General features: G+C 43.4%; 5 protein-coding genes across 5 annotated transcripts; 4 read left to right on the top strand and 1 right to left on the bottom strand.

Moving 5' to 3' along the window:
- The first annotated feature begins 53,563 nt into the window (after positions 1-53,563).
- On the top strand, positions 53,564-64,752 carry LSM2 (LSM2 homolog, U6 small nuclear RNA and mRNA degradation associated). The gene is made up of 5 exons (XM_070933423.1): positions 53,564-53,684; positions 55,492-55,559; positions 55,746-55,776; positions 56,424-56,483; positions 63,644-64,752. The coding sequence occupies exons 1-5, from the start codon at positions 53,682-53,684 to the stop codon at positions 63,767-63,769; spliced, it is 288 nt and encodes a 95-aa protein (XP_070789524.1). The 5' UTR covers positions 53,564-53,681; the 3' UTR covers positions 63,770-64,752.
- A 5,844-nt stretch (positions 64,753-70,596) lies between these two features.
- On the top strand, positions 70,597-126,407 carry VARS1 (valyl-tRNA synthetase 1). The gene is made up of 31 exons (XM_070936666.1): positions 70,597-70,649; positions 74,150-74,525; positions 79,787-79,930; positions 81,912-82,062; positions 83,012-83,160; positions 85,321-85,405; positions 86,407-86,507; positions 89,320-89,447; positions 91,632-91,796; positions 92,714-92,795; positions 95,149-95,268; positions 95,360-95,468; positions 95,568-95,656; positions 96,760-96,850; positions 97,593-97,717; positions 98,417-98,520; positions 102,204-102,362; positions 106,645-106,735; positions 108,238-108,343; positions 109,234-109,304; positions 109,389-109,514; positions 110,835-110,939; positions 112,315-112,383; positions 113,452-113,530; positions 113,644-113,771; positions 115,339-115,494; positions 116,468-116,677; positions 119,779-119,890; positions 123,061-123,236; positions 123,441-123,590; positions 126,215-126,407. The coding sequence occupies exons 2-31, from the start codon at positions 74,172-74,174 to the stop codon at positions 126,281-126,283; spliced, it is 3,804 nt and encodes a 1,267-aa protein (XP_070792767.1). The 5' UTR covers positions 70,597-70,649; positions 74,150-74,171; the 3' UTR covers positions 126,284-126,407.
- Positions 126,408-132,176: 5,769 nt separating this feature from the next.
- VWA7 (von Willebrand factor A domain containing 7) lies at positions 132,177-177,155 on the top strand. Its single transcript, XM_070934313.1, has 17 exons — positions 132,177-132,389; positions 142,471-142,731; positions 145,176-145,457; positions 148,272-148,368; positions 151,268-151,381; positions 152,479-152,674; positions 154,957-155,126; positions 157,233-157,345; positions 159,545-159,661; positions 162,378-162,557; positions 163,333-163,510; positions 166,088-166,240; positions 167,161-167,253; positions 170,200-170,480; positions 172,155-172,291; positions 172,752-172,920; positions 174,642-177,155. The coding sequence occupies exons 1-17, from the start codon at positions 132,177-132,179 to the stop codon at positions 175,080-175,082; spliced, it is 3,195 nt and encodes a 1,064-aa protein (XP_070790414.1). The 3' UTR covers positions 175,083-177,155.
- Positions 177,156-185,620: 8,465 nt separating this feature from the next.
- On the bottom strand, positions 185,621-212,866 carry SAPCD1 (suppressor APC domain containing 1). Its single transcript, XM_070933422.1, has 6 exons — positions 212,470-212,866; positions 200,724-200,854; positions 196,464-196,601; positions 192,155-192,256; positions 189,240-189,347; positions 185,621-185,743 (listed from the first exon to the last, which is right to left on the bottom strand). Exons 1-6 carry the CDS (start codon positions 212,864-212,866, stop codon positions 185,621-185,623), a joined length of 999 nt encoding a protein of 332 aa, XP_070789523.1.
- A 19,746-nt stretch (positions 212,867-232,612) lies between these two features.
- On the top strand, positions 232,613-281,424 carry CLIC1 (chloride intracellular channel 1). The gene is made up of 6 exons (XM_070933421.1): positions 232,613-232,793; positions 274,972-275,081; positions 276,348-276,473; positions 277,951-278,057; positions 279,783-279,964; positions 281,065-281,424. Exons 1-6 carry the CDS (start codon positions 232,755-232,757, stop codon positions 281,224-281,226), a joined length of 726 nt encoding a protein of 241 aa, XP_070789522.1. The 5' UTR covers positions 232,613-232,754; the 3' UTR covers positions 281,227-281,424.
- The last annotated feature ends 6,934 nt before the right edge of the window (positions 281,425-288,358 follow it).

Raw genomic sequence — 288,358 nt, 5'->3', positions numbered from 1 at the left:
CCTGTTTTTGGCTGGCAGAATGCTGCTGGAGGCCAGGGAGACCGAAAACAGGCCACACGAGGCCTCTACACAGCCTGTTTTTGGCCGGCAGAGTGCTGCAGGAGGCCATGGAGGCCAAAAATGGGCTGGGGGGGGGGCACATGTGGCCCATTTTGGCTGACAGAGGCACTGTGGGCCTGTCCTTTGATATTTCCAAGCCAGCCCCGCGGGCCAGATTTAAGCACCTCGTGGGTCTTGAGTTTGACACTCCTGACCTAGAATAATATTTCTCAATCTTAGCAAGTTTAAGATGTGTGGACTTTAACTGCCATAATTCCCCAGCCAGCTACATCAAACGGATGTTGAAGCACACATATCAATTTAATGTCAACCATCCCATTAGCATATGCAGCAAAAGAAACTCCTGGGACCGTTTTTTTTAACCAAGAGTATAACTTCACTGATAGATCCATACAGCACAGAAGAAGCGAAGCTAACTCTGAGATTTTTGTGTGAAAAACAGCATAATTAATTTTCCCTTTTTCCCCTTGGGCCAGACCTTGCCCATTGTCCACCAATAGACATGTTCTTTTTGTTTTGGGAAACGAGTCTGTGCCTTTGGAAGGTTCCCATCACACGGCCTTGAAGTGTCAGGGTTTTCTCAGGCTGCAAACGGCTCACATAAATTCCTCACCTCCCTCGCAGCTTCCAATACATTCCAAGCATTCCCTCCCCCCTCCCTTTGTTTCTGTTGTCAAGTTGAGAGTAGACAAAAGTGTGTTATGAGTCAGTCTTGACAAGGTTGAGAAACGCTGAAGTAGAATATTGTATTCAAATCAAGCTTAGGAGAGAAGGTGGTTTGCACAAGCTTCAGAATGTACAAATGCATCCTTCAAACTTATTGAAAGCACATTAAGTTGCAAAGGAAGAATCGCCAAAAAAAACCCCTCCTTTTGTTCAGATGTTCAGAGTAAAATTTGTCATTATGAAAGTTCTCCCTCATGAAGAAATACAGGTAGTTCTCGACATCCAACCACAACTGAGCCCCAAATTTCCCTTACTAAGCAAGACAGTGGTTAAGTGAGTTTGGCTCCATTTTATAACTTTTCTTGCCACAGGTGTTAATTGAATCCCTGCAGTCGTTAAGTTAGTATCGCGGTTGTTAAGACAATTTTGCTTGTCAGAAGGTCGCAAAAGATAATCACATGACCACGGGACAATGCAACCGTCAAAACTACATGCCCGTTGCCAAGCATCTGAATTTTAATCACATGACCATGAGGATACTGCAATCATGTGAAAAATGGTCACAAGTTACTTTTTTCAGTGCCGTTGTAACTTCAAACAGTCACTAAGCAAATAGTTATAAGTCGAGGACTACCTGAATACCTAGTACCATATATAACTGATATATTTGATAATTTTTTAAAAAATCAATAACTCCTACTACTGAGCAGCTTATGGGCTAAAATCCAACACAAGGGAGATAAAACATGATGAATGGAGTTTAGATAGCAAAGAAATTATATTTACCTACTTATTTGCTTAAAATTTGCATACCTCCCTTTGTAATCACATGGGTAGCTCACAAGTTTCTCTTCACGATCAGGAATCCCACTGAATTCTATTTATTTTAAGAAAGCCATTACAAAGAGAAATATTTATTGTAGTTCGTAAGTAAGACCATGGAGCCGTGGAAAATATAGAGCAATTATTTCTGCTCCATTTCCACAGGCACAGTTGAATATTGAAACTATGCTAATGCTCATGCTGATAGTTGAGCAATATCTTTCCATCAATGGTCCACCAAGTGACCTGTATGGCTGGTTCCCATAGAGAAGAACCGGTCCCAGATGTTTCCGAAAGACGAACGGAGGTGTTTCATAAGAAGCAGCGATGAGATTGAGAAGGAAGAAGTCCTTCTAATAGCTTGAATAAATAGGTCCATCTGCTTTACATTACCTACTTTACAGTACCTACTTTACATATTTTTATCGTTGACTTGGAATTTCAACTTTTACCTCTTACAGGCAGCCGAAAACAGTACAAACATTTTAAAAATTACACATCCCTCATATATTCTTCTGCATCAAGTTGTATTTCTTCTGGCCACAAACACATTAGTGGTGGGTTGCCCCGGTTTGGACCGGTTCGCAAGAACCGGTAGTAAAACTGGCGGGAGACTCTGCCCACCGCCCCGGATGTCGTCATAGGTGATCTGTGCATGCGATCCTATTGCAAACCAGTAGTAAAGGTAAGTAGAACCCACCCCCTGAAACACATCCCATTTGTTTAGTGCAGGGGTGGGGAACAGGGGTGGGTTCTACTTACCTTTACTACCAGTTCGCAATGGGGCCACGCACACGGGGAAGTGTTTTCATGACATCAGGGTCAGTGGGGGGAGCCTCCCGCCGGTTTTACTACCAGTTCTATAGAACCGGTGCGAACTGGGGGCAACCCACCATTGGTGGGGAACTATGGCTCCCTTATGACTTGTGGGCTTCAACTCCCAGAATTCCTGAGCCAGCCATGAGAATTCTGGGAGTTGAAGTCCACAGGTCATAAAGATTCCCCCACCCCTGGTTTAGTGGATTGAAAATAGCAAGTCTTTGCGTTCTTGTGCTCTCTGCTTTTCTTCAGCTAGTTTTTACTTTGTCCTTGCGGCACAAGGTGCAAATATGGATTATTATGGTTGAAGGGTAATGTAGGCCTCTTATGTGTGAATTTAAGACCTTCTTTTCCTTTTGGCATATCATCCCTTCTGATAATGAGGTCCTAGAGAGCTGATTATTTTTTTAGCCTGAGAAATCTCTTTGGAAAAACTCAGAAATCCCCAGATAATATTGCAACTACCTCTTTCCTTGCAAGCCCCCATCAATGTCATCATGTTAAAGCATCGAAATGACGCAGATGCTTCACCTGTTTGACGGCTAATGTGGCGTGCGAATATTCCGTCATCGGAAAGAGATAATCAGGCAGATGCTTCTGGCCTTTGCCTTAACATTTTCTCAGTTGGGTCTCCTGCACCATTTTGTTTTTGGGGCCCTGCCAACTACTGTCATAGCAACTATCTCTCCTGGTTGCCATTGGTTTGTCAAGTCTGATTCCCTAGTTGCCATGGCAATGGAATGACTTCAGGGACAGGAATAAGTTCCATCGCTGTTTGATGGAACAGGATGCAGTCGCTGATGGAGAGATTAGGGTACCAAATATGATTAGGGTACCAAGAAACTTTCCTAAATGTGTGCTATGCTGAATTTTTAAAAAAATCACTTAGGTAGAAAAATATTACGCCGCAAAGAAGGAATTGTCCTGAAATTCCTGATATTTTATCACGGAAGTGAGGAGAGCAATATTCATCAGACATATACAACATGCTTATATTAATACTAAATATTAATAATACTGATAAAGTAGCATAAACCTAACATTTATCTTCTTTACTTTAATATAAGAATGAATATAAGAAATGAATATGGTGGTAAGTTTAATTGTTAAAACACAAGGAATTTTATACCCAGATGACACACTGTTTAATGAAAGATGGAATGTTTGTATTAAAAGAAAATTTTGTAAAATAACTGCAATGAGGGAATAATTAAATTATCTATTGATTTTACAACAAAGGTGGGGAGGGATCCCACTGACAGATCTTGCTGAAAACTGGAAATGAGAAAGCTAATGCAGGTAGATCACAATTGGACCCCAAATTTATGCTGCTAAGGGAGACATTGTGTTTTGCCCTATTTTGCAACCTTGCTCTCCACAGTTCTTAAATGAATCACTGCATGTGTTAAGTTAGTAACACGATTGTTAAGTGAATCAAGCTTCTCCATTGACCTTGTTTGTCAGAAGGTCACAAAAGGTGATCACATGATCCCCAGGACACTGCAACCATAAAAAAAAGTGCCAAAATTTTGATCACAGTTGTAAATGTGAAAAATGGTCATAAGTCACTTCTTCAGTGTTGTTGTAACTTTGAACAGTGATTAAATGAATTGTTGTAAGTCGAGGACTACCTGTAACGTGGAGTATCCTTTCCCTATCCTTGTGTTGATGCCAGGGGATTAATTCAGAAAGCAAGTTGGATTTGATATGATTTTAGTGATCCATCCATTTCTTGAAAACCTTTTGAATGCTTAGATAATCTTCAATTTAACAACCCTTTGAAACTGGGGGTTCTTAGGACCCAGATCCAAAGTTCCGACAGTCGCCCAGCCCCATACAGTCATATGACTGTATGTCAGGCAGCCAGTTCTGCTTAATGACCCCATGATTCACTGAACAATTGCAGTGAATCATTTAACAACCAGGGCAAAAAAAAGTCATGAAATTAGACACAACTCACTTAACAATCAGCGTGCTTAACAACAGAATTTCTGGTCCTAATTGTAGTCGTAAATCAAAAAGTACCTATAAGCTCCTTAATACCACGTACTACCTTGGTAACAGTGGTGGGTTGCCCCCGGTTCGGACCAGTTTGCAAGAACCAGTAGTAAAACCGTTGGGAGGCCCCGCCCACTGCCCTAGATGTCATCACCAGCAATCTGCACATGCACAGAAGCAAGTCACACATGCAAGCGAAGTGGGCACACGTGTGCGATCCCGTTGCGAACTGGCAGTAAAGGTAAGTAGAACCCACCCCTGCTTAGTAAGTATTAACATATTGGCAATAATGATAAATAAACCTGCTGTTCTATTCACCCAACTTCTCTTCCCTCCACTGTCCACTCCCCTCAACATGGCTCACATAGAAACATAGATTTATGCCCCTTTTCATTATAATTTAATTTCTGCATATAAGGCATTGAGTTTTACAGTTTTGGGGGATTCCTGTGCAATGAAAAAAAATAACAATAATAGCAAGAACAGCTACAAATATGTGGGATGAAATTCAGCTGTCTGTTTGTGTGACCAGAAGGTGATACTAGAATTTTGTAATTCCATTTTGTCTCTCGCCTTCTATTTTGATCACATCTAAAGAAGCACATGCAGCTATTTTTAGCATTCCTTGCCAACTTGAGCTTTTTCTGCGATTAAGATTTGAGAGAAATCTTTGCAATCGGGAGTTTCTTGCCTCTTGCACAAGGGGCGTTTCCACAGCCCTGGTTTTCACTCTGTATTTGATCCCAGTCCAAGGAAAGGGGACAATAATTAATGAAACCTAACAGTAGATCGTGGTGTTACAATCAATCTTTAGTCTGACATTCTGACACTCATTTGGACAGGTAGTCCTCGACTTACGACCGGTTGCTTAGTGACAGTTTGAAGTTGCAACAGACCTTTCTGGGAAATACTTACGACCCAGATTTGAAGTTCTAATGGTCACCCACCCCTACATGGCCACACTTCAGGTGCTCGGCTACCAGGCTGCATTTATGACCATTTGCAGCGACCTACAGTCACAGGACTGCATTTTAAGACTCTTTTTGTTAAAACTGCACCCAAAGTGAACCATTAGTCCGCTTAATGACTGCAATGTTTGCATAATAACCTCTTTATGATTATAGCATTCACTTAATAACCACCATAAAAGAGGTTGTAAAAATCAGATCAGTCACATGGGTGATCCAATTTATGACCAACACGAGTTATAATGATGATGGGCAGACTCCATTATGGTTGTAACTTGAGGAGTAGTGTGTTGCATCATAACCTTACAGTGTACACTTTCACTGTATTGACATCATAGTGGCTTGCAGGGACCCCTGTGCTTACTAAGTAGTTGGAAGCAAATTTTCTATTTTCTTTACATCAGATAATCTTGAAACTCTTGAGCAGAGGTCTTTAAACTTGGCAGCTTTAAGACTTGTGGATGTCAACTCCTCAGAATTCTGGGAGTTGATATCCACAAGTCTTAAAGCTGCCAAGTCTGAAGACCTCTGCTCTTGAGGGTAGAGAAGGACCCTCATGAACAAGTCAAGTTCATGTGAGCCTTGGTAGTACAGTGGTCTAAGGCACCCTGTTATTAAGCTGGTTATTAAGACCAGCTGCCTGCAATTACTGCAGGTTCGAATCTCGCCAAGGCTCAAGGTTGACTCAGCCTTCCATCCTTTCTAAGGTAGGTAAATTGAGGACCCAGTGGTGGGGGCAATAAACTGACTTTGTATAAATATACAAAAGGATGAAGGCTATTGCTTAATGCATTGTAAGCCGCCCTGAGTCTCCAGAGAAGGGCGGCATATAAATCAAATTAAAAAAAAAAAAGTTCTCCTCCACCCAACCAGGATAAGACTGGACCAACCCAACCAAGAGTCCCCGATTGGGTGATTGAACCTCTGCCTGCAGTCGCCTCATTTTTACTTTTTGGAACATACCCTTTGGGGATCCCTGAGAGCTTTCGTTGCAATACACATAAAAAACAAGCAGATCTGGACATTTTTTGACCATATGTTGGGAACGCCCCTGTAAGCATCTGTGTGTTTTGAATTGCCACAGCTCCCAAAGCTGCCAACATCCTTTTAAATCCAGTCAAATGGGGAAAAAATACATAATCAGAACACGTTTCTCTTCATTCACACTTTCAGTGTTCTTTGTGGACATTGTCCAGACCATCGTCTAGGCCAGTCCAGACCATGCTGGCTGGGGAATGCTAGGAGTTAAAATCCATACATCTTAAAGGTTGAGGAATGCTGGTCCAGACACTTGCTGGAAAAATGGAGAGTGGGAGGTAAAGAAGAAGGGGGGGAGGGAGGGAGGGAGAGAGAAAGAAAGGGGGGAGGAGAGACAGGAAAGGGAGAGAAGAGAAAGGGGAAGAGAGAGAGGAGAGAGAGGAAAGGGAGAGGAGGAGAGGAAGAGGGAGAGAGGTAGAGGAATAGGGGAAGAGTGAGAGGAGGAGGAGGAGAGAGAGGAAAGGGAGAGAGGAGAGGGAGAGGAATAAGGGAAGAGAGGGAGAGTGTCAGGCCTGGAAGCCATCTTTGCATTGGATCTTCAGGCCTGCCACATTTAGTGCTGTGGGAAACTGGGAAGGCGGGTTGTATGGAGCAGGGGAGATATATAGTCATAACAACATTCCTTTCTGTGAGAGTCAAGGACATCTTACCCTGCACCTGGAGGGGAGTGGCCGGGAGGCATCTCCAGTTGGGATGATGCTTTGATTGGACCATGTGATGGACATGTGGGTGCTGGGTAGGGTGTTGGACTTTTGTATGGGTGGGGGAAACCTGGAAGCTTTCAGATTCGGGTTTTCTCAGATGTGCCAATATGACATCTCTAATAAAATGGAACTTTGAGGAACTTCAAGCCTCAGGGTCTTCTTTCATTAGGGGTGTTACTTGGAACCCTGACAGAGAGGAGGAGAGACAGGAGAGACAGGAAAGGGACAGAGGAGAGGGACAGAGAGAGAGAGCGGAGGAGAGGGAAAGGAATAGAGGAAGAGAGGGAGAGGAGGAGAGACAGGAGATACAGGAAAGGGAGAGGGGAAAAGAGGGAGGGAGGGAGAGGAGGAGAGGGAGAGGTGAGAAAGAGAGAGAGGAGAGAGGACATAGTTGTTAGGGAGAAGGAAAGCTGTCCTACTGGGATGGATTATTCCTGCTGTTTTTATTTTTATTTTTTTAAAAATCCCAAGTAACAGTGATGCTGGCAGAACAACATGACAACATTGTCACAATCAGATATTTTTCCTAACTGTTGCATAAATGCCACAGACAGCCTGTGTGTGAGAGAAACAGGGAGAGACAGAAGATGGGCTTCTTTGACAGAATGATATGAAAATTCACCCTGCTGATAAAAGGAGAATCAAGCCAGCCAATCTTTTTCCAGGGCTATGAAACTGATTAAGGTCAAAATTATTGATAAGGCTGTAATAATCTCTTCTGCCTTAGGTAAGGTTTAGTGGACTCTGATCAGGGACTGGAAAGGGTGGGAGGTAGGAAAACAAAACCAACAGAAAAGCAATTTACTTCCAGTCTTAATGTTGCAAAATCCTTGAGTTTGGATAAACTGGGTTTAAACTAGAAAAACATATCAATTCAGTCTTTGGAATGAAGCAATGTAACTGGAAAGGGATGGGCAGCTTCAGAGCCAGAAATGAGTGGTATGAAGAATGTGTGTGATGGAACCCAGAGATGAAAAGTTAAGAAATATTAGATGTGACTAAATAGCTGGAAAGGTGTATGGCTTTTCTGTGGAGATGGAATCTAATACTTTCCATAATTTCACCCATTTTCATTTCCTCCCTGGAGTAGGCAATTATTGCCTAGTCTGAACCTGTAGCTTTTGATATAAGATAAATAATTACATAAACATGTGGTTAGCATGCTACCTAACCTGTGACCACGTGATTTTGAAGCTCCCAAAGCAGAATAAATTAAGAGAAAGAGTGACGTGTTGCATTACAGCCTTTCAATCATACATTTGCCAACTCAACAAGCCAACTCAACTTAGTAGCTCCTTTCTTAGACACGTCAGAAGAAAGCCAACACAAAGATTCAGGTCAACATGACTTTTATTTTTTTGGGGAATTTTAACCCAATATTACATGGAATTATTTAACAATATAGAAGATCTCTGCATATCAAGGATGGCGAAGTCCATCATGACCTCAATCTGTTTTGTTAGGTCCTGGTTTGGGTTCCTCAAAAGGATGCTCAATCACTTCTGAAAGACAAATAAAGGCCAAAAGATCAGAGGTCAGGAAAGAACAGGAAGTAGATTTATTGAATGAATAAGAATATTTACTAGGTGAATGAGAAAGCTGAAAGCTATTGGTTCATTGAGGAGAAGAGTTGAAGTAGGAACTTTTCTCCTCAATGAACCAATAGCTTTCAGAGTTGAAATAGGAACTTAGGAGTAAAATGATTGGATTCTCTACCCCAATGTTTTATCAATCTTGACAACTTTAAGTTGTGTGGACGTCAACTCCCAGAATTCCCTAGCCCCAAAACAGTCTGGGATATTGCCAAGATTGAGTAACAGTGTTTAAGAATTCATTAGTGATGAAAGAAACTAGAAACTTTACTGACAAGCTGTTATGACCTTTTTTTGGTATTTTATTTATTCTTGGATTGACTTCATATACCCAGTATAGCTGTAATAAAGTGGTAAATAAGGAATTCTTCATTTTGTATCAAGGCCATTGAGCTTCCAGATTTCCCAGAATTCTACTCGTCAGGGACCACAACAAGAATAAATCCAAGCATTTGGCACATTGAATGAATATTCTGCGGGTGCATTCCTAATACACCAGGTAGTCCCTATATCAGACAAAGCTATTCTTCATTGGCATCCTTCAGTCTCAAAAGACTATGGTATCGTGCTCTGGAAAGAAGTCCTAAAACAGCATCTAGTGTGACTAAAAGCTGTTTTAGGACCTCTTTAAGCTATTATAGCTATTATAAAGCTATTATAAACTGGGTCATCTCCTGTGCTAATCCATGGTTTACTTAGTTATGGCTTCCTGACTAAACCATAGCTGGCTGAATTCCCAAAATATGATAAGCTAAAACCAAGAAGTGACATGACATCTTAGTTGAATATGTGACTTCAGTCTTTAAAACAAAATGGGATGTTCATTCACAACTTAAGCCATTTATCACCGTACACTCTGGTTGCCCATAATTAGACATATTGGAAGTTGCTGTGCGTAAGCAAGACACCAAGATTTGGAGAAGGGCTCAGGCCAACAATTTCACGATGTCACCCCTTAAGTGACATAATCATTTCATTGTCCTGCCTGTTGCCTGCCCTGGAGGTCATTAAGAGACACACAACTACAAGGAGGGTGTTGAATCCATGCCTCAAAGCCCGAAGAAACAGGACAGCCTATATAAAATCAATTCAATGCATAAAACAGATTTTGAAACGTGGGAAGATTTATCTTTTGATCATTAAGATATCCGGTTGTCAAAACATGTCTAGCAAATTGTATTATCAATGCACATGTTTTAAGATACAGTGGTCTGCTTAACTTCATTTGATAAGTCTCTGTATTTTCCTTCCCTGTGTGCTTTTCAATGCAGCTGGAATTAACCCACACCCATACAATATTTTTTTAAGTGAGTTGGGGCCTTGAAGTTGCTTGTGAGAGTTCATTTCTAGAAACAGCCTCCCGTGAAAAGAAATCACTTGAGCTCTTTTGGTCATACTACAGGTAAAGGTAAAGGTTCTCCTTGCACGTACCATATGTGATATTCGTTCCCGACTCTAGGGGGCGGTGCTCATCTCCGTTTCAAAGCCAAAGAGCAGCACTGTCCGAAGACGTCTCCGTGGTCATGTGGCCAGCATGACTAAAGGCCAAAGGCTCACGGAACGCTGTTACCTTCCCACCAAAGGTGATCCCTATTTTTCTACTTGCATTTTTTACTTGCTTAAAACAATACACTCCTTTTGTTTTGCTTTGTAAATGTGCAGGCTTCCTTGCATATCCTCCTCCCCCATTCCTTGAAGATGCTGAAATGGCTACTTCACCAGGATTTATTTATTTAGCGTATGATGCTAAATATCCTAACCAGGATAAGACAGTGGGATTAATCAGGAGCTAACCATAGCTGGTCTTTAGAGCAGCTTTGCATAAAGCTTTATTAAGGCTAATCTGTATATAGTATAAACAATGAGGCATTTTTCAACAACCCTTTTCTTACCTTTGGTCTTGTCAAATACCCTTTTTACAGTCCTCAGGGCAGACCTTACAGCATTGGCAACACAATCCATGTTACACATCTTGTCAGCTTGTCAATTACAGCACCTGCAGGAAGATATGAAGATGAAATGCTATCTGAGCCGGGTAAATCTGGACAACCAGTGGATGTTAAGAAAGAAATACAAATCACTCATGCCACCGTCCATCCATTGGCCAACTTGCCCTAGGAAGGAACCGTATCGGTTCCACAACAACCAAAACAAGTATATATACAGGCAGTCCTCGACTTGCAACCCTTCATTTAGTGACCATTCAAAATTACAACGGCACTGTAAAAGTGACTTATGCCCGTTTTTCACACTTATGCCCATTGCAGCATCCCTTTGGTCACGCGATCAAAATTTGGATACTTGGCAACTGGCATGTAAATTTATGACCGCTGAAGTGTCCTGGGGTCACGTCATCCCGTTTTGTAAACGTCTGAAGAGCAAAGTCAATGGGGAAGCCAGATTCACTTAACAACCGCGTTACTAACTTAAGAATTGCAGCGATCCACTTAACAACTGTGGCAAGAAAAGTCGTAAAATGGGTCAAAACTCACTTAACAACGGTCTTGCTTAGCCACAAAAATTTGGGGCTCGATTGTGATTGTAAGTCGAGGACTACCTGTATATCCTATATTTCCCCCTAAAGACTTCCTTGGATTGACTGAAGTTGCACCTTTTTCTTGATACCTTTAAGAGGTTGTACTAAATGTTGGATGGAAGCAGCAAAAGATTCTTCCTTGAGTTTTGTGCCATACCAGAAAATTGCCTTGATTTATTTATTTTTTTGCATGTCAGGTTGTTATAGGAAATACAAAATATACGGCTATTAAAAAAATAAAAGGGTGTTCCACCTTTTACAGATTAACAGAATTGGAAGGGACCTTGTAGGTCATCCAGTCCAACCCCCCGCCCAAGCAGGAGACCCTACACCAGTGATGGCTAACCTTTTTGCTGTCACATGCCAAAAGTGGGGGGAATGCGGGGGAGTCACGCATGTGTGTGCCCACACCCATAATTCAATTCCCCCACGACCCGTCCCCCCAACATACATGTGTGACTCCCCCCTTCGCGATCCCTCTACTTTTGGCACGTGACGGCAAAAAGGTTACTGGTGGGCCCGGTAGGCCTGTTTTTTCACCCTCCCCAGGCTCCAGAGGCTTTCTTGGAGCCTGGGGAGGGCGAAAATGGCCTTCCCCACCCCCCTGGAGGCCCTCTGGAGGCTGGAAATGGCCCATTTCCTGAGTTCCGGTGGGCCCGAAAGGCCCGAAAATCAGTTGGCCGGAATGCTGGAGCTGAGCTAGGGCAACACTTGTGTGCCCACAGATATGGCTCCGAGTGCCATCTGTGGCACGTGTGCCATAGGTTCGCCATCACGGCCCTACACCATTCTGACAGATGGCAGTACAATCTCTTCTTGAAAGCCTCCAGTGATGAAGCTCCCACAACTTCTGAAGGCAACTTCTGTTCCATTGGTTGATTGTTCTCACTGTCAGAAAATCCCTCCTCATTTCTAGGTTGAATCTCTCCTTGTTCAGTTTCCATCCATTATTCCTGGTCTGGCCTTCAGGTGCTTTACAAAATAGCTTGACCCCCCTTCCTCTCTGTGGCAGCCTCTTAAATATTGGAACACTGCATCACTTTGCTTTGCCATCCCTTAAAATCCACCGTCAATTCAAAAATTAAAATACAAGGGATGCAAATAATAAAAAAAGAAAACAGTAAAAGCAGCAGTCAGAATGGTTCCAAAGTTTTTAATAGCATACAGGCTTAAAATTAATGTACTGCAGTTAGTCCTCAACTTATGACTGTTTGTATAATGACTGTTCAAAGTTATGACAGTGCGGAGAAAAATCACTTACAACCGGTCCTAAAACCAGGCGCTTGGCATTCAGTATGTATTTGTGAGGGTTGCGGAATCCTGGGGATCATGTGATCACCATATGTGTGACCTTCCCAACTGGCTTCTGACAAGCAGAGTCAATGGAGGAAGCCGGATTCATTTAAGGACCGCATAAAATTCGCTTAAGGATTGCAGTGATTTGCTTAACAACCATGGCCCAAATTTCGTAGAATTGGGCCTGGATCACTTAACAGCCACCTTGCTTAGTATCAGCATGGTTCTGGTCCCAATTGTGGTCATAAGTCGAGGACTACTTGGAAGTGATTTGAAAGTCTGAAAAAATAAAAACAGAGCAATATGCTCATAACATCCAGAATTCACGTAATGTTGCTGGACCGTCTTCAAGTGACAGCATTGCTGTAAAATCTGTTCCAAGAATCTAAATAAGAATCTACTTGGGCACATAGTGTAATGGGACTAACAAAATAACAGAGTTGGAAGGGACCTTGGAGGTCTTCTAGTCCAACTCCCTGCTCAAGGGGGAAACCCTCCTCAGGGTACCTTTGGCTAGACAATGCTGACTGGTGACCCCTAGGGGGAGAGACTTCTCTGTGGGAGCCCCTACCCTCTGGAATACGTTACCCCTGGAGCTCCGGATAATCCCCGACCTCCGAACCTTCCTCCGGGCCTTGAAGACCTGGCTCTTCCAATGGGCAGGCCTGGGTTGACTCTAGACTGATTTTGTAGCTTTTTAAATTCTTGAATCTTAAATTTGAATTGGTATTCCCACGTTTAACCTTATTTATTGGATATTCTGTTTTAATTTGTTTTTTAACTTTTGTATTCTCTGTTTCTTATTGTTGTGAGCCGTCCTGAGTCCTTCGGGAGAAGGGCGGCATACAAACAAACAAACAAACAAACAAACAAACAAATAAATAAGGTTGTCCAGTCTCTTCTTAAAAACATCCAGTTTTGGATCACCCACAATTTCTTGAGGCAGATTGTTCCACTGATTCACTGTTCTCACTGACAGGAAATTCCTCCTCAGTTCTAGGTTGCTTCTCTCCTTGATTAGTTTCCATCCATTGCTTTTTGTCCTGCCTTCAGGTGTTTTGGAGAATAAGTTGAAACCCACCCCACCCTTTCTTTCTGGTAGCCCCTGAGATATCGGAACACTGCTATCATGTCTCCCCTAATCCTTCTCTTCATTAAAGTAGACATACCCAATTCCTGCAACCATTCTAAATATATTTTAGTCTCCAGTCCCCTAATCATCTTTCTTGCTCTTCTCTGCCCTCTGATCTATCTCTCTGTAAGTAGGGTTGTGACTGGCACACCAGCCTAAAACCGAGTTGTGCAATCAAAGCGCTGCTCCTTTTTATACGTGTTGTGGGTGCCACACCAATAAAAAAAATGGGGCAAGGCTTCAATCCTGTGGTAGCTGCCATCTTGGAACTCCCTCTGCAGGTGCTCCTGCTGGCAAAAAAAGGTGCTTTGTGCCATGGAGAATGTTGGTATCTCTAACTATAAAGATGACTCAAGAAGAATCTTCCCAGTCATGATGATTGCAGAACAGGGCAAGCAGCTCTTGCCACCCACCACTGGTGATTCTATCATATCTAGATTGAGTTTCTCCTTCTTGACCCTCCTCCTGCCCATTATTCAAGCCAATTTATTTCACCAGATTTGTATCCCAAAATAAAGCCAAAGCTGGGCTACATACAGGTAGCCCTCGAATTACGATCATAATGGTGCCTGCCCATTATAATTGTAAGTTGTTAACAATTACAAGTAGTCCTCAACTTACAACAGTTCGCTTAGTGACCAAGAGCCCTGGTGGCGCAGTGGTTAGAATGCAGTACTGCAGGCTACTTCTGCTGACTGTTGGCTGCCTGCAGTTTCGCAGTTCGAATTTCACCAGCTCAAGGTTGACTCAGCCATCCATCCTTCTGAGGTAGGTAAAATGAGGGCCCAGGTTGTTGGGGGCAATATGCTGACTCTGTAAACCACTTAAGAGAGGGCTGTAAAGCACTGTAAAGCGGTATATAACAGTGGTGGGTTGCTACCGATTTGCCCCGGTTCGCCCGAACCGGTGGCGGTGGCGGGAGGCTCCTCCCACCCGCCCGGAGGTCATCAAATATGCTCTGCGCATGCAAGCTGGCATGACTAAACGCCGAAGGTGCACCGAAAGCTGTTATCTTCCCACCAAAGCGGTCCCTATTTTTCTACTTGCATTTTTTGCGTGCTTTCGAACTGCTAGGTTGGCAGAAGCTGGAACAAGTAATGAGAGCTCATCCTGTTACGCGGCACTAGGGATTTGAACCGCTGAACTGCCGACCTTCTGACCGACAAGCTCAGCATCTTAGCTACTGAGCCACCGCATCCCTTCACGCCTTACTTACACACATGCAAAATCCATGTTAACATCGTCCCCTGTCAGTACACAGAGAGGACAGCAATCCTGACTAAATTATAAAGGAGCCTCAGATCATCTGCCCCTTTAGAACAGCCCTTTCAGCTCTCAAGTCCTCCAAGTTACAAGACCAACATCCCAACTTATACAGCACCAGATCTGAGGAAAAACAACCTTCCTTGTGAATGTATTTAAAAGTTCATCTTTGAATAGAAGTAATTTAAGAGCCTTGGTGGCTCAGCAGACTAAGTGCTGTTAAATAGCACCAGCTGTCTGCAATTACTGCAAGTTCAAATTTCACCAGGCTCAAGGTTGACTCAGCCTTCCATCCTTTCGAAGTAGGTAAAATGAGGACCCGGTTTGTGGGGGCAATAAGCTGACTTTGTATAAAAAGAACACCGCTTGGGGGGGGGGGGGCGAAAGCCCTACTAAGCAGGTATATACAAAAGTATGAAGGCTATTGCTTAACACATTGTAAGCCGCCCTGAATCTCCAGAGAAGGGCGGCATATAAATTGAACCAATAAATAAATTATATCCCAACTGTTTGTCTTCACTATACCTCAAACTAATTTAAGAGCTAAGGGATAGGTGTGCCCTTACTGGAAGTAATTGATAAAAATAATGTTGCTGTTATCAGGAAGAAAGTTTAACCTAAACTGGTCCTCATATAATGGTCTTCCTGGAACACTTTTGTCCTCGTTTTGGGGACAAGAGGCACCATGAATCTCTCTTGTAGAAGCCCTTTCCTCCTCTTTCCCCAAATAATGACCCATCATGAAGGACCTCTACCACAATTTCTCTCCGGTGACATCCTACGCATTCAAGACTCAGCAATTCACCTGCTACAAGATCCAAATCTTTTAGGTGTCCTTCTTTGTCTTCCTGTTTGTTTATTCTCCCAAGTCCTGAATCTCAAGTTTTAGTGATACCAATTAGCATCAGAATCAGAGATCTCTGCTCTAATTACCTAGCTAGGTGTTTCCTAAACAAATATCCACACCTGGTACTTTAGCAGCTAAATAGCCTTGCAGGTGATGTAGCATTTTGCTTACCTCCCCAAAATGTTGCTTCTTGAGAATTCAGGCTGGGGGATGTTCAAAAGGGGAGTGGAGTCTCCATTCCCATCCCCAATATAAATGCACCCCGTAACTACCTCTCTTCACTCCTGTCCCTCTGCCACTATTATCTCCTTCTACTTTCCATTTATTGAATGTAGTTTCAGAAGAAGGAAAGCGTTTGGAGGCATTTCTTAAAGGGTAGTAAGAGGATTGGAAGTAATAAACAGACTAAATGGGTTTATGAATCCTGACTATCCCATATTTTAGCATCTGGGCTGTATTTTCTGTCTTTGTTTTTGTAAAAGGGGAAACATAAAAGAAACACCTACAAGCAATGATCACAATGCAAGGGATTATCACAGACTCTTCTATTAAAATTATATTATTGGAAGAGAGAGAGAGAGGGAAGGAGGGAAGGAGAAAGGGAGGGGGGGGAAGAGAGATATATGCAAGGAACTGGATCATGTGTAAAGGGTCCTCTCTGAGCTTGGTGGTTTTCTTGCAGATGTTTCATTATCAAAACTAGCTTAACATCATCAGAGCTGGTGCCTCATAGGTGCTAGGGCTAGGTTACACCATCAGGACTAGCACTGATGATGTTATTAGTTTGGGTAATGAAATGTCTACAAGAAAACAACCAACAAAGCAACCAGAGAGCAAAAAGGATCCCTCATCTCAACCTTGAGCTACAAATATTCTATTATTGGATTGTATTGCAGGCTGACTCTGCTCACTGCCAGGAGTTCGGTCCTGACTGGCTCAAGGTTGACTCAGCCTTCCATTCTTCCGAGCTCGGTAAAATGAAGACCCAGATTGTTGGGGACAATATGCTGATATGGTAAACTGCCCAGAGAGTGCTGTAAAGCACTATGAAGCAGTATATAAGTCCAAGTGCTATCGCTATTGCCATCCATTAGAATGGAAACATGATAGAAAGTTTCCAGCCAATTGGTGATTTCAGATTATTCCTGCAAATCCACTAATAGATAGATAGATAGATAGATAGATAGATAGATAGATAGATAGATAGATAGATAGATAGATACTATATATTGGAAGCAAAAGTAGCCATGATTCTCCTTTCCTCTTTATCTTCCTCTATATTTCCTTCTTTTAATCCTGCCTTTATCATTTTTATAAATAACCAAAGGCAGTGAACATACATCATATTCCTTCCTCCTCCTATTTTCCCCATATCAACAACCCTGTGAGGTGAATTTGGCTGAAAGAAAGTGACAGGCCTAAAGTCACCCATGCAGCTTTCATGCCTAAAGTGGGACTAGAACTCACCATCTCCTGGTTTCTAGACTGGCGCCTTAATCACTAGACCAAACTGGCTTTCAAAGTACTTTCTTTGCCAATAATCTGACGTTCTTATTTATCCATTCCACTTTGATTAAAAACCCATCTGATCCTATAGTTTTTTTTGTACAGCCTTAGTTCTCTTCTCCCCTTAAGGTTCCTACTTACTCAGAAAGATTGTCTTCACTTTTCTGGAGCTCTTCTCCTGCTGATGTCCTGGAGAATTTTAGATGGCTTATGTACCCAGCTGCTGGATCCATCCATCCTGCCCACATTGGGGAGGGAGCAATTACACACATGTGCAATCAATTGCCTCTTTCACAATGTCTTTGAAGGATAATAAACTGATCTGACTAATCTCCACTCACTATAACCTGCTTACAATCTGTGGGTGAAGAAACATTTAATTTCAATCTCGTCGTGACTTCTTTGGGGAGAACTGGAATGTATTCTTATCTGATGCTTGGTGAGATCAGCGCAGACACACAAAAAGACACACATGTCCAAGATAGATCCAAGCCCTGTTCAGGCCTTTCGTTGAATGCCTGAAGGACGCAAATTAGAGATGGAAGAGGTGACCATGCTGGCCCCATCCTCTTTCCTTGATCTCCACTTATTTGGCTTTAACAGCTTGGGGCTCCCCATTTTTTAAAGTTCTAGATTACATGGAGAAGTTGTGCCAAAGACAGTGCTCTTCACCCATCATGAAAATATCAGGGATGGGATTCAGCCAGTTTGGAGAGGTTCAGGCAAACCGGATGTTAATTTTAATCTGGTTCCTCGAACCAGTAGTTACAAGGACTGGCAGAATCTCTTTGGAGATTCTCAATCATCCAGGACACAGTTGTCTCAAAAGGCAACTGGACTTTGTTGTTTTTGTTTTTGTTTTTTCTGTGAAAAAGTTTCGCTTCTCATCCAAGAAGCTTCTTCAGATCTGAACTGAAGAAACTTTTTAGATGTGAAGTGAAACGTTTTCAAGGAAAAAAAAAACAAAAAAATATCATTTGCCTTCTGAGCTAAGTTGTTTTTCTGTAGACATTTTATTACCTGAGTCATGTAGCACTGATGATGTTATTTAGTTTGGGTAATGAAAAGTCTACAAGAATACAACCAAGCTCACAGAGCACCAAGGACCTCTCAAACAATCTTTGTCAGGGCACAGCAGAAAAAAAGAGGTTGTCAGATCATCTTGGGGCTGTGGTTAGGTTCCTTTTTCCTGTCAGGTGTCCAGCTAAATTCATGAAGGTTAAAAAAAAAGTGCCCCATTCTCAAAAAAGTGCCCGTTGAACCCCTGCTTGCTTTCAGCTAAGTGCATAAACAGCCATAAAAGTTCTTATTTATTTGTTTGTTTATTTTATTTATTAATTAATCAAATTTATATGGTTCCACATGTCCCAGGTAGGGTTGCCAGGTGTCCATTATTTGAGCGGACAGTCTGCTTTTTTTAAAAAAAAAATTTGATTTATATGCCGCCCTTCTCCGAAGACTCAGGGCGGCTTACAATGTGCTCAGCAATATTTTTCACATTATGTTCACTATTTTTTTTCACAAAATAGTGGACATTTTTTTTATTCAAAAGCTTTATGATGAAATGGTACGTGAGTTTTGCGAGTCAGAATTCCATGAAGTTTTGCGCCATGTTCCAACACGTTGGTTAAGTTTGTTTAAAGCAGTCGAAAGACTTTCTTTTTTGTAAGAAAATATATAATTTAATTGTAAATTTTTTTTTATTTTTTTACTACTTAACACCCACCCCCCCCCACCCCGCTTGTCCGCTATTTTTTGGAAGCAGACCTGGCAACCCTACCCAGAAGATGACTCTGGTGGCATACAACAATGCAATAAAAACAGTAAATAAATAAGACGATCACCGGTTAAAACTATTACATATTATTTTTTTAAAAAGAATTAGAAATTATAAAACCAGCTGGAACAGGAAAAGGGAATAATGGACGGAGGGATGTGAATAAGAACGGAGCTACCCAGGGATGGGCTGCTGGGGGTTTGCAGGGGTTTGAGAGAAACTCTAGCTAAGATTCTGTGCAGTTCGGAGAACCCCCAAATCCCACTCCTGGATGGCCCCTCCCAGGAGTCCCCACGTGGCCCGTTTTGGATGCAGGTAAGTGCAGGGCGCACATGGAGGCTCGGGAACGGGGAAAAACCGGCCTACCGGAAGTTCGGGAAGGCCGTTTCCAGCCTCCAGAGGACCTCCGGAGCCTGGAAAGGCTGTTTTCGCCCTCCCGGATGCTCAAGGAAAGCCTCCAGAGCCCAGGGAGGACACAAAAATGCCTCTGCACCGCCATAGTGCAGGAAGCTGACTAGGCCATGCTCACCATGGCCACGTCCATCCAGCAACCAGGCAGAGAATCCCTTGCTAAAAAATTTTAAAGCCCATCCCTGGAGCTACCTCACAAATTCACCTGTCCCCTGGATGCCCCAGGCCTGCTAGCATAACCAGGTCTTGAAGGACCTTCAGAAGCTCAGGAGTAATGAGGCCAACCTTATCTTTGGAGGAAAAAAAATCCAGAATATAAGCCCCACAGCAAAAAATGCCCACTTAACTCTTGATCTCCGGAATTTGGCTGCATCGAGAGTAACCAGATTTGGGCATATAGGACCAAACATGGATATTTAGTTGAAACCTCAGACTGATCCTAGAAATCAAACATATTACTAAAGCCTTTTTCTTTTAAGGTAAGCCAATTATCTTTAAATAAAGTATTTTAAGACACTTCTCTTAAAATAAGTAACACAAAACATGTAACACATTGCTAGCTATGCAGGTGATGTTAAGGAGGTCAGTAAACTTGGTGACTTGATATATTTTGTAATTATCGTGTTTCCCCGAAAATAAGCCCCCCCCCCGAAAATAAGCCCTCCCCTGAAAATAAGCCCTCCCCAAAAATATTTAAACGCATTAAACGCATTTATATATAATATAAATATATATTACTTTCAGGGAAACACAGGAATATGATACAATACAGATAGTTTTTGACTTATGACCACAATTTGGACTGGAAGGCCTGTTGCTAAACTATGCAGTTGTTAAGTGAGTCACATCTGATTTTATGACCTTTTTTGTCATGGTTGTTAAGTGAATCTGGCTCCTCCCATTGACTTGCTTTTCGGGGCACCTTAGGAAGGACACAAGCAGGAAACACAAAACCTTGGGAGACTGCAACTATCATAAAGATGTGCCAGTTTCCAAGCACAATAATTCTGATTACATAACCTCAGGGATGCTGCAACAGTTACAGATAGTCCTCGACTTACAACAGTTCATTTAGTGACCATTCAAAGTCACAACGGCAGTGAAAAAAGTGACTTAGAACCGTTTTTCACACTTACAACCTTTGAAACATCCCCCTGGTCACGTGATCAGAATTCAGACACTTGGCAAATGGTTCATGCTTATGACCGTTGCTGTGTCCCAAGGTCACATGATCCCCTTTTGTGACTTCCTGGCAAGCAAAGAGCCTTGGTAGTACAGTGGTCTAAAGCACCCTGTTATTAAGACCAGCTGCCTGCAATTACTGCAGGTTCGAATCTCGCCAAGGCTCAAGGTTGACTCAGCCTTCCATCCTTTCTAAGGTAGGTAAATTGAGGACCGAGTTTGTGGGGGCAATAAGCTGACTTTGTATAAATATACAAAAGTATGAAGGCTATTGCTGAGCACACTGTAAGCCGCCCTGAGTCTCCGGAGAAGGGCGGCATATAAGTCAAATTAAAAAAAAAAAAAAGTCAATGGGGAAGCCAGATTCACTTAACAACCAGGTTACTAACTTATCAACTCCAGTGATTCACTTAACAACCATGGCAAGGAAGGTCGTAAAATGGGGCAAAGCTCACTTAACAAATGTCTCACTTAGCAACATACATTTTGAGCTCAATTGTGGTCGTACATCGAGGACTACCTCCTGTATATATGTGAAGAACATCATAAATCACTTTTTTTCAGCAAGTTGTAACTTCGAAAGATCATTCAGTGAACGGTTTTAAGTCAAGGACTACCTGTTGCTTAGCAAGGGCTAAGTGAGCCATGCCCCATTTTATGACTCTTTCCCTCCAGTTGTTAAGTGAATCATGTAGAGAGGTGGGCTTCATATAATTTAACAGCCGGTTCACCCAGAATCGAATATGTGAGCGCGCCGTCAAAAACATGGTGATTGTATGGGATGGGATAACTTCGCTTGCGCATGTGCCTTGCACACATGCACGCTGTGTCAAAAACATGGCGATTGTGTAAGATGGGATAGCACCGGGGCAGACGGGTGGGCCCAGCTGCTGACCATAACTACCAGTTCGCGCGAACCACTCCGAACCGGCTGAATCCCACCCCTGATCATATAGTTATTAAGCGAATCTGGCTTCCTCTACTGACTTTGCTTGACAGAAGTTCTCTAGGAAGGTTGAAAATGACAATCCAAATGCCTCAGGACAGTGTAACTGTTGTAAATATATGCCAGTTGACAAGCACCTAAATTATGATCACATGACTAAGGACGCTGCAATGGTCATAAGTGTGAGAACCGGTCATAAATCAGGTTTTTTCCTCCAGTGCTGTTGTAACTTTGAATTGTCACTAGTCTATAATGAACATTTTGAGCTTGCATCTTATTTTATTGTGCCTGGACCGAGATGTCTTAAGATGATCTTAGCTTTTTGCTACTTTAATGGCATGATAAGGTAGCTCTTGGAAGATGTAAAAGGAAGCTGAGAATTTTTAGACCAAGTTGGAAGGTTGGGAAGTCATGAACTCGTTGGATCATCTCACCAAACAACCCCAAGGGCATAACCCTTGAGGAACCGATTACCACTTGGAAACTTTAGATCGTTGTCTTCTGCTACATGAGGGGCTGCCACAGGGAGGTGGAGAATCAGATAAGCAATGGGTGGAAACTCATCAAAGTGAGATCCAACCTAGAACTAAGAAGAAATTTCCTGACAGTGAGAATAATTAATCAATGGAACAGGTTGTCTCCTTGAGTTGTGGGTGGTTTTTAAGAAAAATTGGACAACCAATTGTCCGAGATGATATAAGGTCTCCTGCCATGGACTTGGACAAGAAGGCCTCCAACGTTCCTTCTAGCCCTGTAATTCTATGTGGGTTTCACGTGGTTCAAAACCTACATCATGAATAATGCATGCCGGCCTTCCTGTTTGCTGCTGGCCGCCGCCAGACGTTCCTTTGGGATCGTCAGCTTCCATAGCCTGTCAGAGCCGCCTTCACAACGGAACGGCGGCTCGAAAAAACTCCGTTCCCATGAGGAAACGGAGATAGAGCCGGCAGGGGTGGGTAGAACTCTCTGCAGAATCCCAAAAGTTTTTCTTTTACTTTTGGGATGGAGCGGATGAGATGCCCCATATCCCCAGCCGCTGCTCCGGGCTTTGGGAGACCTCTGCTAATGCAGAGCTAGGCGTCAAAAGCAAGCCTGCGAATTTGACAGATTACTCAAAGAAAATGTGAGCTGGACCTGTAATACTGAAGCGCAAGTATTTTACTTATCTTTTAAAAATTACTTAAGAGAATAGAGGAAGAGAAAGAGGAAAAAAGGTTTTTTTTAAAATGGCGTCTGCCGCGGCTGGAGAAGAGTTTGAGAGGGAAAGTTCTTCCGTTTTTTATTATTACAATGTAGCGGAATAAATACCACTGGCTACATTTGTAGACAAAACTCCGCTCCTGTTTTTGCTTTTCTCTTTTTCCCCTGGAGGCCTGATTGTTGCTGGCTGGAAGTCTTTTGTCTTTTTTTTTTTCTTCTAACAAAGCCTGCTTAGGCGGAAACATGGCACTGAGGCTTGTGAAGTCAGACAAAAAAATAGGTGGGGGGGATTCCCCCACTAAGAATTTAAAGGAACAAGTTTTAACTCTTCAGTCCCAGAAACCTGATTTTAATATAATAGAATTTCTCTTAGAGGAGATTGAAAGAAGGGATGAGATTGTGAATCAGCAACTTGAAAAATTTAAGCAGGAAACTAAGGAATTGGTGAAATCCAAGTTTGACTTTTTGCAGCAAAAAATTTTAAAAATGTCAGAATTCATGATTCGGTTGGAAATAAATGCTAATTTACTAGAGTCAAAAATGGATGAAATTCAAGACAAATTGGACAATAGAATTCAAAAAATTGAAAATGATTTGTTAAATATTCAGGATTATAGTTCAGAAGAAAAATTTAAAATGGATGCTGATCAAAAGTCTGGTAATGTAGAAACTCTGCAACAGAGGATTGAAAAAGAGGTTCTAAAGATACAATATAATTTTACAGAATATGCAATAAGACTTAGAGGTTTGCAGGAAAATAACAGAGATGACTTAAGGAAAATATCTTCTGAATTTCTAGCTGGGATTTTAAAGATTCAACCTGAGGAAGTGTTTTGTAGGATTGACAGAGCTTATCGAATAAACTCTTGGACTGCCAAGCAAAGGCAATTGCCTAGAGATGTGGTAATCTATTTTTCAGATAAAGAAATTAGGAATAAAATTGTGCAAAATTCCTTCAATTCTAATTTGCAATTGTATGGAAGAAAGATTTGGATTTACAAGGAACTCCCACCTAAGATATTAATGGAAAGGAAGAAATTTGGCTTTCTGGTGTCTGAGTTAAAAAGGAGAAATATTCAATTCCGGTGGGACGTCCCAGTTGGTATTATATTGAGATATCAAGGAGAAAGATACCAGTTAAATACTGTTGAAAGAGCGGAAGAATTTTATCAAAATAGGTTGAAAATGAATTTAACGTCTTCAGATATAATACAGGATAAGCAGAAGGAGCTGGAACTAAAGACAGAGACTGTACCAGATAAATTGCCTTTGGATTTATCGGATACCCCAGCTGGATTATCTACAAATTCGAGAGAAGTGCCATCTGATTTTAATGTGATGACTTATCAAGGCAAGGACAAGCATGGAAACCAATTAGAGGATATACAAGGGATAAAAAAGAAACGCGAGACACAAAAAATTAGGATGGAAGTCAAACCCACAAAAAGAAAACAAAAAAGAAATAGGTTGTGCAAAAATAGAAATTTCTAATCCAAGCAACAGTGAAGCCAGTGATTTTAAAATATGAATGATCATGTGAAAACATAGAGGAGGCGACACATTGGTCAATATCATCCTGAGGATAGTGGCAGATCTCTGCATTGCCGTAATTTTGGGACATGGAAAGAGCCTCAAATTGATGGTTTTGAATTATCTACTTTGAAACTTCTTTTTGTGTTGATAAATATATTATAATTATTTTGAATTATAAGGCAAGAGAATCACATTGGGACATGCAGAAGATCGGGTTGTTACCCAATACGATGATGGAAATTAATAATCCTGATGAAACCCACAATTATTATTATATGGAATATAATTATAATGTCACTCGGGTGGTTGTTTTTACTTTTATATATATAAGAAGATGTTTACTACTGATGGGGGCAGATATGATTGGAGACCTTGAATAAACTGTTGCATCAGCAAGCTATGTTACCCCATTATGGATGTTGGTTCTAACAATCCAGTGGAAAGACTTCAAGAAGATATTATATGGACTATAAATTTAAAGTTATTGTCTTTTCTTTTTTTATTTAGATATAATGGAATATATATATATATATATTTTTAAGTAGTGTGGGCAGTGAATTAAAGATATCAAGAATTGTTGTGTATGGTAAATTTGTAAGACAGTGGGTGAATAAGCTAGCTACAGATTGATTAGTTTAAGAAAAGGGATTTTTAAGTGATACATTTAGGGGAGTGGAGGAAATGGATAGAGTGGAATAAATGTTAAATTAGATTTTATGGTGAGCCCGCTTTGAAATGTTATTAAAGTAGGACTTATCGTATAGTTTTAAAGTGGAAGGTGGTTTTGAATTGTTGCAATAATGTATAGATATAAAACACTATTATGCTAAATTAGAAGTTATTTTATAATAGTTATAGTATAATGTGTTTGTTTTTTGTTTTGTTTTTTTCTCTTCTTCTTTTCTGAGATGTATGGATAAAGGGGGATTTATAATACTTTTAGTAAGTAAAGGTCAGTATTTTGAGGAGGGAGCAAGTAATCTGTTATGAATTAGGGTTTTTTTTTTTGTTACGAAGAAGTCACAGGGGGGGAAGGGTGGGGAGGGGGGGTTAGGGAGGGGGGGGAGGGGGGGGGAAAAAGGGGGAAAAAATTTGTATTTGAAAACTTTTTCAATAAAAAAAAAAAAAAAAAAAAATAATGCATGCCAATTTAGGATTAGAACCAGCAACCTGGTTCTAGAGAAGGACTCAAAGTCAGTTGAGGGCCTTTCTTCATCGCTGTGCTGAATTACCCTCCGCCCATCCTTGAGTTGACAGGAACACGGCAATCGTGGAATATGATTTCTCATAACTGATCTCTATCCTGCCTTGGTTTCAACTCATCAGATTTATTTCCAAGGTATTAGATGACAAACCCTACCCATTTTTACACATTGGGAGGCTGCTCTTGGATTAGGATGGAGTAAGGGAGAAAATATTACCACAGCTTCGGTAGGGCTAAAGATGATGTAAGCCTATCTCATTCATGAACTGTTGATGAGATGAAGTCAACACTATAGTAGGGTGCCCTGGAAAGACCCCAAGAGGCACCTGTTCCAGTGGTGAAATTCAGCTGGATCTATCTGGATTGTGCGATCCGGTAGCATCGGTGGCGGGAGGCTCCGCCCACCCACCCAGACGTCATCACGTCCCGTTTTTGACCTCCTGCACATGCACAGAAGGCTCTGCACATGTGTGGAGGAGGAGCAGCGGTGCTCACAATTGCAAACTGGTAGCGAACGTAAGTGAATTTTACCCCTGACCTGTTCCTATAGCTTATGGTCTGTACTGCCAATTTTGGCAAGATCACAAGTCCAATAGCAACTTCACAAAACCATAAAGAGGATGATGTTGGAGGAGTCAGCTATATTAAATGTTTGCTAAATTTTTCTTCCCCCCACCACCCAAGTACTGACCCAAGAAGTAAGCTGACCTGGGTAAGTGTTTGAGTGTTGGACCACCGAGAAAAAAATTAACTGGGAAGTCCAAAACATCAGGGGTGGATTCTAAATTTTTTTACTACTGGTTCTGTGGGCGTGGCTTGTTTTGTGGGTGTGGCTTGATGGTCATGTGACAATTCTTTAGGATTTAGCAGAGGTCCTGGTCTACCAGGCTTTTAATTGCTTGCAGAGCTGTACCGGTCTACTCATTTGTTTTTGGAGGCACTGGTCTACCCATTTATTTTTGCAGGCACCGGTCTACTCATTTGATTTTGGAGGCACCGGTCTACCACCACACTGCCTTTTAACACTGATCAGCTGTAGGGCGGCCCTTTGAAGCCCCGCGGCAAGAGTTTAAACAGTTTTCTTCCTTCTAGCCGATCAGCTGGGACTCAGGAGGCAGCAATAGATTGGGGGTGGGGCCAAATAAAAGGTAAGAATAACGTGGGGGAGGAGTGGGGGGCAGAACCAGTTCAGTGTCGTCATATCGTCACCGCTACTGGCTCGGCGGAACCAGGCGGAACCAGGAGGAACCCACCACTGCAAAACATGATGAAAAGTGGCAACGTTAAACCATTTCTGTAGGAGCTAGAGTGCCCACAATGAGGTAAACATAAATATGTCAGCCTTACAAGTAGGAGCTTTTTTGATATCTTAGACTGCTTTCTAATCAATGTTTATATAAAAAGTAATTTTATTTGAATCAACATCTTCTCTTCTGCTTACAAGGCCAGACCCATATGCAGGTAGTCCTCATCTTACGACCACAATTGAGCCCCAAATTTCTCTTAATGCAAAATTTAATGAGAGGCTTAATGAGACAGTTGTTAAGTGAGATTTGCCCCGTTTTATGAACCTTCTTGCTACAGTTGTTAAGTGAATCACTGCAGTTGTTAAGTCAATAACACAGTTGTTAAGTGAATCTACTTTCCCCATTGAGTTTGCTTGTCAGAAGGTCACAAAATGGGATCACATGACCCTCAGGACACTGCAACTATCATAAATATGAGCCCGTTGCCAAGCCTCTGGATTTTGATCATGTGACCATGGGGATGCTGCAAAGGTCGTAACTGTGAAAAACAGTCATGTCACTTTTTCCCATGCCATTGTAACTTTGAATGGCCACTAAATGAAATGTTCTTAAGTCGAGGACTATCTGTGCTCTATAGCTTATGTTACGGATATAAACCCTTTCTGTGGGAATTTATCATTTCAAATTAAAATCCATTATTCTGACACAAAGCCCTTGATTCAGGCTTTGATCTATTATCTCATAAATCCTTATGAAAGAAGTCTTGATTTTTTTAAGCCCCAGGTTTGAAAAGAAGAGGCAACCGTTAATTTTATGTAATTGGCTCCTTAAAGAAGTTGCATCTTTTCCAGGCATAAATAGAAATCTAGAAAAAAAAAACACGAGCTATTTTAATGAACAGCACAGAGTTCGTTTTCCAAATTATTTTTGAAAAATTTATAGCCTTCTGAAGTAGTACCCCTCTATGTCAAAAATAAATACCCTTTTAACATTATTGGTGATATGTTTGTTCTCTAAGCAACTACGGTACAGCTGTTTCCTGGGAAAAGAGCTCTAAAAAAATGAGAAGTCCTCTAAAAATTTGATTAGACAGCAGAAGAATTGTAATTAAAGCTAATGCTTTTTTTAAAATCAAGAAGAGGATTGCATCACAAAACAGGAATTAACCATTTTCAAACAGTGCAGCTGCTGTAGTTTGACTCAACTGCTGCTAAAAATGGGTGGATCTGAATTTAATATGTTTTGATTGTCAAGGGTCAGAATGACATTTGGGCCTAGATTCGTCTGGTTTAGAGACGAGGAATTAGGATAAACATTTCATATCCATGGCTTTGAGAAATGTCATCATCCCAGGGTCAAATTTAATATAAATGAAAACTTCAACTTGTTAAACTTGCTTTAAAAGTTTGGGGGGTTGATTGTTAGGACCAACTGCATGATGAGTTAATTTTGTTATATGGAATGTGGATTTGCAACTTCTACATGATTATTTACAAGGTAAGCTTTTAGCCTGAAATTAGGTTTTCTGTTATTAACCCCAAATTTTAAAATCGGGGAATGGTATGCTACCCAGAGTTGGCTGAATTGGAATAACCTTTAAGTTCCATAAGTCACGGGTCCCAAACCTCTGGGCCACAACCCACTGCTAGGCCATGGCCTGTTTGAAAATGGGGCACGGGAGAAATGGGCAAGGAGCCAAGGACGCGTGTCTGAAGCTCCACTCTCACGTGCGACGGGCAAGTGCCTAACACTTGCGTGAGTGGAGTATCGCGCATGAGTGCAAGCATCCTCTGCTTGCACATGAAACTCCATTTGCACAAGTGAAGGGCGCACGCGCGCCACTCACACAATTGGAGCTGTGAGCATATGCGCATATGCCAGAGATGGGTTTCAGCAAGTTCTGACCAGTTCTGGAAAACCGGTAACAGAAATTTTGAGTAGTTCGGAGAACCGGTAAATACCACCTCTGACTGGTCCCGCCCCCGTCTATTCTCTGCCTCCCGAGTCCTAGCTGATCGGGAGGAAATGGAGATTTTGCAGTAACCTTCCCTTAGAGTGGGGAGGGAATGGAGATTTTACAATATCCTTCCCAGAGGTGGGTTTCAGCAGGTTCTGACCAGTTCTGGAGAACTGGTAGCGGAAATTTTGAGTAGTTCGGAGGACTGGCCCCACCCCGGTCTATTCTCTGCCTCCCAAGTCCCAGCTGGTCAGGAGGAAATGTAACCTTCCCCTGGAATGGGGTGGGAATGGAGATTTTACAGTATCCTTCCCCTGCCATGCCCACCAAGCCACACCCACCATGCCATGCCTCGCCCACCACGCCACACCCACAGAACCGGTAGTAAAATTTTTTGAAACCCACCACTGATCCTTCCCCTGCCACACCCACCAAGCCATGCCATGCCATGCCACGCCACAGCCACCAAGCCACAGCCACAGAACTGGTAGTAAAAGATTTTGAATCCCACCACTGGCATGTGCCTGCCAATCACATGCTCGCCCCCTACCAGACCAGGCCGCCAAGCTCAAAATGTTGGGGACTGCTGCCATAGGTGACTAAGTAAACTTACTCAGCATTTTTAAAAGGTACTCATTCGTAAACAAGTAGTCCTCAATTTATGATTGCAGTTTTGACCAGAATTTTACTTGTAAGCAGGGCCGGATTTAGATGAAAAGAGGCCCTAGGCTATTCCACTTATGAAGTGAAACCTATAGTGAAAGTATAATTTTAATTTTGCTAACAATTTGAATGTAGGCCCCTCTTGATCTTGAGGCCCTAGGCTGAAGCCTAGTTAGTCTATAGGAAAATCCGGCCCTGCTTGTAAGTGACCAGACCCAACTTTTCAACCATTTTTATGGCAGTCGTTAAGCATATCATGCAGTCGTAAGTCCAAATCATAGAGTTGTTAAGCATCTTGTCTTGCTTTCTGATGTATTTTCCAAAGCACCAGAGGGCAAGACAAGAAACGATGGATGGAAACTTTCAATCAAGGAGAGAAGCAACCTAGAATTAAGGAGAAACTTCCTAACAGTGTAAGTCAGATTTAGGAAACTTTCTTTATGGGATCTGGTAATCCATGGGTATCAGGGAAGGGGGAAGCAAAGGATGTGTTGTGACATCACAGTGCAAACTTTCACCCCTTTTGAACTTGCACTGTATTCCATGGAAATTTGCAAGGAGCGAGACTGAGCTGCAAAGTCACAACAAACTTTTATCATTTTTGCCTCACTGTTTATAGTGGGTCCTTCTGAAGGCCATGTTATTTCAAACTAGAGAAAGAAAACAATGTTTTATGAGTGGAAAACTGAAGCATAGACAGTGCTATATATCTTTATGTCCAAGACTGGATAAGAATTGGTAATTCTTTATGTTTGGTGTTATTTAGGTCTCTCATATATCTAGATAGCAGCCAGTTAGAATTCTATGCCTCTCTTAAAACCCATTTACTAAAGAACTCTTTTATTACTCATCTGGATTTTTTGCAATCTGGAAATGTAGCCCTAATAATCTTCAGGGTTCTTTAGTCCATTGTAGAAGACTTAAACAAGTCCCATTGTTTCAGTCTCCTGATTTGTCTCTTTAGTAAAGAGGATGAGTAATCAACTATGCATAGCAATGTCTCAACGTGAAGTCTTCCTTTCGTGTACTTGCCGGTAACATCATGATCCAAGTACCAAAGAGTGTGAAGCTTTTATTGTGAAGCTATGGCACTTCGTGTCGGCGTTTTGGTTAGGAACGGATGTCTGTGGTGATAAAGTGACAAATAGGTTTAAGCTGTCACCCTAGTGATCTGAGGACAAGAGGAAGGCAGTGACACGGGGATCAGGTGGAAAATAGAGATTGCCGGAGCATTTTTGAACCATGGTTAGTGACAAGTGTGGGAAGACTCAAAGGAGTACCAATCCCTACAACTTGTTCTTTTGGATGTCTATGGAGATTCTCAGTCATCCAGGTCATGGTTGTCCCAAAGGTGCTTTTTCAAGAGGCAACTGGGCTTTCTTGTCTTCCTTTGAAGACATTTTGCTTTTCATCCAAGAAGCTTCTTCAACTCTGACTGGGTGGTGGGGAATGGAAGGATTTATACTCCTTGCAGACAGTTGGTCATTTGCATTCTTTTTATAGAGTCATTAAGGCCACCTGGAGGTTTATCTGTGTCCTCAGGGTCACCTGAGTGGTGCAAATGAGCGTGGAGCCTTCTTGGAACTGTTGAAAGGATTGTGTTGTAGACTGGAGATAGATGATGTCATATCCCTCCCCCTCTGTTGAGAGAGGGCTGCTCAGTTTTGACATAGATGGCCTCTTTCACCCCTCTTTCAAACCTCTCTGTCCAAAATGTGGACTTTGCTATCTTCAAAAGAGTGTCTTTTAAATGCAGATGGACTGCTGATGGACTGTTGTTCTTTATAAATCAGTGTTTCGCAACCTCAGCAACTTTAAGATATGTGGACTTCAACTCCCAGAATTCATTTCATTTCATTTATTAAATTTTTATACCGCCCCTCTCCCGAAGGACTCAGGGCGGTGAACAGCCAGGATTAAAAAACATACAATATAAACATTAAAATAATTTAAAACATAATTAAATCTATATTGGCTTCCCCCAATTTAAAACCCCTTACCCATAAAATTAACCAATAAAATTTTTTAAGCCAGCCCGGCTTGCTGAAATAAAAAAGTCTTCAGAGTCCGACGAAAGGTCTGGAGGTCCGGGATCAGTGGTATCCCTGGGGGTAGCCCATTCCAGAGGGCAGGTGCCCCCACAGAGAAGGCTCTTCCCTTGGGGGTCACCAGCCGACATTGCCAGACCGACGGCACCCTGAGGAGACCCTCTATGTGGGAGTGTATTGGCCGGTGGGAAGTTATCGGTGGCAGAAGGTGGTCTCGTAAATAACCGGGCCCTAAGCCATGGAGCACTTTGAAGATGAGAACCAATAACTTGAAGCGCACCTGGAAGACCACCGGAAGCCAATGCAGCTCGCGCAGGACAGATGTTACGTGGGAGTGCCATGTCGCCCCCATAAGTACCCACGCAGCTGCATTCTGCACCAGCTGGAGCCTCCGGGTGCTCCTCAAGGGGAGCCCCATGTAGAGACCATTACAGTAGTCCAGGCGGGAAGTGACGAGGGCATGAGTGACCGTGCATAAGGAGTCCCGATCCAGAAAGGGGCGCAACTGGCGTATCAGGCGAACCTGATAGAAAGCCTAATTCCCTAACCATCATGGCTGGCTGGAGAATTCTGGGAGTTTGAAGTCCACACATGTGTGGCTGGAGAAATGTGGGATCTAAAGTCCACACATTTTTAAATTGCTGAGGTAGAGAAAGACTGTTTTATACTCTCTTTGACAGAATGACATGTCCATGTTTTAGAAGAAATGTCCAACTGGGTTCAATTCCAAGTAGGGAAAAAGACACTGGATTCAAGGAAGTTGCTTGGAAATATGGTTTTAATAGTGGACAGGAACACATGCCTTGAAGGTCTTGGGTGAAGAGAAAAAAAGGGAAGAGATGCTCAGAGTGCAAATTCAATGGGCTTTTGAATTTGAGCTTGTATGGGGCCATGCAGGGGTAACTTTGTAGGTTGTGTTTTTGAGTCCCAGGTTTGGTTGACTCTTGCTGGGTGATGATGTAATGAAAGAGCTTTGGGATTCCTATTATGGCTCTGCTTGAAGGAGATAGATCTTTGTTATGTAGAATAGATTGGCGCAGGACTTTTTTTTTTTTTTTAATTTGATTTATATGCCGCCCTTCTCCGGAGACTCAGGGCGGCTTACAATGCGTTAAGCAATAGCCTTCATACTTTTGTATATTTATGCAAAGTCAGTTTATTGCCCCCACAAACTGGGTCCTCATTTTACCTACCTTAGAAAGGATGGAAGGCTGAGTCAACCTTGAGCCTGGTAAGATTTGAACCTGCTGTAATTGCAGGCAGCTGTGTTAATAACAGGGTGCTTTAGACCACTGTATTACCAAGGCCCTTTGACTTAATGGCCCATTGGCAAAGGTGGGGGAGGCTGAGTTTCTGCCTCACTTTTAGGGGAAATATTCTGTCCTTTTAATTTTTCTAAACTATCTCATTTTCCTAGGAGACAAGTGGGTGCTAACTTCCTACACATGGCAGGTCCCATAGAGATCTAGACATTCTAGACATTCAAGATGTTTAGACTTTCAAACTATCATTAGAAACATGTCACCGATCTAAAATTACTTTTACTACCATTTATTCGCAGTGACCTGCTAGGCAGGCTCACCTTTGAAGCTGCTACACGGCCCAGATTTTTGTGAGCATCGCTTTTTCTTCCTGTTTATTGACTCTCACAAGGCTTGCACCACAAGGCCCCGCAGTACCAATTAGCCTCAAAAATCAAAGATCTAGTCTCCGATCATCTTGCAGTGGACTTCCCAAGTAAACATCCACGCCTTGTACCTTAGTGTCTAATTTATTGCAGTCATGTAACTATGCAGATGATGTAACTTTTTGGTTGCTGGAATTCTTCTCAGGAATTCTGGAGGTTCTTTCTCCATGAGGCTGGGGAGGCCATAAAGGCCAGTGCGTGCGCGCACACACACACACACACACACACACACACACACACACACAATCATCCTCTAATCCAGGCGTGGGGAACTATATCCCTTTTAAGATCTGTTAAGATCTGGGAGTTGAAGTTCACAGATCATAAAAGAGCCATAGTTCCCCATCCTTGCTCTAGTTCTTCTCTTTCCTTTCCTTCCACCTCTAATATTCTCTTTTCAATAAAAAGGTACAAATGCCCTCAAGCTCTCTTCCTACAATTACCTCACGCTTCCATGTTATTTTCTTGGCAACAGCTCAGAAGTGGATTGAATTTGAATGTCTCTGTGTGCCTTCAACTCATCGCTTACCCTTGGCAACTGCCTCAATTAGTCCCTGGAGGTTTCTCAACAAGATTTCAACATTGCCTGCTTCCCAGGGCTGTAAAAAAGGGATTGACACAAAGTCACACAGAATAACAGAAAAATAGAGTCGGAAGGGACTCTGGAGGTCTTCTAGTCCAGCTGGCTTCATGTCTCAGGCTAGAACTCACAGTCTCCCTGTTTCTACCCTGGTGCTTTAACCACTGCACCAAATTGGTTTTCTGTCTGAAATAGATAGCAATACTTAGCTGCTATGAATAGTGTTGGGAAATCAAATTCTCAGTTCCGGAGAAATTTGGTAGGAAAATTAATAGCAGGAAAGTGTTTTAAAAAATGTTGGAGCATTGCTATAGTTTATAATACCTCAATGGGGTCTATATATATGTGTATCACGATCTTGCTCTATATCTACAACAGAGCAGCAAAAATAATAATAATAATAATTCAGGCTTACACATCTCCATGGCTCCACCAGCAGCTGTGTTGTTGAAAAGAATGTTGATTATCATATGGCAGACTATATTTATTAAAAGTGGAATTGATAAGGGATGTGTTTTTAATGGATCATAATTGTAGTGTGGAGGTAGATGTTCTGATTGATAAAAAATAAAGATACAAGTTTTGCAGAGTTTACTTTTCTGCCATGAGGAAAGAAGCAGTTTAGAAAGTCGCTGGGTGAGCTGCTGATGGATTATCTTGCATTCATTTTATCTACGAAGGCAGAATAAGTCGCTAATTCAGAAGCAGAATAATCTCAAAGCAACCTCTGATAGTCCTCAATGTATGACCACAACTGATCCCAAAATTTCTGTGGCTAAGTGAGACAGTTGTTAAGTGAGTTTTTTTGCCCTTTCTTGCCACAATTGTTAAGTGAATCACTGCAGTTAAGTTAGTCACACGGTTGTTGAATGAAACTGGCTTCCCCATTGACTTTGCTTGTCAGAAGGTTGCAAAAACTGATCAGAGGACCCCAGGATAATTGCAACCATCATAAATATGAGCCAGTTGCCAAGCGTCCAAATTTTGATTGTGTGACTATGGGGATGCTGCAATAGTCATGTGAAAAACAGCCGTAAATCCCTCTTTTCAGTCCAGTTGTAACTTCGAATGATCACTAAATGAATTGCTGTAAATTGAAGACTACCTGAACTCTATTTTTCTCTCCTTATAAATATCCCCTTTCTAATTAATTTCAGGGGAATGTCTAGTAATGTCCAGATATTCTCCTCACAACTTATCCAGATAGACTGGAGTATTGTACCAAGTGTCAGGGTTTCGAGAGATGCCTAATTAAATCATGCGCCTCGAGCTAAGCTTCAAAAGAAATCCAGTTATTTATTAGGAGCTTCATGTCGGCACGTTCCCAAGTGAAGCCAGCTCTGACCCTACGTAATTTATGCCCCAATCATGACCCTGTTTCCCCCCTCTCCCCCAGGGTGTATCATCAATCACATTCGCCAACGGAGCAATTTCGCGGGTTGTAGAGACCACTCGCCTCCGGCCGCTGTAGGTAACCCTGGGTTACAGCCTTGAGAGAAATAAGTCTGGAATGTGCATCTGTCTGAAAGATCAGGGCCACACCTGAAGTTAAACTGATTTATTGCAATTAAACTGATTTATTACTAATCATGCTTATGCACTGGAATCTACTTAACTAATGGTTAGCACTCTCTTGGCATTAGATAAGGGTCAACAAAACTGAAGAGGAGTTGGACGTAGTCTGTTTGTGGCTACATAGAGATTCTAGGCTGATTCCTCTTTTGACTCTGTCCCAGGTTCTGTCACTCCTCCTACATCATAAGTCAAAAGTCGAGAGTTGGCCCCTACCCTTTGTCTCTACCAAGTCCACTTCGAAGTAGAACATGTGCATTTGGGAGATAATAAGGAAACTGAATCACTTGCCTGAGGCAGGTGGACTGAAAGATCTCCAGAACAACAGTCTTATTCCCTCCAGCAAGTTTCACACCATAGAAAGGCGTGCCCAGGATTTGACAATGATAACTTAATTAGAGTTGCATGTAATGGGTTCTCCTGATGTGGAAAGTACTATGTTACCAGGCAGCACCTTCAGACATGGCAACAGAGGAATGGATTTTGTTAATAGGATCAGCAAATGCCATGCTGGAAATTTTCTTCAGGAAGATCCATGCGATCCCTTTCAATCCATAATTCATTCAATCTAAGGATCAAAGAGAGCCAATAGGCCAGTGATGGCTAACCTTTTTGCCATCGTGTGCCAGGAGGGGGGGGGGGCGGGGGAGGTTCGCATGCACGCATGCCCATACCCATAATTCTATGCGCCCCACTCCGCGCATTTGCACGCGACTCCCCTTCCCCCCTCCCCGTTCCTGGCACGCAATGGCCTGGTAGGCCTATTTTTCTATCTCTCTTGGAGTCTCTGGAGGCTGGGGACAGCAAAAAAATCACTTCCCGTCCAACCAGAAGTTGGGCAACGGGCTGTTTTGGGCCTCTGGAGGGCCTCCGAGGGGGTTGGGAAGGCTGTTTTCACCCTCTCCAGATGCATAGAAAGGCTCTGGATCCAGGTGAGAAAGAAAAATGGGCCTTCCCCACCCACCCCCAGGCCCTCCGGAGGCAGGAAACAGCCTGTTTCCCTACTTCTGGTGGGCCTAGAAAGCCTGAAAATCAGCTGGCCGGTGCACGCATGTGCACCAGAGCTGAGCTGGCATGCCCACTGATATGGCTACATGTGCCACCTGTGGCACGCGTGCCATAGGTTCGCCATCATGGCAATAGGCAAACAAATCAACCAGAGTTCTCACTCAAGGTGCAAATGACCAGGTTCAAATTATCCTACTTTGCCTACATGATCAGAAGATCCAAGTCTCCGGAAAAGGTGCAGGGAAAAATGGAAGGAACAACAAGAAGGGGACAGCCAGGGGATGGACTTAAGTTATGGCGAATGGGGTGGCAATGTGTGCTCCATTGGGAGTCCTGTTTAGGGACAGATCCCTCAGGAGAAAAATCAGTATATGTGGTCTCTAAGAGTCAACACCAACTCAATGGCACACAATCAATCTTGAACAAGACAGAATAACAGAAGTGGAAGGGACCTTGGAGGTCTTCTAATCCAACCCCCTACTCAAGAAGGAGATCCTATACCATTTCAAACAAATGATTGTCCAATCTCTTCTTTAAAATCTCCAGTGACAAAGCACCCACATCTTCACAATAGGCATGAAGTGATGGAAAATCTTTTTTTATGTGATGAGTAGCTTTTTAAGCTAATTTAATTAATTCTGTTGGTGGGAAGGCACCTTGGGAAATCTCATAATATCCAAGTAAGGCCTGGCTCAGGTAATCAATTAGGCCTTGTAATTAATGGTTGCTGAGTTGACAGTGTTAATCAATCAATCCAGAATCATAAATCTAGGATTCCAAAGATTCAAAGATTTGGTTTTTTTTTTAATTCGAAAAGAGCCCTCAACTCAGTTGGGAGGAATTTTTATTTTTTTAATTACTGTGTTCTGACCCAGAACCCTTTTAATCCGTAATGGTTGTGAGCGTTGCTGAGTCATTTGCGTGGGCAAAACGTACTGCAATTTATTGCTGAGTCATTTGGAAGAATAACTGATCTGTTCAGTGATTTGACTCATTTCAGAAAATAAAATGGTCTGTTCTGAATTAGAGAGAAAGGAAACCATAAAAAACTGCAACTGTGTTCATTGCAAAAGCTCCAGGGCAAAAGAACCTTGCTCACTGCAGTTTATTACCATGTGTGTTTACATAATATGTAATACAAAATATTGTGGGTGCCATTTTTGTATCATATACAAAAATGGCACCCACCTAGGAAGGCATGTTTTAGCTTGTGCGAAGTTTGTGGGTTTTTGTTTTGTTTTTTTGCTTGAGGGAAGATTTTGTAAGGAGGCTGTTGTGTATGTATCTATTTTGTGCGGGAAATTCAAATGCATAGTGAATCCTGATTGGTTCTTGGTCGCCTTTGGAAAGTATATAAAGAGGACTGTTGCCTGTGAGTTTTTGCTGAAGTCTCACCCTGAATTAAAGAGCTGTTGTTACTAGCCTGCTTGTGCCTCTCGTTATTCCCGCGCTACAACATTGGCGACGAAGGTGGGATTGATGACACAAGAGGCGATTCAAAAAGAGCTTGGAGTTTCAGCCAGGGTGACTAGCAAACACGGAGACACGGCATGTCTGCCTACATTCCACCAAAACCCTTCGACCCGACCCGAGAGAAGTGGGGATCGTATCTGACCAGGTTCGAGTGCTCCCTGGAAGCGAGCGAAATGCAAGGGCTCTCTGCGAACAGAAAAAGGGCTCTGTTCTTAAGCCACTGCGGGCCAGACATATTCGAGATGGCCGAATCACTCTGCGAGCCAACCCCAGTCCAGACGGTTCCCTGGGACGTCCTCCAGGCCAACCTGAGAGCCCACTACGCTCCAGTTCCATCTAAATTCGTTCAGCGCTACGAACTCCGGCAACGAGTTCAAAAAGAAGGAGAGCCGGTCAGCGCTTATGTGGCCTCACTTCGGAAAGCCGCAACGCATTGTGACTACAGAGACTTAGACGATGCGCTGCTTGAACAATTGATTTGCGGGGTTCGAGATACCCGGTTACAAAGGCGTCTTCTAGCCAAGCCAGACCTAACGCTAGCCGGCGCGCTAGACGAAGCCCAAGCACACGAGGCCTCAACGAAAGCTTCGGAAGTGCTGCAGCGACCAAGTTCAAGCAAGGACGGGCCGAAAACAGCCCCCGTCCACAAAGAAGAGGTGCGAACCAGCACAGAGGAAGAGTCGGACGAGGACGTCTTCCATACAGAAAAGAAATCGAGCGAACAAAGCCGCCGCCACGAGAACTGCCCTAGCTGTGGTGGGGATCATGAGAGACAGTCGTGTAAATACAGAGAAGCCATTTGCAGGCGTTGCGATAGAAAAGGCCACCTAGCACGAGTTTGCAGAGTTCAATTTCCGCGTAGTCGAAAGCCACATGACTACCGCGACCAACCAGAACCAGCTCATTCAAAACAGCTAATCAAAGATGACGGCGCGAGAAAACGGCGCAAACCTCAAAAGCGGGAGACCTACAGCACTAGAATCGGCCAAGCCAGCACAACCGACGACGAGAAAGTCTACACGAAAGTAGAAATCAATGGCAAATCCTGCGAAATGGAAATCGACACCGGGTCTACGTTATCGATCATGTCCTGGTCAACCCTCAAGGCACTCCTGCCCAAGCTTCAGAAGAACCAGCTGTCCTGTCAGAAAATCCACCTACTCGACTACCAGGGAAACCGAGTTCCCGTTGAAGGTGTGGGCACGTTCCGGGTCACCTACGGCGAGTTCCAGAAAGAGCTGCCCCTGACCGTCGTTAGCAAACCCCTACCAAGTCTACTGGGCATGAAATGGTTCCGGGCCCTCGGTATGGGCTTCACAGGCGTTCACAGCATCAGCGGATCATCACTTAAAGAAACCCTGCTCCACGAGTTTCGGGACGTTTTTGAAGAGACTCTAGGCAAGTACGTGGGGACCCCTATAGCTTTCAATTTAGACCCCAATGTATCGCCAATTAGACTGAAAGCAAGGCGAGTTCCCTTTGCTTTAAAGCCCAAAATTGATGCGGAGCTCGACAAGCTCATTAAGCAAGGGGTGCTAGTTCCCGTGGATCACGCTAAGTGGGAAACCCCGATAGTCACGCCAGTCAAATCGGATGGCTCAATTAGAATTTGCGCTGACTATAAGTGTTTGATTAACAAGGCGTTGCAGCAGAGAGCCTATCCGGTTCCTATAGTCCACCATCTACTACACTCCCTGGGCCCTGGCAAGCTGTTCGCAAAACTAGACCTTGTGCAGGCGTACCAGCAACTGCCAGTAGATGACGCTACGGCAGAATCACAGACAATAGTAACTCACAGAGGTGCCTTTAAATGCACCAGGCTTCAGTTTGGGATCAGCATCGCCCCAGGACTTTTTCAGAGTACTATGGAGCGCCTTCTACAAGGCCTCCCAGGTGTCGTCCCGTATTTCAATGACGTTTTGATTAGTGGCCAAGACAAAGTTCAGTTGGGCCAAAGGGTTAGACAAGTCCTAACCAGATTCAGAGAAGCGGGACTTAAACTCAAACGAAATAAATGCAGGATAGCGGTGCCATCAGTGGAGTTCTTAGGCTACAGAATCGACAGCACAGGCATTCACCCCACAGAAAGCAAAGTGAGGGCCATCCAAGGTGCACCCACCCCCAAGTCAAAATCCGAGCTGCAGGCCTTCCTGGGCCTTCTCAATTTCTGTACGATGTTTTTGAAACACAAAGCCACCGTTGCGGAGCCTCTACACAGGCTCCTGGAAAAAAACGTTCTGTGGGTTTGGGGCAAGCGTGAAGCGACCGCTTTCAACGCGGTAAAGAGACTTTTGTCCGAGGACAGTTTCCTCATTCAGTACAATTCTGAACTACCTCTTGTATTGGTCTGTGACACTTCCCCCTTTGGCGTAGGCATGGTTTTAAGCCATAGACTGCCGAATGGGTTAGAGGCGCCCATCGCCTATTATTCTCGCACTCTGTCTAGTGCTGAAAGGAACTATAGCCAGCTAGACAGGGAGGCACTAGCGGCTGTAGCGGGGGTCAAAAAATTTCACGAGTATTTGTTTGGCTGCACCTTTGAACTCATTATAGACCACCAGCCTCTTTTGGGACTTTTGGCTGGTGATAGACCGACCCCGGCGGCTCTCTCTCCCCAGATGACCAGATGGTCCATTTTCTTGGCCGCATATTCGTACAGACTGCTCCACCGGCCAGGCAAAACCTTAGGACATGCTGACGCCCTCAGCCGATGTCCTTTGCCCGAATTATTGGACAACCCGACCCCGGAAGCCCCGGTCTTACTGCTTGACATTGTTTCCCCGGGCCCCATTTCTTTGAACGAGGTGGCGAGGGTTTCTGCCAGAGACTCTGTTTTGCGCACAGTAATGGGCTGGGTAACGAGGGGTTGGCCTACCAAGGTGGACGGTGGTGACTTCCAATTGTACTTTAACAAAAAAAATGAACTGTCAATGTTGGGGGGTTGCTTGTTGTGGGGAGACAGGGTGGTCATTGCTTCGCGGTTAAGATACAGGGTTCTAGAAATGCTGCACGAGGGACACCCTGGGGTTGTTCACATGAAAGGCCTAGCTCGTAGCTATGTTTGGTGGCCACATCTCGACCAAGATGTCACTGAGTGGGTGGGGAAGTGTAGGCCCTGCCAGGAGTCCTGCCCAGATCCTCCCATAGCGCCCGTTCGGGAATGGGAAAAACCAAAGGGACCATGGGGGAGGATTCACATCGATTTCGCTGGCCCGTTCCATGGACAGAACTTTCTAATTATTGTAGATGCATATTCTAAGTGGCTCGAAATTGCCTTAATGCCATCGACCACTTCTGAGGCCGTAATCAAAGTACTCAGAAAACTATTCGCAACACACGGGTTGCCGGACACCCTGGTATCCAACAATGGGCCCCAATTCACGGCGACTCAATTCGAAGGCTACTTAGCCGAATTAGGCATAAGACATGCACTATCCGCTCCTTTTCATCCAGCTTCTAATGGCCTTACTGAACGATTTGTAAGAAAGGCCAAAGAAGCCCTCTCCTGACTCGATGCAGGGGACTGGCAGGCTAGAATAGATGAGTTCTTAGCAGTACAGCATGCCACCCCATGCCCCACTTCGGGCCGCAGCCCGGCCGAACTTTTAATGGGCCGAAAGCTACGATGCATTCTAGACAGACTGCATCCTAATTACTCCTCCGATAGCTTCACCGGGGAAGGGGGAGGACTAAGACACTTCAAAGTAGGATCACTAGTGTTTGCTAGAAGCTACACCAATGGGCCCTTATGGGTAGAGGGAACCATCGTAGGAATTACCGGTTCAAAGTCATACACAGTTGATATCGGGCATGGTAAAATCTGGAGGAGACATATAGATCAATTGCGTAAACGTTTACCAAACGAAAACTCGTGTCCTAACTATCCAAGTCTTCCTGACACAGCTACCTCAAGCCCGAATAAGCCGGAATACTTATCTGGCAACCCTGAGTTCCAGCGCCGCCCCAGCAAGCCGACACTCCCAGCCGGAAATAGCCACACCTCCGGAGAAATCCAGGAGGTTCCATTGGCGGAGCTGGGAGAGACGGGAGGTCCCTTCAACCGGCTCGACGCCTCACCAACAACTGAACTGTGCAGGTCAACCAGGATTAAGACACGCCCTGGTCACCTGCGTGATTTTGTATGTAAATATGTAAATAGATAGAATAAGTGCCTTCTGGGAAGGGAGGGGTGTTGTGTATGTATCTATTTTTTGCGGGAAATTCAAATGCATAGTGAATCCTGATTGGTTCTTGGTCACCTCTGGAAAGTATATAAAGAGGACTGTTGCCTGTGAGTTTTTGCTGAAGTCTCACCCTGAATTAAAGAGCTGTTGTTACTAGCCTGCTTGTGCCTCTCGTTATTCCCGCGCTACAACAGGGGCTTTTGTGAACAAGGAGGAATGAGAGATAATAATAATAATAATAATAATAATAATAATAATAATAATAACAACAGTCTTCCTAGACCTAGCCGAAATTACCAACCCCGAAACAGGCAGAGTAGGAGGGAAGAAGAATGTTTTAATATTTACAAGGGTGCCTGCCACCCTGAGACAGTTATAGGCCAGTCAAAATCAGACTTGAGGAAAAAAATTTTCCTCACAGTTCTCTTAGAGGGTAAACCTTGTAGAATGGAAGTCGACACTGGCTCTTCTGTGTCAATAATTTCGTGGAGCACTCTTAAACGACTGGTGCCCTCGATGTCTAGGAAGCGTTTATCCTTTTGTACATTTAGGCTTCGTGACTACCAAGGTAATCACATTCCGGTTTTGGGATCCGGGAGATTTGGAATCAAGTACAAGGGTTTCAGTGGCCGCCTTAATTTAATTGTTGTTGATGGCGCGCTTCCAAGTTTATTAGGATTAGAGTGGTTTGACGCTTTAGGGTTAGCTATTACAGGTATTCATGCAACTTCCTCTATTGCATTTTCTGATTTGTTCACGGAGTTCTCTGATGTATTTAGTGAGGGTCTTGGCAAATATACAGGTACCCCCATATCCTTTAATTTGGATCCCAAAATCGCCCCCATTCGCCTTAAGCCACGGAGAGTGCCTTTGGCACTCCGTGCTCAAGTCGATAAGGAGATTGATAGACTTATAGCGCAGAGAATATTAGAGCAGGTAGATCACGCTCGGTGGGAGACACCTATCGTCACCCCGATAAAATCTGATGGTTCTGTCCGCATCTGCGCGGACTACAAGGCGACAATAAATAAGGCTTTACAGGCTCACCCCTACCCTGTTCCAGTGGTACATCACCTCCTCCGTTCGTTGGGCCGTGGCTCAATTTTCGCTAAATTGGATATGGCGCAAGCCTATCAACAACTGGAAGTGGACGCAGCTACCACAGAGGCCCAGACGATTGTCACTCACAGGGGTGCCTTCCGTTGTAGACGACTGCAATTTGGGGTCTGTGTCGCCCCAGGCATTTTTCAATGCCTCATGGAAAGGCTGCTGCACAGATTGCCAGGAGTAATTCCTTACTTTGACGTGAAAGTAGTCAGAAGCTGACCTTGCCAGCCGTCTCCGTGCCATGTTATCCCGTTTCTGGCAAGCAGGACTCAAACTCAAGCCCAACAAATGCAAAATGGGAGTGCCTCAGGTAGAGTTCTTGGGCTACCTCGTTGATGCCGCCGGGTTGCATCCTACACCTGCAAAGGTGCAAGCTATCCAGAGTGCCCCACCGCCTACCGGCAGAGCCGAATTACAAGCCTTCCTGGGGCTTTTAAACTTTAATAATATGTTCTTGCAGCACAAAGCAACTGTCGCAGAGCCCCTTCACCGCCTTCTTGATAAATCAACACCGTGGACCTGGGGACGCAAGGAGGCTGACACTTTCCGGGCTGTGAAACGACTCCTCACTTTGGATTCTGTATTGGTGCAGTATGACAGCGAACTCCCATTGACTCTGACTTGTGATGCGTCACCTTACGGGGTGGGGGCCGTTTTGAGCCATCAACTACCTAATGGGACTGAAGCCCCCATCGCTTATTACTCCAGAACTCTCTCTGCCGCTGAACGCAATTACGGGCACATTGACAAGGAGGCGTTGGCCATCGTGGCTGGCGTTAAACGTTTCCATGATTATTTATATGGGCGTTTTTTTCACATTTTCACAGATCACAAGCCATTGTTGGGAATTCTGGCCGGCGATCGTCAGTCTCCGCAGATCCTGTCCCCCCGGATGACCAGGTGGGTCATATTCCTGGCGGCCTACAATTATAGCCTGGCCCTCCGCCCGGGTAAGGACTTGGGTAATGCTGACGCCCTCAGCAGATGCCCCCTTCCTGCTCCTGTCGACGACCCTGCTCCGGCCTCATCTATTCTACAGATTGATGACCAACAGAGTCCGGTGTCTGCCGCTGACGTCGCTTGGTACACCACCAAAGACAAAATCTTACGCCAAGTTCTGGACTGGGTGAGAAGGGGGTGGCTCCTAGGGCAAATCAACTCTGAGTTTCTCCCATACAAAACTCGGCAACATGAGCTTTCCACGTTGCGGGGCTGCCTGTTGTGGGGCACCAGGGTGGTTGTTCCTGTAGAGCTAAGGCGGCAAGTCCTGGACACTTTGCATAATGGCCATCCGGGAGTGGCCCGAATGAAGGCTTTAGGCCGCAGTTACCTATGGTGGCCCAAGTTAGATGAAGCGATCGCGAACTGGGTCGCCGACTGCCAGCAGTGCCAGCGTACTAGCTCAGCCCCTCCGAAGGCTCCAGTTAGGGAATGGGAGTTACCAAGGGCCCCCTGGTCCCGGGTCCATTTGGATTTTGCGGGCCCCTTCCAAGGCCATACCTTTATGATCATAGTTGACGCCTATTCTAAGTGAGTTGAGTTGGTGGCAATGGCCTCAACCACAGCGGAGGCAATAGTCAGGGCACTCAGGAGGGTATTCGCTACCCATGGCCTACCAGATTTGATTGTAACGGACAATGGGCCTCAATTAATGTCAGCCACATTCCAAACTTATTTAGCAAGACATGGCATTAGGCATGTCATGGTAGCTCTGTTCCGGCCGGCTGGAAATGGCCTTGCTGAGAGGGCCGTGCGATCGGCCAAGGAGGCCCTAGCTAAATTGGGGCCTGGGGATTGGCATACTAAGTTAGCTACCTATTTGTTAGCGCAGCACGTGACCCCATGCCTGACGACAAACCGCAGCCCAGCTGAGTTGTTAATGGGCCGCCGGTTGAGAACTGACTTGGACCATTTACACCCTGACTATGTTCCTGAAAAGCCCCTGGATTCAAGTGGCGGAGCCCGTTCCTTCCAAGAGGGGGAGTGGGTGTATGCCCAAAATTATGGGGGGAATCCCCGTTGGGTGCCGGGCCAGATTATAGAGGTTATGGGGCCACAGTCATACAGAGTTCAGCTAGGAGACAGCCGTACCTGGCGGAGGCACGTGGACCAGCTGCGCCACCGGCGGTTGCCCCCACAAGGGACGATCACGGACGAAGCCCTATCCAGGTTAGTCATACCGAGTTCTGCCAGAGCCTCATCTCCCGAAAGCAAGTCACCTCCTGAGGCTCAAACCGACAACGAGGGGTCCGCAGACTTACCCGTTGTTACTGCACCCACGTTGCCGTTCGAAGCGCCATCCGAAGCTGAACTGCAGTCTCCAGGAGTTCCAGAGGCGCCAGGCATGGGTCCTCCTACCGCAGCCGTCTCCGAGGGGCCACGCAGATCAGGGAGGACCAGAAGACGCCCAGCTTACCTCGCTGAGTACGTTTGTGCCATCCAGGAAGAAAGGGGTGTTACGTCTGGACGGCAAGCACGAGCGGCCAAGAGAGCAGCCGATTGGTCTAAACGCCGGCAGGCAGCCGGCGGGAAATTGGCAGCTCCTGATTGGCCCAGCCTCTGACAGCTGAAGTATAAAAGAGCTGTCCGTGCCTCAAAACCTTGCTCGCTCTCCAAGGTAGTTAGCTAATCAGAGCGAGTCACTGTTAGCTGTTATTGTTAGCCAATAAACATGTTGTGAAGTGTTTATCCTGCCTCTCCTCCCTTCTTTAGCCTTTGTTCCGTGAACAGAACAGCATGCATGTGTGCAAGCCACGCATGAAAGGAAAGCGCAGACGCGGAAGGCCATGCGCATGCACGGATGGCGCATGCTCACATTTTTGGTGCGCGACGAACTGGTGGTAAAATTATTTGAAACCCACCTCTGTCCTTGATGATACAGAATCGGTCAGAAAACAACCCTGTTAAATCCACAGCATTCAGTTTAAACATCTTCTTTTCTTTTTCTTTTAAGAAAAAGATGGAGGGGCCACATCAAATTATTTGTTTGGCACAGAAACATTAGGTAGGTTCTTAGCAAGTCTTTCAAGGACAGAGGGTGTTCTACAAAAAGGCACCACTGCGGAAGAAGTCACTTTTTCTCCTTTTTATAGATTGTGAAGGGACCCCAGTGGTGAAATGTAAAATTTGTTACTACTGGTTCTGTGGGGTCGGTCGAAGAGGTTGTAAAATAAAATGCTTTTAAAAGCCTCTGATGATCCCAGCTGAGTTGCCTGATCGTCAGAGGCTTTTTTTCTTTTAAAAACATTTTTTCTACAATCTCTTCGGCCGAGGTTGTAGAAAAAATGCTTTTAGAAATTTTAAAAAAAGCCTCTGATGATCGTGTGGCTTAACTGGACATGGGGGGGCCAGGGATTTTTGCTACCGGTTCTCTGAACCACCCGTCGCCATCGCTACCGGATCGGGCAATCCAGTCCGAACCGGGAGCATTTCACCCCTGAGGGACCCTAACAATGGTTTCCATAACAATTGACTCCAGCTCATCAGTTAACCACTAGAATTCCTGTTTAATTGCCAGAATGTACAGGTACTCCTCATCTTGCAACCATTCATGTAACGACCATTTTAAAATTACAATGGCACAAAAGTGAGTTGCAATCAAGTCCTTGCACTTACGAGCATCCCCCTTGGTCAGTTGATCAAAATTCATGGCACTTTGCAACTGGCATGTACTTACGATCAGCGGTGGGTTGCCCCCGGTTCTATAGAACCGGTAGTAAAACCGGTGGGAGGCCCCGCCCACCAACCCCGACATCACCAGAATGCTTCTGCGCATACGCAGAAGAGCGCGCGCGGGGGCGGGCAGCCCCATTGCAAAAGGGTAGTAAAGGTAAGTAGAACTCACCCCTGCTTATGATGGTTGTCCTGGGGTCATGTGATCGCCATTTGTGACCTTCCCCAGCCAGCTTCTGACAAGCAGAGTCAGTGGGGGAAGCTAGATTCACTTAATAACAGTGTGGTGGTTCACTTAACAACTGTCCTATCTTGTCAATTGTCTTATCCACTACAAAATTGGACGTGACTCCCTTAAAAAATGCCTTGCTTAGCAGTGGAAATTCTGGCCTCACTTGGGGTTGTAAGAAAAGGATTACCTGTAGTTGTGAATCTCCTTCCCCTGCCTCAATTAACCTTCCCAACCCAGAGGTCTCTGCAAACAATTACAAATGCTAATCATTTGGAGGTCAGCTCAATTTCATCGCATCCATAAAAACACATCGAGTCATTGAAATCTTCACAATAATGGTGATGGTTATTGTTAATAACAGTGGTTATAGTTTCTTCACGGTATATTACACACTGAGATCAGAAAAACTAAACACGTGAGAGGTGAAATGGGGGATCTGTGTCAGGGGTGGGTTCTACTTACCTTTACTTCTGGTTCGCAGCGGGGCCGTGCACGCGTGCTTGCTTCACTCGTGCGCACGCACGCTCTTCTGCACAAGCACAAAAGCGTTTTGAGGATGTCGAGGCCGGTGGGCGGAGCCTCCCGCCGGTTTTACTATCGGTTCTATAGAACCGGTGCAAACCGGGGGCAACCCACCACTGATCTGTGTGCCATGTTGGTTGTTCGGTTTTTCTTCCTATAGCATGTTCAGTGTGTATAATATAACTTTGCGTACAGGAAATTTGAGCGGATTCCATAGCTTCCATCAGAGGATACAACACTGCAGTACATATTTTATAATCAACCCGCAAATTCTTTCGGTTTACCCTAAAAATATAGGGTGTGAATAAGATACAACACTGCAGTACATTTTTTATAATCAACCCCCAAATTCTTTCAGTTTACCCTAAATATATAGGGTGTGAATAAGATTAGACAGATACACAGATATATAATTTCAAATGTATGCATCCAGTAGATAAGAACTTGGAATAACTTCAAATTCTGGTAAAAAAACAATCTGATGCTATCCACAAATGGACAAACTGGATATTGTTTTTGCATCAACTTCCTGCATATTCATGGCCATATTTGCCAGGCTGAGGAGAAAGAGTCCAAGAAATTAATTCATCTTGGATAAACAGTTCATGGTTTAACATGATATCTGAACCCAAACAGTTATCTGTGACTTAAGTAACCCACTATAAGACTTTTTTAAAAGACATATTCAGACCAGAGGTGCGTTTCAGCAGGTTCTGACCAGTTCTGGAGAACCGGTAGCGGACATTTTGAGTAGTTCGGAGAATCGGTAGTAAAAATTCTGACTGGCCCCGCCCCCATCTATTCTCTGCCTCCCAAGTTCCAACTGATCGGGAGGAAATGGGGATTTTGCAGTAACCTTCCCCTGGATTGGGGAGGGAGTGGGGATTTTACAGTATCCTTCCCCTGCCACGCCCACTAAGCCATGCTCATAGAACCAGTAGTAAAAGTTTTTGAAACCCACCACTGGTTCAGACATCAAAGAGGTTAGGACACCTTTCCCAATAGATTGCAGCTACATTAAATTACAGCCGTATGCAGATATATTAACTTCAACCACATGCAGCTCGTCCCAGAATAATGTTGCATATAGAGTCTGGGTTGATCCCATCGTGATGGATGGAGCCCATCCTCAGGAAACTAGCAGAATTTGTGTTACTATGCACACAACAACCCAAAGCACACATTCTGATAGAAAGAAGTTCTCTGAAGATGGGGTCCAGTACGAGTCTGAAAGATCAGAAGACTAAACTTCTGGTCCTGGTGACCAAGCCAGATTGAATCCTGTGGACTTTTTATTATTATTATTATTGAATAAGATTTTCTAGCATCTTTTCCTATTGACTCTCTTCATTAAGGCTGGTAGAAGTTGCAATTCAACAAAACTGGTAGGCCAGAGGTTCTCTTGATCTGGTGATAGAATGCAGCCATTTAAGTCATTTAAAAAAAAAAAAACAGTCTCAAAGGATATGTATATTTGTGTGAACCCAATTAGAGCCTTGATAGTACAGTGGTCTAAGCACCCTGTTATTAACACAGCTGCCTGCAATTACTGCTGGTTCGAATCTCTCCAAGGCTCAAGGTTGACTCAGCCTTCCATCCTTTCTAAGGTAGGTGAAATGAGGAACCAGTTTTTGGGGGCAATAAGCTGACTTTGTATAAATATACAAAAGTATGAAGGCTATTGCTTAACGCACTGTAAGCCGCCTGAGTCTCCGGAGAAGGGCGGCATATAAATTAAATTAAAAAAAAAAAAGTGTTTCTCTTTAGTGGTTCATAGCTTCTGGAAATGGAGAAATCAATCCAGCAATGTAAACCTACTGATATATCCAACAATGGGTTGTAAACCACGCAGCCATCCACCTACTCCAGGTTCATGCCGTTTGATTGCATCTGTTCGTTTGTTCACACGCATAATTGCACTGGAATGTAATCTTCCATTGTCAACATTCCACAGCAGTAGCAGTGTCATAATGAATGGGTGTATAGATGACTAAGTATATGGAGGAAATCTCACGCTAGGAGGAATGGGGAAGTGGTATGAAGGACAGAGAGAGTGAGAGAGAGAAAAAGAGATTGATAATTCACAATCCACCAATGGCTTCTTGGTGGCCAGCAGTCTGTATGCATAACCTTTTTTTCATCTAGATTTTTCAGTTATGAATGAGTGAATGAATGGGGAAAGTGACATGTTGTACAGCAAAGCAGCTATCTCTAGCATCATCTTTATTTACAGTAATGCCTCTGGATCCCACATAGGTATTGTTAAGAAATAAAAATAGTCAGAGGTAAAGTGATTAGATAGAATAACAGAGTTGTAAGGGACCTTGGAGATCTTCTAGTCCGGTGATGGTGAACCTTTTCGGCACCGAGTGCCCAAACCAGAATAGATGTTCGTGTGCGTGCTTGTGTATGTGCCGGAATGCCGGAGCGCTGGAGCGCCGGAAACCCAAAGACCAGTTGGCTGGCATGTGCGTGCCTGTTTTTTGGCCACTTTTGGCTGTTTTTCGGGCCATTTTTGAGCTGTGTTTCGGGCTGTTTTGGGCCGTTTTAGGCCATTTTTCAGGCTGTTTTCAGTCCAGTTTTTGGCCTAAAAAGGGCTTGAAAATGGCCCGAAAAACAGCCTGAAAAAGTCCCAAAAAAGCCCCCCAAATGTCCCAGAAAATGGCCTGGAAAAAGGCCTAGTTTTGGCCATTTTTCGGGCTGTTTCCAGGCCAATTTCCAGGCCATTTTTGCGGATGTTTTTAGGCGGTTTTGGGACCATTTTCAGGCTGTTTTTCGGGCAGTTTTCAGGATGTTTTGGGAGCATTTTTGATGTGAAGATCAGCTGGCTGGTGTGCCAGAAACCAGAAGAGCAACTGGAGACAGCACGTGTGCCCACAGAGAGAGCTCTGTGTGCCACCCCTGGCACGCGTGCCATAGGTTTGCCATCACCGTTCTAGTCCAACCTCCTTGCTTAGCCAGGAATGTAAAGTAATACTTTGCAGGTAGTCTTTGACTTAGTTCATTTAGTGACAGTTCAAAGGCACAACAGCGCTGAAAAAAGCGACTTATGACCATATTTCACACAAACGACTACTGCAGCATCCCCATGGTCCTGTAATCCAGATCTTAGCAGTATTTATGATGGTTGCAGTGTCCTCGAGTCATGTGATCCCGTTTTGCGACCTCCTGACAAGCAAAGTCAATGGGGAAGCCAGATTCACTTAACAACTGCGTCACTACAGTAATTTAACAATTGCAATGATTCACTTCACAACTGTAGCAAAAAAAAATAAATACGTAAAATGGGGCAAAACTCACTTAATAACTGTCTTGCTTAGCAACAGAAATTTTGGGCTCAATTGTGTTTGTAAGTTGAAGACTACCTGTATCGGCATCCTGGCCTATCTTCCTCTGTCCGTAAGGAAGAAACTATGCTTGTGAAGAGGTGTACAGAGATGACCTTGTGTAGAGGTGTATAAAAGAAAATAGTTGGTAACTGCTGGAAATTTAGCTCAGGAAAACAGGAAAGTGTGAGAAAGAAACTCAAGATGGTTCCGCCTTGATTCTCTTGGGTATAACAGGGAGGGAAGGAGAAATCTGTCAGGCTTTCAAAATTCTTGTTATAGTCTATATCGATAAGGTAGAGTTCTAGGATTTCTTGTGGTATTGATTTCCTGGTTTAACCTATTTCAAAGGACTGACAGCTGAGATGAAAGAGAATAACCCGGAGGATTAAAAGGAGTGCTACGATAACATTTCTCAGTTGATGTTATGGCCCCTATGGTGGCTATTTTGTAAATGGGCAATATAAATTGTAATCACATCTCTCAAGATTGTAACTTCAAATCTCCCATTTATTTATAATGCTTGGTAAGCCCACACTTGGAATATTGCATCCAGTTTTGGTTGCCACGATATAAAAAAGATGTTGAGACTCCAGAAAGAGTACAGAGAAGAGCAATGGTTAGGGGGCTGGAGGCTAAAACATATGAAGAAAAGTTGCAGGAATTAGGTATGTCTGGTTTAATGAAAAGAAAGACTAGGGGTGACATGATAGCAGTGTTCTAATATTTGGGAGACTGTGACAAAGATTGAGGAGTCAACCTATCCAAAGCATCTGAAGGCAGGACAAGAAGCAATGGATGGTAACTAATCATTAATCAGGGCACTGTAAGCCGCCCTGAGTCTCCGGAGAAGGGCGGCATATAAATCGAACCAATAAATAAATAAAGTAAGTAATCAAGAAGAGAACCAACCTAGAAATAAGGAGAAATTTCCTGCCAGTTAGAATCAGTGAAAAGACATGTCTCCGGAAGTTGTAGATGTTCCAACACTGGAGGTTTTTTGGAAGAGATTAGACAACCAATTGTCTGAAATGGTATAGAGTTTTCTCTCTGAGCAGGGGGTTGGATTAGAAGACCTCCAAAGTCCCTTCCAACTCTGTTATTCTGTTATGTCTGAAGGTAAGAGGAAAGGATTCTCTTCAAGGTAATCCTCTGCTGGTTCACACAATCAAAGTAACCTTGGTTTAGGTGCTTTTGCTACTAAACCTGGATTCCTACTGTGATTAAGGCTCTCCTCTTTGGGTGCATTTTGATCCAACAGCCAGATCTGTGCAGCACACTGCCTCTTAAATCACCTGCCACCTTATGTAAAAATGCCTGATGGATGAGGAAAGGAGTTGAGGATCTTTTCTCTACCAACAAGATGACTCATTGGCTTGAGTCACCCAAAATCATTTTCTCTAAATACTGTTAGATGGAGTTATGAAACATCCTTATCCAGTCAGTACAAAATAAAAGGAAACAGACTTGCTGCTCTTTTAACCTCATCCAACTTCGCATATCCTCAATGCCAATTTCGGAGATCCTGAAATTTCTTCTGCTTTTGCTGGAAACTCTTGGCTCTGGAGTTGAGTTGAACCAGGCTCAAGGTTGATTCAACCTTCCATCCTTTCGAGGTGGGTAAAATGAGGACCCGGATTGTGGGGGCAATAAGCTGACTTTGTATAAAAAAGAACACCGCTTTTTTTTTGGGGGGGGGGGTCGAAAGCCCTAAGCAGGTATATACAAAAGTATGAAGGCTATGCTTAATGCATTGTAAGCCGCCCTGAGTCTCCAGAGAAGGGCAGCATATAAATCGAACCAATAAATAAATATGTCTTCAACTCAGTTACATCTAACCGTAGCTTATAGAGAACCAATTTGGTGTAATGTTTAAGGCACCAGGTTAGAAACCTGGAAGCCATGAGTTCTAGTCCCATCTTGGCATGAGAGCTGGCTGGGTGACTTTGAGCCAGTCACTCTCTCTCTCAACCCAATCCACCTCACAGGGTGGTGGTTGTGAAGAAAATAAGAGGAGGAAGGAGTATCAGGTATGTTTCCTGCCTTAAGTTTCAGAATCAGAATATAGCTGGAAGGCACCTTGGAGGTCTTCTAGTCCAGCCCCCTCTTCAAGCAAGAGATCCTATACCATTTCAGAAAAGTTACTGTCCAGTGTCTTCTTTAAAAAACGCCAGTCACAACTTCTGAAGGCAAAGCTGGTTGATTGTTCACACTGTTAGGAAGTTTCTCCTTAATTCCAGGTTGCTTCTCTCCTTGATTAATTTCCATCCATTGTTCCTTGTGGTGCTTCTGGTGCTTTGGAAAATAATTTGTTCCCCTTTTCTTTGTGGCAGCCCCTCAGATACTGGAAAACTGCTATCATGTCCCCTCTAGTCCTTCTCTCCTCTAGACCCGCCATACCCCAAATCCTGCAACCCTTCTTCATATGCTTTAGTCTCCAAGCCTTTCATCATCTTAGTTGCTCCTTTTTTGCACTTTTTCCAGCTATTCATAAAAATAAGAGCTATTTATAAAAATAAGAGCTATTTATAAAATTAAGAGTTATTTATAAAAATAAGAAGAAAAAAAAAGGCTGACAAACTGCAGGCATTTTCTTCACCGCAGCACGCACAACAAATCCGACAACTCTTAAAAAGTTATAGAGATAACTCTTCCTTGCACAGACAGCACACCCCCAAAAAAATGGTGGCGGCTCCTTTAAGAAGAGCTTCCTGTTTCCGGTTCGCTTCCGGTTGCTCCTGAAGTCACTATTTCTGTCGCCTTCCGTTAAGACCGACGTTCTCACCGCGCATGCGCAGCCCGGGAAGTTCTTTCTTACTAATTTTTTTCCCCCACTTTCCCTCCCCTGGTTCTGCGAGTTGATCCACGCGGGGTCTTTGCTTCTGCAGCGGGCAGCGTGAAATATGGTGAGAGCAGCGGTGGTTATGTGTGGGGTAATAGCTTTGCCCTGTCGGGGTGGGAAAGGAACGGGCATTTTAATCGTTTTATTTTGGAGATGCCTGGGTGAATCCGTCTTTGCACTTAGAAGTCACGTGTGAATCCGATTTTTGCAGCCCGGTAAACTGGTGTTAGGCATTGTTAGCTGGGATCGTAACAACAGGGGCTTCTAGCGCCAAATCCTGAATATATCCGCAGATGCTCAAATCGCCAAATGCTTTTTTTCTTTCTTGAGGCCATAAAAACCGAAAAATGTGTATTGAATGTCTGCTGTTAAAAAGGACCTTGCTTTTTTTTAAGATGAAAGACAGGTCGTGTATACCGCCTGCATTTGTAACACGTGGATGTACATAGGTAGGGCATGCATGAAAAATTTAAAAAGAATCTTAATACTGTCTCTCTCTGATGCAAACCATGAAATATAGTCCCTTGGGAACTGCTTACTGGGTGCTGAGTCCAAAGTGGGACATAAAACTAAAGTCCAGTTGCCTTTTGGGAAAAAAAACAAAACCCATCTTTGGGGCAACCTAAAGAGCCTTGGTGGCGCAGCAGATTAAAGTGCTATTAAGTAGCACCAGCTGCCTGCAATTACTGCGAGTTCAATTTTCACCAGGCTCAAGGTTGACTCAGCCTTCCATCCTTCCGAGGTAGGTAAAATGAGGACCCGGTTTGTGGGGGCAATACGCTGACTTTGTATAAAAAAGAACACCGCTTAGTGGGGGGCCGAAAGCCCTACTAAGCGGGTATATACAAAAGTATGAAGGCTATTGCTTAATGCATTGTAAGCTGCCCTGAGTCTACGGAGAAGGGCAGCATATAAATCGAACCAATAAATAAATAAATAAATAAATAAACCATGACCTGGATGACACTCCGTAGACATGATATGCCATAAGGCGTTTTTTCCCCCAGCTTTTGAGATGTGTGGATTTCAACTCCCAGAATTCCCCAACCAGCGTGGGAATTCTGGGAGTTGAAATCCACACATCTTAAAAAGTTGCTGAAGTTGAGAATAACTGCTGAAATGCACAACAAGCTGAATGCTAATTATGAATGTGTTGTTTTATTTTAATGAGGATTTACACATGTTTGGGCACATATGTAGTTTCTGCTCAATACCGATGTAGCATTTATTGGGCTTTAGAGTAGTGTAAGATTATACTATTTTATACTATTTTTATTTATACTGTTTTTATTTATTTTTGGATATACATCGATATCATATGAACACTGAGACATCTGGGTATCATTCATTTAAATACAAATAATAGTAACAATATTTGTTACTATGTAAAAGTATTATTAGGTAATACTTATGTTATTATACATATTTGTATTAGAGTGTGTTCCTTCATTGTTTAGTTTAGTGTTTTTGTGCACCATTCTAATAGTAATCACAATATTATTTAAACGTACATAGTGATACCATCTTTCAACATCTAAACTTTACATCTAGCTATTACTTTTGGTATATTATATAAAAATATGTATAATAATATTCCCCTTTGATCTTGTTTCTACCTCTATTCTAGCTCTCAATAAAGCCAGTCTTGTATTAAACAGCATTCCCTTTCTAACCATCATCTCTTGCCCGCTTTAGTATTTCAATTCTTATTCGTTTTTTTATTTGCCTCCCAAACTCCTCCCTTGGGTCTTTGTCTTATACTATTTTTGTGTGTGTGATAAACAGGTATGTCTGTATATATGCTATGCATTAGATTGTGAAATGCTTCTTAAAGCTTGTTTTATGTTCATTTTTTTTCTCTTTGTTCTCAGCTTTTCTATTCCTTCTTCAAATCCCTAGTAGGGAAGGACGTAGTAGTGGAATTGAAGAATGACTTGAGGTATGTTTTTATTCACAGCTGTTTGGCTGCAAATGAATCCTGGTTTCTTTATGATCCTAGCCTTCTAGTTTCTGGCTGCTTAGTAAACCCACCCTCTTTATTTAATTCACAAGATGCTGTTGTGTTTTTAAAGAACCCTTGTCACCTTAATTCTGAATTGTCTTTCCTTTTTTTTTTTTTTTGTAGCATCTGTGGGACCTTACACTCTGTAGATCAGGTATGAATTTTCTTTTATGCACACTGAGAGCATATGCACCAAGACAAATTCCTTGTGTGTTCAATCACACTTGGCCAATAAAAAATTCTATTCTATTCTATTCTATTCTATTCTATTCTATTCTATTCTATTCTATTCTATTCTATTCTATTCTATTCTATTCTATTCTATTCTAATTAACCCTAAACTTTTTTGCAACCCTTTTAAAGAATGTACTTGTTTTGCATTTTGCCTAAGTAGGTCAGTGTTGAAAGCACTACTTTCCTATATCTGAAATATTTCTACGCCTCTGCTATACGTACAGTCATCCTTCAGCATATTTCATTTTGTACTCTGTCTTTGCAGTAGCTTAGGGCAGCAAATAAATTTGTTTTATCCCCACTCACATTAAAAAGAAATCAGGGCAACGACTTCTACTTTTGCTCCTCTCGGAAGTAGCAACTTTGTGGACAATGCCACAAACAATGAACTTGGATGTGGAAAATCTCTGAGATTGTCAAAAGGTAGGTGTAATCCCCACTGAGGTGAAAAGAAACTAGTGATGATTTTGGATGGACAGCCTTGAATGACCTGGAGATAAACCTTGGGATATACAAAATATCTTGCTTGTTTGCTGAACTATTGTTTTTTCTTCCCTGATTCCATAGTACCTGAATATTAAGCTCACGGACATTAGTGTGACAGACCCAGAAAAATATCCTCATATGGTAAGTGCTTATCTAATGACCATGGCAGGATTCGAAGGTTATTGGCTGTTTATTTTAACCAAGAATGCCTTACAACATATATTTATTAAGAGATAAGATAAAATAAGATAGCTTTTATTGTCATTTCCTTTACTATGAGCACATGGCCCATTTCATTAAAAATGAAATTCTGCACTTCAAGAGAAAGCGTATATCTACCCAAACTCCTACATAACACATGCTATATACATACATAAATATACACACACATATATACATATATTAATCACTGTCCATTTTGAATATGTAGTGGAAAGAGGAAACTTGAGAGTTCACAAGGTTGATTCTGTATGGAACAAAAACTGTGACTGGATGTATTACTTTTGCATATGTTTTTAACTGTAGCTTTTCTTGATCTATTTTAACCTGTTTTCAACCTTATAATCAGCAATTTGGAGTGTAAAATTAGAAGAGCAACATATAATATGCATGACCATTGTGAATATTGTGAATATTGGGGCGGGAGCAAACTTGAGGTACTTTACTGAAATTAGCTGTTCCCGCTTATTTATTGATTGATTTTTTTATTTAGTCAACTTACATGACACCCATCTTACAAATATTGATCCTTGATGACCAACAGCACATCATAAACAATGCAGAAACATTCAATGTAACATAAATGTTAAACAATAATCAACAATGGTCAAGAACCAAACTCACTAATTACAGGTAGTCCTCGACTTACAACCCTTCCTTTAGTAACTGAAATAACGGCACTGAAAAAAGTGACATGACTTTTTCGGATGCTTGGCAACTGTCTCCTATTTATGACGGTTGCAGTATCCAGGGGTCATGTGATCACTTTTGCGACAAGCAAACTCAGTGGGGAAGCCAGATTCACTTAACAACTAACTTAACAACTGTGACAAGAAAGGTCATAAAATGGGGAAAAAACAAATTTTTCACTTAGCAACATAAATTTGGAGCTCGGTGGTGGTCATAAGTCAAAAACTACCTGTACTCAGCAGAGCAATAACATTTCCCAGGCATGCAACCTCCTGTCCCCTATGCCCTGGAGATGTGGGTTTTTTTTTAATGGTGTGATATTTTAATGGTTTGTTTAACAGTAGCTGACAGAATTAGGAAAATAATTTAGCACAGGAAACAAAAGTAAGCACTCATAACCCATGCTGTTCCAAAACGCAACAGCCTAAAATAATTCTTATTCTAGCTGAATTATACAGGTAGTCCTCTACTTACAACAGTTCACTTAGTGACCATTCGAAGTTACCAGAGCTGTGGAGTCGGGAGATAAATGTTCCGACTCCGACTCCTACTCCGACTCCTCAGTTTTTTGTACTTCCGACTCCGACTCCGACTCCGACTCCCCGACTCCGACTCCTCTGTATTAATATGCGAATGTATTTTATACATTCCTTGAAGGAAAGAAAGGCAACATACATGTCATTACCACAGGACTACTGGCTGGGAAGCCAACAGTCTACTGTATTGAACAGTTTAAGCAAAAGACAAACACAATGAAAACAACAAAGTTTTATTAATTTTTTTTTATTAATTTAATTAATCAAGTTGCTGGATAGTAGCAGCAGGCATAAACATCAGGAACAGGAACTTTACCAGTTCAAAAATACAAACCACATTATTTGGTTGTTTTAGAACAAAAACAAAGCTTATCTATATGAACCAAAAACAAAATCTGTAAAACCTAGAAATGGTTTATATTAATCTTGAAATGTAGTTATAGGCTTAGCAAATGCAAATCAATTCAATGTAGAGTTCTAAGGAAGAGAATTGCCTCTGCCAGATCCTCTTTCATAGAGGCTCTTAAGTCAGACTTTATTATTTTTAGGGCTGAAAATAATCTTTCGACACTGACTTGGGTGGGTGGCATTGCAGTAACTATTCTGGCCACATCACTAACGATCTCTGGATAAACAAGGATGGCTTCTTCAACAGTAAGTTTTGATGAGCGATCATACTTTTCAACTTCTTTTAGTGCTTTATAAAACTCCTGTTGGAATTTTTTTATTTGGACATTTACTGGTTCTGTAACGCTTATGCGACGTCGCTTTCCTTTAGCAACTTCCATTTTGTCTAAGAAGGAATCAAAGTCTAATTCTTCGTTTGAAGAAGATGATTCTGAGTTACCACTATTGCTTAAAAGAACTCCATCCTCCTGTGGAGGTATTTCAGGTCGTAATCCCTTCATGCGAACTGCTACATCATAGAGGGCCTTTTTCCCAGTAGCAATCTGTTTACTGTTCAATAAAAGTCGGCTCATTGGGTCGACATAAATAGCCGCTAACAAGATTTCATTTTCCAGCAAAAGACTCTCTCTTTTCATCATTGAAGATGCAATGCCCTCAGCTATTAACCCTCCATTTTTGTTCAGGCGATATAACAGGCTCTTCCATTCCAAGAGGAATTTACCCGGGGTTAGATCATCACATTGCAACCTCTTGGTGACAGTGAAGGGGTGAGAAAGAAGGTTCTCCAGCTCTTTTGTTTGTGTCCACTGGCTTGCAGTTAATGCAAGATTTTCATTGTCCATTTCTTCTATGAAGTCTTTAAGTTCAAGCAAACGCTTCACCATTAAATAAGTGCTTCCCCAGCGAGTTGTTTGATCCAAAATGGCTCCTTTTCCTGCACGTCTTTTCAAAATTGCATCTGTTTTTGGGGCCCTGGCTGCAACAGTTACTTGCCGTAATTTGCCAATTAATGTAGCTGCATGGCGATCTTTTAATCCATCTCTTATGGCAAGTTGCAGTGTATGAACAGCACATCGCATATGATGAATAGTAGCAAGCTTCAATGCTTCTTCAACAAAGTTGTCTAAAAAAATGTCAGCATTCTCTTCAGTTTCTAAACTTTCTCTAATACTTGCAGAGCTGTCTTCCTCTAAGTCTAATATCTGTTTGATACCTTCTTCATCTGCCTTCATCTTCTCAATTGTGCTCAACATGTTAGAAGCGTTATCTGTCACAACACATAAAATCTGTTCCTTTTTAATTTCAAAATCTTCTAGAACACCCTCCACTAACTTCTGAAGGTAATCACTGGTGTGATGTGCCTGAGTGTCCTTTACTCCGAGGGTCCGTGTTATTGTTTTGTTATTTTCATCCACAAATCTAACATTAATAGCGAAATAATTGACTCTGTGACGTGTGCATGCATCCATTTTAAGGAAGACAAAACGTCCTTTCATAACTTTCTGTAGTTCTTCCTTTTTACATTTGGCCTCCTCAATTATAAGTTTCCTTATACTTTCTCTTTCCAGAGAAACACCAAGTTTTTTTGCCATTTCTCCATTTAGGCCTAAAAAGGCTGTCTGTGAAAAGAAGGATAGTGGTACACTATTCTTTACTACCATTTCAATAATGTGGTGTTTGAATTTTTCTGGTGTCATCCTTATGGTAACTTTGTCAGATATAAAGAATTTTCTTATTTGTGATTGTTCTCCAGTAGATTTCTGAACGTTTTTTGTCACAGAAGTAGATGCAATGTTTTCATTGCTATCTTTCTCATTCACGGCTTCTAACACTTTGGGATGAAAACGCTGTAAGTGTCTTTTCAAATTTGATGCTCTTGTAGGTGCATTTTTATCAGGCCCACTGAAACTGCTAATTTTTGCATCACATTGTTTTTCACCATCATCATCTTTTCTAATACATTGGCACACGTAATGTTTTCCATCACTTGATAATGCAAAGTGCTCATAAACAGTAGACTTTGTTGTGTTTGTTGTTAGCAGTCTTTTTGCCATTGTTTAGGATGCCTCTTTCCCTAAAATATAAAATATGTTATACTAACTGGCATATAATTAGATTTTTAATATCAACATACACAGTCTTGTAAGTTGTACGTACATGGCTTTATACAAACAAATAAGCTATATATCCCAGCACTAAACCTAGACATGATTTGTCCTATACAATATAAACACTTACAGTTGAATCCAAGAAGCTGTTCCACCAAGTTCTTCTAAGCCAGTGGTTCTCAACCTTCCTAATGCCGCGACCCTTTAATACAGTTCCTCATGTTGTGGTGACCCCCAACCAGGGGTGGGTTCTAAATTTTTTTACTACCGGTTCTGTGGGCGTGGCTTATTTTGTGGGCATGGCTTGGAGGTTATGTGACTGGGTGGGTGTGGCTAGCTGGTCATGTGACCGGGTGGCCATGGCTATGTGTATAGAGGGCTGAAAAAAGTCATTTCTGACAGGTCCTCGCACTTTTGACTGGTCCTCACACTTATGACCATCCTCACATTTATGCCCGTGCAGCATTTTTAACAACCATGTCACTCATTTCACAACTGCTTCTCTTCACCATGGTGACAAGATAGGGCAAAAACGTAAAATGTGAGGACAGTCGTAAGTTCGAGGACTGGTCAAAAGGGAGAGGACCAGTCAGAAATAACTTTTTCAGCCCTCTGAGTAGTCCATATACATAAAAGGATACAGCAATAGAGAGGGATGAAGGAAGGGAAGGGAAATTAGAGTAGGAGTGAGGGTAAGAGAGGGAGGAAGAGAGGAGGAGAAGGAGAAAGGAAGAGGAAGTAGGGAGGAGAAGAAGAGGGTGAGGAAGAGAAAGTAAGAAGGAAAGAAAAGAGAGAGGTGGTAGGTTTGAGGAGAAAGATTGCTGTACAATAAAAAAGATGAAAGGGAAGAAAGCCAACCCCAAACAAATATAAAGATATTAAGATAAAGAATGAATTGTTAAACTTTAAAGAATAAAAGAGAACAAATATGAATAAATAACAATAATTAGAAACACACATACAAACATACAATGTATTTTCTTTGAACAGAGTATTTGGCCGGTTCATAAATTTAAACAGTGTTTAGTCATTTCAATTAAATTTACAATTTCTATATTTCCTTTTTGCCATATTTATTCCTCATCTATTTTTGTAAAAAACCAATATTACCCTTCATCCTCATCTCTAATCTTAATCAAATTCAATTTTTCCCTTCTATATTATACCCCTTCCCATTGTCATCTATTTTTATATCCATCCTCACATTGGTTAATTATGTAATATTACAGTTGTTTAATATAAATTCAACATTTTAATATAAATCAATTAGTTATATAACTACCTTTTTTGTATATTAATCAATATGAACATGAATATTCCAATTATTTCCATGCAATCCAATTTCTTACAAATCAATTAATTATATTTACCAATAATAATAAACCAAATAATTTCCCCCATATATTCCTCCAAACCACAACTTAACCATTTCTGCTTTCAACACAATATACAATTAATAGTATCTCAATTATTACAATTCCCTAGTTAAATAGAGCTTTTTTTCTTTTGTGTTTTAAAATCTCCTTTTTTCCCTAAATTTCCCGTTGTTTGCACCTACCTTTTTTGGTGAGGAAAAAGAAAAGAAATCTGCCTGCCTAATTTTCTAACATGCAAAACCAACAGCCTGCTTTACTTTCTCTTTCGTTTTTCAGTATAGCTAGGGGGGGAAAAATCTGCAGTCTTTCCAAGCAAGCAAAAGAGCACTGAGCAAAACAGCTCAGAGCAAATCAGCTGGGGGTCGGGAGCCGATCTAATCAAGGGCTAATTAGCCTATGCTGAAGCTCCGTGGGCCAATAAAATTACCAAAAAACCACCGAACCATTTGTTAAATTGCTGGGTCGCCCGCCCCTCGCCCACCACTATTTATTGGCAATAAATAGTGGTGCGGAGGGGCGGGGCAAGCCAGCAATTTAACAAACGGTTGGGCTGCACCACTGGCTCTAGGGCGGCCCTTTGAAGCCCCGTGGCAAGAATTTAAACAGTTTTTTTTCCTCTAGCCATCGGAGGCAGCAATAGATTGGGAGTGGGCGGGGTAAACGAACGGCCAGCGATCCAACAGAGCAGAGAGTGAGGGTGAGTGAAGGCATGGGGGGGGCAGAGAGGGCTTTGGCGACTCCTGTGAAATGGCCGTTCGACCCCCAAAGGGGTCGCGACCCCCAGGTTGAGAACCGCTGTTCTAAGCTCTTCTAGCAGAGAGAGGTAGTTGGGCAGAAGCTGCTGCCTTCTCCTTTTTGTGTGCTGATCTGCTGCTGAAGATAGGGCAGTGGGAGGATCCAGGAAGGGGCATTTATTATAAAACATGATTTCCCTAGTAGAATCCCATAGTCATGTTTAAAGTTTAAGCTAACAATCAGAGTTTACAAGTTTTTATAGCCTTAGCTGAATGACAGCAGTTTTTCCAATGGTTTACAGCTTCAGTCTTGAACTATTGACCCTCCATTCCCTTCACTTATGCAAGTGTCTCTAGTCCTGCAAAAAACATATTTACTTAATCCCTTATCAGTGAGAGGCTAGGTTACCCATGGGCGCTGCGTTCCCTGTAACAGCAGAACACAACACTATGGAAAGTATAAGTATTGCCACTCCTAATTGTGCGTTGCGTGCCTTATAGTGAAGCACATGAAAAGCATGCTTCTTCACGGTCACTTAACGTGTTCATTTTGCGGTTACGTGAGGCACTGCATGCATTGGTCTTTATTCTTACAGTAGAGAAGTCATTAATTATAACTTTTTGTGAATTGGGACATTTAAACTTGCTTTTTTTAAAATTCCAATCTAAATTTAGTAGGAGTCGGAGTCGGAGTCGGTGCATTGTTTGCCGACTCCGACTCCGACTCCAGGTACCCAAAATTTCCTCCGACTCCGACTCCTCGACTCCGACTCCGACTCCACAGCACTGGAAGTTACAACAGCACTGAAAAAAGTGACTTAAGGACCATTTTTCACACTTATGACCGGTGCAGCATCCCCAAGGTCATAAGTGATTTACATTTCGGATCCTTGACAACTGACTCACATTTTCGACAGTTGCAGTGTCCTGGGGCCACATGATCCCTTTTTGCGACCTTGACAAGCAAAGACAATGGGGGAAGCTGAATTCACTTAACAACCGTATTATTAATTTATTAACTGCAGTGATTCATTAAACAAATGTGGCAAGAAAAGTCATAAAAATGGGGCAAAACTCACTTAACAAATTTCTCACTTAGCAATATAAATTTTGGGCTTATTTGTGGTCGTAAGTTGAGGACTACCTGTACCTGGCTGCCTGAATAAGCCTGACTTTAGACACATTGATCCTTAACGTTGCCCTCCAATGCTCTTCTCCCTTTCTCTTCAGTTGTCGGTCAAGAATTGCTTCATTCGTGGCTCTGTTGTCCGTTACGTCCAGCTTCCGGCCGATGAAGTGGACACCCAACTCTTACAAGATGCGGCTCGCAAGGAAGCCCTGCAGCAGAAGCAGTGATGAATTTTTATTTTTATTTTTTTATTCTCCCTGTGTGACTTGACCTTCCCTGAAGAAGAGCTGCAGAACGGTGGAAGGTCACGTTATCGCTTTCTCTGGGAAGCACCAGCAAAGTTAGCATTGTAAATACGGCCATCTGCAGTATGTTCCTTGGATACAGACGATGCTTCCACTTGTTTTGTTCCTTTGTTCCTTCTGAATGCAGCATCCATAGTGGTTAAAGATGTTCGCACCAACCTCCTCCGTCTCCTAGGACTGCTGGAGATGAAGGTTGGTGAGCACTAAATTGAAGAAAGAAATCTTAGGTCGCCTCTTTCCAATTTAAAGCCAGTAATAAAATCCTTCCATTATAGATCCTCTTCCTTGCTCTCTTCAGCATTCAGTGAATGGCACTGTTATGTAGCGGGAAACTCCAGTTTTGGTCAAGGATTGATACTCAACCATGAAAATGTAATTATTTCTGTAGCTAGTTTGCCCTACAAAGTGCCCTAAACCTGGTTTTCTTCATGTATTACCAACCCTTTCTAATTTCTTTAATTTCCTCCTGTCCCGATGCAGCACAGCTAATGCTACTGTGATTTTTATTTTTTTCATGTTGGTGTATTTCCTATTTATAGGATTTGAAGCGATGCTTTCTTTGGAATTTCAGCAGGTTAGAAAGGAGACCTGCAAACTCCCAAATATGGAGAGTGTCCCATTTGATTTTTTTGTACACACAATATAATACCATTCAGTGTCAATCCAAGCTTCCTTCATTGCAATATAAAACGGCAGCTGTGTTTTTTCTGGCCATTAGAAAAAAGTTGCAGGTCGAGTCCTGCCATTTTTGAGTTTTTTAAACATTTCACTGGCTTTGTTGTTGCCTTTTGTATTGTTATTCTTATGTTTTATGGGATATGCACGTTTTTAGGAAGACTTTTTGAAAGCGTAATGATTTGTTAAACAGAAAGTGGACAATTAAAAGTTTGATTTGAAAGATAGAATTGGTTGTGGGCTACCAGGTTATTTTTTTTAAAAAAAACACAGTGTATGTATTGCTTGTGTCTCTACGTGGGCGGGCAACAGCACTTGGCTTTTAAAGTCCTCGACTTACAACCACAATTGAATCCCAAACTTCCCTTGCTAAGCAAGACAAGTGAGTTCTACCCTATTTTACAACCTTTCTTGCCACAGTTGTTAAGTGAGTCACTGCAGTTCAGTTAGTAACATGGCTGTTAAGTGCATCTGGCTTCCCATTGACTGCTTGATGGAAGGTCACAAAAGGGGATCGCATGACCCGAGAACACTACAACTGTCATAAATACATGCCAGTTGCCAAGCTTCCAAATTTTGATCACATGACACGGTGATGCTGCAACGATCATCTGGAAAATGGTCATGTCACTTTTTCCAGTGCGGTTGTAACTTCAAACGGTCACTAAATGAATGGTTATAAGTCGAAGACTATCTGTATTCTCTAGATTAGAGTCCCTAGTTTAAATGGGCATATTGGGTAACACTAGCTTTGTTGCTTTTATGGCCATATTACATCATACCTTACTTTTAACATTAACATTAGCAAGGAATGTTACATACGGAGTGGGGATGACTAAGGCTGAAAACAAAGTCTTTGTTTAAAAGCATTGTCTGAAAACCTTGCGGGACCAGAATCGTGGTGGGCAGCTCAGATGCATAATTTTGGGCTGATTTGGTAAAGACCATGGCATATGCAAGCCTACAGTGTGGAATGTAAAGGAAAAGATGTATCAATGAATGAATAAATTAAAACTGGAGTGTTGTATTTGGGAAGAAACTGCAAGAAATAAATGACACAGAAGAAAAAGAAATTGAGAGATGAAATAATTGAAGAAAAATAATTAATTAGTCTCTTCCCCCAAACTGGAGAGCAGACATGAAGGAAGAGGATATGGAAACTGGTTGAAACAGGGAAAGAATTGTTAGAGCTCTAGAGATGCTTGGTGGAGGAGCCAAGAGTGCTGCAAATAATGAGGATGGGAAAAATATATGTAGATAGATATGTAGATAGATGGATGGATATGGATATGGGAGCTGCAAAAAATATAATTTGAGAGTAAGAAATGGTTAAGATTCAAAGAAGCACCTTTTTTTTTTTTTTTTTTGCAATTTTGTAGGAAATAAAAAGGTAGATAAAAGCCTAAACCAGGAGCCTTTAGCCAAGTGGACAGAGTTAAAAATAAATGGTGAAATAATATGGGGTGAAAATGAAATGAAGGGATGCTGGAAGGAGTGTACTTATTTATTTATAAAATTTATAGGCTGCCCATCTTACCGTAAGGGAACTCTAGGCAGCTTACAATCATAACAATATTTTGATATTGGTATGCGAATAATAAGTCAAAAACGGGATTAAAACAGTTGCTATAAAACTTAGTGTCCAAAGGGGAAAAAGTCAAAAGTCACAAATGTGAGAATGTTGAAAACTGGAGGATATGACTGGGGAATTGTTAGAATGAGTGCGGTTTGCAAAATGAGAAGGGTACAATTTCTTTAATGTGGGGCAGGAAGACCAAAATGTTGCTGGTTTTTAGGAAGAATTTTCTTTGCAAAGGGAAAGGTAGCAAGAGTGAACACAATCATTACATAGTAATTAGTTTGACAAGTGCTTGGGAAGTTGTTTGGAAGAGTTCTAGTTCATAGGGGACAAGTGGGAACAAGGAAGGACAATGCAGTTTGATGAGAGTCAGCCTGGTGTAGCAGTTAAGGTCAAGGTTCAGGAGAGCGTGACTTCTAGTCCTGCCTGAGGCAAAGTCAGCTGGGTATCCTTGAACTAATCACTCCCTCTTAGCTCTAGGAAGGAAGAAGCCAAGGCAAACCACTTCTGAAATCTTGCCAAGAAAACTGCAAGGACTTGTTCAGACAAAAATCAGGAGTCAACGTTGACTTAAAAGCTCTCTCCCTGATAAGATAAAATAAGCGACAGTTTTATGATAGGGTCAAAGTAGATAGTCTTTAGAGCCTTTAGATAATCTTTCTAGAAATTTGAATTAAAACATCTTTAATAAGAATGATTTCTCAGGAAGTGGCATACATCCATGTTTCTTTGCAGATGGCAGCACAAAGTGTTAATTTTTGAGTCACAAGAGGCCTTGAGGATCTTTTGACCGAACAGCAGAAAAATATTTTTAAAACTCAAGTCTAAATGCGAATGGCTTACTACGGTAACAAAAGCATTGGAAGGGGCAAACTAAAGTTGGCGTACTGTCTTATTATTTCTGAGAAATATGAGTGAGCTGTGGGTGGTGCTGTTTCAACACTCAGAGCCATTTTATGGTCTCCCATCAGGATGTCTTGGGAATGAGCAGATTGCTATATAAAGCCTTTTCTGAACAGTTAAGTCATATTTGATTGCCTGGATCCTTTCTGGGCAATTTAAGTGCATTACTGATAGAATTTTTTTCCCCTACAAGATGCTGTCTTGTAGGAGTTTATGCATGCATAGAGTGGGCCAACTTTTCATTGATGGCTTTTCCACAATCATCTCCATCTTGCAGGAATTTGCTTGTGCACCCAAAGTAAGCTCTGCAGCCAGAACAGATTCTGGGTTTTAGTTTTGTACAAATCATGTTTTAAATGACGGCTGAGCATTTCCTAGAGTTTAAATACTTATGCGTTGTATATCTCCTCTAGTGTTGGATAACTTAATCTCTGATTAAAGTAGTGTCTCCACCTCTGCACTGTTAAGCCGTGTAGACTTCAACTCCCAGAATTCCTCCAGCCAGTCTGCAAAAACACTGGGTTAAAACATTTCCTTTTTGCACTCTGAAGATTCCTGCTATCTCAAGGAGTTTGGAGAGCCAGTTTGGTGTAGCTAACTAAAAACCAGGAGACTGAATTTTAGGCCTCTCAGGCATTCAAGCCAGCTGGAGTGGTTTTGGGCCAGTCACTCTTTCTCAGCTCAACTCTCCTCCCAGGATTGTTGTTATGGAAAAAATAAGAGGTACGATTAGGTATGCTCGCTGCCTTGAATTGTATACAAAAAAGTGGGATAAAAATATATTTCCTTCAGTTCTCCAAAATTGATCACTATCCAGCTCCTCTTCAATAATTCTTCAGTTCCCTCAAATCTGTGGTTTTTTTCCCCCTAGTTTCAGGATTTCTCATTTCTATGAATCAAAGACAACAGTCTTTGATTCACAGAATCAAAGTCACAGTAACTGAATCAAAGGCACAGGGAGCTCTGGTAGCGCAGCAGACTAAAGCACTGTTATTAACATCAGCTGCCTGCAATTACTGCAAGTTCAAATCTCACCAGGCTCAAGGTTGACTCAGCCTTCCATCCTTTCTAAGGTAGGTAAAATGAGGACCCAGATTGTGGGGGCAATAAGCTGACTTTGTATAAATATACAAAAGTATGAAGGCTATTGGTTAACGCATTGTAAGCTGCCCTGAGTCTTCGGAGAAGGGCGGCATATAAATAAAAACAAACAAACAAAACAGTTCCCCATAAGAATTTTCCTCCACTGCACAGAAATAAGGCACTGCAGCATTACAAAGGATTCTCTGTCATCATGAATATCATTTTAATTTCCAACTCCAATGTTGGGTTTTTTCAATTAGTTTATTCCTCTTCATTCTGTTAACAATTACGCTTCTTTAAAAGAGCCAAAATTTTCACTACTGCCATCCTGGATACAACCAGCCAAAGGTGCACTAGTTCACCTAATACAACAACTCTCATCCTCAGGAGAAACTTCTAGATATGATAAAGTACAACTCCCAATTGTGATGCATCACAATTGGGAGTTGTACTTTATCATATCTAGAAGTTTCTCCTGAGGATGAGAGTTGTTGTCTAACACAACTGATGATAGTAGCTGTAGTCCAGAGCCGCTCGATACCATCAGCTTCAGGATGATGAGAGTTGCACCTTGCAGATCAATGCTTGTTCAGCATCTTCGATCCAAGAGTTGCAATACTTTATTTCCACCACGAGGAGGCACTCGACTGTTCCCTTTGCAGGCAATGTCCTCGGTCATAGCCTGGAGGGTTAACTCGGTCGCCGAAACTCAGCTGCAAGCAGTTGTGCTTTCTGGTGTCCAATATATGGACCCACAACTGTGGAGTTGTCCATCGCAATCGCAACTCTGTACTGTAATTTAAGTCTGAATGGACCTCGAGCGAAGGAAAACCACCCCCCCCTAACTTCGACGGAAGTTCAGTCGAGTTTCTCGGCTTTACCGGAAGTTCAAGTGAGACCTTCTATCGACGTCGAAGCGGCTTTTGATGCTCTCTATGATCATTCGAGAGGGTTGATCGACTTAAGAAAGAGGACCCTTTTGAGGTTTGCCTAATCAAGTGCCTGTGTAAACTTGGCTAACTGCCTGCTGAAACGTGTTGAGGGTAACTTTGTGCAGGAAGAGTTTATTTATGCATTTATTATTTCAGTTGATATAGCCACCCATCTTCCCATGACTCTGGGAAGCTCACTGCAACCAAAAAGTATAAAATATCCTCAGCCAGAACATGATATGATGTATAAAACCCATATTTTTTTAAAAAAAATCCTAATACAATCAATAGCAATTCCTTAGATACAGGTGGGAAGATGTGATTTAAAAAGAGATGGGTGAATAAGGAGGAAAGAAATAAGTAAGATATTCTTAACAAAAGTGTGTGGGATACAGTCCTGACTCATTCATAGAAGTTCCAGATCTGCATAAATTAAATTTGCTTTGGAAGAACTTTACCCTCCAAATATCCTCCTGTTTGCTGTCTTTTGCAGGTATCTGTCAAGTAGTTGGAAACAGAATAACAAACTCTGGTTGTGATCCTGTTGCTGCATTCACACACTATTGCCATTATTTGGGTCTAATGCACATAAGCATTTTTTTAATTGGCATTTTTTTTAAAAAATAATACCTTTAGTACTTAACCACGACCTGACTCTTGGAATCTTTTATTGCTCTTTTGACTTCTTTTTTTTTATATCTATAATTTTTTTTATTTTTCAAAAACACAAACAAAGCAAAACATAAAAACATCATCATTCCATACAATTATAGACAGTGTATCAGTCGGTGGCATTTTTGTGCTCCTCCTCTCTTCAATTTATCACTAAACATGCTAGCTTATTTCCAAAAATTTCAACATCCATTTATATCATAATTATTTCCAATTCTTACTCTCTATCCATTGGTTAAAATAAATCCCATATCAAATAGTATTGTCTATCTTCCTGCTCTCTTATTTCAAATGTCAATTTACTCATTTCAGCACATTCCATCATTTTCTTAATAATTTCTTCATCATTAGGTAACTTTTCTCCTTTCCAGTTTTTAGCAAATACAATCCTCTTTTGACTTCTTAAATCTTATTTGCCAATAGCCTCCAGTTTGTTTGTTTGTTCTAATCAATGGTTAGCAGATATTAAGAGAAGTCAAGACTTTTCCAAAATTATCTTTACCTGAATAAGAGAACATTTGATTATTTGGCTTGGCCGCAATATACTTAATTACAATAAAATGGATGGAAACTGAACAAGGAGAGATTCAAATCTGGAAATAAGTTTTCTGACAGTGAGAACAATCAACCAAATGGAACAGAAGTTGCCTTCAGAAGTTGTGGGAGCTTCATCACTGGAGGCTTTCAAGAAGAGACTGGACTGCCATCTGTCAGAAATGGTGCAGGGTCTCCTGCTTGGGTAATGGGGGTGGGGGGTGAGGTTGGACTAGATGACCTACAAGATCCTTTCCAATTCTGTTAAATCTGTTAGGCTAACTCCTGGGGATTGGTCAGTTCGCACCAGGCTCTGCCTCGGACGCCTGTCGGAGAGGTCCTTCGCGAATGTGAAAGTAGCACGTGGGGAGAAGAAGCAAGCAGCCTCCGCAGAGGCGGCGGTGGCAGCCGGCTGGAGTGGCAGGTAGGGCGGGGAGACTCCCCTCCCCTTTTTCCCGGGGTACTGGATTCCTGGTTCAGCCCCCAAACCCGCTTAATCTTTTCCTTTTCCAAAAAGCTTTTGTGCTTACGGGGTGTAGATTTTCCTGTCCCCTAAAAAAAGCAGCGATCTTCAAACGGGGGTGCAGCTAGATGACTTATTGGGTGGGAGAGCAGGAGGAGCATTTTCGAATTTCTCCTTTTCGTTAGGGTTCAGCTTAAAGAATTTATACCATGCCAATATTTGATCTGCTGCTTGTTGAAGATCCCTCCTCCCCCCAATCTTAGATTTGGGGCATCCCATTCCCCGCCCTTAGTTGCACCCCAAAAACTTGCAGGATTCTTATAAGTTGGTTCACAAGTTCTGAAGTCCCCCAGGGCAGAAGTCCTGTTCTTAAAGAATTGAAAGACATTTAAAGAACTCCTGTTCTTAAAATCATTTAAACTATGCCAATATTTGATCTGCTGCTTGTTGAAGATACCATTCCATGCCCTTAGTTGCACCCCAAAAACTTGCAGGATTCTTATAGGTTGCTTCACACGTTCTGTGGTTTCCCCCAGAACAGAACCCCTGTTCTGGGTATCCAAATCAGCTGGATTTGGGGGTGGTTTCTTACAAGGAGAGGAGTTTATTTCTTTAGTAAAGTTTATGCGCCGTCTCACCTAGAGGAAACTTTAAAGAAGACTAGCTGTGTGTCACCCAGGATTTAATGCCCTTGTGTGTTCACCAGTTTTATTTGCAACAATACTTTTTCAGACTTGGCAATTTTAAGATACAACTCCCAGCACATCTTAAAAGTTGTCAAGTCTGAAAAAACACTGATATATGCTATTGGGCTCCTTTATAGGAAAGAAAGTAAGGCATTTCCACAAAATGTTTTAATTTTTAAATGTTTTTATAATGGTTTTTTTTTAAATACATTGTAAGCCTCCCAGAGAAAGGTGGCATATATAAATTGAATGAATGAATGAATGAATAAATAAATGAATAGAAGGGAGATTACTAGACTTTCAAGATGTCATTGTTGTAAATCGGATGGAATAATAGCAGATATTGTGTTATAGTGCTTTAAAAGAAGTCGCAATATTTGTTAAGCATTGCATAAGCCAAGACCTATTTACTAGCTGTCCTATGAGCCATCTTTCTCTCTCAGCCCAATCCTACCCCACAGGGTTGATGCTTCAAAAAAGAAAAAGAAAAAGGATGAATAACAAAGTTGGAAGGGACCTTGGAGGTCTTCTAGTCAACCCCCGCTTAAGCAGGAGACCCTATAACATTCCAGACAGGTGGTTGTCCAGTCTCTTCTTAAAAACTTCCAGTGCTGGAATACTCACAACTTCTGGAAGCAAGTCGTTCCACTGATTAATTGTTCTCACTGTCTGGAAATTTCTCCTTAGTTCTAGGTTGCCTCTGTCCTTGGTTAGTTTACATTCCATTGCTTCTTGTCCTGCCTTCAGACACTTTGGATGAGACATGTAACCTTGATCTTCTATAAAAAAAATGTGAATACAAGGAATAACACCAGAAGTTGTGAGGGAGTTTTACATTAATTAAAGCCAAATAAATTGTACGTGGCTTTGAATCTATGGCTCTGTATGGAAGGAAATAAATCAGAAATCATTTGACCTGACCTGGGTCATTGATAGCTGTGCCCATCCAAAAAGAAGCTGATGAAACATTGAAAGTTTGCACTGGATTGCATTATGTAAATGAATTGATAGAACTATCAAGGGTCAAAATGAGTCAAGCGCATTCTAAAATTAGGAAATTCTTTCGCTGTCGTTGCTCCATTATATAGCAAGTGAGTCCTGTGTTTAGACGTCTGTCGCTAACAGGTTAGTTTGAGTGTGGCGTTTGATTTTCTATTTTGTAAAAAAAAAAAGCATTTCTTCTCTTTTCTGCCTTGGGCAAAATAATTCTCAGATATTTGTGCAAGGAAACTGTTGCAAATTGAAAGAAAATTGATTCTTTTTTTTGAAGCAGCTGGGCTGTTGCTAAGTTATTAATGAATAATATAGATAGGCGTAACAGATCAGATAGTGCTATGAGAGGTGAAAATGATATATATGATGGATTTGTTTGTTTTATTTCAATTCCCTCCCCCCCCCCACAAAGTTTTGGACTGTGAATTGCATGGTGTACCTCAAAAATTGAGCTGGATAAAAGTAAATGGTATGTTTAATTACCTGAGTTTAGATTTAAATATAATTTAAATGGAATCACAGGTAGTTCTCGACTTAACCCTTCATTTAAAAACCATTCAAAGTTATAACCATACTGAGAAAAGTGACTTCACAATTGGTCCTCACACTTATGATGATCGCAGCTTTCCTACGGTCCACAGGACGAAAATTTGTCAATTGGCATGTATTTACGAGGGTTGCAGTGTCATCTGATCTCCATTTACGACCTTCCCAGCCAGCTTCTGATAAGCAAAGTCAATGGGAAAAGCTGGATTTGCTTAACAGCTGCAGCGATTCGGTTAACAACCGTGGCAAGAAAGGTCCTAAAATCAGGCTCGATTCCACTTAGTGACTGCCCTGCTTAGTGACAGAAATTCTGGTACTCCTCCTTGTGGGCGTAAGTCGGAGGACTACCTGTCATGAAGGGCAGATAATGCAGTTTTTACCTTTGTATTTAATAAGTTTCTCATTCTGAGTTTTTAAATATTTCAGGGCTACTTTTGGAGGGAAAGCTGGGCCTCTTTGCTTCAAAGGAATCTCGTTAATTCAGCTCAAGTTCTGCACCGTAGTTTAGTGTTACTGGTGGAACCTGTTACGTGTAGGAATGAGCAGCTTTGAGCTTAAATTGTCCCTTCCACTTTCTCATCCTTTGATTAGAAGCACCTGCCAACTAAAGCAGAGAGAGAAAGAGAAAGAGATGGAGGGAGGGAGGGAGAGAGAGAGACCTTTATAGATCGGTGTTTCCCAACCCTGGCAATTTTAAGCTATTTGGAGTTTAACTAACTCTTAATATTTCTTTTTTGTCTTCCTTCTGACATTCCTAGGGTAAGGTGAAGAAGAATAGGGCAGAATAGTGTTTCTTAACTTTGCCACCTTTAAGAGGCTGGCTGGGGAATTCTGGGAGATTGAAGTCTGCATCTCTTAAAGTTACCAAGGTTGAGAAACATAGCTGTAGGCCCTTCCTCCCTCCCTCCCTCCCTCTCCTTCCTTCCATCTTTCCTTCCTTCCTTTCTCCCTCCCTCCTTCCCCCTTCCTTCCTTCCTCCCTCCCTCCCGCCCACCCTGCCCTCTCCTTCTTTCCTTCCTTCCTCCCTCCCTCCCACCCACCCTGCCCTCTCCTTCCTTCCTTCCTTCTTTCCTCCCTCTCTCCCTCCTTTCCTTTGCTGCTCACCTCGTCTCAAGGCAACTAGAAATGCTATTTCTTTCCCAACTCTTCAAAATTTATCACTAAACCATTGTTGTAGAGATGCATCGTGTTAGCAGGCTGTTTGTCTTCACCTTCCTTCTTGTTCTTGATTCCCAGGTCTCTCTGTCTTCTCATCATCATGCCTACCCTCTACATCTGCCCCCATCCGGATAATTTCCAGAACACCCGTGTGTTGGTTGCAGCCCGTTACGGCCGGCAGGATGTTACGGTGGTGGAACTGCCTCCCAATGCCGAATTCAAGCACCGTTTTTTCTCTCTGCCCAAACTCCCAGCTCTGGAAACCAGAGTGGGTGTCTATGTATCTGGTCCTACAGCTGTGTCTTACCTGCTGTCTCCAGATGTTATGAGAGGGCACAATCCCGAAACAAGAGCTTTGGTGCGGCAATGGATCAGCTACGCAGACATGGAAATAGCTCCAGCCGCCTGTTCTGTGGCTTTCTCTGCGCTGAAGATTTCCAAGCAGAATAAACAGGTGAGATGCAGTGACTGTGCTAGGGTTGATAGGCCCAAATCAGAAAGTATCTGGTAGCATGAAAGCTTGTATCTTTTAAGGAAATGTGCTAAAGGCAGTCCTCGAATTACGACCACAATTTCCATTGCCAAACAAGACAATTGTTAAGAGAACATTGCTCCATTTTACGACCTTTCTTGCTACAGTTGTTAAGTGGATCACTGCAGTTGTTAAGTTAGGAATGCGGTTGTTAAGTGAATCTGACTTCCCTATAAACTTTGCTTGTCAGAAAGTCGCCAAATTTTCTGGGACACTGCAGCCATCTTAAATACATGCCAGTTTGTTCGTGTGACCATGGGGATGTGCAGCGGTCATAAGTGTGAAAAACAGTCATAAGTCACTTTTTAAAGGGATGTTCTAATTTTGAACAGTCATTAAATAAATGGTTGTAAGTCAAGGAGTACCCAGACTCTTTCTGATTTTTGGCTGCCATAAACTAACAATTGTTAGTTTAAGAGCCACAGTGGCGCAGTGGTTAGAGTGCAGTACTGCAGGCTACTTCTGCCTGCCTGCCGGCTGCCTGCAATTTGACAGATCAAATCTCATCAGGCTCAAGGTTGATTCAGTCTTCCATTCTTCTGAGGTGGGTAAAATGAGGGCCCAGATTGTTGGGGGAGATATGCTGACTCTGTAAACCACTTAGAGAGGGCTGTAAAGCACTGTGAAGCGGTATATAAATCTAAGTGCTATTGTCCTATATAATCTCTACAACAGACTGGATAGAGAAGCCAGTTTTCTTCAACCTGGTGCCCTTGAATGTCCTAAAATGGCCATCCTGTTTCTACTGTTCTTTTCTTTAACTAAAGAAGAAGAATGTACACAATGATAAAATAAAGAGGAAAATCTGAAAAAAAAAAAGAAATAAAAACATACACATATTCACAAGCATACATATATCCATAAATTTTATGATTCATTTATAGTGATTCATGATTGAGGTACATTAATCAATTCAAAAACCCTGAATAGTTGGAACCCTATGTTTGTCGTTCCGTTGCAAAACAATACATTTTTGGCTGCCTATAACTTTCAGAGTATCTACTTCCCAGGTGTCCACTACTGTGTGATGAGATAAAATATGAACATCTACATTTTCAGCCTGCATAGTCTGGCAGATAGGAAACGCTGTGAGATTTAGTCCTGATTCATGTAGAAATCACTAGGTTAGGCTACCCTATTTCCCGGAAAATAATCCCTCCCCAAAAATATTTAAACGCAGAGCTGGAAATCAGGTAAGACAGCAAGAGGAGCCCCATCTTGCTCCATACACCCCAAAATAATAAGACCTCCCCGAAAATAAGGCCAAGCGCTTATTTCGGGGATCCAAAAATATAAGACAGGATCTTATTTTTGGGAAAACACGGGTAAATTGCTGTGAGTTAGGAAAACTTCGGTTCACTGAGGAAAAGGGACCAAGACGTTGATCCAAAGGAAAAAGAGGAACTGAGATTCAGATCACCAAAAATATTGTTAGGCTCTTTGGTATTTGTCTAGTATCTGAAGAAAATAAGCAGGGTTCTCCCGAAATTCTCTTTAGCAAGATTTATGAAGAATAAAAGATGCTTGGCAGCTGCCTCTTACTTATGATAATTTCTGTGTCCCCGGGGGTGGGTGGGTCATGTGACTCTTTTGCAACCTTCTGACAAACAAAGTCAATGGGGAAGTCAGATTCACTTAATAACCGTGTTACTAAATTAACAACTGTAGTGATTCACTTAATAACTGGCAAGAAAGGTCATAAAACAGGGCAAAACTCACTTAACAACTGTCTTATTATTATTATTATTATTTATTATTTATTAAATTTCTATACCGCCCTTCTCCAAATAGGACTCAGGGCGGTGCACAGCCAAGATAAAAAACAAAGCATACAAAATTTAAGAACAATATTAAAATAATTAAATGTTTTGGCCGAAATTAAGATAACCCAATTTAAAATCAATTTAAAATTTAACTCAGGCCAGCCCAGCTTGTTGAAATAAATAGGTTTTCAGGGCCCGACGAAAAATCCGGAGGTCTGTTATTATACGTAACTCTGGGGGAAGGTTGTTCCAGAGGGTGGGCGCCGCCACAGAGAAGGCTCTCCCCCTGGGGGTCGCCAGCCGACATTGTCTGGCGGACGGCACCCTGAGGAGGCCCACTCTGTGCGAGCGTACTGGCCGGTGGGAGGCTATTGGTGGCAGAAGGTGGTCTCGTAAATACCCCGGCCCTAAGCCATGGAGCGCTTTAAAGGTGGTCACCAACACCTTGAAGCGCACCCGGAAGACCACTGGGAGCCAGTGCAGCTCGCGCAGGAGAGGTGTCACATGGGAGTGCCTCGTCGCCCCCATAATCCCCCGCGCGGCCGCGTTCTGGACCAGCTGGAGCCTCCGGGTGCACCCCAGGGGGAGCCCCATGTAGAGAGCGTTGCAGTAGTCCAGGCGGGAAATGACTAGTGCCTGAGTGACTGTGCGTAGAGAGTCCCGATCTAGAAAGGGGCGCAGCTGGCGTATCAGGCGAACCTGATAAAAAGCCCCCCTGGCCACGGCCGTCAAATGATCTTCTAAAGACAGCCGTGCGTCCAGGAGGACGCCCAAGTTGCGAGCCCTCTCCGTGGGGGCGAGTGATTCGCCCCCAATAGCCAGCGATGGCGTCAGCTGGCTATATCGGGACGCTGGAAGCCACAGCCACTCGGTCTTGGAGGGGTTGAGTCGGAGCCTGTTTCTCCCCATCCAGGCCCGCACGGCCTCCAGGCACTGGGACATCACTTCAAGGGCATCGTTGGGGTGGCCTGGGGTGGAGATGTACAGCTGGGTGTCATCAGCGTACTGATGGAACTCCACCCCAAAGCCACGGATGATCTCACCCAGCGGCTTTACATAAATGTTGAACAGAAGGGGCGAGAGGACCGACCCTTGTGGCACCCCACAAGCAAGGTGCCTCGGGGTCGACCGCTGCCCCCCCGTCAACACAGATTGCGACCGGTCAGAGAGGTAGGAGGAGAACCACCGCAGAACGGTGCCCCCCACCCCCAACCCCGCCAACCGGTGCAACATGATACCATGGTCGATGGTATCAAAAGCCGCTGAGAGGTCTAACAGGACCAGGATAGAGGAGCAACCCCTATCCCGAGCCCTCCAGAGATCATCCACCAACGCGACCAATGCCGTTTCCGTGCTGTGCCCAGGCCGGAAGCCGGACTGGAGCGGGTCTAGATAGACAGCTTCATCCAGGTACCGGGGAAGCTGTTGCGCCACCACACTCTCAACAACCTTCGCAACAAAGCGAAGGTTGGAGACTGGACGATAGTTAGCCAAAACAGCCGGATCCAGAGAGGGCTTCTTGAGGAGGGGCCTCACAACCGCTTCTTTCAAAGCGGCCGGCAGGACCCCCTCACTCAAAGAAGCGTTAACGATCTTCTGGAGCCAGCCTCGTGTCACCTCCCGGGAAGCCAGAACCAACCAGGAGGGACACGGGTCCAATAAACATGTGGTCGCGTTCAGCCGTCCCAGGACCCTGTCCATGTCCTCGGGAGCCACAGGATCGAACTCCCCCCAGATAACACTCTCAAGACCTGCCTCAGTCATCCCATCCGGACATACCCAGTCAGAGGCCAGTCCTTCCCGAATCTGAGCGATTTTGTCATACAGATACTGCATAAAATCCTCGGCTCGGCCCTGCAAGGGGTCATCCCGCGCTTCCAGATGGAGGAGGGAGCGGGTCACCCTGAACAGGGCGGCCGGGCGATTATCTGATGACGCGATAAGAGCGGCAAAATAACTAGATTTCGCCGCTTTTATCGCCACTAGGTAGGTCTTAATATGAGACCTCACCAGTGTTCGGTCGGATTTGGAGCGACTGGTCCTCCAACTACTCTCCAGGCGTCTTTTCCGGCGCTTCATCTCCCTGAGCTCCTCGGAGAACCAAGGAGCTAGGTGAGTTCGGTGCCGGGTCAGAGGCCGCAAAGGCACGACACGGTCCAAGGCCCCGGCAGCCGCACTATCCCAGGCGGCCACCAGGTCCTCAGTCGAGTCATGAGCCAGAGTCTCAGGAAATGGCCCAAGCTCCATCTGGAACCTATCAGGGTCCATCAGGCGCCTGGGGCGGAACCACCTGGTCGGTCCCGCCTCCCTGCGGCGGGGTGCAGCGGTTAGAAAGTCCAGTCGAAGGAGCGAGTGGTCAGACCATGACAAGGGTTCGATGACTATATCCCCTGTATCAAGGCCACTCAACCACTGACCAGAGACAAAAACTAAGTCCAGAGTGTGTCCACCCGTGTGAGTGGGGTCATGAATTAACTGAGTAAGGTCCATGGCCGTCATGGAAGCCATGAACTCTCGAGCCACCTCAGACGTTTCGCCGATAGATGGCAGGTTGAAATCCCCCATGACTAGAAGTCTGCTTAGCAATAGAAATTTTAGCTCCATTGTGGTTGTAAATTGAGGACTACCTGTACTACATTACACCTGAAAACAAAGTTGTGTGCATGGGAGGAGGAGTGAAGGAAACAAAGATGTTTTCTTGTTTCTTGGAGGCAGTAATAGCAATTAACAGTAGCCCTTAGACTTATATATCGCTTCACAATGCTTTACAGCCCTCTCTAAGCGGTTTACAGAGTCAGCATATTGCCCCCCAACCATCTGGGTTTTCATTTTACCGACCTCGGAAGGATGGAAGGTTGAGTTAACTTTGAGCCAATCGGGATCGAACTTTTGACAGTCGGCAGAATTAGCTTTTAATATTGCATTTGTGAAGTTTCTGAAAGATGCCCTAATTAATTCATGAGCCATGAGCCGAACTTCAAAAGAAATACAGTCATTTATTAGGAGCACCATTTCGGCAATATTCGGATGCAGTTAGAACTAATCCCACGTAGATTTACGTTCCCCTATGACCCTGTCTCTCCTCTCCTCTCTGGCCATGTCATAAATCACATTCTCCAATTAACCACTTTGGCTGGCTGTGAAATCCAACACCCTCCTTCTGATTGCGGTCAGGAAGAATGTATGGAATGCACTTCAGTTAGGGAAATCAGTCAGCTCTATCAGTTCTCCCTCCCTCCTATTCATGGCAACTTGAAAGCTTTGAAAGTTGTATATATATATGTATGTATGTATGTATGTATGTATGTATGTATGTATGTATGTATGTATGTAATAGGGAGAAAAATGTATTTTTAATCCTTTTGGAGAATCTCTTAGGAATTGCTTTCAGATCACACCTTACTCTCCTCTCCTACTCAGGGGCTGGATCGTGCTGTAGCCGAACTGCAGCATCTCCTTGGGGTGCTGGACAACCACCTGAAAGTTCGAACATACCTGGTGGGGGAAGCCATAACTCTGGCCGATGTGACCGCTGCTTGTTGTCTTTTGTTGCCGTATAAATATGTGAGTTTTCCTGCGTCATTGTTCTTTTCTCTCTCTTTTTTTTTTCTTTTCATAATTTGGCGGAACATTTTGTACCCTTATGTAAATTGACCTCTTTTTTTCCACGAAGGGAAGAAAAATCAACATCTGTAGTAAGGTCATTTACACAATAGTGGGCAACTTTTTCACTTTCTACCTTTTAACAAAATTTAGTTTATGCCAACGCCATATCTCTCTGTCCTTGGCAATCAGCTCTTGATTCCAGCTCACTGTATACATTGCTCCTTTCTTTCTTTCTTTCTTTCTTTCTTTCTTTCTTTCTTTCTTTCTTTCTTTCTTTCTTTCTTTCTTTCTTTCTTTTGTTTCTCTTTTTCAGGTTCTCACCTAATTTATTCAGCCGTGGTTTTCTTAGACGACTTCTTCTCAATCCTGTCATTCTTCCTTCTTTTTCTTCTTTTTTGAATACATTTTTATTTTATTTGGGAAGTTAAGATAAAATGCAAACTCAAAATAAAGGAAAAAGAAGTTTTACAAAAACAAAACAAAGATAGACAAAACAATTAATAATTTTATCCTTTGTCTAGTCACTGCAGGGTGAAGGCTGAATGCTTTGAAGGCAAAACATTAGAAAAGAAAAAAATGTGTATTGAAAAAGACAAAGGACAAAACCACATATACATATAACAATACCACTTACACTTGTATATACCACTTCATAATGCTTTACAGCACTCTCTAAGGCAGGAGTCGGCAACCTTAAACACTCAAAGAGCCACAAAAGTTCTAATCGGAAGCCCCCATTCAATTCTGGAGCCGACCAGAAGTCTGGTTCCCCCATCATAGTCTCCTCCTAGCGTGGCGTCCTTTTTCCTCTACCTGTCCTAACCGAAAGCTCTATCAATTGTGGAGCCGACCAACAACAGAAAGCCGCAGCAGAGGGATGAAAGAGCCACATGCGGCTCCAGAGCCGCGGGTTACTGACCCCTGCTCTAAGAGGTTTACAGAGGTTGCATATTGCCTTCAACAATCCGGGCCCTCATTTTACCAACCTCAGAAGGCTGAGTCAACTTTGAGCTGGTCAGGATTGAACTCCTGGCAGTGAGCAGAGTTTGTCTGCAATACCACTGTGCCACCATGTTTCCTACATAATATATTACATATATTATCACTCTTAGTTGGATATTGATAAATATATTGGAACAAGGAGGGTGAAGATTCGTTCTCTGAGCTTGTGGGTTGGTTTCTTTTACTTAGCCTGGTAACGAAACATTCGGAAACCAACCCACAAGCTCAGCGAACAAACCTTCATCCTCATCCTACACTCAAGCTACAAATATTCACCACTATTGCAAATATTGGAACAATATTAATTTCCCCCTGTTTGCAAAGCAAACCCAAATTTATAAGCGTCTACTTCTATCTGTAACCAATTTGACCTGTCATCTATCTACTATATATAAAGGCAAAATATTTAACAGGCGAACTAACAGCAAAGTTAAACTTTAAAGCTTTCTGTTAAACTATTATTGTACTTCTTAGAAAGTCTATAAATGTTTTTTATCTACCATAAATCACCACAATTATTTTCTCTGATCTGTCCAGGATCAAATACCGTCATTTGATTCTTAATAATAAAACTTCTCCTTAAGACTTTGGTTGAAAACTTTCCCAGCAATTTTGTCTTATTCCCCAAAATTATAAACCGCTTTTGTCGATTCGTTTTCCCAAAATAGTCCAGTCCAAATTGATTTGCAGTTAAATCTACTAAGTCCATACCCCAATCGCCATCAATCTTCTTGAGAAAATCCACTTCATCACTCATAGATTCTGTTAATTCCAAATTTGTAGAATCCATATTCCCTTCAGTTTTTGAATAGCCGTTAAGCAACCTGTCTTAAGTCGAGGACTACCTGTATATTACATAGAGTCCCTTGGATAATTACAGCAGCTAATCAATGGAATAAATAAAATAGCACAAATAATTAACTTCCTTCTCTTCTAGGTCCTCAACCAAACCCTTCGCGTTTATTTTATCAACCTTACTCGATGGTTCCTGACATGTATCAACCAACCAGAGTTCCAGGCTGTTTTGGGCCCAGTGAGGTTGTTTGAAGAGGCCTCAGGAGGAGGTGTTCTAGAAATGGACTTTAAAAGTAAGCCTTGCTGGTGGATGGCCTCTTTTCAAATCCTCGTTAGTTGGCAGAGTCACAGTCAGGCTCCAGCTTAAGTGAAGCAGTTTCATTTAGCAACCGTTTAATGGCTGAGTTGCCAGTCCTAATTGTGGACGCTAAATGAGAATGGCCCATATTTTGTAAATCATTGTACCCAAGCATGGAAGATCCATGGACCCAGCTCCCATTGAATAAAATAAAATAGAATAACAGAGTTGGAAGGGACCTTGGAGGTCTTTTAGTCCAACCCCCTGCTTAGGCAGGAAACCCTACACCACTTCAGACAAATGGCAATCCAACATCTTCTTAAAAACTTCCAGTGTTGGAGCAGTCACAACTTCTGGAGGCAAGTTGTTCCACTGATTAATTGTTCTAACTGTCAGGAAATTTCTCTTTCGTTCTAAGTTGCTTCTCTCCTTGATTAGTTTCCACCCATTGCTTCCTGTCCTACCCTCAGGTGCTTTGGAGAATAGCTTGACTCCCTCTTCTTTGTGGCAGCCCCTGAGATATCGGAACATGGCTATCATGTCTCCCCTAGGCCTTCTTTTCATTAAACTAGACATACCCAGTTTCTGCAACTGTTCTTCATGTGTTTTAGCCTCCAGTCCCCTAATCATCTTTGTTGCTCTTCTCTGCACTCTGATCTATCTCTGTGTAAGTAGGGTTGACCGGCACACCAGCCTAAAACAGAGTCTTCATACAGTGTGAAGAATAACTTTATGGCAGAGTTAGAAGGGACCTTGGAGGTCTTCTAGTCCAACCCCCTGCCCAAGCAGAAAACTCTATACGACAGCACTTTGCTGAAGACAAACCAGGTTTATAGGTTACAGCGGACTTTTGCCATGTCACCTGCCTTAGATTCACTGAATAGCGGGCAGCTCTAAATTCATTCATTTGTATTTTTCCTCCTACTACCCTGCAAACCAACCAGTTTCCTCTGAAGCTGAGTTGCTGGAGAAGAAGGAGATAGAAGAACCCCCTCCCAAAAGTGCGTCGCAGCTGAAGAAAGAGGCCAAAAAGAAAGAAAAAATGGAGAAGTTTCTTCAGAAGAAGGAGAAGAATCTGCAGCAACAGGGAGAGGTAGGCATTGTAGATAGAAGGAGAATAGAATTAAATAGGCCTGCATCCAGGGGTGGGCTTCAAAAATTTTAGCAAGGGGTTCTCTGCCCGGTTGCTGGGTGGGCGTGGCCATGGTGGGCGTGGCCTAGTCGGCCTCTTGCACCATGGGGGGGGTGTTTTTGCCCTCCCCAGGCTCCAGAGGCTTTCATCGAGCCTCCGGGAGGATGAAAACAGCCTCCTCAGGCTCCGGAGGCCGTCTGGGGCCCATTTCCGGCCTTCCCGAACTTCCGGTAGGCCTGTTTTATGCCCTCCCCGAGCCTCCGCGCGCACCCTGCACTTACCTGCATCCAAATCGGGCCACGTGGGGACTGCAAGGAGGGGAGGGGTGGGCGCGGCCAGCCAGGAGTGGGATTTGGGGGTTCTCCAAACTGCACAGAATCTTAGCTAGAGGTTCTCCCGAACCCCTGCGAACCTCCAGCAACCCACCCCTGCCTGCATCCACAAGAGTCAGACTCAAACACTTTAGCTGTGTGAGTGTGAGTGTGAGTGAAGGTATCATGCAACTTTTGAGCTTGAAATACATTGCCTTCCCAGCAAAGCAGCCATGCTGGGGAGAGATTCTGTTCCGCTTGTTAAATTAGCATTTCTCCACCTTGGCAGCTTGAAGTTGTGTGGACTTCAGTTCCCAGAATTCCCCAGACAGCAGGGCTGTGTATATGGGAAGGAAATTAGATGAAGTGCTTTTTTTTTAAAACTTCCTGCAGGAGATACAAAGGAATTGTTTTTCCCTCCCAAGGATTGGGACAATACAGGTAGTCCTCAATTTATGACCACAGGTTAGTTAGTAACCGTGTTACTAAATTAACAACTGTAGTGATTCACTTAACAACAGTGGCAAGAAAGGTAGTAAAATGGGGCAAGTCTCACTTACTCAACAGAAATTCTGCGGTCAATTGTGGTCGTAAGTCAAGGACTACCTGTACTTAATATTTACCCATTTCAGTCATTTTAGCAGTATTCTAGAAATCGCAGATTGTATTTCACAGTCCTAGAGAAATACTGCAGCTTAATAATAACATGGAGAATTTGAAGAATATTTTTCCCCAAATGATTTTTAAGAAAAGGAAGTGCATATTGTATCAGATAAATGCTTTTCTTAAGATAACGTGCCTGGAGAAAAAAACAACAACACATCAGAATATATTTTTTAATCTTTCCATGTTGCCTGCCTCTCTGCCTGTGTATTTATTTTGCAAGAAATTCTCATTTTCATGGATCAAATTCTGTTCGAATAATTATCTGATAGATATCCATTCCCCACCATCCAGTCAGAGCTGAAGAAGCTTCTTGGGTGAGAAGTGAAACATCTTCAAAGAAAAAAAACCAGAAAGTCCAGTTGCCTCTTGAAAAAACACCTTTGAGACAACCATTTATTTTTTATTTATTTTATTTTATCTCAAATTTATATACCGCACCTTCTCCCGAGGGACTCAGGGCGGTGTACAGCCAGATAAAAACATACAGTACAAACATTAAAAACAATTAAAAGGATATATATTAATTTGGCGCCAATTTAAGATAACAAACCAATTAAAATTTTTAAAAATGTTAAAAAATATGTTAAGCCAGCCCGGCTTGCTGAAAAAAGAAAGTTTTAAGGGCACGGCGGAAGGCACCGAAGTCTTGGATTCTCCATATCTCAGGGGGCAGCTGATTCCAGAGGGTAGGTGCCCCCATAGAGAAGGCCCTCCCCCTGGGGGTCGCCAGCCTACATTGTTTGGCTGATGGCACCCCGAGGAGGCCTTCTCTGTGGGAGCGCACAGGTCGGTGGGAGGTCATTGGTAGCAGCAGGCGGTCTCAAAGATAACTAGGTCCTATACCATGGAGTGCTTTAAAGGTGGTAACCAACACCTTGAAGCGCACCCGGAAGACCACTGGGAGCCAGTGCAGCTCACGCAGGAGCGGTGTTATGTGGGAGCGCCAAGCGGCTCCCGTAATTACCCACACGGCCGCATTCTGGACCAGTTGACCATGACCTTAACTGATGTTCTTTTCCATCTTTTTTTGGTTTTTTTTCTTTCTTTCTTTTTTTTGCTGAACCCAATTTTCTTTTGTCTCCGTGTCGTTTAGTTGTCGGGTTGTTGTGCTTTAACCTGATGTAACACCCTGTTTCTTTGTTAGAAGAAGCCAAAAGCTGAGAAGAAAGAAAAGAAGGATCTTGAGGTCATCACCTATGATATCCCCACCAAACCAGGAGAGAAAAAAGGTACCGTATTTTTTGGAATATAAGACGCACCTTAAGTTTTTGGGGAGGAAAATAAGAAAAAAGCTGATTGGCGGGTGGATCAGCCTCCCGGAATACCCCCAATCAGCTGTTCCCAGAGATGAATTTTAGCAACAGGTTCGTTGGTTGTGAGCTCTGTGCCTTGCTTTTTTTTCTGCCTCTGAAAGCCTCGGAAACAGAGCTTCAGGAAAAAAAGGCTTTTTTTCTGAAGCTCTGTTTGGAGGCTTTTTTTCTGAAGCGTCTTTCAGAGGCTTTTATTCCGAAGGACTATCTGTACTCTATTCAGTCTCCTTTCTTTGGTATTGGTATAAAGATTAACCTCTTCTGATCCGTTGGTTATTGTGTCATTCTCCAGATTTGTTAGCATAGTTTGGTTAGAACCTTTACTGATTCTTCTTTTGTTGCTTGCCATATTATTTTAGATAAAAGCCTTTCAGAGGCTTTTTTTTCTGAAGCTTCGTTTCTGAGGCTTTTTTTCTGAGGCTTTTTAGAGGCTTCTTTCGGCCTCTGAAATCTCCATTTGTGAGGCTGGGCGGGGTGACATTCGGAGTATAAGACGAACCCAGATTTTCACCCTCTTTTTTGGGGGGGAAAGGTGCGTCTTATAGTCTGAAAAATACAGTAGGTTATTGCAAATAAGGGATTGGAGAGTTTTCAGTGCCATTGTAACTTCAAATGGTCACTAAATGAATGGTTGTAAGTCGAGGACTCTCTGTAGCTGGTTTCAAACATTTCAGATTCAGAATGCTGTACAACCATGGTTATTGGACCAAAAGGGTGGTGAGGCTTGTAGTAGATGACAGCCATTCTCAAGGCCTGTGGCAAAGACCATTGCTATCTTCTGCATAATATCCTTTCCCTTTCCCTCCTACTGATCCTGACGTCCTCCATATGTTTTGGATTATACTTCATAGTGGTTCACAGTGAACAGTGGGAGTACACACTCTACCTGTCTTGAACTCAGAACCTTTTTTGCTTCCTAGATGTGACGGGTCCAATGCCTGACTCTTACAGCCCACAGTATGTCGAAGCAGCTTGGTACTCATGGTGGGAGAGCCAGGGTTTCTTTAAACCAGAGTATGGCGTAAGTATGGGCAAGGAATTGCGGTAATCTGAGATCTCTTCATGAATTACTTTGCCCAGATGGCTTGGACATTTATTACAGAGATGAGCTAAGTCTCATTAGGGCACCAGCCTGATATAATATAACTGTTGTGACCCAGGCCCAAGTAGGTAGTAACCGACGCAAACAGTTCCAAAACAAACAGACTTTATTAGAACAGCTGAGAATTAACTCATTCTCAGCGTAGGGCAAACTAAATTAAAACAAACTCTTCGTAACACAAATTCTTCAGTCTAATCACCAACCTTGGTATAATTAGGCAAACTGCCAAAGACTTCTCTTGGCAAAAGTTCAAAAGCAGAAGACGCCGACAAGAGATAAGTGCAGCAAGACTATCAATGTTGTTTTCCGACAAAGAGCCCAAGAGCCGTTGCTGGTCTTTTAAGCCTTATGGGAGGGGCCATCATCTCTTGGCTCTACTCCCAAGTTGTCCTCTTTGCTTTATCTACTCTTGCCTTCTGGCAGCTCTTCTCATACGTGCACTAGGAACAGGCTCCTCCTGTTCATCTGCCTCTCTACTGTCAGCCTCTGGAGGCTCCGGAGTCCGAACATCATTCCCCGATGGCCCTGGCCCCATCTCTGCCTCCGATGCAGAGGGCCTTCCCCAGCCTCCAGGACTGGCCCATATTTTTCCTCAGCCTCATCGCTGTCCGACTCCGCTGCCAGCTCCTCAGGCTGCTGGCGAACCACAACAATAACCTGAGCACCAGCTGGAACATAATGCTTTGCATGTAGGCAGTGTTCTTATGTTGAACCTCAAGTGGAATTGTAGGAGAAGAGCAGGCAGAGCTGGGGGCGGAGTTAAACAAGTCATTAGCCTAGAGTCCTTACGTTCCCACAAAAGATCTAAGCCCAACTCCTCTTGAATCTTTTACCTGATGCCAAATTAGAGTTGAACTTTAGTTGACCAAATTGTCTATAGGCTTGAGTAATAACTCTTTTGGATTGCAACTTAATGTATTGTCCTGATTCTTTGCACCCGACAGAAATTGCCCAAATGGGGATCTTAAAAAATACCTATTTGTTTCTGAGCATCACAGAATATATGAGTTGGAGGGTACTTTTGAGGCCATCTAATCCAAAGTGCTGATCATTATAGGAATCTCCTAAACTATTCCTAACAGGTGGTCATCCGGCCTTCATGTATGCACTCCCAGTGTTTGTAGAGGATTCCAGCACTGCTGTACTAAGACTCTGTTCCACCATTTAGCAGTTCTTACATCTCCTGCAACCTAACGTTATTCAGTACACGTAGTCTGGTAGTAGAGTCTTTAGTTGGGCAAGTTTTTGTCTACAGGTGGGAAAACAATAAAGGACTCCGCCTGGAAGAATCGCCACATTATTCTGGGTCTGGGTCAGACAGAGTTATTATCATCCCTGAGGGAGATACATCTGGTGGGACCCAGAAGAAGGGCCTTCTCCGTGGTGGCTCCTTCTCTCTGGAACATCATCCCCCCCAGAGATTAGAACGGCCCCCACTCTAACACTCTTTCGGAAGGCGCTGAAGACCTGGCTCTGCCAGAGGGCCTGGGGAACCCAGAGTGGGATGGAGCCTATTAAATGGCTCGTGTGATCTGCTGTCACCAGGGCTGATTTTGTTATATTGTACTATATTAATTCATTTGATTCTTTTTGTTAGTTTTTATTGTTTTAAATGTGGTCTTATATTCTGTAAACTGCCTTGAGTCTCCATGGGCGAATAGGCGGCAAGATAGATAGATAGATAGATAGATAGATAGATAGATAGATAGATAGATAGATAGATAGATAGGGATGATAGATAGATGATAGATAGATAGATAGATAGATAGATAGATAGATAGATAGATAGATAGATAGATAGATAGATAGATAGATATGGAAGATAGATAGATAGATAGATAGATAGATAGATAGATAGATAGATAGATAGATAGATAGATAGATTAAAAAAAAAACTAAAAGTACTTCACACCTCCCCTGGACTTTGTCTCACTTTCCTAAGGGAGGTTCTCTTCACAGTTTGGTAAACCCTGGCCTCGAAGATCTTCCTTATCCCATCAGATAGTAAAATCTTGCGCCTTTTCAGCAGGCTCACATACAGTATCTCTTGTGATTCTGCCTGTTGTGAATGTGCCAGTGTAAACATGCTTTGGGATAAACATATTCCTATCATCTGACAAACATTAAAAATAAATAAATAAATTTTGAAAACCCTCAAAGGGCAGACTCGATGGACCTGTCATGGCCGACTCGCTGTGCACCTTTGCTCGCAGGGAGGAGGGTGGGGTTATGATAGGAAGGTATGGGTGGCTGGGAGGGAATTGAGGAATTCATGTGCTCCATCTGTGGCCTGGGAGAATCACAGCACCTCAAGGACGAACAATGAGAACCACCTGAGCTGAACAGGCCATTTCCCAAAACAAAAGAGATTGCACTGGATTTGGTGAACAATGAACAGTGGCTGGCCCAAGAGGGAGGTGAAAGGGGAATTTTAATTATGCAGTTAAGTTTTTGTGGGGAAATTTTGGAACTGGCTTCGTTTCTACTGTGCCTGTGTGGCTCTAACAGTAAAGTTATACTCTTGGTAAAATAATGTCCCAGGAGTTTCTTTTGCCAACAGGACAGTCGATAGGACCACAAGGTCTTTTTTCTGCTATCAGGTTTTTTTTTCTGTGTTTCTATCCCTGATCCCATGAGGTAACTTCCCCCTTGGCAGATAAACTTCTTTACTTGCAAGACCCTCCTCACTGCAAATCTCACCTACTAAACAATCTTTTCTCTTGTTTCCCAGCGCCGCAGCGTCTCTGAGCCAAACCCCAAAGGCATCTTTATGATGTGTATTCCTCCACCCAATGTTACTGGATCGCTCCATCTCGGCCATGCCCTCACCAACTCCATCCAGGACTCTCTGACAAGATGGTGAGATCTCTATTCCTTTCTGGGCATGTCCCGCTCTCTGGGGCCTTTATCTTAGGCCTTCTCCATCTTCTGCTAGATTTTTGGGAGCTTCCCAGTCCAAATATATCTTTTCCAAGCACAAATCTTGTAGAGTTCTCTTTGATGAAATTAATAAGAATGAATAGAAGGGGTTACAAGAAGTACAGTAGCTGAGGACAAAGAATGAATTATTAAAAATTAAAAGAGAATATATATCTGATTAAAAATGGAGAAAATAGAATTTGAGGGCGAAAGAAGATACTGTTTATAGAAATAAGAATAGAAATATTAAGATTTTTTTTTTAAATTTGATTTATATGTTGCCCTTCTCCGGAGACTCAGGGCGGCTTACAATGCGCTAAGCAATAGCCTTCATTCTTTTGTATATTTTATACAAAGTCAGCTTATTGCCCCCACAACTGGGTCCTCAATTTACCTACCTTAGAAAGGATGGAAGGCTGAGTCAACCTTGAGCCTTGGCAAGATTCGAACCTGCAGTAATAACAGAGTGCTTTAGACCACTGTACTACCAAGGCTCTTGGTTTGATTAAAAACCAAGATTTGGTTTGAGAGTTGATTCAAAAATATGGAAAAAGAACACTTTGGCAGAAATTGCAACTAAGTAAAATATATTTGGATATGACAAGTTTGATATGATATGGTATGGTCAATACTCTGTTTCATAAAATATGTGGGTGTGTTAAGGGGGGGAACTAATAAAACTTGATTTTTTAAAAAAAGGAGTGCAGTAGCTGTACTGTTTTCTGTTTTCTTGTACAGGGGTCTCCAAACTTGGCAACTTTAAAACTTGTGGACTTCAACAGCCAGAATTCCTCCGCTAGCGCATGCTGGTTGCAGAATTCTGGGAGCTGAAGTCCACAAGTCTTTAAACTTGCCAAGGTCAGAAACTTCTGTTCTTGTACATTGTGATGAAGAATTTTTGATTCTAACAAGTTACTTATGATCTGGTGAGGAAAAGGATCTTTGCCCTAAAAATTGAGATGTTTGAAGCAAGCTTCTTTACAGGTAGCCCTCAACTAACAACCAGTCATTTTAACAATCATTCGGAGTTGCAATGGCCTCGGAAAGGGTATTTTACAGCTTGTACAGCAGGGGTCCCCGGGCCGTGGATTGGCACCGGGCCACACAAACAAGCAAAGCCCCATCTGTGGGATGCAGGCAGTATGGGAAAACCATGTCCCTTCCGGTCTGTGGAAAAACCTCTCTCCACAAAACCAGTCCCTGATACCCAAATGGTTGGAGGCCGCTGCTGTACAGCATTTCCAGCCATCATAAAACGTTGTATTATTCCCCACGCCGCGGCCCACTTCACCACTTTTCAGGCGCTTGGCAACTGGCTCTCATTTATGACTAGTTGCAGCATCCTACGGTCACTTAACTGTGATTTGCGACGTTCTTTGCCAGCTTCCAATGTTTTAGCCAGTCTGCAAAAAACCACCCATTTAGGAGAATGTAGTTAGACTTACAACTATGTGATTCACTTAATGACTGCGGTAAAATCAGTCATGAAATCACCACACCAACGCCTCAGTTTATAACCCTCACGACATTTATTTATTTATTTGTTTGTTTGTTTGTTTATTTATTTATTTATTTATTTATTTATTGGTTCGATTTATATGCCGCCCTTCTCTGGAGACTCAGGGCGGCTTACAATGCGTTAAGCAATAGCCTTCATACTTTTGTATATACCTGCTTAATAGGGCTTTTGTGTGTCCCCCCCCCCAAGCGGTTTTCTTTTTTTATACAAAGTCAGCTTATTGCCCCCACAATCCGGGTCCTCATTTTACCTACCTCGGAAGGATGGAAGGCTGAGTCAACCTTGAGCCTGGTGAGATTTGAACTCGCAGTAATTGCTGGCAGCTAAGTGCTACTTAATAGCGCTTTAGTCCGCTGCTCCACCAAGGCTCCCCAATATTATAACCACAATATTGGTCCCAGTTGAGATCATAAGTTGAGGAAATACCTGTACATAATGCTGTCCTGAATCTTTTATCAGTCTGGGAACCCACTTCTAAATTCTCTTACTTTTGTCTGGAATTATTTGGTCACATGTGTAGTTTGATTTCGTCAGATGACTGATAAAAGTGCAGTGTCCAAGACACTTGTTCTATCGAGCTTCCTTCTCCTATGCTTGTCTTGCAGGCACAGAATGAGGGGAGAGACCAGTTTGTGGAACCCCGGCTGCGATCACGCGGGCATTGCCACCCAGGTGGTGGTGGAGAAAAAGCTTTGGAAGGAGCAAGGGAAAACACGGCATGACCTCGGCCGTGAGCCGTTCATCAAGGAAGTCTGGAGATGGAAAAACGAGTGAGCCTTTTTCCTGTGTCTCTTTTTTCCAAGCATTTTTGGCGAGATGGGTGCAATATAAAATAGATTGGATGGATGGATGGATGGATGGATGGACGGACAGATAGATGAATAGATGGATGAAGTACAGACCGACAGATAAAAATAAAGTTAAATAAATAAAATGAAGTGAAGTGAAGTGAAATGAAATTATGATATTGATGATGATGTTATCCATTTAATCATGTCCAACCCTTGGTGATTCTGTGGGCCAGGATTTTCCACCCCTTCCAATCTTGCACTATTTCTTTGAGTTTTTCTATGTTCCAGCTGATGTCGGTCACTGTGTTCTTTGGTGGCCTGGTTTCTTTTTTTACCACTAACTCAGGGGTCAGCAACCTGCGGCTCTGGAGCCACATTTGGCTCTTTCACCCCTCTGCTGCGGTTCGCCATCACTCAAAATATCACTCAGAGCTGCCAATGTGCAACACTTGCCAGCACGTGATTTATTGAGCTTTTCAACCCCCGGTAGGCCAACCATGGATAAATCCATGAAAAGAAAAGTTTCAGAAGAAAACAGAATGTTTAATTCAACTACATATGCTGCTTTTGTGGCCGCTCAAGAAATAGTCAGGCACGGGAAGGGTTTTGTGGCTCCCGGTGTTTTCTTTTCTGTGGGAAACAGGTCCAAATGGCTCTTTGAGTGTTTAAGGTTGCAGACCCCTGCGCTAACTCTTCCAAATGTAATTGCTTTCTCCAATAAATTCTATCTATCTCATTAACCATATCACCTCATTTCTCGGATATAATGCATTCTGGCATACAATTACTTATTTTCTCTAGATTTTGTAGACCATTGGAAAAAGTTATAATAATCAGCCTTGTGCCTTTCCGGTGATACTTCGCCGTCAGTACGCTTCCTTCTTTCTTCTCCACAGAAAAGGGGATCGGATCTACCATCAGCTGAAGAAACTGGGTTCCTCCATGGACTGGGACAGAGCTTGTTTCACTATGGATCCTGTAAGTTTTTGATCAGAGGGAAAAGGATGTGTGGATGTCAAGAGTTTGTTGCAGAAATCACATCCAGAAAGCACACACAGATAACTGATGCAGCAGGATTCATTAAATAAGAAACTTCTTTGTATACATAATAACACATGAGACATATATACAATACCAAGAGCAATTCTTAGAATCAGAAGCATAATCACAGAAGCACAGTTAGCAAAAGGAAGGACAATAATAGGAGCACACAACTTATATTTATACATATCAGTTAACCTAAGCCACACCCAGGCTCCAAGCTGTTTCAGCTCCCAAACAGCTCTCATTGGCTGGCTTAGTTGCTATGCCTATACATTGGCTGACCTTGTTACCATGTCGTACTCCAGCCAGTCCCCAATGGCTGACCTGTTGCCATGTCTGTCCCAGTAATGAACTCTCATACACACTGACGGCAGAGTAGCAATAGCAATAAGCACTTAGACTTAGATACCACTTCACAGTCAATGTTTACTTGTCTTGACAAGCTCACAATCTTTGCAAGTCTGAAAGTACAGTTCTCCCTCTCTTGCCAAAGACCCGGGTTCTTTGATAGACAGCGATAACAATAGCATTTAGACTTCATAGTGCTTTTACAGCCCTCTCTAAGCCATTCACAGACTCAGCATATTGCCTCCTCCCCCCCCCAAGATCTGGGTCCTCATTTTACCGACCTTGGGAAGGATGGAAGGCTGAATCAACCTTGAGCTGGTTAGGATTGAACTGCTGGCAGTGGGCAGAATTAGCCTGCAGTACTGCATTCTAGCCACAGGAACAGGAATAACTGTTATAACTCCTAACATTACTGCTTCTGACATATACAGTTGGGTAATTCTCACTGCTTCCTCAATAGGATTGGATTTCAGGTAGTCCTCAACTTAAACAGCAGTCCTCAAAGTTACAACAGCATTGAAAAAAGTAATTTAGGATTGGTCCTTGCACTTAATGACCATTGCATCATTCTCACGGTCATGTGATCAAAATTTGGTCAGTATGTATTTACGGTATTTGCAGTATCCTGGAGTCATGTGATCACCCTTTGCGATCTTCCCAGCTGGCGTCCAACAAGTAAAATCAATGGGGGAGACCGGATTTGCTTAATGATTCACTTAACAAGTGTGCCAAAAAAGGTCATAAAATTGGCTGGGACTCGCTTAACATTTTCCTCACTTAGCAACAGAAATTCCGATCCCAATTGTAGATGTACAGTTTGTTGAGGTCCAGTTGTACTGGGAGAATGTCTCAGACAGATGTTTTTCCTGGGCCAGGAAAGGATTAAGGATGGAGGAGGAGAAGATCTGTTAAACGTTTTCATCTGCTTTTTGCTGAATTTGGGGGTTGTTTTAAGGGCAACAACAGGAACGTTTTGTCTACATGCAGGACTTGCTTGGCCATTCCCACACTCTCACATACACACCAAACAAATAAAAATTGGAAGTTGGCTTTTGCTACCAATTTTCAATAATGCCATGTTTGTGCTTAGGAAGTCATTGGAACTTCTATACCAAGGATCCCAACCCCCGGGCCACGGACTGGCACAGGGCCATGACATGCCATAAACCGGGCCACACAAACAAACAAAGCCCCATCCGCAGGATACAGTCAGCATGCAAAACCACGCCCCCTCTGGTCCACGGAAAAACCTTTCTCCAGTCCCTGGTGCCCAAAAGGTTGGGGACCATTGTTCTATATGACCCATGTATGGTGCATTGCCACCCCTCAACTCACAGAATGGAGAAAAATAATTGTCATCCTAGAATGGAAGGGAAGCCCAGGTATGGTAGCCATTAAGAGCAACAAAGATGATTAGGGGACTGGAGGCTAAAACATAATAAAGAACGGTTGCTGGAACTGGGTACATCTAGTTTAATGAAAAGAAGGACTAGGGGAGACATGAGAGCAGTGTTCTGATATCTCAGAGGTTGCCCCAAAGAGAGAGAGTCAAGCTATTCTCAAAAGCAGCTGAAGGCAGGACAAAAAGCAATGGGTGGAAACTAATCAAGGAAAGAAGCAACTTAGAACTAAGGAAAAATTTCCTGACAGTTAGAACAATTAATCAGTGGAACAACTTGCCTCCAGAAGTTGTGAATGCTCCAACACTGGAAGTTTTTAAGAAGAGATTGGACAACCATTTGTCTGAAGTGGTGTAGGGTTTCCTGCCTAAGCAGGGGGTTAGACTAGAAGACCTCCAAGGTCCCTTCCAACTCTGTTATTCTATGGTCTATTTTTCAACACAATGCAAAAGCAACCATTTTTTTGCAATCTGGACCACAGGAAAACCATGGGATGTTTATGTCCTTCTGATGGAACCATGTTCTTGTCTCGCCAACAGAAACTCTCCTATGCTGTCCAAGAAGCTTTTATCCAGTTGCACGAGAAAGGGATCATCTACCGAAGCAAGCGCCTTGTCAACTGGTCCTGCACTCTCAACTCGGCCATTTCTGACATAGAGGTGATTAGGATAGAGTAACCTATTTCCTGTACCAGCGTTTAGCCTAGGGATCCAGGTCTGACGATGCAACTTCCTGTCTCCTTCCTCCCAGGTGGATAAGAAGGAATTAACAGGCCGGACGCTCTTGCCTGTCCCAGGCTACAAAGAGAAGGTTGAGTTTGGGGTACTGGTCTCCTTCGCTTACAAGATTGAGGACTCGGGTAGAGTATGAAGTTCTTGGCTGATGATTCCAACAGTTTAGGATCTGGAGTCTTGGTTGTGTCTGCTCATCCATGAACCTTATCCATTTTCTTTGATAGATGAGGAAGTGGTGGTGGCTACAACCCGTATTGAGACGATGCTGGGAGACACAGCAGTTGCAGTCCATCCCAAGGACCCCCGATACCAGGTATGAAAGGCGTAACACTATAGTGTTTAGTTGGGACTGGTGACTTCTCAGATGCTTTGAAGGACAGTCCCAAAAGTGCTTTTCAAAAGGCAATTGGACTTTCTTGGTTTTTTTGCCTTCAAAAGGTTTAGCTTCTCATCTAAGAAGCTTCTTCAGTTCTGAACTAAACCTCCAGGTGGCCTCAACAACTCTCCTAAAAGAATGTAAATGACCAGCTGTCTGCAAGGAGTATAAATCCTTCCGTTCCCTAGTCAGAGCTGAAGAAACGTTTTGGATGAGAAGTGAAACGTCTTCAAAGAAAGACAAGAAAGTCCTATTTATTTATTGATTGATTGATTGATTGATTGATTGATTGGTTCGATTTATATGCCGCCCTTCTCCGGAGACTCAGGGTGGCTTACAATGCGTTAAGCAATAGCCTTCATACTTTTGTATATACCTGCTTAATAGGGCTTTCGGCCCCCCCAAGCGGTGTTCTTTTTTATACAAAGTCAGCTTATTGCCCCCACAATCCGGGTCCTCATTTTACCTACCTTGAAAGGATGGAAGGCTGAGTCAACCTTGAGCCTGGTGAGATTTGAACTTGCAGTAATTGCAGGCAGCTGGTGCTAGTTAACAGCATTTTAGTCTGCTGCGCCACCAAGGCTCTATTGCCTCTTGAAAAAGCACCTTTGAGACAACCATGACCTGGAGGACGGAGAATCTCCATAGACTTTCTTCTTGAATAAGAAGTGAAATGTCATCAAGGAAAAACAAAGTCCAGTTGCCTTTTAAAAAAAGCACTTTTGGGATTATCAGACTGTTGCTTATCTGGGTGATTTTGGAGTCTCTTCCTTTACGAGTGGTGCGGTGGCCTAGAGATGGAGCTCTAGCCTCATAATCAGGAGGCTATGAGTTCGATCCTAGAGTAGAGGCAGATATTTCTCTCTTTGGGCATAATGAGAATATATCTGCTGAATATAACTCCGCATTGGCAACAGGAAAGGCATCCGGCCAGTAAATACTCAACTTCATTCAGTTGCCCAGCCTCCCCCCGCAAGAGATTATGGGGTCATTAAAAGATGACGATTAAGTCTCTTCCTTTGATCTGCTTTGACTTCTAGCATCTGCATGGCCGGAAAGTCCAGCATCCCTTCACAGGACGTCTCCTACCCATTGTCTGTGATGATTTTGTAGATACGGAGTTTGGAACTGGTATGTACTGAGCTATGGGCTAGGTAAATGCAGCAAGTCCTACATGAAAGGATGGAGTTTTCGATGAAGAGCTAGAATGGAGAGTCTATGAACAGGGTGGAAGATAACAGGTGACCTAAATTATGGAAGTGGAATAAAACGAGAAAACCCTGAATAAAAGAAGTGTGTGTTAGTTAGGATTAATGAGAGAGCAGTCCGAAGGAACCAAATGGACAATTAAAGCTCAGCATTCCCCAACTTGATTCCTTGGTTGTGTTGGATAATTTTTGGGATTGAATTCCAGCACATGTGAAAGGATCACTTGAAGAGATCCAAAGTACCTAGAAAAGACTTCCACCAGAAAAAAGAACGATAACCAACAAAGCTTTTGCCATGTGCAATAAATCTGGAATCAAGGCCATTCAAATGAATTTAGGTTTAACTGTATTCCTACACTCTCTACAAGAATCTGAACTACTAACAGTCAAAGCCAATTGGCGGTAGGTAAGGATCAATAGAATTCAAGGAGGGCTGGACTAAGATCTCTTGTGAGTGCAAAGGGATTCCAAACTGATGATGCACTTCACCCTTCCTCTCTCGGGCTCAGCCTGGTCATCTCCTACAGCTTTAGATTTTCAGGTCTTCTTTGAATCACCAAAGTAGGTGCGGAGTAATTCCAAAGACCACAAACCAGATTCTAACAGGAAACATCGGGCCATGGCAAGAACTGAAATAATCTTCTCCCCCTTCTCACTGCTTTCAGGTGCCGTAAAGATCACACCAGCTCATGATCAGAATGACTATGAGGTTGGCCTGCGTCATGGACTTGAGTTCATCAACATTATGAACGAGAACGGCTACCTCATCAACGTTCCTCCGCCCTTCTTGGTATTGTTGGGAGGGTGGCTGGAATTCAAGGGATCCTTCTCTGTTTTTTTATTGGGTGGAATGGGTTTAGCCTTAATTGGAGCAGTAGGTTTACTAGTACAGGGCTGTCCAATCCTGGCAACGTTAAGACCTGTGGACTTCAACTCCCAGAATTCCCCAGCCAGCATGGGATCCATGGTGCTCTCTGAGTTTGGTTGTTTTCTTGTAGACATTTCATTACCCAGCTAAGTAACATCATTAGCTCCATTATGGAATAGGGCTTGCTAGCTTTATTGATACTTGTGGCTTGTCCTGTCAGTGTTGGTAGGAGTTTCCTTGGTGGTTTCTTGACTAGGTTGTTGTTTTTTTGTTTTGTTTTTTAATTTTGATTTATATGCCGCCCTTCTCCGGAGACTCAGGGCGTCTTACAGTGCGTTAAGCAATAGCCTTCATCCTTTTGTATATTCATACAAAGTCAGCTTATTGCCCCCACAAACTGGGTCCTCATTTCACCTACCTTAGAAAGGATGGAAGGCTGAGTCAACCTTGAGCCTTGGAGAGATTCGAACCAGCAGTAATTGCAGACAGCTGATGTTAATAACAGGGTGCTTAGACCACTGTACTATCAAGGCTCTTATTGTTGTTTATTGTTAGCTTGTTTGTCTCGGGACACCTTTCTCTGCTTTCCAACTTTTCACTTTCATCTGCTTCTTCTACCAGGGCATGAAGCGCTTTGAAGCCCGTCGAGCAGTGCTGGAAGCTTTGAGGGAAAAGAAGCTCTTCAAGGAGGTGAAGGACAACCCCATGGTAGTACCAGTGTGCAGGTGAGTAGTAGTTGCAAAGTAAAGCAGCATAAAGAGCCGAGGTGGCGCAGTGGTTAGAGTGCTGTACTGCAGCTACTTCAGCTGACTGCTAGTTCAGCAGGTCAGCGGATCAGATCTCACCGGCTCAAGGTTGACTCAGCCTTCCATCCTTGCGAGGTGGGTAAAATGAGGACCCAGATTGTTGGGGGGCAATATGCTATTTAGTATACTGTCGATTGTTGTAAGCCGCCCAGAGTCCTCGGAGAGTGGGCGGCATAGAAATATTTATTTATTTTATTTATTTAATTTGTATACCGCCCTTCTCCAACAGGACTCAGGGCGGTGAACAGCCACGGTAAAACACAACATATAAAATTTAAAAGCAGTTTAAAAGACATTAAATGATTTTGGCCCTCAATTTAAAACAACCCAGTTAAAACCAATTTCAAATTAAAACCGCAAGGATGGGATCAAGCCAGCCCGGCTAGATGGAATAAGTGTGTTTTCAGGGCCCAACGAAAAGTCCGGAGGTCTGGTATCGTGCGTATCTCTGGGGGTAGGTCGTTCCAGAGGGCAGGTGCTGCCACAGAGAAGGCTCTCTCCCTGGGGGTCGCCAGCTGACATTGTCTGGCCGACAGCACCCTGAGGAGGCCCACTCTGTGCGAGCGAACTGGCCGGTAGGAGGCTATCGGCGGCAGAAGGCGGTCCCGTAGATACCCCGGCCCTAAGCCACGGAGCGCTTTAAAGGTGGTCACCAACACCTTGAAGCGCACCCGGAAGACCACAGGAAGCCAGTGCAGCTCGCGCAGGAGAGGTGTCACATGGGAGCGCCCCGTCGCTCCCATAATCCCCTGCGCGGCTGCATTCTGGACCAACTGGAGCCTCCGGGTGCACCCCAAGGGGAGCCCCATGTAGAGAGCGTTGCAGTAGCATTAATCATAAATATGATTAATAATATTCCTCAAAGGTATTCAAACCACGATTCCCCAGGCACGGCTGAAAATGAAATAGGACCCACTTCTCCTCAGTTAGGGGGACAGATTTCGTGAGAAAAATAATGCTTTTTTTTTTTTTAGATGACCACTTTAGGAATCTTTGGAGTGAAGCCTTGTATCTTCTGGATGATGGAAATAGCTGAGGGTTTCAGCCCCTTACTGGACCCCAGGTTGCCTGTCAATCAGAATACAGCTTGAAGGTCTTCTAATCCAACTCCCTGCTCAAGCTGGAGACGGGGGGGGGGGCTGTCGCGCACACGCCCATACCCATAATTCTATGCGCCCTACGCATTCGCACGTGACCCCACCACACTGCCCCCCCTCTCCTGGCACGTGATGGCATGGTAGGCCCGTTTTTTGCTCTCCCCAGCCTCCAGAGCCTTTCTGGGGGTCTGGGGAGGGCGAAAATGGCCTTCCCCCCCGCCCCCCAGAGGCCCTCTGGAGGCTGAAAACGGCCTGTTTGCCAACTTCCGGTCCTACCAGAAGTTGGCAAACAGGCCATTTCTGGCGTGCCATAGATGGCATGCCATAAGTTTGCCATCACGGCCCTATACCATTTTGGATAGATGTCCAGATTTTCTTAAAAAGTGACTAAGCACCCACAACTTCTGATGGCAAGATGTTCCATTGGTTAATTGTCCTCACTGTTAGGAAGTTTCTCCTTAATTCCAGGTTGCTTCTCTCCTTGATTATTTTCTATCCATTGTTTCTTGTCTGGCCTTCTGGTGCTTTGGAAAATAAATTGACCCCCACTTCTTTGTGGCAGCCCCTCAAATACTGGAATACTGCTGTCCCGTGTCCGTCCGTCCGTCCCCCAGTCCTTCTTTTCTCTAGACTAGCCAAACCCAAATCTTGCAACCGTTCTCCGTATGTTTTTGTCTCCAGGTCCTTAATCATCTTAGTTGCTCTTCTTTGCACTTTTTCCAAAGTCTCAACATCTTTTTTGTAATGTGTTGACCAAAACTAGATGCAGGATTCCAGGTGTGATCTTTACCGATCAGGTACTGCTTTATAAAGCGGTACTACTCATTCATGTGATTTTGATTCTATGCCTCTGTTTACACAACCAAGGATTGTATTAGCTTTTTTGGCTGCTGGCCCATGTTTAAGTGATCGCCTCACACATGTACCATATTTTTCAGAGTATAAGACACACCGGAGTATAAGACGCACTTTAGTTTTTTGGGAGGAAAATAAGAAAAAAGCTGATTGGCAGCTTTTACCCCCAATCAGCTGTTCCCAGAGGTGAATTTTAGCAACAGGTTCCTTGGTTGTGAGCTTTGTGCCTTGCTTTTTTAAACTTTTTTTTCTGCCTCTGAAACTTCTGAAACTCCGTTTCAGAAAAAACTTTCTTTCCTGACTCTGAAAGCCTCCAAAACAGAGCTTCAGGAAAAAAGCCTCTGAAGCTCTGCTTGGGGGCTTCTTTTCTGAAGCTCTGTTTGGGGGCTTCTTTTCTGAAACTTCTTTTCTGATGCTTTTTTCAGCCTCTGAAACCTCGATTTGAGAAGCTGGGCGGCGCTACATTCAGAGTATAAGACGTACCCAGATTTTCACCCTCTCTTTTGGGGGAAAAAAGGTGCGTCTTATACTACGAAAAATATGGTAAATAGATCCTAGTTGCTAATTTGTTATTGGGGACAAGATGCTTGAGTGGGGTTGGTAACTTCCTACAAACAGCAGATTATCTGGACCCACTCTAGTCAAATGTCAGGCAGATTTAGAACTGAAAGGGGTTTAATCATCAAATGACAGGTAAGCAGCTTTGTGCCAGGAGAGAATGACAAACAAAAGGTGATTCTTCTGATCATTCAGAATCATTCAATGGCTTTGATTATCAAGCTAATTTGGACCAGCTCTGTAATGTGACAGGGAAAGTTATTTTATTTTATTTTTATTTTATTTATTTTATTTTATTAAATTTCTATACCTCCCTTCTCCCGAAGGACTCAGGGCGGTGAACAGCCACGAGATAAAACACATAAATACAAAAATTTAAAATGAATTAAAAATGATGACCTGTTTTGATGACCTGTTTCAACCTTCAGAGTTAATTCTGGCAAGGAATATTTTTAGAGTCCGGTTTAGCCCCATTACAGTTACAATTATGGCGTGCCACAGGTCCAGGGGTGAAATCCAGCAGATTCTGACAAGTTCTGGAGAACTGGTAATGGAAATTTTGAGTAGTCTGGAGAACCAGCAAATACCACCACTGGCTGGCCCAAGAGTGGGGCGGGAATGGAGATTTTGCAGTTATCCTTCCCCTGGAGTGGAGAGGGAATGGGGATTTTGTAGTATCTTTTCCCTGCCATGCCCACCAAGCCACGTCCACAAAACCAGGAGGAAAAAAATTTGAATTCCACCGCTGCACAGGACTCTTACATTGCCTCCATCTTCTGTTCTTTAAGGTGTTGTATGAAGCCATCAGACCATACAGATAGTCAGGTGTACAGATAGTCCTCACTTAGCGACCATAATTGGGACTGGCAATTAAGGTTAAGCAAAGCAGTCGCTAAGTGAAACCGTCATCATGCTTGCGACATTACAGATGGAAGGGTTGGTTATAAAAGTTACTTTTTCATCACCGTTGCAATGGCAAATTGTCACTAACAAGCCAATCGCTAAATGAGGACTACTTGTTCTACACCTGTTGTTTTTTTCGGGGTTCCAGCTAACTTATCTTTTTGGCTTTCTCTCCCCGATACTCTTAAGCCGCTCCAAAGACGTAGTGGAACCCTTGCTGAAGCCCCAGTGGTACGTGCGCTGCGACACAATGGCCCAGGCTGCGGCCGAGGCCGTGCGCCGGGGTGATCTGCGCATTGTGCCAGATTTCCACCTCAAAACCTGGTTCACTTGGATGGATAATATCAGGTGAGACGCTTGCATAAACATCTACCTGGCTTTGACCCTACCACTTCACGCACCCCCATTAATCCATTCTGTGATTTTTTTTTTGATTTTGGGCTCAGTTAATCCGTGTGAATTCACCTGCTACGTCTTAATATTGTGAGTGAGCAATGCTACTGTGGAAGGAAGCAGTGATTTTTTTTTTAAATGTGGGTTTTTAGCAATGTATGTGAACGCGACGAATGTGTAGCAAACAATTGGGGGGATAAAGGCATCTCCAGCTTTTGCATTGTAAGCTCCACCCCTTGTATACATCATCGCAATGCCATTGGTGGCACAGTGGCTAAAGTGCAGTTATTGCAGGAAAAAACTCCGCCCACAGCCTGGAGTTCGACCTTGATGGGGCTCAAGGTTGATTCAGCCTTCCATCCTTCTGAGGTCGGTAAAATGAAGGACCCAGGTTGTTGGGGGCAATATGCAAATAAGGCTTCTACATGTAAATCGCCTGGAGAGTGCAGTAAAGGGTTATGGGGCAGTAAAAAGGTTCCCCTCGCACATATGTGCTAGTCGTTCCCGACTCTAGGGGGCGGTGCTCATCTCCGTTTCAAAGCCGAAGAGCCAGCGCTGTCCGAAGACGTCTCCGTGGTCATGTGGCCGGCATGACTAATGCTGGCAGGAGAATTTTGGGAGTTGAAGTCCACAAGTCTTAAAGCTGCCAAGTTTGGGGACCCCTGTTTTAAGCCATCAGGTGCAACTTCCTGCTCAAAGCAGGAAATTAGAATTAAAGAGAATTCTGGGAGTTGAAGTCCGCACATCTTAACGTTGCTGAGCTTGGGAAACACTGGATTATAGTTTAGCGTGTCATGTTAATGCTGTGAATTGTGATTCATTTTCTAAACAGTACAAATGATATGCAGGTAGTCCTCGACTTACGATTGCAATTGAGCCCAGCATTTCTGTTGCTAAGCGAGACAGTTGTTAAGTGAGTTTTGCCCCATTTTATGAAATTTCTTGCCACGGTTGTTAAGTGAATCCCTGCTGTTGTAAAGTTAGTAACCCCGTTGTTGAGTGAATCTGGATTCCCCACTGACTTTGCTGGTTAGAAGGTCGCAAATTATTATTATTATTATTATTAATTTAATTTGTATACCGCCCTTCTCCCAGAAGGGACTCAGGGCGGTGAACAGCCAAAATTAAAAAACATACAAATGCAAAAGTTAAGATAATTAAAAGAATTAAATCATTGGCTACCCAAATTTAAAACCCCAAATCCATAAAATTTAAAATCCCAATTAAAAAACCATTTAGGCTAGGCCGGCTTGATGAAATAAAAACGTCTTCAGGGCTTTACGGAAGGTCCGGAGGTCCGGGATCAATCGTATTCCAGGAGGCAGCTCATTCCACAGGGCGGGTGCCCCCAGAGAGAAGGCTCGCCCCCTGGGGGCCGCCAGGCAACATTGCCTGACCGACGGCACCCCGAGGAGGCCCTGTCTGTGAGAGCGTATTGGCCGGTGGGAGGTTATCGGTAGCAGCAGGCGGTCTCGCAAATACCCTGGCCCTAAGCCATGGAGCGCTTTAAAGATGAGAACCAACACCTTAAAGTGCACCCGGAAGACCACCGGGAGCCAATGCAGCTCGCGCAGGAGAGGTGTTACGTGGGAGCGCCACGTCGCTCCCATAATCACCCGCGCGGCCGCATTCTGCACCAGCTGGAGCCTCCGGGTGCTCCTCAGGGGGAGCCCCATGTAGAGAGCGTTACAGTAGTCCAGGCGTGATGTAACCAAGGCATGAGTGACTGTGCACAAGGAGTCCCGATCCAGAAAGGGGCGCAACTGGCGTATCAGGCGAACCTGATAAAAAGCCCCCCTGGCCACGGCCGTCATATGCTCTTCTAAAGACAGCCGTGTGTCCAGGAGGACGCCCAAGTTGCGAGCCCCCTCTGTGGGGGTCAGTGACTCGCCCCCAATAGCCAGCGATGGCACCAGCTGGCTATACCGGGACGCCGGCATCCACAGCCACTCGGTCTTGGAAGGGTTGAGCCGAAGCCTGTTCCTCCCCATCCAGACCCGCACGGCCTCCAGACACTGGGACATCACTTCGAGGGCATCATTGGGGTGGTCTGGGGTGGAAATGTACAGCTGAGTGTCATCAGCGTACAGATGGCATCGCACCCCAAAACCACGGATGATCTCACCCAGCGGCTTCACATAAATGTTGAACAGGAGCGGCGAGAGGACCGACCCTTGCGGCACCCTGCAAGCAAGGCGCCTCGAGGTCGACCTCTGCCCCCCTGCCAACACAGACTGCGACCGGTCAGAGAGGTAGGAGGAGAACCACCGCAACACGGTGCCTCCCACCCCCAGTCCCTCCAGCCGGCGCAGCATGATACCATGGTCGATGGTATCAAAAGCCGCTGAGAGGTCTAACAGGACCAGAACAGAGGAACAACCCCTGTCCCGAGCCCTCCAGAGATCATCCACCAATGCGACCAATGCCGTCTCCGTGCTGTACCCAGGCCTGAAGTCGGACTGGCACGGATCTAGATAGACGGTTTCATCCAGGAACTGTGGGAGCTGTCGCGCAACCACACTCTCCACAACCTTCGCAACAAAGCGAAGGTTGGAGACCGGACGATAGTTTGCCAAAACGGCCGGGTCCAGAGAAGGCTTCTTGAGGAGGGGCCTCACCACCGCCTCTTTCAAGGCGGGAGGCAAGAAATCCTCTCTCAGAGAAGCATTTATGATCCTCTGGAGCCAGCCTCGTGTTACCTCCCGGGTGGCCAGTACCAGCCAGGAGGGGCACGGGTCCAATAAACATGTGGTTGCGTTTAACCTCCCCAGGATCCTGTCCACGTCCTCAGGAGTCACAGGGTCGAACTCATCCCAGGTAACATTCTCAAGACCAGCCTCAGTCACCCCACCGGGATCTACCCAGTCAGAGTCCAAGCCTTCCCGAATCTGAGCGATTTTATCGTGCAGATACTGTGCAAAATCCTCAGCCTGCCCTTGCAAGGGGTCTTCCCGCGCTCCCTGATATAGGAGGGAGCGGGTCACCCTAAACAAGGCGGCTGGGCGGTTATCTGCCGATGCAATAAGAGCGGAAAAGTGGTTACGCTTTGCCGCTTTTATCGCCACTAGATAGGTCTTAATATGAGACCTAACTAGTGTTCGGTCGGATTCGGAGCGACTAGCCCTCCAACCACTCTCTAGGCGTCTTTTCCGGCGCTTCATCTCCCTCAGCTCCTTGGAAAACCAAGGGGCCGGGCAGGTTCGGCGTCGGGTCAGAGGCCGCAAAGGCACGACTCGGTCCAGAGCACCGGCGGCTGTCCTATCCCAGGCAGCCACCAGATCTTCAGCCGAGTCGTGAGCCAGAGTTTCAGGAACTGGCCCAAGCTCCCTCTGGAACCTATCAGGATCCATCAGGCGCCTGGGTCGGTTCCGCCTCCCTGCAGTGGGGTGCAGCGGTCGAAAGGTCCAGTCTCAGGAGAGAATGGTCCGACCATGACGGGTTCAATAACTATATCCCCTATATCCAGACCACTCCGCCACTGACCAGAGATAAAAACCAAGTCCAGAGTGTGTCCTCCCACGTGAGTGGGGCCATGAATTAATTGTGTCAGGTCCATGGCTGTCATGGAAGCCATAAACTCCCGAGCCATGCCAGACGCCCCACCGGTAGATGGCAGGTTGAAATCCCCCATGACCAAAAGTCTGGGGGTATCAACCGCCACCCCAGCAATAACGTTGAGAAGCTCGGGCAGGGCCGCTGTCACGTGGCAGGGAGCCAGGTACGCGATCAGCAGGCCCATGGCCCCACTTCACCAGGAGAGACTCACATCCGGCTATCTGAGGTACAGTGGCCTCCCTCGGATCACATGGGGATCACATGACCCCGGGACACTGCAACCGTCATAAATATGAGCCAATTGCCAAGTGTTCTAATTTTGATCACGTCACCATGGGGAATGCTACAACGGTCATAAGTGTCAAAAACAGTCATAGGTCATTTTTTTTCTGTGCCGTTGTAACTAAACGGTCACTAAACGAATGGTTGTAAGTTGAGGACTACCTATAATGTTAAATGTAATTGGAAAATGAATGGTAGTGATTTGGTTCGTGCTACAGTCATTCCAGTTTCTTCTTCACCTTTTTCATGCTGCCTAACTTCTCTTCTATGAAAGGAATTGTTTATTTGTGTGCGACTGGACTTTTTTTTCCCTTTTCCCTTTTAATCTGTGTTCGTTAAATTGCTAAAACTTTGAGTTAATCTCGGACTGCAGCTTTGCTAATTCTTTTCTTTTTCGTAGGGATTGGTGTATTTCTCGACAACTCTGGTGGGGCCACCGTATTCCAGCATATTTTGTGACTATTGATGACCCTTCTGTGCCAGCGGGAGAGGTAGGATTTTCTGGGCCACTTGGGGTACAAACTGGTAGAAAAGCCCCGATTCCCAAGTAAAAGAAATTTAATGAATATTCTGGGAACACTGAAATGTAAATACAGACATCCATGTTGTCACTGAACTCATAGAGAAGGTAATAATGGGGGAATAGTGCTGACTAAGATTTTTTCCCCATTCTTTTCCCTCAGACTTCTAGAGGAGACTTTAAGAATTAACACAAAATAGTCAATATTTGTAAAATTAATTTAATTTCTGATTTTGCATACACTTAACACAAGTATATACAAACCTTTCTTTTTATTATTTACCATGTTTTTCGGAGTAGAAGACGCTCTGGAATATAAAACGCACCTACCTTTTTTGGGGAGGAAAACAAGATATACGCTAGTGCATGGATTTGGGAAATAATATGAAATTTTACCAGTTTGGAACTGTTTTTAAGTTTTTTTCTTCGGTATTGTAATCAGAATCAGTTAAGTTATTCAGCACACAATCTGTTAGATGTAAAGCTTCCCCCCCCCCCTTTATTTTCCTTCAGGTAACATTTTAATTAAGTTAGTGAAATGCTTTTTAAATTCCAGCTAATTGTTGGTTCTAGCCAGAAATTTTACAACAAAAGGACACAAAGAAGAAAATAAGACTCATAAAACACTCACAATAACTCTGCCTCTGCCTCCCAGTTTGCCTCCTTGCAGCAATGAAACAGCCTGCTTTGGTTTCATTTTCAGCACAGTGTGATTAGCAGAAGAAAAAAAAAAATCTGCCTCCCAGCAATTTACCACTTGCAGCAAGCAGCGGACGCCTGCATGGCAATGGGCAATGGCAATCCCTGCAGCCTGAAACAGCTGAGGGTTGGGAGGCCGAGCCAACCAACAATCAACTGCTTGTACCAATCAGGCTGTGCTGAAGCTGAAATGGGTTGTTTTGCTGTTTGTTGCTTGCTGCAAGGAGGTAAATTGCTGGGAGGCAGAGGCCAAAGGGTGGGGGCCGACGGGTGGGCGGGGCTACATTTGGAGTATAAGACACACCTAAATTTTCACCCTCTTTTAGAGAGGAAAAAAGTGTGTCTTATACTCCGAAAAATACGGTACTTGTATTTCCCCTTTAATATTTTCACAAATACTGTAATTCAAGGTGAATATTCGTAATATTCCTTCTTCCTCTTATTTTCCCTGTAACAACAACCCTGTGAGGTAGACTGGGCTGAGAGAGAGGGAGTCGCCCAAAGTCACCCAGCTGGTTTTCATGGCTAACTCAGGATTCGATCTCATGGTCTCCTGGTTTCCGGCCTGATGCCTTAACCACTAGGCCAAACTTGTTCTCCTTGAAGCAAGGTATTCGGGGTGACTAAGAACAGTGAACTATGATGGATACTAATTTTTTAGACTCTGAGCAGCTTGGAAAATCCAGAAGGATAATTTTATTGGAAAATGTTGACATTATTTAACATTGAACAAAAGTTTTGTTGATGGGTTATTTACCTTCCCGAATTCTGCAGGATGTGGACGGCAAATACTGGGTGAGCGGTCGAAGCAAGGAAGAAGCAAAAGAAAAGGCAGCCAAAGTCTTCAACATCAGTCCGGATAAAATCTCCCTCCAGCAAGGTAGGGAGACCAGGAATGGGGAAAGTGTGGGCAAGAGAATTAGGAAGCAGTGTCCGCTATCACATTTCCTGTATTACAACCTTGAACCAAAGAATTACCCCCTACTGTATGTGCCTTTACAGGAGAGAGGGTGGGCAGTTCTAATTCTGTTGCTAATTCGTTCAAGGTCAGCATATATTATAAGAACATTGCACTGTAAGAATGTATGATCACTAAACTCCTTGTTTAGTGACCACCGTTGTTAAGCAAACTGATCACTAAGTGAAAAATGAACAAAAAGACCCAAACGCTTCTTCTCTAGCAATCAACATTCAAATAAGCAGGGATTAACAGCAGGATTAATATGCAAGCAACAATAGATAATATTGTTTACCAGTAGTAAACAATACCCCAATCAAGGTTGTCCCAAAAGTGCTTTTTCAGGAGGTACCTGGACTTTCTCATTTTTTTTCTTTCTTTGAAGACATTTTGCTTCTCATTCAGGAAGCTTCTTCAGCTTCTTGTCAGCTGAAGAAGCTTCTTGGATGAGAAGCGAAACGTCTTTAGTCCAGGCAAAGCTTCACTCTTTGAAATGCTGTCTAAGCATCTCTTTTCCACCTTCCATATCACAAACTTTCTATTTTCGGTTTAATTCCAGAACCCCTGCAGAACAAAAGATTCCCCCTGCGTCTATCCAGATGTGGTGGGATGCAAGTCCCAGAATTCTTAGCCCATCTAGTTGGGTGTTGCAACCCAACATCTCTGGAGGGTCCCAAGGTTGGGAAGCCAGGCTGTGAAATACACTTTTTCCCTTGAGAAAAAAAAAACCCTAAGCTATGTACATAGAAGTTTAAACGTGGAAAACCAAATACAACTCTAATCTGTGTGCCTTTCTTATGTCTTTCTTCCAGATGAGGACGTCCTGGACACGTGGTTCTCCTCTGGCCTGTTCCCTTTCTCCATCTTTGGGTGGCCCAATTCAGTAAGTGAACGTGAGGTGAAGATGTATGCGCGCATTTCTTTGCTCTTCAAATCTTGCTCACCCTTTCCGTCTTGTTCTTTCAAGGGTGGAGATCTTCAGGTTTTTTACCCTGGAACTCTCCTGGAGACCGGACATGACATTCTGTTCTTTTGGGTGGCCCGTATGGTTATGTTGGGCCTCACACTTACAGGAAAACTACCCTTCAAAGAGGTGAGAAACGGACATCTGTTCCTGCCAGGTTGTATGAGTTCTTCTCCATTTTTCCATCATCCTGTTGTGGCCTGCCGGCGGCCAGCAAAGCTGGTAGCAGAGTTGGACAGTGAGGTTTTGTAAATCAAAGGTCCAGGTTTTTGCTCTGTTCCAAGATGTCTCTCCCGCTCTCCCCGAGAGCTTTTATTTTTATACAATTTTACACAGGCAGATAAAAGGTAGGACAGCAACAGGGTTCTAATTGGATAAACTATTCACCCCCCTCTCAAGATGCCATCCTCTGAAGGTACAATGAGATAATCCAGATCCGAGCCAACAATGAGGTCATAGGCAAGATTCACAGAGCATGAGCTAAGACAGTGTGTTGCTCTTAGCAGGCACTACGAACCTTGACCTATTGACCTACAGTGAGAAAGTTGGGGAGGAATATGGGCCAGTCTTGGGGGCTGGGGAAAGCTCGGACGAGGCTCTGCGTCGGTGGCAGAGAGGGAGTTAGACAGCAGTGAGGCAGAGGAACAGCTGGATCCTGTTCCTAATGTGAGTGTGCACAGAGCTGCCAGAAGACAAGAACAACTCAGAAAGCAGGGTCAACTCGGGAGTAAAGCCACACCTTGGAGGTGATTGGCCCCTCCCACAGGAAATAAAAGAGGAGCGAACAGGGAGTGGGCTTTTCCAGGAAACAATTCGTTCATTCTGTGACTCCGAGAGACTCTGTTCCAAGTTTTGTCTTGTACTGCAATTGGAAACAAGTTACGTGGCAGCTTGCCAAATGAGATAAGGTGTGTTGAGAAATATTCCTTTGAAAAACTGTTTGGACAAACCTTGCTGACTGTGAATGAACGTAATTCACAGTTGTGTAAATAAAAGAGGTTTTGTCAGTAATTCCTGCCTCCTGCTTGTTAAGGGAGCCTAAGTCAGAACGCATCCCTTCTGGCTGTGGCCAAATCAGGGAAGCCTTAATTGCAAGAAGGCCAATTTCACCCCCAATAGAATGGGATGTCCAGTCTATATCACAAGGGTCCAGTCCTCCTTGAGGTAACACAAAAAAAACCTTGAGTCAACTGAAGCTCAAATAAACCTACAGAATGAGTCTCGTGACATTCTTCAGTTGAACTTTGTGGCTGTTGTGCTGTCTTGATGGATGTGACACAACACGGGAAGTTGTGCAATTGTTGTTCATCAATGGTCGTGCTTAACCCCGTGTTTGGAGCTAGGGCTCGAAAAATCAAGGATCAAACCTCTGAGATGGGGGTTTTCAAACTGCATTTCCCGTTTCCAACCTACCTCAAAATGTAACAATTTTCCGTGCTTCCTTTCCAGGTTTACCTCCATGCTGTCATTCGGGATGCCCACGGCAGGAAGATGAGCAAATCACTGGGAAATGTCATAGATCCCTTGGATGTGATCACCGGCATTACTCTGGAGGTGACCCATTGTTTGTGGCTGTCAGAAGATGGGGCGACAAGATGGTTTAGATTCCTGTTGCATTGATAGAGGAGACTATTTGTAGCTCAAGGGTTGAGATAAGGGAGCTTGGTTGTTTTCTTGTAGACGTTTCATTACCAAACTAGGTAACATTATCACTGCACTGATGAACACTTGGTTCCTGTTGTGATTGGCAGCCAGGAGACCTATCTTTCCCCTGAGAATCGGAAACTTGGTTCTTTTTTCAGATCAGTTGGGAACATATGGGTGGTTGCAAAGAGGAAGCTTGGGCTGGGCTGAAGGCAGCAGTCGTCAGCTGTGGTTAACAGTCAGGCTGTGTTTCAACTTTTCACCCCAGTTGTGGTGGCCTCAGTCTCAGTCGCTGCAAGGGATGGGGTGGGCTGTGGTTGTCTTTAGCTTTGTCACAGTTCGTGGGTAGGTTTTTTGAGGGTACTTTGCTTGATTTCTAAAGGCTGCAAGGAGTGTGGGCAGGGATATCCTAACATTACTAGGGAAACAACTAGATCAGGGGTGGGTAACTGTGGCCCTTTTACAACCTGTGGACTTCAACTCACAGAATTCCTGAGACAGCTTGGCCTGAGACAGCCAAGCTGGCTCAGGAATTCTGGGAGTTGAAGTCCACAGGTTGTAAAAAGGCCACAGTTACCCACCCCTGAATTACGTTGTTGTTGTTGTTGTTGTTGTTGTTGTTGTTGTTGTTGTTGTTGTTGTTGTTTGTTGTTGTTGTTCTTCTTCTTCTTCTTCTTCTTCTTTCTTCCTTCTTCTTCTTCTTCTTCTTCTTCTTCTTCTTCTTCTTCTTCTTCTTCTTCTTCTTCTTCTTCTTCTTCATCATCTTCTTCCTGTCGCCCTCTCCTCCCACTTGTGACTGCATGACTGTAACTTTGTTGCTTATATCCTTGCAATTTATATTGATATTGTTTCCTAGTATGATTTGATTGCTTATTGTACCGTATGACTATCATTAAGTGTTGTGCCTTGTGATTCTTGACGAATGTATCTTGTCTTTTTATGTACACTGAGAGCGTATGCACCAAAGACAAATTCCTTGTGTGTCCAGTCACACTTGGCCAATAAAGAATTCTATTCTATTCCATTCCATTCCATTCCATTCCATTCCATTCCATTCCACTCCACTCCACTCCACTCCACTCCACTCCACTCCACTCCACTCCACTCCACTCCACTCCACTCCATTCTATTCTTTTCTTCCGCTGCTTCTCCTCCTTCCCCCCAGATTGGAGAAAGATTGCAAATGAGGTTTCTCTTAGCATAGCCTTATACACGTCTTATGAAAGATGCATAATAATGCTCTACTATAATATACACCACTATTTTTCTCTCTGTGTCTCTTTAGGGTCTACATGCTCAGTTATCAGACAGCAATTTGGACCCACTTGAGCTGGAGCGAGCCAAAAAGGGGCAGGTATATATTTTTCTATTGTCTTTAACCTCTTGCTTCATGTTGATAGACCTCAAACAGATGTTTCTTTGGTTGCATTGGGTGATGGCACAGTATGGTGTCTCTCTGAATAGATTCCCTCTTTCCTTCAGTAGCTTTAGGTTTAAATAGCATTCATACGTCACGCTCATCCAGAATATAATATACAAATACAAATATATTTGTACATCTTGGCTGGAGGTCCACGGAATTTCCTGTTTGGGGTTTGGCGCTTTGAATGTAAGGGTTGTACGAGTACTCCTTGACTTACAACCATTCATTTAGTGACCGTTCAAAGTTATAACGGCACTGAAAACAGTGACTTAATGACCATTTTTCACATTTACAACCATTGCAGCATCCCCACAGTTACATGATCAACATTTGTCAGTTGACTCATATATATATATATATATATATATATATATATATATATATATATATATATATATATATATTTATTAATTTGATTTATATGCCGCCCTTCTCCGGAGACTCAGGGCGGCTTACAATGCGTTAAGCAATAGCCTTCATTCTTTTGTATATTTTATACAAAGTCAGCTTATTGCCCCCACAAACTGGATCCTCATTTCACCTACCTTAGAAAGGATGGAAGGCTGAGTCAACCTTGAGCCTTGGAGAGATTCGAACCAGCAGAAATTGTAGGCAGCTGTGTTAATGACAGGGTGCACTAAACCCCTGTACTATCAAGGCTCTTTTGATATTTATGACGGTTGCAGTGTCCTGGGGTCATGTGATCATTTTTGGCGACCTTCTGACAAAGAAAGTCAATGGGGAAGCCGGATTCTCTTTACAACCGTGTTACTAACATAACAGCTGCAAGAACAGCTTGCAACAACTGTGGCAAGAAAGGTTGTAAAAATGGGGCAAAACTCACTTAACAACTGTCTGGCTTAGCAGTGGAAAATTTGGGGCTCAATTGTGGTTGAATGTCAAGGACTACCTGGATACATTTTTAGAGAGAAGACTTTGAAACTGGAGCAAAAAAAACCCTTATAAGATCAAATGTGTATCTTGGTACTTGCTTTGCAGAAATCGGATTACCCCAGCGGGATCCCAGAATGCGGGACGGATGCCCTTCGGTTTGCTCTCTGTGCTTACACAACTCAAGGTACATTTCCGGCCTCCATTTGAGTGCCTGGCTCAATGTTGTGACAGAATTCCTAACCTTGCTTTCATGTTGGCTTCTCTCATAATGTCCCTCCTTTGCTTTTCCCTCTTCAGGCCGTGATATAAACCTGGATGTGAACCGGATTCTGGGCTACCGGTATTTCTGCAACAAGCTCTGGAACGCCACCAGATTTGCCATCCGTGGTCTTGGGGAGGGATTCCAACCACCTTCCAGCCCGGAGGTAAGATTCTCCTTTCCATTTTTGTAGCGTTTCAATTTCAATTTCAAATCTTTATTGTCAGTGCACAACATAAGTACAATGAGATTGGTTGAACTCCTTCAGTGCACCCCCCAACACAATACAAGTCACAGTGAAGACAGAAAATCCCTAACCCAATAAATCATATTAACAAAACACCCAGACCTATTGCACCAGTATGAACATGTTACACATTGCGCCGGCTCTGCAGCCCATCATACTACGTAGTTATGATGGTATTTCTCATTCAGGAGTCTGACAGCCCAACGGATAAAAACTGTTCTTCAGCCTGTTTGTGCGGCTGGCTATACTTCTATATCTCCTTCCCGATGGTAGAAGGGTAAAGAAGTGATGACCAGGGTGAGAGTAGAGGATGAGGGTAGAAGAGCAGGTGATGCTGGGATGGGCGGAGTTAAACATGTCATCAGCTTAGAATCCTCTCCCTTGAATTCCATTGACCTTTATCTAGTGCCAATTCATATTTCAACTCAGTTGACGAGATTCTGGTTTATAGGGTTGAGCGATAAATACAGATAGTCCTCGATTTACAGCTATTTGTTTAGCAACCATTCAAAGTTACAACAACACTGAAAAAAGGGACATATGACCGGTCTTCACGCTTAAGAGCCGCGGTGGGGCAGTGGTTAGAGTGTAGTACTGCAGGCTACTTCGGCTGATCACCGGCTGCCAGCAGTTTGGCAGATCAAATCTCACCGGGCTCAAGGTTGACTCAGCCTTCCATCCTTCCGAGGTGGGTAAAATGAGGACCCAGATTGTTGGGGGCAATATGCCCACTCTGTAAAACCGCTTAGAGGGGGCTGTAAAGCACTATGAAGCGGTATATAAGTCTAAGTGCTATAGTGCTATTGCTATTAAAACCATTACCGCATCCCTACAGTCATTGATCAGAATTCGGGCACCTGGCAACCAACATGTATTTATGACGATTGCAGTGTCCTAAAGTCATCTGATCAGCATTTGCGACCTTCCTTCCCAGCCAGCTTCCAACAAGCAAAGTCAATGGAGAAAGCCGGATTCGTTTAATGGCCACGTGATTCACTTTAATAACTGTAGTGATTCAGTTAACAACTGTGGCAAACGTAAAATTGGGGGCAACTCACTTAACAACCACCTTGTTAAGTGCGACAGAAATTGTCCCAGTTTGGCCGTAACTACTTGTACTTCTGAACTGCAGCTTAACTTATGGTCCTGATCCTGTGTGCCTGACAATTTTCCTTAGATACTCTCCATAGAGGGCCATCCATGGAATAGAGCAGGTCCTTGATGCCCTCTGAGCTTGCTTATTTTCTTGCAGACGTTTTATTACCCAACTAGATAACATCATCAGTGCTAGTCTCAAACATCACCAACATCATCAGGACTAGCACTGAGTGAAATGTCTGCAAGAAAACAAACAAGCTCCAATAGAGCACCAAGAAACCCTTTGTTTCAACCCTGAACTACAAATATTCTTTAACGGTACAGAGCGTTTATTATTCTGGATTTTGCAAAAAAAATCTTCTTTATTAATCAGATTTGTTTGTTGCAGCTCAATGGCTCCGAGACCCTCGTAGACCTCTGGATCTTGAGTCGCCTGAGCCACGCTGTGGAGTTATGCGATGTGGGATTTCAAGCCTATGACTTCTCTGGCATCACCACCACGGTGTACAATTTCTGGCTGTATGAGCTGTGTGACATCTACCTTGTGAGTGAGACGCCTGAGCCGCCAAACTCTCAATTCCCCTTCATCCTGAGAGGCGTAATATTTCCATTACATCCCATTAAAAAATATTGCACTATTAAACATAAGGTGTAATGCCTTGATCAGTGACGGTGAACATTTTGGTCTCCACGTGTTAAAAAGTCAGGAAAGGCTTACTGTATTTTTTGGAGTATAAGACACACCTTTTCCCCCCAAAAAAGAGGGTGAAAATCTGGGTGCGTCTTATACTCCGAATGTAGCCCCTCCAAGCTTCTCAAACGGAGGTTTCAGAGGCTGAAAAAAGCATCAGAAATGAAGCTTCCGAAAAGAAGCCCCCAAACAGAGCTTCAGAGGCTTTTTTTCTGAAGCTGTTTCGGAGGCTTTCAGAAGCAGGAAAGAAAGTTTTTTCTGAAACAGAGTTTCAGAAGTTTCAGAGGCAGAAAAAAAAGCAAGGCACAGAGCTCACAACCAAGGAACCTGTTGTTAAAATTCTGGGAAAACTGACTGGGGGTATTCCGGGAGGCAGCTCCACCTGCCAATCAGCTTTTTCCTTATTTTCCTCCCCAAAAACTAAGGTGCGTCTTATACTCCGAAAAATACGGTAACTTGACTCGGCTGGTGTGTCACCGCCCCTTCCAAACAAAAGAGAAACAATTCTTTTACTTATTTATGTATTGAAAAAAAATACAATCCCATTATATCTATATAAAGATTTGTCAAATAATTACAAAAATGAAGTGTGAGTAAAACAGACTCATTTTTGGAGAGTCCAGAGGCTGCGTGAGGGCACACCCCGTTCTCATGCAGCCTTGTAGCCTTGTAATGTGAGAATGGGGCATGATTTTGAAAATAGTTGGGTGTTGGTGAACACTAGCGTGTCAGCCAAAACCTCATGTTGTGTCTCCTTTGGCACACGTGACATAGGTTTGTTGTCATCGGCCTTGAGTTTTTACTCTTTATTTTTCCCCCCACTTAGGAGTGCCTAAAGCCTGTGTTTGGCGGATCAGACCAGGCCGCAATTCAGACAGCCCAGAATGTTCTTTATACCTGCTTGGATGCTGGTCTTCGTCTCCTCAGTCCTTTCATGCCTTTTGTCACTGAGGAACTGTTCCAGCGGCTGCCCCGACGGTCTCCTTCCTCTGACCCTCCCAGCATCTGTGTCACCCCTTACCCTACTACTGAGCAGGTAAGTGAGTAACAGAATCTGAAGCTTGTGGCTGGCAACCTATAATGCCTTGGTAAGGCCACACTTGGAATAGTGCGTCCAGTTTTGGTCACCACGATGCAAAAAAAGATGTTGAGTCTCTAGAAAGAGTGCAGAGAAGAGCAAGAAAGATGATTAGGGGGCTGAAGGCTAAAACATACGATGAACGGTTGCAGGAACTGGGTATGTCCAGTCTAACGAAGAGAAGGACATGATAGCAGTCTTCCAAGATTTGAGAAGCTGCCACAAAAAAGAGGGGGACCACCTATTCTCCAAAGCATCTGGGGGCAAGAGGAGAAGTAATGGATGGAAACTTATCAAAGTGTTCTGCCCCAGCTCCGGATTCCCAAGGATTGTGACACACACCAACGGTCCTTATCAAAGTTATAACGTACCAAGAATAAACAAAGTCCAGCAAAGGTTGGCAACCAGCCCAGAAAACAAGATACGATAAAACACTCACTCTCCAAAATGCTCTGTAATAATTACACGTTGTTTCCAGCAAGAAATTACTAATGGCGTGTGACTTAAATAGGCTAAGGGAGTGGCCAATTATCCTCAAACCTTACTCTTGAGGAGACCTCCTCCTCCTGAGTAGCCACTCCTGCCTTTTGGCAGCCCTGCGTGCTCGAGCATTGAGAGGCTCCTCCACTTCACTCTCTCCACTTGAAGGAGCCTCTGGAGGTTCTGAAGGCCCTGGCTGAGTCTCTGCCTCTGGCACCACATCCTCTGCGGCCTCCTTGCTGTCCAATGCAAGCGCCGGCTGCGCCGGCTGCTGACACAATCCCACACCAGCCTCTTCGTCGGGATCAGCCACAATCCGCGCAGGCCGCTGGCGGGCCACGACACAAAGAGACATCCAACCTAGAACTAAACAAAAAATTCCTGACAGAATTAGTGGAAGGACTTGCCTCCAGACGTTGTGGGTTCAAAAAGATTCTAAACAGCCATTTGTCCGGAATGGTATAGGGCCGTGATGGCGAACCACAGAGCCCTCTCTGCGGGCACGGCAGCCATCGCCCCAGTCCAGCTCCACTGTGCATGCACGCGCACCTCCCGCTGCCAACTGGTCTTTGGGTCTCTGCCGCGCATACATGGGGGGCAGCGCCCGTACGTGGGAAGCATTGCATTTTGGGGGTTTGCGCCCCCTTCTCCCTCGTTTTGGGCCTGAAAGGCCTCCTGCACCAACCTGGAAACCAAAACGGGGCACGTTGGGACAGGGCGCATGCATGGGGGGGGCCCGCTTGCAGTACATTTGCCAAGCCAAAGTGCGCACTTTGGGCACTCGGCACCAAAAAAGGTTAACCACCACTGGTATACGGTTTCCTGCTGACGCAGTGGTGACCTCCAAGGTCCCTTCCAAGTCCGTTATTCTGTATGTAACATTGTTGGATGAGATCTAGTATAACCTGAGGAGGAACAAAATGCTAATCACAGAAGCTTCTTTGGAAATGAATCCAAACACTCAAAACAACAAAAAGGAACAGCACATAAATTGTTCTGCCCCAGCTGTGGACCCCAAGGAATGCAGCACACACAAACTCCATACAAAGCTTACTTTACTCAAATAACTTAGTCTTTATCAACCAGAGCCTGTTAATAAACTGTCGTAACAGCCTTCCAGAATTCTAAGATAAGGTAATCACAGTCTTACTAGAGTTAGCAGAAAGCCCAGAAGCAATTTTGCAGACACAAAGGAGAGTGAACTAAAGTTGTTCCCTACAGTTTGCTGCAAGCGGCGTTCCTCCTTAAATAGGCTAAGGGAGTGGCCAATTAGCCCCAAGCATTACTCTCGAGGAGACCTCCTCCTGAGGAGCTACTCCTGCTTTTTGGCAGCTCTGCGCGCCTGTGCATCGAGAAGAGGCTCCTCCTCTTCGTCCTCTTCACTTAAAGGAGCTCCTGGGGGTTCTGAAGGCCCTGGCTGAATCCCCGCCTCTGACACCACATCTTCTCCAGCCTCCTCACTGTCCGACTCGAGCGCCAGCTGCATAGGCTGCTGACGCAGCACCACACCAGCCTCCTCGTTGTCGGAATCAGCTACAATCTGCACAGGCCGCTGACGGGCCACAACACAAATTGAGTTCCTGCAAAATCATAATCCTAGGTGTAAAAATAGAAGGATAAAGCTGCTGTCTAACCAGTACAGTACCGAAACGGAAAAAATTACTACAGGTAATTCTTGACTTTCAACCATAATTGGGATCATAAATCTGGTCATAAGTCAAGGGCCTGGAAGTAATTTTCCAGCCTTTTTTTTTTTTTACAGTGGCCATTAAGTGAATGCTGCTGTCCTTAAGTAAGCCCAGCAATTATTAAGTGAACGCATTCATCTGAATGACTGGGTTTTTTTTTTTGGTTTTTTTTTTTAAATTGAAAACCGGTAAAAAAAAATGCTGGAAACCTGCAAAAAACATAGCCTGTCATGTGAGGCCACGGTACGCCATGATGGATCGTAAAGATGAGTCACGTGACTCTGGCAGGGCAGGATAACATTTACCATGGCTAGAATGCTTTATAGCAGTGTTTCTCAACCTTGGAAGCTTGAAGATGAGTGGACTTCAACTCCCAGAATCCCCCAGCCAGCGCTGCTGGCTGGGGGATTCTGGGAGTTGAAGTCCACCCATCTTCAAGCTTCCAAGGTTGAGAAACACTGCAGTTTATAGGCTATCATGCTTTCAAAAGATTGTAAAGGCCTGGTAGCTCAGCAGACTGATAGCATTGTGATTAACACCACCTGTCTGCAATTACTGTAAGTTCAAATCTCACCAGGCTCAAGGTTGACTCAGCCTTCCATCCTTTCTAAGGTAGGTAAATTGAGGACCCAGTTTGTGGAGGCAATAAGCTGACTGTATAAATATACAAAAGAATGAAGGCTATTGCTTAACGCATTGTAAGCCGCCCTGAGTCTCCGGAGAAGGGCGGCATATAAATCAAATTAAAATAAATAAATAAATGTCCAGTCGTAAATGGAGGACTACCTGTTTTGAAACCAAAGAAGTTCTTCTCTTAGTCTGTTTTCATTGTGGTCAGATGTTGAGCTGAAAATTAAAATCGAGCCGCTGATGCTCCTGCCTTCTTTTCAGTTCCATTGGAGAGATGAGGAACTGGACCGCACTTTTGACTTCATATTGAACATCATCAAGGCTGTGCGTTTCCTGCGGGCGGACTACAACCTTACCAAAACCAAAGCTGACTGTGAGTTTTTCACCGAAGCCTTTTCGCGAGTGAATGAGAGGCTATGAATCTGGGTTCTGTCTTTAGCTTGAAATTCTGGAATCGGCAGGCCTGCCAAATCTGGAGCGCCTTAGTTTTGGAGAAAGTTGCCTGCCTGAACAATCAAAATAGGTTAGCGAACCAGGCCAACTTTTGGAAGTCACTTAGCTTGGAGACTCATTGGAGGAGGTGGAAGATCTTGTAATAGCCATGGTGGCGCAGTGGTTAGAGTCCAGTACTGCAGTCTACTTCTGCTGACTGCCGGCTGCCTGCAATTTGGTAGATCAAATGTCACTAGGCTCAAGGTTGACTCAGCCTTCCATCCTTCCGAGGTGGGTAAAATGAGGACCCAGATTGTTGGGGGAAATAGGCTGACTCTGTAAACCGCTTAGAGGGGGCTATAAAGCACTATGAAGCTACAGTATATATATATATACTGTATATACCCTGTTCCAGGGGTGAAATCTACTTATCTTCCTTACCAGTTCAGAAGCGCACATGGCGCACAGATCTTTGTGCATGCACAAAACCTTCTGTGCATGCGTAAAACCTGCGCATGCGCAGAAGATAAAAAACACATTACTTCCTCGTTAAAACCAGGAAGTAATGACACCTGGGCGGGTGGGCGGAGCTTTGCCATTGCTACCGGATCGCCGAACCAATGGCCAAGATAGCTACCGGACCGGGCGATCCAGTCCGATCTGGGAGCATTTCACCCCTGCCCTGTTCCCCCCCAAAAATAAGACCTATCCTGAAAATAAGCCCTAGCACGTTTTCTGTATTCTTAATATAAGCCCAACCCCAAAATAAGCCCGTACTCAAGAGCCTGTGCATCCGCTTGCTCGCCTGCCCATTTAATTTGGTTGCTTGTTGTGGCGTGGCCATGAGTTGAGGCAGGGTGGTGGTGGAGTTGCCCTTCGCACCCTGCACTGGCTTACCTCAGGGCCCTCACAGCCAGGTCATCCACATCCCAACATCTGCCTCACAGCGCCAGCAGCCATGTGCAGCAGGAGCTCACGTGGCTGCCAGCCCACTTCTGCTTGCTCGTGGCCACAACAGAGCAGGAAGCCAAGGGGTGTATTGGTGCTGCAGCCACAAAGCAAGGCAGACATCAGGGCGGGGATGCACTTGTTGCGAGTTCCCTGAATAAGCTGGTGCAGGGCACAAGGGGAAGCTCCACCCCCTGCCTCACGGCTGCGGCACTAATGCACCCCGTGGTCTCCTCCCCCCCTCCCCCCCCCCAAGCAAGCAGAAGGCCTCCCGTACATGGGGAAAAAAATAAGACACTCCCCCAAAATAAGTCCTAGTACTTATTTTAGGGCACAAAAGAAAATAAGACCTGGTCTTATTTGGGGGGAAACGGGGGTAAGTCTTAAGTGCTATTGCTTATATCCTTGCAGCTATAAATCTTTTCCCCAGTATTGGTCTTAGCTTGGGAGTGGGAGATAATGATGATTTTAGTGAGTTCATAGACTGAGATGGACGGGTAGTTTGCAACATCCCAGTTCAGTGTCTGGAGCCACCAATATTTCTCTCCCTGCAAGGAACGTGCTGCACAGAATTGCCAGTTTTCCACGGCACAATTTTGGGTGGTCTCTCAAAATGCTAAAGTAGCGTTAAACCTCTGCTAGCTTAATACCTTTTGCATAGAGAGCTAGGAGCCAATGTGTAGTTGCAGACAACTACAGTCCAAAGACAAAACACTGGACCCCAAAGCAGTAGAGAGAAGGATTCATTTCTCCATATTTGCCCCTTTGATGCTGTGTTCTGTTGAATTATTCCATGAATTGACACATCTAACTAAAGAGAAAGACACCTGAAAGGTAGAAGTTTCTGATTTGGGGCCTTGCATTCTCCTTCTTTTTGAGGGAATGGGTCAGTTCCCCATTAGGGAGGATAGCAATTTCATACCAGGGCTTTTTCGAATGGTTGGGAGAATTTAAAAGGTCTACTTGGAGAAAGCCACTAGCAGTTTCTTCTACTTTTCTTTGAGCCGTCAGCTTGAGTTTCTTCTCTATTTCTCAAATTTCCTTTTTCCCACTCTTTTTATAGCCTTTAAGTCATCAAGCACGGAGTCAAAAAATGCAACTTCCCATCCTAAATAAGCTGCCTGGCCTTGATCTTAGAGTCATGACTAGACAAGGAAATTAACTCCCTAAGAAGGCTAAGATAACTTCTATTGAGATTGGCTGTCATAGTAGAATCTTGCAAATCTGAACCCCTTCTTTATACTTCTGTGAATTAGGAAGGTGACCGACTGAGCTGTTTCCAAATGTTATCTATCAGTTCTGAATTTAAAAAAATGCTTCAGCCCCTTTGTCTATGCCAGGGGTGTCCAATTTTGGCAATGTTTAGATTTGTGGACATGAACTCCCACAATTCTAGGAGCTATGCTGTCTTGGGAATTCTGGGAGTTGAAGTCCCTAGGTTTTACATTGCCAAGGATGGTCAGCCCTGATCTAGGCCGTAACTTCTGCATATTTCTGCCAAGAGCTTCCTTGCTCTCTACAATGAAGCTGCAGGGGACAATATAAAGGAAAACAGGACAATGGGCCACACGTTCCTCTCAGCTTCCCTGACACTCCTGTTCTGACCTAGGCTTCCCAAGAGCATGAAGCAGACTCCTTTTATTTACGTTAAAGGGAATTCCTCTCCAGCAAAGTCCCGGCAAACAGTGTTTCATGAGATTTCACAACATCTTCCAAATGCCACGCTGTAGCAATTACTTGGCAAGAAGTCAGGAACAGATCTTCACCCTAATGAATTGAACTAATTTCCTCCTGCAAACTCCCCTCCCCTTTCGCTCCTCTTTATTCCCTATGGGAGGGGCCATTTACCGTCCACTTGTGCCTTTACTCCCTAGTCGGCCCTTGTTCCTTAGCTGTTCTCTTCTCCTGGCAGCTCTGTGCATGCACACATCGGGAACAGGCTCCAGCTGTTCTTCTGCCCCACTGATATCCGACTCCAAAGGCAGCTGATAACTGTCGGATGGTCCTGGCCCCATCTCTGCCTCCGATGCAGAGCACTCATCAGAGCCTTCCCTGGACTCCAGGACTGGCCCATGTTCCACCCCAACCTCCTCACTATCTTGAGTCTGCCACCAGCTCTGCTGGCGGGCTACAACAGCTCCTTTCCTCTTCATCTGTTCCCAGGTTACCTACAGTGCTTGGATCTTCAGACAGCAGAAACTGTGACTCGTTGCTCCGAATATATCTGCATTCTTTCCTCCTCCAAGCAAGTCTTGGTACTAGAGCCTGGAAAGGTTCCTCCTCGTGGCTGCGCTGTAGCTATAGCCTCCGACAAATGCATTGTCCATCTTCTGCTGAAGGTACTGAAAAATAAGCAGGGGGCCCAAAATGTTGACCAGCAGTGGAGAACCAGTGGGGTCCTTAGTTTTGGGGTGCAGGTTTCGTTTTTTCCAAAGGAGAGACGGGGAATTCTGAACATGGCTGGCTCACCAATGACTGTCAACTCATAGTGCTACCCATGAGATTGCACTCTAGCATTGCTGACTCTCTAAATTCCTTGGCAGGGCTTAATTGATGCGGAGAAGGAAATAACGAAGCTGACAGGGAAAAAGGCGGAGCTGCAGAAACAAATCCTACTGTTATGCCAGCGTATGGGGAGTCAAGATTATGCTCTGAAGGTACCAGCCAAAGTCCAAGAATTGGATGCAGCTAAGGTAACTCATACAGGATTGTCATTTGGGGGCTTGCTCTGTCATAAATCAGGTTTGGGGATGATGCTTGATCCGTTGCATCACCTGTGGGTGCCAAGAGACCAAATGTCCCAAAAGGTAGTTTCTTTTTTTGTTGTTTCTGTTTTCAACTTTCTGAAAACTCCATGATCAAAAGAGCCTGGGTAGTACAGTGGTCTAAGGCACCCTGTTATTAAGCTGGTTATTAAGACCAGCTGCCTGCAATTATTGCAGGTTCGAATCTTGCCAAGGCTCAAGGTTGACTCAGCCTTCCATCCTTTCTAAGGTAGCTAAATTGAGGACCCAGTTGTGGGGGCAATAAGCTGACTTTGTATAAATATACAAAAGGATGAAGGCTATTGCTGAGCACATTGTAAGCCGCCCTGAGTCTCCGGAGAAGGGCGGCATATAAATCAAATTAAAAAAAAAAAAAAAAAAAAGACACCCGAGAGATTTTAGCCATTTGGGGATACAGCATTTAGGACTTGAGGCCAGAAAAGTTGCTGGTTCCTTCAGAAGATCCTGAGTCGGGGGTGGATAATTTTGGTGGTCGATGATGACTTTTAACATTGTGGGCCTTGCTTTCTTAGAATGTGGTGGGAAAGAGTTTAGAAGTCTGTGGAGATTCTCCAGGTCATGGTTGTCCCAAAAGGCAACTGGACTTGAAGACACTTCGCTTCTTATCCAAAAAGCTTCTTTAGAAATGAAGCACGTGAGAAGCAAAACTTCTTCAGAATTGAAGAAGCTTCTTGGATGAGAAGCAAAACATCCTCAAGGGGGTGGGGGGAAGTAAGTCCAGTTACCTTTTGAAAAAAGCACCTTTGGTACAAGCAGTTTAGAAAGTTTTTTTGGGGTTTTACTTGCCTTTTAACCTGAGAGGCTTATTTTAGATGGTTTTACTTTGTACATGCTTTTCATCATCTAAAAAAGGCAGGAAACCACACTGTTGAAATGACAGGCCACAGAAAGACCACAGAAAAGAGGCTTGAGGGCCATAAGTTGCCCATTCTTCATATTTCTTGAGGGTAATTATAAAAAAGACCCTTCGGAACATGAATAGGAAGCATGATGCAGATACATCATCATCATCATCATTATTATTATTATCTTTATTTATTAAATATGAAACTCAGTCAACTCAACATTCAAAAATGCATCACAAATATCATTGACTGGTGCTAATGGTTGATACGGGTTGCTGCCAGCGTCCTAGGTATCAACTAAGTACCTTCTTAAGATGTATGATGTTCCAAGTAGCGCAGTATTTTGCAGCTCTGCTAGTGTTATTGCAGGAAGCTGCAATTTGCTGATGTATGTTATAAAATTCTCGGACAAGTGCCCCGATGACAATGGGTATCACTGTTACATGTTTCATCCATAGCTGTGTAGTTTCAATGGCCAGGTCGCGATATTTCATGATTTTTTCCAGTTCTTTTTCTTTGACTCTGGCACCTGGTACCGCGATGTCAATAAATTGTATGTTTCAGTTTTCGACAACTGTGATATCTGGCGTGTTGTGTTCCAAGTGATGATCTTAAGAAGGTACTTGATTGATACCTAGGACGCTGACCAGCAACCCGTATCAACCATTAGCACCAGTCAATCGTATTTGAGATGCATTTTTGAATGAATAATAATAATAATAATAATCATCATCATCATAATAATCATAATAATCATAATAATAATAGAAAAAAGTATGGTTCATTGACATTGCAATACCTGGTGATGCACGGATTGAAGATAAGCAGCAAGAAAAAATCACAAAGTACCGGGACTTGCAAATTGAAGTTGAGCGACTGTGGAAAAAGAAATCGTATGTTGACCCGATTGTAATTGGAGCCCCTGGAGCAATACCCAAAGGGCTACCCCACTATTTAGAAATTCTAAATTTGCTGGACTTGAACATTTTGACTCTACAAAAAACCACTTTACTCGGAACAGTTTACATCCTCCAATGATACCTTAACAGTTCCTAAGTCCTTGGTTAGACTAGAGCTGCTGAGCTATTAACCAGCCTCAAAGGCTGTGAGTCTCACTAAAGATTAACCAATAATAATAATAATAGATTCATCACACACTCAGCCAGATGTTCCAACTGGATCTGGCATTTTTATGCACCTATCGAGTCGTTTCCAAAGACCTGGGATAGGCGGATGTTGATGCTTACTGGTGTTAGATATCGTCTCAGGATGTAAGCTGTTCCGAGTAAATCTGCCTTTTGCAATTGACTGATAGTTATTATTAAATTTCTTTGCTGCCTATCTGGCCATGGGGCTATTCGAGGCAGCTCATAACCATTAAAAAGAAAAATGAAGGAATAAAAAAGAGGTTTAAACAAAATGAAAGTAAAATAAAAGAACAATAAATTAAGTAAGAAAAAAGAAGCAAAGAAAATACATTGATATGACTAGTAAAATAGATGGAAAGCTGAGAGTGGGTCGGGTGGGGTAGGTGGAGTCTGCTGTCAATCTAACAGCCATCTCTAGAGTTGAACTCCCCCATTGAGTCTCCCCAAGTTCCAGAGCCAGATGTTTAGGCTTATAAGGAAGGATAGGGCATATCGACAACTTTATCAACACATCTGTCTTGGGCATTTTTTTCCCCAGCTGAAACAAAGTGAGACAGAACTGCAGAAGGCAGATGAAGCTGTTCAGAATTTCAAGAAGATGATCTGAAATCGAAGGATGCACGAAGTCATTCCGATGGGCCTGTTCTACGTTTGAGGACCTGTTTCTGTTCAGCTGTTCTTAGTTCGTTATATTTTCTGTGAAGACATTAAACTATTTTGCTCAGTTAGAAGACTTGAATTATCCTTGGTGTTTGCAAAAAAAAGGAGACCGAGTAGCCTCCAGCAAATATTGTCCCTTAATTCCTGCTCTCAAGGTGCAGGAATTAATAAAGTCATAGAGCCATAGAATTGGGAAGCTGGAAGGGGCTATAAAGATCATCTAGGCTGCCCGACAGAAAGTCCATCCAGCTTAAACCTGCCAAGGTTAAAAATCTCTGTCTTTGTCTGACCTGAACTCCTAACTTCTCCCAATCTAGGCTTAAACCAGTGGTGAGAAAAGGATGGAATTCCATCTGGAAAATCTCAGATGTCCTTTAGACTTCACAGATGCCTTGTGATTGTTTGTTTGTTTGATTGATTACAGGTAGTCCTTGATTTAGAACCATTCATTTAGTGACCTTTCAAAACAACGATACTGAAAAAGGTGATTTATGTCCGTTTTTCACACTTATGACTGTTTCAGCAGCCCCATGAGCTCCTGATCAAAACTTGGGCAAACTTGAAAACTGGCATGTAATTGTGATGTTTGCAGTGTCTTGGGATCATGTGATCACCGTTTGTAACCTTCCCAGCTGGCCTCTGACAAGCAAAAGTCAATGGGGAAAGCCAGATTCACTTAACGTATTGCAGTGATTTCCTTAACTGCAGCAAAAAAAAAAAAAAAAGGTGGTAAAATGGGACACAATTCACTTAACAACTGCCTTACTTAGCAACAGAAATATTGGGCTCCATTGTCATAAGTCAAGGAATGTGCCGTTTTTGAAAGGGCAAAAATTGGGAGATTTCAGAGTTATTTCAATATTTCCACTTCTTAATTTAATTTCATTTAATTTAATTTATCGCATTTCTATGCCGCCCAACTCCCAAGGGACTCCGTTCTGGTTCAGAACTAAGGTCACAAAAATGATTTAGAACCAGTGTGCATTAGATAACTACTGTTCTCTTCAGATCACACTCACTTTAACACTTGTCCTAACACTGTATGGCCAAATAGGCTATAGTTTATACGTTTAGTACCAGGTACATTTATCTGTTTCTAAGCCTCCTTCAAAAAGACTTTATCTGACTCCATGCCTTTCCTACTTTAAGCATAATTCTCAGGGTTGTTGGTAGCTATCTAAGGCCAAAAGCAATTATTTCCAAGCACAATTCCAACGGAGTTCTTTTTGGCAAGATTTATGGAGAAGAAAAGGATAGAGGCGCAACAATTTCAGCCACTGAACTATTTCTCATTTAGGACCAATAGATGCCCAGATATTTATAGCAGAGGTTTCGTATTTCATTTTAAAAGCTCTCCTATAACCCAGCTCTTTTCACTGTTAATGGAGAAGCTGGTAGCTGGTGGTTTACATTTAGTTATTACAAATGCTTTTATGCTGCTTCACTCATTTGAACCCTAACCAGCCCTATTTATTTTATTATGAATGTTGAATTACATCACACAGTCTCTTGAAGCTCTATTAGTATGGAAACCAGCCTTTACAATAATGGATCTGCTGATCCATTTGCAGCCGATTAATGAAAATATTTCCAACTCTCAGCGCTTTAATAATAGCAACAGCAGAGCAATTCTTATCAATTTTAAATCACATTGCTGAAATGTTTCAATGTGACCAAAAACGTGTTTTGAAATGGCAGAGGGCTTCTTGGTCTGATATTTGGGAGAAATCCCTATGATGAGGATCCTTACCTTTGTGGGGTATGGCTTTGGGGAAGCAGATTATCTCTATTATATCAATATTATTATCTCAGGTTTTGAATAAAAATAAGTTTGAAACTGAGGGCTCCAAGCTGAGCCTCTCTAGGCATGTAGTAAATATGACGAGTTTATTGTTACGCCAGTCCACGTTCATTGCTCTGGAACATGGAATAAGGGCATCTAATTCATAATAGCAAAAGAAAAGGGAAAGGAATACATATACATATATAAAATAAGTTTTACATTAGAGCAGAGGTCTCCAAACTTGGCCACTCGCAGAATTGCTGGCTCTGCTGTGCTATAATATGCAGAAGGAACTTTTCAAGCATGGTTCTTGAAACCTGATGCCAACCTAGGTATTTAAAAAAGCTTAATATTTCTACTTTCGTTCCCAAAGTAGCCAGAATTTCTAGGTTACATCATAATTCCACTAAACCAGAAGTGGGGAACTATGGATCCTTTATGACTTGTGGACTTCAACTTCCAGAATTCCTGAGCCCGGCATGCCTGGCTCAGGAATTCTGGGAGTTGAAGTCCACAAGCCATGAAGGGGCCATAGTTTCCCCACCTCTGCACTAAACATTATTATTTGAGTAGCTGCAAAGGGTTGGATCCTAAATTTTCCCGCCTTCCAGATGCTCTGCCTGTGTTCAAAACAGAGATTTTTATTTCCAGCCTAATCCGCTCCCACCGAAGCCTATTTCCCTGGAGTGATCTTTCGTCATGACTCAGTTCTGTCTCCGGAGCCAAGATTCCACTTAGTTTATTGTTCTGTATTATGGAAGGATCTTTTCTCCCGCTGGGCCAAGTTTTCTCTCCTGTGGATTAGTCACACTGCAGATGAATAAACAAAAGACTGTCTGGACTAGGGTATTTTACTCTCTTTGCACTTTCCCAGACCGAATTCCTCCACCCACCCCCCACTTTAATGGCTCATCCATTCCTTCCTCGAGGTCATATGTCCATGGACCTGTTGAGGATCTGGCAGGTTCAGGAAACCCCCTTTGCAAAGCAGACTGTCTGGTGGAAAGCACTGCTCCAATGATGTGATCAAAGCTCCTAACTTTTTTTTTTTTTTTGAGGATCATTGATTGCACAATGGCTGCCGCCATCTTGTTTGATTTGACTGTATCCTGTGGATACCCATGTAAGAAGGTCAGGAAAATTTGGTCTAGCACAGTGATGGTTAACCTTTTTTGGTGCCGCGTGCCCAAAGTGCGCGCACATGCAAATGTACATGTGCGGGCTAAAGCCCCCCAAATGCAATGTGAGCACCCTCTGCGCATGCACCCCCACCCCCCTGTGCATGCGACCTGCCCCCCCCACACCCTGTTTTGGGCCTGGAAAGCCTCCTGAATCAATCTGGAAGCCAAAACGGGGCATGGGGGGATGCGCGAGCCTCCCCTGCACCCCATTTTGGGCCAGTAAAGCCTCCTGAATCAACCTGCACCCCCCTATGCATGCGCCTCCCCCCACACATGCGTGTGTACGCCCCCCCCAAGCACCCCCCCCCCCACGCATGGGTGGCAGAGACCCGAAGGCCAGCTGGCTGGCGGGAGACGCGGGCCAGTGGTGAAATCTAAAATTTGTTACTAACGGTTCTTTGGGCGTGGCTTGGTGTGGGGGGGTAATGTTACTGGGTGGGCGTGGACAATTTTTTTTTTTTAACTTTTAAAACCATTTTTTCTACAACTTCTTCGGCGAAGGGGTTGTAAAAAGAATGCTTTCAAAAGGCTCTGACGATCCCAGCTGAGTTGCCTGATCGGCAGAAGCTTTTTTAAAAGGTTTTTTTTTCTTTTAAATGCCTTTGATGATCCCAGATGAGCCGCGCGATCATCAGAGGCTTTTTTTTTCACTTTTAAAAGCATTTTTTTGGCCAAAGAGGTTGTAGAAAAAATGCTTTTAAAAGTAAAAAAAAAAAAGCCTCTGATGATTGTGCGGCTCAGCTGGGCATTGGGGGAGGGGGCAGGGATTTTTGCTACTGGTTCTCCGAACCACCCGCCTCCATCGCTACTGGATCAGGCGATCCGGTCCGAACTGGGAGTGTTTCACCTCTGGCGCACACACATGCGCAGTCTAGCTGTCTTGCCCGCAGAGAGGGCTCTGCATGCCACCTGTGACACACGTGTCATAGGTTCGCCATCACGGGTCTAGCAGTTAAGATGTTGGCCTATGACTTGACCAGGAGGTCATGAGTTCTAGTCCCATTTTAGGCATGAAAAAACTGAGTGGGTGTCTGGGTCAATCTCTCTCTCTCTCTTCAACCCACCTTACAGGATTGTTGTGTGGAAAATATTGTCCTAATATAAACAATAATAAAGGCAGGATAAAACAAAAATACATCAATTCCCTCTTTCTGTTTTTCCTCCCTTGACTAAAGAGCATGAATCAGAAATGAATGTGTTGTCTGATAGGGTTTATCAAAGTTGCGATAAGGCACACCTGTGTGAACTAGGAAGGTCTGGAGACAGATAAGAAACTTAAAAAGCTCTGTAAAGACGTGTCTGTGGGTCACTCTCTCTTCTCTCTTCTCTATTAGACACAGTCGCATCTTGTTTGCTGGGAAGGAAGGGTGAAAATAACCATGTGTGTCTTGTGTTTGTGTGAAAGCGCACGTGTTTTCTCCACACACACACACACACCCGCCCACAAACTCCAGAAAGGGGAAGGGGAAAGGTCCGGGCGGGTGATCGCACTCTTGGAAATAACTTTTGGAAGAAGGGGAGGGGGAGGATCTTTGGATTAATAGGAAAATCCCGAAAGAGGTGCCTTGCTGCGAAAGGGTGGGAGGAATCTGCTCCAGACTCAGTGGGGTAAGCCCCCAAGGCCACGGGGAGCGGCAGCAGGTGCATCTATGGCGGATAGAGAAGCTCCGTTGGGACTCCTGCAGGTGTTGGACTCTGAGTGGTTTTTTTTCCCTGGGCCATTAAAACTGGGGGAAGGCTAGGGAGAGGGAGAGAGAGGGAAAGGGGAAGAAAGGAAGAGAGGGAGTGGGAGAAAGAAAGGGAGGACAGGAAGAAAGGGGAAGGGGAAGAGAAATAGGGGAAGGGAGAGGGAGAAAGGGAGGGGGAGAGGGAGGGGAAGAAAGATGGAGGACAGGGAGAAAGGGAGAGAAATAGAGGAAGGGAGGCAGGGAGAGAGGGAAAGGGGGAGAAAGGGAGAGAGGGAGTGGGAGAAAGAAAGGGAGGGCAGGAAGAAAGGGGAAGGGGAAGAGAAATAGGGAGAGGGAGAAAGGGGGAGAAAGGGAGGGGGAGAGGGAGGGGAAGAAAGATGGAGGACAGGGAGAAAGGGAGAGAAATAGAGGAAGGGAGGCAGGGAGAGAGGGAAAGGGGGAGAAAGGGAGAGAGGGAGTGGGAGAAAGAAAGGGAGGGCAGGAAGAAAGGGGAAGGGGAAGAGAAATAGGGGAAGGGAGAGGGAGAAAGGGGGAGAAAGGGAGGGGGAGAGGGAGGGGAAGAAAGATGGAGGACAGGGAGAAAGGGAGAGAAATAGAGGAAGGGAGGCAGGGCGAGAGGGAAAGGGGGAGAAAGGGAGAGAGGGAGTGGGAGAAAGAAAGGGAGGGCAGGAAGAAAGGGGAAGGGGAAGAGAAATAGGGGGAGGGAGAGGGAGAAAGGGGGAGAAAGGGAGGGGGAGAGGGAGGGGGAGAAAGATGGAGGACGGAGAAAGGGAGAGAAATAGAGGAAGGGAGGCAGGGAGAGAGGGAAAGGGGGAGAAAGGGAGAGAGGGAGTGGGAGAAAGAAAGGGAGGGCAGGAAGAAAGGGGAAGGGGAAGAGAAATAGGGGAAGGGAGAGGGAGAAAGGGAGGGGGAGAGGGAGGGGAAGAAAGATGGAGGACAGGGAGAAAGGGAGAGAAATAGAGGAAGGGAGGCAGGGCGAGAGGGAAAGGGGGAGAAAGGGAGAGAGGGAGTGGGAGAAAGAAAGGGAGGGCAGAAAGAAAGGGGAAGGGGAAGAGAAATAGGGGAAGGGAGGCAGGGAGGGAGGGAGGGCGAGAGAGAGCCAGGGAGCCTGGGTCCTGCAGAGTCCTCCTCTCCGTCCTCCGCTCACGTGTGCTGTAATGTAGTCGGCTCCTGGAGCGACCTCCCTGGATGGCGAGCTACTGGCGCTGTTCGCCCACAATTTCCGCAGCTGGCCCTGGAGTTCGGGGGGCTCCGGCCGAGGAGCGCCGCCGCCGCCCGCAAGCGCAGCAGCAACAACAGCAGCTGAGAAGGCAGAGGCGGCAGGCGCGCTCGGGCGCTCAAGGTGACTTCTGCCCCACCCCGAGCTGGCTGGTGGGTCTGGCCGAGAACTTTGCAGCGGAGGTGCGGGGGGGGGGGGTTGAGGGCTTTGGGGAAGGGTCGTTTGGGACCCGCGGATCGGGGTGGGGCGGTGGGGCGGGAGGGCTTCGGGTCGGAAGGATGCACCTGCTTAAAGTAAGCCTTCCCGGATTGCCGGCTGGGGATGATGGGAGCTGCGATCCAGCGCGCTCCAGGGTGAATGGAAGGGTGGCCTTGGGGTCAAGGAGCGAGCTTTTAAACAGAGCTACACTTGGTTCCTGGTTTTGAATTTTGATCCGCAAGGGAGACCTTTGAGAATGGATTATTCTCTCTCTAAAGGTAGTTCACAGGCTGCTGTCTTGCTTTCTTCAGAAACACCCCCAAAAGGAGCCGGAGTGTCACTTCCCTTTTAATATTAGATATTTATTTATTAAAGTAATATGCCGCCCATCTTACTATTGAAGCGACTCTGAACGGAATATAGGTCCAGCAGGTGCACTGTGCTTAGGATTCGGCCCCTCTGTGCCAATTCAAATCGGCATTTTAATCTATACACTGGCCTTTTTTTAATATATATATATATATTCCTGGAAAGCTTTTTTTACAGTAGTCAAAACGTTTATTATGCACTAACAGTTTTGGCTGTGCAGTAACTGGGGCTGCTCCTCCGTAGAATATCATCGGATGCATTTTCTGCTGTTTTCCAACTTATTGCAGGTCTAAATAGCAAGGGAAGAGGGAAGGGCTGCATTAAGTGTTTTGGTAGTAGTTGTTCAGTTGTGGTAGGAGCTGCATCTCAGGAAAGGGGCAAAACTTGATTATTGTGGTGAATTGGTGGAATCCCATTCTGGTTTTCAGCTGGATTTTGCAGACAGCGAGAGGTTTGCATTGGGAGAAAAAAAGCACTTTGCGCATAGTCAGAGGCACTGTTTACTTACATCACCCTAGGCCGGGTGTCGGCAACCTGTGGCTCCAGAGCCGTATGTGGCTCTTTGAGCCCTCTCCTGCGGCTCCCTGCTGATCCGGTTGCACAATTGAGAGAGAGAGAAGGAGGGAGAGAGAGAGGGAGAGGGAGAGGAAAAAGAGAAAAAAACAGAAATGAGAGGAAGGGAGGAGGGAGAGGGGGGGGACATTTCCCACAGAAAATACCAGGAACCACAAAACCTGGGTAGGCATGGCTGGAGGGGTGTGTGTGTCATGTGACTGGATGGGAGTGATATTGAGTTGGCCACGCCCACCCAGGTTTTTGTGGCTCCCGGTGTTTTCTTTTCTGTGGGAAACGGGTCCAAATGGCATTTGAGTGTTTTAAGATTGCAGACCCCTGATCTAGGCTAAAGTTTGCGGTTGAAAACAAGCAAGCAAGCAAACAAACAAAGAGGTTGACTAATCCTGGCTCAGGTAAGCAAAACGCTGTGCCGTAAAGGGTGTTCCTCTATGAGGTGCCAAAAGTTGTATAGCGTTTTTGTATGATACGGGTGTTTGTGTAATCAAAAGGTACCATTTTAGGAATTAAATTGCAGACCTAAGAACCTAATTGGAATTATTTCCCCACCCCTGCTGCTTGTAATCTGTTTTTAACATGTTTTTAACGAAGTGATTCATGCATGGAATTGGGAGTTTGATTTAATTTAGTCTTGAAGGCATTTTTCTATCTATAGGTTGGGATGTAAACATGCAGCTCGCAAATTTGCAGTTTGCAAATTATGTATTTGCAAACATGCATCTATTCTGGTTAATCTATTATGATGATTAAATGCTATAGATGAAATGCCAAATATAGATTTTTGAAACTTTATTGCTAAATATTAATGCATAATGGTAATCAGAAGAAAGAATCAGAACGGGAAATGCTATCGCTGAGACATTTTCTTCATGATAATTAATGGTGGTTTTAATTTAGTTCAAAATGCATAATCCCTCTAAGGCAGTATTTCTCAACCTTAGCGGCTTTAAGGTGGTGGGAATTCTGGGTGTTGTAGTCTACACCTTGTAAAGCCACCAAGATTGAGAAAGACTGCTATAGATAATCCTTGACTTCCAATAATTCATTTATTGACTGCTTGAAATTACAGCAGCACTGAAAAAATGTGACTTATGACCAGTCCTCATACTTATGGCTGTGGCAACATCCCCACTGTCATGTGATCAGAATTTGGGCACTAACAACTGGCATGTATTTGTGACAGTAGCAGCATCCCCGGGTGATTGTGTGTGATTGCCATTTGTGACCTTCCCAGCCGGCTTCTAAACAAAGAAAGTCAATGGAAGATGCTAGAATCATTTAATGACTGCTTAATTCACTTAACAATAACAATGATTCACTTAACCTTGGCAGAAATGGTCATAAAATTGAGTGCTTAACAATAAACTTACTTGACAACAGAAGTTCTGATCCCAATTATGGTCATGTTGAGGACTACCTGTATAGAGTTGATCACATTGTTTATTGCATGGAAAATGTGCTTGTAAGAAGCCAAAATGTGAGCTTGGCTTTAGTGGGCTATAAGAACTTAGTTGTTTGCATTAGTAAACCATAAGGTGAAGCTAAGAGGGACGTGAGAAACAGCGATTGTGCCCGATTCCACAGACTGGGTTCTGAATTCACGTAGTCCCAGTGGACAATCATTTAAATATGAGCCAGTAGTGGGCAGCAGCAGCCAAAAAAGCCAATGCAGTTCTAGGCTGCATAAACAGAGGGATAGAATCAAGATCACGTGAAGTGTTAATACCACTTTATAATGCCTTAGTAAGGCCACACTTGGAATACTGCATTCAGTTTTGGTCGCCAGACTCGCCATGATGTAAAAAAGATGTGGAGACTCTAGAAAGAGTGCAGAGAAGAGCAACAAAGATGATTAGGAGGCTAAAACATATGAAGAACGGTTGGAGGATCTGGGTATGTCTAGTTTAATGAAAAGAAGGATTAGGGGAGACATGATAGCATTCCTCCAGTATCTCAGGGGCTGCCACAAAGAAGATGGAGTCAAACTATTCTCCAAAGCACCTGAGGGCAGGACAAGAAGCAATGGGTGGAAACTAATCAAGGAGAGAAGCAACCTAGAACTAAGGAGAAATTTCCTGACAGTTAGAACAATTAATCAGTGGAACAACTTGCCTCCAGAAGTTGTGAATGCTCCAACACTGGAAATTTTTAAGAAGATGTTGGATAACCATTTGTCTGAAGTGGTGTAGGGCTTCCTGCCTAAGCAGGGGTTGGATGTATATGAATCTTCCTTCACTTTTTTCACTCCAGAATTCGCCACCCTATTCTGAGATCTTTCTCTTCACTGATGCAACTGCTAAAGATGCTCACCTGAAGAACAGCGTGGATTTCATTCAGGAAAAGAAGTGCAAGGTCACCTGGGCCTTTAAAAGTCTTTAATGAAGAGTTTGGACAACCGTTTGTCTAAAATGGTGTAGGGTTTCCTGCTTGGGCAGGCAGTTGGACTGGAAGCGTTCCAAGGTCCCTTCTAACTCTGTTATTCTGTTATTTTATTATTCTGTCAAATCAGTCAATGTATACAAGATGATGGTTCCAGGTTCTCGTATTGCTAGTTCCAGAGAGTGAAAGGAAAAACACACAATCAGATTCATTGTGGTGGAGCATTGTCTACTATGTGTCAAGGGATAGAGGGGGAGAGGTAGAGACACAGAGAGAGAAAGAGTGGGAAGGAGAGAGAGAGAGAGAGAGAGAGAGAGAGAGAGAGAGAGAGAGAATGAGCACTTTATCAGCTACTTCTTGCAGTTTTACAGTTGGAGTGTTTGTGTGTGTGTGTATTTGTGTGCACGCACTCGTGCTTATGTGCCTTCACTCTTAGAGGCTGTTATCTTGGCCAACCAAACTGACTGCTTTGCCAGCCAAGTTCTCAGAAACAGCCCAGATCTTAACTGTCAACATGCAGGGAGTTTGTGCAAAGTGAGGGAAAGAAAAATTAAAAAAAAGTCAAGACAGAGACCCACAAAAAACGAGAGGCGAGATGTTGTGAGATTGGGGAATAAAACTGTTGACATGGGGGTGGGGGGACTCTCTGTAGCTTCCACTATCTGACATTGCACTTGTCTAAATCATTCCAGAACAATTTGCTTCTGGCTGGACTTTATTGCTCACTTCTTGTTACGTTGCCCAGACTGGTATGTGTTAAATCCAGGGGGTGGGAGATAAAGACAAGGAAGCAGACAGACCAGAAATGCTTCAATTTGGTGCAGGTGCCTTTAGCCATTTAGGTCACATGCGTGTCATAAGTTGGGTAGGGCTTGAAGAGTTGACCTTGGAGGCAGAAATCTAATCTCCCAATTGGCTAATTAAACAGAAGAGCCCTCAAATTCAACACAATGGCTTACCCCAGGGGTGAAATCCAGCAGGTTCTGACAGGTTCTGGAGAACCGGGGGAAGAAATTTTGAGTAGTTCGGAGAACCGGCAAATAACAGCTCTGGCTGGCCCCAGAGTGGGGGGTGGGGGTGGGGATTTTGCAGTATCCTTCCCCTGGAGTGGGGTGGGAATGGGGATTTTGCAGTATCCTTCCCCCAGGAGTGGTGTGGGAATGGAGATTTTGCAGTATCCTTCCCCTGGAGTGGGGTGGGAATGGGGATTTTGCAGTATCCTTCCCTTGCCATGCCCACCAAGCCACACCCACAGAATCGGTAGTAAAAAAAAATGATTTTCACCACTGGCTTACCCCCTCTGATAAACATGATTTCCTATGTTAAATTTGCCTTTATTACTTTATAAGTAACAGCAGCAGCCGGGCTTGGATATTCTTTCCTCCTCCTATTTTCCTGTCAACAACCACCCTGTGAGGTGGGTTGGGCTGAGAGAGCGAGAGAGATATGGCCTTCAAGCCTAAAGTGGGACTAGAACTCTCAGTCTTCTGATTTCCAGACTAGCATCTTAACCACTGCACCAAATTGGCTCTCCAAATTCTTCAGTGATCTACAGTCATTCCTTCCTGCTATTAACAAATGTGGGATGTTGTTTTTCTTTCCTCTCATCTTGCAATGAGCCAGCCTTACCATTAGGGAGACTGAGGCAGAGGATGGTGAAAATGGGAAGAAGGTTTTGGAGGACTGGGATATGAACCAAGTCCAGTGGTGGGCTGCTGCCAGTTCGGGTGAACCGGTAGTTCTGACGATCAGCTGGCCCCACCCACCCACCCCTGCTCTATCCTGTCTTATATTTCCTTCTTTCTGGCTCAACTGATTCGTGCAGCACAGCTGATTTCCGTGCCTCCACTGTTCTACTTACCAGGGCTGCCTTCAAAGGTAAGCAGCTGAGCTTCAAATTGCTGTATTTTGAACGCTGTGTGCAAGTGCGTTAGTTGTGCCTCCGTGCAAATCACGCGCTCACAGAACCAGTTGTTAAACCGGTTGCAGCCCACCACTGGCCAAGTCGAAATGAAACTCAGCTCCTACCCTAGTTGATCTCTACCTCCCTGCCTGGCCTCCATCCAGCCTAAATGTTATATAAGGGGACATCCAAAAATTTGGGGGAAGGTACTTGGTCTCGTTGGTTCTTCTTCTAATTTTAGGGGAACATCTTCTAACTTTACTTGTGTCATTCCCTGCTCTTCTCCCTCAATCTCCACCAAGCTTTACATTTCTCAACTTCAATGGCAATTGACCTGATGAAGAATTCTGTAAACAAAGAGCTTCTTCCAGGGGTGAAATGCTCCCGGTTCGGACCGGATTGCCTGATCCGGTAGTGATGGCGGCGGGTGGTTCGGAGAACCGGTAGCAAAAATCCCTGCCCCCCCCATTCCCAGCTGAGCCACGCAATCATCAGAGGCTTTTTTTTTTACTTGTAAAAGCATTTTTTCTTCGGCCCAAAAAATGCTTTTGAAAGTAAAAAAAAAAGCCTCTTATGATCGCATGGCTCAGCTGGGATCGTCAGAGCCTTTTAAAAGCATTTTGCCTACAACCTCTTCCGCTGAAAAATCCCTGCTCCCTCCCCCAGCTGAGTTGCCTGATCATCAGAGGCTTTTTTTCTTTTAAAAACAAACAAACAAAAAAAACATTTAAAGGAAAACCAAAAAAAGTTGGCCATGCCCACCCAGTCACATTACCCCCACCCCCACCAAGCCACACCCACAGAATTGGTAGTAACAAATTTTATATTTCACCACTGGGTTCTTCTAAGAGAAATGAATGCCATAAGGAAAGATATATATACTGCTCAAAAAAATAAAGGGAACACAAGCAGAAGACATCCGAGATCTGAATGAATGAAATAGCCTTATTAAATACTTTGTTCTTTACATACAGTAGTTTATACACTGCTCAAATAACTAAAGGGAACACAAAACTACTGTATGTAATGAACAAAGTATTTAATAAGGCTATTTCATTCATTCAGATCTCGGATGTCTTCTGCTTGTGTTCCCTTTATTTTTTTGAGCAGTGTAGATGAAGCAGTTGATAATGCTGGTAGATTAGAAAGTCTATGAAATTCCTTATTATAAGATTAAGAGTTCAGATGGTGCTTCATCTAGTCCTTATGATCAATTAGAATTATTATATTCTCGCAAAGGAGTTGATGTCCAGTTGCATCTAAAATTAACCGTTCAACCTGTGTGTCTAAATATGGTTCATCGATGATGCAGTTTTCCATTCTTAAATAAGAGGACTTACTCATAGTCCCATAAAACAGATTAATTATACAATGTGACTGCAGGCTCTTGAGGTCTTGTTTATAAATATAAACCCCATGCAAGGCAGTTTGCAAGACGATTTGCTGGAGTGAAGTCGGTGAGTGATCTGTTCATAGATGGGGACTGCATGGGAATTCTAGGATATATACTTTATGCAATTAAATGAACAAACAATAAATTATTTTCCAGTAGAAGAGGCCTATGAAATGTCCCTTATCCAATGATTTTGCAAAGTGCTTCCTGATCTTCTGGGAGACTTCAGTACGCATTTTGAATTTTAATGTTTCATGAAACATTAATACAATCCTTTATATTTCTACTCTGACCATAAGGACATTCTCTGGAAACTATTTATTTGATTGTAGTGGTATAAGTTACCGGTAGTTCATCTAACCATTAATTTTTCACGTTGCCCAGAGTCTTTATTTTGGTATATAGTACATTCATGAACAAAATATGTCCAGGTTTGTTATCTTGCAAAACGTCTGGGCGTGTCATTCAATAGTTTACTTAGAATTGGTCTTCTTTTTTTTAACGTTCACCTCCTTTCCAATTTCTCTAGAAATGTCACTTGTTAAGGAGAGAGGTACTTACATATAAACCAGATGTGGGTTTCAGCAGGTTCTGACCACTTCTGGAAAACTGGTAGCGGAAACTTTGAGTAGTTTGGCAAACTGGTAAATAACACCTCTGATTGGCCCTGCCCCCATCTATTCTCTGCCTCCTGAGTCCCAGCTGATTGGGAGGAAGTGGGGATTTTGCAGTAACCTTCCCCTGGAGTGGGGAAGGAATGGGGATTTTACAGTATCCTTCCCCTGGAATGGGGAGGGAATGGAGATTTTACAGTATCCTTCCCCTGCCATGTCCACCAAGCCACACCCACAGAACCAGTAGTAAAAATTTTTGAATCCCACCACTGATATAAGCGCCTACTCAAGATTTTCCTTGTTTCCCTTCTGCTTCTGTAGCATATATTCAGATGAAAAGCTACGTTAAAAATGTAAATATTTGCTCAAAAAGCTCTGCAATGGATTGAAATCTCCCTTAAAATGAGGTCAAGTCTTAGTGAGTACGTGAACGTATTTATGAAATTTCCTTGTTACTGGCTTTTTTCCCCCGCTTTTTTCTTTTAAAATAATAATCGCCTGGGGATTGTGGTATAGTCTCCCACTGAAATACTTGCCAAGCTGATGCTGCTTAGTTTTTTGAACAAGTTCAGGCAAGGTCACCTCTAAGGACTAATATCTGCTGTAGTTTGCCATTGGTCAAGATATATACTCAAAATAGCAGAGTTCGGTCAATAATAAAGTTACTTATCAACTTAATCAAACATGTTGCCCCTGCAAACATATCTGCTTATGGGATTGTGGTAAACTGTTGAAGGACACACACAAAATAAAAAGGTCAAAATGTTACTGGATCCAGAGATAGACAGTGAAATGAACAGGCTGAAGGGGCTGTAATTTGGGGAGTTCGATGACCAATCCGTCACACAAAATAGATCACTTGGATCTTTTGGTCTTTCTACCCGATGTGATTATTCAAAAATAGCATTTCCCTTTTCCTGTCCCCATGTGGATCTTAGGAGAGCACAGCCCATCCTTCTTTCATTGTGGAACACTAATTAACTTTACTATAACTGAAGATTGGTATTTATTTGTGTATGCATGATAAAATGCAGTTTCAAAAAAATCGAGAACAAGAACAAGAAAGCCAAATAAACCAAAAGCTTTTCCAAAAGTTACTATTCTAGCACATCCTAGGGAAAAAAGTTATTTATTTATTAAATCTATTTGCCACCCATCCGGGAAGCTATATTTTATCAAAGTTATGTTCTTATGTTTGTTTGTTTGTTTGTTTGTTTGTTTGTTTGAATGATCGATTGTTCATTCATTCATCATTCATTCATTCATTCATTCATTCATTCATTCATTCATTCAATTTCTATAGCCGCCCCTCTTAGTCAGTGACTCTGGCTGACTTACAGTTCAAAAACTACAGCTAGTGCTCAACTTACAACAGTTCATTTAGTGACCATTTGAAGTTGCAGTGGCACTGAAAAAGTGACTTATGACAATTTTTCACACTTATGACCATTGCAGCATCTCCACGGTCATGTGATCAAAATTCAGACTTTTGGCAACTGACTCATACTTATGATGGTTGCAGTGTCCCGGGGTCATGTGAGATCACCTTTTGCAAATTTCTGACAAGCAAAGTCAATGGGGAAGCCAGATTCACTTAACAACCATTTTACTAACTTAACTGCACTTGATTCACTTAACAAGCGTGGCAAGAAAAGTCATAAAACAGGGCAAAATTCATTTAACCAGTGTCTCACTGAGCAACAGAAATTTGGGGCTCAATTAAGATCGTAAGTCGAGGACTACCTGCATTCTTATGTTTATTTATTTATTTATTCAATTTCTATAGCCACCTGTCTCAATCAATGATTCGGTGGCTTACAATTTGCACACTATATTACAAATCAAAATGCTAAAAACTTTTTAAAACAATAAAAACAATAGAGACGTCCAAAATAAATATACATAGCAGACAGGATACTCGGCCAGTTAGCAAAATAGCCATGAAAGGGGCTCTTAGCACATTCAGTGTCCCGGGCATGGGAACAATAGCAGAACCTTTAAGTATAATCTTTGAAAAATCTTTCAGGACCAGCTCCTTGCTCAACCAATGGTTACTAGCCACGGTCATCCCTATCTTCAAAAAGGGAGACCCCAGCCTAGTTGAAAATTACAGACCAATCTCTTTATGTTGCGTCACCTGCAAAGTCATGGAATCAATCATTAACCAATCCATTACCCTCCACCTAGACAAACAACCTACTCTCCAACAAACGATTTGGTTTCAGAAAAAAAATTATCCTGTAATCTGCAACTACTACACTGCAAAAACATATGGACTACACATCTTGATCAGGGCAAAGCAATAGACGCAATTTACATAGACTTCTGTAAAGCCTTTGATTCAGTGGTATACGACAAACTACTTCTAAAACTAAATGGCATTTCTGCATAAATGGATAACTGCTTTCCTGTCAAACAGGCAACAAGTGGTCAAAATAGGAAGCGCTCTATCAAATCCTGTACCTGTTAACAGCGGTGTTCCCCAAGGCAGCATTTTAGGACCAACACTCTTTATACTTTACAACATAACCAGGTTTTTAAGGCTTCACAAAAGGCTGATAAGATTTGGGGCCATTTTAATCTCCTTCTGTGCCTCAGCATCCGTTCCTCCATTTTGAAGGATAGGGCTCAGCTTTAACCTTCTGCTGTGCTCAGTCATTCTCTGTTCTTTTCTATGGTTGAAATCTCAAGTTGCTTCTCTTGACCAAAGAGAAAACAACATGGTGGGGTGGCCTGCAATGCCTGAGGGAGCAAGGAAGGGCTGCGCAACTGACTGTACAATGACAATACAGAAGTGAGGACCTCAGCTCACAGCAATTCTCTTTCTTCTATAGGTTCAGATAAATGTATCCAATATGGACCATCCCTTGGACTGCCTTGGGCATCTCCTGTGGATGCTGATGTTGGTTCATTTGCCACTGCAAGAAGTCCATGGGTTTTTCCCCAACATCTGGTCTCGGACCATGGGCTTCACCTGGGGATCCATCACCCACCAGGACATGACTGAAGATGCAATTCTGAACATCACTCTTCGCCTCTTTTCGGAGATGCCTCACCCTACCAAGGGGAATCGCATCCAAGAAAAGGACTTTAAGGTGAGAGAGAACTGGACGTGGATACCTGAAAGGAACGTGAGGTGAAAGGAGCAGAGATATCTGCAGCAAAGTGGGACACGTTACAGCCGGGGTGGACAATTAATTTTCCCAAGGGACCACATGAGGAGTTTTACTGTTGAAGAGGGCTGAACCAACAGAGCTGTGAAGATGCATTGAGACGCATACATGCACATACATAAATTGAAAAAAATAGTGGTAACCTTCAAATTGAAAACAATGCAGTTGTATTGCATGCATGGTGTTCACTTATTTACATCTTTCCCCCCCTAATTTCCAATTGACCTAATGTTGTGGGACAGGGACAGCCAGTGTGCTAGATGTGGCCTGGAAGCCATTAAATGCCCAAATCTGAGTTATAGCAACCCTGTTCCTCAATGACATTCAAATCAAATAACTTTATTGCGGCCATTAATCAGCAGGAAAAAAAGAGAGGAGAAAATAGGGTTTTTTAAGATATTTTATTTATACGTTTTTTAATAAACATATTAAAATGTTTAATGTTTAATAAACATAAAAAATCAATGTCTACATGAACAGTGTGTTGTCTGAGTACAATTAATTTTGAGAAATCATAATAGTGATAATATTCATAATATTAATAATTACATAATAAAAATATTTGCTTATCCATTTCAATATACCTTCGTATAATTAATTATTCTCTTAAGCTTTTCAAATTCTAACTTCTGTTTCTGTTAGCTAGCCATTGATAAAACCCATCCCATGTTAAAAAAATATTTTGTTTCTTCCTTCTTTTTAATTTTAATTGTCAATCTGTCCAGAAAAAAATAGTTTTTGAATATCCAGAACATTCAGTAATAAATAAGGAAGAATGATGCACTTAAAAAATGCTTAAAAGCATCGTTCTTATTAATAAATAATAAGATAATTAGTTAGTAAATTATTAGTTATCCTTAGTTAGTTAGTAAAACTTATTAGTAAGTTAGTAAAACTAACCTAAAATCTAGAGTTATAGAGCCCCTAACAAATCTGAGGAAGGTACAATACAATAGCTGGCATAATAATAATAAAAAAAGACCAATGGGTAATGCTGAGACAGAGCTAATCCCTGCTCAAACAAGTTCATTTGCTTTTAATTAGTCTTTGTCTAATTTTGTATGCCACTGCACAGAACCTGGTAATCTTATATGTTATTTTGGAATTAATATCAGAAAGTAAGAATTGCTTGTAGCTCAAATGACATTGTACAAAGCCCTCCTTTATTTACCTGAATTGCAATGCCACGGGAGGGGGGGATCTTGCTCAGACACCCCTAAAGTGCATCTTGTTCACTGCTTATCAGCAAAAAAACAAAAACAAAAAAAACAAACAAACAAAAAACAGGCATTCTAGCCAGCTCACTTGGTTTTTGCTGCCAATTACCATAATTGCCAATTCCCAGTTGAGGACAGTTCCTTTATCCTTGTAGGTGACAGAGGGTGCTAGTCAGAGGTGGGTTTCAGCAGGTTCTGACCAGTTCTGGAGAACCGGTAGCGGAGATTTTGAGTAGTTCGGACAACCACTAAATATCACCTCAGACTGGCGCCACCCCCATCTGTTCTCTGCATCCTGAGTCATAGCTGATCGGGAGGAAATGGGGATTTTGCATTAACCTTCCCTTGGAGTGGGGTGGGAATGGAGATTTTACAATATCCTTCCCCTGCCATGCCCACCAAGCCATGCCATGCCCACCAAGCCATGCCACGCCCACCAAGCCATGCCCACAGAACCGATAGTAAATTTTTTTGAATCCTACCACTAGTGCTGTTACTGATGTTTTCAAGTACACAAACAACCCGATTTTATGACATATTCTGCAACAGTCATTCGGGGCAGTCATTAAGCGAACATGGCAGTCGTTAAGCAAAGCCATTGTTTGCAAGGAGTATCTTTTGCCAGAAACTGGAAGTAGTTTTGCCGGTTTCCAGCAAAACATGTCGTAAATCACGGTCATATGACCGCAGAATGCCACAAACGGCCATAAATGTGGGCTGGTTGCCAAGTGTCCAAAATGAGATCACATGACCCTGAGGGGGCAGTGTCAGAACTTTGAATCAGGGCCATAAGATTTTGGAGGGTTTGTCGGCACCTTGAGTGGCTGCTAATCAAACCGGTCATTAAGTGAGGACTACCTGCCTAATAAAAAACTTTGAAGAATTGGAAAAAAGGTGGCATTTACAGGAAGGAGCAAGGCTGGGTGTGGAATTCTGGGAATTGAAGTCCACACCTCTTAAACTTGCCACGGTTGAGAAAAATTGGCCCTTCAAATTCAGTCCATCTATCCAAAGTATGTATTTCCGTTGAAGACCTATCCTTTCATTTCCCCTCAACACACTCTTCCTTCTCTACTTTATGGAGGGGTAGGGAACACAAGGACTTATCTAACATTTTTTAAAATGTTACATCTGATTCCACCTCAACAGGACAAGACCCTATTGGCTGATGACATCTTTGCTGCTTTCTATGGTCCTGAGGTGTCCGCCAAGCGTTTCCGTGGAGCCGTCGCAGAAGTGGCCAACGCCAATGCCGCCATGGACTTTGGGAATACGACCCGTGATGAGCCCGTTTTCCACTTCGATTCGGAGCTCATTCACTCCGCCAATAGCTGGCTGTTGCACATTCGCCAAGAGATCCTTCAAGCTGTGCGTTCTGAGCAATATGGCATTGCCCGAAAAAAGCTGGGACAGCTGCTCCATTCCTTGCAGGTATCCACCACAATGTACCGACTTCAAAATTAAGATAGCAGGGAAGATGGCAGCCTTCTTGGTGGTAGCCCCACTTCTATAGATGTAATGGTCTGTGGGAATATGTTTAACATCAGAGTTCCAAGTAATAGACCCATAGCAAGAAAAACTCTGAGGCAGATGAATTCCTCAAGGAATAGATATTGGAGATACTATATTGGCACAAATCTGGTGAAAACCAACTCTGAAGGTTCCTGCGGTTTTCACCTAACTAAAAGAGAAAGTTTTCTCTGAACTCCAAACAATCACCCACATGGTCCAATCAAGATGCTGTTTGGTTGCCTGGCAACATCACTCCTCCTTCCACAGTCCAGGTGTGAGAATGTCCTTGGTTCCCAAGAGAAAGTATTTTATTTTGGCTACAAACCCCAGCTATCTCTAATCCCCCCTCCCTATCCTCTATCTTTTATAGGTAGTTCTCGAATTGCAACTGTAATGAAGCCTACCAATTATGGTCATAAGTCATAACAGTCATAAAACCATATCTCAGCATGTGGTACCCAGATATACAGGTTAAATACAGTTAGTCCTTGTTTAAGTAACTGAGTTGGGACCAGCAATTCAGCAGTTATGCAAAGTGGTTGCTAAGTGAAACAGCAACTGTGCTTAGGATCTTAACTTCAGCTTTCTTATGCTTTAGATACCTATAAATCATAAAAATTCAGTTTCAGGCAAGCCCCCCCCCCAGCAATAAACGTCCATTGGAGAACCAAGATTCGCTGAACAGTCATGTGATTTGCTTAACAACTGTGGTAAAAAGTAGTCACAAAATCATCTCTGGTGACATATTGACTCCACTTATGACCACATCGATTTATGACCCAAATTCCAATCCTAACTGTGGTTGTAAATAGAGGACTACCTGTACGTGTTAAGAAATGAAGCTATCGAGGTTAGATAGAATAGTCTCTGGCCAGAAAAAGAACCATGGTCCATGTGATGGGCTTCCGGGGCCATCAGGAAAATGACCAAGGATCTGTTGACTTGAGAAAAGCCTAGAATTTAAACCTGGACCATATAGGGACTTTGATTTCTGCACCCGCCAATGGATAAATCTGTGTCTCTGTGGCTTCATTCTTATCCAATGAATAGACTAGCTGAGGCATGTCTGTAAACTTTATGCCAACTATCCCAGTCCTGAATAGGGGATTAAGTATCCAGAGAGACGAGAATGAATAGTTGTGCCTGGGGGAAGCATAACCAATTATGCCCCTCAATTAACTCCCTTATATTGTCTATTATGAATCAGCACGCCCTCATCTTCCTGCCTTTTTTATTTATTTATTTATTTTGTCGAGTACGTATTAGATAATATATATAAGTATAAGCATGAATTGAATATATAAAACGAATACAATTAAAGGGAACATTAGGACAGGGACGGTAGGCACGCTGGTGCTCTTACGCACTCCCCTTACAGGTCTCTTAGGAATGGGGTAAGGTCCACGGTAGACAGTCTTAGATTAAAATTTTGGCAGTTTTGGGATGAAACCACCGAGTCAGGTAGTGCATTCCAGGCATTGACCGCTCTGTTACTGAAGTCATATTTTCTGCAATCGAGTTTGGAGCGGTTTACCTTAAATTAGTATCTATTGTGTGCTCGTGTATTGTTGTGGTTGAAGCTGAAGTAATCATTGACAGGTAGGACATTGTAGCAGATAATTTTATGTACTACGCTTAGGTCATACCGAAGGTGGCGTAGTTCTAAATTTTCTAAGCCCAGAATTTCAAGCCTGGTGGCATAAGGTATTTTGTTGCGAGTACAGGAGTGGAGGACTCTTCTTGTGAAATATTTCTGGACACGCTCAATTGTATTAATGTCCGACATGCAGTGTGGGTTCTAGACAGATGAGCTGTATTCGAGAATTGGTCTAGCAAATGTTTTGTGTGCTCTGATTAGTAGTGTAAGATTACCGGAGAAGAACCTATGCAAGATTAGGTTTACAACTCTTAATGCCTTTTTGGTGATGTTGTTACAGTGGGCTTTGGCACTTAGTTCATTAGAGATGAGTACTCCAAGGTCCTTGACAGAGTGAGGATCATCTACAAGGTCGTGTCCAAGGTCTGCTTGTATTTTGTGTCCTTATTCTTTTTGCCAATGTGTAAGACGGAGCATTTGTTGAGATTTGGAGTTGCCAATTGTTTGACCACTCCGACACAAAGTCAAGGTCTTTTTGAAGGGTAGCAACATTGTTGGCGATGTTAAATAGTTTTACTTCATCGGCGAAGAGAACACAGTTTCAAATAGTCTTCAATTTTCTGCAAAATCTACGGGTAATCCTTGACTTGCAACTATTCAAAGTTACAACGGCATGGCACTGAAAAGAGTGGTTTAGGACTGGTCCACACACAACTGTCGCAGCATCCCCACAGTCACATGATCAAAATTCGAGCCCTTGGCAACTAACTGGCATGTATATGTAATATTTGCAGCATCTCGAGATCCTGCGATCACCGTCTGTGACCTTCCCAGATGGCTTCCGACACACAAAGTCAAATTCACTTAACGGCCACATGATTCATTTAACAACGGCAACAATTTGCTTATCAACCAAAGATTGTTAAAAATCCAAGCCTGACTTGCTTAATAGCAGATGGAAAATTCTGGCCCCAATTGTAGTTGTAAGTTGAGGACTGCCTGTACTGAAATCACACTCAAAAGAGTGAGAAGCTGTACCTGAATTTGCTAACTTTTCAATCAAAATGGAGGATCGAAATCCATAATTTAACAAAATCATAATACGGGAGCTGCTCACCCTCTTTTTTTCTGGCCAGGATTTCTACAGCCACAGTAACTGGGTAGAACTGGGATATGATGGAATACTCCTTGACTTGGTTCAGCCGGGCCGTGAAATTCAGTCTGTCGCTGAAGGTATGGATCGGGTACAATTTTTCTTTTTTACCTGAGTTTGCCTCCACATGAGATATCGTAAGAATAGAATAGAATAGAATAGAATAGAATAGAATAGAATAGAATAGAATAGAATAGAATAGAATAGAATAACAGAGTTGGAAGGGACCTTGGAGGTCTTCTAGTCCAACCCCCTGCCCAGGCAGGAAACCCTACACCACTTCAGACAAATGGTTATCCAACATCATCTTAAAAATTTCCAGTGTTGGGGCATTCACAACTTCTGGAGGCAAGTTGTTCCACTGATTAATTGTTCTCACTGTCAGGAAATTTCTCCTTAGTTCTAGGTTGCTTCTCTCCTTGATTAGTTTCCACCCATTGCTTCTTGTCCTGCCCTCAGGTGCTTTGGAGAATAGCTTGACTCCCTCTTCTTTGTGGCAGCCCCTGAGATATTGGAACACGGCTATCATGTCTCCCCTAGTCCTTCTTTTCATTAAACTAGACATACCCAGTTCCCGCAACTGTTCTTCATATGTTTTAGCCTCCAGTCCCCTAATCATCTTTGTTACTCTTCTCTGCACTCTTTCTAGAGTCTCCACATCTTTTTTTACATCGTGGCGACCAAAACTGGATGCAGTATTCCAAGTGTGGCTTTAGCAAGGCATTATAAAGTGGTATTAACACTTCACGTGATCTTGCTTCTATCCCTCTGTTTTGTTAGTGGGTATCAGACCCTGATTCACTCAGAGGACCTTGTTCTCAGCCTGCTGAGAATTTATTTATTTAGCCTGTTGGTTGATTTATTTATTTATTTGGTCAATTTATATAGCCTCCCATCCCCCCCAAAAATGATTCAGGGATGGTGAACAATATTTAAAATAAAAGTTAAAATGATTAGAATTCCAGCTACAAAAATTGAAATACAAAGCTGCCATGAGAAATACAAGGAGCCTTGATGGAGCAGCGGACTAAAGCACTATTAAATAGCACTTAGCTGCCAGCTGCGTGCAATTACTGCAAGTTCAAATCTCACCAGGCTCAAGGTTGACTCAGGCTTCCATCCTTCCAAGGTAGGTAAAATGAGGACCCGGATTGTGGGGGCAATAAGATGACTTTGTATAATAAAGAACACCACTGGGGGGGGGGGGTGAAAGCCCTACTAAGCAAAAGTATGAAGGTATTGCTTAAAGCATTATAAGCCTCCCTGAGTCTCCGGAGAAGGGCGGCATATAAATCGAACCAATAAATAAATAAATAAATAAATAAATAATAAATAAATAATCCTGGATTTACAAGCATTCGCTTAGTGATACTTTGAAGTTAACAATGGCACGGAGCATTTATTGATTTAGCGCCATTTATTTATTTATTTGGTCAATTTATATAGCTGCCCATATCAATGAATGATTTGGGGTGGTGAACAATATTTAAAATAAAAGTTAAAAAACAGTTAGAATCGCAGCTACAAAAATTGAAATTCATACCAGCTGAGAGAAATACAGGGAATCCTTGATTTGCAATCCTTGATTCAGTGACCTTGATTGATGCCAACAATGGCACTGAAAAAAAATTGACTTACAAACAATCCTCACACTTAAAAATGTTGCAGCAGCCCCAAGGTCACATGATCAAAACTGAGGGCAGGACAAGAAGCCATGGATGAAAACTAATCAAGGAGAGAAACAACCTAGAACTGAGGAGAAATTTCCTGACAGTTAGAACAATTAACCAGTGGAACGACTTGCCTCCAGAAGTTCTGAATGTTCCAACACTGGAAGTTTTTAAGAAGTGATTGGACAATGATATAGGGTTTCCTGCCTGAGCAGAGGGATGGACTAGAAGACCTCCAAGATCCCTTCCAACTCTGTTATTCTATATTCTAAAATTCAAGCGCTTGGCAACCAGCATGAATAGCAATAGGAATGGGAATGGGTATGAAAAAGAGATGAAAGTATGAAAAAGATCCTAAGTCACCTTTTTCGGTGCTGTTGTAACTTCAAACAGTCACTAGACAAATGGTTGTAAGTTGAGGACTACCTGTATTTCATTGTTGAAATTTTTTACAGACTTCCCGTAAAGCTTAAGAAAAAGATAATACAATGGAATGGAATGGAATGGAATGGAATGGAATGGAATGGAATAGAATAGAATAGAATAGAATAGAATAGAATAGAATAGAATAGAATAGAATAGAATAGAATAGAATAGAATAGAATAGAATAGAATAGAATAGAATAGAATAGTTGGAAGGAACCTTGGAGGTCTTCTAGTCCAACCCCCTGCTCAGGTAGGAAATCCTATACCATTTCAGACAAATGGTTCAGACAAATGGTTATAATGGTTGTAGGATCACATGATCACCGTCGACCTCCAAAACTGCTTTCCGACAAGCAAGCCAATGGGGGAAGCTGGATTCACTTAACGACTTCACTTAACAACTGCAGCAATTTGTTTAATAACTGTGGTAAAAAAAGGCTATAAAATTGGGCATGGGGAAAGTCGGCACGAAGAGGCCTGGTGGCGCAGTGATTGAAGTGCAGTATTGCAAGCAAACTCTGCCCACAGTCTGGAGTTCGATCCTGACACGGGGTTCAAGGTTGACTCAGTCTCCCATCCTTCCGTGATTGGTAAACTGAGGATCCAGATTGTTTGGGGGGAGGGGGTTGTGATATATGCAAATAATGCTTCTGCATTGTAAACCGCCCAGAGAGTGCCGTAAAGAACTCCGGAGTGGTATATAAGTCTAAATGCTATTGCTATTGCAAGATTTTGCCAAGGGAAAGAGAGAGAAAAGTGGAACTTGCATTCATTAGTAGTCCATTTTGCTGAGACCGAGGAGGATCTTGGGACCCCTGCCCGCCTGCCTTTTCTCCTACCCTCTTTTTTTTCACTCCACACTATTTCTCTTGTGCCTTTTCAGCTGGCATCCGGACTTGCCACGATTGCTCTGAATGGACTTGCAAAGGAAATCTCCTGGAGAAGCTTGCTGTTCTCACCACGGGTTACTATGGTTCCCATCCTGAAAAGCCTATTGGTATGTTTTTGTTGCCAATGGAGTGGGGGGGGGAAGGCTCTGTTTGGAAGCCAAGGATAATTTTTTTCCCCTCCCCTTAATACTATCAAAGGCAAAAAGCCTCATTTGTATTCTTCTTGCATCCTTAGAGAGTTGATGCTAAAATCTGTAAGGAGGAGAAAATGAGTTTTGGCACAGCTTCGAGAACTTTTTTTTTCCTCCCAAATGTGTTTCTTTGAGATGTTCTTTTCCATCAGCTGCCTGTTTTATTTATTTGGTGTCCGATATGTGTGTGTGTGTGTGTGTGTGTGAGAGAGAGAGAGAGAGAGAGAGAGAGCACTCCTGTGGAACTGTGGAGAATGGTAGGGCCTTTTCATAGATAATTGATGGGGGAATGAATGAATCTTTTCTGCTTTAGGATTTGGAGGGTTGTTATTCTTGTGTGTGTCCTCTGAAGCCTAGTGGAGCCTTCCATATTGTTTCTCTGACAGAGGAAGGGTGGGGGGAAATAGGATAATGGAAGCCTCTAGCAAAAGAGCTTTCTAGATCGGTCCAAAAATAAATCAGTTCCTTTATCAGTCCATCCTGGCCAAAAATTCTCTGATCTCTCTTTTTTTTTAAATGCAAGAAAATCCTTTTTTTTCTTTTGCACAAAACAGAGTGCAAAACATGTTCTAACATATGCACCTTGCGCAGAATTGCTGAAAAGTTTGGGCTGGTTGGATGAAATTATAGAGCAGAAAGACCCCCATAAAGATATTGTGACAGAGCTCATATTGGTAGGAGACTGGGAGGTTTAAAAACAACATATCATAAAAACCGTATAAATGGTTGTATGAAAAGCAGAGTATTCCACAGGAATGGTATTATTCCATTATTCCATATCTGCTGAATATAACACCATATTGACAACAGGAAGGGCATCCGGCCAGTAAATACTCAGCTCCATTCAGTTGGCCAGACTCCACCCCGCAAGGGATTATGAGATCATTAAATGGAGATGATGAGGATGATGGTATTATTCCATCCTTCTCCAAATGGAATTATTCTACCCGTCTCCACCTTTGCAGGTGAAGATGCTAGGCTGACAGTCTTTTTCCTCCTTCCTTTCTCCTCAGGGAAGTGCAGTCATGGTGGGAGGTTCGATGAGAGCCGCCATCAAGAACCTCGAGGCGGCATCAATAAGGACAGCGCCTCCATGTTCTTCTCGCCTCACCATTACCTGCACCAGAAGGCAGCTAGCCTGGCCCAGGAGGCCTCCATACACTTCCTGGAGAAGATGTGGCGAGAAATAGGGAACAGGCAATTTATGAGGTAATCCGGTCCGTTCTTTTAAGGTTCTTACAGTCACTTATGGATATGGGGATTGGCCGTAAATAGTCCCAGAGGCATTTTTCTGAAGTCTCCAGAATTTCCTCCAACCATTAGTCCTGAAATTAGGTATAGGACAGTGGTGGTATTCAGCAGATTCCATCCGGTTCGGGAAAACCGGTGGTGGTGGCGGGAGGCTCCGCCAACTCACCCGGATGTAATCACGTCCTTTTTTTGATGCTCTGCGCATACGTGGAAAGTCCTGTGCATGCGGGGAGATAGCGTGAACTGGTATTCCACCCGTGGTATAGGACCATTTTACATTGATTTTACACTCCCATTGAGGCAGATTAGAAAGCCTATAAATTTATATGCTGACCATTTTACAATAGAGCGACTCTAAAGAAATTAAAAGACCATACCTATCTCTTGTGGCAAGCAGCATTGTGTTAAATGGCTGAAAAGAATTAAGGAACAGCAAGCCAAAGAAATTACAGGGACAAATGAGGAAAAGAAGATGAAAAGCAATGCATGAATCAGAGTTTAGTAGAAGCAAGGATAATTGGCAAATTTGCCATATCTCTCCATCTTTGCCAGTTATCCTTGCTTCTACTATACACTGATTCATGCATTGCTTTTTGATCTTCATTAAATTTCTCATCTCTTTTTGAGGCTCTCACGTCATGTTTCTCATCTCCTTCTTCACAACCCATTGGCTTTTCTGTTCTGTGTTTGTTCTGTGTTTTAATTCTCTATTTGCTTTCTCTATGTGACTGAACCACATCAATGTTCCTCTTTCATCCTTGCTTTTGTATGAATCCACATTCTTTCATCGCTCGTTCATTTTTGAGCCCTTCTCTTCTCGTTTCATTAAGCACGTTCCTTTCCCATCACATTCAAATTACTTTCTCCTGTCAACCTCAATTTTCATTTACTCATAACAAAGCAAGCAGAAGTGTCCTTTTTATATCCAGTCATCCCGGCTTCTTTAAACAAACACACATTTTCAGTTGTCTTGACAATCATTAATTCCTTATGATAGGCCACATGCTGCCTAATACTCTGAAAAATTTCCCTATTCATCAGTTCCATGTAACTGTCAAACAAGGCCCTCTTGATTTACAGGATATTAAATTTCAGATCTCTTCTCTTCCTTGCACTGTACAGTTTAACAGTTGCTGTAAATCAATAGAGATGACAGCCAAGAAGATAGTATTGGCTGAATACAGCAATAGACACCCAATTATACACATGCATGTTCCATTTTAAAATGTAATTTTTATTAATTTTTAATAAGTGTTATCACAAACATATAAAAACGAATGTAAAATAATGAAGAGCAGAAGCGGGAAAGGAAAAAACAGAAGGAAAGAGAGAGAGAAAGAAAGAAAGAGAAAAAGAAAGATGAAAGGAAAGAGAAGAAAAGAAAGAAGAAAGAGAGAGAAAGGAGGGGAAGGAAGAAAGGAAGGAAAAGAAAGGGAGGGAGGAGAAAGGAAGAAGGAAGAATGATGAAAGGAAGAAGGGAGAAAGAAAGAGGGAGAAAGAAAAAGGAAGGAAAGAAGAAAAGGAGAGAGAAAGGGGAAGGAAGGAAGAGGGAGGGAGGGAGGGGAAAAAAAGGAAAAGAAAAAGAAAGAAGGAAGAAGGAAGGGAGAAAGAGAAAGAAAAAGAGAAAGAAAAAAAGAAAAAAGAGAGAAAGGAGGGGAAGGAAGAAAGGAAGGAAAAGAAAGAGGGAGGGAGGAGAAAGAAAGAAAAAGGAAGGAAGAATGAAGGAAGGAAGAAGGGAGAAAGAAAAAGGAAGGAAAGAAGAAAAGGAGAGAGAAAGGGGAAGGAAGGAAAAGGAAGGGAGGGAGAAAGAGAAAGAGAAAGAAAAGAAAAAAAGAGAGAAAGGAGGGGAAGGAAGAAAGGAAGGTAAAGGAAGGGAGGGAGAAAGAGAAAGAGAAAGAGAAAGAAAAGAAAAGAAAGACCGAAGGAAAGGAGAAAGAAAGAAAGGGAGAGAAAATTTGAAGGATTTGTCCTTGTATGTTTCCAGAGATCCACACCAGTTCATTACAGTAAGCCACACTTAGTTGCATAAAGCACAATTGGTTGTTTTTGCCTAGCCTGGTAAGCTGCAACCCTTATTTTACAGACCAGAAGGACTAAGCTTACTTAACATGCTAAGCCTACATAACATACATAACACGCTAAGCCAGCCCCAAATAAACCACATTATCGCTTAGCATTATGTATGAATCTGCCCTAAAGAATAATTTATTAAATCACAATTCACACTATTTTGTTCAAAGGTTGCTAGATATCAGCCCAACCACAGGCCTGAGCTTTGTTGTGGACACCACTGGAAGTATGGGGGAAGAGATCAGCGCGGCTAAGTTTCAGGCACGGGAGATCATCGAGCGGCGCCAAGGCACCCCTCAACAACCAGATTTTTACCTCTTAGTGCCTTTCCACGATCCCAGTAAGATTACTGACGTACCGTATTTTTCAGAGTATAAGACACACTTCCCCCCCCACACACACAAAGTGAATGGAAATGTCTGTGTGTATAATACAGTGAATGTTGCCGAAGCCCTGCCCACCCGGCGTCCCCCACCCTTTGGCCTCTGCCTCCCAGCAATTTTTTTTTTTAAATTTGATTTATATGCCGCCCTTCTCCGGGGACTCAGGGTGGCTTACAATGCATTAAGCAATAGCCTTCATACTTTTGTATATTTATACAAAGTCAGCTTATTGCCCCCACAAACTGGGTCCTCAATTTACCTACCTTAGAAAGGATGGAAGGCTGAGTCAACCTTGAGCCTGGCGGGATTCGATCCTACTTTAATTGCAGACAGCTGGTCTTAAATTACAGAGCTCTGTCTGTTGAACTGTCTGTTGAGCTATCCAGGCTCAATTTGCCTCCTTGCAGCAAACAGCATGATCAGCTTCAGCACAGCATCATTTAGCATCAGCAGCTGATTTGCAGTTGAATCTGCCTCCCGGAATACCTCCTATCAGCTGTTCCAGGCTGCGGGGATCGCCACCCCCCATCGCCGCTATCGCTGCCCATCGCTGCTGCCATCTATCGCCGCCTCTGCATGCCCCATTTTCAGCCTCTGCGTGGCCTATTTCTGGCCCATTCCAGGAGGCGGGGATAGGTGGTGGCGATGGGCAATGGCTATCCCCACATCTTGGAACAGTTGATAGGAGGTATTCCAGGAGGCAGATCCAACTGCCAATCAGCTGCTCGTGCTAAATGAGGCTGTGCTGAAGCTGACCATGCTGTTTGCTGCAAGGAGGCAAATTGCTGGGAGGCAGAAGCAGTTCCCCCCCTTGTTTTCCTCTCCAAAAGCTAGGTGCATCTTATACTTCAAAGTGTCTTATAGTCTGAAAAATACGGTAGTCTCTTTTTTTAGTTGAATTTCATTTTTTATACTGTTTCTTGCTTGTTAACTTTGTCCCCAACTTTACAAAGTAGAATAGTAGAATACCAAGTTAAAAGTGAAGAATACAAAATAAATAAAGCTTAAAATGAGACACGTTGAGACAAATAGGGAATTGCAACTTATATACAAGGTTGACAGAACTTCTGGGTATTTGACCAGAGACTTTGCTGAATAAAAAACATCTTTCCCTGCTGGAAGAAGGATTTTGGAGACGAGACTCCAAAAGTCTCATCTGCAAGGATTTGGAATTTCCGATCAACAAGCTTTGGATGTTAGCAGAACAGAAAGAGGGCTCTGTCCCAATGATCTAAAAACTCAGGGAAGCTCATGTGAGAAAATATGGGGGGGGGGGAGAGTTTCTCTGAAAGATTCTAATTCAGTGTTTCTCAGTAAAAACAGTGTAACGCCACCAATGGCAATAATATTAATAGCAATAAACCATCGTAAAAAAATCAGGATAAGCATTGCAATTCTGAAATGGTTTTCTAAAATGTCTTGGAAAATATAACAGTTTTCACCTAGCACTGGATGGTTGTATGTGTGTTTTTCTGCAGAGGACATCCAAGCGATGCTTCATATACTAAAATACTATGAAATAATATCAGATGTTTTGAGAATTGGCCATTACTCTCTCTTCCCCCCTCCCTCTGTCTCTCCCTCTCTTCCTCTTTCTCTCCCTCTGTCTCTCTCGCTTTCTCTACTCCTGCTCTCTCGCTTTCTTTTCCTCCTCTCTCTGTCATGCTTTCTCCCTTTCTGCTTTCCCTTTCTCTCTCTCCTTTGGTCTTCTCTGTCCCTTTCTTCTCCCTCTCCCTTTTTCTCTCCCTCTCTCTTTCTCTATCCGTCTCTCCTTTCTCTCTCTCTCTTTTTCCCCCGTCCCTCTTCCTTTCTCTCCCTTTCCACTCTCTTTCTCTTTTTCTCCCTCTCTCCTTCTCTGTCCTTCTCTTTCCTTTCTTTCTCCCTTTCTCTTACTCTGGCCCTCTCTCCCTTTCTTTCTCTCTCCCTCTCTCTCTCTCTTCCTTTCTCTCTCCCTCTCCCTTTCCTTTCCCTCTCTCCCTGTTTCTTTCTCTCTCCCTCCCTCCTTTCCCTCTTCCTTTCTCTATCTCTCTCCCCCCATCTCCTTCTCTCTCTTTCTCTTCTAGGTTTTGGACCAGTCAGTAAGACCAGTGACCCTGAAGAATTCTGGAAAGTCTTAAACACCATCAGTCCATTGGGTGGTGGAGATGAACCTGAAATGTGTCTGTCAGCTCTGGAGGTAAATTATTCATGAAACACCCTTTATTGCTGCATAATTTTATAGATTGGAAGTTCTCAAACTGTGATCCATGCAAACTCCATTGAAAAAGCCCAGAGAAAGATTAGAAAAAAACAAAAACAAAATATTGGATCTCCACTTGATTGATGGATTTCTGAGGATGCGATTATTAAGCTATTTTGACCAGGACTGGATTATTAAATGCACAGTAAAAAAAAAGAGAGATTCAATCTAGAAATAAGGAAAAAATTTCTGACAGTGAGAACAATTAATCAATGGAACAACTTGCCTCCTGGAGTTGTGGATGCTCCATCACTCCATCTATTTCAAGAATAGACTGGACAGCCATTTCTTTGGAATGGTATAAGGCTGTGATGGCAAACCTATGGCACGGGTGCCACAGGTGGCACGCGGAACCATATTGGTGGGCACGCGAGCTCAGCTCCAGCACGCATGCGTGCGCCAGCCAGCTGATTTTCGGGCCTTCCGGGGCCACCAGAAGTCAGGAAACACACTGTTTCCGACCTCCGGAGGGCCTGGGGGGGGGAAGGCCGTTTTTGCCCTCCCCAGGCTCCTAGAAAGGCTCTGGAGCCTGGGCAGAGCAAAAAACGGGCCTACCATGCCTTCTGTGCCATCACGTGCCAAAAGTGGGGGGAGCATGGGGGGGGCGCATAGAATTATGGATGTGGGCATGTGTGCGTGTGACCCCACCGCACTCCCCCCGCTTTTGGCACGCGATGGCAAAAAGGTTAGCCATCACTGGTATAAGGTCTCCAGGGGTTGGAGCGCAAAGACCTCTGAGCCTTCCAGTCCAATGATTTTATGGTTCTAAAAATCCTAACTGGATGAGTGTGCCCTTTCCATAGAATAATTCATCTGAAATACCTTTTTCAATAACTGATCAAAGGAGAGATCTTGATTTTTATAATGTTTGGTTGATGATTGATTGATTGTGCCCCTTCAGATTCATGTTGACTGTCAGCAACCACAGAGGTAGGCTTTCTCCAGAATGATCTGCCCCCCCCATCTTGAAGTCTCCCAGTAATGTATCCATCAACACTTTAATGAAGTCCATCTACCTTGCTGCTTGTCATCCTTTATCTTTTTTTTCTACCAACAATGTCAAGCATATTTTTTTTTAAAAAAAAAATATCTGTCACGGTAGCAGCCCTCCAATATCTCAGGGGCTGCCGCAAAGAAGAGGGAGTCAACCTATTCTCCAAAGCACCAGAAGGCAAGACAAGAAGCAATGGGTGGAAACTAGGAGAGAAGCAACTTAGAACTAATGAGAAATTTCCTGACAGAACAATTAATCAGTGGAACAACTTGCCTCCAGAAGCTGTGAATGCTCCAACACTTGAAGTTTTAAAGAAGAGTTTGGACAACCATTTTTCTGAAACGGTATAGAGCAGTGATGGCTAAATGTTTTGCCATCAAGTGCCAAAAGCACGGGGAGCACGTGGGGGGGGATTTCGCATGTACGTGCCCACAGCCATAATTCAATGCGCCCCGTCCCCTCGCATATGCGCGCATGACCCCCCCTCTCCCCCCGCTTTTGGCACATGATGGCATGGTGGGCCCAGTAGGCCCGTTTTTCATCCTCCCCAAGCTCCAGAGGCTTTCTTCGAGCCTGGGGAGGGCGAAAATAGCCTTCCCCACCCCCCGGAGGCCCTCCGGAAGTTGGGCTCATTTGCCAACTTCCGGTGGGACCAGAAGGCCCGTTTTTCGCTCTCCCCAGGCTCCAGAGGCTTTCTGTGATTTTGGGGAGGGCGAAAACAGCCTTCCCCACTCTACGGAGGCCCTCCGGAGGCCGGAAACAGTCCATTTGCTGACTTCCAGTGGGACCAGAAGGCCCGTTTTTCGCTCTCCCATCGCTCCAGAGGCTTTCTAGGAGCCTGGGGAAAGAGAAAAATGGACCTTCTCTACCACCACCACCCCCGGAAACCCTCCAGAGGCCGGAAACAGCCTGTTTCCCAACTTCCGGTGGGCCCGGAAAGCCCGAAAATCAGTTGGCTGGCACGCACATGCGTGCTGCAGATGGACTAGGGCAACACTTGCGTGCCCACTGATATGTCTCCACGTGCTACCTGTGGCACATGTGCTCCAAGATCCATTCCAACTGTTATTTTATTCTGATAAATGTCATGTTCAGGGGATGTATATGAATCTTCATTGTCTTTCTCTTTTTTTTCCACTTAGCTTGCCCTCCAGAACTCGCCACCCTATTCTGAGATCTTTGTCTTCACTGATGCATCTGCTAAAGATGCTCACCTGAAGAACAGCGTGGAATCCCTAATTCAGGAAAAGAAGTGCAAGGTCAGCTGAGCCTCTTCCTTTTATCAAACAGTTTCCTTTTGGGGACATTTCTTTCCAGTTGTGTAGTATGCCGGTGCAAAATATGCCAGCCTTTTCCTCCCAGCATCCTACTACATCCAGGCACTGGGGTGTCAGATGCTGTGGCTAAGAAACCAGGCTCATGGATGTTTGGTGGGGATAAGGCAGCAGGAGGGAATGATAAAAATTTAATAAATAAACAATAAATAATAATAATGATGGTATGTGTGATTGTATCATCACACAAATTTCGCAACTTAGATACTTGCATGAACCATTGGGACACAAGTACTGTGTTTCCCTGAAAATAAGACCAGGTCTTATATACACTGCTCAAAAAAATAAAGGGAACACTAGCAGAAGACATCTGAGATCTGAATGAATGAAATAGCCTTATTAAATACTTTGTTCGTTACATACAGCAGTTTTGTGTTCCCTTTAGTTGTTTGAGCAGTGTATAAACTACTGTATGTAAAGAACAAAGTATTTAATAAGGCTATTTCATTCATTCAGATCTCGGATGTCTTCTGCTTGTGTTCCCTTTATTTTTTTGAGCAGTATATATATTTTTGGGACCAAAAGACCCATTAGGTCTTATTTTGGGGGGGATGCCTTATTTTGCGCCCGGCTGCCTGCTCTCTCTCCCACCATCTGCTTGCCCACGGCTGCAATGGCTTACAGGGCTTCCCAGGGGAGACAAAAGTTTTCACCTGGACTAAGAAATGATGGAGACTTGAAGCTTTGTCTACTTGCAAATGGGACTCTTGGAAATGGAGCTAATCGCTCCGTTTAAAAGCAGCCCATTTGTAGGCAGACAAAGCTTCATCTCCCTCTGGGCTTGGTGGGTGTAGCTTGGTGGGCTTGGCAGGGGAAGGTTATTGTAAAATCCCAATTTCTTCCCGATCAGCTGGGACTTGGGAGGCAGAGAATAGATGGGGGCGGGGCCAGTCAGAGGTGGTATTTATCGGTTCTCCGAACTACTCAAAATTTCCGCTACCGGTTCTCCAGAACTGTCAGAACCTGCTGAAACCCACCTCTGCCACCATCTTTTGGCTTGCCCATGGCCGTGTCAGAATCGCCTGCCTCCCCCATGCCTCTGCCTCCACCTGCTGCCGCGCAAGCCTCCCGTGAATCAAGCAGATGTGCAGCACGCACAGATTGCCTATCTCCTCCCCCCACCTCTGCCTTCATGCTCCGACTTATCTGCGCTGCGCCAAAGGACCGATGGGCTGCTGCTGCTGCTGCTGGACACTGTCAGCCCCCGCTGTTCTACCCCAGCTTCAGATTCCCAGAGAATGTGACACACACCAAGCTTTTGCAGACACTGTTTAATTCCAAACAAACCTCTTTCAAGAATGCAGGCTTCCCGTGCAAAGGGTCCTTATCAAAGTTATTAGGAACAAAGTCTGACAAAGGTTGGCAATCAGCCCAGAAAACCAGATATGAGAAGTCGCTCGCTCTCCAAGATGCTCTGTAGTAATGAGAAGTTGTTTCTAGCAAGAAAGCAGTAGCTGCGTGTGACTTAAATAGGCTAAGGGAGTGGCCAATTATCCTCAAGCCCTACTCTCAAGGAAACCTCCTCCTCCTGAGTAGCCACTCCTGCCTTTTGGCAGCCCTGTGTGCCCAAGCATTGAGGAGAGGCTCCTCCACTTCGCTCTCTCCACTGGAAGGAGACTCTGGAGGTTCTGAAGGCCCTGGCTGAGTCTCTGCCTCTGGCATCACATCCTCTTCGGCCTCCTCGCTGTCCGACGTGAGCGCCGGCTGAGCAGGCTGCTGGCGCGACACCACACCAGCCACCTCGTCGTCGGGATCAGCCACGATCCATGCAGGCCGCTGGCAGGCCACAACACCCGCATGCTCACCACCTTGTGCTGCCACGTCCAACGCCCCAGGCATATTTTTGGCGTAGGGCTTATATTAGGCCCAGTATAGTTGGCTGGGAAATTCTGGGAGCTGAAGTCCACATAGCTTCAAGTTGCTGAGATTGAAAAAAACTGTATTAGCATATTTGACTCATCATAGTGAGGTTTGCTGCAAATGCTGCTGGTTGGATTTAGGACTGGGAAGAACAGGATTCAAATCCATCCTCAGTTATGGAAGGTCAATGAGAATCTTTCAGCCCCATCTAACTGACAAGAGGGCCAATTGTGGGAAACAAATTGGAGGAGAAGACGTATGTCACCTTGAATTCCTAGCAGAAAGGCTGCAGGTAAATCTTACGATAAAATAAAAACCAAAAACAAGAAATACTATTCCAAAATGGTATATCGTGTCCATAGGTGGGTTTCAGCAGGTTCTGACCAGTTCTGGAGAACCAGTAGCAGAAATTTTGAGTAGACTGACTGGCCCCGTCCCCATCTATTGTCTGCCACCCAAGTCCCAGCTGATCGGGAGGAAATGGGGATTTTGCAGTAACCTTCCCCTGGAGTGGAGATTTTACAGTATCCTTCCCCTGCCACGCCCACCAAGCCACGCCCACCAAGCCATGCCACACCCACCAAGCCACGGCCACAGAACCGGTAGTAAAAAATTTTTAATCCCACCACTGATTGTGTCCCCAGCCACCATTTCCAAACACAACGTTACCATTTTCATGCAAGATCGACCCACATTTCTAAACTCTTTTGATACAGAATATTCTTTAGAATATTCTGCATTCTGGATCCTAAACCTGGAATTCTTTCTTTCTCAATATCAGGTGACCTTCCTAATCACAGAAGACCCATCCAAGACTCGAACGAAGCGGGAGACGCTTGCCCCGAACCGATTCGACTTGTACGTTCACTTGGCTGAGAGTTCGGGAGGCCAGATTATATTCACAGACAACGATAATATCCGGCGGATGGCTGAGATTATTGGCGAATCCAGTTTATCTTCGGTAATGGCAAGGTGCATGTGTGTATATGTATACCGTGTTTCCCCAAAAATAAGACCCTGTCTTATATTTTTTTGAACCCCAAAATAACCGCTTGGCTTTATTTTTGGGGAGGTCTTATTATTTTGGGGCGCATGGAGCAAGATGGGGCTCCTCTTGCCGTCTTACCTGATTTCCAGCTCTGTGTTTAAATATTTTCGGGGAGGGCTTATATTTGGGGCGAGGCTTATTTTAGCGCATGCACTCAAAAGCCCGATTGGGCTTACTTTCAGGGGATGTCTTATTTTCGCGGAAACAAGGTACTTAGTAAATCATACAGGTCAAGAATGTAACAAACATAATTGGGACCCCAATTTCTGTTAACAAACAAGGTCATTGGTAAGTGATCTTAGAACCTTTTTTTGCTGTGATTTGCTAAACAAATCACTTCAGTTGTTCAGCTGGCTTCCCCATTGGGTTTTCTTGTCAGACGGTCGCAAAATAATGATCACATGACTCTGGGACATTGTAACCATCATAATTGCATGCCAGTTGCCAAGCATCACATGACCCATGGGAATGCTGCAACGATCATAAGTGTGAAAAGCAGTCGTCGGTCACAAGCAACCGTTCTTCATATATGTTTTTGTCTCCAGGCCTGTAATCTTTTTAGTTGCTCTTCTTTGCACTTTTTCCAAAGCCTCAGCATCTTTTTTGTAATGTGGTGACCAAAACTGGATGCAGGATTCCAAGTGTGGTCGGTCGTAAGTCGAGGACTACCTGTATTATATTTTTCTAGGTGACTCTCTTTCGCTACCACAAAGGAAACATCTTGAGACCTAAAGGGACTCAACGCAGGACAAAGAAGCAGGCTCCCCAGTTGGCAAGACACCAGTTCTGGATTGATAGTTTGGTGGACCATGTGGTGGTAACCATCCAAGGCTCCGTGGAGTTCTTTGAAATAAGGGACCCTACAGGTAGACATCTATATTCCCTCTTATACAGGGGTGGGTTCTAAATTTTTTTACTACCGGTTCTGTGGGTGTGGCTTATTTTGTGGGCATGGCTTGATGGTCATGTGACAATTCTTTAGGATTTAGCAGAGGTACTGGTCTACCAGGCTTTTAACTGCTTGCAGAGCCGTACCGGTCTACCCATTTGTTCTTGGAGCGTTCCGGTCTACCTATTTGTTTTTGGAGGCACCGGTCTACCCATTTGTTTTAAGAGGCACCGGTCTACCCATTTGTTTTTGGAGTGTTCTGGTCTACCACCACACTGCCTTTTACTGCTGATCAGCGGTAGGGAGGCCCTTTGAAGTCCCGCAGCAAGAGTTTAAACAGTTTTTTTCCTTCTAGCCGATCAGCTGGGACTCGGGAGGCAGCGAATAGATTGGTGGCGGGACCAGGCAGAGGTGGTATTTAGCTGTTCTCCGAACTACTCATAATTTCCACTACCGGTTCGCAAGAACCGGGGAGAACCAGTAGCAACCCACCACTACTCTTATAGCGATTTGTTTTCATGTTTTAGGTCTTGTACTTTTTTTAAAAAAAATGCTTTTACACTTGGCATATTGTTTCTTTTTCTTAATTTTGGGGGAAATGAATGAATTAACGTTGGATTAACAGTGGGGAGATCAAAATATAGCTTATTCTCAGCCATAGAAGCTCCACAGGGGGTTTTGGGCAGTAATTTTTTCCTCACAGGATGGTTGGGGAAAAAATAAGAGGAGAAAGCACTATATATTTCACCTCAAGTCCTGTACTATACAAAAAGGTGAGTTATAGATAGTCATCTACTAATGACCTGTTGCTTAGCAACCATTTGAAGTTACGATATAGACCCTGAAAAAAACTACTTACAATCCGATTCAAATTTTCAGTGGCCACATCCTACCTATTATCACATGATCACATGTTGGGTGCTTGACAATTGGCTCACATTTATGCTCGTTTGCTTCGTCCCACAGTCACATGACCACATTTTGGCATTTACTTCCAGTTTGTGGCGAAACCAGACCAAAATGATTTTGCTTAAATGATCACAGCATTCATTTTTTGACTGGTGCAAAAAATGCTTTATGATTGCCGAAAGGTCAAAAAAATTAGTCGGTCAAGTGGATGATCTGTTTTATGACCATCATGACTCACAACCATAATGAGCAGGCTCCATTACCGTCATAAATCGAGGACTACCCATATAGTATCTAACAAATGAATATTTATTTGTATTCATCAAAATTTAAAAAAAAAATACTCCTGGTAACTTACATAGAATAAATAACATAGAATAAATAACACAGTTTAAATATTCACAGCACAGTCAAGAAAACTGACAGTCGGACTTAAAAAATTATAATACTGAACAACGCAAGAAAAAACATAAAAGATAATTTAAGAGTTGGAGATAAAAATGAGGCCATGTCAAATCAGGGAAAGGCTCCAACACTGGAAGTTTTTAAGCAGAGACTGGACAGCCACTTGTCTGAAATGGTATAATGTTTTCTGCTCGAGCAACTGGTTGGACGAGAAGACCTTAGAGGTCCCTTCCAACTCTATTGTTCTAACCTGATTTTTAGCAGTTTTTGAAAAATTGACAAAAAGGTGGATTGACCTAATTTTCAAAGAGAGACTATTTCACAACATCAGCTACTATGGAGAAGCATAGGACATAGAACAACAGAGTTTGAAGGGACCTTGGAGGTCTTATAGTCTAACCCCCTGCTCAAGTAGGAGACACTATACCAGGGGTCAGCAACCTGTGGCTCTGGAGCCACATGTGGCTCTTTTATCTCTCTCCTGTGGCTCCCTGTCGCTGGTTGGCTCCACAGTTGATAGGGCTTTTGGTTAGAGCAGGTAGAGGAAAAAGGACACCCCGCTAGGAGGAGTCTCTATGGTGGAGGAACTGGACTTCCGGTCGGCTCCAGAATTGAATGGAGGGCTTCTCGTTAGGACCTTTGTGGCTCTTTGAGTGTTTAAGGTTGCCGACCCCTGCAGTATACCCTTTCAGACAAGTGGCTGTTCAGTCTCTTTTTAAAAGCCTCCAGTGACAAGAGTACCCGCAATTTCCAAAGGCAAGCCATTCCACTGATTTATTGTTCTTCATAACCAGGAAATTTCTCCTTAGTCCTAGGTTGGATCTAACTTTAATGGTCTCAGAAATGAGGAATGCGTAGTAGTTTCTTCCTAAAGGGATCTTATTGATTGGGTCAATTCTGGCTGGTATAGGTGGTCCGGCAGGTTTTATTAGGTGAAAACCAGCACTTGAAATTGAACTTGGAAATCAACCGGTAACCAATGCAGGCCTCCAGAACTGGGTTCACATACTCCTGGGAATCCGGACTACATTCCACTACAACTGTGGAACGCTGCAACCATCCATAAAGTGAAATGTGAGGTGTAGGGTGCCCCCATCAGAACTTTGAAATGAGATTGCTTTTGGAGGGTCCATCATAATTTCGAATGGTCACTAAGTGAGCAGTTGTTAAGTGAGGACTACCTATACTTGAGTTTATTCTTAAACACCACTGATGTCCTTCCCACCTTTTTTTTGTACAGATAGATTCCAAACTGATGCGACAATTCATGGTCCCTTAGCCAAGATCCAGCACATTGGCAGAATTTATAGAGCATTCCTTTCCGCTCCTGTCCATCCTGGGGAATGGACTTTGAAACTTCAGTCCAAAGGGCATTATTCGGTGCACATTCAAGGTGAGAAATGGGTTTAAACTGGGCTCTTTGCTCAGCGGGACCAGTCTTTCCATTAAGCATAGTGACACTGATTTCGGGGTGTAGGTTGTCTCCACTAGGGGTGGGCTGCAGGGGTTCGCAGGGGTTGGGGAGAACCTCTAGCTAAGATGCTGTGCAGTTCGGAGAACCCCCAAATCCCACTCCTGGCTGGCCCCGCCCACCCCACCTCTCCTAAGAGTCCCCACGCAGCCCATTTTGGATGCAGGTAAGTGCAGGGCACGCATGGAGGCTCAGGGAGGCTGAAAAATGGGCCTACTGGAAGTTCGGGAAGGCCTCTGGAGCCTGGGGAGGCCATTTTTGCCCTCCTGGAGGCTTGAGGAAAGCCTCTGGAGCCCGGGAAGTGCAAAAATGCCCAACCCTGGTCTCCACCAATATAAAGCTGCAGTAGTCATTTGTCATTCTTAGTGGCCAGGTTCTTTAAACAAGCCAATTAAAAAAAATTAAGGGTTGGGGGCAAAAAAAAAGATAGGACAATTGGAGAGTCCTCGTATGTAATGGGGAAGTCATGTTCTGTGTTCTAAAAAAAATGAGTGAAGAAAAGTTAGCATTTTCAGTCTTTAAAAAATTGTATTCTTCAACTCCCTAGTCCATTGCTGGTCGTGGCAATAGCAATAGTACTTAGACTTACTGTATATACCACTCCAGAGTGCTTTACAGCACTCTCTGAGCAGTTTACAATGTCAGCATGTTACACCCCCCCCCCCACAAAATCTGGGTCCTCATTTTACTGACCTCAGAAGGATGGAAGGCTGAGTCAACTGGCCCCATCATGATCGAACTCCAGGCTGTGGGGCAGAGTTTGCATGTAATACTGCATTCTATCCACTGCGCCACCAGGGCTCTGGTGGATCTGGTTTTAAACTATCCGAATGTTTTGACAGGTCATAGCACCCTCGATTTCTTGTATTATTTTGCTGTTCCTGTTGATGGACGTCACCCCGGGTTATTCATGCTGGATAGTCCTCCTGTTGAAGGTAAATATGGAGAGTGTTTCTGTTCAGAAGATCCATGTTTACTTTTACATAAATGAGAGATCTATTGGTAGCCTTCCATTACATATTTGGCAATCATAGCTGATTGTGGTAGAATGAAGTCTGGAGTCCCGGGAAGGAGGGGCTGCATTCCAGAGGACCAAGAGACAGCAAACTTTAGATTGTTTGGGAGAATGAGAATTGAGATAGCTCCTCTGTAGAAATTCTTAGAGCATATGTTTAATGATGCAAGTACCCGTGTTTCCCTGAAAATAAGATCCTGTCTTATATATATATATATTTTTGCCACCAAAAAAGGCATTCATGTCTTATTTTCGGGGGGAGGGGATGTCGTCCACTGGCTCACCTCACTTGTGCATGTCGCCCCCGGCCTCCTTTTCACTATCAGAGGCCTTCAGGAGCTTTTTCTGCAACCAGCAAGGATGGCAAGTGTTTCCTGAGGGCCTCTGCAGCTGATTGATCCGGAGCTCTGTTATCGGCTGCAGAAGCCTTCAGGAAAACCTTGCTGGCTGAGGATGAAATGGGTCGGCAAGGCAGGTGTCGGGGTGTGTGAGGCCTGGCTGCAACTGTCCGATGGTAAGTAGTAGGGCAGCTCTATCCCCCCATCCCCACCCTTTTTACCCATGTTACCCTGGAGTGGGCGGAGTCTTAATTAGGGCTTATTTTGAGGGTAGGGCTTATATTGGACCACATGTAAAAATCAAGCTGGGACTTGCTTTCGGAGTAGGTTCAGGGGTAAAATCCAGCAGGTTCTGTAGAACCGGTAGCAGAAATTTTGAGCAGTTCAGAGAACCGGCAAATACCTCCTCTGGCTGGTCCCAGAGTGGGGTGGGAATGGGGATTTTGCAGTATCCTTCTCCTGCCACGCCCACCAAGCCATGCCCACCAAGTCACACCATGCCCACCAAGCCACACCCACAGAACCGGTAGTAAATAAATTTGAATTTCACCACTGGGTAGGTAGTATTTTTGGGGAAACATGGTAATTTGCCTTAGGATGACAAGATTTTGTCTATAAATGAGTAACAATAAAGAAAACTGTTTACAACTCACTCTGCATGTCTTTCTTGATTTTTGGAGCCTGACACTTATCTCTGAAGAGTGTGATTTTATGGGAAATTATCCCTCAACTTGTACCATCATAACTTAACCTTAGAAATCATGGATCATTTCCTTCTGACATTATGCTTTCAGATGAGTCGTTGATTATTCAGTCAATCCGTCCCAACTTTTTTCTGTCTTTCTCTTCATTGGTGTTCTTTCCTACGCCAGTTCCATTTTCCCCCCTCTTTTCAGAAAATAATAATCTCTAAAGCAGAAAATGATGGCTTTTTTTTTTTGCACTATGCCTTTTGATTAGTAAGGTTGGCAGATCTCTATGTGGAAGCATTCGTGATCTGCTGCATCTTATTTTCCATCTTAAGCATAGAGACAGCAGTGCTAGAGTGTCGCCTAACCATTATTTTCTCACCCTGCTTCCTCCCACCCTTTTGTGTTAATCTGACAAAAGCATCACCCAAAATACAGGCTGATTTGAATATGGGGGAGAAATTTATAGATGTTCATCCCTGTCTCTGCTATGATGCTTTGAGCCTGTACCTCATTGTGGAAAGAAGGAAGAACCATATCAGCACTGTTTGAATTCCCCACTTCAAAAAAATAAAATGTCCATGAATGAATTGCCCCTATGACTAGGTAGGATAGAGGGGAAGGAAGCTAACCATCAGACTTCAAGAATTTAAGTGAGCGGTCAGACGAGGAGAACCAAAATCTTTGCTAGCGTCACATTGCAATAAACAAGAACATACTGTTCTGACCTAGGCTTCCTTAAAAAGCATGAAGCAGAGTCTTGGTCCCGGCAAAACCCCTTTTATTTACACGACTGTGAATTCCTTTCATTCTCAGTCAGCAAGGCTTGGCAAACAGTCTTTCAGAGGAATATTTATCAACACAAACCTTATCTCGCTTGGAAAGCTGCCAGATAACTAGTTTCTAAACGCAAGGCAAGGCAAAACTAGGCCCAGAGTCTCTTAGAGTCATGAACAGAACTTTCCACTCTTGAAACCACTGAATGAAAAAATTATTTCCTGGAAAAGCCCACTCCCCATTCGCTCCTCTTTTGTTTCTATGGGAGGGGCCAATCACCTCCAAGGTGTGGCTTTACTCCCAAGTCAACCCTGCTTTCTTAGTTATTTTTTATTTCTGGCAGCTCTGTGTATGCACACACTGGGAACAGGCTCCAGCTGTCCTTCTGCCTCACTGCTGTCTAGCTCCCTCTCTGCCTCCAATGCAGAGCCCTCGTCCGAGCTTTCCCCAGCCCCCAGGATTGGTCCATGTTCCTCCCCAACCTCCTCACTGTCTGACTCTGCTGCCAGTTCTGCTGGTCACCAGCGGGCCACAACACATACATTCAACTTTGCAGTTACCAAGATTGTTGGACGAGCAGGCACAAAAACAGCCAGGGAAGTGATTGAAGTCTGGGAAACAGGCTCCTCATCAATCAACAGGAGTGCTGATTGACCCCCAGATTATCAAGTACTTAGGAGGCGGGGGCTTGGCAGCACAAGGAAACAACAGCCAATCACTTTATAGCCAGCCATCAATACCAATGCAATCTACATCTAAAAAGTTACACACAATAGGCACCATAGAAATACCACACACAGAACAGCCAAAGCACACAGAGAAGTTCCTTGAGGATGGGCTCCAGCACAAGTCCAAAAGCTCAGAAGACAAAACCTCTGGTCCTGGTGACTGACCCAGATTGGATCCTGCAAAATGTAACATCCAGTTGTTCCTTAGAACTGTCTCCATCTTTAGTCTGAACACACACAAACATACACACACATTCCTTGTTTGAGGATGAAAGGCACATCAGGTTCTTTAGAGATTGGATGTCTGGTACATTTAGCATTTGCTTTCCAACAGGTTTGCCTACCTACCTGGTTGTCATGGCGATTGGTCTGAATCAGACTAAATCGGGCTCCGTTCAGCTACAGTCGGTGAACTTAGAAGCAAGAACAGGCAGCCTCGGGGAGTTAAAACTGCAGAGAAGAGACAGTCGGATGGACCTGTTTGTGGCCGAGCTGCCTCCCACTCTATCAACCACCAAAAGCTTTTCCATAGTGGTACATGGAATGGATGGTGGGGGCCAGAAGTTGGAGAGATCTGCTCCTCAAGTTGCAACTGTCACAGGATCCCTCCTAGAGGTAAGAGGAAAGTTAGAGGTGGAAGATTTGGGGTGTCTACCTGTATTTTACAGCTGTATTTTACAGGTTTCTCCTTTTCCTGCCGTTATTGTACTATTGACATTCTGTTCTGTAGAAGTTAACATTTTTGATAGGTGTGTCAGACCGGTTCGCAAGAACCGGTAGTAAAACTGGCAGGAGGCTCCGCCCACTGACCCAGACATCATTATAGGTGATCTGGACATCCGCGGACGCGATGCAAACCGGTAGTAAAGGAAAGTAGAACCCACCCCTGGTGTGTGTGTAGATGTATAGGCCTTGACGTATGACTTAAAGAAGTTACGATGGACCCCCCCCAAAGGAGTTCAGAGTGCCAATGGCCATGCTGCCCCGTGGTTGCATGACTGCATTTGGGGTGCTCAGCAGCCAGCCCACATTTATGGGCATGCACAGCATCCCGCAATTACTTGACTGGAATTTATGCCCCATAGCTAACAATGGAGTAACATTACAATTGAAATGTTTGCTTAATGATTGCTACAAAAAAGTTGTAAAATTGGACATGGTCATTTGATGGCCCGCTTAAAAAATTGTCTTGATTTACAACCGTAATTGTAGGCTCAATTAAGGTCATAAATCGAAGAATAAACCAGGGGTGAAATCAAGTAGGTCCTGGAGAACCGGTAGCGGAAATTTCGAGTAGTTCGGAGAACCGGCAAATACCACCTCTGGCTGGTCCCAGAGTGGGGTGGGACTGGAGATTTTGCAATATCCTTCCCCTGGAGTGGGGTGGGAATGGAGATTTTGCAGTATCCCTCCCCTGCCACGCCCACCAAGCCATGCCCACAGAACCAATAGTAAAAAAAAATTGGATTTCACCACTGACACAAACACACACACATGCATATGCAGTATATACAGACACACACATACGTAAACATGTTTTCTATCCCATGTGGCTATGTATGAATAATGCCACAGATTGTAGCAAATCTGTGGCACCCAAACCAGACAGAATGGAGACAAGAGTTGAAGAACTGGTAGTGGAAATTTTAAGTAGTTCGGAGAACCGGCAAATACCACCTCTGGCCGGCCCCAGAGCGGGGAGGGAATGGAGTTTTTGCAATATCCTTCCCCCAGGAATGGGGAGGGAATGGGGATTTTCCATTATCCTTCCCTTGGAGTGGGGTGGGAATGGAGATTTTGCTGTATCCATTTCCTACCACGCCCACTAAGCCACGCCCACAGAAGCGGTAGTAAAAAAATTTGGATTTCACCACTGAAACAGCTCCTTAACAAAGGACAAGAGAAATATATTTAAACAATCATGTTAGTTTTTGCATTTTTGCTCTCTAATTCTGTCCCTTCTCAGTACAGTACCTCTGACATGGTTTTCTGTGTTTTTCATGCTGTTTTTCCATTACTCCACTTTCTGAGGTATTTCCTCTTCAGGACTGGGCTAATATTTTTCTCCTACCATCTAATACGAGTTTTAAAATCTTCTCCTTCAAAATCTCAGTCCCTGATCGGCCTTCCTAGCTAATTAATGTTCATCTGAGCTCTCTTCTGTTTTTAAACTGACCTGCTAACACATCTATCAGCAGATACTTAAGGAATTATCTTTTCAGGGCAATTTCTTTTGTGATGTCTCTCTCGATCTTAGTTCTGTAATTTAAAAACCCTGATTTGTTCCAGCTGAGCAGAGAGACTCCTGTGTTCCCAGGAAGACGGGTTTCCATTTCCTGGAAGGTCACAAATCCTGGTGCACCTAAATATTATGGACTAAAAGTGATCAGTCTTCCCCGAATTCCAGCTGACATCTCTAACGCCAGGTAATTTTTCTAAGTGTTCATGATAAGCAACATTAGAAGTTATTTTTCTTATGTTGAGGGTTGATATATAGTGTTTCCTGCTTGCGTGCCTAGAGTCAAAACCGCTTAAGTTTCAAAATTACTTTGCAGACAAGAATGAAATATTCTGCCCTTTTAATATTTCCTAAAATATTTCATTTTTCTAGGAGAGGGGTGGGTGCTAACTTCCTACAGTATCTAAGATAAAGTTTCAGAGCTCTGCGTAATTCTCTGTCCTTTACGTCTGGCAGGGAAAAAGTGAGGCATAGAAAATAAGGATTCATTCGACCATTCCTCTATAATAAAGATGAAAACATTTGTCAGACAAGGTGTAGGGTCTCCTGCTTGGGCAGGGGGTTGGACTAGATGACCTACAAGGTCCCTTCCAACTCTGTTAATCAGAATCGGAAGTATTGTCATTTTCAATTTTTCTTTCTTGCAGACTGCAGTTAGGCTTCAACCAAACAGGGACAGGACAGATATTCCTGAACATTCCTGATACAGCTCTACCTGGGTCACTGATTACAATAACCTTGCAGGCCAACTCTCTCAACTCCTCTGCAGATCCTGATTTTGCCCATATCGATCTTCTGGTGATGCCTCAACCTCCGGTGAGTCATGCCATGTTGAAGAAGGGAGCTACTTGGATGGTTTGAGAGGTCCTTCATTTCTACCAAAAACAATTTTATGGGATCAGATAGGAGAACCACCTCATGTAGTACTCTGCCTTAAGCAGTGAAGATTAGTAGAGTCTGCTACAGTTGTCCAGCTCTGTCCTTAAGGACAGTGAGATGCTTGCCTCTTCTCAGAATCTGCTGCCTTTGGCAACGTCAGGAAAGAGATGGAGAATATCCATCTTGTTAGGACATGTTTGATATGTGTGGTTTGGGTACTTCTTGACTGTAAAGATTCCCCTCACACATATGTGCTAGTTGTTCCCGACTCTAGGGGATGGTGCTCATCTCCGTTTCAAAGCCGAAGAGCCAGCGCTGTCCGAAGAAGTCTCCGTGGTCTTGTGGCCGGCATGACTAAACGCCAAAGGCGCACGGAACGCTGTTACCTTCCCACCAAAGGTGGTCCCTATTTTTCTACTTGCATTTTTTTATGTGCTTTCAAACTGCTAGGTTGGCAGAAGCTGGGACAAGTAACGGGAACTCATCCCATTATGCGGCACTAGGGATTCGAACCACTGAACTGCTGACCTTCTGATTGACAAGCTCAGCGTCTTAGCCACTGAGCCACTGCATCCCTATCTTGACTGTAGCAGTTAGCTAAATGAATTAATGTGTGAGTGCCACTCTTAAGTGAGTGGATCCTTCTTGACATCTTGAATTAAATACACAAGGGGTTCTGGAACCAGAACCCACCACATCTGGAGGGCAACAAGTTGGGAAAGATTGATAAACTTCTGCTCACTTTTTATAAACATCTAAGATATGGAGCCTAGGGGAATTCACTGGATACCCCACTGGGCTGCATACATTCTTAAGCAATGCAGTAAACTAGCAATATTTTTTATCGTATGGGCAAGTGGCTTTGAATGACAGTGCAAGGAACTTGCATCTGCTTTTCCCAGGTGTATTATTTAAGACTACAATACTTAAATCAATTGACTGTGCATTGAACACTTGCCAGTCCAATGTTTGATTTATTGCAGGGGTGTCAAACTCTATTTCATTGAAGGCGGCATCAGGATTGTGTTTAACTTCGGGGGGCCGTGATAAGTGTGGCCAGGGGGCATGGCCAGTTCGACATCACTCATGTTGGGGGCACCTGTTAAGGCAGGACTTCCCTCAGACCCTCCCTCACTCTCATCATAATCTCCTCTCCCTCCTTCCCTCCATCCCTCCCTCCCTCCCTTCCTTCCTTTTCTTTTTCTTCTTTTTCCTTCCCTCTTCATTCTCCCTTTTTCTTCCTTCCCCTTTCCTTATTTTTCCTTCCTTGCTCTCTTCCCATCTTCCCATCTTTTTCTTTTCTTTTCCTTTCTCCTTTCCTGTCCCTTCTTGCATGCTCAAGAGGGGAAACATTTCTTCTTTTGTTTTTAGTTTGTTTTGTTAGCCCTCTACCAGTGAAAATGGAACTTTGGGGGGGGGGGGCTGTGTGCACCCCCCCAGGCCCCATTTTTGGCCGTGACAGCCTCCTGCAGCCCTTTGCCGGTGAAAACGGGCCCCCTGGAGTCCTCCCGAGCTCCGTTTTTGCTGACAAAGGTATCACAGGCTGATCTTTTGCTGTTTCCAGGGTGGTCCCACAGGCCAGACCTAAGCAGCCCACGGGCCTTGAGTTTGTCACCCCTGATCTATTGCAACTTGTCCCTTTCGTTCTTTAATCATAGGTGGAGACCATCTCATCCCCAGTATGCAATGTCACATCTTCAGAGAATTCCTGTGGTCCACCACAGTCCCCTTGTCGCAGCCAACGATGGACAGCTACCTTGCAGATCTGGGACAAAGCTGGCATTCACTCCGTACAGGTGGAAAACGGTCTGGTGCTTCCTCACCAAGCCCATGGGCTGGTGGAAATAGTCACTTACACCTCAGATTGTTGCTCACGGCAGGCGGAACTGGTGGTCACCAACCTTCTTGGGGAGAAATACCGATGCCAAGTTGAAGTAATGCCTCCTGCCCTTCCTGGCAAGACAGTAACCGCACCTCCAGATGATGTTAGGATGGTGGCAGATGCTGCTGGTGCTGCTGATAGGGCTGTTGCTCCTTCTTCCATGATCTGGTGGTGGATCTCAACAATCTTGTTGGTCATTGTGTGGCTAGGACCATAAGGCTGCCATTTATGGGAGTAGTTCTCGGTGTTCTGGCTGCCCTCTGCTGGGAAATGATGGCATTTTACCTTATTGGAGAGTGAAGTTAAAAAGAGAGGATGGACTGAGCAGGAGAGCAAAATCTAACATTGGATGAGGAAGGAAGGGAAGGAAGGAAAGGAAAGAAAGGAAGGAAGGAAGGAAGGAAGGAAGGAAGGAAGGAAGGAAGGAAGGAAGGAAGGAAGGAAGTCAGTCCTCAAAGGACCATTGTAGGATGTCACATTGGAAGTCCTGGTCAGTGTGACGGGAAAGTCACTAAAGTTCTCCTACCTGATTGGAAGAGCTGAGTTAGAGAGAGAACACGATTTTTTTTTCTTTAATGGGGTAGTAGAGCATCCATTAACACAATCTTGTGGCTTTTGACCAGGTAGCCAGGACTGTTCATCTATCAGGTGGTGTTTTCCAACTATGAGCTTGCTCTCTAGTGTGAGATGGGCTCCTTGAAAATAATTTTAACTGGACATGGTAGGATAGTTGTTCTGATCACTATGCAGAGGATGGGCTTTAGCCCTAGGATGTGATTTCCCAAGAGGAATTGTCCAAAGGCCTATGTGGGGCCTGAACCCACAGTCTTGCTGCTAGTAACCACATGCTTTGATGGACAGTACTAGTGTTTGGGGTTGCTAGTCCTACAGGCTAAGCATGCTTACCCCTATCTCTTGGCATCATTCCATTCTGGATGACTCTGCCAAGCGTGCATGGAGTCTGCTGCAATTCTTTCAGCTTCTCCGAATGTCTCTGGTCTTCAGTGTAGGTGTTTACTCCTTTCTGATCATAGGAACATGCTGCCAGTTCCACCTCTTTGCTCTTAACTCCCTAGAAATGGGATTAATTATGTTTTGGAGCTGCTTGTGCTAAAACAGCTGTCAAGAGTGTTTACAGCATGACTACTATTTTGAGACAACCCAGGAGCAAAATACAGGACACAGAGGTTTTGTCATTACAAACCGTGGTTTATATACAAGACTTCTATATACAGACGTACACGTGGTAGGCACATACCAAGCAATCAATCAATCTTCAACTCTACACGGAGAGCTACAATGCAGATAGAACACGACGAGGAGAGAGATACACGAGGGGAGAGAGAGAGATGCCCTCTAATGGCCTCCCTTATATAGATAGCTTCTTAAAGCGGCAATATCCCTGCTGACTCATCCTCAGTCTTAAAGGGGCAATAACCCTGCTGACTCATCTTCAGTTCATCATCCAGGGCCACAGCCTTACAACGGCTGGTCAGCTTTAAATCTGCATTACACTGACAACAGCCTTCCCCAACGTGGTCTCTTTGAGATGCATTGGAACATGAAAGGAACATAACTAAAAGGCACAAGGGGGAAATTTGGGGAAATTTGAAATGAAGGCTCATAGAAGGTAGAAGTTCAACCACAGCATGTTCTGGAAAGCTGGTGGATAATTCCTTGTGGTACACCCCATGCCTAAATGCAAATACATCTCAATGTTACTCCATAGTGATTATGCTTTTTATATAGAAATGATTACAGGTAGGTCAATGACACTGTAATGATTAAACTGTGAACAGATAGGCATATACACTAACATTTACAGCATTTTTATGTAGGCAACCAACATTCTCTGAAGCGTAGAGAGCATTAATTCAGAATATCTAGAGTGCCACTTTGTAGCATCCTTTAGGAAGAGAATGTTGTAATATTGAAGAGAGAGAATGGTTTGCGTTGTAAAATGTGTATCTAAATGCTAAGGCTAATACTTAAGTGCTACTATTGGTAGCCTTCCAGCTTCTCTATATAGAAAAAGAGATCCAAGGGGATTCTAGGGAAAAGGTTTTTGAAGTGGATAAAATATTTTTTTTTTCAATTCAGTGAATTTTGAATATTTTTTTCTGGGAGTGAGAAAACGCAGCATTGTTTTTATAACTTAGAATAATAAATGTCTATGGAGATTCTCAGCCATCAAGGTCATGGTTGTCCCAAAGGTGCTTTTCCAAGAGGCAATTGGACTTTCTTGATTTTCTTCGAAGATGTTTCGCTTCTCATCCAAGAAGCTTCTTCATCTCTGACCATTCACCACCAAAGAAGCTTTTTGGATGAGAAGCGAAACGTCTTCAGAGAAAAACCAGAAAGTCCAATTGCCTCTTGAAGAGGCAACCTTTGGGATATAAAATAATAGAGTTGGAAGGGACTTCAGAGGTCTTCTAGTCCAACCCCCCGTTCAAGAAGGAGGCCCTATATCATTTCGGACAAATGGTTGTCCAGTTTCTTTTTTAAAGCCTCCAGTGATGGACCACCCACAACTTCTGAAGGCAATCTATTCCATTGCTTGCTTGCTCTCACCGTTAGAAAATTTCTCCTTAGTTCTAGGTTGCTTTTCTCCTTGGTTAGTTTCCATCCATTGATTCTCATCTTGTGTTTTGGTGCTTTGGAAAATAGTTTGACCCCTCCTCTTTGTAGAAGCCCCTGAGATATTGGAACCCTGCTATCATGTCTCCCCTAGTCCTTCTTTTCATTCGACTAGACATAGCCAATTCCTGCAACCGTTCTTCATATGTTTTAGCCTCCAGTCCCCTAACCCTCTTTGTTGCTCTTCTCTGCACTCTTTCTAAAGTCTCAACATCTTTATTATAATATGGTGAATACAGTATTCCAAGTGTGGCCATACTAAGGCTTTGTAAAGTGGTACTAATATTTCTCGTGATCTTGATTCTGTCCCTCTATCAGTGTAGCCTAGGATTGCGTTGACTTTTTTGGTTGCTGCTGCAGACTGTTTTTTTGTGTTTTGGCTGCTCCTGCACTAGCAATAGCACTTAGACTTATATACCGCTTCACGGTGCTTTACAGCCCTCTCTAAGCAGTTTAGAGTCAGCCTATTGCCCCCCAACAATCTGGGCCCTCATTTTACTGACCTCGGAAGGATGAAAGGCTGAGTCAACCTTGAGTCGGTCAAGACTCCATTGTTACATCCCCTAACCCCCACAGCTTCAACCCTACGCACAGTCACTCATGCCCTTGTCACCTCCTGTCTGGACTATTGTAACGCTCTCTACATGGGGCTCCCCTTGAGGAGCACTCAGAGGCTCCAACTGGCGCAGAGTGCGGCCACGCAGGTGGTTATGGGAGCGTCGTGGCGTTCCCATGTAACACCTCTCCTGCGCAAGCTGCACTGGCTCCCGGTGGTCTTCTGGGTGCGCTTCAAGGTTTTGGTTATCACCTTTAGAACACTCCATGGCTTAGGATCTGGTTATTTACGGGACCGCCTGCTACCACCAATAGCCTCCCACCAGCCAGTAAGCTCCCATAGAGAGGGGCTCCTCCGGGTGCCGTCGGCCAAACAATGTTGACTGGCGGCCCCTAGGGGGAGAGCTTTCTCTGTGGGGGCACCTATGATCTGGAACGAGCTCCCCCCGGAGATACGGAGGATCCCGGATCTGCGCACCTTCTGTCGCGCGCTCAAGATTTTTTTATTTCATCAAGCTGGCCTGGCCTAATTCTTTTCCCCTTTTAAATGTAAATTTTAATTTGTTTTTAAATTATTGGGTATTTTAAATTTGTCTCAGCCAAATTATTTAATTCGTTTTTATTCTATTTTAAATTTTTGTATTTATGTGTTTTATTCTGTGGCTGTTCACCGCCCTGAGTCCTTCGGGAGTAGGGCGGTATATAAATCCAATAAAAACAAAACAAACAAAACAAACCTTAAACTGTCTACCGAGGACCTCACCACATTCCTAAGAGGTCCGTCAAGCGGGGTGTGCATAAGCACACCATCGTGCCTATCGTCCCTGTCCTACTGTCCCCATTTACTTGTTTCATGTCCATGTTTATAGTTATATTTGTTACCTAGAACATGTTCGACAAATTAAATAAATAAAAATAAATAAAATAAAGATCGAACCCCTGGCAATCAGCAGAATTAGCCTGCAATACTGCACTCTAACCACTGCGCCACCATGGCTCAGTGCACACACCCCTTTTGATCCTTCTTATCTTCGGAGTAGCCAAAAGAGCTTGTTAATTTAATTGCTTTTCCAGGCCAGAATCCTTGGTGGTTACAGGTAGTGCTTTCATGTGTTGTGCTGGCCTCTCTTTGTATTACTCCATGGCAGAATCTAGGAATAACCTCTTTGGCTTGATTTTTACTATTGGGCTGAATAAAGATGGAATTTTGGGCGTCTTACAAAGTTCTCCTCTTTACACAAGAGCCTCCCAGGTGATGACGGGGCCATCGGTCACAGAATTGTTGCATCTACCGTATTTTTCGGACTATAAGACGCTCCGGACTATAAGACGCACCAACCTTTTTTGGGGAGGAAAACAAGAAAAAAACATCTGCCTCTGTCTCCCAGCAATTTTTCTCCTTGCAGCAAACAGCCTGCTTTAGTTTCAGTTTCATTTTCAGCAGAGATTGATTAGCACAAGAAAACAAAAATTTGCCTCCCAGCAATTTGCCTCCTTGCAAATTGAGGCCCGCACAGCAATAGGCAATGGCAATCCCTGCAGCCTGAAACAGCTGAGGGTCGGGAGGCCGATCCAACCGACAATCAGCTGCTTGTGCTAATCAGGCTGTGCTGAAGCTGAAACGGGCTGTTTGCTGCAAGGAGGTAAATTGCTGGGAGGCAGAGGCCAAAGGGTGGGAGCCGGCGGGTGGGCGGGGTTACATTCGGTATATAAGATGCACCCAAATTTTCACCCTCTTTTGAAGGGGGGGGGAAGTGCGTCTTATACTCCAAAAAATATGGTAATTATTCACCCAGTCTCTTAACCACCTTGAATCTCCATTAATTTATCCTCTCCAGATATCGTTATTTCACAGAAGTGAAATTATTCATGATGTATATCCATTCCACTGAACCCTGGAAAACCCCTTACACATTCCCATTTCCCTGGTCAATGCACCAAAATTCAAAGATGAGGGGGGGGGGACCTGGATGGTGCAAGATCTGGACTAAGAGGAGAGTCAATCCATTATTGTGCTTTGGGAAGGAAGCTAGCAGTCTTCATCCATTAGATCAATGTTTCTCAACCTTGGGAGTTTTTGAAAATGTGTGGACTTCTTTAGAGATCGTTGAGCAGGACTCTGGATCTCAGGCTTCTTCTGTGTTGCTGGTGCTACAAATGAAGTCCTAGAACGCCTTTCTTAAGTTTCTTCTTAGATCTGGCCTTGGATGATTGTGCTCCATAGGCTTTCGCGATCTAACTTTCCCCTTTTCCATGACCGGCTGCTCCAAACTGCCTCTGAACTAAAATCCCCTTTGCCTTTTGATCTTTCTTATCTTTGGAATAGCTGAAAGAGCTTGCTAATTTAATTCAGGGAGCTTTTCTGGGTCAGATTCCTTAATGGTCACAGATAGTCCTTGATATTCGACCCTAATGGAGCCTGAGGGACGTGGTGGCTCAGTGCCTAAGACGCTGAGCTTGTTGATTGAAAAGTCGGCAATTCAGCGGTTCGAATCCCTAGTGCCGCGTAACGGGGTGAGCTCCCGTTACTTGTCTCAGCTTCTGCCAACCTAGCAGTTTGAAAGCACATAAAAATGCAAGTAGAAAAATAGGGACCACCTTTGGTGGGAAGGTAACAGCGTTCCGTGCGCCTTTGGCATTTAGTCATGCCGGCCACATGACCACAGAGACATCTTCGGACAGCGCTGGCTCTTCGGCTTTGAAATGGAATTGAGCACCACCCCCTAGAGTCGGGAACGACTAGCACATATGTGCGAGGGGAACCTTTCCCTTTACCTTAATGGAGCCTGTTCATTATAGTCAGAAATGTTTGGAAAAACAGGTCGGTCACATGATTGACCTGATTTCGCAATCTTTTTTTTTTTTTTTTTTCAGCAGTTGTGAAGCAAAGCCAGGCTTTGCGAGTTGCGTAGTTTTGCCAAAAACTGGAAGTTAAGCACCGGTTTTTAGCCAAACTGTGATAAAGTGTGGTCACATCACTGTGGGATGTTGCAAACACCTGTAAAGCAACCAAAGTTATGTGACCAGAGAAACTTCAAATCTGGGCCCTAAGTATCCCAGAATAGGTCCATCATAACTTTTAAGTCACTAAACAACCAGTCATAAGTCAAGGACTATCTGTTTCTCCACAGGCAACGCCCCTGGAAGTAGAATTCGGCCAGAGCTTTCACTCTGAATTTCTTTCAACAGCTCTGAATAAAAAAAGTAAGCCTTAGACCAGATCCTATTCTGGAATTTTTAAGACTTAATCTAGGTGTTTATGTAGTCTCCAGGTGATGCCTGTTTGCACGAATCCATTCCCGTTCCCCGAAGTCTTTCCTAATAAATATGATCAATATATTTTTTTTTAACCTACTGACAAATCTCTTTATATTTGTATGCAAATTATTTTTTTATTTCCAGATTTTTCTGTTTTGGTTGTACTGTCTATGGCGGGCGTCTTTTGCAAGTATTGAAAATAGAGATTTATGTAAGTGTTGTTTTGGAAATTTGAGCTTAATAAAGTGAATCTCAATTCATTGGCTTCTTTCGAATTTATTGTTCTGCCAGGAAAGTTTGCATGAGGAAAGACATGCATCGCTTTGTTATCACCCATTGTTCCTTACGCAGCCCTAAGAACCAGTTCAAAGATAGTCCAAGATATGTTAAATGTTTTAATGACACCCTCGGTTCAACAGATTTCAAGAGGTTTACCTCAGAATAAATACAAAATTATTTCTTAAAAGAAAGTAATAATAGCTCAATAATTAGGGGGCCTGGGGGAAGGGAAAGGAGAAAGCACTAATACAAGTAATCCTCGACTTAAAACAGCTCATTTAGTGACCAATGTTACAACGGCACTGAAAATTGTGATTTATGACCACTTTTAATGGCATCTCCATGGTCACGTGATCAAAATTCAGACGCTTGGCAACTGACTCACACTTAATGACCGTTGCAGTATCCTGGGATCATGTGATCCCCATCTGCGACCTTCTTGACAAGCATGATCGATGGGGAAGCCAGATTCAAAAACAAACGTAACAACAAAAGTAATTTGGAAGAATAACAGAAGTTAAGCGTGACTAACTTAACCGCAGTGGTTCACTTAACCACTGCTGCAAGCAAGGTCGTAAAATGGGGGCAAAACTCGCTTTATCGACATCTCACTTAACAACAGAAATTTGGGGCTCAATTGTAGTCGTAAACTGAGGACTACCAGCAATGCGATATTGCACTCGGAACTGGTTTGGGATTTTTCCTCATGCGGTTTATATTCAAGCCAGCAGGGAGTTGACAGCAACTAATGAAGGAGAAATCAACTAGAAAGTTTACCAAGGATTGATTTTAAAATGACTCGCTCAGTGCACTAGGCCCGACAGTGAGACAGGCCAGTGGTGCAGAACATAGATTCGATAGGCAAATAATTACCTCTCTTCAGGTACTCAAGTCACCCTGCGCAGCAAGAAACCCCAGCTTAAAAAGCATGGTTGACAGGTGGCTGTCGGACTTTCAACAAAAAATAATTAATTCCATGCGCCAGGGGTTCTCCATGATTTGTCACAGAAAGAATCTAGAGTCTTTGTTCACTTGCACAGTGTGAATAAGTGCTGGTAACTATTTAGTTCTTCCTATGATTTGAGCACCTGCCCACGAGGGAGAAAACCTTCAATTGTCCTTCCCTCTACCGGCATTAAATAATCTTTCTCACCATATTTAGACAGCATCTAGTAGTTGGGGATGTCAATAGTGGGTGGTTGTTTTTTTTAGCTAGGCTCCTCTGGCCATCAGAAGGAAGGATCCTATACCAGTAGTTCTCAATCTGTGGGTCGGGACCCCTTTGGGGGTCGAACGACCCTTTCACAGGGGTTGCCTAAGACCATCCAAAAACACATATTTTCAATGTTTTAGGAATAATTTTATGGTTGGGGATCACCACAACATGAGGAACTGTATTAAAGGGTCGCAGCATTAGGAAGGTTGAGACCCACTGTCCTATACAGTGGTGGGTTGCCCCCGGTTCGGATTGGTTCGCAAGAACTGGTAGTAAAACTGGTGGGAGGCCCCGCCCACTACCCTAGATGTCATCATCGGCGATCTGCGCATGCGCAGAAACTTCTGTGCATGTGAAGAAGCAAGGTGTGTGCACAAAGCGAGTGTACACAATCCCATTGCGAACTGGTAGTAAAGGTAATTAGAACCCACCCCTGATCCTATATAATTCTTTTTTCTTAGTTTCATGACTGTTCTTATTTTATATATATATTGAACTATCTTCCAGGGCTAGCTCCTAATTTCAATCCGCCCAGCACAAAATTTCTAGGACAGAAGTGTCAAATTCACGTCATCACGTCAGCATCAGGTGATGTATCGGGACTTTTTTTCCCCCCTTCACTAAACTGGGCATGAGTGTGGTCAGCATGTGATGCATCCGGCCTGCAGGCCGGGAGTTTGACAACCCTGTTCTAGGAGAATCTAAGGATTTATCCATTTGGGGAAATTGAGGTGGGTATCGGCTCATCAAATGCAATTTCTCTGTGACAGTGCCAGTACTTTGCAATACGTTTTTCTGCGAATCTCAAGCAGCCCTCTTCATATTAGGTTTTAGGAAGTTATTAGAAAGTTATTAGTCTAAGAGGAATTTTGTGTTTGAATGCAAGCTATTAATTCATTGTCAATTTTATTTCTTCTCCTTGGAACTCAGGTTTTAAGACACAAATCTTGTGGTTTTAGTTTTTAAACACTTATTTTTGAGCGTATCCTGGATCAGTGGTGGGTTGCCCCCGGTTCACAGTGGTTCGCAAGAACTGGTAGTAAAACCGGCGGGAGGCCCTGCGCACTGCCCCGGATGTCATCATCGGCGATCTGCGCATGCACAGAAGCAAGGTGCACGTGCTTGCTTCGCACACACAATCCCGTTGTGAACTGGTAGTAAAGGTAAGTAGAACCCACCCCTGCCCTGGATGCAGTGGTGGGATTCAGCCAGTTCTCACCACTTCGGGAGAACCGGTTGTTAACTTTCTGAGCAGTTTGGCGAACTGGTTGTTGGAAGAAATTATTAAGGCAGAGAACCGGTTGTTAAATTACTTGAATCCCACCACTGCCTGGATATTTTATTGCAAATTATTGATTATGACCCTTTTTTTTTTAAATTTGATTTATATGCCGCCCTTCTCCGGAGTCTCAGGGCGGCTTACAATGTGTTAAGCAATAGCCTTCATACTTTTGTATATTTATACAAAGTCAGCTTATTGCCCCCACAAACTGGGTCCTCATTTCACCTACCTTAGAAAGGATGGAAGGCTGAGTCAACCTTGAGCCTTGGAGAGATTCGAACCAGCAGTAAATTGCAGGCAGCTGTGTTAATAACAGGGTGCGTAGACCACTGTACTATCAAGGCTCTTTGAGGGTCACAGCACATTGCTGTGGGCTAAATCCAAATAAATAATCAAATAAACTTTAGAAGTTCATGAGAAAGGAATTGTTTCAAGAACAAAAGAATAAAAGAAGGAAGAAAGTAATAGAAAAATTATCAAATGGAATCCGGAAAGCAGAAAATGATGAAACTGTAAACATACCTAAATGCAGGATTGATCTAGAATAGTGTTTCTCAATTTTGGCACCTTCAAGATGTGTGAGTCCCAGAATTCCCCAGCCAACACGCTGGGTTGAAATCCATCCATCTTAAAACTGCCAAGTGTTAAAAAATACTGATCTAGAAGCATTTGGATTCTAGAAACAATATTCCAAAATGTGGAAAGGAAATACAGCTAACACAGACTATTGTAGGCCATACTTCATAGTCCTCTTTTTTAAGCCATAAATATCTCTTGGTTTCATTTTCCTTAGCTACAGGAAAGTAATACTGTAGTCACTCACTCCGCCCCACTCCGGTATTAAATACAAACCTGAAGAACAGAACTATGGCTAGATATTGGCAAGTTATATCAAAGGAGAGATTGCAAAATGTGTAAACCAAGATCATCGACATATTTGGTCTCTGAATGAAAAGGCCTTTGATGAGTACTGTATGTGCTCTTTTTCTGGGTTGGAAAAAAAAAATAATACAGTGGGAAGTTACTTCAGCACAGGTATCCTAGGGAAAAATGTACTGCCATGACGTGAATTCTGGGCTCCTGAACCTCTGATCCAGAGCTACAGAGTTCAAAGTCCTGAAGCTGTTGTAAGAGAAGGTTTTCAACCTCACAGCTGAAGTAAGCATCTGAAACATGTCGGAACACAGGAGGGCAAGAAACCAAGCAGTTGTGAGCTTTGTCTTGGTTGCACCTCTAGTTCATCTCCTCATCCATTCCCTTCCACCGACTATTTTTCATGAACCTCAAGAGCCTCGTGTTTACCTGTCCCGTTCTAACAATCGCCAACCATCTCAAGATGTTCCTTCAACAAACCTGGTCCTCTGCAGATAGAGGACAAACAGGAACAGGAACGCTATTGGTCTCTTTCCTAACAAAAGACTTGACGTGATCCATTGTTTGGAGTCCCAAAAGAAAGTGATGTCCCAAGCATGGCCAACTGAAGCAGAAGCGTCATAGAGTTTATAGTCACCCATCCTTGAGTTTCTTGTCAGATGAAGGTGAACTCCTTGTGGCTGGGGAGTTTATAACCCCAGCTCTCCTTCAGCTGCTTGCAAAGGGATGCTTTTTCTTCTTCCAGTTGCGCAATGCGGTGGCATTTTTGGGACACCTCCTGTTAACCAAGTAGACATCAATGATTATGACACGAGTAACATAATTTCTTCTTTCATCTGACATATTTAGATCCTTCCTGCTCTTGGAAGGAGCTTGTGGTTGCTTACTTCCCAATTCAAGAGGTCCCCTCGACTTCCTTTGGGGCCATGTTACTGAGCAACAGTGGTGGGATTCAGCCAGTTTGGGAGAACCAGTAGTTAAATTGCTGGCTGGCTCCGCCCCTTCCAGGAGTCCCCACGCGCCCCATTTTGGCTCCCAGGTAAGTGCAGGGAGGCCTACTAGGCTCAAAACGGGGCACTGGGGGTGCAGTATGCTCCCCGGTGGGCTGTTTTCACTCCCAGGAGGCTTTAGGGGGGCTTACTAGGCCCAAAATGGGGTATGGCAGGAGCGGTGGCCCCCCATGACCAGTTTTTGCTCCCAGGAGGCTGCAGGGAGGCCTACTAGGTCCAAAACGGGGCACGGGGGGGCACGTCCCCTCCATGGCCCATTTTTGCTCCCAGGGGGGTGCAGGAGGCCGAGTACTGCCTGTCACACACCCCTGGCCACGCCCACCATGGCCACGCCTACCTAGCTGGTCATTAGGGCAGAGAACCAGTTGTTAAATTATTTGAACCCCACCACTGCTGAGCAACCAAAGATTGACAAACATTGGTCCTTCCAGAATTGATGTACTCCAACTCCCATCAATCTTACACAGCTGGTAAAATTGGAGGAGGAGGATGGGAACAGTTTAGGAGCATCTGGAGGGCCACAAATCTTCCCCCCTCTACTATGTTTTCATACCACGATGTGTGAGAGGAGAAAGAGAATGGCGTGCAATCTTTGTTGCATGTTGGTGGCGCAGTGGTTAGAATGCAGCTCTGCAGGCTAATTCTGCTGACTGCCGGCTAACTGCAATTTGGCAGATCGATTCTCACCAGGCTCAAGCCTTCCATCCGTCCAAGGTGGGTAAAATGAGGACCCAGATTGTTGGGGGGCAATATGCTGTCTCTGTAAACTGCTTAGACTGTAAAGCCCTGTGAAGCAGTATATAAGTCTAAGTGCTATTGATATTGCTATTTCTCTTTTCAACTACATCAGGAGGCCCCACTGAGGCTCATGCAATTATTTGTGTTTTTGTATAAAGATTATATTTTTTAAAAAATGTATCTTGCCAGAGGACCTCACAAAACAATCTCACATAATAGATGCAAACTGAATTTTTAAATACTGCAAACAATCAGAATGTATTTGTTTATTATGGGCTATAGGTAGTCCTTGACTTGCAGCCATTAATTTTACAGCAAATTGATTGTTACCCATGAACTACCCATGTTCAAACACACACACACACACACATACCTACCTATCATGGATTCCAATACAAAATGCAGGATAGCCAGTTGAGTGGTTCAAACTTAATCAGTTTAAACCACTCAACTGTTTATCGTGTATAAACGGTTTATAAAAAATAATATAGAATAGAATAGAATAACAGAGTTGGAAGGGACCTTGGAGCTCTTCTAGTCCAACCCCCTGCCCAGGCAGGAAAATCTACACCACTTCAGACAAATAGTTATCCAACATCTTCTTAAAAATTTCCAATGTTGGGGCATTCACAACTTCTGCAGGCAAGTTGTTCCACTTATTAATTGTTCTAACTGTCAGGAAATTTCTCCTTAGTTCTAAATTGCTTCTCTCCTTGATTATTTATTTATTTGTTTGTTTATTTTATTAAACTTGTATGCCGCCCTCTCTTCCAAAGGACTCAGGGTGGCTCACAACGATAAAAAACACATAAAATTCAGTATTCAAATATAAAAAACCAATACAATCCCCTTTTAAACCTCTTCAGTCCAATCCGGCCAGGCCAAATAGCCATGTTTTGAGATTACGGCGGAAAGAGCGAAGGTCAGGGGCCATCCGGAGCTCCAGGGGCAGCTGATTCCACAGAGTAGGTGTGCCCACAGAGAAAGCCCACTCCCTGGGAGTCGCCAGCCGACACTGTCTGGCCGACGGGACCCCAAGGAGGCCCTCCCTGTGAGAGCGCACCGGGCAATGGGGAGCTGTCGCTGGCCGCAGATGGTCCGCCAGGTACCCCGGGCCTAAGCCATGTAGGGCTTTATAGGTAATTACCAGCACCTTGATTAGTTTCCACCCATTGCTTCTTGTTCTACCCTCAGGTGCTTTGAAGAATAGTTTGACTCCTTCTTCTTTGTGGCAACCCCTGAGTTATTGGAACACTGCTATCATGTCTCCCCTAGTCCTTCTCTTCATTAAACTAGACATACCCAGTTCCTGCAACCGTTCTTCATATGTTTTAGCCTCCAGTCCCCTAATCATCTTTGTTGCTCTTCTCTGCACTTTCTAGAGTCTCCACATCTTTTTTTACATCGTGGCGACCAAAACTGGATGCAGTATTCCAAGTGTGGCCTTACCAAGGCATTATAAAGGGGTATTAACACTTCACGTGATCTTGATTCTATCCCTCTGTTTATGCAGCCTAGAACTGTGTTGGCTTTTTTGGCAGCTGCTGCACACTGCTGGCTCATTATCTAAATGGTTGTCCACTAAGATCCCTCTCACATTTACTACTATTGAGCAAGGTACCATATTTCAAAGGCAAATCATATTACAGGGGAAGAATAGATTGTCTGAACTGAACCTATAAATGGTTTTCAAGGAACAGTTATGATAAGGGGAGATAGTAAATTCTACCTGCTATTGACAGATTATTTAATATTACAGTCCATCAAAGATTTCTCAATAGGTTAAAATTTGCTTTCTCCTAACTGTTCCAGATGGTGGAAAAGTTCTATTTTCTCTTAGGGGAAAATAAGCAACAACCAAAAATTCAAATAAAAAATAAAATAAAATAATAATAAAATAAAATAAATAAAATAATAATAAAATTAAATTAAAATTAAAATAAAATAATAAAATTAAAATAAAATAATAAAAAATAATAAAATAATAAAGTAAAATAATAATGATCCATAACAGTTCTTCTATTGTTAGATTTATTCACAGCACGCCAAAAAGTCCTTGTTCATTTACCAAAGAAGAACTATCCTTAATTCTCAAACCCTTAGAAGTGAATTACTGGGTCAGGTAATTAATACTGTACAATAATAATACCCTTTAATACTGGACGAAGTGTTTGTCCTAAAACCCACAAGCACACTTTCTTTGTGGGACAGTCCTGGATCCCTGGATACCACTTCTAGTAGATCAATCTGGCACCTTAGAAATGTCCCAAAGAAGCTTCTTCCAAAAGGCAATTGGACTTCCTTGGTTTTTTTTTTCCTTGAAAACAGTTCACTTCTCATCCAAAAAGCTTCTTCAGTAACTGAACTGAAGAAGCTTGTTGAAAGAAAAAAACCAAAGAAGTCCAGTAGCCTTTTGAAAAAAGCATCTTTGGGACAACCATGACCTGGATGATTGAGAATCTCCATAGACAAATACAATTTGTACAATTTAACTCGAAAGGAGATCAGTCAGCCTTGGTAGTTTACCTTCGTCAACAGGTGATTCTGCTCCTTTAGCACAACAATGGCTTGCTGGTGAAATGGATTTTCCGGAGAGGAACAGGGAACTTCCCAATTTTTGAGTGGCACTTCAGTCTGCAAAGAAGAGGGGTGCAAAAAAAATATTTATTTATTTATTTATTTACTTATTTATTTATTTATTTATTTATTTATTTATTTATTTATTCATTCATTCATTCATTCATTCATTCATTCATTCAATTTATATACCGCCCTTCTCCCCAGAGGGACTCAGGGCGGTGGACAGCCAAACTTAAAACACATATAGTACAAAAGTTAAGAAAAAACTAAAATAAATTAAATCATCGGCATTTCCAATTTAAAATTCCAGATCTGCAAAATCGAAAAGTTCCCAATTTAAAACCCAGAATCAATAAAATCGAAAATTTAAAAACCCCATTAAAACCATTTAAACTAGACCAGCTTGTTGGAATAAATAAGTCTTCAGGGCCTTTTGGAAAGCGCGGAGGTCTGAGATCAGTCGTATTCCAGGAGGTAGCTCATTCTACAGGTTGGGTGCCCCCACAGAGAAGGCTCTCCCCCTGGGGGCTGCCAGCCAACATTGCTTGGCCGACAGCACCCTGAGGAGGCCCTCTCTGTGCGAGCGTACTGGTCGGTGGGAGGTTATCGGTAATCGATAGCAGCAGGCAGTCTCGCAGGTATCCCGGCCCTATGCCATGGAGTGCTTTAAAGGTGAGAACCAACACCTTGAAGCGCAAAAAATATCACAATTTATGTGTGACTCATCACCACACTTGTATCTAGCATGAACAACTGCTGTTTTGCTGGACAAATTCTTGCCGCAAATATCTATTCAGGAGAAACCACGACCCTATTCCTACGTTTGCAAAAAGTTCTAAGAACATGGTACAATTAAAATGTCATTGGGAGCCATCCAGAGTTGGCTGGAAAGATGGGCAGCTGGGGACATTGCGCAGGTCATAAATGAGAGGACCAGTCATAAAGTTACTTATTCAGCGTCATCGTAACTTCAAACGGTCACTAAACAAGATGCTTGGTAAGTGAGGTTTACCTGTATCTGGCATCTGGCATATACTGTCACTGCGTTTTTGCATTTACCAGCTGAGCTCATTATTTCTGGACTGTCAGACTTTCCGTAGCTTGCCAATTTTGTTATCAGTAAGCTAACTACATATATCCGCATTCTTTTCTTTCTACTTCACACTTTTCTTTGTTCTCTTGCCAAGAAGTCCGGCTGCTGAGAAGTAGCCGGCAGGAACTTTGCAAAAATGTAATTATTTTAGATACTTAGATGTTTTATTTTCTTTATAACAAATAAAATGAGTTTTTCCTTAGAAAAAATATCTTCGGGGTTTATTTTCTTACAAAGGTATACACAAGGAAAATGCCACGATCCATGTCTCTAAATCAAGGTGCGATTACCCAAAAGCAGAATGGGATTAATCAGCGCCCTGACATATACTATAGGTCTGCCTTGACTACCAATCACTAACATTCTGAACCGTACGATGAACAGTTGTGTAAACTAGATAAGTCTAGTCTAATGAAGAGAAGGACTTGGGGTGACATGATATTATTCTCCCAATATTTGAGAGGCTGTCACAGAAAAGAGGGAGTCAAGTTATTCTCCTCATCCCCTGAGGGCAGGACAAAAAGTAATGGATGAAAAGTTACCAAGGAGAGAAGCAACCTAGAATTAAGGAGAAATTTCCTGACAGTGAGAACAATTAACCAGTGTAATGGTTTACCTCCAGAAGTTGTAAGTGCTCCATCACTGGAATTTTCCAAAGATAGATCAAACAACCATTTGGCCTGGATAGTATAAGGTCTCCTGCCTTGAGCAGTGGGTTGGACTAGAAGACCTCTAAGGTCCTTCCAAATCTGTAACAGGTAGTCCTCGACTTACGACTGCAATTGAGCCCAAAATTTATATTGCTAAGCGAGACATTTGTCAAGTGAGTTTTGCCTCATTTTACGACCTTTCTTGCCACGGTTATTAAGTGAATCACTAACATTCGTAAGTGTGTAACATGGTTGTTAAATGAATCTGGCTCCTCCATTGACTTTGCTGGTCAGATGGTCGCAAAAGATGATTGATTGATTGATTGATTGATTGATTGATTGATTGATTTTTAAATTTGTATACCGCCCTTCTCCCTGAGGACTCAGGGCGGTGAACAGCCGAGTAAAAGTATAAACTACAAACATTAAAATACAATTAAAAAGATATATATAAATTTGGCCCCATGATTAAAAACAATAACAAACAATTAAAAACATTTTAAAAAGTGTTAGGCCAGCCCGGCTTGCTGGAAAAAGAAGGTTTTAAGGGCACGGCGGAAGGCACCGAGATCACATGACCCCAAGACTCTGCAACTGTCATAAATATGAAGCCAAACTTCTGAATTTTGATCACATGACTGTAGAGATGCTGCAATGGTAATAAGTATGAAAAATGGTCGTAGGTCCCTTTTTTTAGTGCCGTTGTAACTTTGAATGATCGCTAAGCAAAAGCATAAACTACAAACATTAAAATAAAATTAAAAAGATATATATAAATTTGGCCCCATGATTAAAAACAATAACAAACAATTAAAAACATTTTAAAAAGTGTTAGGCCAGCCCGGCTTGCTGGAAAAAGAAGGTTTTAAGGGCACGGCGGAAGGCACCGAGATCACATGATCCCAGGACTCTGCAACTGTCATAAATATGAAGCCAAACTTCTGAATTTTGATCACATGACTGTAGAGATGCTGCAATGGTAATAAGTATGAAAAATGGTCGTAGGTCCCTTTTTTTAGTGCCGTTGTAACTTTGAATGATCGCTAAGCAAACAGTTGTAAATTGAGGACTACCTGTATTCTGTATTCTCTAATCCCACCCCCTTCAGGCCTACTGACCTTTCCAGAAGAAGTGAGTAAATTTTTCAAGCACAGGTTGACTTCCTGGATCTTGGCCAGCAGCAGGCAGCTCTGCTTAGAGTAAGAATCTCGACAATCATTCTGCAAAACAGAGCAATTAAGTCTCAAAACTGGAAATCCAATGTGTATCCCAAACATTCCAGTTCAAGAAATAAGGAACAAGAGAATTTCTTGCATTTTAAGGCATCAACCACTACAGGTAGTCCTCGACTTACAATAGCAATTGAGCCCAAAATCTATGTTGTTGAGCGAGACAATTGTTCAGTGAGTTTTGCCCCATTTTACGACCTTTCTTGCCGTAGTTGTTAAGTGAATCGTTGCAGTTGATAAATTAGTTGGTGCTGCTTTCTAAAACCCTAGTAAGACCACACCTGCAACCAATTTTGGTCACCATACTAGAAAAAAAGACGTTGAGACTTTGGAAAAAGTTCAGAGAAGAGCAACTAAGATGATCAAAGGCCTGGAGATTAAAACATATGAAGGTTAGTTGCAGGATTTGGGTTTGGCTAGTCTAGAGAAAAGAAGAAGAAATTAATCCCAGAGAGAAGCAACCTGGAATTAAGGAGAAACTTCCTAACAGTGAGAACAATTAACCAGTGGAACAGCTTTGCCTTCAGAAATCATGGGTACTTCATCACTGGAGGTTTTTAAGAAGAGACTGGACAATCACTTGTCTCAAATGGTATAGGTTCTCCTCCTTCAGCGGGGGGCTGGACTAGAAGATCTCCAAGGTCCCTTCCAGCTTTATTCCATTCCATTTTAGTGACACAGTTGTTACATGAATCTGGCTTCCCTATTGACTTTGCTTGTCAGAAGGTTGCAAAAGGCGATCACATGACTTTGGGTCACAGCAACGGTCGTAAGTATGAACCAGTTGCCAAAATTCATGTGAATTTTGATCACATGATCACGGGGATGCTACAAAGGTCATTCAGTGCGAAAAATGGTCATAAGTCACTTTTTGCAGTGACTTTGTAGCTTTGAATGGACACTAAATGAACTGTTGTAAGTCAAGGACTCCCTGTATTCTCTCCATGAAAGTCTGAAGATTTAGTTACAGATAATTACTTTTAATTTAATTGTATATTCCCTTCCTGTTTTAATTTCTGATTCCCCTTTGGCACAGTTGCTTTCCACGCAATAATAAGCGCCAGTAAGATTAGGTATTCAATAAAGGACTGTAGCATAAATAAAACTGACAATACTATTAGTATAATAGTTTGCTTTAGGCCAATCTCATTAATGGTTTTCTACTTTTCTTAAAATTACAAATATAGAGCAGAATTGTGAATGCACCTGCACTACAAGGTGATTTAGCTATTGCAGCCCTTTCCAACTACTTTATTTTTTTATTTGGATTTATTAGCCACCCAATATTGTCCAGATGTCTTAAAACATTTCATTTATTCATTTATGTATTCATTTTATTCATAGATTGCCCCAAAATGAATGACTCTTACACAGTGCAAATTTAGAAAATGAGTGAAAACATAGTCATTTAAACAAGCCTTCTGGGTCTGAGCTATAGAGATATACTATATATATATATATAGAATATATATATGTAGAATATACATATGCATGTAGAATATATGTATGTAAAATGCAGGTAGAGTTTGCAACTTTACTCTTACTGTGATTTTGTTAGAAAGTTGATTTAGTAATATTAGATATATTTATAGGCATTTTTTTCACCATAGATTGTTTTTGTAAGATAATTAGAGTTATTGTTAACTGAAATAAAACTAAAAACATCTGTCAGTAAATAAATGAATAAATTTGAAGGAAAGAAAGGAACTCAACAAGGGCGACGAATCATGCTTAGGTCTGAGGTCTGTGGAACTCATATGAAGTCTTTTCAAATATTATTGTTGCTGTTTTGTCTGAGGGGGTCTGTTTTTAACTGCTGTACAATTATGTATTTGAAATATAGGTATAACATGTCCATTACGGTCATTAGTCGTGACAGTAGTAAAACAGGTCAGTCAAATGACCGACTGGATTTTAGCACCTTTTTTTGTGACAGTCATTAAGTGAATCACTACAGTTGTTAAGCGAATGCCACGGTCATTAAATGAACTCATTGTTCACTAAGGGTGCAGGTTTTGCTGAAAACCAGAAATAAGTGCTAGGTTTTTGGCAAAACCATTGTGGGACGTAAATGTGGCCTTGTTGGAGAGCGCCCATTCAAGCACGTGACTGGGAGAGGGGCAGTTGACTGTCGGAACTTTGAATCCAGGTCATAAGTATCCGCCATAACTTTGAATAAGTCACTAACTGATCGGTCGTAAATCAAGAACTACTTGTACTGTAATCTAATAAATAAATGAACTCCCTTCCACAAATGGAGTTGCCCAGAGTTGTTTGATTACAAAACGATACAGAAGGAAGGAAGGAAATTAGTTTAATAATGTTGCCGCACCTTTTACAAATGCCCATTTCCCTGAAAATAAGACCTATCCAAAAATAAGCCCTAGCATGTTTTTATGCGCGCATCTAATATAAGCCCTACCCCCCCAAATAAGCCCTACTTAAGAGCCTGCGCAGCTGGCCGCACTCCCATTTTGTCTGATTGCTCACAGTGCCATGGCCCCAAGGCAAGGCGGGAGTAGTGGAGCTGCCCCACGCACCCTGCACCAGATTACCTCAGGCCATCCACGGCTCAACACTTGCCTCGTGGTAGCAGCCCGGCCTCCTGCCCTGCTGCAAGCAAGCAGCAGTGGGCCTCCCGTACATGGGGGGAAAAATAAGACACCCCCCAAAATAAACCCTAGTGCATATTTTGAGGCCCAAAACACGGGTAACTCAAAATGGCGAGCACACCTACTATACTCTTTCCTCCTCCTATTTTCCTCATAACAATAACCCTCTGAGTTGGGTTGGGTTGAGAGAGTGGGACTGGCCCAAGGTCACCCAGCTGGCTTTCATGGCTAAAGTGGAATTTGAACTCACTGCCTCCCAGTTTCTAGCTCCGTTATGGCAAACCTATGGTATGCGTGCCACAGGTGGCATGCAGAGCTCTCTCTGCCGGTACACGAGCCACCACCCCAGCTCAGCTCCACCGCGCATGGGTGCGCGCCTCCTGCTGGCCAGCTGATTTTTGGTTCTCTGCCACGCATGTGTGGGTGGGTGGGGTGCGCGGGGGGGGGGTCGCTCGCGTATTGCATTATGGATTATAAGTGCAGGGAGGCCTACTACGCTCAAAAAGGGGCCCAGAGGAAGTGTGGGGGGAGTGCAGGGGGTTGCATATGCATGCGTGGGTTGAGCCCGGGGGGGGGGGTTGTCATGCGCGCATTGCATTACGGGTACGGGTGCACTTTTGCACGCATTTTCAGCACGCGACAACAAAAAGGTTAGCCATCACTGTTCTAACCTGTTGCCTTAACAACGGGTAGTCCTCGACTTACAACAGTTCATTTAGTTTGCGTAGTTTATTATTATTATGAAAAAAAACAAAAAGTTGTGATTTGATGTTTATGCCTTGTTTTACTGCAACAGAGAGGGTTAGAAGTCAATGTTCCTTTTTCTTTCTCTTAATCCTTCCTCACTTTTCTTCCCCCCCCCACTTCCTCCTCATTGTTTTTCTATTTTCTTTTGTATTTTGTATCTTATTTTATCTTATAACTCAATAAAAATGTTAACGGAAAACAAAAAAAAAGTGACTTAGGAGTGTTTTTTCACACTTACGACCATTGCGACATCCCAATGTTCACACAATCAAAATTCAGATGCTTGATATCCAACTCAGACCGATGACGATTGCAGGATCCCGGGGACACGTCACATGATCCTCTTTTAGCGATCTTCCAACAAGCAAAAGTCAACGGGGAACCCAGATTCACTTAACAACCAGGTTACTAACTGACAACGGTGGTAAGAAAGATTGTAAAATGAGGCCAAACTCACTTAACACATGTCTCGCTTAGCAACAGAAATTTGAGACTCAACTGTGATCGTAAATCGAGGACTACTTGTATTAGACTGTATGACATATTGCAGTCAATCAGCAGTTTGCCAACTCCACAAGTAAACAGATAGGCATGCTTTTTAGGAAGTGCAAAACCTACAATCTTTATGATGTCTTTATATAAAACCAATTTCTGTGTGTTTTTGTTATTACCCACAGGGGGGTTGGCAATCATCCGCTTTAGAGCTGCATCAGACCACACTTGGCCTGGCAACTACATATTCTTTATTGGAGTCCTGCTTGCCACACAACTCCCTCGGATTGTGCCTGAACACCCACCACAGTTGTGACAGACAAAAAGGCTACCCCGCCCTGACTTACCACCCGGGTTCCCATCTGCTTCTGGCGTTTTTGAGCTTCCAGCAGGTGGCACTGTAACCAGTCGCGTACCTGGTTAACCATTTCCAGGCCTTGCAACAAGGCATCGCGTTCTTGTTCCAGCTGCTGCATCTGCTTCAGCTACACAGAGAGAGAGGGAGGGAGGAAGGGAAGAAAGAAATGAAGGAAGGAAGGAAGGAAAAAAGAGAGAGAGAGGAAGGAAGGAAAAAGGAGAGAGGGAGAGAGAGAGAGAGAGAGAGAGAGAGAGAGAGAGAAAAGAAGGAAGGAAAAAAGAGAGAAGGGAATGAAGGAAAGAGAGAGAGATAGAAAGGAAGGAAAAGGAACGAAGGAAAATGAGAGAGAGAAAGGGAGGGAGAAAGGAAAGAAGGAAAAAGAGAGAGAGAAGAAGGAAGGAAGGAAGGAAGAAGAGAGAGAAAGGAGGGAAGGAAAAAGAAGGAAGAAAAATAAGAAAGGAAAGAAGGAAGGAAGGAAAGAGAAAGAAAGGGAAAGAAAGAAAGAAGGAAAGAAAGAAGGAAGGAAGGAAGGAAAAGAGAGAGAAACAAAGGAAAGAAAAAGAGAAAAAGAGAGTAAGGAAGTATAGAGGGAGGGAGAAAGAAAGGAGGGAGGGAGGAAGGAAGGAAGGAAGAAAGGAAAAGAAAGAAAAACTGTAATTAGTACAGCTTGCTGCTTATTTGACTCCCAGGAGAATTTCTTTACAATGACCCCGAGCACTTTTAACTAGACACAAGGTACCCTGAAAAGAGATCTACAGTATGAAGTCATCTCCCCCAAGATCCATAATTTAGGAGCAGATAGATTTGTATTCAGAAGAGTTCATGCTCAGCCCTCTGTTCCACAGACTGAAAGCACCAAGGGGGTGGACATAATCTGAGACACAAAGGGTGCTGATAGCCACAACACCAGAATTGGAAAGGAACCTTGGAGGTCTTCTAGTCCAACCCCCAAGCAGGAGACCTTATACGACTCTGGGCAAATGCCATTCAATCTCTTCTTGAAAGCCCTTCCACTGATCAATTGTCCTCACCGACAGGAAATTTCTCCTTAATTCTAGATTGGATCTCTCTTTGATAAGCTTCCATCTGTTACCGAAGAGACTCAACCTCATAACCTCATTCTGTCTACCAATTACAACAAAAATGATGTTTTCTCCTCTTCATACCCTGAAGGAGATTCGTAGCATTTTGGCTCTTCAGAAGAAGCTCAGTTGGTTGAACAGCTAATTTGAACCTCTGGTATTTTTTTTATTTTAAAATAAAATTCTACAGCATGGTAAAAACTGCACGTGGAGTTCTATCCAAATCAGTTTTTAGGGCGGCTTGCAATGGCCTCAAAATCCACACCCAGTTATAACAAACAGCGGAGAACCATAATTATGAAACTAAACAATTGTTGGCAATTCTAGCAGTATTGAAGAAACTAATAATTAGGTCTACATGAGCATGCACACATACACAGAGAGAGAGACACACACACAAACACACATCCCTATACCAAAAGAGGAGTCAGCCCAGCCTATCTCCAGAAGATCGAGAAAACACAACTCTTGATGAGACTTCCAAGAAAGACTTTGGTGACTGGTGAGCATAAGCACAATATAAATTAAGATGCTTCCAGCACTTAAGGACTTCTATGGGGAAAAAGCAATGTCCTCATTTGCAGGATTTTACCTGCCATTCCAGAACTTCGGACCAAATAAATATTGTTTAAGGTGCGTGCAGGATGGATGAGTGCATCAATCCCTGGTCCTCACAAGGACTTACCCAGATAAAGAATCGCAAGGCGTGGAGATTGCTGAGAGCCGTTCCCAGCGGGATGATGAGGATGGTGTAGCCTCCTTGAACCGCCATGGTGGACCTGCGGTGGTGGGCAGCGGAAGCACTGAGGACCCTACTTTGCTCTCCCTCACCAAGTTTTGGACTTCAAACTAGACCTCAGAAGGAAGATCCTGACTGCACCAGCTGCCAGCCAAAGCAACTGGTTGACCTATGAAGTGGTTGAGCTTCAACCTTCACTTGAAGGTCTTTCAACTGGCTGGCTGGCTGGGTCAGCTGTCATAGATATTCTGGTAGATCTTCTGCTGAGCTGGAATGTTGGGCTAAATCATTCCTGAGGTCCCTCCCAATTCTAGGATTATGTAAACCCCTTCTTTCGGCCTGCTTAGACTTCCAGACGTCAAAGCTGCAACCATCACACTACTTAGGGGTGTAAAACCCACATGGACAACTCCTCCTCCTGTTTCTCCTCGTCAGCTCTCTTCGGACCACTCTACCATCTCCCTTTTCCTTCTTAAATCCTGCTGACCCTCCTTCCTTCAACACCTCCTTCCTGCCCACTTTTGAAATATCCTCCCTCCCAGCCTCCCCTGGACTTTCTCCCTTCTAAACCCCCTTTTTCCTTCCATCTGTCTATCCCTTTCCTTCTTTAGCAGCCCCCGACTTCAACCCCTGCTGCCTCTTCATCTGTAGCCACACCTTCACGCCCTTCTCCTGGAGGCTTTCTCTCTAGCTTTCAGGCCCTTCTCCATCTGCGGTCTTCTTCTCCGTTGCTTTGTGCTGCCTGTTCTTTTTTTCCTTTTGTTTTTCATAGCCCTCTGCTTTATTCTGTGTTTCTTTCTCTCCCTCGTGACCCTTCCCCGGCCCCGGTAGAGGGTATATACTCAGTGTCTGGAAAATTCGGGTTTGCCCCACTCCGCTGAACTCAGCAGTTCTCAAAGCAGGCCGGCTTAGACTTCAGGCTTCAGTTGCCTGGGATAATGGGACCTCTAAGCCCAGTCTTTTCAGCTGCCCACGTGAGCTCGGAAATGGAAGAGGTGAGCAGCGGGGTGAGGATTAACTTCTTTGAATGTCTAAAAACTTTGCCACCAGACTTCTGATTCAGCATTTCAGCATTTTATCCCATATTTTTTCCCCGACCCAAGTGGGACAGGGAAAATGGCTCGTGAGAACAGGATGGAAAAAGTCAGGGGAAAGATGCAATAGAAGAAAACTGCACTTAAGGCCAGCCCAAATGATACAATTCTTTCTTTTCACTGTCCTTATGGCTTGTTTCAGTATTAACTTAAGAAACTTTTAAGAGAGCAGAGCATACAGGGGTGTATGAGTGTGTATGATTTTGTTCCACAATGCATGAAACTGATCTGTATTTCTTAAGTGAGGAGAGGACAGGAGAGGAAGAAAAGAAGGGAAGGGGAGAGGAGGGGGAGGGAAAGGAAAGGAGAGGGGGAGAAGAGGGGAGGGAGAGGAGGGGAGGGGAGGAGAGGAGGAAGGGAAGGGAAAGGAAGAAAAGAAGGGAAGGGTAAAGGGGGAAGGGAAGGAAAAGGAAAGGAGGACAGGAGGGGGAGAGGAGGGAGGGAGGGGTGGGGAGGAGGAAGGGAAGGGAGAGGAGAGGAAGAAAAGAAGGGTAAGGGAAGGGGGAAGGGAAGGAAAAGGAAAGGAGGACAGGATGGGGAGAGAAGCGAGGGAGGGGAGGAGAAGAGGAAGGGAAGGGAGAGGAGAGGAAGAAAAGAAGGGGAGGGAAGGGGGAAGGGAAGGGAAAGGAAAGAAGAGGAGGACAGGAAGGGGAGGTGAGAGGAGGAAGGGAGGGAGGGGAGGAGGGAGAGAAGGGAGAGGAGAGGAAGAAAAGAAGGGAAGGGAAGGGGAAAGGGAAGGGAAGGAGAGGAGAGGAGAGGAAGAAAAGAAGGGAAGGGGAAGGGAAGGGAAGGGGAAAGAGAAGGAAAGGAGAGAAGAGGAGAGGAAGAAAAGAAGGGGAGGGAAGGGGAAGGGAAGGGAAGGGAAAGGAAAGGAGAGGAGGACAGGAAGGGGAGGTGAAGAGGAGGAAGGGAGGGAGGGGAGGAGGGAGAGAAGGGAGAGGAGAGGAAGAAAAGAAGGGAAGGGAAGGGGAAAGGGAAGGGAAGGAGAGGAGAGGAAGAAAAGAAGGGAAGGGGAAGGGAAGGGAAGGGGAAAGAGAAGGAAAGGAGAGAAGAGGAGAGGAAGAAAAGAAGGGGAGGGAAGGGGAAGGGAAGGGAAAGGAAAGGAGAGGAGGACAGGAAGGGGAGGTGAAGAGGAGGAAGGGAGGGAGGGGAGGGGAGGAGGGAGAGAAGGGAGAGGAGAGGAAGAAAAGAAGGGAAGGGAAGGGGAAAGGGAAGGGAAGGAGAGGAGAGGAAGAAAAGAAGGGAAGGGGGAAGGGAAGGGGGAAAGGGAAGAGAGAGGAGCGGAGAGTAAACTTTTAGTTAACCCCATGGAATCATTCTCTGGATCCCCCTACCATTTCATATTCCATGGCACCGGAAATGGTGTGTCTACGCGATTCCTTTGGAATCATCCTGCATCGCCCACTTTGGGACAAGAAGCTGTTTGTGCTCCTGGATCGAGTGACTCCTTTCCCATCAGATTCTCCTGGAGAAAGAGACAGAGAAGGTTACTGGAGGTTTTTTTTTTGAGATTCCCTCCCCCTTTAACTATGAACTATTTGGTTATATTTTTGCCAGATGATTTTACAAAAATAAAGGTTCTTGTACAGGTTTGAAGGCATCAAAAACACAGATTCTAAGACGCCACGGACTTATTCTGAATCAATTTTCTTAATATGTTGTTTTGTTCTTGTTGACATGATCCTACGTATATCTGATACGTTTCATTCAATAAAACTAACACAGGGACTGTTTTCTTCCTGAAAGCTGCAACCTCCGATAACGGTCATTTTTGGAGATTCTAGGTGGCACCTTGAGATGATTCATTTGGACCAAGCGAGCCTTCTTCACTCCTCTCATCTTTCTTGACAGGAAACCAAAATCTTGAGCAGACCTCAGCTGAGTCGATCCCTTCATTTTTCATCCTGCCCAAACACCCTTAAGTGGGATTTTTCCAAACACAACCATCTTTCTTTTTCTCAATAGCCAGTTGAGGAAACCTGTGAGATGAATAGAATAGAATAACAGAGTTGGAAGGGACCTTGGAGGTCTTCTAGTCCAACCCCCTGCTTAGGCAGGAAACCCTATACAATTTGAGACAAATGGTTGCCCAATCTCTTCTTAAAAACTTCCAGTGTTGGAGCTTTTACAACTTCTGGAGGCAAGTTGTTCCACTGATTAATTGTTCTAACTGTCAGGAAATTTCTCTTTAGTTCTAAATTGCTTCTCTCCTTGATTAGTTTTCACCCATTGCTTCTTTGTCCTGCCCTCAGGTGCTTTGGAGAATAGATTGACTCCCTCTTCTTTGTGGCAGCCCCTGAGATATTGGAAGGCTGCTATCATGTCTCCCCTAGTCCTTCTTTTCATCAAACTAGACATACCCAGTTCCTGCAACCATTCTTCATATGTTTTAGCCTCCAGTCCTCTAATCATCTTTGTTGCTCTTCTCTGCACTCTTTCTAGAGTCTCCACATCTTTTTTACAGCATGGCAACCAAAACTGGATGCAGTGTTCCAAGTGTGGCCTTACCAAGGCATTATAAAGTGATATTAACACTTATAAAGTGAATTAGCCCCATCACACAGAGATTACCTAATACTGCAGATATTGAGTATCTATAGAGATTCTCAATCACCCACACAATGGTTGTCTCAAAGGTGTTTTCCCCCCCAAAAGTCAATTGGATGTTCTTGGGGTTTTTTGCCTTTAAAAATGTTTTTCTTCTCATCCAAGAAATTTCTTTAGAATCACATAACACTACATGTTCTCATAACAAAATAAGAAATATTTCACAAAATTAATTTTAAAAGCAAATATACTTTCATGAAATAGATGAGAATGGGTATGAAAAAAATAGAAGGGAATCCCCATTTCTCCCACCAACCTAAACTAGTATTAATGTGCCTTTAACGGCACAACCACAGAGATAGTAAAAAGGGTGATGAGGTCCTTTTTGATATCTAATTAGCTCTTTAATTAAAGCTGCTATTTACAAGAGCTAATAATTGATTAACTGAGCCAGAGGTGGCTTGGGCCTGATGAGATTCATAGCTGATTTCCTAAAGGCAGAATTAATGAATAAAAAGCTGTTCATCGCATACATGAAGATTATTCATTCCTTCGTGATATCCTGTTTATTCTCTTATTTAAGAAAGATAGATTGATTACTTGTCATCAAGTCAGTGCCATTTCCTAGCAACCACATCAATTTTCTCCATGATGATCTGTCCCTAATCTGGTCCTTCAAGACTTCCAACAGTCTCCCTACCGCTACTTGATAGTAGTCATCCTCTTCTCTTTCTTTCCATCTTTACCATCATTAGAGACTTAAAGGGGGTCAAGCTATTCTGCAAAGCACCTGAGGGTAGGACAAGAAGCGATGGGTGGAAACTAATCAAGGAGAGAAGTAATTTAGGACTAAGGAGAAATTTCCTGACAGTTAGAACAATTAATCAGTGGAACAACTTGCCTCCAGAAGTTGTGAATGCTCCAACACTGGAAATTTTTAAGAAGATGTTAGATAACCATTTGTCTGAAGTGGTGTAGGGTTTCCTGCCTGGGCAGGGGGTTGGACTAGAAAACCTCCAAGGTCCCTTCTAACCCTGTTATTCTATTCTATTTCTCTAGAGAGCTGGGCCTTCACATAATGTATCCAAAGTGGGATAATTTGAGCTTGGCTGTTTATCATTTGTAATTTGAGCTTGGTCATTTTGTGCCTCTAATGAGAATTCTGGTTTGTTTTGTTTGATGATCCATTTGTGATGACCCAGTAGCAAAGGAAAGTAGAACCCATCCCTGGTGCTGAAGCTTCTGCCAGATCATAATTTGTCCTAAATGGGCTGCCGTTGGTTTGTGCAGCCCTAATGTAGGCACTATTGAATCTGGGAAGCTGATTTAATCCAATATAGGTACTCCTCAAGTTATGATGGTAACGGAACCTGCCCTTCATGGTTATAACTTGTGACAGCCATAAATCGGGTCACCCATGTAACTGGGCCAATTTTATGACCTTTTATTTTTTGGTGGCAGCCATAAAGCCACCATAGCGGTCATTAAATAAACCAAGTAAATCACCATGAACAAGTCCGGTTTTCAGCAAAAATCTTTGTTAAAAATACAATCACATGACTGCGAGGACACAGCAAAACAGCCATAAATGCAACCTGGCTGCAAAGCGCCAGAAGTTCAGTGACATGGGGATCCAGCTGTCAGAAAGTCGAATCCAGATCACAAGCACTCCCGGGGGGCAGCCTGTCATAACTTCAAACCAGGGGTGAAATCCAACAGGTTCTGACAGGTTCTGGAGAACCGGTAGCAGAAATTTTGAGCAGTTCGGAGAACTGGCAAATACCACCTCAGGCTGGCTCCAGACTGGGGTGGGAATGGAGATTTTGCTGTATCCTTCCCCCAGGAGTGTGGAGGGAATGGGGATTTTGCAATATCTTTCTCCCAGGAGTGTGGAGGGAATGGGGATTTTGCAGTATCCTTCTCCTGGATTGGGGTGGGAATGGAGATCTTGCAGTATCGTTACCCTGGAGTGGGATGGGGTGGGAATGGAGACTTTGCAGTATCCTTCCGCTGGAGTGGGATGGGAATGGAGATTTTGCAGTATCCTACCCCTGGAGTTGGGTGGGAATGGAGATTTCGCAGTACCCTTCTCCTGCCTCGCCCACCAAGCCACACCATAACCACCAAGCCACGCCCACAGAACCAGTAGTAAAAAAATTTGGATTTCATCACTGCTTTAAACGGTCGCTAAGTCGAGGACCACCAATTTCACACAGCTCTCGTCTGCACCTACATCAGGAAATTCTGGAAGAAATGGTCCCAAATCCAAGTCGGTTAGTGACGTAATGGTGCAAAGGCCCATGACATGAAGGGGCACAGGTGCGCGAAACCGGGAAGGCTGCCCGGGTCACCCCCTTGATACATGAGGTCCCCTGGGCATCGGACGAGGGGTGCCAGCCATCAGCCATGGATCATGGGGCAGCTGCTCAGCGAAACAGGTCTGGGTCAGCTCGACAGGTGGAAGGACGTCTGAGGCTCTTTGCCAAATGCTTGAAGTCGCCGCCACTGTCTCCCCACTGCACAGACCGCAGCTGAGGGATCAGCTGTCGGCCGGAAGGCCTAGCGAAGCGCTTCCATCGCCAACGGGATATTCTCCACACGATGCTTAACAGGCCTCTTAAATCCCTCGCCCAATCAGAAGCGTGCTCTGTTTATTTTTGCTTCCCGCTCTTGACTTAATTCATTGTGGCAGGCGTTTGGGCAAATCTTCTTTTGGATCAAAGTCGTGCGGAGCAAAACGGCTCCTTTCCTCCATGAATTCAATTAAGGGAAAACTGACGGTTGGCAAAGTAAACGCAAATCGGCCTTCTGGCTAGAAAAGGCCGGGACTGCTAGGAGGAAAGCACAGGTAGCCCTCGACTTACAACGGTTCGTTTAGCGACTGTTCGAAGTTGCAACTTGTGACCGTTTTTCACACTTACGACCATTGCACCCCCAAGGTTACGTGATCAAAATTCGGATTCTTGGCAACTGGTTCCTATTTATGATGGTTGTAGTGTCCTGGGGTCACGTCATCCCCCTTTTGTGACCTTCTGACAAGCAAACTCAACAGGGAAGCTGGATTCACTTAACAACCATGTTACTAGCTTAACAACTGCAATGATTCATTTAACAACCGTGGCTAGAAAGATCGTAAAATGGGGCAAAACTCACGTAACAAATGTCTCACTGAACAACATAAATTTTGGGCTCAATTAAGTCTAGGACTATCTATGCTAACTTTGTCCATTCCTCTGTCCACTTTAATAATATTCTTTCCTGAATCTAGTGAACCCCAGAAAGGTTAGGGTGACAACTCACAATCAGTGGTGGGTTTCAATTTTTTTTACTACCGGTTCTGTGGGTGTGGCTTGGTGGGCATGGCAGGGGAAGGATTCTGTAAAATTTCCATTCCCATCCCACTCCAGGGGAAGGATACTGCAAAATCCCCATTTCCTCCCAATCAGCTGGGACTTGGGAGGCAAAGAATAGATGGGGGCGGGGCCAGTCAGAAATTTTACTACCAGTTCTCCGAACTACTCAAAATTTCCGCTACCAGTTCTCCAGAACTGGTCAGAACCTGCTGAAACCCACCTCTGTTCTCAATCCATCCAAAATATCCTGGTAAACTCTTCTTATGAGCCCTCCAATCTAATGCCTTGCAGATGCATCTAAAGTACAAGCTCCATCACTCCCAAGCAAATAATTGGCATAGATCAAATTCCTTCTTGGATGTTTGAAAGCCCTACCCAGGGATCACATTCCCAAAAGTGAGTGAGGCAAGGACAAATCCAGCAATAGATATAATAATTTAAATTAAAATTCTAATCAGTTCAAAATAGGATGGCTCCCTATGCATTCAGTGATTTACCTCCTCTCATCTTAAAAGGATAAATCAGCAAAAATAGTTGATTTAACTGTGCCTTTCTATTATCCAAGGATTGCCCATAACACAAGGAAAAGCAGATTTAGATACAGCTCCTAAACCGCAAATGAGAAGTCCAAAGGAATGGAATTGGAGCCTAACTTCAAAACAATAATATTTATCAGACAGATAAATTAGACTTCCAGAAACACTATAGGTCAATCTCTCATATCATGAGCTACTTTCAACCCACCCCCACGTGTTGCTGATATTGTCTCCATCCTGCTTAGCTAAAGGCTGGCTGGGAAGATAGGAATTGCATTTTAACCAATTGGAGAAATTAATGTGGTTTTTTTTTTCCGCTTGCAAAAAAGCTCAGGCACAGATAGTTCCGATCGGAATCTCTTTGACGGTTTTATGATGTCTGTTTCTTTTCTGTGTTCTTTTTATTTTATTTTTCTTTCTGTTTCCTCTGTAGCTACATTACTCGCAAATCCTTTTGGGATGACAATGAAGTGGTGATATACGAACACAACTAATAAAGAGAAAAGGAAGGAAGGAAGGAAGGAAGGAAGGAAGGAAGGAAGGAAGGAAGGAAGGAAGGAATTACGGTGTTGATCTTTAACAAATCCAATTCCTGGATAAGGAAAGGAGTAATTGAGAAGGAAGGAAGGAAGGAAGGAAGGAAGGAAGGAAGGAAGGAAGGAAGGAAGGAAGGAAGGAAGGAAGGAATTACGGTGTTGATCTTTAACAAATCCAATTCCTGGATAAGGAAAGGAGTAATTGAGAAGGAAGGAAGGAAGGAAGGAAGGAAGGAAGGAAGGAAGGAAGGAAGGAAGGAAGGAAGGAAGGAAGGAAGGAAGATAAAGTACAGTGTTGACCTTTCTTTCACAAATCCAGTCCAGGATAAGGAAGTGGCAAAGAGGGTGCCCAATGGAGAAAGTGCAGAATAAAGGAAGCCCATCTGCTTACCAGAAGGAATGGAGAATTGGGAGAGAAAGGAGAACCCCCCTCCCTATTGTTAATTCTGCAGTTTTCTAATCCCACTCCCACCCTGCCGGCCTCTGGTCTCTGCATGGCCCATTAAGGAAAGCTCCTTATCATTGTGGGGGAGTTGGATCAGAGCAGCTGGTAAGAGGATTGGTTATCTCTACAGCCTGGGGAGCCCGGCTTAGGTGCACTCAATCCCTGGCCGTATGTTGTCGGCTTGTTGGGGTCATGTTGATGCCGGGTGGGGGAGAGAAGGCTTTTGTAGAAAGAGAAGGAGTTAGCCCATCACATCCCTAGCTAGTATTTGTCTTAACAAAAGGAGAATATTTGTAGCTCAGAGTTAGAATGAGGGGTCCTTGGTGTTCTCTGAGCTTCCTTGTTTTCTTACAGACCTCTCATTACCAAACTAGGTAACATTATCAGGGCTAGTAAGGAGTGGGATTTGCTATCAGTTTATATTCTAATGGGTTCCCCTGTCAGTGTTGATGAGGATAGTCTTACAAGTTCTTTGGTTAGATTGTTTACTGTTGGCTTGTTTGGCCAACAGTTCCTTGATTGGGGTATTTTTTTAGTTTTGGACTGTTGTCCTGATGTTAATCTTGGAGTTAATCTATGCTGATTGCTGGTGGTCCTTTTTGCTTGTTGATTTATTCTTTGTACTATTTATCTTTTCCTTCTTATCTCTCCAACTGCAAAGTCTTCCCTTCTGTTATCCTATCATGGGCCTTTTTCCCAATTTCCACCTCATCGTGGCCCAAGTAGGCTCTTCTTTCTGACATGTCTCCATGAGACTGACTTCATCTGGTCCAGGGGCCTCTAGCCTTGGCAACTTTAAGACTTGTAGACTTCAACTCCCAGAATTTTTCAGCCAGTCTTCTCCCTCACTCTTCTGAACCTGGAGACAACCTGAAGGCATGTGAAATCTGCTAGTTCAGGGCAGTGTGGGATTCAACATTTTTTGCTACCGGTTCTGTGGGCGTGGCTTAGTGGGCGTGGCATGGCTTGGTGGGTATAGTTTGGTGGGCATGGCAGGGGAAGGATACTGTAAAATCTCCATTCCCACCCCACTCCAGGGGAAGGATACTATAAAATCTCTATTCTCTCCCCACTTCAGGGGAAGGTTACTGCAAAATTCCTCTTCACCTGGGACTCAGGAGGCAGAGAATAGATGGGGGCGGGGCCAGTCAGAGGTGGTATTTACTGGTTCTCCGAACTACTCAAAATTTCCACTACCGGTTCTCCAGAACTGGTCAGAACCTGCTGAATGCCACCTCTGGTTCAGGGGTGTCAAACTCAATCCCATTGTGGACCACGTTGGGGTTTTGTTTGCCCTTGGGGGGCTGGGGTGGACGTGGCCTAATCAACGCAGCCGACTCGGTGGGCGTGGCCGGGCCCAGGATGGCAGGGGCTGGTCCCTCGCTGTCTCTGAGACAACTCCGTGGCCTCTTCTGGGCCGGATTCAGCCCACGGGCCGCATGTTTGACACGTCTGTACTAGTTTTATTCCTTTTAATTTGGAGGAAAGTCAAGGAAAATAATTTTAAGCAAAGGCCACAGAGGGAGGAGTTGTGACAGCAACAGTTTTGTGCCTGTGTTATGCCCTGCTGGCCCACTCAGAGATGTTGTTTTCCGTGAAGATTTAAATATAAAAATGTCCTCAACATTCATTCAGTGACCGTTTAAAGTGACAATGGCAGTGTCTTACGGCCAATTTTCACACTTGCGACCATTACAACATCCCCATGATCACAGGATCAAAACTGGGGCGCTTGGCAACTGATGTGTACTTATGACTGCTTGATTCACTTAACAACTGCAGTGATTTGCGTAACAAGCATAGCAAACAAAAAGTCGTAAAATGGGGCAAAACTCACTTAAAAACTGCATTGCTTAGCAAAGGAAATTTGGGGGTCAAGGGTGGTTGTAAGTCAAGGACTACCTGTAATGATGGTCACACTTTCTGACTTTTAAAATCTTCTGCTTTATTTAAAGAGTACTTTTATGGTTTAAAGAAAGATTAAAATCAGAGAAGTCATTGTACACTGATTGGCCTTATTGCATGAATGAATCTGGCTCATTTTAAATGGTTCCTTACTATGGTTTGGGTGCGAAGATAGGTGGTCCTTGACTTATGATCACAACTGAGCCCAAAATTTCTGTCACTAAGTGAGATTTGTTAAATGAGTTTTGCCCCATTTTATGACCTTTCTTGCTACAGTTGTTAAGTGAATCGCTGCAATTGCTAAGTTAGTAACCTGGTTGTTAAGTGAGTCTTGTTTCTCCATTGACTTTGCTTGTCAGAAGGTTGCAAAAGCTGATTATATGACACAGGACATTGCAACGGTCATAAGTATGAACTAGTTGCCAACAGGAGCCTTGGTGGTGCAGAGGACTAAAGTGCTGTTAAAGTAGCACTTAGCTGCCAGCTGCCTACAATTACTGAGAGTTCAAATCTCACCAGGCTCAAGGTTGACTCGGCCTTCCATCCTTCCGAGGTAGGTAAAATGAGGACCCGAATTGTGGGGGCAATAAGCTGACTTTGTATATAAAAAGAACACCGGTTAGGGGGGCCCAAAAACCCTACTAAGCAGGTATATATAAAAGTATGAAGGCTGTTGCTTAACGCGTTGTAAGCCGCTCTGAGTCTCCGGAGAATGGCGGCATATAAATCGAACCAATAAAAAAAATAAAAAACAATAAAAAGCGTTTGAATTTTGATCACATGAGAGCGGGGGAAGCTGCAATGGTTGTTAAGTGTGAAAAAGTCAATAAGTGAATTTTGCCCCATTTTTTACAACCTTTCTTGCTGCCATCATTAAGTGAATCCCTGCAGTTGTTAAGTTGGCAAGACGGTTGTTAAGTGAATCTGGCTTCCCCATTGACTTTGCTTGTCGGAAAGGTGATTATATGACCCCAGGATAACTCCAACCGTCATAAATATGAACCAACTGCCAAGCACCTGCATTTTAATCACATGACTACATGGGGAAACTGGAAAGGTCATAAGTGTGAAACGCAGTCATAAGTCACTTTTTTCAGGGGCATTGTAACTTGGAATGGTCACTACATACATTGTTCTAAATTGAGGACTACCTGTATTGTATTTGTCCATTTTCAAGGGACCCCAGTAGGATATTATTTCCTTTGCCGTGAAAAAAACTCAGCTGCTGGATTTCCTGCAATCCAAATTTTCGCAAAGGTGCTTTTTCAAAACACAACTCTTTTTCCTTGAAGACATTTTGCTTCTTATCCAAGAAGCTTCTTCGGATCAAGGAAAAAAAATCAAGAAAATCCAGTTGCCTTTTGAAAAAGCACCTTTGGGACAACCATGACCTGGATGACTGAGAATCTCCATAGACAGGCAGTCCAAATTGCTATGTATTCTTTTTTTTTCTTTTGCCTGATTTGATGGCACTCCACAAAATAAACTCTTCCAGCTCAAGGCTTTTTGTTTTAATTAGCCATTTTTTTCTGGCCTACTTTCCTGTTATTTAAAGGCATGGCACTCATCCATTCTGCCAGTCCCTAATCTCAGATGTCAGCTTCCCAATTTTCAACTGCAGGCCTATTGATCCAGCAAGTTGGAAAGGAACAGAAGGCAATCTAAATTAATTTCCCGCAGAGAAAACAGGAACACTTTCCCTCTTAAACTCTTCCTGTAGAAATCCTTCTGTGCAATCTGGGTTAGAGCATTTTCCCAGGCTGGATGGCCAAAAAAAAAAAAAAAAAAAACCAGCACAATTTTTGAAATGAGATTTGCAAAGATCCAATGACAAAACAGGAGAGCCTGTAAATCAAATATTTAAGGAACAAGTGTCCTTGTAAGAAACAGGGTGCATCTAGACTTCTTATCTCACTTTGTTTCTAGATTTAATCTAGAACTCAAAAGTTCTAAAGCTGCAGGATGACCTTAAAAATTACATACCAATAGGCTTTGATGTACGACCATATTTCTGTTGCTAAGCAAGATCATTTTTAAGTGAGTTTTGCCCCATTTTATAACCTTTCTTGCCACAGTTGTTAAGGGAATCACTGCCATTGTTAAATTTAGAATTTAGAGTAACAGAGTTGGAAGGGACCTTGGAGGTCTTCTGGTCCAACCCCCTGCTTAGGCAGGAAACCCTACACCACTTCAGACAAATGGTCATCCAACATCTTCTTAAAAACTTTCATTGTTGGAGCATTCACAACTTTTGGATGCAAGTTGTTCCACTGATTAATTGTTCTAACTGTCAGGAAATTTCTCCTTAATTCTAAGTTGCTTCTCTCCTTGATTAGTTTCCACCCATTGCTTCTTGTCCTGCCCTCAGGTGCTTTGGAGAATAGTTTGACTCCCTCTTCTTTGTGGCAGCCCCTGAGATATTGGAACACGGCTATCATGTCTCCCCTAGTCCTTCTTTTCATTAAACTAGACATACCCAATTCCAGCAACCGTTCTTCATATGTTTTAGCCTCCAGTCCCCTAATCATCTTTGTTGCTCTTCTCTGCACTCTTTCTAGAGTCTCAACATCTTTTTTACATCGAGGTGACCTAAACTGAATGCAGTATTCCAAGTGTGGCCTTACCAGGGCATTATAAAGTGGTATTAACACTTCACGTGATCTCGATTCTATCCCTCTGTTTAACATGGTCAACACGGTTACTTAACCATGTTAATTAACATGGTAATTAACATGGTTGTTATGGTAAATCTGGCTTCCCATTGTCAGAAGGTTGCAAAAGGCGATCCCGGAACACTGCAACCTTCATAAATATGAGTAAGTTGCCAAGCATCCTAATTTTGATCTCATGACCATGTGGGGGGGGGGGGGTGCTTCAACAATCATAAGTATAAAAAATGATCTAAATAAAGTCACTTTTTCCAGTGCCTTTGTAACTTCAAACGGTCACTAAAGGAAGGGTTGTAAGTCAAGAACTACCTGTAGTCCAGTCCTCCTTTGATCTCTTGCCACTCCATCTCTGGATGTTGGTGGCCACCTCGAAGATGTTCTCATTTCTCTTGCTTGTCCCAAAGGTGCTTTTTCAGGAGGCAACTGAACTTTCTTGTTTTTTCTTTGAAGACGTTTCGCTTCTCATCCAAGAAGCTTCTTCAGCTCTCAACGGATGGAGGGGGAATGGAAGGATTTATATTCCTTGCAGGCAGATGGTCATTTGCATCCTTTTAGTGGGTCGTTGAAGCACTTGGAGGTTTATCTGTGTCCTCGGGGTCACCTGAGTAGTACAAATGGTTCCGGTGTAGTCTGCAATTTTTTATTTATTTATTTTATTTTGGAAATCCATTCCTACTCTCACGCCATTCATTCAAAGAGTGTTCATCCCAAACTGTATAACTAAAAGTCCCGAGGACGCAGATAATGTGCTTCAAGGACCCTCTAAAAGGATGCAAACGACCAGCTGTCTGCAAGGAATATAAATCCTTCCATTCCCCACTATCCTGTCAGAGCTGAAGAAGCTTCTTGGATGAGAAGCGAAACGTCTTCAAAACAAAAAAACCCCAAGAAAGTCCAGTTGCCTCTTGGAAAAAAAAAAACACCTTTGGTCACCTGGATGACTGGGAATCTCTACAGAATTTCTTTTGCTTGGTTTTGCTTCTCCTCCAAAAAAAACGAAGCCCCCCCCCACCCACCCCGATTCTCAAACCCCATTATTCCAATCCTGGCCTCCTCCTCCTCCTCTCCTCTTCCTCCCGCCCCACTTACGTGTCCGACTCGTCTTCTTCACCTGGGCAGCTCCGCGTCCCCCTTCCGCCGCCTCCTCCGCTGCTCCTCCGTCTTCGGTTTGGAGGAGGGCAATTCTCAACCCGGCCACTAGGCGGGGGAAACTTAAAAAGCCCCCGCACGGCTCTGCCACTCGCTGAAGAGCTTGCAGGACCCCGGCTGGGATCTCTTGGTCCACTTGGGGGGCCACCCCAGAGTCTCCCCGACCCCAACGGCTCTCGATTTCCGAGATGTGGACGATCCCCTTGCCTTGATCGTCCAAGATTTCGAAGAGGATCCGGAGACTGTGGAGGAAGGGGCGAGGCAGGCGGGGGCCACTAGGAGGAGGGTCTTCTGCGATGGGGGGAAGAGAAGGGGTCGCCAGCCCCCCAGAATTCATCGGAATGGCGGGGGGGGGCGAAAGTCGTAGTGGGGCTTAGATTTGGGGAGAGGGGGTTGATCAGGGGCGAAGAAAGTTGGAAGTTCTTGGAATGAGGCTGAAAAGCTCTCTTTTTTTTTTGGGACAGATGCAATAATTCTGCCAGGGATCGGAGTTAAACGGGGCTCCGTGGGAAGGACGCCGGCGAACCGGTTGAATCAGGGCAAAAGAACCGGGCGACCAAAGCTTTCTCCCTCTTCTTTTTTTTTTCTCTGCTCGCCCCGACAGTCAGACGTGAAGATCTCTGGTTTGACCCAGTCAAAAGATCCGATGGGATTGGGTCATGTGACCCTGTCGGATAATCACCCTGGATGCCAGACGATTAGCAGCTCTGCTAATGAGGTGGATTCCTCTCTCTGCCGAGTGACCGGGGAAGGGGAGAGGTGGGGGAGAGTTTTCGCCCTCTGTGGTTGAAAGTTGTTAACCGAAGTGTCAGCTCAGTAGCCTCTTTCTTCTCATCCTCTTCTTCTCCCCTTCTCTGATTTACAGACTGCAGAATAATAGAGGCGGAAGGGACCTTGGAGGTCTTCTAGTCCAACCCCCTGCTCAGTACAGGAGAGCCTGTATCGTTTTAGACAACTAGCTGTCCAGTCTCTTCTTAAAAGCCTCCAGTGATGAAGCACCCACAACTTCTGAAGGCAAAGATGTTGATTGTTCTCACTGTTAGGAAATTTCTCCTTAGTTCTAGGTTGGTTCTTTCCTTGGTTAGTTTCCATCCATTGCTTCTTGTCTTCCGATGCTTTGGAAAATAGGTTGGCCCCCTCTTCTTTGTGGCAGTCCCTTAGATATTGGAACACTGCTATCATGTCACCCCCTAGTCCAGGGGTCCCCAAACTTGCCAGCTTTAAGACTTGTGGACTTCAACTCCCAGAATTCTCCAGCCAGCATTCTGGGAGTTGAAGTCCACAAGTCTTAAAGCTGCCAAGTTTGAAGACCTCTGCCCTAGTCCTTCTTTTCATCAGATTGATCTAATCTAATCAGAATAGAGCTGGAAGGGACCTTGGAGGTCTTATCTAGTCTAAGCTCCTGCTCAAGCAGGAGACCCTATATATATATATCATTTGAGACAAATGGCTGTCCAGTCTCTTCTTAAAAGTCTCCAGTGATGAAGCATCCACAACTTCTAAAGGCAAACCATCCCATTGGTTGATTGTCCTCACTGTTAGGAAATTTCTCCTTAGTTCTAGGTTGCTTCTCTCTTTGATTAGTTTCCCTCCATTGTTTCTTGTCCTGCCTTCTGATGCTTTGGAAAATAGGCTGACACCCCTCTTTGTGGTAGCCCCTCAAATATTGGAACACTGCTGTCCCTTCCCAAACCTTCATCTCCATCTACATCAGGAAATTCCTTATCAGGCCCAGCCATGTTCACAAAATCATCTGCAGAGTTTCCTGTTTCTAGAATACTTCCTCAGCCTACTGAGGATAGTTTCATTTTTTTTTTAAATGCAGAAGACAGGGGAGAAGATGACTAGAAGTGTTGAAGTTGTAGAGTCTGTGGTTGGTCCCTGGCATCATTGTCACATTTTGGAGGCTTTGCCCAAAGCGATACCTTCATTTGAACCACAATGACCAAGTTCACACCACATACCAAACCCAAACTGAGCAAGCCATAGTCCATAGGATGAAATGAGGGAGAAGGTTGAGAGAACCCAGTTTGTCTCCGCTGGATGCTACTATGGCTTCAAAGTGCCTTAGGATGAAAAGGAGGAAGAAGCCTTGAATCACTGGGAGACAGGTTGCACGTAAATTTAAATGACGATAGTAATAATGTTGATGATACAATGATGCAAACATGAATCACCCAGCTCTGAAAATGCAATATTCTGCTTTAACGTGAATCTCTCCTTCCTTAAATAAAACCGACAACTTCCTTGGGAGGTGGAGAATGTGCATGCAAAAAGAAAGCAAATAGTTTTATACTGTATTAATATAAGAAGAGTGAGTTTTAATCTTCTCATCGTTCCCTCCACCCATCTCCTTCCACTTATGACTGTAACTTTGTTGCTTGTATCCATACAATTTATATTGATATTGTTTCCTGATTGCTTATTTGTACCCTATGACTGTCATTAAGTGTTGTACCTTATGATTCTTGATGAACGTATATTTTCTTTTATGTACATTGAGAGCATAGGCACCAAGACAAATTCCTTGTGTGTCCAATCACACTTGGCCAATAACAAATTCTATTCTATTCTATTTTCAAGATTAAAAAGAATCAAGAGAAGTCCAATTTTTACTCTCTTTGAAAGTCAATAAAATTAGCCAAGTTCTCTCAGAAGGTGGCAGTGTCCAGCCAAATTTGATGGGTTCCATCATCACCTTTCAGGAAAGTTCAACTCAGAGAAGCAGTTTGATCTAGTGGTTAAGATACCAGACTAGAATCCAGGAGACAGTGAGTTCTAGTCCCATTTTAGGAATGAGAGTCAGCCAGTCATTCTCCCTTAGCCTAACCCACATCACAGGATTGTAGTTGTGGGGAAAATAGGAGGAGGAAGGGATATTAGATATGCTCACTGCCACGAGTTATTTATAAAAAGTAATAAAAGTGGGATTAATAAAAAATCTCTTAAAAAATTCAGAATTGCTTCATTCTTGGATAAGAGACCCCCCCCCCACCCCCATAAGATGGAAGATGGAAATAGCAAATCACATTTTGACACATTCTGTCTTTTGTCTATTTAACCATTTAGTATGGCTGTATTACTTTTATCCTTCTCATCTCTTCCACTACCTTCTCTATTGGTATCATTATTAGAATTATTATCCTTTATTATCCTAATTATTATTATTTTGTTGTTTTGCATGCACACTGAGAATTTATGCACCAGAGACAAATTCCTTGTGTGTCTAATCACACTTGGCCAATAAAGTATTCTATTTGTATCTCTGCAGACAAGTCTAAAGGGGCATCTCCAAAGATGCCTTTACTTATTTAAGCTGTAACTTAGCAGGATGTTGAAAGCCAGTGTAGAAAGTTAGCATCAGGGGTGAAATCCAGGAGGTTCTGACAAGTTATGGAGAACCAGCAGCAGAAATTTTGAATAGTTCAGAAAACTGGCAAATACCACTTCTGGCTGGCCTCAGAGTGGGGTGGGAATGGGGATTTTGCAGTATCCTTCCCCTGGAGTGGGGTGGGAATGGAGTTTTTGCAGTATTCTTCCCCTGCCACGCCCACCAAGCCACACCTACCAAGCCACTCCCACCAAGCCATGCCCACAGAACCAGTGGTAAAAAAATTTGGATTTCCCCACTGGTTAGCACCCACCCCTCTCCTAGAAGAATGAAATATTTTGAGAAATATTAAGGCAGGATAAAGTATTTCCCCTAAAAGAGAAATAAAAATCTTAAGGGAGACAGAAACTCAGAGCCCCAGGTCCCTGTCCCCAAACAGATATTAAGCAGAGGCCAGTTTTTAGAAATGCAGATTTGGAAATCCATTACTCCCTGCAGCAAGGTCTGAACCTTGGTAGGATTAGCCACAATAGGAATTACCCATAAAGCCCCTTCATTGCATCACCCAAACTTCAACCAAGCTTAGCTCAGACAACCTACAGAGCCAGCTATGACCACTACAACAGCCAATAGAATACATGTTTTTGCACAGGAACAGGAAGCTCAAGTGCAAAGCCCAAGAGAAGATATAAAAACCCCTGACTCTCAACTCCATGTGGTCAGCTGCCCAGAATCACACATGCTTGGTGGTTCTGCTTCACCATTAAACCCTCTTTCCAATCAGCCTCTATGTGTTCCAGTGTCTCCCTTCTGGCTTGGAACTGAACCCAGATGGATATTTCTTCCAACACCAGCTAGTGTCTTTATCTAACTCAAGCTGGTGATCTAACTGTTCCTGTTTATTTCTGTATTTATTGACTTATCAAATTTATATAGCCATCCATCTCACATGATTCTGGGCGGGGAGCAACAAAATCAACAATTAGAACAGTCTCGAATAAACAGTTAAAACGAACAAATGTAAATACAGAGAAAATTGTGGGAGATTCCATCAGAATCTCAGACGTACAGGTAGTCCTCAGGTTATTTCACTCAAGGGAACTCAACATAGGATTCTACGTTTCTATAATACAACCAATCCACAGGGACTGCTCCTAGAGGTTTGGCCTCCATGCTAGAGAATTGCTCCCCGAGAACTATAGTGATTTGCTTTTGAAAGCAACATCTGGTCTGAAGCACGCTAAAGCTGTGAAAAGGAGCCAGTCACAGAGGAAGCACATGACTTCCTCCTCGAGAGACCTATGGAGTGCGTTTTGTGTTAAAAACGGCTTCTGATAATGGTTATGGCCTTTTATGGTTTGGAACCAGAAGGGCTGCTGGGGTTTTTTTTGTTTTTTGTTTTGATATGCATCAGATCTCAGAATTTTTTTATCCCCTCTCCAGTACTCCGGCGTTCACAGGCTGAGCAAAAGGCAAAGGCTGAAGGCTATTTCTGGTTTGTCAGTCCTCCTGGTAACAACCACATTATTTTGGGCACTGCCTGCTTAGGATGGGCTTGTTTTTTTGAGCTTTATATGGGCAAACTGCTTTGCCCATATAAAGATGACTTTATCTGCTGCCTAAGAACTGTGGAAAGTACAGCCCAGCACATCTGCAGGGAACTAGGTTGCAGATGTTTTCTGCCAGGTATTTCAAGGCTGGTGGCTGCAATTTCTGCCAATGTACATTGATAACATAGATAACATTGACAAGATAGATAGATAGATAGATAGATAGACAGAGATAGAGGTAGAGATAGAGATAGAGATATATAGATATATGCATCCCTGAAAGGAAAGAGACAACTCACTCAACATGCTTTTTACAACAAACATTTATGAGTCTCACCCAGTGGTTCTCTGGTTCTCTGCCTTAATGACCGGCTGGGTGGGTGTGGCCATGGTGGGCGTGGCCAGGGGCTGTGACAGTCAGCACTCGGCCTCCTTCACCCCCCTGGGAGCAAAAACGGGCTGCAGGCGGGCGCAACCTGTTTTGGGCCTAGTAGGCCTCCCTGCAGCCTCCTGGGAGCAAAAACGGGCCGGGGTGGGCAGCGCCACATCCCCTCACGCCCCATTTTGGGCCTAGTAGGCCTCCCTGCACTTATCTGGGAGCCAAAACGGGGCACATGGGGACTTCTGGAAGGGACGGGGTGGGGAAGGGCAAGGCCAGCCAGAAATTTAAGAACCGATTCAGCCAAAGTGGTGCGAACTGGTTGAATCCCACCACTGGTCTCGCCCACTCTATCAACTGTTTTTCAGACAGGTCACTCAAATTTAACTCCATTCAGGATATGATCGGTCTCCTTCTGTTTGTACCATGTTGGTTCTTCTGTTTCTCCTGATTTTTTTTCATTTTTGCTTGATTGGGGAGTCAGGATGGGGTGGTGGTGTGGGTGACAGAAAGCACAGCAACTGTGGAATGGCATCATAAATACGTGAGGGGAAAAACTTAATTTTTCCCAGAGCAGGAAGAGTTGAAGTCCACCAAGGTTGCCAAGGTTGGACAAGTCTGCTTTAAACCATCTAGTTTATGGGTCCTCAGAGCAAGAGTGTTGCAACAACTTCTGTTTCCTCTTTTTTGTCTTGCTTGTCACCCTGATTAAGACTGATCAGATACAATGTAGTATATAAATGTAAGTGCTTTATAAGTGTAAATGTTTCAACCTTGAGACAATGGTTGTGCCCAGAAAAGAAATATGAGGGATTATTTGGTAGGAGAAAGTGCCAGAAAAGGTTTAATTCAAATGATATTATTCCTTCCACATCTGGCACCTGTCACTGGACTAGAATTCAAAATCCTTTATATGCACATCAAACAGTGCACTGTAACAATAGAAGCCTGAGACAACCTTTTAATGGAGTCGAACAAATAAAGACGGGAGCTGTGACTATGTGATCAAAAACCCAATGCTTTTTAATGTGCATTGTGATCCACATATAGGTAAGCCCTCAATTTAAGACCACAACAGAGCCCTGAATACTGACCGTAAGTCATTGCAGTCTTAAAACAAATCACCATGGTCATTGAGGAAATTGGCTGGCTGGGGAATTCTGGGTGTTGAAGTCCACACGCCTTAAAGTTGCCAAGTTTGTAGACCCGAGGACAATTAACCTGTGGAACAGCTTGCCTTCAGAAATTGTGGGTGCTTCGTCACTGCAGGTTTTTAAGAAGGGACCGGACAGTTGCTTGTCTGAAATGGTATAGGGCAGTCTAACCTTTTTGCCATCACATGCCAAAAGCGGGAGGAGTGCAGGGGGGGGCACCCACACCCATAACTCTATGCGCCCCATCCCCCCACGCATGTGTATGCGACTCCCCTGCTTTTGACACGTGATGGCATGGTGGGCCCAGTAGGCCTGTTTTTTGCCCTTCCCAGGCTCCAAAGGCTTTATAGGAAATTGGCAGATGGGCCATTTCCGGCCTCTGGAAGGCCTCCAGGTGGGTGGGGAAGGCCGTTTTTGCCCTCCCCAGGCTCCTAGAAAACCTCTTGAGCCTGGGGAGAGAGAAAAATGGGCCTTCCCCCCACAAACCCAGGCCCTCTGGAGGCAGGAAACAGCCTGTTTCCCTACTTCCGGTGGGCCCAGAAGGCCCAAAAATCAGTTGGCCAGTGTGCGCATGCACGCTGGGTCTGAGCTCGCGTGCCCACAGGTATGGCTCTGCGTGCCACCTGTGGCATGTGTGCCATAGGTTCGCCATCACAGGTGTAGGGTCTTCCTGCTTGAGCAGGGGGCTGGACTAGAAGACCTCCAAGATCCTTTCCAGCTCTAATCTTATGATGATGAAAGAGTAGAGGATGAAGGAAACTGCACAGCATCCTGTTAAACAAAGCAACCCACACAGGTTTCAGAGAAGAAGAAGAGGGGGGACAAAACAGGACACCCCAAAATTGATACTTTAGTGTCACCCTCTAATCCCACCTCTCCCAACTTTCTCTTAGTTGAAACCATAGAGTAAACAGGGGAAATATGGGTGAAAACCTCTCAGCTCCTCAGAAAACCTGGCCTGGATTGTTTTTATGCTGCTCTTCCTTTCTGCTTGCTAGTGCCTCGTAGTCTGATACTGGGGTACTGTAGCAGTATAGGTTCTTGACGTACGACCAAAATTGAGCTCATCGTTTCTGTTGTTGAGTGAGACATTTGTTAAGTGAGTTTTGCCCCATTGTACGACTTTTCTTGCCACCGTTGTTAAGTGGATCACCACAGTTGATAAGTTAGTAATCCGGTTGTTAAATGAACCTGGCTTCCCCCATTGACTTGGCTTGTGAGAAGGTTGCAAAAGGGGATCCCGTGACCTTGGGACACAGCAATGGTCATAAATGTGAACCAGTTGCCAAGCATTTGAATTTTGATCACAGGATCATGGGGATGCTGCAAAGGTCATAAACAGTGAAAAATGGTCATAAGCAGTGGTGGGATTCAGCCGGTTTGGACCAATTCAGGTGAACCAGTTATCAAATTGCTGGCTGGCCACGCCCCTCTCCACCCCTTCCTGGAGTCCCCCTCCTGTGCCCCGTTTTGACTCCCAGAGTCCCATGTAAGTGCAGGGAGGCCTACTAGGCCCATTTTTGCTCCCAGGGGGTGCAGGAAGCCAAGTGCTGCCTGTCACACCCCTGGCCACGCCCACCATGGCCACGCCCACCCAGCTGGTCATTAGGGCAGAAAACTGTTTGTTAAGTTATTTGAATCCCACCACGGGTCATAAGTCACATTCTTCAGTGCCATTGTAACTTTTGAATGGTCACTAAATGATCTGTTGTAAGTCAAGGACTACCTGTAGCAGGACATTTTGAGAGAGCTGCACCATGTTCAATACCTCTGGCCAGAATTGCTTGGCTATTTTTGTTGTTGTTCTTCCACTCTACGTTTTTCCTTTTCCCCTGCAAAAGCCTAGAAATGAATGATGGGTTGTTTTTAAAAGGCTGTGGCGGCTGGCCATGAGTCTTCCATTCATCGGATGGCATAGAGGGGTTTTTGTGTTCCCAGTCCAGGCCTGAGAGTTTCTGACTTTGATCAGGGCATCAAGAAGGTTATTTAACTGAGAACAGAATCTGCTGGAGTTTAGACCTTTTTTCTATGTGACCTTATATAATGCATGTATGTATTATATATATTAATGTAGATGGGACCATAATTAATTGACCCTACCTTTCCCCTGTGCTTCCTGCTCCCCTTCCACTCATGTTTTTAATTTTAAATTATAGTACTTCCATTTTTTATTGTTTTAAGATAAAGGTAAAGGTTCCTCTCGCACATATGTGCTAGTCGTTCTCGACTCTAGGGGGCAATGCTCATCTCTGTTTCAAAGCCGAAGAGCCAGCGCTGTCTGAAGACATCTCCATGGTCATGTGGCCGGCATGACTAAATGCCAAAGGCCCACAGAATGCTGTTACCTTCCCACCAAAGGTGGTCCCTATTTTTCTACTTGCATTTTTTTACGTGCTTTCGAACTGCTAGGTTGGCAGAAGCTGGGACAAGTAACGGGAACTCACCCCGTTACGCAGCACTAGGGATTCGAACCGCTGAACTGCCGACCTTCTGATTGACAAGCTCAGCGTCTTAGCCACTGAGCCACCGTGTCCTACCTTCCCCCTGTGCTTCCTGCTCCCCTTCCAGTCAGGTTTTTAATTCTACATGATTGTACTTCCATTTTTTTTATTGTTTTATTCCTTTACTATTTTACATTTCTACCACAATTCATTCATTCATTCATTTATTATTTAACTTTTCTTTTCTTTTTTTTGGTAAATCATTCAGAGTAGCCCCATGGCAAGATGGGGATAATAGGATATTTTCAAATAAATTTAACAAATAAATAAATAGCATTTATTTTACTACCCTAATGAATCTTTGAAGATTTGTTAACTTTTAAAAGATCATTCACATCTGTCTCCACATTAGTATGTGGAGGAAGGCTAACTCTACAAGAAGGAAAATGCACTCAGTACATGTTCGTTGGCATTCTCAACTGCCTAGAGCTTTTGTGTGTGTGTGTGTGTGTGTGTGTGTGTTGGCATCAGTATTGACTCCCTACAATTACCTGGACTAGTCCCTGCACTTTTCTTGACAACTTTTTGGAAAGTGTTCTGCCCTTGCCTTCTTCTGGAGCTGAAAGAAAGAGACTGGCCCAAGATCACCCAGCTGCTTTTGTGCCTAAGGCAGAACTGGAACTCACTGTCACCCAGTTTCTAGCTTGGTGCCTCAGCCATAATCCCAAGTGGCTCCAAGAAGCTGCAAGAGACCCATTTCAGGAATGGTAAAGACATTAATTAGAACCTGTTCAGTGTAGTGGTTTAAATGCATCAGGTTAAAAAAAAAAAGAAGTGAATTCTGATCCCGCCTTAGGCACGAAGCTAGCTGGGTGACTTTGGACCTGTCACTCCTTAGCTCTAGCGAGAAATCAATAGCAAATCAGTTCTGAAAAATGTTGCCAAAACAACTGCATGGAGTTGCAGTCAGCAGGAATCAACATAGTAGAGATCAAGACTGGGCTAATTAACCTTTAATTACCATATTTTTCAGACTATAAGACGCGCCTAAATTTAGAAGAGAAAAAGAACAAAAAAAAAAAGTTTTTGGCCTCTGCACACCCTATTTTTTGCCCTTTTCCAGCCCTTTTCCAGCCGTTTTTGGGGCTTTTTTGACCTGTTTTTGAGGCTTTTTTCGGCCTGTTTTCAAGGCTTTTTTCAGGCCAAAAAAAGCCTCAAAAACAGGCCCAAAAAAGCCTCAAAAACAGGCTGAAAAAGCCTCAAAAATGGGCCAAAAGTAGCCTTGAAAATGGGCTGAAAAAAGCCTCAAAACGGGCCCAAAAAAGGCCCCAAAAAGGCCCGAAAAAAGGCCCGAAAACGGGGCATGCTGAAGCCAAAAAACGGCTGGTGGGTGGGTGGGGCTTTAGCAATATTTGGTCTATAAGACGCATGGACATTTTCACCCCCTTTTGGGAGACAAAAAAATGCATCTTATAGTCCGAAAAATACGGTAAAACTCTAATTCTCTCAGAGACATGTGGATCTCTGAGGAAGACAGACATCCATATCAGGAGCAAGCATAAAGAGCTCATTCTCTTGGTCCAAGACTTGGCTGGTCCAAGTCAAATGTACATGTTTTGTGTAGGAAAAGCATTAAAAGTTTATTTATACAAATGATTTATGGCGTAGTGTAGGGTTAGGTTATAGATGCCAATGTGCCTCCAGACAGGTCCCTGGTTCTACCCAGACTGGATGACCCATGTGAGTTTTAAAAGTTTTCTTTTAATAAAATATGTTTAGGAAGCATAATTTCACGTTTTGGCAGCTTAATTTCAAAGTTTGTGTTCTACAAAGTAGCATTCAGGATGACTAAGTTAGATTTCTGACAAACGGCCATTCTAAACAATAACATCTTCCATGGCAACTATTCTGTCTGAAGCCACCAAGCTGTTCAAATTCTTGGTGGGCCCCTTGCCTGAAAACTGACCTCTTCCTGTCCTAACACACTCAGCTAATTCAGTAGCAAGAAAAACACATTTTTTTCCCCTAGAGGGCTAAGCTTTTGTGCAGTAAAGCAGCACAGAATCTTATCTTGTCTCTTAAAACCTAACAATCCTATAAGCTTTTGTTAAACCTCAGTCCATTTTATCAACTGCATTCAATGTAGCCTTCTGAGGGGCACCTGTCATGGATTTTGTAATTTGTGAGCTAACACAAGTTATTTTGTATTTTAATTTGACTTATTTTCTCTCCTTTAAAATAACGTTTGGGTTTGTTATAGATTGGAATCAGGGATGGGTTTCAAAATTTTTTACTACGGGTTCTGTGGGTGTGGCTTGGTGGGCGTGGTGTGGCTTGGTGGGTGTGGCTCGGTGGGCGTGGTAGGGGAAGGATACTGTAAAATCTCCATTTCCCCCTGATCAGCCGGACTATAAAGTGCGCTTGGAGACAAGAACTCCCAGCGCTGACTTTGCACGGAACTATGTTTTATATTCAACGTGTACCAAGGCTCCGGCCTACAGTTGAGGATTAAAGCCTGGATTCCTGAATTGCTCGGTTTCCTGTGTGTTTGCTTTGATCCTCTCTGGTCTGGGCCTGGACCTTTGAGACATAAATCTAACAGCAACAGAGTTGGAAGGGACCTTGGAGGTCATCTAGTCCAACCCCCTGCTCACACAGGAGACCTGTACTAGGGATTCGAACCGCCGAACTGCCGACCTTTCTGATCAACAAGCTCAGTGTCTTAGCCACTGAGCCACCTAGTCAGCTTTTCTGCTCTTCCTGCCTTCATAGTTGTATTCACCTTAATGAGTAGATTCCTTACCTTTTTTAAAAAAAACAGACAGGGTAGAAACCCTAAAAAAAGACCCAATTAACTTGAATGAAAAGCACAGGAAGGGCTACAATGAAGTGAGGTCCAGAACACCTCTTCCAAATAATTTCTGAAGTATGAACAGCCCAACTAAAGGGAGTTAACAGATGTACGTAGTACAGAATAATCATAATTCAGCAGAACATTTAGTCAGTAGTTGGGACAAACTTAGTCTTTTTATTCCTTTGCTCCAGGTTCCCACCTTGAAAGCAACAAAATTTTGTAGAGAATTGAAATGTCCCCCATTGCATTCCAAGTGTTAGCTTTGCGGCATTGATCCATTTGTCTGTCATGTCCAGGTTATTGTGGGTCATTCTTGAGAAATGATGGCAGATTTCACCTTGGTGTATAAACAGGTAGATCTTCAGATGCTGCGGGTTTAAAGCACAAGGCTAACACCTCATGGTTTAAACCAGGGGGTATCCAACCTTGGCAACTTTAAAACCTGTGGACTTCAGCTCTGTAAAGTTAAAGATCCACAACTCTTAAAGTTGCCAAGGTTGGACACCCCTGGTTTAAACTTTCCGGGATTGAAATGAAGTTCAACAGGGGTGAAAACTACTTACCTCCCCTACCGGTTAAGAAGTGCAAGTGCCGTGCGCTTGCTCGGACCCTCTGCGCATGCACAAACCCTTCTGCACATACGCAGAGGGTAAAAAAACAGGTTACTTCCTGGTTAAAACCAGGAAGTAACGACGACCGGGCGGGTGGGCGGAGCCTCGTGCTGCCGTCGCTACCGGTTCTCCGAACCACCCACTGCCATCGCTACCGGTTCAGGCGAACGGGTCTGAACCGGTAGCATTTCACCCCTGAAGTTCAACCCACAAAATGCCTTATCCCACAAATGACTGTATTGAAATTCAAATTTTTTTACTACCGGTTCTGTGGGCGTGGCTTGGTGGGCATGGCAGGGGAAGGATACTGCAAAATCTCCATTCCCACCCCACTCCAGGGGAAGGATACTGCAAAATCTCCATTCCCACCACACTCCAGGGGAAGGATACTGCAAAATCCCCATTCCCACCCCACTCTGGGGCCAGCCAGAGGTGGTTTTTGCCAGTTCTCCAAACTATTCAAAATTTCCGCTACCGGTTCTTCAGAACCTGTCAGAACCTGATGAATTTCACCCCTGCTGTATGTGTAATCCTTAGGCTGATATAAGGTGGGTGATGTGTATGTGTGTTGTCACATTGTTACCATTCTAGAAATAACATTGTTGTCATTCTGGAAATAAACAGAAGTTTGCTTACCTTTCCTTACAGTGTTTGTCCATTACTGTATCTTGATAAAGGTCTTATCTCAGGTTATTTTCCTGGGAATTGTCCTATGGCAATTCCTAGCAGGCCTGATAAGAACTTTTAATAGTTGCCTCAGACAGAGGAGAAGACAATTAAACTAGTTTGCTAACACAGCAATGATAGCCTAAGACACCCAACATGATTGGCTGGTCTTGAAGAAACACAATTATTTATGTTTTATCAAAGAGCTTGGGGTGGCATATGCAGCATCATTCCTTCACCTCTCATCACAATTTGTAAAATAGATTTCGGCTGAATGAAACAGAATTCATCCAAACCCATGTAGGCCTATATCGGCCATAGAGGGTGAAAGTTGTATGAGTGTTAAAATAGTAAAAGCTGGACTAAAAAAAAGTTGACTTGGAATTACTTATAAAGTAGAATAGAGCTGGAAGGGACTTTGGAGGTCTTCTAGTCCAGCCCCCTGTTCAAGCAGGAGAACCTATACAATCTCAGACAAGAGCCTTGGTGGCACAGCAGACTAAAGTGCTATTAAGTAGCACCAGCTGCCTGCAATTACTGCAAGTTCAAATCTCACCAGGCTCAAGGTTGACTCAGCCTTCCATCCTTTCGAGGTAGGTAAAATGAGGACCCGGATTGTGGGGGCAATAAACTGACTTTGTATAAAAAAGAAAACCGCTTGGGGTGGGGTGAAAGTCCTACTAAGCAGGTATATACAAAAGAATGAAGGCTATTGCTTAATGCATTGTTAGTCGCCATGAGTCTCCGGAGAAGGGCGGCATATAAATCGAACCAATAAATAAATAAATAAATAAATAAATAAATAAATAAATAAATAAATAAATAAATAAATAAATAAATAAATAAATAAATAACTGTCCAGTCTTTTCTTAAAAATATCCAGCGATGGAGCTCCCATGATTTCTGAAGGCAAAACTGTCCCACTGGTTAATTGTCCTCACTGTTAGGAAGTTTCTCTTTAATTTCAGGTTGCTTCTCTCTTTGATCAGTTTCCAGCCATTGTTTCTTGTCCTGCCCTCTGGTGCTTTGGAGAATAAACTGAACCCCTCTTCTTTGTGACAGCCCCTCAAATACCGAAATACTTATAGGAAGCTCATATGTCTGGGTGAAGCTGGAATGTAAGTCTTCCTTAAGTCTAGAGTTGACTTCAACTTACTTCACACACTGTGCACATAGATGAGAGCAGGGGTGGGATTTAGACATTTAGGCAGGGGTTCTCTGCCTGGTTGATGGGTGGGCGTGGCCACGGTGGGTGTGGCCTACTCAGCTTCCTGCACCACTGGGGGGGGGTTGTTTTTGTCCTCCCTAGACTCCGGAGGCTTTCCTCAAGCCTCTGGGAAGGCGAAAATGGCCTCCCCTGGGCTCCGGAGGCCCTCAGGAGGCCAGAAACGGGCCTGTTTTCGGACTTCTGGTATGCCCGTTTTTCACCCACCCAGAGCCTCCACACGGGCCCTGCACTTACCTGGCATCCAAAACTGGCTGCGTGGAGACTCCTGGGAGGAGCGGGGCGGGATGGGTGGGGTCAGCCAGTCCTTGCAACAACCGGTTCGGTGAACCAGATTAAAATTAACATACAGTTCTCCCGAACTGGTCCGAACCGGCTGAATCCAACCCCTGGATGGGAGTAGAGGAAGCCACACGGTTATATAATTTGTGGTATTTGTGCAGTGATGTCACATGTGGCACATGTCCCACCATCGTAGCTTGTTTGCGTTTGGTTTAGACTGTTCTGACAACCCAGCTAATGGCAGTGGAGCCAGTACAATGAACTTTGTCTGTTTGCGGGAAGCTGCCTTTTAAGGTTCGAGCACATTGTGAAGTAATATGACCAAAATGAGGATTTTTGGAGAGCCAGGCTTGCTTCTTCCTGCGGTAAGAAATGAGATCCCACACAAGCCCTCATTGGCTTAATGTTGAGCTGAATTTAAAATACTACCCTCCCTCACTGCACTATTTGACTGGGAGATGGGAGTTATAGTCCAACACATATTATAAGCCACAGTCTAGGGAAGGCTTTGCAAGGTGTTTTCCACTCAGATATACAGGCAGTCTTCAACTTACAACCATTCAAACTTATGATGGATTCAGAAAAAGTGACTTACAACTCGCCCTCACAGTTACAACTATCACACCACTTTTGCAATCATGTGATCACAATTCAGGTGCATGGCAACCAGGTCATATTTACAATGGTGATTTGCAACCTTCTCAGATAGCTTCCAACAAGCAAAGTCAATTGGGAAGCTGGATTTGCTCATGGCCATACCATTCCCTTAACAATGATTGATTCACTTAATAGTGAATCACCACTATTAAGTGGTGATTTACTGAGCCGAGGTGGCGCAGTGGTTAGAGTGCAGTACTGCAGCTACTTCAGCTGCTAGTTCAGCAGATCAGCGGATCAAATCTCACCGGCTCAAGGTTGACTCAGCCTTCCATCCTTCCGAGGTGGGTAAAATGAGGACCCAGATTGTTGGGGGCAATATGCTATTTAGTATACTGTCTTTGGTGTAAACCACCCAGAGTCCTTGGAGAGTGGGTGGCATAGAAATATGACTAATAAAATAAATAATAATAATAATAATAATAGCCATGGTAAAAATGGTTGTAAAATTTGGTAGTCATACAATTCACTTAATGACATCACTTGGCAATCAAAATTATGGTTGCAACTGTGTGTCATAATTGGAGAACTACCTATATATTCCTGCAATAAATAATCTCTTCTTTCTTACAAATACATAATTATTAATGTTTTGGTAAGGTGGTTCCACAATGTAACCAACCAGGAGCTAATTTTCCAGAGACTAACTTCCTTTTTACGACCCTGTCATAATCCCTTAATTCAGGATAGAGTCGGGATGACTGGATGGAACTGAGCACTTACTGGCTGGATGCCCTTCCTGATGCCACGTGGAGTTCACAGCAGATATTTTTTCTTTGTGCCCTAGCAGAGAAATATTTGCCACTACCTAGGATTGAACTCTCAAATCTTCTGAGTAGGAGGCGAGCATCTTCACTACTACTGTACCTTAGATAAGCCCTTCTGGGAACTAAATCTTTATTGTACTGCTGGTACAGCATCATAACCAAGTGATGGTAGCCTCTGAGCAGGGTGGAAAGTGGGTACAGAATTTCTACCCAGCTTTAGTTCAAATCCTGCACATGTGTGAAGCCTTATTTCCTTTGAACTCAAGTCTTCTGTTTCCTTCCGTTTGCACTTCCTTATTCTGCTGAATGCAACTGCATGTTTACATTTTCTCCATTCTTGTCCTGCAGACAGACTGAAGTCATAATAACTTTGACAATAATGATGCAATGGAATAGAATAATAGAAGACATTCCTCCCCCCATAGATGAGTGGGAGAAAAGGAAAATTGGTATAAAAGACCAATAGAAAACCTGGCTAGACAGCACAGAAAATTCATAAATAAATATGCTTGTTTTTTTATGGTCCATGGGATTTTTAAAAATAAAAAGTAGATGGCTTTTGAAGGTTAATGTTTCATTTAACGGAGACTAGTTAACTATTCAGAAACAGGCCCTCAATGACAATGCAACGTTTGGTCAAACTGGATTCTGTAAACTGGAGTAGATGTTCAAGATACGATATTTTATTGTATTCTGAGTTTAGTATCATATCAAGCTCATTTGAGGGAGGGGGCATTTGGGAAAATACCACCTTGCCATCTGATACAGATCATTACAAAATCCTCTCATGTAGGTAAAGGTACTGTATTTTTCAGACTATAAGACGCACCGGAGTATAAGACACATCTTAGTTTTTGGGGAGGAAAATAAGAAAAAAAGCTGATTGGGTTGGATCGGCCTCCCGGAATACCCCCAATCAGCTGTTCTTGGAGGTGAACTTTAGCACCAGGTTTGTTGGTTGTGAGCTCTGTGCCTTGTTTTCTTTTCAGCCTCTGAAACCTCCGTTTCAGAGGCTTTTTCCCAGCCTCTCAAATGGAGGTTTCAGATGCTTTTTTTCAGCCTCTCAAACCTCTGTTTCAGAGGCTTTTTCCAGCCGCTCAAACGGAGGTTTCAGAGGCTTTTTTCAGCCTCTCAAATCTCTGTTTCAGAGGCTTTTTTCCTGTCTCTCAAACCTCCGTTTCAGAGGCTTTTTCCAGCCGCTCAAACAGAGGTTTCAGAGGCTTTTTTCAGCCTCTCAAATCTCCGTTTCAGAGGCTTTTTTCCTGTCTCTCAAACCTCCGTTTCAGAGGCTTTTTCCAGCCGCTCAAACGGAGGTTTCAGAGGCTTTTTTCAGCCTCTCAAATCTCCGTTTCAGAGGCTTTTTTCCTGTCTCTCAAACCTCCGTTTCAGAGGCTTTTTCCAGCCGCTCAAACGGAGGTTTCAGAGGCTTTTTTCAGCCTCTCAAATCTCCGTTTCAGAGGCTTTTTTCCTGTCTCTCAAACCTCCGTTTCAGAGGCTTTTTTCCAGTATCTCAAACCTCCGTTTCAGAGGCTTTTTTCAGCCTCTGAAATGGACTATAAAACGCACCCAGATTTTCATCCTCTTTTTGGGAAAAAATACAGTATATAAATCTGCTTTTTAAAGCATATTTCTAAAATGGTTAATGGACGTTATGGACGGATGATGATAACTACAAGGTTTTCTAAGGTAAGTACAACCTCAGCTGTATTGGAATTGGGACTGTGGCCCATGGCTGTACAGGTAGTCCTTGGCCTACGACCATACTGGAGGTTGCTCATTATGGTCATAAGTTGTGAGGGTTGTAAAACAGATCATCATGTGACTGATTTGATTTTATGACACTTTGCAGAATTCATTAAGCAAATGCTACTGTCGTTAAGTAAACAGGTTGTTTGCCACGGGGTGGTTTTTGCCAAAAAAAAAGGAAGTAAATGCTGGTTTTCAGCAATGTCATAAATCTTAGTCATGTGACCAGGGGATGCTGCAAATGCCCTTAAATGCAAACCAATTGGTGAGTTTCCTAAATGCAGTGGGGGGAGGAGGCTCTTTCAGAACAAGGTCATAAGTATCTTTAGGGGGAGGGCATTATAACTTTGGTCACTTAATCAACCAGTTGTACGTTGAGAAGTATATGGGTGTGGATCAGGACCCCCCAAAAAATCAAGTTTCTAGTCCTGTGTGCTAGGTGAAATGGACTACTAGCTTCGATTTACAATTAGCAAGGGATCCTTTGAGTTCAAGCTAGACAAGCCGCCAGGTGGGTCTTTCTGCAACCCTTCTAGAATTGGAAACAGGATTCTTGGCTCTCTGCTTTTAAAGGCATATCCATCATCACCCGTAGCCAAACAGGTCTGGTAGGTTTGAGTCTTGTTGCCAGTGTTTTAAGAAACCTGTTTGATGGGAAAGATTTGGCATTGCCTACCATGGAGCATTGGTTGGGGAAATTGACAGAACGTGCCAGGTGGACAAATTGATTTTCCTGGTTAGAAAAAGGATAATATCTATATATATACATATACATTTTTGTTTTTAGTCACTAAAGCCCCTTACAGACTCTTGCACAAAAATGGGGAAAAAATGAATTTGTGGTTTCTGGTTTGGATGATTAGACAGGATAGATTATAGAAAAAAGAAAGCCAGAATGTAACTTTAAAGAGAGAGGGGAGGGGAGGTTAAAGTATAATTCTATTTATAATTACTGTGAAGTATATCGGAAGCCACTTCTTTATACTGTTCTCTTTTTTACCTCTCTTCTATTCTTTTTCTTATTGCACTTCCGAGCTTTTTCTTTTCTTTTTCTTTTCCTTGTTCTACTGTAGATTGTATTAGTTCTTATTGTTGCTGCTAAAATACTTCATAAAAATAGATGCAAGACAGGAGAAAAAGAGAGAGAGAGGAGTAAAAGAGAAAGAGGAAAAAGAGAGAGGAGAGGAAAGTGAAGGAAAAAGAAAGAAAGAGAGGAAAGAGAAAGAGAGAGAAAGATGAGAGAAAGAAAAAGAAAGAAAAACAGAGGGAGAAAGAAAGGAAAGAGGGAAAGAAAGAGGGAAAGCAAAAGGAAAGGGAGAAAGAGAAAAGGGGAGAAAGAGGAAAGAGAGGAGAGAGAGAGAAAAAGGAGAAAGAAACAAAAAGAGAGAAATAGGAATGAGAAAGAGGGGAAAAAAGAGAACACTAAAGAGAGAGAGAGGAAAAGGAGAAAGAGAGGGAGAAAGAAAGAAAGAAAGAAAGAAAGAAAGAGAAAGAGGAATGAGAAAGAGGGAAAAAAGAGAACACTAAAGAGAGAGAGAGGAAAAGGAGAAAGAGAGGGAGAAAGAAAGAAAAAAGAGAGAAAGAGGAATGAGAAAGAGGGGAAAAGAGAGAATGCTAAAGAGGGAAAGAAAGAGGAGAAAGAGAAAAGGGGAGAAAGAGGAAAGAGAGGAGAGAGAGAGAAAAAGAAGCAGAAAGAAAGAAACAAAAAGAGAGAGAAATAGGAATGAGAAAGAGGGGAAAAAAGAGAACACTAGAGAGAGAGAGAGGAAAAGGAGAAAGAGGGAGAAAGAAAGAAAGAAAGAAAAAAGAGAAAGAGGAATGAGAAAGAGGGAAAAAAGAGAACACTAAAGAGAGAGAGAGGAAAAGGAGAAAGAGAGGGAGAAAGAAAGAAAAAAAAGAAAGAAAGAGGAATGAGAAAGAGGGGAAAAGAGAGAACGCTAAAGAGAGAAAGAAAGGGGAAAGGGAGAAAGAGAGGGAAAAAGAGAGAATGAGAAAAGGAAAAAGAGAGAGAGAGAAATAGAAAGAAAAAGGAAAGAAAGAAAGAAAGAAAGAAAGAAAGAAAGAAAGAAAGAAAGAAAGAAAGAAAGAGAGAGAGAGAGAGAAACCTGATTGACCACAAGAACCATCATCCTGGGACAAAAGCCCAGGAGGTCCTCTGCGGCCCCTTACAAAGGCTCGCAAAGAATTGCTCGGCCACCTTCTCGCCTCGTCCAAGAAAACCCGAGAGAGAGAGAGAGAGAAAGAGAGAGGCGGCTCCGGAGCCGAGGGGCTGCGGCTCAACCTCCAGCCCCGGCAACCCCGACCCGGAGCAGCGCGGCCGTCTTCTTCCTCGGAGAGGGGGGGGGGCGAGCCTGGGCCCGCTGGCTGGCTGGCTGGCTCGCTCGCTGGGCTCAGTTCCTGGGCGGGGCCCGGAGTAGCGGAGGGAAGTTGAGGCGAAGTTGCGAGAGGCCCCCGCCCGCCTTGCCTTGCCTTTCCCTTCCCTCGCCGCCCCTTTGGGTCCCCGCGAGCCTCCCTCGCCGCAATCCCGCGCCGTCCGTCGAAGCCTCCTCCTCCTCCTCCTCCATGGCTGAAGAGAAGCCGCAGGTCGAGCTGTTCGTCAAGGTAAACCGGCGGAGAGGGAACCGGGGTGGCTGGATGGGGGGGAGACGGGGGAAGGGGCTCCCTTGCGCTTTCTTGCGGGAGACGAGCGGGCGTGCTCCCTTCCCACCAAGGGATCGCGGCCGCCGTAAGCGTAGAAAGTGGCAGTGGGGTCTCTCTAGCACCCCCAGCCCCTTTTCTTTAAATAAAACAAACCGCGATTAACTCGCTTCTTTTATCTTGAGATGGGGGGGGGGGCTGTTGAGAAGCGGGAAACCTTGCCTCGCTCCCCCTCCCGCCCACTTCCTCCCCGCTTGAGCAAAGGGGGAGCCAAAAACCGAAAAAAGAGGAAAGTAGCGTTCGCCTGCCTATGTGTTTTTATTATTATTATTATTATTATTATTATTATTATTATTATTATTATTATTATTATTATTATTATTATTATTATTATTATTATTATTATTTATTAGTATTAGTATTAGTATTTATTAGTAGTATTAGTAGTATTAGTAGTAGTATTATTATTAGTATTATTATTAAAACTTTCTTTAGCAGACTTGGAGGAAGAGTGTTGGCTTTTAGCTTGCTTGCGATGGTTCGGGGGTCGCGATTCGGGTTTAAGGGGCGGATGGCTGGGGGAATGGGAGTGGAGTGGAGTGGGGTGGGGGGGATCGATGGGAAGTCTCGAGGGAAGGCAAGGGGGAGACCCGTTCGACTGGCCTTGATCCCGGGGATCCCTGGCTAGGCGTGATCGGGTCGGAATTCGACCCGACGCTCCTTTGGACTCCACTTCCGATCTGTCAAGTCTTGGCACGGGCGATCGGCTTTGGAAGGGGGTGGAGTGGGTGGGGAATGTTGCGGAATCCCGGAAAGACAAAAGTGAAACAAAAGATTCGCGTGTGGCATCTTAAGAAACGGATCGCTTCAATTCAATTCGAAACAGAGCTGGAAGGGACCTTGGAGGTCTTCTAGACCGACCCCCCCGCTCAAGCAGGAGATCCGTCCTGCTGCCCTAGACCATTTCAGACAAGTGGCTGTCCGGTCTCTTCTTAAAAGCCTCCAGTGATGAAGCACCCACAACTTCTGGAGGCAAAGCTGCTCCATTGGGGGATTGTCCTTCACTGTCAGGAAGTTTCTCCTTAATTCCAGGTTGCTTCTCTCCTTGGTTAGTTTCCATCCATTCTTTCTTGTCTTCTGGTGCTTTGGAAAATAAATGGACCCCATCTTCTTTGTGGCAGCCCCTCAAATACTGGAATACTGCTATCATGTCCCCCTTAGTCCTCCTTTTCTCTAGATTGGCCATACCCATTTCCCGCAATCGCATGTTTTTGTCTCCAGACCCTTAATCATCTTAGTTGTTCTTCTCTGCATTTTTTCCAAAGTCTCTCTCCCTCCCTCCCTCCCTCCCCCCCCTCTCTCTCTATCTATCTATCTATCTATCTATCTATCTATCTATATATATATATATATATATATATATATATATATATTTTAATGTGATGACCAAAACTGGATGCTGTATTTCCTCAGCCCCCTGCTTCTCAGTCCTTTTCTTTGCTGGTGATAAAAATCCTTCTTTTAGCTCACTTGGGCTATTCCACAGTGGGTGTTTCAATGAGCTAGCTCAGTTGAGAGCATAACTTTGGGAAGTAAAGTGTGATCTTTTTAAAAAATTCCTTTTCTAAATCCCTGGTTCACAGCTTGCTCCAGAAGGATGTCTCCCAGATGTTGCGGACTACAACTCCCATCATCTTATGCCATTAATGGATGCTGATGAGATTTTTGTAATCTTAACACATCTTTCCTAAATCTGGATAGGGTGTGATGGTGGGTGGGTGGGTGGGGTGGGGTAGGTACTTTTGACATTTACTTGCTGGATTTGGACTTGATTGAGTTGAGGTTATCCCAAGTCTCTTTCTATTGAAATAAAAGGAGTTAAGTTTTAGGATTCAGCAAGACTCATTGTGGCTTGTTAAAACAACTTCTGGAGACTTGGGGAAGTAAACACCGCCCTCCAAAAAGTGGAAGGAGACAGGATGAAAATGGTGGAGACTAGACAAACGTTCCAACTTTATTTGAAACCTCACTAAACTTAAATAAATTAAGTACAGTTAAGACAGTTTTCCCTTTGTTTTTAACAATTTCCTTCTGCCAAATAATTATTGGCAACTTGGCTTCTGGAGGCCGAATTGAAGGCTTGGCAGGCAGCCACCTATAACTTAGCCTTCTGCATTTCTGTTCTACCATACTGTCAATTTAGGAAAAAGTCTTAAGTTCGAATGAATCATCAGCTCTTAAGCCTTGACATTTTTTTCTCTCTCTCTCATACTTCATTTCCTTCCTCTTGAAGTGCATACCGATGAACTAAGAAAGGAGAATTTAAAATCTCTCGCATGGTTTCAATGTGACTGGGAGGGTGGGGTGCTCAGATTTGGCTGGTACCCTTTGAGACTACTGTATAGGCTGCTGGTGGTGTCTTTAAGAAAGGTTTTAAAGGTTTAAAAAAGTTGCTTTCAATGAAATGGGCGGCTATATAAATTCAATAAGTCAATAAAATAAATAGATAACCCCTCTGTGTCTCTTTCTAAAAGCTACTGTAGGTTCTCTTCAGTCTTTCAAATTACAGATTTTCTGAATGTGACTTTTAAAAGGTTTCTACCCTCCCTTTTCATCTGACGAGGATGCTTCAAGTGCCTACTTATCTAAACAAATGCATGATTAACAAAAACACTTAAAACACTGTTAAAATAATAAATACCTGCACAATCAAACCCTTGGCAAAACAAAACACTGTGTCACCTCAAGCCATTCATCCATTCCTTCTATTCATTCATTTTCAGTCATTCAAAACATATATAAACATATATTATGTAAAGCCATCAACATTAAAAACCTGGCATCAGAGTTATTTAAAAATATTTATATCGCAACTAATCGACTACTTTCTTTTCAATCTTAAAAAGGGTAAAATGGGTGGAGTAGAAAGTGACAGTGACATAATGCCCAATCTTGCCATTGCTGCCAGGGTAAGTCACCGTACTTTGTGCAAAGGCTGATTTGGGCGTTTCCACCCTAGCATTTCCTTAGTTGTTACCAATCATGATTGCTTTCTGAAGCGCGATCATAATTCAGCACTCCGATAATAGTTCTTTTTCCTTTGCAAACCGCATGGTGATTAGGAGCGGCAGTAGTTTCTCCTCCCTCCTTATCATAGATGTTTCAGGCCCTGAGTGACAATTTTGAATAATTGCTGAAGCCTTGAGTTTGTTTTGCTGGGGGAGACTACGGATAGTCCTTGATTTACGACCACAGTTGAGCTCCAAATTTCTGTCACTAAGCAAGACACCATAGTGGGTTTTGCTCCATTTTAAGACCTTTCTTACTACAGTTGTTAAGTGAATCACTGCGGTTGTTAAGTTAGTAACACGGTTGTTAAGTGAATCTGGCTTCCCCCATTGACTTTGTTTCTCAGAAGGTTGCAAAAGGGGATCACATGATCCCGGGATCACCTTTTGTGATCTTCTGACAAGCAAAGTCAATGGGGAAACCAGACCCACTCAACGATCGTGTTACTAACTTAACAACTGCAATGATTCACTTAACAACGGTGGCAAGAAAGAGCGTAAAATGGGGCAAAACTCACTTAACAAATGTCTCACTTTAGCAACATAAATTTTGGGCTCAATTGTGGTTGTAAGTTAAGGCTGAGCAACCTCCAGTATGGTCGTAGGCCAAGGACTACCTGTATAGACTACCTGTAGTCTGCTGAGGTTTTTCTACTCTTCTTTGGAACATCTTGGTATTATTTTTAGGCTTCCTGCCAGAGGCTGAATATTAATTCTGTTTACTTTCGATGTTAAAGATTAATTTAGAACCAGATTTTTTAAATGGGTGTGAACCTGCCTACTTTTCCCTTGTTATATTCATTTTTTCAGCATGGATCTTATTCAAGGCTAAATGTGGCCCATGGTGTAAATTTAAACTTCAGCTGGTCTTCCAACTTCCACATAGAAACCATTCTCTAGTGTGGGGTTTCCCAAGCTTTGGCAGCATGACTGGCTAGGGAATTCTGGAAGTTGGAGTCCAATTGTCTTAAAATTGCCAACTTTTGGAAACCACTCTCTGGTGCCGGTGTCAGCAATCTGTGGCTCCGGAGCCGCATGCAGCTCTTTGGGCCCTCTGTTGAGGCTCCCTGTCCCATCACTGGCTGGCCCCGTCCCTTGCCCTTCTCTCCCAGTCACTCCTCATCTGTCGTTGGAAATCTGAGAGATACAGAGAGGGGGGAGATAGAGAGGGAGAGTGGGAGAGAGAGAGATACTGAGAGAGGGGAAGAGAAGGTAAGATAGAGAGGGGGAGAGGGATACAGAGTGGGGGGGAGAGAGAGAGATACAGAGAGAGGGGAGGGAAAGAGGGAGAGATACAGAGAGAGAGAGAGAGAGAGAAAGAAAGAAAGAAAGAAAGAAAGAAAGAAAGAAAGAAAGAAAGAAAGAAAGAAGAGAAAAAAGGGTTTTGTGGTTCCCGATGTTTTTTAACAACCGGTTCTCTGCCCTAATGACTGGGTAGGTGTGGCTAAGGGGTCATGTTACTGGGTGGGTGACACAGAGTTGGCCATGCCCACTCAGGTTTTGTGGCTTCTGGTGGGTTTTTTTCTGTGGGAAACGGGTCCAAATGGTTCTTTGAGTGTTTAAGGTTGCAGACCCCTGCACTAGTGGAAGAGAGCCTGCTCAAGTCCATTAGCTCCAGTGTAGCCCAGAAAGCTTCCATAACGATGTTATTTCTGGTGTAGGTTCCTTGTTGCATGAACATCTCTAACCCTCTGATCAAACTGGATAGAAGACCGATCCTCTGTTATTAATAAATTTGTAGTGAGGCATTTATCATTCAAAGCTTGTGCTTTCAACATTGCTCTCTGGAAAACCCCCATCCATCCTCTTTTCCTCAGGAACCATATTGTAGTTCTCATCCAAATGGACACTCTTTACATTAGAAAAAAAGATGAACAAGGACATGAGCAAATTGTATAAAATCGTGTATGGTATGGAGATTTTTTTCCTCTCCTCCCCTAAGCACTAGGACAGATGAAGCTGATTAGAAAGCACTTCTCCACCCAGTACACAATTAGTCCTTGGAATTCATTGCCACAAGACATGGTGATGATCATTAACCTGAAAGCTCTTAAAGGGGGTTGGATGAATTCATGGAAGGCAGATCTATCAAAGGCTGTTGGTCTTGAAGACTAGATGGTATCTCTTGTTAGGGGATTGTGTGTCTTCAAATTCCTGTTCTTAGAGAATAGTGGTGAAAGAGGGCTTATGACTTAGTCTTGAGTCCCTAATGACATCTAGTTGGCCATGAATGGAGGTTGGCCACTCTAGGTCCTCTGAAGGCATCTAGTTGGCCATTCTTGGTCTTCCAACTTGTTGGCCATGAATGGAACTCACTTCTCAAAGCACAGCTCTGGACTTATTCTTATGTTATCTGGTTAAGGCCAAATTTGCATTTTACACACAATTTGGTGTCTGTAGTAGCTCACCAGGAGCTTATGGAAACAGTTCCATTCACCCTAGGAGACTTGGGTTTTTTTCATATTACAGTAGTTTCTGTCCTATGGGCAGATAAACGAAATGTTAATCACAAGACAAAGTAACTAAAGAATGGCCCTTCTTCCTTGACCATTACTGAAAATGAACTGGTTGACAGAGGGGAGATTAATTGTCCATCTGGCCTCCAATTCAGCAAAAGAGGCCACTCTTTTCTTCGCTGTCTTTGAAGGAAAGATGCTTCTTTTGTAGAGCGGAAAACATATGCTGCTTCTTAGCAGATAAATAAGATCTTTTCTCGGTTTCAGCAGTTGGCGTACTTTAGTTATAGGGTTGCTCAAGGCTGATTTATGAATTATCTTTCTGATAAACGCTTATTCACCTTTTGCTAATTTGCCTTCCGACTTCCCAGGGGAGAGTGCTATGGCGATTAAGGTAGTGAATCCTTTTCCACTTAAATTCCCAAAGCGCATGTAAATTTTGCTGCTTTCATTTTGTTCTGGAAGCAGAAAAGTGACTTAGGAACTAGAAGAGTTCCTTAAATCAGAATCTGTCACCCTCCAGGAATCATAGCTAATGACAAGGGCAGTCTTAACAAGTTTCTCATCTCTGCTCACTACATTGGGATGAGTTTTCCTTGTGAACATAGTTACCAACAACATTAAGCTGTAATAATGGCTCGTTTTAATAAAAGCCGTTTATTTGAACCTAGCCAATTGTGGTTGTTTTAATACTAGGATATATATATATAAATAAAGTGTTCTGATGCTCTTTCTTAGTTAAAACCAGTGGTGAAATGTAAAATTTGTTACTACCGGTTCTGTGGGCGTGGCTTGGTGGGGGGGGGGTTAATGTGACTGGGTGGGCGTGGCCAACTTTTTTTTTTTACTTTTAAAAGCATTTTTTCTATAACCTCTTCGGCCGAAGAGGTTGTAGAAAAAATGCTTTTAAAAGGCTCTGATGATCCCAGTTGAGCTGCACGATCATCGGAGGTTTTTTTTTTTTTTTAGTTTTAAAAGCATTTGTAGAAAAAATGCTTTTAAAAGTAAAAAAAAAAAAAAGCCTCTGATGATCGCACGGCTCAGCTGGGCATGATGGGGTGTGTGTGCAGGGATTTCTGCTACCGGTTCTCCGAACCACTTACCGCCATCGCTACCGGATCAGGCGATCCGGTCTGAACCGGGAGCATTTCACCCCTGGTTAAATCTAAGCAGGCGTCCAAAGTGGCTTGCCTTGGGAAGGTCGCTTAAAACCCCCTTTTAAATGTTATAGCATGGAGGTATATAATTTAGAATGGACCCAACAATAAAATAAAATACTAATTTAGTATTCTAGAAAGAATGCTGCTCTTGCTTCCTTCCTGCTTTTGGTTTATAGTCTAGGCCAGGGGTTTCCAATCTTGGCAACTTTAAGACTTGTGGACTTCAACTCCCAGAATTCTGGCTAGCTGGCTAGGGAATTCTGAGAATTGAAGTCCACATGTCTTAAAGTTGCCAAGATTGGGAACCCCGATCTAGGCCAGTGTTTCTCAACACTCAGTACCCAGAACATTCCAGCCTTCCTACCTTCCTTCCTTCCTTCCTTCCTTCCTTCCTTCCTTCCTTCCATCCATCCATCCATCCATCCATCCATCCTTCTTATCTTCCTTCCTCCCTCCCTCCCTCCCTTCCGTAGTGGCACAGTGGTTAGAGTGCAGTATTGCAGGATGATTCTGCCCACTGCTAGGAGTTCGATCCTGACCTATTTCAAGGTTGACTTAGTCTTTCATCCTTCCGAGGTCGTTAAAATGAGGACCCACATTGTTGGGGGCAATTTGCTGCTCTGTAAACCGCTTAGAGAGGGCTTTAAAAGCACTGTGAAGCAGTATATAAGTGCTAAGTGCTAAATCACCACAGTGACTTTGCATGTTGGAAGCTGCTGGGAATATCGTAAATTGTAATCAAATAACCATAGGACACTATACAAGCTAGTTGCCAGGTGCCCAAATTACAAACGTATGACCACTGTAGTGGCATTATAGTTGATAGTCATCATAACTTTGAAGGTGGGTTGTAAGTTACCTTTATTTTAGCACTGTTGGAGCTCCAAATTATCATTAATCAAACGGTCGTAAGTCAACGACTACCTGAGGACTACTTGTAATTTAACAGACTTTAATGGGAGAGATTAATTTTCAGCCAGATCTTTGATTTATTCCAGGTCTATTAGAGCCTGGTGGTGTAGTGGTTAGAATGCAGCATTGCAGGCTGACTCTGCCGACCGCCAGGAGTTCGATCCCGAAAAGGCTCAAGGTTGTGTCAGCCTTCCATCCTTCCGAGATTGGTAAAATGAGGATCCAGATTGTTGGGGAGCAATATGCTGACTCAGAGAGTCAGAGGTCTTAGAGAGGTCTGCAAAGCACTGTGAAGCGGTATATAAGTCTATTGCTTATTGCTACATTCTATACAAATTTATATACAAAATAATATACAAATAATAAAATAAAATAATAATAATAAAATAATATGCAAAGGGACGTGGTGGCTCAGTGGCTAAGACGCTGAGCTTGTTGATCGAAAGGTCGGCAGTTTGGTGGTTCGAATCCCTAGTGCTGTGTAACGAGGTGAACTCCCGTTACTTGTCCCAGATTTTGCCAACCTAGCAGTTCGAAAGCACGTTAAAAAAAATGCAAGTAGAAAAATAGGGACCACCTTTGGTGGGAAGGTAACAGCGTTCCGTGCGCCTTTGGCGTTGAGTCATGCCGGCCACATGACCACGGAGACGTCTTCGGACAGCGCTGGCTCTTTGGCTTTGAAACGGAGATGAGCACCGCCCCCTAGAATCGGGAACGACTAGCACATATGTGCGAGGGGAACCTTTACCTTTTATACAAATTTATCTTCCAGATGAGATATGTCTTATCGACAGCTGACCTGGTGTTAAACAGTAAGCCAGAAGGGCTGATTTTTATTCCACTTTGACGTAAAGTTTTGTGGTTTGTTCCACTCCAGTGATGAAATGGCAAGCTTAAATTTGCGTTCAAAATTGGGAGCTTTAAAACTCACCCAGTAATTAGCTTGAAGTGCTGCAGCCCACAATGTTTGTAAACATTCAAATTGCTCTGTGGAAAGTTTCTTTTCAAGTAATATCGAGAAATGATGACATTTCTGAGAAATTAACTGTTGGGTTAAACAATAAAATCATCACAAGATTAAGAAACAGATTCTTGGTGACATGCTGTTGACAGAAAGATGGCAGGTAGTGAAAGTGGAATACCTTCAAAAGGTATCTATCATATGTAGGCCAGACTAAAATTTGCCTGTCTTTTTCTTGTTCAGATCTGAAAGCTGAGAAGCAAGTAAAAGACCTCTGCACCAACTTAAAACTGTTAAATGCAAATGGGTAATAGTATTAATTATTTGCATTCCTCAGAGGGTGTGAAGAGGAGCTGAAAAGGAGTGGTGTGATGAGCTGGAGGGCATCTCTGGGTTGTGTTACGTACTGCAGTTTTAACAAATTGTTACTGCCGGTGACTCTCCTTAAAGAGGAAATTGTGTTTTTCCTGTGACGCTTTTGGAAATGTATGTCCTTACAGTACTTAAGGGCTTCATTAAGAACCAGGAGCGGGGGGGGGGGGGCATTTAGTATGGCAGGATGTGTGGGATTTGGCTATTTGTTAAAGCTAATTAGGCATGTTTGCTCAATGAAATTAGTATATATGTATAAATATATGGGGTTCACATATTTGGAAACATGCATAAATTTGGTGAGTCCCAGCAAGCAGGCGTTTTCTGCTGAGGTGTCTGGAATATTCTCTCCATTATTTTATTTATTTAATTAAATTTATATGACGCCCCTCTCATTGGGTCTTAATGGGCCTTAAGAGCCATGGTGGCGCAGTGGTTAGAATGCAGCATTGCAGGCTGACTCTGCCGACTGCCAGGAGTTCGATCCCTAAATGGCTTAAGGTTGTGTCAGCCGTCCATCCTTCTGAGATTGGTAAAATGAGGATCCAGATTGTTTGGGGGCAAATATGCTGACTCTGTAAACCGCTTAGCGAGGGCTGTAAAGTACTGTGAAGCGGTATACAAGTCTAAGTGCTATTGCTATTGATATATTCACTCTCTCTATACCTCTATATTTTACTTTTTAATATATTTTAATTTTAATCATGATTGCATTGATTGTTTTTATTTGATTGTTGCATACGTCTCGTGAAATTTGATAAATAATAAATAAATCATACTGCCTAGGAACAGAAAATCTTTCAACCTCATGTTTTGGAGGGTCTCCATCTGTCCTGTTCTTCACTCATATCGCTTGTCTGGTCCGATCAGCATTTTACCCCTGAGGTAAAATTCTTTGTTATGAGGATGCAGATTAATTTGCATTATATCTTTGTACTTGAGAGATCTGCAGCTGAGGGGGGGGAAAAATCTCCCGTGGTGCTTGATAGAGGTTTGTAGTTAATAGTGTCTCCATTTCCATATACACAGTGCTTGGAAACCTTGTAGGGGAGTCCTTCTAATCTATGATAGTTTTAAAAAAAATCAAATGCAAGAGGGTTTTATAATAATAATAACTTTATTGTCATTGTACGTGTATACACAGTATACCCATACAACGAAATTCACTTAACACCCAAAGACTAGGTCCAACACACATAACAATCCCCAAACACACTCCCACCCACCACAATTCTCCACCCCTAAACCACCCAAACATCCACACAGCAGACCAAGTAATGCTGTCCAAGAGCTTACTGATGGTGGCTCTTTAAACATTATAGTTGTGAATTGATAACATGCAGGTAGTTCTCGACTTACAATAGCTCATTTAGTGACCATTTAAAGTCACTGAAAAAAGTGACTTATGACTGTTTTTCACATGTCCATTGAGGCATCCCCGTGATCATGTGATCAGAATTCAGACGCTCGGCAACTGACTCATATTTATGATGGCTGCAATATCCTGCGGTCATGTGATCCCCTTTTGCCATCTTCTGACAAGCAAAGTCAGTGGGGAAGCCCGATTCGCTTAACAACCGTATTACTACGTTAAGCTCTGCATGTGATTCACTTAAGAAATGTCTCAAGAAAAGTCGTGAAATGAGGCGAAACTCACTTAACAAATTCGTTCACTGAAGAGATTCACATAATAATTGTGGCAAGAAAGGACATAAAGTGGGGCAAAACTCATTTAACAACATCTCACTTAGCAACAGAAATTTTGGGTTCAATGGTGGCTGTAAGTGGAGGACTACCTGTACCTGTTCTCTGTCTCACAGGTAAATTGCACCTGTATAGCCAGTCCGCCTTCCTCTTTTTTTTCTTCCATCACCACCCTAATGACAGTTGTAACTTGATATATTTGAGGGCACCAGGTTGAGGAATGTATACAGTTGAGGACTAGGTGTATGGCCGTTAAAAAAAAAAAATCTGCCTTGCGTGTGTAGAAAGATGTTATCATTTTCATAAGTCATCCCTGACCCATCCTGACAAAAGCTATGGACCTTCTCAGTGTTTTTTTCAAGAGGCAACTGGACTTTCTGGTTTTTCTTTGAAGACGTTTCGCTTCTCATCCAAGAAGCTTCTTCAGCTCTGACTGGATGGTGGGGAACACAGTGAGCCACAGTGTGCAGTTCTGGGGGAAACAAAACAACCACTTCATAAATGCATGGCACAACATAGGAGAACAAACCCATTCAGGACAAGTTTCAGCAGTCCATCTGCATTTAAAAGACAAAGGCCGCTCTTTTGAAGACCACAAAGTCCATATTTTGGACAGAGAAGACTGCTGGTTTGAAAGAGGGGTCAAAGAGGCCGCCTATGTGGAAATTGAATAGCCCTCTCTCAACAGAGAGGGAGGGATACAACATCCAGTCTGTAACACAGTTTATTTATTTATTTATTTATTTATTTATTTATTTATTTATTTATTTATTGGTTCGATTTATATGCCGCCCTTCTCTGGATAGTCAGGGCAGCTTACAATGCGTTAAGCAATAGCCTTCCTACTTTTGTATATACCTGCTTAGTAGGGCTTTTGGCCCCCCCCCAAGCGGTGTTCTTTTTTATACAAAGTCAGCTTATTGCCCCCACAATCCAGGTCCTCATTTTACCTACCTCGGAAGGATGGAAGGCTGAGTCAACCTTGAGACTGGTGAGATTTGAACTTGCAGTAATTGCAGGCAGATAGCAGCTAAGTGCTACTTAACAGCACTTTAGTCCGCTGCACCACCAAGGCTCTTTTAGCAGTTCCAAGAAGGCTCCACATGCATTTGCACCACCCAGGTGACCCTGAGGACACAGATAAACCTCCAAGTGGCCTCAACGACTCTCTAAAAAGAATGCAAATGACCAGCTGTCTGCAAAGAGTATAAATCCTTCCCACCATCCAGTCAGAGCTGAAGAAGCTTCTTGGATGAGAAGCGAAACGTCTTCAAAGAAAAAACAAGTAAGTCCAGTCGCCTCTTGAAAAAGCACCTTTGGGGACATCCCGACAAAGGTATTCAAGGGTGAAAAAAAAAAAAGGGATGTGATTTCCCCTGATCATGTTTACTGAAATAACATGTGTTTCCTGTGAGTCTGTGAGTATTTGTTGGGAATATCCTCATGACCCCAGAAGGACATTGTGCCATCTACCATTTCACACACACACACACACACACACACACACTGAAAATAGAATCAAGGATCTCCTTGTTTTGCCTGCCCCGTGCCGTATGTTTCTTTGTTTTCAACGAAATCCTCCCATCCTCCACTGAACACAGCTTCCTGTATGGGGTGGGATAATGTAAAAGAAGGCAAATATTTACAGGTGTTAAGTAGTTTAACGCTATGAGGGTTTCAGCAAAGGACCCTGATCAGTGGTCCATGTTATGTGCAAATGTTTACCAGGCCAATCCAGTGTTATCAATAACACGCAAAGATTCAGGTTCTCCAGAGCTGCTCGGCCAACCAGGTGACCTCCTAGCTGATGGTGTTGGGATCTGGAGACCAAAACATGTGGAAGGCACCAAGGTGCCTGAAGGATGGCTGAGATCTTAGGGTGGGACCTCACACCTGGCACGAGAAGCTTCTATAAGTCATTAGTCATTGGCATCTCCAGTGACCACTCAATGGAGACGGCCTTCAATCCCAAAGATCTCCAGTTTTAAAGAATAATATGGATGGATATGCTTTGGTAATGAAGAGTTGTTGCCATTAGAAAGTTCAGGTTGTCCTCGATTTACGACAGTTCACTGAGTGACCGTTCAAAGTTACAGTGGCATTGGAAAAAGTGACTTACGACCATTTTTCACAGTTACAACCTTTGCAGCATTCCCATGATCATGTAATCAAAAATTCAGATGCTTGGTAGCTGGTTCATACTTATGACCATTGCAGCATCCCAAGGTCACGTGATCGCCTTTTGCGACCTTCTGACAAGCAAAGTCAATGGGGAAGCCAGATTCGCTTAACAACCGTGTTACTCACTGCAGTGATTCATTTAACAAATGTGGCAAGAAATGTCATAAAAACGGGACAAAACTCACTTAAAAAATGTCTTACTTAACAACAGAAATTTTGGGCTCAATTGTGGTCGTAAATCCAGGACTACCTGTACAGGTAATCCTCGACTTATAACAGTTCACCGTTCAAAGTTACAACAGCACGGAAAAAAGTGACTTCTGACCAGGGTGGATTTGATTTAAATCGAGTCAATTTAAATCATGATTTAAATCATGATTTAAATCACTAGTAAAAAGGCTTGATTTAAATCAACTCGATTTAAATCATAATTTTTAAAGAGTAACTGTCATCTCTGCTACTCCTTTGACCCGCTGTTGACTCACCGATAGTCCCAGTGTTGCAGAATATACAGCCTCGTGCTATATAACTAAGCTCCATTTCATGCTGAATAAACTAAATTATTTATGTATCTTAAATAGAAAACTATCTTACGATAGATTTTTACCCCAAAAGTTTTTTATTAAAATAAATTCAATAAAAATCAAAAAAATCTGATTTAAATAAAAAAAAAATCCGATTTTTTTTATTTTTTTAAAAAAATCATTGATTTTTATCCACCCTGCTTCTGACCATTTTCACACTTATGACCGTTGCAGCATCCCCTTGGTCACATGATTAACGGCCGGATGTTTGACTCACATTTATGATGTTTGCAGAATCCCCGGGATTATGTGATTCCCTTTTGCCACTTTCTGACAGGCAAAGTCAGTGGGGAAACCTGAATTCATTTAACAACCATGTTACTAACTGCAGTGATTCATTTAGCCATTGTGGCAAGCAAAGTCATAAAATAGGATAAAAACTCACCTAACAAATTTCTCAGCAATATAAATTATGGGCTCAGCTCTGGTCATAAATTTGAAGACGACCTGTACAGAACTGCATTAAATTCACTTAACAGTTGTCTTGTTTAGCAATAGAAATTTTGAGCTGGATTGTGGTCACAACTCGAGGACTATCTGTATTTCATTTGGAGACACCATGCACAGATACCACCTTTTTATGGAGCCTCTGTCTGTTACTCTCATCCATTCACTGCCATTCTGAACCACCTTCTCTGCTGAATACTAAAACTCTAGTGGAAACATTGTAAGATTAATAGTGTTATTAATAATCACTTCCGCAGATGGACAGTTACCTACTAAGCAGGTAAAGGTAGATCATAAAGTGCTCCTGCATAATTTCAGTGTTGGGGCCCTTTTATCACAGTGTGCATATTTCTTTTTCAATCAGGCTGAAGTCACTTGTATCATTGCATTAATTAATTTTAAAGCAGTCTTTTAATTACCACTGAATTACCTCCGCCAATAGTTTTGCGAAATGTGCATTAGAATAAATGCCACCTAAATTGAAACGTCACAGTGATAAAACAGTTATTTTATAACGTCAGAGTTGTAGTGGAATATTTATTTATTTATTTATTGTTTATTTATTGGTTCGATTTATATGCTGCCCTTCTTTGGAGACTCAGGGCGGCTTACAATGCGTTAAGCAATAGCCTTCATACTTTTGTATATACCTGCTTAGTAGGGCTTTCGGGGGGCCCCTAAGCGATGTTCTTTTTTATACAAGGTCAGCTTATTGCCCCCACAAACCGGGTCCTCATTTTACCTACCTCGAAAGGATGGAAGGCTGAGTCAACCTTGACTATTTACAGTATTTCAATGGTATTTCATTAATATTCCTATTTTTAAAAGAAATCATAGCTGGAAAAAATATACTTACAGATATTGAGCCCAAAATTTATGCTGTTACGTGAGAAATTGGTTAAGTGAGTTTGCCCCATTTTACAATTTTTCTCACCACATTTGTTAAGTGAATTACTGCAATTCTTAAATTAGCAACACAGTTGTTAAGTGAATCTGGTTTCACCACTGACTTTGCTTGTCGGACGGTCGCAAAAGTGGATCACTTGACTCCGGGACACTGCAACCGTCATAAGTGTGAATCAGTTATCAAAAGCATCCGAATGTCAATCACGTGACCCTGGGGAAGCTGAAAAGTTCGTTAAGTGTGAAAAAGAGTCCTAAATCACTTTTTTCATTGCTGTTGTAACTTTGAATGGTCACTAAATGAACTGTTGTAAGTCGAGGATGACCTGTAATTACATCAATAACAAACTGATCCTACTTCAAAAGATAAGAGTCCATCTGTTTTATAACATCAAATTTCTTTTAGCCATCTATACAGTAGCAACTAAATCCTTCCAGCTGACATGGTTAGAAGTTAAAAAAATGACTATATGGGGAAAAATGCAGTTTTTCCTCCTCGGCATAGTAAATCAATTGTAATTCTACTTGTCAAATAGCTAAGGAAGAAGGATCAGTGGTAGGAACAACCGGGTGTGGTCCTAGTCAAAGGAAAACACGCATGCGATTCTTAAGATTTAGCCTGTCATTTTCTTATAGACGTGAATTCCAGAGTGATGTACCACTGTAAAAACAAACCGCCACTGTCACAAAATCACACACACACACACACACACACACACACACACACACACACACACACAAAGAAGAAGCATAAAATCAAAAGGAGTTGAGACCAATGAAGAACATTTCCAACCAGCTGGAAACCTAATATACAGGGAGTCCTTGACTTAACAACAGTTCACTGTTCACTGTTAGCAGGGTGGATAAAAATCAATGATTTTTTAAAAAAAATCAAGAAAATCAGATTTTTTTGATTTAAATCGGATTTTTTTTATTTAAATCGGATTTTTTTGATTTTTATCGAATTTATTTTAATAAAAAACTTTTGGGGTAAAAATCTATCGTAAGATAGTTTTCTATTTAAGATACATAAATAATTTAGTTTATTCAGCATGAAATGGAGCTTAGTTATGTAGCATGAAGCTGTATATTCTGCAACACTGGGACTATCGGTGAGTCAACAGCGGGTCAAAGGAGTAGCAGAGATGACAGTTGCTCTTTAAAAATTATGATTTAAATTGAGTTGATTTAAATCAAGCCTTTTTACTAGTGATTTAAATCAACTCGATTTAAATCAAATCCACCCTCACTGTTACTATAGAGTAGAGTAGAGTAGAGTAGAGTAGAGTAGAGTAGAGTAGAGTAGAGTAGAATAGAATAGAATAGAATAGAATAGAATAGAATAGAATAGAATAGAATAGAATAGAATAGGACAGAGTTGGAAGGGACCTTGGAGGTCTTCTAGTCCAACCTCCTGACCAGGCAGGAAACCCTACATCACTTCAGACAAATGGTTATCCAACATCTTCTTTAAAACTTCCAGTGTTGGAGCATTCACAACTTCTGCAGGCAGGTTGTTCCACTGATTCATTGTTCTAACTGTCAGGAAATTTCTCCTTAGTTCTAAGTTGCTTCTCTCCATTCAAAGTTCCGTGTTTGTTCAAAGTTAAAAGGGCACTGAAAAAAGCAACTTATGATCATTTTCACACTTACGACTGTTTCAGCAGCCCCATGGTCATGTGATTTGCATTCGGATACTTGACAAGCGGTTCATATTTATGACAGCTGCAGTGTCCTGAGAGCATGCGATTCCACTTTTGCGACCTTCTGACAAACAAAGTCAATGGGGAAGCCAGATTCCCTTAACAACCGAGTTACTACTTTAACCACGGCACTTAACAAACGTGGCAAGAAAAGTCGTAAAAATGGGGGCGAAACTCACTTAACAAATGACTCACTTAGCAACATAAATTTTGGGCTCATTTGTGGTCGTAAGTCAAGGGCTAACTGTACCGTCTGTATTCCCCAACCTGGTGCCCTCAAATATATCAAATTACAACTATCATCAGGGTGGTGATGGAAGACGAAAAGAGGACAGAGTTGTAGGCCAACATGGCTTGGGAGACCTCACAGTTGGGAAGAGTTGAGAGAAAGTGCTCCAGTAAATGTCTCATAGTACCTTAAGTGTCTGAACTTCACTCAAATTCCTTCAGTCTATCAGCAAAATCTGCTTTGAGACCCAAAGGTGCTTTTTCAAGAGGCAACTAGACTTTCTAGTTTTTCTTTGAAGACCTTTCGCTTCTGATCCAAGAAGTTTCTTCAGCTCTTCCGTTGATTAATTGTTCTCACTGTCAAGAAATTTTCCTGATTTCTAGATTGGATCTCTCTTTAACAAGCTTCCACCCATTTACCCAAAGGTGCTTTTTCAAGAGGCAACTGAAGTTTCTGCTTTTTCTTTGAAGACGTTTCGCTTCTCATTCAAGAAGCTTCAGAGCTGACTGAAGAAATGTCTTGGATGAAAAGCGAAACGTCTTCAAAGAAAAACCAGAAAGTCCAGTTGCCTCTTGAAAAAACACCTTTGGGACAACCATGACCTGGATGACTGAGAATCTCCATAGACATCTGCTTTGAGAGAGAGGTTTTGAGCTTTTCTATAAGGGTCCTCCTAAATAACTTTCCATCCTCTTTCACAGAAGTCTACCTCTTTAAATTAGAGATGATCTTCTCTACAATAGAAGAAGATCTTTGATGAGCATCTAGGACACAAAAGAGATTTTGAGGACTAGAGATACCAGCTTGTTACAAATGGGTTTATTTATCTCTGGAAATGAAGTGTAGAGACTTGTTTCTTGAGAGAGAGGACTAGAAATCGGTAGTCCGTCTCCTCCTTAAGAGGGTCTCCCTGAATCCAGAGTGTTGGATAATTATTGTTCAATCTCCCATCTTTCCACCTGAACAAAGATTGGTCAGACAGTAGCAGAGACCAAGCACAGAGTTCCCTACATCAGGTTCTCAATTCCTGGTTCTGTGGCTCTGGAAGAAATAAATATTTTGGAGTCTTATCAGGTTCCAATGTGGGCATGGGATGGAATGTAACATCCCAGGAACCATGAATCACAGGTGGAGTTACTCCCGAGTAGTTTCTTTATTGTGTTCCCCTGTTGACAGAAATCTTGCCAGACTGAAGCAAGAATCTGCATTATCTACTAGATATGCTGGATATGCTCTTGTGAATTGCTAGGGAGGGTCTGCCTTTGCCCTTTTCCTGCATACCAAAGACTCTAAAGTTCATTATCTCTTTGCTCTCTGGGAAAGGGCCCCTCCCTCCTGGGACTTCAGATTGCATTCCACCACAGTTAGTCATCTTTTGTCATGCTAGTTGATGTCCTCTGTCAGGATTTAGATCGGGGCAGTGCACCTATCCCTCCCTGTCTTGCTAAATCTCTTGGAAGCTTTTGACTCCGTTGACCATGGTGTCCTTCTGGACCAGCTTTGGAATCGGGGACATTATTTTACAGTGATTCTTCCCCTTCCTTAATGGACAATGCCAGTTGGTGTTGACAGGAGAGAATTTGACTTGGTGGATGCCGCCTTCTGGGATGTCACAGGAGGTGATTCCCCTCTGTTTTGATATCTCCATAAATTTACTGGTTGAGATCATCTATCAGTTTGGGGTACAGCATCATCAGTATGCTAAATCATACTCCGTTCTAAATTTCTACAATAATTGTATTAGTGAGGCGATTGAGGTCCTGTTCTACTGTCCGAAGACTGTGAGCGTCTCTAAATGGGAGAGAACAGGCTTAAACGGAATCCTAGCAAGGCAGAATTACAACTTGTCCATTGGGATACTCACATGGTTTCTGTGGTGAATCTTGGTGGGGGAAAAAACTATCCCCGAAGGAACAAGTCTCTGATTTGAGGGTGTTCCTGGACTTGGAGCTCTTGCTTGATCAGCAGATGTGAACAAAGATAGCTTCTGGCCAAGCTTTTCCCAGGTGCCCCTTGCAGCACTATCTGGAGTGAGAGGAGTAGACTACAATGGTTCATGTTCTTTTTTCTACCTTGTTTTAGACTATTGCAATGTGCTCTGCCTCTAAAGACAAGTCAGAAGCTTCAAATCATTCAACATAACCTGGCCTATGTGTTAAAACAGATTTATATTCCAAATTACCATATTTTTTGGACTATAAGGCCAGTGGGGAAATCCAAATTTTTTTACTACCAGTTCTGTGGGCATGGCTTGGTGGGCGTGGCAGGGGAAGGATACTGCAAAATCTCCACTCCCACCCCACTCCAGGGGAAGGATACTGCAAAATCCCCATTTCTTCCCCACTCCTGGGGGTAGGATATTGCAAAATCTCCATTCCCACCCCACTCTGGGGCCAGCCAGAGGTGGTATTTGCCGGTTCTCCAAACTACTCAAAATTTCCGCTACCGGTTCTCCAGAACCTGTCAGAACCTGCTGGATTTCACCTTTGTATAAGACGCTCCAGACTATAAGACGCACATTAGCTTTAGAGGAGGAAAATCAGTGGCAAACAGATGGCGGCGAACGGGCGGCGGCGGCAGTGATTGGCGGCGGCGGCGGCAATCCCCGCCACCTAGAACAGCTGATTGGCGCCCCACCAACCCCCTCGCCCCCACCACAATATTCGCTCTATAAGACACACAGACATTTCCACCCACTTATAGTCTGAAAAATACGGTATCTTAAGCTGAGGGAAAAAAAACCCTGTATTTTGTGATGTAGTCATGCTTTATTTTATTGATTTATTTTTATTTTTATTTTTATTTATTTTATTTTATTTTATTATTTTATTTTATTTATTTTATTTATTTTATTTTATTATTTTATTTTATTTTATTTTATTTTATTTTATTATTTTATTTTATTTTATTTTATTTTTGCTTTCTGTTGTCTCTTAATGTTATTTTTCCGCTCAGATAAACCTTAATGGGTTGCGTATCCTCTTGAATATAGTTTTTCAACAGGGAAGCGATTAGCATATTTTTTAAATAAATGGAGAGATACGTTGGCAAACATGGACTTTTTTTAAAAAAAATTTTTTAACTGCGCATTGCTTGTCGTCTTGGATTTCTCTTGCCACAGAGCATCTGCTGTTTGTCTGTTATCTCTGTTAGACGCCACAATACAGGCTGTTGTCTCAGCTGCTCTTCCCATTATGGGATTCAAGGGGGGGAAGGGCTGGACGGGGAACCAGAGAAGAAGAAAAAAGGGCAGCAAAACAATATGCTTGTTGAAATCTAGATCAGATGACAAGCTAAAACCTGCATATTTTTTGTGGGATATGCCACCCTGCAGAAAGGAATCCTGGGCGGGTGCATTTTGGCCTTGCCTGTTAACACCTGAGAATCAGAAAACATGTAATGATCGGGGAGCTGGGTCTTTAAGAATCATGCATGTGGTGATGATGATGATGATGATGTATGTGACCCAGTTTCTTCCAACCTATACCATGAAGGGGGGGATGCAGTGGCTCAGTGGCTAAGACACTGAGCTTGTCCATCGTTCAGCGGTTCAAATCCCTAGTGCTGCGTAATGGGGTGAGCTCCCGTTACTTGTCCCAGCTTCTGCCAACCTAGCAGTTCGAAAGCGCATAAAAAATGCAAGTAGAAAAATAGGGACCACCTTTGGTGGGAAGGTAACAGTGTTCCGTGCACCTTTGGCGTTGAGTCATGCCGGCCACATGACCACGGAGACATCTTCGGACAGTACTGGCTCTTCGGCTTTGAAACGGAGATGAGCACCGCCCCCTAGAGTCGGGAACGACTAGCACATATGTGCGAGGGGAACCTTTACCTTATTGTAGATAGATTACAGGTAGTCCTTGATTTACAGCCACAATGGAGACCCCAAATTTCTGTTGCTAAGCGAGACAGTCAATTGAGTTTTGCCCCATTTTTTTATGCCCTTCCTTGCCACCGTTGTTAAAATGGATCGCTGGAGCTGTCAAGTTAGTAACCTGATTGTTAAGTGAATCTGGCTTCCCTGTTGAGTTTGCTTGTCAGAAGGTCGCAAAAGGGGACCACGTGGTTACTGGACACTCGTTGCAATCGTTGTAAAAACGAGTCGGTTGCCAAACATTTGGATTTGGATCACATGACCACGGGGATGCTGCAACGGTCGTAAGTGTGAAAAACTGTCATAAGTCACTTTTTTCAGTGCAATTGTAATTTTGAGTGGTCACTGAATGAATGGTTGTAAGTCAAGGACTATTTGTATTTCCTGAAGCTTGGGGAACTCTCTGTAGCTTAGCTGGATGGCGAGATGAAGCAGGGACCTTCTGATTACAGGTAGTCCTTGACTTGCGCCTAACAATTGGAACCAGAATTTCCATTGCTAAGCAATACGGCCATTGACCAAATCATGCCCGATTTTATGACTTTTCTTGTGGTTGTTAAGCAACGCGTGGAGTTGTTAAACGAACCCAGCTTGCCCCCTTGACTTTGCTTGTTGGAAGTTGGCTGGGAAAGTCGTAAATGGCGACTCGACCCCAGGACTCTGTGACCACTGTAAATGTTGTAGAGATTCTCAGTCCAGGTCATGATTGTCCCAAAGGTGCTTTTTCAGGAGGCAACTGGACTTCCTTGTTTTTTCTTTTGAAGACGTTTCGCTTCTCATCCAAGAAACTTCTTCAGTTCTGACAGCTCTTCTATTCCCCACTATCCTGTCAGAGCTGAAGAAGCTTCTTGGATGCTGTTATAATTGCAAGTGCGAGGATCAGTCTAAGTCACTTTTTTCAGTGACATCATAACTTCAAGCGGTTGTAAATTAAGGACTACCTGTTTTAGCTTCCCCTCTTGGTATGTTTGGATCTGCCTTTTTAAAAATATAGCTCAGTAACAAACCACACGCTTTGCATAAAGAGTTTCAACTTTGGTATCTCCAGTTAAAAGGCGATTATAAATGTGGCCTTTTCCTTACCATGATCATCTTGCTTCATGTAATTAGTCCTGTCGCGTGTTTGTAGATGTTCTTTGTCTTTTTAGAAGTTTAGATTTTAGTTTACAAATCAAGAATTTGGCCCGCAGCCAATGAGTTGTGTGGTGCTGCAGGGTGTCAGTTAAAACACAGATTTCCAATTTGGTTGATTATCTATTTGAGTTTCATGTGATTTCACAATCATCTTTCTTATCTGATTAAATTGAGGCAGGCTTTAAAAATTCTCCTGAAATAAGAACCATTTCTCCTGAAATTCAGATAGGTGTGTCAGGAATAATCCATCATTCAAGTTTTTCTTGCATCAAAGTTGGCCTATGGAGCTGTTTGCTATCTGGAAAATAAATTCAATTTGTCCTCCAAGCAGAAGGGAAAAATTGTCAATCCATATTAGGGGCAGTGTTTATTCCTTCCTGAAGTCTGAAGATGTGTCCTTAAGAGTTTGAACAGCGGATCTTAGTTAGGTTTTGCCTTCCTTCCTTCCTTCCTTTTTTCCTTCCTTCCTTCCTTCCTTCCTTCCTTCCTTCCTTCCTTCCTTCCTTCCTTCCTTCCTTCCTTCCTTCCTTCCTTCCTTCCTTTCCTGGCTTTCTTCTCAAGGTGGCTAAGAATATTTAAAAATAAAATGATAAAGTTTAAGCATAAGAGTAACATACATTCACTGGAGAAAGCAATTATGTTTGGAAGAATTAGCGGTAAAAGGAAACCAGGCTGACAAAGAAAACGGTGACTGGACACTATCAAAGCTGACCCCAGCCAGAGCACAGAAAAACTCAAAGAAATAGTGCAAGATTAAAAGATGTAGACAGACCTGGTCCATAGAATCGCCAAGAATCAGACACAGCTGAATGGATATCATCATCATCATCATCAACATCATACGAATTAAAAGCTCAGTGAAAGAGAGGTGTCTTTTATTTTCCTGAATAGTGGGAAAGTGAAGGTCAAAGCCATCTCCTAGATTGAACAGGCAAGAAGCAGATGCAGACAGAGATAAAGGTCCAAGAGAGGAATATGGGGAGGCAAGCTAAAAAAAAAAGCATAGCAATTAAACTATTGAAGCGGGCAAGAGATGATGGATAGATGATTTCTCTTTTTTGTTGTTCTGATTTGCTTTTCCTTTTCTCTCTCTTTTCTTTTTTTTAGATAGGTGACATGACTAGAAGTTAGGCAGGATAGAAAGAAAAACGTCTTTTAATAAAGGGTGACATGATTAAAAGTTAGAATAAGAGATAGAAATAAGAGAAGGGGGAATATTAGTGTATACACTTTTATATAATAAAATAAAAGCAATAACAAGAGAAAGCATGGAATAATTGAATAATGACAGACTGCAACTTAATTAAGTGTATCGTTATTAGAAATATGTAAATTGATTGAATGTAATAACTATGATTAATTCTACTAGTTTTATTTGTGTTAGAGTGTATGACAACCAGGTGCCACACTACTCATGCATTGATATATTTGTTAAAAAAAAATAAAAAACTTAAAAAAAAAAGCCATCCAGGAAAGCACATCCCATAGCTGGAGAAGACCTTGAAAATAACTGAGCTTCTGGCAATGGAGTCCTCTTCAGAAGGGCTTTTCCTGATCATGGAAGTGTCCCTGCTGCTTCACTGTGGGAGAGGTGCATATGTTCAGTCCTTAAGCTATTTAAGTTATTAAAAGTCAACACAACAGCTTAAACTGTTGTATAGACTTGTTACGAGCCTAGATCTTTTAGTAATCCTGCTTAAAAGCACATTGCAGCAGCCAAGAAGGGATACAGCTAGTGTCGATAAAGAGCCTGACCCATTCAGGAGGGGTTGCAATGAACGCACTATCATACATCTGCAGTTGTTCCTTGCACAACCTTGGCCTGCAAAGAGGTGACAATTTGAGGAGCATTTGATGGCATCCCACTTATTTTGATCATGTCATGCAGGGGAATTCACTGGAAAAATCAAATATGCTTGGAACAGTTAGCAATAAAAGGAAACCAGGTTGCTAAAGAACACAGTGGCCGGACACCATCCATAAATGCTGACACTAGCCAGAACGTAGAACAACTCAAAAGAAGTTTGCAAGACGTGGAGAGGCCTGACCTATAGAATTGCCAATGGTAAGACACAACTTTTTGGGTTGAAAATGGACTCAAAATCAGCTCCCAAGCCTACTGCCAGTTTTTAGAAGACACTTTCTTCAAGCAGTGGTACAGGAAAAAAGTCTGCATCTTTCAAGAAGACCATAATTTTTATGCAGAACAATGCTCCATCGCATTCATCGAAGTAGTCCATTGTGTGGCTAGCCAGTAAAGGCCTTAAAGATGAAAGAATAATGATCTGACCTAATCTGACCTAAACCCTATTGAGAACTTGTGGGCCCTTCTTAAATGGGAGATTTACACTGAAAGAAAACAGTACATCTCTCTGAACAATGATTGGGAGGCTGTGGTTGCTGCTGCACAAAAAGTTGATCGTCAACAGATCAAGAAACTGACTGACTCCCTGAATGGAAGGCTTATGACTGTTATTGAAAAGAAGGGCGGCTATATTGGTTACTGATTTTTTTTTTGCTGAACTGTCAGAAATGTTTATTTGTAAATTTTGAGTTGTTTGTTTATGATTCTCACTTTAGCAGACGAAAATAAACGAGTGAGATGGGAAAATTTTCATTTTTCATTTAGTTGCATAATAATTCTGCACACTGAGAGTTGCCTAACAATTGTGCACACATCGATGTTCTCCTAAGAAAGCCATAACCTCGCTTTTACTTTTTTAAATTCAGGTTTGAGGTTTATTAACATTTTGGATTGACCGAGAGCACTGTAGTTGTTCAATAATAAAATTAATCCTCCAAAATACAGCTTGCCTAATCATTGTGTGCGCAGTGTGTGTCCAAAGGAATATTGATTACCTTCTTAACAGATCAGTCTCGTCTTGACCAATTCAATCAACCAGGAGAAGGCAAGTGTCTGGGGGTAAAGATAATACAGGTAGACCACAATTGAGCCCAACATTTCTGTTGTGAAGTGAGTCGCTTTTAATTGAATTTTGCCCCATTTTATGACCTTTCTTGCCACAGTTGTTAAGTGAATCACCACAGTTGATAAGTTAGCAACCCAGTTGTTAAGTGAATCGGGCTTCCCCACTGATTTTGCTTGCGAAAGGTGATCACATGACCTTAGGAGACAGCAGTGGTCTCATAAATATGAGCCAGTTGACAATCTTCTGGATTTGGATCACGTGATCATGGGAGTGCTACCAAGGTCGTAAGTGTGAAAAACATTCACAAGTCACACTTTTCCAGTGCAGTTGTGACTTTGGACGGTCACTAAATGAACTGTTTTAAGTCTGCAATTGGTAGTCCTCATCCTTCCGCTGGGTGAAGATGGGGTGTCCATCACTTAGATAACTACATGTTGCAAATAATTCATAAGAACAGAATAAGTGGTTGCCAGATTGGTGACATGCCAAACACTAAATAAAAGCCAAAATGAATCCGATCCACTTTGTCTATAAAGAACAATGAGAATTGCTCACTGTGAACCATCTGCTTCAGCTATCCATCTCCCAATTCTTAACGGTCACGCTAAATGAACAAACACTTGGATGCAGTGGCGCAGAGAAGCCAACAGCCTCTACCTTTCCCACCCAATAGGATGTTATTAAGTAAATAAGGAAAACACTGGAAGGTGTATCTTTAAGTGTTGGGAATTCAACTCTTTAACAAAGCTGTTTGAGGACTTGCCAGCTATATGTTAAGGCAGGGGTGGCAAACTCAAGGCCCGCAGGCCGGGTACGGCTCACCGGGTGCTTAGATCTGGCCCGGGGGTGGGTCAGGAGTGAGCTTCAAAAATTTTAGCAAGTGGTTCTCTGCCTGGTTGCTGGGTGGGCGTGGTCAAGGTGGGTGTGGCCTAGTCAACCTCCTGCACTATGGCAAGGTGTGGGGGGGGGCGTTTTTGCCCTCCCTGGGCTCCGGAGGGTTTTCTTGAGCTTCCGGAGGGTGAAAATAGCCTTCCCAGGCTCCGGAGGCCTTCTGGAGGCTGGAAACAGGCTGGAAACCTGTTTTTCACCGTCCCCAAGTTTCTGTGCGCCCCCTGCACTTACCTGCATGCAAAATAGGCTGCATGGGGACTTCTGGGAGGGGAGGGGTGGGGTGGGTGGAGCCAGCCAGGAATGGGATTTGGGGGTTCTCCGAACTGCACAGAATCTTAGCTAGAGGTTCTCCCGAACCCCTGTGAACTCCCAGCAGCCCATCCCTGTGCGGGGCTGTCCTGGAAACAGAGAAAGGACTGGCCTGCGGTGCCTCTGCCAGCGAAAACGGAGCTTGGCTCAGCCGGAAACAGAGCTCGGGAGCCCGTTTTTGCTGGCAGAACGCTCAGGCCACCACAGGCGCCCCTGACACGAGTGACATCAAGCTGGCCACGCCCCCCTGAGGTCAAACATAACCCTGATTCAGCCCTCAGTGAAATTGAGTTTGACCAAGGCCTCTTTCTCAGGAATTCACTGGTATCTGTGATTCGCAGAAATTTACAGATAGTCCTCGACTTAACAACCATAATTGGGACAAGAATTTTGATCGCTAAGTGAAACAGTCAATAAACGAGTCATCACAGGACCAGACCTGATTTTACGACCGTTTTTACTGTGGTCGTTAAGTGAATCTCACACCAGTTAAATGAATCATGTGGTCATTAAACAAATCCAGTTTCCTCTTGTTAACTTTGCTTGTCAGAAACCGGCTGGGGATATCTCAAACTGCAATCAGGTAACGGCAGGATGCTGCAACCGGTCATAAGTATGATCCGGTTGCCAAGCATCCAAATCACAGCCACTGGGGTGGGTGACAGTTATATCTTTTAAAGGACAGGTTGAGTACCATTTTTAGTGCCACTGTAACTCCAAAGTTGTAATTCCAAACCATCTTTAAAACGAATGACCAGATGGTTTGAAATTACCTGCATTACAGAAGTTGGTTTTTGTTGGTTTTATAGATTTATTGCATACTATAAAACAACTTTATCTCTCTTTTTTTCGCCCATAGTTCAAACTGTTTATTAGAATCATTCTCACACTTATACTTGGATCCCATCAATCACATTCCTGGTTAAATGTCCCAAGCATGTTTGATCCAAGCCCTGATTATTTTGTAGGTGTGGCCCTGAATGAGGAACTAGTAGTATGAACTGGGCCTTTTATGGAATAGGCTAAAGGCTAAAACATACATGGGGTGTAGTCAGCCAGTGAATTCTTGTTCCTGTTTAGCAGAGATAGAGCTATTATACCAACTATGGAACAATAATAGGGAATCTTCCCTCAATCCCAATTAACCAGGATGGTATTACGAAGCTTTAACAGAGACAGAATTTACTCAAAAGCAAGTGTTTAGAGTAGACCGACAGTACATTGGTTGGGGATAAGTATGTTGCAGATATAAATTTAAAAGGAACTGTTTATGATGTTACCTTCCCTATGTTCTTTTGCAATTATATTTGTATTTTGGTCTGTGACTGCAAATAAAATTACTATTATAAATTTAAAAGAAATTATTCTTTTTCTCCAAAGTACCAGAGGGCAGGACAAGAAGCAATGGGTGGAAGTTCGTTAAAGAGAGATCCAACCTGGAAGTAAGGAGAAATTTTCTCACAGTGAGAATAATTAATAACGGAATAGCTTGCCTCCAGGAGTTGTGTGTGCCCCAACATGGGAGATTTTCAAAAATGGACTGGACAACCAGGATGGTATAAGGCAGGGGTATCAAACTCAAGGCCCGCGGGTCGGACTGAAACAGATAATAAACGTCATTATTTAAAAAATTAAATTCACAAGGCCTAGGGGAAAGTACCGTAGATGTCAACAGCACCAATGAACCCACATCACAATCTCACTGATTCCCTAAAACAGGGGTGTCAAACTGAAGGCCCTGGATCCAGATTTAGCCTGAGGGATGCTTAGATCTGGCCCATGGGGCTGCCCTAGAAACAATGAAGGACTGGCCTGCGGTGCCTCTGCCAGTGAAAACGGAGCTCCATTTTTGTTGGCAGAGGGTTGCAAGAGGCCGTCGCAGCCGAAAACGGAGCTCGGGACCCCGTTTTTGTTGGCATAGTGCTTGGGCCCTCCAAATGAGTGACATCGAGCTGGTCATGCCCACCCTGGCCAGCCCCCCCCTCCGGCGCCTGAGGTCAAAACAACCCTGATGCGGCCCTCAACGAAATCGAGTTTGGCATCTCTGGTATAAGGCCTCAGAAGTCCCTTTCAGCCCTGTGACTCTTATGTTTTACGAAATACAAAATATTCACTGGTTCTAAATAAAGAAGACAGCTGTATAGCTGGAGCTATTCCAGTAGAAACTTCTTTGTTAACATAATGAAAAAAAATGTAGCCCGCATGTGAATAAAACAGTATTCCAATAAGGATTATCTTTGTTTTTTTATACTTGTTCTTCATCTGGTGCTATTTTTCAACCACATTAAGTTGCTAATTCTTAAGTCAGAGTGCAAGAGGAATTATTCAGGCATAATACTAATCTCGATGCAAGATCAGTGGCGTTTTAAATCATTTAAAGCCATTGGAGCAAAACCGATCCAGATAGAATGACTCACTGTTTGTATTTGTGCAAATAAATAAATAGTTACTTGTTCCATGTCCTAATTTTGAATTCCTTTTTATTTTTTTTGTACTGTATGCTGCCAAGGGTGGAACTTCTACTGGTGACAAATAAAGGGAGTATGTAATGAAAGAAAAACAAAGGTCTCATATTTGCTAAGACGCGATTAACTTCGGAAGTACGAAAATACAGAGTCAACTGAAGCTTAATAGGATAGAATTAAATTGCTGGGCTTGTATGTCAGACTTCCTGAATCTGACCTCGGATCCTATTAAAACGCATCTAAGAACAATTCTACATTTTTGGCAACGTATCCGTCAGTAGTCCCGTTCCTATATAATCATTTCTCTAGTTACACTAATCTGGGAGTGCCCATTTTCACAATGTCTGGGAGGATTGCAGGAAATTAAAATCATATCCGGCTGCTAAGCCTAGTTCAAGGCCAGACAAAGGAATTGGTTGAGGCTCTCACCAGCACATGAAGGCCAGAAAGACTGATGTTTGATGTCTGGCGCACCCTTTTCATTGCAGCTGTCACAGCCAGCAAAGTTTCACTTGGTCATGTCCCGTCCCCTGCTCACATTTTTACCTTTGACATCAAGGACTCACCCTTTTTCTTCTGACAACCCTCTGAGGTGGGTTAGTTTAAGGACACGCATCTGTCTGATGCAAAAATCCAGACAACCACTAGGTGGCAGGAGAGGATCAGCTTCTCCTGTTTCTCTTTGCTGCCACCTAGAGGTCGTGATCCAGATTTTTGCAGCTTAAAAATGGTAGAAACTTTTTTTTTTTATAAGTACCCTGAAGCGGTTGGGGGGGGGATTCAAAAATTTTAGCAACTGGTTCTCTGCCTGATTGCTGGGTGGGCATGGCCATGGTGGCCGTGGCCTACTCAGCCTCCTGCACCACGGTGCTCTGGAGACTTTTGCTCGAGTCTCCAGGAGGAAGAAAACGCCCTCCTCTGGGCTCTGGAGGCCCTTTGGAGGCCAGAAACAGGCCTGTTTTCGGATTTCTGGAACTTCCGGGAAGCCTGTTTTTTGGTCTCCCAGAGCCTTAGCGCAGGTGCTGCACTTACCAGGCATCCAAAACAGGCCACATGGAGACTCCGGGGAGGGGAGGGGAGGGGAGGGGTGGGGTGGGCGGGGCCAGCCAGTCCTTGCAACTACTGATTCAGCAAACCAGATGTAAAATTAGCATCCGATTTGCATGAACCGGTCCAAACCGGCTGAATCCCATCCTTGCCCTGAAAGTAGTAGCAGCTTAGCTTCAGGATACAGATGGATGATAAGAAAATAATTCTAGAGTAAGAGGAATTTGATTGCAGTCAGATACTGTGCAGAGAGAGGATCTTACGTGATTGAGGAATAAGCTGTAGGGGTTTGATTCATACACAATAGGAAGTCACAGTGGTAGGTTTCACCCATTGTAGTAAGCTGAAAAGAAACAAACCATGGTCTGACATTTGCACCCAGACAACAAGAATTCCCATTGCCTTCTCCCTCCCATTTGGGGCATCCATCTTGAGGGTGGATATTGCATTCAGGATAAGGGATACAAAAACTAAAGGCAAGCAGAGTGTGAGATCAGGTTAATAAGATCTACATATAGCAGAGGTGTCAAACTCAATTTCATTGAGGGCCGCATCAGGGTTGTGTTTGACCTCGGGGTGTGTGTGTGTGTGGCCAGAGTAGGCGTGGCCAGCTCAATGTTACTTATGTCAGGGGCGCCTGTGACAGCCCGAGTGATCTGCCAGCGAAAACAGAGCTCGGGAGGGTTGTGCATGGCTCCCCCCCAAGCTCCGTTTTCCCTGGCAAAGGGTTGCAGGAGGCCGTCACAGCCGAAAATGGAACTGGCAGAGATACCTCGGGACAGTCCTTTGCTGTTTCCAGGGCAGCCCCGCGGGCTAGATTTAAGCACCTCATGGGTCAGATCCGGCTCGCAGGCCTTGAGTTTGACACTCCTGACAAATAGACTTCAAGTTCTGCTGTTCCAAGATTTCATCCTAGTTTGAAATGTAAATACATAAATATTAGATTAGAGACAAGCAATGGGCCAGTCCCCTTCAGCTTGCAAAAGAGACCCAGGCGAGTTTCAAGGGGATGGAGGCTGAGAATAAAACCTCCGTACATTTTTCTTCTCAATTTGCACAGATGTAAATGCACGCACACATACATGCACATGCAGAGAATTAGAAAAAAAAAATGGGGCTCCTGATTCCTTGTTTATGTTCTATTTAGCAACGTTGAAGTGACACACCTCCAGAATTGGCTTTGTCTTCGAGGGTTTTGTCATGCCACATTCTTGGAACAGGCTCCTTCTTTTAAGCATAGGTTAAGCCTAGTAGGGCTGCGATCCAAGTATTTGTGTACAAGTCCTGCCAGTTGGGGCTCTCTTGGTTGCCAAACAGAGATTAGCTCTGCTTGCAGTGTCTCCTGAGCAAATAAGAAACCTGCTGAAGATCTGCCACTTTCAATTATGGACCTTCTCCACCCACTGTAGCTTAAGCAAAGTCTTTGGCAGTCTGATTGACTAGGCTTCCCTTATGAGAGAGAAGCAGGATTAAGAAGTTCAAAGTTTAGAAGGAATCCGCAAAAGGTTATAAGGGTATAAGGCAGTGTTTCTCAACCTTGGTAGCTTGAAGATGGGTGGACTTCAACTTCCAGAATCTCCCAGCCAGCAGCGCTGGCTGGGGGATTCTGGGAGTTGAAGTCCACCCATCTTCAAGCTACCAAGGTTGAGAAACACCTGGTATAAGGCAAAAAGAAGTAACCTGGAGGCCTAGAATTGTAGGGTCGGTGGCCAAACATTCAGCGTGATTTCTAAAGTCCAGCCTGAGCATTGAGTTCAAAAGATACCCATTGTGGGTGCTGTTTGGGAGAAATGGAACAAAAAAAAAAAAGAGAACTGAGTGCTACACAAAGAGAAAGAAAAGGATGTCAAAGATAATTGATTTGAGACCGTTTCCACCCAGTCCTTGCTTCAGCTTTACTACCATCTAATCGCAGAATAATACAGTTGGAAGAGACTTTGGAGGTCTTCTAGTCCATCCCTCTGCTCAAGCAGGAGACCCTATATCATTTCAGACAAATACCGCATTTTTCTGAGTATAAGACGCCTCGGACTATAAGACGCCCCTACCTTTTTTGGTGAGGAAAACAAGAAAAAGAAAACTGCCTCTGCCTCCCAGCAATTTTGCCTCGTTGCAGCAAACAGCAAATAGCCTGCTTTACTTTCATTTTCGTTTTCAGCATAGCTTGATTAGCATAAGAAAAAAAAAATCATCTCCCAGCAATTTACCTCCTTGCAGCAAGCAGCAGAGGCCCGCGCAAAACAGCTGAGAGCAAAACAGCTGAGAGTCGGGAGGCCGATCCAATCAACTTGTGCTAATTAGGCTGTTCTGAAGCTGAACGAGCTGTTTCTTCTTGCTGCTTGCTACAAGGAGGAAAACTGCTGGGAGGCAGAGGCCAAAGGGTGGGGGCCAGTGGGTGGACAGGGCTACATTCGGTGTATAAGACGCACCTAAATTTTCACCCCCTTTTAGGGGGAAAAAGGTACGTCTTATACTCCGAAAAATATGGTAGTTGTCCAGTTTCTTCTTAAAAACTTCCATTGTTGGAGCATTCACAACTTCTGGAGGCAAGTTGTTCCACTGATTAATTGTTCTCACTGTCAGGAAATTTCTCCTTAATTCTAAGTTGCTTCTCTCCTTGATTAGTTTCCACCCATTGCTTCTTGTCCTGCCTTCAGGTGCTTTGAAGAATAGCTTGAGTCCCTCTTCTTTGTGGCAGCCCATGAGATATTGGAACACTGCTATCACGTCACCCCTAGTCCTTCTTTTCATTAAACTAGACATATCCAAGGAAGGTATTTATGAAAGAATAAACTTTGTTTCTCTCTGGTGTAAGGCAGAGGGGTTGAGATAAAGAAAATATCTGCCAGATTCCAGAAAGAACTCTTGACGTCTAAGTCTTTCAAAATCTGAATGGACATTGCTTTTTAGTCTATGGAATACTATTGAACTCCTGTAGGTATAGCACTGTTTTTTCAAAAATGGCAACTTTAAAATGTATGGATTTCAACTCCCCAAATTCCCCAGTTTTGGGAGTTGAAATCCACACATTTTTAAAATAGCCAAGTTTGAAAAACACTGTTGGACAAGTAGTTCTTGACTTATAACCACATTTCTGGGACCAGAATTTCCTTTGTTAAGTAAAAGGATCGATAAGTGAGCCTCATCCAATTTTATGACCTTTTTTGTTAAACGAATCACTGCAGTTGTTAAGTGATCACCTGGTCGCTAAGCCAATGCAGCTTCCCCCATGACTTTGCTTGTCCGAAGCCAGTTGGGAAGGTCACAAACGGTAACCACATGTTGCAACCATTGTAAATACGCGCTGGTTGCCAAGCACCTGGATTTTGATCATGCGACTGTGGGGATGCTGCCGCGGTTGTAAGTGTGAAGACTGCTTGTAAGTGACTTTTTTCAATGCTGTTGTAACATTGAGCGGTTCCTAAATGAACGGTTGTAAGTAAAAGGCTACCTGTCAAACTCGATTTCATTGAGGGCTGCATCAGGGTTGTGTTTGACCTCAGGGGTTCAGGGTAGGCGTGGCCAGCTCGATGTCACTCGTGCTGGGGGCACTTGTAGCCCAAGTGCTCTGCTAGTGAGAAGAGGCTCCCGAGCTCCGTTTTCGGCTGTGACGGCCTCCTGTAACCCTCTTCCAATGAAAACGGAGCTTGGGAGTGCCACATGTGGCCCTCATGAGCTCTGTTTTTGGCTGCGACAGCCTCCTACAACCCTCTGCCAAGAAAAATGGAGCTCTGTTTTCATTGGCAGAGGCACCTCGGGCCAGTTCTTTATTGTTTCCAGGGCAGCCCCATGGGCCAGATCTAAGCTTCCCGTGTGCTGGCTCCAGCTTCTGGGCCTTGAGTTTGACACCCCTGCTCAGGGGTGAAATCCAATTTTTTTTTTACTACCGGTTCTGTGGGCGTGGCTTGGTCGGCGTGGTGTGGCTTGGTGGGCGTGGTTTAGTGGGCATGGCAGGAGAAGGATATTGCAAAATCTCCATTCCCTCCCCACTCCAGGGGGAGGATACTGCAAAATCCCCATTCCCTCTCCACTTCTGGGCGAAGGATATTGCAAAATCCCCATTCCCACCCTACTCTGGGGCCAGCCAGAAATGGTTTTTGCCAGTTCTCCGAACTGCTCAAAATTTCCGCTACCGGTTCTCCAGAACCTGTCAGGACCTGCTGGATTTCACCCCTGCCCCTGCTGTAGAGTGTTAGATAATTCTGGTACACCAATTTGGATGGCGTCCTTCATCTTCCAGCCTTTCTTTAGCAAAACCAAGGGCAGTTTCAGGGAATGTGGTTTGATGATAAGATAAATTAAAGGCTAGGACTTTTTGGTGAGGTTGGGAGGAACCTGATAAATTAGAGGGCAGGATTGAGCTTTTTAACTGTTTTTAACTGGTTTAAATAGCGGAAGGTTTTGATTCTTGGTATAACAGGGCCAGAGTCACATGCAAGGGAGATGGTCACATATACGCTAATCAAATAAACAAATATCATAGAATGAGGAAGTTGTTAAATACAAAACAGGGAGCAATACTGTTACTTGTTTTAGATTATACCATGAATTTTTGTCTTGGCTCTGTCCAGTTTCCGCTGCAGGACCTGCTTATTTTCTTGGGCTGTAGCCTCTGATTTGTCACTTTTTTGTGATTTGCACCCCTGATTTCAGCCAGGGCAGTGGAATGGTTACAGGCTGATGGAGTTGTCTTGCTTGTGAAAATGGAGTGAAATGGAGCGCAATGAATAAAAATAAGTCTAGGGTTGGGCACATAAGAAGCTTCTGGCGGCTTAAGGGTAGAATTTCTTGTCTATAAGGCTGAATAGAAATTCTCCTTTTTGGCAATCCTTCTCAAGTCTGGGGATGAGATCAGCTAGGGAAGCCCCCGTCTTCCCCCTGATGAGATGAGACAGGCAATGAGTACAGTAATTCAGTTTTAGTTCGAACATCTCCCCTGCCTTTCGTGAAATATTCATGCAGCCCTTTACCCCAGTAGTTGATTGAAATCGTATTTTTATGGCTCATTCTTGCTTGATCAAGTTCCTCGGGAAGGCATATTTTCTCCATATAAAGATTTGCAGTTTGGGGCTGGGTTCCCCACCCCGCCCCTCTTCCTGAGCCACTGGAAGAGTCAGTTTTAAATTAAAAACGAGTAGTTCCTGACAAAGACGGATGATGATTTATAACTGGTGAACCATAAGGGAGAAGAATGCCCATTTAAAGCTCCTTGCAGTGGTTTTTGGCAGAAAAGACTGTAGAGGAGGGATCTGGGGGAACATTGGTTCCCCCCTCCTTTACTGGTAAATTCATTCTTCTAAGAAATCCCAAATTAAAAAATAATCATCCTAAACTGTGTCCAGTCATTCTGATACATAATCCTCCAGGGAGGGGCATTCTGTAAGCGTTCTGCTTCTTTCTTTCTTTCTTTCTTTCTTTCTTTCTTTCTTTCTTTCTTTCTTTCTTTCTTTCTTTCTTTCTTTCTTTTTCTCTCTCTTTCCTCCCTCCCTCCCTCCTTCCCTTCCTTCCATCCATCCATCCATCCATCCATCCATCCATCCATCCATAAATTTATTCAGGTTATACCACATTTATTACTTTAGAAAGAACTCAAGGCAATGAACATATCTAATACTCCTCCTATTTTCTGCACCACAACAACCCTGTGAAGTGGGCAGAGAAGAGAGACTGGGCAAAGATCACCTAGCAGGCTTTCATGCCTTAGGCAGGACTAGAACTCACCATCTCCTGGTGCCTTAGCCACTAGACCAGACTGGGTCTCTACATAGTTCCCAAAACCCCTTAAGGTGAGCAGGATCTGAAATTTTGATTGTGGGATTTTCTTTTCTTTTCTTTTCTTTTCTTTTCTTTTCTTTTCTTTTCTTTTCTTTTCTTTTCTTTTCTTTTCTTTTCTTTTCTTTTCTTTTCTTTTCTTTTCCTTTCCTTTCCTTTCCTTTCCTTTCCTTTCCTCTTTCTTTCTTTCTTTCTTTCTTTCTTTCTTTCTTTCTTTCTTTCTTTCTTTCTTTCTTTCTTTCTTTCTTTCTTTCTTTCTTTTGGAGAGGGTGGGGCCTTTAAGGGGTGAAATGGGTTTAAAGGATTTAAAGATAGCACTTCATCCCTTAACATCCATCCTCCCTGGAGTCATTTTGGAAGGGGCATTCTGAGTGTTTTAATTCTCTGGGCTCATCCGAACTGCTGAGCTGCAGATGCTGGGAGCGGACAGCTGCTTAAAGTTACAAATAAGCCATCTGCTCCTGCAGCATCTTAATCCAGCCAGTAGCATCTCAGAGGTTTTCATGTTCGCATTTACTTTCTTCATCCCCACAGTATCAGCGTGGGAAGGGCTAAAATAACCACGACTCTTCCAAATCTCGCCTGGAGTGCCTCTTCCTCCTCCACAATTCTGCCATTTGTTAAAGAAATGGCCAACTCCCTTATTCTTTGCACAGGCTGGAGGGCCCATTCATCCAAATGGCATGGGTGGCAGCTGTAAAGCGGCCATTTTGCCTCCCAGATTTGCTCCTTGTTTCGCTCTGTTTGGGTGTCTCCGTGGCAACCCTGCAAGTCCACAGATACAAATGCTGTCCAGATGCAAATGTTCGCTGGGCGCAAACGCTCTCTGTGGGCTCCAGATTAGCTAATGGATTTGAGGGGAACCAGTCTGTTCCCATAGCAGCGGATTGACGGCTGTAGACCTTTGGGGGGAGTGTCATTTGCCTGGCCGATTGCCTCCAGTCCTTGGCAACTGTTGCTAAGAGAGTTCCCCATGGTCTTGGCATCCTCCGACTGTTCCCATGAGGGCTGTCTTGTGGATCAAGCAGTAGGAGGATCTGGAAGCAACGCCTTTTTCTTTGCTCCTGTTGTTGTTCTAAGTTATCAGTTGTTGCCAGCCCAGCTATAAATCAAGTCTTAAGTAGCACATTCGATGCACATTAGCACAAAGTGCCCAACTCAATCCGAGAAGGATTTATTTATTCTAGCCAGCACAAAGCAGCTGAAAGAGACGGGATGCAAATCTTGACGTGCCTAAAAAACTTGAATTCTTCTCCCTGAACCTCCCCTTCTTCATGAATCTCCTCAAATGTTATTCCCAAATTGTCATTTTTTTTTAATGTGAGTTAAACATTAATTATTTTATTGAATGATTGATTCAATTTATATGGCCTCCACCCACATCACATAATGACCCCTGGTGGCGCACAACATTAAATAAAAAATGTACATAATTAACAAACTTTTAAAAATGCCATAAATAAAAACACACAGCAGCCGGAGAATCATAAAATGGCCTTCAACATAGTTAGGAAGTGGGCTCCACAAACACCTGTCTCTCTCTCACACATACATACTTCTTTTGTTTGTCACATTAAAAAAAAAAATTCCGAATAATTCACTAATAAATAATCCAGTAGAAATTGAGCAAATGTGGAAAAAGGAAATAGCAGTGGAATCAATAATAATTGCTGCACTTGATACAAGAATAGAATAACAGAGTTGGAAGGGACCTTGGAGGTCTTCTAGTCCAACCTTCTGTCCAGGCAGGAAACCCTACACCACTTCAGACAAATGGTTATCCAACATCTTCTTAAAAATTTCCAGTGTTGGGGCATTCACAACTTCTGCAGGAAAGCTGTTCCACTTATTAATTGTTCTAACTGTCAGGAAATTTCTCCTTAGTTCTAAGTTGCTTCTCTCCTTGATTAGTTTCCACCCATTGCTTCTTGTTACTTGGTGCTGTGCCAAAGATTTGGAAAAGCTCTTGGATACAGTCAGAACTGAAGGAATCTCAATTTGTCAGTTACAAAAAGTCACAGTTTTTGGAACAGTGGTGGATTCCTCCTGGTTCGGTCCGGTTCGGCCGAGCCGGGTAGCGATGACGATATGATGTCACCGAACCAGTTCTCCCCCATCCCTCCCACCCCCCCACCCACCCACGTTATTCTTACCTTTTATTTGGTCCCACCCCCAATCTATTACTGCCTCCTGAGTCCCAGCTGATGACTAGAGAGAAAAAATCTGTTTAAACTCTTGCTGCGGGGCTTTAAAGGGCCGTCCTACAGCTGATCAGTGTTAAAAGCAAACAAATGAGTCAGGTCGTAAGTGCGAGGACTGGTTGTAAGTGTGAGGACCTCCCAGAAATGACTCTGATCAGCTAGCCATGCCCACCTAGTCACATGACCTCCAAGCCACACCCACAAAATAAGCCACGCCCACAGAACCGGTAGTAAAAAAATTTAGAACCCACCCCTGATTTGGAACAGTGCATATATTATGACAATGTTCTCTAGCTAACCTAAATCCGATTGTCCAAAAATACCAAATCCAATCAGAACTATCATAGAAAAAAGTGCTCTGGGATTTTAGAATTCAAACAGACAGACACCTGCCATATAACATGCCAGACTTAATTGTCGGGTAGAAAAACAAAAAAAAAGTCTGAATAGTGGATGTGGCAGTACCTGGAGACTGCAGAATAGAAGAGAAAGAACTGGAGAAGATAACAAAATACAAAACCTGCAAATAGAAATAGAATGACTGTGGCAAAAGAAAGCAAAGGTACTACTGATAGTAATAGGTGCCTTGGGTGCAATCCCAAAACAACTGGAGCACCACTTGAACACCATCGCCATTGACAAATTCACCACCAGTCAATTGCAAAAGGCAGCTTTACTAGGAACAGCTTACATCCTGTGACGATACCTCTAACACCATCAAACATCAACATCTGTCTATCACCTGGTCCTTAGGAGGAACTCGATAGGTGGATAAAAAAAACGCCAAATCCAGTCTGAACATCTGGCTGACTGTGCAATGAACAATAATAACTTTTTGTTCTGGTCCCTGTAGGTCAGGGGTGTCAGGGTGGATTGCTTGGGGAGCCAGATCAGCATTGTAGTTGTCCTCTGTGGGCCAGCTGGGGAGAGGAGACAAGACAAACGGCCTCCTGCAGCACCCTGCCGGCCAAAACAAGGCACAGGGAATCCACCCGGAGCCCCCCGTGCCCTGTTTTGGCAGGCACGGTGCTGCAGGAGGCCGTCCAGGCTGAAAATGGGGTATGTGGCTGCCACCTGCAGCCCCCCCCCCCGCCATGTCCTATTTTCACTAGCAGAGGCATTGCAGGCCAGTCCTTTGCTATTTCCAGACTGGCCCTGCGGGCTGGATCTAAGCACCCTCCAGGCCTCATGGGCCTTCAGTTTGATACCCCTGCTCTAGGTTTTCAAAATAAAACTCCTGGGATTCCAAATGCCATGGCTGGAAACATTTTTTGTAAGCTCCTAGTAAAAGAAACTAAAACAGCTACAGGTCTGTCGTTAAAAGTTTATGCTAGCAAGCTTGGGGTTAATAAGGCTACTTGTCAGAAAAGTGAAACTTCAGTGGTGGTTACACTGTTTTACTGGAAGGGACTGTGCTACCATGAAAAACATATCACCTGGTGACTAATGCTGAATTTGCATTATAAGAAAGAGCTCAGTATATTTATGGGGAGGTGTTTGTAACCTTTGTGACTGCAAAGATGCAATTTTTCATGGTCACAGAAAAAAAAGTACCTAGCAGTTCCGTTTTCGGGAACTGCAATAGTTGTAGTGAAACTATGTTTTGGTAGACTTTTCTTTTTAAAGGCTGAGTGACATTTGTTAAACATTGCCAGTAATTCAGACTCGTGGAAAATGCTGCCTTCTTTAACTCACAGGAGGGTTAGTTCAGTTTCCTCTTGCATCTTGAGGGTTAGCTGATACACAAAGTACGGTAGCTGCATCTCAAACCCGTTGGGATATTTTAGGCTCTAAAAAGGCTTTTAGATTCTACACTTTTAGAAGGATAATTCATGGATGAGAAAAAACTGGTATATTTGGTCTTCCGCTCCCCTTGCTGTACCTGTTCTAATTTCCTAAATTTGAGCATCTTTCTTTCTTTATTGGCCTAGTTTGGTGTTGGCCCTCATGGAGAAGCGTAGGTAGAACCTGTTCTTTTCTGTGACATGTTTGTTGTTGTGTACATTGCCTGGGGCTATAGTTCTCCGTCTCCAGTATGATCAAAGAATAGAATTGCACACATATAAATTGCATTATGCTTTGGTTTACTTTTAAGGGACCCCTTTTTTTGCTCTCTAAGTTGAACAATCACCTCAGTACAGGTAGCCCTCGACTTGTGGTCGTAATGGAGCCTGGCATTACAGTCACAAGTCATTTAGCAGGTCACTTGACCTGATTTTTTTGTCTTTTTTTTTTTTTTTTGCAGCAATTGTTAAGTGAATATGGAGGTTGTTAAATGAATCCATTTTACTCAGTGGGTTGTTTGTTTGTTTTTTAATCACAAACCAGAAGTGCCAGAAACTGGCAAAAACCAATTGTGGGCATGTGACTGTTGGATGCTAAAGATGAGCTGATTGTGATTGTGGCCATAAAGATGTGTTGGTTGCCATCTCTCTCTCTCTCTATTTCTCTCTCTCTCTCCCTCTCCCTCTCTCCCTCTCTCTCCATTGTATCTTCAAAATCAGATCATAAATAGCTTTTTTTCGGGTGTGTATGTCTCCTGTAACTTTGAACAGTTGCTAAGTCCAACACACCTCTTTCTATGTTCTCCACAACAGAAACTCGGTGAGGTGAGTTTGGCTAGGAGACACTCACCCAGATGGCTTTCATGGCTAAAGAGGGACTAGAACTCACAATCTCTTGGTTTCTAGCCTGGTGCCTTAACCACTAGACCAAACTAGCTCTCATGTAGTGCTTTATGGTACTGCATATGCAGAGAACAAGAAAACTTGTTTTGTCCAAGGCATTTATAGTATATTTGGAAATGGAGAGGCCCCCACTGTCTCCCCAAGTTGTGGCCTCAATTTGAGTTCCAGTTGATCAAAGGAGTTAAGAAGGATTTAACCCAATAGGTGGGTTTGAGGCAAGATTTTAAAATGGCCGACCCAAGTTTTCTGTATGGGCGGAGGATGCATTAAAGTGGTATGTGGGGATAAATGGCAGTAATGTAAAAAATGGGTAGTGCCACGTCTGTGGAGATTCTCAGTTATCCAGGTCATGGTTGTCCCAGAGGTGCTTTTTCAAAAGGCAACTAGACTTTCTTGGTTTTTCCTTGAAGATGTTTCGCTTCTCATCCAAGAAGCTTCTTCAGTTCATGGTAGAAGTGAAACATCTTCAAGGAAAAACAAAAGAAGTCCAGTTGCCTTTTGAAAAAGCACCTTTGGGACTGGGTAGTGCCATGTTATGTCTTTGAGCCAATAGATGACTTCTATTCTTCTGAGGTTCCGTGGAGGAATTTTGGAAAGTCTTAGGTCAGAAATAACATTAACATTGGGGCTTAAACTCTAATTTTGATGAATTTCCTGCCTCTGAAAGATGGGAGACTTTGCTGCTGTTTTTTCTGCACTTGTGGTTGGAAACCTCAATGGTCTGGAGGAAGAAAAAAAATAGAAGAAGTGATGTCAGCCTTTCCTGATAAACCAGATAGGAACCACGACCAGATGAGCTAATTCCGCTTTATTCTAGAGCTACATTGACAGAATCTTGAAAATCTGAAATAATTCTCTCATCTCCTTTATAATCTGAGAAATTAAGGGGATGTGTGCGTCTCTTCTCATTCTCGTGCCACATCCACGATCCACTTATGGGCTAGGCCAGTGATGGCTAACCTATTTGCCATCGCGTGCCAAAAGCGGGGGGAGCGCGGGGGGGGGGGGGGTCGCATGCATGCCCATATCCATAATTCATTGCGCACCACCCCCTGTGCTCCTCCCGCTTTTGGCACACAGTGGGCCTGGTAGGCCCGTTTTTTCGCCCTCCCCAGGCTCCAGAGGCTTTCTTGGAGCCTGGGGAGGGCAAACACAGCCTTCTATATCCCCATGGAGGCCCTCTGGAGGCCGGAAACGGCCCATTTACCAACTTCCAGTGGGACTGGAAGTCCGGTTTTTTCGTTCTCCGCAGGCTCCAGAGCCTTTCTAGGAGCTTGGGGAGGGCGAAAACAGCCTTCCCTCTCCCCCCGGAGGCCCTCCAGAGGCTGGAAACGGCCCATTTGCTGACTTCCGGTGGGCACGGAAGGCCCAAAAATCAAGTGGCCGACGCGTACATGCACGCCGGAGCTGAGCTAATGCAACGCTCACGTGACCACCGATATGGCTTCGCGTGCCACCTGTGGCATACGTGCCATAGGTTCGCCATCACGGGGCTAGGCTGTCTCTTTATCTGACTGATCCTTCGGCAGACTCTCTTCGCCATGTCTTTCCCATATGCCTTTATAAATTAGGCCTGCATGAATATAGATTACCCACCCCTGATGAGAAGGGAAAAGGACCTTAGGAGGAGCAATTTTGGTATCTAATGAGAAAGCCAGTGACAAGCAGCCGAGATATTTTTTTTAGAAGGAAAAAGGTGATGGTGGAGATAGGTATTTTGGGAGAAGCAAGAGGGGGTGGGATAAAAGTAAAAGAAAGAAAGAAAGAAAGAAAGAAAGAAAGAAAGAAAGAAAGAAAGAAAGAAGGAAGGAAGGAAGGAAGGAAGGAAGGAAGGAAGGAAGGAAGGAAGGAAGGAAGGAAGGAAGGAAGGAACTATTTGGCTGTTCCTGTTATAAAGCAATTCTATGAAGATTGTCTCCATATTTCTGTGAAATGGCAGCACCTAGTGGTACTCACAGGGATTGCTGACTTTTTCCAGCCATCAAGTGAGGCACTGCCATTCTCGTACCCGGATAAATGAAACTCTTGTTACTCCTTTTGCTACTAGTTCCAGGCCAATGTGAGCTATAGACCCAGTGTGATTTCTGCTGAACTGTGAGTTACATTTTGATGCTTGTATCTAACCCTCGCTTTTTGGATTGGGCTTTTGCAGGCTGGCAGCGATGGAGCCAAAATTGGGAATTGCCCCTTCTCCCAACGACTTTTTATGGTTCTCTGGCTCAAGGGAGTGACCTTTAATGTCACCACGGTGGACACCAAAAGGTAGGTGAGACAACACTAATCCTGTCCTACTCCCCTGATGCTACTGGTCAGTGGAGACTAAAACATATGAAGAATGGTTACAGGAACTGGGCATGGCTAGTCTAGTGAAGAAAAGGACCAAGGGAGACATGATAGCAGTGTTCCAATATTTGAGGGGCTGCCACAGAGAGGAGGGGGACAAGCTATTTTCCAAGGCACCCCAAGGCCAGACAAGGAATAATGGATGGAAACTGACCAAGGAGAGATTCAACCTAGAAATGAGGAGAAATTTTCTGACAGGGAGAACAATCAACCAATGGAACAGCTTTGCCTTCGGAAATAGTGGGAGCTTCATCACTGGAGGCTTTCAAGAAGAGACAGGTCTACCATTTGTCAGAAATAGGGTCTCCTGCTTGGGCAGGGGATTGGACTAGATGACCTACAAGGTCCCTTCCAACTCTAATGTAATCTAATCTCTCAACATTCCCAGCTAGAGCCCATTCAGTTCTGGGAACTGAAGTCCCAAACATATGGAAAGAAGTTGGTTGGGAGGTCTGGTCAAATTCGTGAGCATATCCAATTTAGGTTACAGGTAGTCCTCAACTTACAACCATTTGTTTAGTGATCTTTTAAAGTTACAATAGCCCTGAAAAAAAGTGATCTATAACCCAGTATTGACAGGTAAACAACCATTGCAGCATCTCCAGGTAGTTGGCAGGTATTGAGGAAACCGTTGCGCTATTCCTGCTGATCACCAATTGTAACCTTTCCCAGTTGGCTTCTGACAAGCAAAGGCAATGGGGGAAGTCATATTGGCTTAATGACTGCACGATCCACTTAACAGCTGCAGTGATTCACTGAACAACATGGCAAAAAAAGATCACAAAACAGGGCAAAATTCATTGCCTTGTTTAGCAATTGAAATTTTGGGATGAATTGTTGTCGTAAGTCGAGGACTATCTGTAAACTAGCTGTCTCAAAGATGCTTTTTCAAAAAGGCAATTGGACTGCTTTTTTTCCTTCAGGAAGAAGATGAAGACGTTTCACTTCTTATCCAAGAAGCTTCATCTGTTCTGATGGCGGGGGGGGGAGGGGATGGAAGGATAGGTTCTGATAGGATGTGTGTGTGTGTGTGTGTGTGTGTGTGTGTGTGTGTGTGTGTGTGTAAGGATTGTATTTCTTTGCAGTCATCTGGTCATTAGCCCCTCTCTCTGAGAGCTGTTGAGGCCACTTGGGGCTCCATATCCATTTTTCATTCCTTGCTTACATTTCCCTCTTGTTTTGTAGGCGAACCGAGGCTGTGCAGAAGCTCTGTCCTGGAGGCCAGCTTCCATTCCTGATGTACGGGACCGAGGTCCATACGGACACTAACAAGATTGAAGAATTCCTGGAAGAAGTTCTGTGCCCTCCTAAGTATGAACTAAACAAAGTATCAACTTTGAACCGAACCTGTCAGCAGCCATTTTTTTCTGTTCTTCAGTTGCCACAAAGAGGGGGAAGGGGGGAAGGAGCCATAGAGCTGATTGTAGGGGTGGGATTCGACCGGTTTGGGCAAACCGGTAGTTCCGATGATCAGCTGGGAGTGAACCGGTTTTCCCCGACGATCAGATGCGCCCACCTGCCCTATTTTCCTACTTTTATCTTCTCAGCTGATTCACACAGCAGAGCAGATTGCCATGCCTCAGCTTTGTTTCTCCTCCGAAAAAACGCAGAAGTGAAGATTTCTTCAAACTGTGCACACACACGCAGCAAAGCACGCGATCTCAGAACCGGTTGTTAAACTGGGAGGATCCTATCACTGGCTGATCGGCAAAGTGGATTTGGGGATATAGAAAGAATTACTATACTAAAGACTAAATATGATAAAAAACAGGATATTTAATCATACACATATTCACAGCAGCGAGAATAACATATGCACAATATTGGACAGAAACAATATACCACCAGAGGAATCTATTATTCAGAAAATATTTGAGTGTGCCAAAATGAATAAATTAACATTAGAACTAAATGAAAAAGAGGATTCAGAATACTATACGGTGTGGGATAATTGGTACAGGTGGATTGATAACTGAATTAAAAATGAATGAAAATTAGTATAAAGTTTAAGATATATATATATATATATATATATATATATATATATATATATATATATATATATATATATATATATATATATATATATATATATATATATATATCAATTTTCTTACTTCTTCGTAGGGTTTATGTGTGTTTTTCTTCTAGCCAGGTTTTCCCTACGTAGCCAAGGTTTTTTTTTGTAGCTCCAGCTCAGTAGAATCTCATCTACTCGGTTCTGGGCTTTTTTCTTTTCTAACACCTAGCAAGCTCTCACTGCTAGGTGGGAGACCTAAATAGATCCATTTCTAGCTCGTTAGCTGTCATCAGTAGGCCACACCCATCTCCTCCCTGTAAAGGCATAGTATCAATTTTTTTACTTCTTCGTAGGGTTTATGTGTGTTTTTCTTCTAGCCAGGTTTTCCCTACGTAGCCAAGGTTTTTTTTTTGTAGCTCCAGCTCAGTAGAATCTCATCTACTCGGTTCTGGGCTTTTTTCTTTTCTAACACCTAGCAAGCTCTCACTGCTAGGTGGGAGACCTAAATAGATCCATTTCTAGCTCGTTGTATACTTGGAGTTATAGAATATATAGGAAAAATTAATCTAACCTGTGGGAAAAGTAACATTGTCTGATAGATTATGTATTGGAATTATGGAAAACGGAAAAAACTACAATAAAAATATTTTTAAAAAATAAATTAAAAGAAAAAGCCCAAATCTGAGATTTGGAAATGTCGTGAAAGAATTTCATATGATTATTATCAAATTCCATGGATTTTTTAAAATTTTTTTGCTTCTTTCCTAGGTATCCAAAGCTGGCTGCTAATAACCCTGAATCTAACACAGCTGGCCTTGATGTCTTTGCCAAATTCTCTGCCTATATCAAGAACTCAAACCCATCCCTCAACGCCAGTGAGTATCTTGGACCACAAGTCCTGATTGCTGTTCTTACGTGATGACTTAACTCTTGGGAATTCATTTTCCTTGCTTCGTGGTTGGGTTGTGTTCCTCAACCTTGCTTTTTCACTTTCTTCTTTCTCTTTCCGTTTCTCTTCTCCAATCCAAAATTCTTCAAAATTCTTCGGCTCATTTCCCACAAAGTGTCACTTGTACAATATATGGATAACCAACAGGAGAAGTAAGTACGTTTGTGGGAAACCTTAACATTTGTGAAAGAGTCCGCGTGGCTGTATAAGGTTAAGGAAACACTCTCATTGGGGGAAAGAAAGCCTCAGGAGCCAATAAGGAACTGCCTATTTAAAAAAAGGGGAGGGGGGAAAGGAATGAATAGAAGGCAGAATGGAATAGATTGATGTGAAAATGGGGGTGACTGGCCAGCTGAAGTCTAAGAAAACAGCAGTCAACCATACAATTTTTGGTATTGGCTCCCAAGTGGAGCTTCTCATTGGTTGTTTATTTATTTTTATTTATATGAATTTATAAGCCACCCAGCTCCCAAGTGGAACTTCTCATTGGGTGTTTGCTTATTTATTTTTATTGATATGAAATTATAAGCCACCCAACTCTCAACATTTCTAACTTTCAACTCCATTCTCATTGGCGTGTAACGTTCCTTTGTGCTTGCAAATCGCTTCGACCTGTGAAATCACCTGTCAATTACTTCCATTACCTGTTGTCTTTAATCTTTACTTGCTAAATCTTTTTCTTTGACATTCTTTGTTTTGTTTTGTTTTTACATGTATAAATTAAGAGGCTACCCGACTCCAAATGACTCTGGGCAGCTTCCATTAAAAACAATAAGAACAATTTTAAAAATGAAACCAAAAAAATCATTATTGTCCACCATTTAGTTGTCCCTCATTTCCCACCAGTTGCTATGATGCCTCATTTTGTATTCATCTCAAAAATCCTAGAGGTGGAATCGATCCTGTTCCTGCCCTCTCACTAATGTTCTTCTTTTTTTCTAGTTCCATATCTTGAATTTCACTGGCCCTATTTACTTTCTTCTTGGATACTGTCAAGCTTGCAAAGTAATCCAGACCAGAAGTAGATCCAGGATTACTAGCTCCATCTTTATTGTAAGGTTACATTAACAGAATCTTTCGAGTCTGAAAGTACCCCTCCTTTCACTCCCTTTTTCCCTTCTTTTTATGACCCTGTAGTCCCTTAATTCGGGGTAGAGTCGGGGCGACTGGATGGAGCTGAGCATTTACTGGCCAGATGCCCTTCCTGATACCTACAGGGTGTTCACAGCAGATATTTTTTTCTTTGCGCTGTAGGAGAAAAACATCTGCTGTTACCTAGGATTGAACTCTCAACCTTCTGAGTGGGAGGCGAGTGTCTTTATCCCAAGGCCACCACGCTGCTCACTCTCTTCCCTCACTTATTTCCCCCAAAACTAGGGAGGGTCCCTTCTGAGCTGCTTTTGCCACCCCTCCTGTTTTGAACTCAAATTTTGTTTGTCAGGCTATTATCTAGGCTGCGGCTCTACCTTCTGTCACCTATTACTGTTGGTTTCCTCTCTGTCTTTCCCTTGTTCGTCTTGTTCTAAACCTCCAGAGCTTTTTCCTAATTTGGTAACCAATTGAATCCTTCCAGCTGTGTTGACTTTTCCTTTGGATTTTTCATTAGTACCTCTTATCCCTCTTCCTTCCCACCCCACTCTTCAATTCCTAGACCTTGAGAAAGGTTTAATGAAAGCACTGAAAGTGCTGGACGTTTATTTGATGACGCCTCAACCCGAAGAGGTGGACGAGAACAGCGCGGAAGATGAAGGCCAGTCCAACCGCAAATTCCTTGACGGAAATGAACTCACGTTGGCAGACTGCAATTTGCTGCCCAAACTCCATATTGTCAAGGTGAAAAATTTTTCAGAGACAGGGTGTCTGTAAATTATTTATGGGGAACGGGAGATAAGGGAGTGATTTCCTTTACACCAGGGGTGAAATGTAAAATTCGTTACTACTGGTTCTTTGCTACCGGTTTTCTGAACCACCTGCCGCTATCGCTACTGGATCGGGTGATCCGGTCTGAACCGGGAGCATTTCACCCCTGCTTTACACCCTATTTGTAACCTTCCCAGAAGCATACAGCTGGGGGGAAGATGCTTGGAAGAATGACAGTTTCATCTCCTGGTTTTATACAGGTAGTCCTTGACTTACAACAATGCACTTAGTGACCATTGAAAGTTACAGTGGCACTGAAAAAAGTGACTTACAACCATTTTTCACACTTACGACCATTACAGCATCCCCAGGGGGCGACAACTTCCATGCGTCGCCCCTGACCTCCGTTTCACTCTCAGACGCCTTCAGGAAAAGCCTCTGCAGCTGAGAAACAAGATCCAGATTGACGCACGCAGCATCTCCTGGCCTCCATTTCGCCATTCAGAGGCGCCATCAGAGCTCGTTTCTCGGCTGCAGAGGCCTTTCCTCAAGATTTCTGATGGTGAAACAGAGGCCAGAGGCACCGTGCGTGAGTGGTGGCAAGCAGCCACAGAAAAAGTGGGCTGGCAGCAGCTACACGGACTCCTGCTGGGTGGGACTGTAGATGCCGCCACCGTGAGGTGAGACAATGGGAGATACCTTCCGAAAATAAGACCTAATGCTTCTTTTGGAGTTTAAAAAAAAGACTGGGTCTTATTTTCGGGGAAACACGGTAGTATTAGCTATAGTTCTTAGACTTTGCAGCACTCTCTGGGTGGTTTCCAATGTTAGCATATTGCCCCCAACTATCCAGGTCCTTACTTTACTGACCTCGGAAAGATGGAAGGCTGAGTCAATTGTGAGTCCCGTCAGGATCGAACTCCAGGCTGTGGGCAGAGTTTGCCTGCAATACTGCATTCCAACCACTGAGCCACCAGGGCTCCTTCCTTACAGAATTCTTCCTTAAAGAATGTACCAATTGATCAGAAGGTTGAAAACGGCAAAATAATTTGTGGTTGTACACCTCCCAACAGGTTGTTTGCAAGAAATACCGTGACTTTACCATTCCTGAAGAATTCCGCGGCATCCATCGCTATCTCAAGAATGCCTACGCTCGTGAGGAGTTTTCCAGCACCTGCCCAGACGATGAAGAAATTGAATTAGCTTATGAGCTGGTTGCCAAAGCTTTGAAGTAGTAAACTTCTAAAATGTGGAGAAGGGACACAGGGCTTCGCTGGCAGGGATTCTTGGATTTGGGCACCTCCGACGGTATTTTAATGTATGTATTTCTGTCTGGCCACCAGAGGGGGAAATGTCTGTTTTCTGTGGGGACAAAATGATTCAAATTTAAATATGAGCAAATATGAAATAAAAAAAATACATGTTTTTAAAAATAGGAAGTTTCTTGTTGTACTTGTTCCCTGCCCAAAGGAGGGGCAGATAATTACAAGGTGTTGCATCATACAATGATGGCTAGAGGAATATTGGGTTACTTCGGTAGTTATGAGACACAACGCTGGATAATTCTGCAAACCAGATGGAGCGAGCTATGTATGAATCCTGACTTTTAGGTTATTCAACATTTCATGTTGGTTGGTCAGAAAAAAGGGCAATGTTGCTTTGACAGTTAAGTTAAGCAAGGTTGGGCCTGTTGAGTAAGCAGAACAACAGAGTTGGAAGAGACTTGAAAGTCTTCTAGTCCAACCCCCTGTTCAGGCAGGAAACCGTATATCATTTCAGGTAAATGGTTGTCCAATCTCTTCTTAAAAACTTCCAGTGATGGAACATCCACAACTTCTGGAAGCAAATCGTTCCACTAATTAATTGTTCTAACTATCAGGAAATTTCTCCTTAGTTCTAGGTTGCTTCTCTCCTTGATTAGTTTCCATTCATTGCTTCTTGTCCTACCCTCAGGTGCTTTGGAGAATAGCTTGACTCCCTCTTCTTTGTGGCAACCCCTTTGATATTGGAACACTGCTATCATGTCACCCCTAGTCCTTCTTTTCATTAAACTTGACATACCCAATTTCTGCAATAGTTCTTCATATTTTTTTAGCCTCCCTAATCGTCTTTGCAGATGTGAGACTACCAGCTGACACCAAATCTGTAGGATAAGCCAAGAAGACAAAATACAAATCTCTTGGAAGAAAGCAAGACCAAGCCACTTTCAAGCTGTTGCAGAAAACACATGCAAATGTAGCCATGAAGTCACAAGCTGATCCTGATTCTCCTCAACCCAAACTTTACAGTTGAAGAGAACATTAAACATGTGTGACCCAGGTCAGAACTGATCTGTTGTTGTTAATTGCAAAATCGTGTCCGACCCATCGTGACCCCATGGACAACATTCCTCCAGGCCTTCCTCTCCTCTACCATCCTCCAAAGTCCATTTAAGCTCACGCCTACTGCTTCAGTGACTCCATCCAGCCACCTCGTTCCCTGCTGTCCCCCTTCTACTTTTGCCCTCAATCTTTCCCAACATTAGGCTCTTCTCCAGTGAGTCCTTCCTTCTCATTAGGTGGCCAAAGTATTTGAGTTTCATCTTCAGGATCTGGTCTTCTAAAGAGCAGTCAGGGTTGATCTCCTCTAGGACTGATCGGTTTGATCGCCTTGCAGTCCAAGAGATTCGCAGGAGTCTTCTCCAGCACCATAGTTCAAAGGCCTCAGTTCTTTGGCGCTCAGCCTTCCATATGGTCCAACTTTCACAGCCATACATTGCAACTGGGGAACTGATCTGTAGTGCTTCCCAATGAACCCTTTGGCTATATGGGGAAAAAAACCAATTACAGGCTTTAATATATATTCTAGTTAAAGTTTAAAGAACATGGATTCTTTAAAATGGCCCTTAGGAACTATTCTTGTTGTCAATTTGGAACATGGTTTTCATTACCCATCAAACAAGTCTCCTCTGCCTTACAAAGACTATTGTGGTCATTAATACTATTAAATTATAGCATCTTAGCTTGAGGGTAACCAATAACTCTCAGAGATTGCAATATCATTTTTAAGCAGATTCCACAGCTGTAATCTATGGATTCTTGAATAATAGTAAGAATACTTCCTAGCTGATGTTGACTTTAGCTCCAAGATCTTGAGAATGTTGAGAATTGCCTTAAAAAAAAAAAAGAGGCTAAGAAAGTTTGATTTGGGGCAGTTATTTTTGCAAAGTCAAGTATATCTTTTGAGAGATTGCCCTGTGCGTAAAATAAGATAACACCCATGTTTGTTAATCTAAAAGAATATTTCTGTTGAGTTCTGTTTTCCACCAGTCAAGGGATCTGTGTATCTTACAAAGGGTGGGACACATTTTCCTTAAAATTTATGTTTCCTGAACTTGTTTTCTCTTCTTGGCAAGCTTGGGAAAGCCTTAGTATGAACTAATTTTATTTTTCTTGATGTGCATGTCTGAAGATTCTTGACCAGTCTCATCCCTTTTGGTTTTTTCTAACCCTTTTGTCTAATGAAACATTCCTGAAACATGAAGCCTTGCAATGATTTTTTAAAAAAATCTAATAAAGGTGTTGCATGCTGTGGATTTTGGATTCCCTTCCTACACAGTTCTATCGCCTCTCTATGGGATGCTAGATCACCGACTTGATCACTGTTTTCAGATGTCATAATTTCTCTAACTACTCAATTGGTATTACTTAGCAATAGCAACAGAGGTCGGCTGCTGGGGGTTCACAGGGATTCAGGAGAACCTCTAGCTAAGATTCTGTGCAGTTCGGAGAACCCTCAAATCCCACTCCTAGGCTGGCCTAGCCTATCCTGCCCCTCCCCTTCCAGGAGTCCCCACACAGCCCGTTTTGGATGCAAGTAAGTGCAGGGCATGCGCAGAGGCTTGGGGACAGTGAAAAACAGGCCTATCAGAAGTTAGTGAACTTCGTTTTCGCCCTCCTGGAGACTCAAGAAAAGCCTTCGGAGCCCGGGGAGGGCAAAAATGCTCCCCCACCATGGTGCAGGAGGCCAACTAGGCCACGCCCACCATGGCCACGCCCACCCAGCAACAGGAAAGAGAACCCTTTGCTAAAAATTTTGAAGCCCACCCCTGAATAGCAATAGCACTTAAAATTATATAGTGCTTTACAGTGCTTTATAGCCCTCTCTAAGCGGTTTACAGAGTCAGCATATGGCCCCCAACAATTTGGGTCCTCATTTTACCCACCTCAGAAGGATGGAAGGCTGAGTCAAACTTGAGCCTGGTGAGATTCGAACTGCCAAATTGCAGGCAGCCGGCAGTCAGCAGAAGTAGCCTGCAGTACTGCACTCTAACCACTGCGCCACCATGGCTCATGGTTTTACTTAGCAGTTAAATCATCAATCCATTATGTTGAAATGTGTTATCCTGTAAATAAAGACTTAAACACACACAGGAAAGAGGTCCTTGCCCCTCCCAGAATTGCTGAGAGTTGGGTGACATGCAAATTTGATGAGCAAATAAATACATTTACGTTTCAGATTTAGGCAGTTAAATGGCGATAAGGATAATGAAATAAACAAAAGGCAGAGTGAAGTCTTTCGATTCCTTTATTGTCTTAGAAAGCTTTTCTCTCTCCTTTTTAATGAAATGTTGATAGAATCAAGCAGATTATAAATTCTTTATTTTCCCTCAGCAATATTGAGACATTATCCCAAGGCAGGGAAGGAAGAGGACAGGATGTGTCTGAGTTCCTCCTATGTAGCCTTTTGGGGCTGCAAGGTCTACTAGGTTAAATAGGGGGTAATTATAGATAACAATGATAACTGTAGTGCCATCCTTTACCATTACACAATGACTCAACAGAGATAGACCAATATGAACAAAAATGGGGTGAAAACCAGCAGCCTCCAGAAGGTACTGAACTCTCCAGCCGCCCCATTGCACAGGTCAGTGGAGCAGCAGAAAGTGCTGTAGGTGAAATTGATCCCCAATATATTTCGAATGCCCCAAACTCCACACATGGAAGGATCCCCACAGGTCTTCTCATGGATCACCAGTTCAAGGGCACCTGGGAGAGAGAAACGAGAGTCAAGGCCAGATGGAAGGTCAATCACAAATACCACCCTTTGTCCAATCATCGCCTTTCCATTTCATTGGCTATTGAGTTTAACCCAGTGGTGGGTTGCTCCCGGTTTGGCCCGGTTCGGCCGAGCCGGTAGCAGTGACAATGTGACGTCACCGAACTGGTTCTCTGTGATTGGTAGCTGGGCCCTCCCGCCCGCTTTATTCCTACCTTTATTTCTTGGTTTTTAGCCCAGCTGATAGGTACGGCAGAGTGGATAGCCGCACCTCAGCTGGACAGAAACCCAACGCGCTTACACATAGCAGAAGTTTGGTGCGCGAGCGAGCGAAGCGAGTTTGCACGCGGCAATCGCACGCAAAGCTTGTGCAAGAAGAGAACCGGTGGCAACACCGGTTGGAACCCACCACTGGTTTAACCCAACCTTTTTGGTAGGACCACATGGGAGATTTCCCTCAAGCATTTGATGATGTGCCTCACATTTCTCGGGTATCTTTCTGGTGCCCATTTGCGTTGACCCAATCGAGATGCTCAAGCAGAAGAACCAAAGGGGCAGCGGTGGGTTTCACATATTCTTACCACTGGATCGCCGTGCGTGCCTTCCACGCATGCACCCGGCCTTCGCTTTGGGCGTGCACCTTCTGTGCATGCTCCCAGCCTTCCGCACGCGCTTTGTTCATGCGAGCGCCTTCCTTAAATGTTTCCTTGAAAACGTGGCTAATAGGACGGCATTACATCCAGGCCGGTGGGCGGGCCACCCCCCCCACCCCCCCACCCCCCTCCGGGCCTACCCAACCCACCCTCCGGGCCCACCCCACCCACCCTCCCTCCCTCAGTCACCACCCTCAGTCACCGCTACCAGTCCCAACCAGCTGAATACCACCTCTGCAAAGCAGTGAGATTAGTATTGGGGTTGCTATCTAAGCTGCTCCACATTTTCTTTCCTGGCTTTTGAAGGAATAGGATCCCAACGTGAAACGTTTCGCATAAGCAACGAGAAACATGGCAGCCTCACCTTTATGACCTTTCGCCACGGATGTGAGACACTTCTGCGATGGGCCACACGGTGTAGAAAATTTCAAGCAATCCAGCGGGGAGATGGTGGGGAAGAGGCAAGTGTAGCATCGCAGAGGGGATCCTGCAAACACAGCAATAGAGTTTTGTCTTGACCAAAGTTTGTAACATCACGAGATAGAATGAAAATAGCATCAGATTTTGTCAGGAGAGAAATAAAATCATATGAAGCACTCTAGAGCAGGGGTCTCCAACCTTGGCAACTTTACGACTTGTGGACTTCAACTCCCAGCATGCACTGGCTGAGGAATTCTGGGAGTTGAAGTCCACAAGTCGTAAAGTTGCCAAGGTTGGAGACCTCTGCTCGAGAGCACACTGGCATCAATCCTTTTTCTGGAAACCTGACCTATTAAAAAAAAAAATCCAAGTTTAAAATGTTCATCGTTCATTTCAAAGAAAAGGACAGAAGTTTGTTCTTCATTACTTTTTAAGTCTGTCTTTGTAGCTCAAGCTTGGGTACTTACTTAATAATATGTAAAGATGGTGACTGATCCAAGTTTATCCAATAAATGGAAAGTAGATCTGAGCCTTCTCTGATCACTTTCACCATTACGCTAAATGTCTGCTCAACAAATTATGAGCAGAATCGAGAATGGAGAAATGCTTCCAGAGAAGTACCAAAGAATTTGTGCAGGTAATCCTCGATTTACGACCGGTTAATGACCCCAGCAGTTGCTTAATGACTGCGCCATTCACTTAACAATCAGGACATAAAATTGGGCATGGTCATGTGGTGACCTGCTTAACGACCATATGACTTGTCGTGGTTGTAAGTTAAGGACTACTTCTGAAGAATTAAGAACCTGGCCCAATGAGACATTAAAGCAGACATGGGTCCTAGACCTGCCACCACAGCATTAGTGAGGTACCCCCAGAAACTAGCCCTACCTGGCTCAAATGCCTGACTCCCCAACATTTCACTGGCAAAACAAGAGACAATTTTTAAAAATCTTAAGTGCTCAGGCCATACCCCAGTCTGTTTGAGCTATATATCTCTGTTTGAGGTATTTTTCTTTTTCTTATGCAAGTGTTGGAAGAAATATCCTTCTGGGTTCAGTTCCAAGTGGGGAAAAAGACACTGGATTCATGGAAGTTGCTTGGAAAGAAGGTTTATTGATGAACAGGATCACATGGCTTGAGATCCTGGGCAAAAAGGGCAGAGATGCTGAGAGTGCCTGGGTTTTATGCCCTCTGTTGGGCTTGTGTTTTGACTGGTTGTTAGAACTCCTATGGGGCCATGCAGGGGTAACTTTGTAGGTTGTCTTTTGAGTCCCAAGCTTGGTTGACTCCTGCTGGGTGATGACGTAATGAAAGGGCTTCGGGCAATTCCTACTATGGCTCTGCCTGAAAGAGGTAAATATTTGTTATGTAGAATAGACTGGCTCAGGCCTTAATGGCCCATTAACAAAGGTGGGGGTGGGGGTGGTGCTGAGTCTCTGCCTCCCTTTTAGGGGAAATATTCTGCCCTTTTAATATCTCCTAAAATATCTCATTTTCCTAGGAGAGGGGTGGGTGCTAACTTCCTATACAAGTTTGTTTTTCAAAAGTGAAGATATTCTTTAGGTAAAAGAGATTTAAATGTTATACGATATCTTATCACCCAGTTGACATGCAGAAGAGCTTCTGAACACTTCGCAAACTCTCTGGTTTAATCTGCTTGTTTGACGCAAAGAGCTGCCATCTCCTTGAGATGGCTATCTAATTCCTGCTTGAAGACTTTCTTGAAAGAGCCTTTTCTTTCTAGTTCTCTTCCAACATTTTCTCACTTTCAAAGAAGTTGCTTCTATAAACAACGAAGTTTCTTCGAAGAGATTTCTGGCACTGATCTTGTTATCGAATTGGGTAATGAAATGTCTATAAGCAAACAACCAAGATCAGAAAGCCCCAATAACTCCACTTTCTTCTAATCTTCACCTCTTGAACTTAAAATGAATAAGGTTTCATCTACTCCTACCCGAGAGTTTTGCACAAATGCCACCAAATCACCAATTTTTTGTCTCCAATATTTTATTTGTTACTAGCTGATAACCCGGCGTTGCCAGTGTATTTATGTATCCCAATCCTCACAGGCTTTTAAAAGTATACGTACAGTATACACATTATAACATAAAATCATTCACAAAATCACTATAAGTCTTTGGGCCCCACCCATCCGGCTGCCCATGTCCACCAGTAACCACCAACTGGCAGAGTTGGGGCTGTGCATGGCTGGCCGCTGCAGTAACCGCCTGGGCCAACACCCATCTGCCAGCAA

The sequence above is a fragment of the Pituophis catenifer genome, unplaced genomic scaffold (genome assembly GCF_029215685.1).
Source record: "Pituophis catenifer annectens isolate HBS135680 unplaced genomic scaffold, rPitCat1.0.hap2 SCAF_2, whole genome shotgun sequence".
NCBI lineage: Eukaryota > Metazoa > Chordata > Lepidosauria > Squamata > Colubridae > Pituophis > Pituophis catenifer.
This window is presented reverse-complemented; position numbering and strand designations above follow the sequence as displayed.

Coding starts and splice junctions, on each gene's coding strand:
- LSM2 (XM_070933423.1), top strand. Junction 55,777..56,423: donor CCTTACACTCTGTAGATCAG/GTATGAATTTTC, acceptor CTGATTCCATAG/TACCTGAATATTAAGCTCAC. Junction 56,484..63,643: donor CAGAAAAATATCCTCATATG/GTAAGTGCTTAT, acceptor CTTTCTCTTCAG/TTGTCGGTCAAGAATTGCTT.
- VARS1 (XM_070936666.1), top strand. CDS start 74,172: ATGCCTACCCTCTACATCTGCCCCCATCCGGATAATTTCCAGAACACC. Junction 98,521..102,203: donor ATGGTAGTACCAGTGTGCAG/GTGAGTAGTAGT, acceptor GATACTCTTAAG/CCGCTCCAAAGACGTAGTGG. Junction 109,515..110,834: donor GAAAACTACCCTTCAAAGAG/GTGAGAAACGGA, acceptor CTTCCTTTCCAG/GTTTACCTCCATGCTGTCAT.
- VWA7 (XM_070934313.1), top strand. CDS start 132,177: ATGGCGAGCTACTGGCGCTGTTCGCCCACAATTTCCGCAGCTGGCCCT. Junction 142,732..145,175: donor TCCAAGAAAAGGACTTTAAG/GTGAGAGAGAAC, acceptor CCACCTCAACAG/GACAAGACCCTATTGGCTGA. Junction 166,241..167,160: donor TTATTCGGTGCACATTCAAG/GTGAGAAATGGG, acceptor ATGTTTTGACAG/GTCATAGCACCCTCGATTTC.
- SAPCD1 (XM_070933422.1), bottom strand. CDS start 212,866: ATGAATTCTGGGGGGCTGGCGACCCCTTCTCTTCCCCCCATCGCAGAA. Junction 200,855..212,469: donor GAAGAAGACGAGTCGGACAC/GTAAGTGGGGCG, acceptor CTCTTTCTCCAG/GAGAATCTGATGGGAAAGGA. Junction 192,257..196,463: donor AGCAGATGGGAACCCGGGTG/GTAAGTCAGGGC, acceptor TCTGTTTTGCAG/AATGATTGTCGAGATTCTTA.
- CLIC1 (XM_070933421.1), top strand. CDS start 232,755: ATGGCTGAAGAGAAGCCGCAGGTCGAGCTGTTCGTCAAG. Junction 232,794..274,971: donor AGGTCGAGCTGTTCGTCAAG/GTAAACCGGCGG, acceptor GGGCTTTTGCAG/GCTGGCAGCGATGGAGCCAA. Junction 276,474..277,950: donor GAAGTTCTGTGCCCTCCTAA/GTATGAACTAAA, acceptor CTTCTTTCCTAG/GTATCCAAAGCTGGCTGCTA.